We start from the raw sequence: 283,621 nt of genomic DNA on the forward strand, positions 1-283,621 counted from the left end.
TTGGGAGATGCAAGACGAGCCTGCATTCAAGTCACTGCAGGGATATCCGGCCTTATTTCGAGTCAGGGCATCGCGGTGTCCATTCCACTTGAGGCCGCGAACTCAGGGTCCCTCTCACATACCTAAAGCTGAGAGAAGCCTCCTCTTGAGGTGCTTGTGGTAAGGTGGTATTCCTCTGGAGTCGAAGCCGGGGACTACCCTCTCATCTCGAGTTGATTTTTGGTCCACGGAGCTCTTTTGTGTTGCTACAGTGACCTCAGGATCCCTCTAGCCTTGAAACACTGTTCTTGGGGTTTCTCTGGAGTGCCATCAAGGAAATCAAGGCTCCTTTCATGTGTGATGTGCAACACGGAATTGCTCTGCACGCAGTGCAGGGGAATCGGGCCTCATCTCGCGGTGAGGGGGAAGTCTCATGGTTTTTCTCGAGTTGCGGCGGGAACCTGGGGTATATTCTCGAGTTACGACCGGGATGGCCCTTCCACACACGTGTTTGTTCAGCGACGTCAGGACTCCTGCCTAGTTGCGAGGGACAACTCGGGATTCTCCTCGAGGCTTGGCAGGGCAATTGGGACGCCTCTCCAGCTGAGACGGGAGACCAAGGGTTCCTTTCCACGTGCCACAGGAATCCTGGGACTCCTATCAAGTTTCACGAGGAGTCAGGCATCGTCTCCTTTGGAGGCACTGATCTCCGCGTACCTCTGGAGTTTTCAAAGGATGTGAGGCCTCCGGTCGCGATGAGGTGGGGAACTAGGTCTTTCTCTGTGGTCTCCACAGGGGATTCAGACATCCTTTCGTCTTGGGAGATGCAAGACGAGCCTGCATTCAAGTCACTGCAGGGATATCCGGCCTTATTTCGAGTCAGGGCATCGCGGTGTCCATTCCACTTGAGGCCGCAAACTCAGGGTCCCTCTCACATACCTAGAGCTGAGAGAAGCCTCCTCTTGAGGTGCTTGTGGTAAGGTGGTATTCCTCTGGAGTCGAATCCAGGGACTAACCTCTCATCTCGAGTTGATTTTTGGTCCACGGAGCTCTTTTGTGTTGCTACAGTGACCTCAGGATCCCTCTAGCCTTGAAACAGTGTTCTTGGGGTTTCTCTGGAGTGCCATCAAGGAAATCAAGGCTCCTTTCATGTGTGATGTGCAACACGGAATTGCTCTGCACGCAGTGCAGGGGAATCGGGCCTCATCTCGCGGCGAGGGGGAAGTCTCATGGTTTTTCTCGAGTTTCGGCGGGAACCTGGGGTATATTCTCGAGTTACGATGGGAATGGCCCTTCCACACACGTGTTTGTTCAGCGACGTCAGGACTCCTGCCTAGTTGCGAGGGACAACTCGGGATTCTCCTCGTGGCTTGGCAGGGCAATTGGGACGCCTCTCCAGCTGAGGCGGTAGACCAAGGGTCCCTTTCCACGTGCCACAGGAATCCTGGGACTCCTATCAAGTTTCACGAGGAGTCAGGCATCGTCTCCTTTGGAGGCACTGATCTCCGCGTACCTCTGGAGTTTTCAAAGGATGTGAGGCCTCCGGTCGCGATGAGGTGGAGAACTAGGTCTTTCTCTGTGGTCTCCACAGGGGATTCAGACATCCTTTCATCTTGGGAGATGCAAGACGAGCCTGCATTCAAGTCACTGCAGGGATATCCGGCCTTATTTCGAGTCAGGGCATCGCGGTGTCCATTCCACTTGAGGCCGCAAACTCAGGGTCCCTCTCACATACCTAGAGATGAGAGAAGCCTCCTCTTGAGGTGCTTGTGGTAAGGTGGTATTCCTCTGGAGTCGAAGCCAGGGACTAACCTCTCATCTCGAGTTGATTTTTCGTCCATGGAGCTCTTTTGTGTGGCTACAGTGACCTCAGGATCCCTCTAGCCTTGAAACAGTGTTCTTGGGGTTTCTCTGGAGTGCCATCAAGGAAATCAAGGCTCCTTTCATGTGTGATGTGCAACACGGAATTGCTCTGCACGCAGTGCAGGGGAATCGGGCCTCATCTCGCGGTGAGGGGGAAGTCTCATGGTTTTTCTCGAGTAGCGGGGGGAACCTGGGGTATATTCTCGAGTCACGACGGGAATGACCCTTCCACACACGTGTTTGTTCAGCGACGTCAGGACTCCTCCCTAGTTGCGAGGGACAACTCGGGATTCTCCTCGAGGCTTGGCAGGGCAATTGGGATGCCTCTCCAGCTGAGGCGGGAGACCAAGGGTCCCTTTCCACGTGCCACAGGAATCCTGGGACTCCTATCAAGTTTCACGAGGAGTCAGGCATCGTCTCCTTTGGAGGCACTGATCTCTGCGTACATCTGGAGTTTTCAAAGGATGTGAGGCCTCTGGTCGCGATGAGGTGGGGAACTAGGTCTTTCTCTGTGGTCTCCACAGGGGATTCAGACATCCTTTCGTCTTGGGAGATGCAAGACGAGCCTGCATTCAAGTCACTGCAGGGATATCCAGCCTTATTTCGAGTCACGGCATCGCGGTGTCCATTCCACTTGATGCTGCAAACTCAGGGTCCCTCTCACATAGCTAGAGCTGAGAGAAGCCTCCTCTTGAGGTGCTTGTGGTAAGGTGGTATTCCTCTGGAGTCGAAGCCAGGGACTAACCTCTCATCTCGAGTTGATTTTTGGTCCACGGAGCTCTTTCGTGTTGCTACAGTGACCTCAGGATCCCTCTAGCCTTGAAACAGTGTTCTTGGGGTTTCGCTGGAGTACCATCAAGGTAATCAAGGCTCATTTCATGTGTGATGTGCAACACGGAATTGCTCTGCATGCAGTGCAGGGGAATCGGGCCTCATCTTGCGGCGAGAGGGAAGTCTCATGGTTTTTCTCAAGTTGCGGCGAGAACCTGGGGTATATTCTCGAGTTACGACGGGGATGGCCCTTCCAACCACGTGTTTATTCAGCGACGTCAGGACTCCTCCCTAGTTGCGACGGACAACTCCGGAATTTCCTCGAGGCTTGGCAGGGCAATTGGAACGCCTCTCCAGCTGAGGCAGGAGACCAAGGGTCCCTTTCCACGTGCCACAGGAATCCTGTGACTCCTATCAAGTTTCACGAGAAGTCAGGCATCGTCTCCTTTGGAGGCACTGATCTCCGCGTACCTATGGAGTTTTCAAAGGATGTGAGGCCTCCGGTCGCGATGAGGTGTGGAACTAGGTCTTTCTCTGTGGTCTCCACAGGGGATTCAGACGTCCTTTCATCTTGGGAGATGCAAGACGAGCCTGCATTCAAGTCACTGCAGGGATATCCGGCCTTATTTCGAGTCAGGGCATCGCGGTGTCCATTCCACTTGAGGCCGCAAACTCAGGGTCCCTGTCACATAGCTAGAGCTGAGAGAAGCCTCCTCTTGAGGTGCTTGTGGTAAGGTGGTATTCCTCTGCAGTCGAAGCCAGGGACTAACCTCTCATCTCGAGTTGATTTTTGGTCCACAGAGCTCTTTTGTGTTGCTACAGTGACCTCAGGATCCCTCTAGCCTTGAAACAGTGTTCTTGGGGTTTCTCTGGAGTGCCATCAAGGAAATCAAGGCTCCTTTCATGTGTGATGTGCAACACGGAATTGCTCTGCACGCAGTGCAGGGGAATCGGGCCTCATCTCGCGGTGAGGGGGAATTCTCATGGTTTTTCTCGAGTTGCGGCGGGAACCTGGGGTATATTCTCGAGTTACGACGGGGATGGCCCTTCCACACACGTGTTTGTTCAGCGACGTCAGGACTCCTGCCTAGTTGCGAGGGACAACTCGGGATTCTCCTCGAGGCTTGGCAGGGCAATTGGGACGCCTCTCCAGCTGAGGCGGGAGACCAAGGGTCCCTTTCCACGTGCCACAGGAATCCTGGGACTCCTATCAAGTTTCACGAGGAGTCAGGCATCGTCTCCTTTGCAGGCACTGATCTCCGCGTACCTCTGGAGTTTTCAAAGGATGTGAGGCCTCCGGTGGCGATGAGGTGGGGAACTAGGTCTTTCTCTGTGGTCTCCACAGGGGATTCAGACATCCTTTCGTCTTGGGAGATGCAAGATGAGCCTGCATTCAAGTCACTGCAGGGATATGCGGCCTTATTTCGAGTCAGGGCATCGCGGTGTCCATTCCACTTGAGGCCGCAAACTCAGGGTCGCTCTCACATACATAGAGCTGAGAGAAGCCTCCTCTTGAGGTGCTTGTGGTAAGGTGGTATTCCTCTGGAGTCGAAGCCAGGGACTACGCTCTCATCTCGAGTTGATTTTTGGTCCACGGAGCTCTTTTGTGTTGCTACAGTGACCTCAGGATCCCTCTAGCCTTGAAAGAGTGTTCTTGGGGTTTCTCTGGAGTGCCATCAAGGAAATCAAGGCTCCTTTCATGTGTGATGTGCAACACGGAATTGCTCTGCACGCAGTGCAGGGGAATCGGGCCTCATCTCGCGGCGAGGGGGAAGTCTCATGGTTTTTCTCGAGTTGCGGCGGGAACCTGGGGTATATTCTCGAGTTACGACGGGAATGGCCCTTCCACCCATGTGTTTGTTCAGCGACGTCAGGACTCCTGCCTAGTTGCGAGGGACAACTCGGGATTCTCCTCAAGGCTTGGCAGGGCAATTTGGACGCCTCTCCAGCTGAGGCGGGAGACCAAGGGTCCCTTTCCACGTGCCACAGGAATCCTGGGACTCCTATCAAGTTTCACGAGGAGTCAGGCATCGTCTCCTTTGGAGGCACTGATCTCCGCGTACCTCTGGAGTTTTCAAAGGATGTGAGGCCTCCGGTCGCGATGAGGTGGGGAACTAGGTCTTTCTCTGTGGTCTCCACAGGGGATTCAGACATCCTTTCATCTTGGGAGATGCAAGACGAGCCTGCATTCAAGTCACTGCAGGGATATCCGGCCTTATTTCGAGTCAGGGCATCGCGGTGTCCATTCCACTTGAGGCCGCAAACTCAGGGTCGCTCTCACATACATAGAGCTGAGAGAAGCCTCCTCTTGAGGTGCTTGTGGTAAGGTGGTATTCCTCTGGAGTCGAAGCCAGGGACTACGCTCTCATCTCGAGTTGATTTTTCGTCCACGGAGCTCTTTCGTGTTGCTACAGTGACCTCAGGATCCCTCTAGCCTTGAAACAGTGTTCTTGGGGTTTCTCTGGAGTGCCATCAAGGAAATCAAGGCTCCTTTCATGTGTGATGTGCAACACGGAATTGCTCTGCACGCAGTGCAGGGGAATCGGGCCTCATCTCGCGGCGAGGGGGAAGTCTCATGGTTTTTCTCGAGTTGCGGCGGGAACCTGGGGTATATTCTCGAGTTACGACGGGAATGGCCCTTCCACCCACGTGTTTGTTCAGCGACGTCAGAACTCCTGCCTAGTTGCGAGGGACAACTCGGGATTCTCCTCGAGGCTTGGCAGGGCAATTGGGACGCCTCTCCAGCTGAGGCGGGAGACCAAGGGTCCCTTTCCACGTTCCACAGGAATTCTGGGACTCCTATCAAGTTTCACGAGGAGTCAGGCATCGTCTCCTTTGGAGGCACTGATCTCCGCTTACCTCTGGAGTTTTCAAAGATGTGAGGCCTCCGGTCGCGATGAGGTGGGGAACTAGGTCTTTCTCTGTGGTCTCCACAGGGGATTCAGACATCCTTTCGTCTGGGGAGATGAAAGACGAGCCTGCATTCAAGTCACTGCAGGGATATCCGGCCTTATTTCGAGTCAGGGCATCGCGGTGTCCATTCCACTTGAGGCCGCAAACTCAGGGTCCCTCTCACATACCTAGAGCTGAGAGAAGCCTCCTCTTGAGGTGCTTGTGGTAAGGTGGTATTCCTCTGGAGTCGAAGCCGGGGACTACCCTCTCATCTCGAGTTGATTTTTGGTCCACGGAGCTCTTTTGTGTTGCTACAGTGACCTCAGGATCCCTCTAGCCTTGAAACAGTGTTCTTGGGGTTTCTCTGGAGTGCCATCAAGGAAATCAAGGCTCCTTTCATGTGTGATGTGCAACACGGAATTGCTCTGCACGCAGTGCAGGGGAATCGGGCCTCATCTCGCGGTGAGGGGGAAGTCTCATGGTTTTTCTCGAGTTGCGGCGGGAACCTGGGGTATATTCTCGAGTTACGACGGGGATGGCCCTTCCACACACGTGTTTGTTCAGCGACGTCAGGACTCCTGCCTAGTTGCGAGGGACAACTCGGGATTCTCCTCGAGGCTTGGCAGGGCAATTGGGACGCCTCTCCAGCTGAGGCGGGAGACCAAGGGTCCCTTTACACGTGCCACAGGAATCCTGGGACTCCTATCAAGTTTCACGAGAAGTCAGGCATCGTCTACTTTGGAGGCACTGATCTCCGCGTACCTCTGGAGTTTTCAAAGGATGTGAGGCCTCCGGTCGCGATGAGGTGGGGAACTAGGTCTTTCTCTGTGGTCTCCACAGGGGATTCAGACATCCTTTCATCTTGGGAGATGCAAGACGAGCCTGCATTCAAGTCACTGCAGGGATATCCGGCCTTATTTCGAGTCAGGGCATCGCGGTGTCCATTCCACTTGAGGCCGCAAACTCAGGGTCCCTGTCATATAGCTACAGCTGAGAGAAGCCTCCTCTTGAGTTGCTTGTGGTAAGGTGGTATTCCTCTGGAGTCGAAGCCAGGGACTAACCTCTCATCTCGAGTTGATTTTTGGTCCACGGAGCTCTTTTGTGTTGCTACAGTGACCTCAGGATCCCTCTAGCCTTGAAACAGTGTTCTTGGGGTTTCTCTGGAGTGCCATCAAGGAAATCAAGGCTCCTTTCATGTGTGACATGCAACACGGAATTGCTCTGCATGCAGTGCAGGGGAATCAGGCCTCATCTCGCGGCGAGGGGGAAGTCTCATGGTTTTTCTCGAGTTGCGGCGTGAACCTGGGGTATATTCTCGAGTTATGACGGGGATGGACCTTCCACCCACGTGTTTCTTCAGCGACATCAGGACTCCTGCCTAGTTGCGAGGGACAACTCGGGATTCTACTCGAGGCATGGCAGGGCAATTGGGACACCTCTCCAGCTGAGGCGGGAGACCAAGTGTCCCTTTCCACGTGCCACGGGAATCCTGGGACTCGTATCAAGTTTCACGAGGAGTCAGGCATCGTCTCCTTTGGAGGCACTGATCTCCGCGTACCTCTGGAGTTTTCAAAGGATGTGAGGCTTCCGGTCGCGATGAGGTGGGGAACTATGTCTTTCTCTGTGGTCTCCACAGGGGATTCAGACATCCTTTCGTCTTGGGAGATGCAAGACGAGCCTGCATTCAAGTCACTGCAGGGATATCCGGCCTTATTTCGAGTCAGGGCATCGCGGTGTCCATTCCACTTGAGGCTGCAAACTCAGGGTCCCTCTCACATAGCTAGAGCTGAGAGAAGCCTCCTCTTGAGGTGCATGTGGTAAGGTGGTATTCCTCTGGATTCGAAGCCAGGGACTAACCTCTCATCTCGAGTTGATTTTTGGTCCACGGAGCTCTTTTGTGTTGCTACAGTGACCTCAGGATCCCTCTAGCCTTGAAAGAGTGTTCTTTTGGTTTCTCTGGAGTGCCATCAAGGAAATCAAGGCTCCTTTCATGTGTGATGTGCAACACGGAATTGCTCTGCACGCAGTGCAGGGGAATCGGGCCTCATCTCGCGGTGAGGGGGAAGTCTCATGGTTTTTCTCGAGTTGCGGCGGGAACCAGGGGTATATTTTCGAGTTACGACGGGGATGGCCCTTCCACACAGGTGTTTGTTCAGCAACGTCAGGACTCCTGCCTAGTTACGAGGGACAACTCGGGATTCTCCTCGAGGCTTGGCAGGGCAATTGGGACGCCTCTCCAGCTGAGGCGGGAGACCAAGTGTCCCTTTCCACGTGCCACAGGAATCCTGGGACTCCTATCAAGTTTCACGGGAAGTCAGGCATCGTCTTCTTTGGAGGCACTGATCTCCGCGTACCTCTGGAGTTTTCAAAGGATGTGAGGCCTCCGATCACGATGAGGTGGGGAACTAGGTCTTTCTCTGTGGTCTCCACAGGGGATTCAGACATCCTTTCTTCTTGGGAGATGCAAGAGGAACCTGCATTCAAATCACTGCAGGGATATCCGACCTTATTTTTAGTCAGTGCATCACGGTGTCCATTGCACTTGAGGCCGAAAACTCAGGGTCCCTCTCACATACCTAGAGCTGAGAGAAGCCTCCTCTTGAGGTGCTTGTGCTAAGGTGGTATTCCTCTGGAGTCGAAGCCAGGGACTACCCTCTCATCTCGAGTTGATTTTTGGTCCACGGAGCTCTTTCTTGTGGCTACAGTGACCTCAGGATCCCTCTAGGCTTGAAACAGTGTTCTTGGGCTTTCTCTGGAGTGCCATCAAGGAAATCAAGGCTCCTTTCCTGTGTGATGTGCAACACGGCATTGCTCTGCACGCAGTGCAGGGGAATCGGGCCTCATCTCGCGGTGAGGGGGAAGTCTCATTGTTTTTCTCGAGTAGCGGCGGGAACCTGGGGTATATTCTCGAGTTACGACGGGAATGGCCCTTCCACACACGTGTTTGTTCAGCGACGTCAGGACTCCTGCCTAGTTGCGAGGGACAACTCGGAATTCTCCTCGAGGCTTGGCAGGGCAATTTGGACGCCTCTCCAGCTGAGGCGGGAGTCCAAGGGTCCCTTTCCACGTGCCACAGGAATCCTGGGACTCCTATCAAGTTTCACGAGGAGTCAGGCATCGTCTCCTTTGGAGGCACTGATCTCCGCGTACCTCTGGAGTTTTCAAAGGATGTGAGGCCTCCGGTCGCAATGAGGTGGGGAACTAGTTCTTTCTCTGTGGTCTCCACAGGGGATTCAGACATCCTTTCGTCTTGGGAGATGCAAGACGAGCCTGCATTCAAGTCACTGCAGGGATATCTGGCCTTACTTCGAGTCAGGGCATCGCGGTGTCCATTCCACTTGAGGCCGCAAACTCAGGGTCCCTCTCACATACCTAGAGCTGAGAGAAGCCTACTCTTGAAGTGCTTGTGGTAAGGTGGTATTTCTCTGGAGTGGAAGCCAGGGGCTAAACTCTCATCTCACGTTGATTCTTGGTCCACGGAGCTCTTTCGTGTGGCTACAGTGACCTCAGGATCCCTCTAGCCTTGAAAGAGTGTTCTTGGGGTTTCTCTGGAGTGCCATCAAGGAAATCAAGGATCCTTTCATGTGTGATATGCAACACGGAATTGCTCTGCACGCAGTACAGGGGAATCGGGCCTCACCTCACGGCAACGGGGAAGTCTCATGGTTTTTCTCGAGTTGCGGCGGGAACCTGGGGTATATTCTCGAGTCACGACGGGAATGGCCCTTCCACACACGTGTTTGTTCAGCGACGTCAGGACTCCTGCCTAGTTGCGAGGGACAACTCGGGATTCTCCTCGAGGCTTGGGAGGGCAATTGGGACGCCTCTCCAGCTGAGGCGGGAGACCAAGGGTCCCTTTCCACGTGCCACAGGAATCCTGGGACTCCTATCAAGTTTCACGAGGAGTCAGGCATCGTCTCCTTTGGAGGCACTGATCTCCGCGTACATCTGGAGTTTTCAAAGGATGTGAGGCCTCCGGTCGCGATGAGGTGGGGAACTAGGTCTTTCTCTGTGTTCTCCACAGGGGATTCAGACATCCTTTCGTCTTGGGAGATGCAAGACGAGCCTGCATTCAAGTCACTGCAGGGATATCCGGCCTTATTTCGAGTCAGGGCATTGCGGTGTCCATTCCACTTGAGGCCGTAAACTCAGGGTCCCTCTCACATACCTAGAGCTGAGAGAAGCCTCCTCTTGAGGTGCTTGTGGTAAGGTGGTATTCCTCTGGAGTCGAAGCCAGGGACTAACCTCTCATCTCGAGTTGATTTTTGGTCCACGGAGGTCTTTCGTGTTGCTACAGTGACCTCAGGATCCCTCTAGCCTTGAAACAGTGTTCTTGGGGTTTCTCTGGAGTGCCATCTAGGAAATCAAGGCTCATTTCATGTGTGATGTGCAACACGGAATTGCTCTGCATGCAGTGCAGGGGAATCGGGCCTCATCTTGCGGCGAGGGGGAAGTCTCATGGTTTTTCTCGAGTTGCGGCGAGAACCTGGGGTATATTCTCGAGTTACGACGGGGATGGCCCTTCCACACACGTGTTTGTTCAGCGACGTCAGGACTCCTGCCTAGTTGCGACGGACAATTCGGGATTCTCCTCGAGGCTTGGCAGGGCAATTGGAACGCCTCTCCAGCTGAGGCGGGAGACCAAGGGTCCCTTTCCACGTGCCACAGGAATCCTGGGACTCCTATCAAGTTTCACGAGAAGTCAGGCATCGTCTCCTTTGGAGGCACTGATCTCCGCATACCTCTGGAGTTTTCAAAGGATGTGAGGCCTTCGGTCGCGATGAGGTGGGGAACTAGGTCTTTCTCTGTGGTCTCCACAGGGGATTCAGACATCCTTTCATCTTGGGAAATGCAAGACGAGCCTGCATTCAAGTCACTGCAGGGATATCCGGCCTTATTTCGAGTCAGGGAATCGCGGTGTCCATTCCGCTTGAGGCCGCAAACTCAGGGTCCCTCTCACATACCTAGAGCTGAGAGAAGCCTCCTCTTGAGTTGCTTGTGGTAAGGTGGTGTTCCTCTGGAGTCGAAGCCAGGGACTAACCTCTCATCTCGAGTTGATTTTTGGTCCACGGAGCTCTTTCGTGTGGCTACAGTGACCTCAGGATCCCTCTAGCCTTGAAAGAGTGTTCTTGGGGTTTCTCTGGAGTGCCATCAAGGAAATCAAGGCTCCTTTCATGTGTGACATGCAACACGGAATTGCTCTGCATGCAGTGCAGGGGAATCAGGCCTCATCTCGCCGCGAGGGGAAAGTCTTATGGTTTTTCTCGAGTTGCGGCGGGAACCTGGGGTATATTCTCGAGTTACGACGGGGATGGCCCTTCCACCCACGTGTTTGTTCAGCGACGTCAGGACTCCTGCCTAGTTGCAAGGGACAACTCGGGATTCTCCTCGAGGCTTGGCAGGGCAATTGGGACGCCTCTCCACCTGAGGCGGGAGACCAAGGGTCCCTTTCCACGTGCCACAGGAATCCTGGGACTCCTATCAAGTTTCACGAGGAGTCAGGCATCGTCTCCTTTGGAGGCACTGATCTCCGCGTACCTCTGGAGTTTTCAAAGGATGTGAGGCCTCCGGTCACGATGAGGTGGGGAACTAGGTCTTTCTCTGTGGTCTCCACAGGGGATTCAGACATCCTTTCGTCTTGGGAGATGCAAGACGAGCCTGCATTCAAGTCACTGCAGGGATATCCGGCCTTATTTCGCGTCAGGGCATCGCGGTGTCCATTCCACTTGAGGCCGCGAACTCAGGGTTCCTCTCACATAGCTAGAGCTGAGAGAAGCCTCCTCTTGAGGTGCTTGTGGTAAGGTGGTATTCCTCTGGAGTCGAAGCCAGGGACTAACCTCTCATCTCGAGTTGATTTTTCGTCCACGGAGCTCTTTCGTGTGGCTACAGTGACCTCAGGATCCCTCTAGCCTTGAAAGAGTGTTCTTGGGGTTTCTCTGGAGTGCCATCAAGGAAATCAAGGATCCTTTCATGTGTGATATGCAACACGGAATTGCTCTGCACGCAGTACAGGGGAATCGGGCCTCACCTCGCGGCAACGGGGAAGTCTCATGGTTTTTCTCGAGTTGCGGCGGGAACCTGGGGTATATTCTCGAGTCACGACGGGAATGGCCCTTCCACACACGTGTTTGTTCAGCGACGTCAGGACTCCTGCCTAGTTGCGAGGGACAACTCGGGATTCTCCTCGAGGCTTGGCAGGGCAATTGGGACGCCTCTCCAGCTGAGGCGGGAGACCAAGGGTCCCTTTCCACGTGCCACAGGAATCCTGGGACTCCTATCAAGTTTCACGAGGAGTCAGGCATCGTCTCCTTTGGAGGCACTGATCTCCGCGTACATCTGGAGTTTTCAAAGGATGTGAGGCCTCCGGTCGCGATGATGTGGGGAACTAGGTCTTTCTCTGTGGTCTCCACAGGGGATTCAGACATCCTTTCGTCTTGGGAGATGCAAGACGAGCCTGCATTCAAGTCACTGCAGGGATATCCGGCCTTATTTCGCGTCAGGGCATCGCGGTATCCATTCCACTTGAGGCCGCAAACTCAGGGTTCCTCTCACATAGCTAGAGTTGAGAGAAGCCTCCTCTTGAGGTGCTTGTGGTAAGGTGGTATTCCTCTGGAGTCGAAGCCAGGGACTAACCTCTCATCTCGAGTTGATTTTTGGTCCACGGAGCTCTTTTGTGTTGCTACAGTGACCTCAGGATCCCTCTAGCCTTGAAACAGTGTTCTTGGGGTTTCTCTGGAGTGCCATCAAGGAAATCAAGGCTCATTTCATGTGTGATGTGCAACACGGAATTGCTCTGCATGCAGTGCAGGGGAATCGGGCCTCATCTTGCGGCGAGGGGGAAGTCTCATGGTTTTTCTCGAGTTGCGGCGAGAACCTGGGGTATATTCTCGAGTTACGACGGACATGGCCCTTCCAACCACGTGTTTATTCAGCGACGTCAGGACTCCTGCCTAGTTGCGACGGCAATTCGGGATTCTCCTCGAGGCTTGGCAGGGCAATTGGAACGCCTCTCCAGCTGAGGCGGGAGACCAAGGGTCCCTTTCCACGTGCCACAGTAATCCTGGGACTCCTATCAAGTTTTACGAGAAGTCAGGCATCGTCTCCTTTGGAGGCACTGATCTCCGCGTACCTCTGGAGTTTTCAAAGGATGTGAGGCCTCCGGTCGCGATGAGGTGGGGAACTAGGTCTTTCTCTGTGGTCTCCACAGGGGATTCAGACATCCTTTCATCTTGGGAGATGCAAGACGAGCCTGCATTCAAGTCACTGCAGGGATATCCGGCCTTATTTCGAGTCAGGGCATCGCGGTGTCCATTCCACTTGAGGCCGCAAACTCAAGGTCCCTCTCACATACCAAGAGCTGAGAGAAGCCTCCTCTTGAGTTGCTTGTGGTAAGGTGGTATTCCTCTGGAGTCGAAGCCAGGGACTAACCTCTCATCTCGAGTTGATTTTTGGTCCACGGAGCTCTTTTGTGTGGCTACAGTGACCTCAGGATCCCTCTAGCCTTGAAACAGTGTTCTTGGGGTTTCTCTGGAGTGCCATCAAGGAAATCAAGGCTCCTTTCATGTGTGACATGCAACACGGAATTGCTCTGCATGCAGTGCAGGGGAATCAGGCGTCATCTCGCCGCGAGGGGGAAGTCTCATGGTTTTTCTCGAGTTGCGGCGGGAACCTGGGGTATATTCTCGAGTTACGACGGGGATGGACCTTCCACCCACGTGTTTCTTCAGCGACATTAGGACTCCTGCCTAGTTGCGAGGGACAATTCGGGATTCTACTCGAGGCATGGCAGGGCAATTGGCACGCCTCTCCAGCTGAGGCGGGAGACCAAGGGTCCCTTTCCACGTGCCACAGGAATCCTGGGACTCGTATCAAGTTTCACGAGGAGTCAGGCATCGTCTCCTTTGGAGGCACTGATCTCCGCGTACCTCTGGAGTTTTCAAAGGATGTGAGGCCTCCGGTCGCGATGAGGTGGGGAACTATGTCTTTCTCTGTGGTCTCCACAGGGGATTCAGACATCCTTTCGTCTTGGGAGATGCAAGACGAGCCTGCATTCAAGTCACTGCAGGGATATCCGGCCTTATTTCGAGTCAGGGCATCGCGGTGTCCATTCCACTTGAGGCTGCAAACTCAGAGTCCCTCTCACATAGCTAGAGCTGAGAGAAGCCTCCTCTTGAGGTGCATGTGGTAAGGTGGTATTCCTCTGGAGTCGAAGCCAGGGACTAACCTCTCATCTCGAGTTGATTTTTGGTCCACGGAGCTCTTTTGTTTTGCTACAGTGACCTGAGGTTCCCTCTAGCCTTGAAAGAGTGTTCTTTTGGTTTCTCTGGAGTGCCATCAAAGAAATCAAGGCTCCTTTCATGTGTGATGTGCAACACCGAATTGCTCTGCACGCAGTGCAGGGGAATCGGGCCTCATCTTGCGGCGAGGGGGAAGTCTCATGGTTTTTCTCGAGTTGCGGCGGGAACCTGGGGTATATTTTCGAGTTACGACGGGGATGGCCCTTCCACACAGGTGTTTGTTCAGCAACGTCAGGACTCCTGCCTAGTTACGGGGGACAACTCGGGATTCTCCTCGAGGCTTGGCAGGGCAATTGGGACGCCTCTCCAGCTGAGGCGGGAGACCAAGGGTCCCTTTTCACATGCCACAGGAATCCTGGGACTCCTATCAAGTTTCACGAGGAGTCAGGCATCGTCTTCTTTGGAGGCACTGATCTCCGCGTACCTCTGGAGTTTTCAAAGGATGTGAGGCCTCCGGTCACGATGAGGTGGGGAACTAGGTCTTTCTCTGTGGTCTCCACAGGGGATTCAGACATCCTTTCTTCTTGGGAGATGCAAGAGGAACCTGCATTCAAGTCACTGCAGGGATATCCGGCCTTATTTTTAGTCAGTGCATCGCGGTGTCCATTGCACTTGAGGCCGCAAACTCAGGGTCCCTCTCACATACCTAGAGCTGAGAGAAGCCTCCTCTTGAGGTGCTTGTGGTAAGGTGGTATTCCTCTGGAGTCGAAGCCAGGGACTACCCTCTCATCTCGAGTTGATTTTTGGTCCACGGAGCTCTTTCGTGTGGCTACAGTGACCTCAGAATCCCTCTAGCCTTGAAACAGTGTTCTTGGGGTTTCTCTGGAGTGCCATCAAGGAAATCAAGGCTCCTTTCATGTGTGATGTGCAACACGGAATTGCTCTGCACGCAGTGCAGGGGAATCGGGCCTCATCTCGCGGTGAGGGGGAAGTCTCATGGTTTTTCTCGAGTAGCGGCGGGAACCTGGGGTATATTCTCGAGTTGCGACGGGAATGGCCCTTCCACACAAGTGTTTGTTCAGCGACGTCAGGACTCCTGCCTATTTGCGAGGGACAACTCGGGATTCTCCTCGAGGCTTGGCAGGGCAATTGGGACGCCTCTCCAGCTGAGGCGGGAGTCCAAGGGTCCCTTTCCACGTGCCACAGGAATCCTGGGACTCCTATCAAGTTTCACGAGGAGTCAGGCATCGTCTCCTTTGGAGCCACTGATCTCCGCGTACCTCTGGAGTTTTCAAAGGATGTGAGTCCTCCGGTCGCGATTAGGTGGGGAACTATGTCTTTCTCTGTGGTCTCCACAGGGGATTCAGACATCCTTTCGTCTTGGGAGATGCAAGACAAGCCTGCATTCATGTCACTGCAGGGATATCCGGCCTTATTTCAAGTCAGGGCATCGCGGTGTCCATTCCACTTGAGGCCGCAAACTCAGGGTCCCTCTCACATACATAGAGCTGAGAGAAGCCTCCTCTTGAGGTGCTTGTGGTAAGGTGGTATTTCTCTGGAGTGGAGGCCAGGGGCTAAACTCTCATCTCGAGTTGATTTTTGGTCCACGGAGCTCTTTCGTGTGGCTACAGTGACCTCAGTATCCCTCTAGCCTTGAAACCGTGTTCTTGGGTTTTCTCTGGAGTGCCATCAAGGAAATCAAGGCTCCTTTCATGTGTGATATGCAACACGGAATTGCTCTGCACGCAGTGCAGGGTAATCGGGCCTCATCTCGCAGTGAGGGGGAAGTTTCATGGTTTTTCTCGAGTTGCGGCGGGAACCTGGGGTATATTCTCGAGTCACAACGGGAATGGCCCTTCCACACACGTGTTTGTTCAGCGACGTCAGGACTCCTGCCTAGTTGCGAGGGACATCTCGGGATTCTCCTCGAGGCTTGGCAGGGCAATTGGGACGCCTCTCCAGCTGAGGCGGGAGACCAAGGGTCCCTTTCCACGTGCCACAGGAATCCTGGGACTCCTATCAAGTTTCACGAGGAGTCAGGCATCGTCTCCTTTGGAGGCACTGATCTCCGCGTACATCTGGAATTTTCAAAGGATGTGAGGCCTCCGGTCGCGATGAGGTGGGGAACTAGGTCTTTCTCTGTGGTCTCCACAGGGGATTCAGACATCCTTTCATCTTGGGAGATGCAAGACGAGCCTGCATTCAAGTCACTGCAGGGATATCCGGCCTTATTTCGAGTCAGGGCATCGCTGTGTCCATTCCACCTGAGGCCGCAAACTCAGGGTCCCTCTCACATAGCTAGAGCAGAGAGAAGCCTCCTCTTGAGGTGCTTGTGATAAGGTGGTATTCCTCTGGAGTCGAAGCCAGGGACTAACCTCTCATCTCGAGTTGATTTTTGGTCCACGGAGCTCTTTTGTGTTGCTACAGTGACCTCAGGACCCTCTAGCCTTGAAACAGTGTTCTTGGGGTTTCTCTGGAGTGCCATCAAGGAAATCAAGGCTCCTTTCATGTGTGATATGCAACACGGAATTGCTCTGCATGCAGTGCAGGGGAATCGGGCCTCATCTCGCCGCGAGGGGGAAGTCTCATGGTTTTTCTCGAGTTGCGGCGGGAACCTGGGGTATATTCTCGAGTTAAGACGGGGATGGACTTCGACCCACGTGTTTCTTCAGTGACATCAGGACTCCTGCCTAGTTGCGAGGGACAACTCGGGATTCTCCTCGAGGCTGGGCAGGGCAATTGGGACGCCTCTCCAGCTGAGGCGGGAGACCAAGGTTCCCTTTCCACGTGCCACAGGAATCCTGGGACTCCTATGAAGTTTCACGAGTAGTCAGGCATCGTCTCCTTTGGAGGCACTGATCTCCGCGTACCTCTGGAGTTTTCAAAGGATGTGAGGCCTCCTGTCGCGATGAGGTGGGGAACTAGGTCTTTCTCTGTGGTCTCCACAGGGGATTCAGACATCCTTACGTCTTGGGAGATGCAAGACGAGCCTGCGCTCAAGTCACTGTAGGGATATCCAGCCTTATTTCGAGTCAGGGCATCGCGGTGTCCATTCCACTTGAGGCTGCAAACTCAGGGTTCCTCTCACATAGCTAGAGCTGAGAGAAGCCTCCTCTTGAGGTGCTTGTGGTAAGATGGTATTCCTCTGGAGTCGAAGCCAGGGACTAACCTCTCATCTCGAGTTGATTTTTGGTCCACGGAGCTCTTTCGTGTTGCTACAGTGACCTCAGGATCCCTCTAGCCTTGAAACAGTTTTCTTGGGGTTTCTCTGGAGTGCCATCAAGGAAATCAAGGCTCCTTTCATGTGTGATGTGCAGCACGGAATTGCTCTGCACGCACTGCAGGGGAATCTGGCCTCATCTCGCGGCGAGGGGGACGTCTCATGGTTTTTCTCGAGTTGCGGCGGGAACCTGGGGTATATTCTCGAGTTACCACGGGGATGGCCCTTCCACACACATGTTTGTTCAGCGACGTCAGGACTCCTGCCTAGCTGCGAGGGACAACTCGGGATTCTCCTCGAGGCTTGGGAGGGCAATTGGGACGCCTCTCCAGCTGAGGCGGGAGACCATGGGTCCCTTTCCACGTGCCACAGGAATGCTGGGACTCCTATCAACTTTCATGAGGATTCAGGCATCGTCTCCTTTGGAGGCACTGATCTCCGCGTACCTCTGGAGATTTCAAAGGATGTGAGGCCTCCGGTCGCGATGAGGTGGGGAACTAGGTCTTTCTCTGTGGTCTCCACAGGGGATTCAGACATCCTTTCGTCTTGGGAGATGCAAGACGAGCCTGCATTCAAGGCACTGCAGGGATATCCGGCCTTATTTCGAGTCAGGGCATCGCATTGTCCATTCCACTTGAGGCCGCAAACTCAGGGTCCCTCTCACATACCTAGAGCTGAGAGAAGCCTCCTCTTGAGGTGCTTGTGGTAAGGTGCTATTCCTCTGGAGACGAAGCCAGGGACAACCTCTCATCTCGAGTTGATTTTTGGTCCACGGAGCTCTTTCTTGTGGCTACAGTGACCTCAGGATCCCTCTAGCCTTGAAACAGTGTTCTTGGGGTTTCTCTGGAGTACCATCAAGGAAATCAAGGCTCCTTTCATGTGTGATGTGCAACACGGAATTGCTCTGCACGCAGTGCAGGGGAATCGGGCCTCATCTCGCGGCGAGGGGGAAGTCTCATGGTTTTTCTCGAGTTGCGGCATGAACCTGGGGTATATTCTCGAGTTACGACGGGGATGGCCCTTCCACCCACATGTTTGTTCAGCGACGTCAGGACTCCTGCCTAGTTGCGAGGGACAACTCGGGATTCTCCTCGAGGCTTGGCAGGGCAATTGGGACGCCTCTCCAGCTGACGCGGGAGACCAAGGGTCCCTTTCCACGTGCACAGGAATCCTGGGACTCCTATCAAGTTTCACGAGGAGTCAGGCATCGTCTCCTTTGGAGGCACTGATCTCCGCGTACCTCTGGAGTTTTCAAAGGATGTGAGGCCTCCGGTCGCGATGAGGTGGGGAACTAGGTCTTTCTCTGTGGTCTCCACAGGGGATTCAGACATCCTTTCGTCTTGGGAGATGCAAGACGAGCCTGCATTCAAGTCACTGCAGGGATATCTGGCTTTTTGTCGCGTCAGGGCATCGCAGTGTCCATTCCACTTGAGGCCGCAAAGTCAGGGTCCCTCTCACATAGCTAGAGCTGAGAGAAGCCTCCTCTTGAGGTGCTTGTGGTAAGGTGGTATTCCTCTGGAGTCGAAGCCAGGGACTAACCTCTCATCTCGAGTTGATTTCTGGTCCACGGAGCTCTTTCGTGTTGCTACAGTGACCTCAGGATCCCTCTAGCCTTGAAACAGTGTTCTTGGGGTTTCTCTGGAGTGCCATCAAGGAAATCAAGGCTCCTTTCATGTGTGATGTGCAACACGGAATTGCTCTGCACGCAGTGCAGGGGAATCGGGCCTCATCTCGCGGCGAGGGGGAAGTCTCATGGTTTTTCGCGTGTTCCGGCAGGAACCTGGGGTATATTCTCGAGTTACGACGGGGATGGCCCTTCCACACACGTGTTTGTTCAGCGACGTCAGGACTCCTGCCTAGTTGCGAGGGACAACTCGGGATTCTCCTCGAGGCTTGGCAGGGCAATTGGGACGCCTCTCCAACTGAGGTGGGAGACCAAGTGTCCCTTTCCACGTGCCACAGGAATCCTGGGACTCCTATCAAGTTTCACGAGGAGTCAGGCATCGTCTCCTTTGGAGGCACTGATCTCCGCGTACCTCTGGAGTTTTCAAAGGATGTGAGGCCTCCGGTTGCGATGAGGTGGGGATCTAGGTCTTTCTCTGTGGTCTCCACAGGGGATTCAGACATCCTTTCCTCTTGGGAGATGCAAGACGAGCCTGCATTCAAGTCACTGCAGGGATAACCGGCCTTATTTCGAATTAGGGCATCGCGGTGTCGTTTCCACTTGAGGCCGCAAAATCAGGGTCCCTCTCACATACCTAGAGCTGAGAGAAGCCTCCTCTTGTGGTTCTTGTGGTAAGGTGGTATTCCTCTGGAGTTGAAGCCAGGGACTAACCTCTCATCTCGAGTTAATTTTTGGTCCACGGAGCTCTTTCGTGTTGCTACAGTGACCTCAGGATCCCTCTAGCCTTGAAACAGTGTTCTTGGGGTTTCTCTGGACTGCCATCAAGGAAATCAAGGCTCCTTTCATGTGTGATGTGCAACACGGAATTGCTCTGCATGCAGTGCCGGGGAATCGGGCCTCATCTCGCGGCGAGGGGGAAGTCTCATGGTTTTTCGCGAGTTGCGGCGGGAACCTGGGGTATATTCTCGAGTTACGACGGGGATGGCCCTTCCAACCACGTGTTTCTTCAGCGACGTCAGGACTCCTGCCTAGTTGAGAGGGACAACTCGGGATTCTCCTCGAGGCTTGGCAGGGCAATTGGGACGCCTCTCCAGCTGAAGCAGGAGACCAAGGGTCCCTTTACACGTGCCACAGGAATCCTGGGACTCCTATCAAGTTTCATGAGGAGTCAGGCATGGTCTCCTTTGGAGGCACTGATCTCCGTGTACCTCTGGAGTTTTGAAAGGATGTAAGGTCTCCGGTCGCGATGAGGTGGGGAACTAGGTCTTTCTCCGTGGTCTCCACAGGGAATTCAGACATCCTTTCATCTTGGGAGATGCAAGACGAGCCTGCATTCCAGTCACTGCAGGGATATCCGGCCTTATTTCGAGTCAGGTATTCGCGGTGTCCATTCCACTTGAGGCCGCAAACTCAGGGTCCCTCTCACATACCTAGAGCTGAGAGAAGCCTCCTCTTGAGGTGCTTGTGGTAAGGTGGTATTCCTCTGGAGTCGAATCCAGGGACTAACCTCTCATCTCGAGTTGATTTTTGGTCCATGGAGCTCTTTCGTGTTGCTACAGTGACCTCAGGATCCCTCTAGCCTTGAAACAGTGTTCTTGGGGTTTCTCTGGAGTGCCATCAAGGAAATCAAGGCTCCTTTCATGTGTGATGTGCAACACGGAATTGCTCTGCACGCAGTGCAGGGGAATCGGGCCTCATCTCGCGGTGAGGGGGAATTCTCATGGTTTTTCTCGAGTTGCGGCGGAACCTGGGGTATATTCTCGAGTTGCGACGGGAATGGCCCTTCCACACACGTGTTTGTTCAGCGACGTCAGGACTCCTGCCTAGTTGCGAGGGACAACTCGGGATTCTCCTCGAGGCTTGGGAGGGCAATTGGGACGCCTCTCCAGCTGAGGCGGGAGACCAAGGGTCCCTTTCCACGTGCCACAGGAATCCTGGGACTCCTATCAAGTTTCACGAGGAGTCAGGCATCGTCTCCTTTGGAGGCACTGATCTCCGCGTACCTCTGGAGTTTTCAAAGGATGTGAGGCCTCCGGTCGCGATGAGGTGGGGAACTAGGTCTTTCTCTGTGGTCTCCACAGGGGATTCAGACATCCTTTCGTCTTGGGACATGCAAGACGAGCCTGCATTCAAGTCACTACAGGGATATCTGGCTTTATTTCGCGTCAGGGCATCGCAGTGTCCATTCCACTTGAGGCCGAAAAATCAGGGTCCCTCTCACATAGCTAGAGCTGAGAGAAGCCTCCTCTTGAGGTGCTTGTGGTAAGGTGGTATTCCTCTGGAGTCGAAGCCAGGGACTAACCTCTCAACTCGAGTTGATTTCTGGTCCACGGAGTTCTTTCGTGTTGCTACAGTGACCTCAGTATCCCTCTAGCCTTGAAACAGTGTTCTTGGGGTTTCTCTGGAGTACCATCAAGGAAATCAAGGCTCCTTTCATGTGTGATGTGCAACACGGAATTGCTCTGCATGCAGTGCAGAGGAATCGGGCCTCATCTCGCGGCGAGGGGGAAGTCTCATGGTTTTTCGCGTGTTCCGGCGGGAACCTGGGGTATATTCTCGAGTTACGACGGGGATGGCCCTTCCACACACGTGTTTGTTCAGCGACGTCAGGACTCCTGCCTAGTTGTGAGGGGCAACTCGGGATTCTCCTCGAGGCTTGGCAGGGCAATTGGGACGCCTCTCCAGCTGAGGTGGGAGACCAAGGGTCCCTTTCCACGTGCCACAGGAATCCTGGGACTCCTATCAAGTTTCGCGAGGAGTCAGGCATCGTCTCCTTTGGAGGCACAGATCTCCGCATACCTCTAGAGTTTTCAAAGAATGTAAGGCCTCCGGTCGCGATGAGGTGGGGAACTTGGTCTTTTTCTGTGGTCTCCACTGGGGATTCAGACATCCTTTCGTCTTGGGAGATGCAAGACGAGCCGGCATTCAAGTCACTGCAGGGATATCCGGCCTTATTTCGAATCAGGGCATCGCGGTGTCCATTCCACTTGAGGCCGCAAACTCAGGGTCCCTCTCACATACATAGAGCTGAGAGAAGCCTCCTCTTGAGGTGCTTGTGGTAAGGTGGTATTCCTCTGGAGTCGAAGCCAGGGACAACCTCTCATCTCGAGTTGATTTTTGGTCCACGGAGCTCTTTCTTGTGGCTACAGTGACCTCAGGATCCCTCTAGCCTTGAAACAGTGTTCTTGGGGTTTCTCTGGAGTACCATCAAGGAAATCAAGGCTCCTTTCATGTGTGATGTGCAACACGGAATTGCTCTGCACGCAGTGCAGGGGAATCGGGCCTCATCTCGCGGCGAGGGGGAAGTCTCATGGTTTTTCTCGAGTTGCAGCATGAACCTGGGGTATATTCTCGAGTTACGACGGGGATGGCCCTTCCACCCACGTGTTTGTTCAGCGACGTCAGGACTCCTGCCTAGTTGCGAGGGACAACTCGGGATTCTCCTCGAGGCTTGGCAGGGCAATTGGGACGCCTCTCCAGCTGAGGCGGGAGACCAAGGGTCCCTTTCCACGTGCACAGGAATCCTGGGACTCCTATCAAGTTTCACGAGGAGTCAGGCATCGTCTCCTTTAGAGGCACTGATCTCCGCGTACCTCTGGAGTTTTCAAAGGATGTGAGGCCTCCGGTCGCGATGAGGTGGGGAACTAGGTCTTTGTCTGTGGTCTCCACAGGGGATTCAGACATCCTTTCGTCTTGGGAGATGCAAGACGAGCCTGCATTCAAGTCACTGCAGGGATATCTGGCTTTTTGTCGCGTCAGGGCATCGCAGTGTCCATTCCACTTGAGGCCGCAAAGTCAGGGTCCCTCTCACATAGCTAGAGCTGAGAGAAGCCTCCTCTTGAGGTGCTTGTGGTAAGGTGGTATTCCTCTGGAGTCGAAGCCAGGGACTAACCTCTCATCTCGAGTTGATTTCTGGTCCACGGAGCTCTTTCGTGTTGCTACAGTGACCTCAGGATCCCTCTAGCCTTGAAACAGTGTTCTTGGGGTTTCTCTGGAGTGCCATCAAGGAAATCAAGGCTCCTTTCATGTGTGATGTGCAACACGGAATTGCTCTGCACACAGTGCAGGGGAATCGGGCCTCATCTCGCGGCGAGGGGGAAGTCTCATGGTTTTTCGCGTGTTCCGGCAGGAACCTGGGGTATATTCTCGAGTTACGACGGGGATGGCCCTTCCACACACGTGTTTGTTCAGCGACGTCAGGACTCCTGCCTAGTTGCGAGGGACAACTCGGGATTATCCTCGAGGCTTGGGAGGGCAATTAGGACGCCTCTCCAGCTGAGGCGGGATACCAAGAGTCCCTTTCCACGTGCCACAGGAATCCTGGGACTCCTATCAAGTTTCACGAGGAGTCAGGCATCGTCTCCTTTGGAGGCACTGATCTCCGCGTACCTCTGGAGTTTTCAAAGGATGTGAGGCCTCCGTTCGCGATGAGGTGGGGAACTAGGTCTTTCTCTGTGGTCTCCACAGGGGATTCAGACATCCTTTCGTCTTGGGACATGCAAGACGAGCCTGCATTCAAGTCACTACAGGGATATCTGGCTTTATTTCGCGTCAGGGCATCGCAGTGTCCATTCCACTTGAGGCCGAAAAATCAGGGTCCCTCTCACATAGCTAGAGCTGAGAGAAGCCTCCTCTTGAGGTGCTTGTGGTAAGGTGGTATTCCTCTGGAGTCGAAGCCAGGGACTAACCTCTCAACTCGAGTTGATTTCTGGTCCACGGAGTTCTTTCGTGTTGCTACAGTGACCTCAGGATCCCTCTAGCCTTGAAACAGTGTTCTTGGGGTTTCTCTGGAGTGCCATCAAGGAAATCAAGGCTCCTTTCATGTGTGATGTGCAACACGGAATTGCTCTGCATGCAGTGCAGAGGAATCGGGCCTCATCTCGCGGCGAGGGGGAAGTCTCATGGTTTTTCGCGTGTTCCGGCGGGAACCTGGGGTATATTCTCGAGTTACGACGGGAATGGCCCTTCCACACACGTGTTTGTTCAGCGACGTCAGGACTCCTGCCTAGTTGCGAGGGACAACTCGGGATTCTCCTCGAGGCTTGGCAGGGCAATTGGGACGCCTCTCCAGCTGAGGCGGGAGACCAAGGGTCCCTTTCCACGTGCCACAGGAATCCTGGGACTCCTATCAAGTTTCGCGAGGAGTCAGGCATCGTCTCCTTTGGAGGCACAGATCTCCGCATACCTCTAGAGTTTTCAAAGAATGTAAGGCCTCCGGTCGCGATGAGGTGGGGAACTTGGTCTTTTTCTGTGGTCTCCACTGGGGATTCAGACATCCTTTCGTCTTGGGAGATGCAAGAGGAACCTGCATTCAAGTCACTGCAGGGATATCCGGCATTATTTCGAATCAGGGCATCGCGGTGTCCATTCCACTTGAGGCCGCAAACTCAGGGTCCCTCTCACATACATAGAGCTGAGAGAAGCCTCCTCTTGAGGTGCTTGTGGTAAGGTGGTATTCCTCTGGAGTCGAAGCCAGGAACTACCCTCTCATCTCGAGTTGATTTTTGGTCCACGGAGCTCTTTCTTGTGGCTACAGTGACCTCAGGATCCCTCTAGCCTTGAAACAGTGTTCTTGGGGTTTCTCTGGAGTACCATCAAGGAAATCAAGGCTCCTTTCATGTGTGATGTGCAACACGGAATTGCTCTGCACGCAGTGCAGGGGAATCGGGCCTCATCTCGCGGCGAGGGGGAAGTCTCATGGTTTTTCTCGTGTAGCGGCGGGAACCTGGGGTATATTCTCGAGTTACGACGGGAATGGCCCTTCCACCCACGTGTTTGTTCAGCGACGTCAGGACTCCTGCCTAGTTGCGAGGGACAACTCGGGATTCTCCTCGAGGCTTGGCAGGGCAATTGGGACGCCTCTCCAGCTGAGGCGGGAGACCAAGGGTCCCTTTCCACGTGCACAGGAATCCTGGGACTCCTATCAAGTTTCACGAGGAGTCAGGCATCGTCTCCTTTGGAGGCACTGATTTCCACGTACCTCTGGAGTTTTCAAAGGATGTGAGGCCTCCGGTCGCGATGAGGTGGGGAACTAGGTCTTTCTCTGTGGTCTCCAAAGGGGATTCAGACATCCTTTCGTCTTGGGAGATGCAAGACGAGCCTGCATTCAAGTCACTGCAGGGATATCTGGCTTTTTGTCGCGTCAGGGCATCGCAGTGTCCATTCCACTTGAGGCCGCAAAGTCAGGGTCCCTCTCACATAGCTAGAGCTGAGAGAAGCCTCCTCTTGAGGTGCTTGTGGTAAGGTGGTATTCCTCTGGAGTCGAAGCCAGGGACTAACCTCTCATCTCGAGTTGATTTCTGGTCCACGGAGCTCTTTCGTGTTGCTACAGTGACCTCAGGATCCCTCTAGCCTTGAAACAGTGTTCTTGGGGTTTCTCTGGAGTTCCATCAAGGAAATCAAGGCTCCTTTCATGTGTGATGTGCAACACGGAATTGCTCTGCACACAGTGCAGGGGAATCGGGCCTCATCTCGCGGCGAGGGGGAAGTCTCATGGTTTTTCGCGTGTTCCGGCAGGAACCTGGGGTATATTCTCGAGTTACGACAGGGATGGCCCTTCCACACACGTGTTTGTTCAGCGACGTCAGGACTCCTGCCTAGTTCCGAGGGACAACTCGGGATTCTCCTCGAGGCTTGGCAGGGCAATTGGGACGCCTCTCCAGCTGAGGTGGGAGACCAAGTGTCCCTTTCCACGTGCCACAGGAATCTTGGGACTCCTATCAAGTTTCACGAGGAGTCAGGCATCGTCTCCTTTGGAGGCACTGATCTCCGCGTACCTCTGGAGTTTTCAAAGGATGTGAGGCCTCCGGTTGCGATGAGGTGGGGATCTAGGTCTTTCTCTGTGGTCTCCACAGGGGATTCAGACATCCTTTCGTCTTGGGAGATGCAAGACGAGCCTGCATTCAAGTCACTGCAGGGATATCCGGCCTTATTTCGAGTTAGGGCATCGCGGTTTCGTTTCCACTTGAGGCCGCAAAATCAGGGTCCCTCTCACATACCTAGAGCTGAGAGAAGCCTCCTCTTGTGGTTCTTGTGGTAAGGTGGTATTCCTCTGGAGTCGAAGCCAGGGACTAACCTCTCATCTCGAGTTAATTTTTGGTCCACGGAGCTCTTTCGTGTTGCTACAATGACCTCAGGATCCCTCTAGCCTGGAAACAGTGTTCTTGGGGTTTCTCTGGACTGCCATCAAGGAAATCAAGGCTCCTTTCATGTGTGATGTGCAACACGGAATTGCTCTGCATGCAGTGCAGGGGAATCGGGCCTCATCTCGCGGCGAGGGGGAAGTCTCATGGTTTTTCGCGAGTTGCGGCGGGAACCTGGGGTATATTCTCGAGTTACGACGGGGATGGCCCTTCCACACACGTGTTTGTTCAGCGACGTCAGGACTCCTGCCTAGTTGCGAGGGACAACTCGGGATTCTCCTCGAGGCTTGGCAGGGCAATTTGGACGCCTCTCCAGCTGAGGCGGGAGACCAAGGGTCCCTTTCCACGTGCCACAGGAATCCTGGGACTCCTATCAAGTTTCACGAGGAGTCAGGCATCGTCTCCTTTGGAGGCACTGATCTCCGCGTACCTCTGGAGTTTTCAAAGATGTGAGGCCTCCGGTCGCGATGAGGTGGGGAACTAGGTCTTTCTTTGTGGTCTCCACAGGGGCTTCAGACATCCTTTCGTCTGGGGAGATGCAAGACGAGCCTGCATTCAAGTCACTGCAGGGATATCCGGCCTTATTTCGAGTCAGGGCATCGCGGTGTCCATTCCACTTGAGGCCGCAAACTCAGGGTCCCTCTCACATAGCTAGAGCTGAGAGAAGCCTCCTCTTGAGGTGCTTGTGGTAAGGTGGTATTCCTCTGGAGTCGAAGCCGGGGACTACCCTCTCATCTCGAGTTGATTTTTGGTCCACGGAGCTCTTTTGTGTTGCTACAGTGACCTCAGGATCCCTCTAGCCTTGAAACAGTGTTCTTGGGGTTTCTCTGGAGTGCCATCAAGGAAATCAAGGCTCCTTTCATGTGTGATGTGCAACACGGAATTGCTCTGCACGCAGTGCAGGGGAATCGGGCCTCACCTCGCGGCAACGGGGAAGTCTCATGGTTTTTCTCGAGTTGCGGCGGGAACCTGGGGTATATTCTCGAGTTACGACGGGAATGGCCCTTCCACACACGTGTTTGTTCAGCGACGTCAGGACTCCTGCCTAGTTGCGAGGGACAACTCGGGATTCTCCTCGAGGCTTGGCAGGGCAATTTGGACGCCTCTCCAGCTGAGGCGGGAGACCAAGGGTCCCTTTCCACGTTCCACAGGAATCCTGGGACTCCTATCAAGTTTCACGAGGAGTCAGGCATCGTCTCCTTTGGAGGCACTGATCTCCGCGTACCTCTGGAGTTTTCAAAGGATGTGAGGCCTCCGGTCGCGATGAGGTGGGGAACTAGGTCTTTCTCTGTGGTCTCCACAGGGGATTCAGACATCCTTTCGTCTTGGGAGATGCAAGACGAGCCTGCATTCCAGTCACTGCAGGGATATCCAGCCTTATTTCGAGTCAGGGCAATGCGGTGTCCATTCCACTTGAGGCCGCAAACTCAGGGTCCCTCTAACATACCTAGAGTTGAAAGAAGCCTCCTCTTGATGTGCTTGTGGTAAGGTGGTATTCCTCTGGAGTCGAAGCCAGGGACTAACCTCTCATCTCGAGTTGATTTTTCGTCCACGGAGCTCTTTCGTGTGGCTACAGTGACCTCAGGATCCCTCTAGCCTTGAAAGAGTGTTCTTGGGGTTTCTCTGGAGTGCCATCAAGGAAATCAAGGCTCATTTCATGTGTGATGTGCAACACGGAATTGCTCTGCATGCAGTGCAGGGGAATCGGGCCTCATCTTGCGGCGAGGGGGAAGTCTTATGGTTTTTCTCGAGTTGCGGCGAGAACCTGGGGTATATTCTCGAGTTACGACGGGGATGGCCCTTCCAACCACGTGTTTATTCAGCGACGTCAGGACTCCTGCCTAGTTGCGAGGGACAACTCGGGATTCTCCTCGAGGCTTGGCAGGGCAATTGGGACGCCTCTCCAGCTGAGGCGGGAGACCAAGGGTCCCTTTCCACGTGCCACAGGAATCCTGGGACTCCTATCAAGTTTCACGAGGAGTCAGGCATCGTCTCCTTTGGAGGCACTGATCTCCGCGTACCTCTGGAGTTTTCAAAGATGTGAGGCCTCCGGTCGCGATGAGGTGGGGAACTAGGTCTTTCTTTGTGGTCTCCACAGGGGCTTCAGACATCCTTTCGTCTGGGGAGATGCAAGACGAGCCTGCATTCAAGTCACTGCAGGGGTATCCGGCCTTATTTCGAGTCAGGGCATCGCGGTGTCCATTCCACTTGAGGCCGCAAACTCAGGGTCCCTCTCACATACCTAGAGCTGAGAGAAGCCTCCTCTTGAGGTGCTTGTGGTAAGGTGGTATTCCTCTGGAGTCGAAGCCGGGGACTACCCTCTCATCTCGAGTTGATTTTTGGTCCACGGAGCTCTTTTGTGTTGCTACAGTGACCTCAGGATCCCTCTAGCCTTGAAACCTTGTTCTTGGGGTTTCTCTGGAGTGCCATCAAGGAAATCAAGGCTCCTTTCATGTGTGATGTGCAACACGGAATTGCTCTGCACGCAGTGCAGGGGAATCGGGCCTCACCTCGCGGCAACGGGGAAGTCTCATGGTTTTTCTCGAGTTGCGGCGGGAACCTGGGGTATATTCTCGAGTTACGACGGGAATGGCCCTTCCACACACGTGTTTGTTCAGCGACGTCAGGACTCCTGCCTAGTTGCGAGGGACAACTCGGGATTCTCCTCGAGGCTTGGCAGGGCAATTTGGACGCCTCTCCAGCTGAGGCGGGAGACCAAGGGTCCCTTTCCACGTGCCACAGGAATCCTGGGACTCCTATCAAGTTTCACGAGGAGTCAGGCATCGTCTCCTTTGGAGGCACTGATCTCCGCGTACCTCTGGAGTTTTCAAAGGATGTGAGGCCTCCGGTCGCGATGAAGTGGGGAACTAGGTCTTTCTCTGTGGTCTCCACAGGGGATTCAGACATCCTTTCGTCTTGGGAGATGCAAGACGAGCCTGCATTCCAGTCACTGCAGGGATATCCAGCCTTATTTCGAGTCAGGGCAATGCGGTGTCCATTCCACTTGAGGCCGCAAACTCAGGGTCCCTCTAACATACCTAGAGTTGAAAGAAGCCTCCTCTTGAGGTGCTTGTGGTAAGGTGGTATTCCTCTGGAGTCGAAGCCAGGGACTAACCTCTCATCTCGAGTTGATTTTTCGTCCACGGAGCTCTTTCGTGTGGCTACAGTGACCTCAGGATCCCTCTAGCCTTGAAACAGTGTTCTTGGGGTTTCTCTGGAGTGCCATCAAGGAAATCAAGGCTCATTTCATGTGTGATGTGCAACACGGAATTGCTCTGCATGCAGTGCAGGGGAATCGGGCCTCATCTTGCGGCGAGGGTGAAGTCTTATGGTTTTTCTCGAGTTGCGGCGAGAACCTGGGGTATATTCTCGAGTTACGACGGGGATGGCCCTTCCAACCACGTGTTTATTCAGCGACGTCAGGACTCCTGCCTAGTTGCGAGGGACAACTCGGGATTCTCCTTGAGGCTTGGCAGGGCAATTGGGACGCCTCTCCAGCTGAGGCGGGAGACCAAGGGTCCCTTTCCACGTGCCACAGGAATCCTGGGACTCCTATCAAGTTTCACGAGAAGTCAGGCATCGTCTCCTTTGGAGGCACTGATCTCCGCGTACCTCTGGAGTTTTCAAAGGATGTGAGGCCTCCGGTCGCGATGAGGTGGGGAACTAGGTCTTTCTCTGTGGTCTCCACAGGGGATTCAGACATCCTTTCGTCTTGGGAGATGCAAGACGAGCCTGCATTCACGTCACTGCAGGGATATCCAGCCTTATTTTTAGTCAGTGCATCGCGGTGTCCATTGCACTTGAGGCCGCAAACTCAGGGTCCCTCTCACATACCTAGAGCTGAGAGAAGCCTCCTCTTGAGGTGCATGTGGTAAGGTGGTATTCCTCTGGAGTCGAAGCCAGGGACTAACCTCTCATCTCGAGTTGATTTTTGGTCCACGGAGCTCTTTTGTGTTGCTACAGTGACCTGAGGATCCCTCTAGCCTTGAAAGAGTGTTCTTGGGGTTTCTCTGGAGTGCCATCAAGGAAATCAAGGCTCCTTTCATGTGTGATGTTCAACACCGAATTGCTCTGCACGCAGTGCAGGGGAATCGGGCCTCATCTCGCGGCGAGGGGGAAGTCTCATGGGTTTTCTCGAGTTGCGGCGGGAACCTGGGGTATATTTTCGAGTTACGACGGGGATGGCCCTTCCACACAGGTGTTTGATCAGCAACGTCAGGACTCCTGACTAGTTGTGAGGAACAACTCGGGATTCTCCTCGAGGCTTGGCAGGGCAATTGGGACGCCTCTCCAGCTGAGGCGGGAGTCCAAGGGTCCCTTTCCACGTGCCACAGGAATCCTGGGACTCCTATCAAGTTTCACGAGGAGTCAGGCATCGTCTCCTTTGGAGGCACTGATCTCCGCGTACCTCTGGAGTTTTCAAAGGATGTGAGTCCTCCGGTCGCGTTTAGGTGGGGAACTAGGTCTTTCTCTGTGGTCTCCACAGGGGATTCAGACATCCTTTCGTCTTGGGAGATGCAAGACAAGCCTGCATTCATGTCACTGCAGGGATATCCGGCCTTATTTCGAGTCAGGGCATCGCGGTGTCCATTCCACTTGAGGCCGCAAACTCAGGGTCCCTCTCACATACCTAGAGCTGAGAGAAGCCTCCTCTTGAGGTGCTTGTGGTAAGGTGGTATTTCTCTGGAGTAGAGGCCAGGGGCTAAACTCTCATCTCACGTTGATTCTTGGTCCACGGAGCTCTTTCGTGTGGCTACAGTGACCTCAGGATCCCTCTAGCCTTGAAACCGTGTTCTTGGGTTTTCTCTGGAGTGCCATCAAGGAAATCAAGGCTCCTTTCATGTGTGATATGCAACACGGAATTGCTCTGCACGCAGTGCAGGGGAATCGGGCCTCATCTCGCGGTGAGGGGGAAGTCTCATGGTTTTTCTTGAGTTGCGGCGGGAACCTGGGGTATATTCTCGAGTTACGACGGGAATGGCCCTTCCACACACGTGTTTGTTCAGCGACGTCAGGACTCCTGCCTAGTTGCGAGGGACAACTCGGGATTCTCCTCGAGGCTTGGCAGGGCAATTGGGACGCCTCTCCAGCTGAGGCGGGAGACCAAGGGTCCCTTTCCACGTGCCACAGGAATCCTGGGACTCCTATAAAGTTTCACGAGGAGTCAGGCATCGTCTCCTTTGCAGGCACTGATCTCCGCGTACATCTGGAGTTTTCAAAGGATGTGAGGCCTCCGGTCGCGATGAGGTGGGGAACTAGGTCTTTCTCTGTGGTCTCCACAGGGGATTCAGACATCCTTTCGTCTTGGGAGATGCAAGACGAGCCTGCATTCAAGTCACTGCAGGGATATCCGGCCTTATTTCGAGTCAGGGCATCGCTGTGTCCATTCCACTTGAGGCCGCAAACTCAGGGTCCCTCTCACATAGCTAGAGCTGAGAGAAGCCTCCTCTTGAGGTGCTTTTGGTAAGGTGGTATTCCTCTGGAGTCGAAGCCAGGGACTAACCTCTCATCTCGAGTTGATTTTTGGTCCACGGAGCTCTTTCGTGTTGCTACAGTGACCTCAGGATCCCTCTAGCCTTGAAACAGTGTTCTTGGGGTTTCTCTGGAGTGCCATCTAGGAAATCAAGGCTCATTTCATGTGTGATGTGCAACACCGAATTGCTCTGCATGCAGTGCAGGGGAATCGGGCCTCATCTTGCGGTGAGGGGGAAGTCTCATGGTTTTTCTCGAGTTGCGGCGAGAAAATGGGGTATATTCTCGAGTTACGACGGGGATGGCCCTTCCAACCACGTGTTTATTCAGCGACGTCAGGACTCCTGCCTAGTTGCGACGGACAATTCGGGATTCTCCTCGAGGCTTGGCAGGGCAATTGGAACGCCTCTCCAGCTGAGGCGGGAGACCAAGGGTCCCTTTCCACGTGCCACAGGAATCCTGGGACTCCTATCAAGTTTCACGAGGAGTCAGGCATCGTCTCCTTTGGAGGCACTGATCTCCGCGTACCTCTGGAGTTTTCAAAGGATGTGAGGCCTCCGGTCGCGATGAGGTGGGGAACTAGGTCTTTCTCTGTGGTCTCCACAGGGGATTCAGACATCCTTTCATCTTGGGAGATGCAAGACGAGCCTGCATTCAAGTCACTGCAGGGATATCCGGCCTTATTTCGAGTCAGGGCATCGCAGTGTCCATTCCACTTGAGGCCGCAAACTCAGGGTCCCTGTCACATAGCTAGAGCAGAGAGAAGCCTCCTCTTGAGGTGCTTGTGATAAGGTGGTATTCCTCTGGAGTCGAAGCCAGGGACTAACCTCTCATCTCGAGTTGATTTTTGGTCCACAGAGCTCTTTTGTGTTGCTACAGTGACCTCAGGATCCCTCTAGCCTTGAAAGAGTGTTCTTGGGGTTTCTCTGGAGTGCCATCAAGGAAATCAAGGCTCCTTTCATGTGTGATATGCAACACGGAATTGCTCTGCATGCAGTGCAGGGGAATCGGGCCTCATCTCGCCGCGAGGGGGAAGTCTCATGGTTTTTCTCGAGTTGCGGCGTGAACCTGGGGTATATTCTCGAGTTACGACGGGGATGGCCCTTCCACCCACGTGTTTCTTCAGCGACGTCAGGAATCCTGCCTAGTTGCGAGGGACAACTCGGGATTCTCCTCGAGGCTTGGCAGGGCAATTGGGACGCCTCTCCAGCTGAGGCGGGAGACCAAGTGTCCATTTCCACGTGCCACAGGAATCCTGGGACTCCTATGAAGTTTCACGAGGAGTCAGGCTTCGTCTCCTTTGGAGGCACTGATCTCCGCGTACCTCTGGAGTTTTCAAAGGATGTGAGGCCTCTGGTCGCGATGAGGTGGGGAACTAGGTCTTTCTCTGTGGTCTCCACAGGGGATTCAGACATCCTTTCGTCTTGGGAGATGCAAGACGAGCCTGCATTCAAGTCACTGCAGGGATATCCGGCCTTATTTCGAGTCAGGGCATCGCGGTGTCCATTCCACTTGAGGCCACAAACTCAGGGTCCCTCTCACATACCTAGAGCTGAGAGAAGCCTCCTCTTGAGGTGCTTGTGGGAAGGTGGTATTCCTCTGGAGTCGAAGCCAGGGACTAACCTCTCATCTCGAGTTGATTTTGGTCCTCGGAGCTCTTTTGTGTTGCTACAGTGACCTCAGGATCCCTCTAGCCTTGAAACAGTGTTCTTGGGGTTTCTCTGGAGTGCCATCACGGAAATCAAGGCTCCTTTCATGTGTGATATTCAACACGGAATTGCTCTGCACGCAGTGCAGGGGAATCGGGCCTCATCTCGCCGCGAGGGGGAAGTCTCATGGTTTTTCTCGAGTTGCGGCGGGAACCTGGGGTATATTCTCGAGTTAAGACGGGAATGGACTTCGACCCACGTGTTTCTTCAGTGACATCAAGACTCCTGTCTAGTTGCGAGGGAAAACTCGGGATTCTCCTCGAGGCTGGGCAGGGCAATTGGGACGCCTCTCCAGGTGAGGCGGGAGACCAAGGGTCCCTTTCCACGTGCCACAGGAATCCTGGGACTCCTGTGAAGTTTCACGAGGAGTCAGGCATCGTCTCCTTTGGAGGCACTGATCTCCGCGTACCTCTGGAGTTTTCAAAGGATGTGAGGCCTCCGGTCGCGATGAGGTGGGGAACTAGGTCTTTCTCTGTGGTCTCCACAGGGGATTCAGACATCCTTTCGTCTTGGGAGATGCAAGACGAGCCTGCGCTCAAGTCACTGTAGGGATATCCAGCCTTATTTCGAGTCAGGGCATCGCGGTGTCCATTCCACTTGAGGCTGCAAACTCAGGGTTCCTCTCACATAGCTAGAGCTGAGAGAAGCCTCCTCTTGAGGTGCTTGTGGTAAGATGGTATTCCTCTGGAGTCGAAGCCAGGGACTAGCCTCTCATCTCGAGTTGATTTTTGGTCCATGGAGCTCTTTCGTGTTGCTACAGTGACCTCAGGATCCCTCTAGCCTTGAAACAGTGTTCTTGGGGTTTCTCTGGAGTGCCATCAAGGAAATCAAGGCTCCTTTCATGTGTGATGTGCAGCACGGAATTGCTCTGCACGCAGTGCAGGGGAATCTGGCCTCATCTCGCGGCGAGGGGGACGTCTCATGGTTTTTCTCGAGTTGCGGCGGGAACCTGGGGTATATTCTCGAGTTACCACGGGGATGGCCCTTCCACACACATGTTTGTTCAGCGACGTCAGGACTCCTGCCTAGTTGAGAGGGACAACTCGGGATTCTCCTCGAGGCTTGGGAGGGCAATTGGGACGCCTCTCCAGCTGAGGCGGGAGACCAAGGGTCCCTTTCCACGTGCCACAGGAATGCTGGGACTCCTATCAACTTTCACGAGGATTCAGGCATCGTCTCCTTTGGAGGCACTGATCTCCGCGTACCTCTGGAGATTTCAAAGGATGTGAGGCCTCCGGTCGCGATGAGGTGGGGAACTAGGTCTTTCTCTGTGGTCTCCACAGGGGATTCAGACATCCTTTCGTCTTGGGAGATGCAAGACGAGCCTGCATTCAAGGCACTGCAGGGATATCCGGCCTTATTTCGAGTCAGGGCATCGCAGTGTCCATTCCACTTGAGGCCGCAAACTCAGGGTCCCTCTCACATACCTAGAGCTGAGAGAAGCCTCCTCTTGAGGTGCTTGTGGTATGGTGGTATTCCTCTGGTGTCGAAGCCAGGGACTAACCTCTCATCTCGAGTTGATTTTTGGTCCACGGAGCTCTTTCGTGTTGCTACAGTGACCTCAGGATCCCTCTAGCCTTGAAACACTGTTCTTGGGCTTTCTCTGGAGTGCCATCAAGGAAATCAAGGCTCCTTTCATGTTTGATGTGCAATACGGAATTGCTTTGGATGCAGTGCAGGGGAATCGGGCCTCATCTTGGGGCGAGGGGGAAGTCTCATGGTTTTTCTCGAGTTGCGGATGGAACCTGGGGTATATTCTCGAGTTACGACGGGGATGGCCCTTCCACACACGTGTTTGTTCAGCGACGTCAGGACTCCTACCTAGTTGCGAGGGACAACTCGGGATTCTCCTCGAGGCTTAGCAGGGCAATTGGGACGCCTCTCCAGCTGAGGCGGGAGACCAAGGGTCCCTTTCCACGTGCCACAGGAATCCTGGGACTCCTATCAAGTTTCACGAGGAGTCAGGCATCGTCTCCTTTGGAGGCACTGATCTCCGCGTACCTCTGGAGTTTTCAAGGATGTGAGGCCTCCGGTCGCGATGAGGTGGGAACTAGGTCTTTCTCTGTGGTCTCCACAGGGGATTCAGACATCCTTTCATCTTGGGAGATGCAAAACGTGCCTGCATTCAAGTCACTGCAGGGATATCCGGCCTTATTTCGAGTCAGGGCATCGCGTTGTCCATTTCACTTGAGGCCGCAAACTCAGGGTCCCTCTCACATACCTAGAGCTGAGAGAAGCCTCCTCTTGAGGTGCTTGTGGTAAGGTGGTATTCCTCTGGAGTCGAAGCCAGGGACTAACCTCTCATCTCGAGTTGATTTTTGGTCCATGGAGCTCTTTCGTGTTGCTACAGTGACCTCAGGATCCCTCTAGCCTTGAAACAGTGTTCTTGGGGTTTCTCTGGAGTGCCATCAAGGAAATCAAGGCTCCTTTCATGTGTGATGTGCAACACGGAATTGCTCTGCACGCAGTGCAGGGGAATCGGGCCTCATCTCGCGGTGAGGGGGAATTCTCATGGTTTTTCTCGAGTTGCGGCGGAACCTGGGGTATATTCTCGAGTTGCGACGGGAATGGCCCTTCCACCCACGTGTTTGTTCAGCGACGTCAGGACTCCTGCCTAGTTGCGAGGGACAACTCGGGATTCTCCTCGAGGCTTGGCAGGGCAATTGGGACGCCTCTCCAGCTGAGGCGGGAGACCAAGGGTCCCTTTCCACGTGCCACAGGAATCCTGGGACTCCTATCAAGTTTCACGAGGAGTCAGGCATCGTCTCCTTTGGAGGCACTGATCTCCGCGTACCTCTGGAGTTTTCAAAGGATGTGAGGCCTCCGGTCGCGATGAGGTGGGGAACTAGGTCTTTCTCTGTGGTCTCCACAGGGGATTCAGACATCCTTTCGTCTTGGGACATGCAAGACGAGCCTGCATTCAAGTCCCTGCAGGGATATCTGGCTTTATTTCGCGTCAGGGCATCGCAGAGTCCATTCCACTTGAGGCCGAAAAATCAGGGTCCCTCTCACATAGCTAGAGCTGAGAGAAGCCTCCTCTTGAGGTGCTTGTGGTAAGGTGGTATTCCTCTGGAGTCGAAGCCAGGGACTAACCTCTCAACTCGAGTTGATTTCTGGTGCACGGAGTTCTTTCGTGTTGCTACAGTGACCTCAGGATCCCTCTAGCCTTGAAACAGTGTTCTTGGGGTTTCTCTGGAGTGCCATCAAGGAAATCAAGGCTCCTTTCATGTGTGATGTGCAACACGGAATTGCTCTGCATGCAGTGCAGAGGAATCGGGCCTCATCTCGCGGCGAGGGGGAAGTCTCATGGTTTTTCGCGTGTTTCGGCGGGAACCTGGGGTATATTCTCGAGTTACGACGGGGATGCCCCTTCCACCCACGTGTTTGTTCAGTGACGTCAGGACTCCTGCCTAGTTGCGAGGGACAACTCGGGATTCTCCTCGAGGCTTGGCAGGGCAATTGGGACGCCTCTCCAGCTGAGGCGGGAGACCAAGGGTCCCTTTCCACGTGCACAGGAATCCTGGGACTCCTATCAAGGTTCACGAGGAGTCAGGCATCGTCTCCTTTGGAGGCACTGATCTCCGCGTACCTCTGGAGTTTTCAAAGGATGTGAGGCCTCCGGTCGCGATGATGTGGGGAACGAGGTCTTTCTCTGTGGTCTCCACAGGGGATTCAAACATCCTTTCGTCTGGGGAGATGCAAGACGAGACTGCATTCAAGTCACTGCAGGGATATCTGGCTTTATGTCGCGTCAGGGCATCGCAGTGTCCATTCCACTTGAGGCCGCATAGTCAGGGTCCCTCTCACATAGCTAGAGCTGAGAGAAGCCTCCTCTTGAGGTGCTCGTGGTAAGGTGGTATTCCTCTGGAGTCGAAGCCAGGGACTAACCTCTCATCTCGAGTTGATTTCTGGTCCACGGAGCTCTTTCGTGTTGCTACAGTGACCTCAGGATCCCTCTAGCCTTGAAACAGTGTTCTTGGGGTTTCTCTGGAGTGCCATCAAGGAAATCAAGGCTCCTTTCATGTGTGATGTGCAACACGGAATTGCTCTGCACGCAGTGCAGGGGAATCGGGCCTCATCTCGCGGCGAGGGGGAAGTCTCATGGTTTTTCGCGTGTTCCGGCGGGAACCTGGGGTATATTCTCGAGTTACGACGGGGATGGCCCTTCCACACACGTGTTTGTTCAGCGACGTCAGGACTCCTGCCTAGTTGAGAGGGACAACTCGGGATTCTCCTCGAGGCTTGGCAGGGCAATTGGGACGCCTCTCCAGCTGAGGCGTGAGACCAAGGGTCCCTTTCCACGTGCCACAGGAATCCTGGGACTCGTATCAAGTTTCATGAGGAGTCAGGCATCGTCTCCTTTGGAGGCACTGATCTCCGCGTACCTCTGGAGTTTTCAAAGGATGTGAGGCCTCCGGTCGCGATGAGGTGGGGAACTAGGTCTTTCTCTGTGGTCTCCACAGGGGATTCAGACATCCTTTCATCTTGGGAGATGCAAGACGAGCCTGCACTCAAGTCACTGCAGGGATATCCGGCCTTATTTCGAGTCAGGGCATCGCGGTGTCCATTCAACTTGAGGCCGCAAACTCAGGGTCCCTCTCACATACCTAGAGCTGAGAGAAGCCTCCTCTTGAGGTGCTTGAGGTAAGGTGGTATTCCTCTGGAGTCGAAGCCAAGGACTAACCTCTCATCTGGAGTTGATTTTTGGTCCACGGAGCTCTTTCGTGTTGCTACAGTGACCTCAGGATCCCGCTAGCCTTAGAACAGTGTTCTTGGGGTTTCTCTGGAGTGCCATCAAGGAAATCAAGGCTCCTTTCATGTGTGATGTGCAACACGGAATTGCTCTGCACGCAGTGCAGGGGAATCAGGCCTCAACTAGTGGTGAGTGGAAAGTCTCATGGTTTTTCTCGAGTTGCGGCGGGAACCTGGGGAATATTCTCGAGTTACCACGGGGATGGCCCTTCCACTCACGTGTTTGTTCAGCGACGTCAGGACTCCTGCCTAGTTGCAAGGGACAACTCGGAATTCTCCTCGAGGCTTGGCAGGGCAATTGGGATGCCTCTCCAGCTGAGGCGGGAGACCAAGGGTCCCTTTTCACGTGCCACAGGAATCCTGGGACTCCTATCAAGTTTCATGAGGAGTCAGGCATCGTCTCCTTTGGAGGCACTGATCTCCGCGTACCTCTGGAGTTTTCAAAGGATGTGAGGCCTCCGGTCGCGATGAGGTGGGGAACTAGGTCTTTCTCTGTGGTTTCCACAGGGGATTCAGACATCCTTTCATCTTGGGAGATGCAAGACGAGCCTGCATTCAAGTCACTGCAGGGATATCCGGCCTTATTTCGAGTCAGGGCATCGCGGTGTCCATTCCACTTGAGGCCGCAAACTCAGGGTCCCTCTCACATACCTAGAGCTGAGAGAAGCCTCCTCTTGAGGTGCTTGTGGTAAGGTGGTATTCCTCTGGAGTCGAAGCCAGGGACTAACCTCTCATCTCGAGTTGATTTTTGGTCCACGGAGCTCTTTCCTGTTGCTACAGTGACCTCAGGATCCCTCTAGCCTTGAAACAGTGTTCTTTGGGTTTCTCTGGAGTGCCACCAAGGAAATCAAGGGTCCTTTCATGTGTGATGTGTAACACGGAATTGCTCTGCACGCAGTGCAGGGGAATCGGGCCTCATATCGCGGCGAGGGGGAAGTCTCATGGTTTTTCTCGAGTTGCGGCGGGAACCTGGGGTATATTCTCGAGTTATGACGGGGATGGCCCTTCCACCCACGTGTTTGTTCAGCGACGTCAGGACTCCTGCCTAGTTGCGAGGGACAACTCGGGATTCTCCTCGAGGCTTGGCAGGGCAATTGGGACGCCTCTCCAGCTGAGGCAGGAGACCACGGGTCCCTTTCCAAGTGCCGCAGGAATCCTGGGACTCCTATCAAGTTTCACGAGGAGTCAGGCATCGTCTCCTTTGGAGGCACTGATCTCCGCGTACCTCTGGAGTTTTCAAAGGATGTGAGGCCTCCGGTCGCCATGAGGTGGGGAACTAGTTCTTTCTCTGTGGTCGACACAGGGGATTCAGACATCCTTCCGTCTTGGGAGATGCAAGACGAGCCTGCATTCAAGTCACTGCAGGGATATCCGGCCTTGTTTAGAGTCAGGGCATCACGGTGTCCATTCCACTTGAGGCCACAAACTCAGGGTCCCTCTCACATACCTAGAGCTGAGAGAAGCCTCCTCTTGAGGTGCTTGTGGTAAGGTGGTATTCCTCTGGCGTCGAAGCCAGGGACTAACCTCTCATCTCGAGTTGATTTTTGGTCCACGGAGCTCTTTCGTGTTGCTACAGTGACCTCAGGATCCCTCTAGCCTTGAAACAGTGTTCTTGGGGTTTCTTTGGAGTGCCACCAAGGAAATCAAGGCTCCTTTCATGTGTGATGTGCAACACGGAATTTCTCTGCACGCAGTGCAGGGGAATCGGGCCTCATCACGCGGCGAGGGGGAAGTCTCATGGTTTTTCTCAAGTTGCGACGGGAACCTGGGGTATATTCTCGAGTTACGACGGGGATGGCCCTTCCAACCACGTGTTTCTTCAGCTACGTCAGGACTCCAGCCGAGTTGCGAGGGACAACTCGGGATTCTCCTCGAGCCTTGGCAGGGCAATTGGGACGCCTGTCCAGCTAAGGCGGAGACCAAGGTTCCCTTTCCACGTGCACAGGAATCCTGGGACTCCTATCAAGGTTCACGAGGAGTCAGGCATCGTCTCCTTTGGAGGCACTGATCTCCGCGTACCTCTGGAGTTTTCAAAGGATGTGAGGCCTCCGGTCGCGATGAGGTGGGGAACTGGGTCTTTCTCTGTGGTCTACACAGGGGATTCAGACATCCTTTCATCTTGGGAGATGCAAGACGAGCCTGCATTCAAGTCACTGCAGGCATATCCGGCCTTATTTCGAGTCAGGGCATCGCGGTGTCCATTCCACTTGGGGCCACACACTCAGGGTCCCTCTCACATACCTAGAGCTGAGAGAAGCCTCCTCTTGAGGTGCTTGTGGTACGGTGGTATTCCTCTGGAGTCGAAGCCAGGGACTAACCTCTCATCTCGAGGTGATTTTTGGTCCACGGAGCTCTTTCATGTTGCTACAGTGACCTCAGGATCCCTCTAGCCTTGAAACAGTGTTCTTGGGGTTTCTCTGGAGTGCCACCAAGGAAATCAAGGCTCCTTTCATGTGTGATGTGCAACACGGAATTGCTCTGCACGCAGTGCAGGGGAATCGGGCCTCATATCGCGGCGAGGGGGAAGTCTCATGGTTTTTCTCAAGTTGCGGCGGGAACCTGGGGTATATTCTCGAGTTACGACGGGGATGGCCCTTTCAACCACGTTTTTCTTCAGCGACGTCAGGACTCCTGCCTAGTTGCGAGGGACAACTCGGGATTCTCCTCGAGGCTTGGCAGGGCAATTGGGACGCCTCTCCATCTGAGGCGGAGACCAAGGGTCCCTTTCCACGTGCACAGGAATCCTGGGACTCCTATCAAGTTTCACGAGGAGTCAGGCATCGTCTCCTTTGGAGGCATTGATCTCCGCGTACCTCTGAAATTTTCAAAGGATGTGAGGCCTCCGGTCGCGATGAGGTGGGGAACTAGGTCTTTCTCTGTGGTCTCTACTGGGGATTCAGACATCCTTTCGTCTTGGGAGATGCAAGACGAGCCTACATTCAAGTCACTGCAGGGATATCCGGCCTTATTTCGAGTCAGGGCATCGCGGTGTCCATTCCACTTGAGGCCGCAAACTCAGGGTCCCTCTCACATACCTAGAGCTGAGAGAAGCCTCCTCTTGAGGTGCTTGTGGTAAGGTGGTATTCCTCTGGAGTCGAAGCCAGGGACTAACCTCTCATCTGGAGTTGATTTTTGGTCCACGGAGCTCTTTCGTGTTGCTACAGTGACCTCAGGATCCCTCTAGCCTTGAAACAGTGTTCTTGGGGTTTCTTTGGAGTGCCATCAAGGAAATCAAGGCTCCTTTCATGTGTGATGTGCAACACGGAATTGCTCTGCACGCAGTGCAGGGGAATCGGGCCTCATCACGCGGCAAGTGGGAAGTCTCATGGTTTTTCTCAAGTTGCGGCGGGAACCTGGGGTATATTCTCAAGTTACGACAGGGATGGCCCTTCCACCCACGTGTTTCTTCAGCGACGTCAGGACCCCTGCCTAGTTGCGAGGGACAACTCGGGATTCTCCTCGAGGCTTGGCAGGGCAATTGGGACGCCTGTCCAGCTAAGGCGGAGACCAAGGGTCCCTTTCCACGTGCACAGGAATCCTGGGACTCCTATCAAGGTTCACGAGGAGTCAGGCATCGTCTCCTTTGGAGGCACTGATCTCCGCGTACCTCTGGAGTTTTCAAAGGATGTGAGGCCTCTGGTCGCGATGAGGTGGGGAACTGGGTCTTTCTCTGTGGTCTCCACAGGGGATTCAGACATACTTTCATCTTGGGAGATGCAAGACGAGCCTGCATTCAAGTCACTGCAGGGATATCCGGCCTTATTTCGCGTCAGGGCATCGCAGGGTCCTTTCCACTTGAGGCCGCAAAATCAGGGTCCCTCTCACAGACGTAGAGCTGAGAGAAGCCTCCTGTTGAGGTGCTTGTGGTAAGGTGGTATTCCTCTGGAGTCGAAGCCAGGGACTAACCTGTCATCTCGAGTTGATTTTTGGTCCACGGAGCTCTTTCGTGTGGCTACAGTGACCTCAGGTTTCCTCTAGCCTTGAAACAGTGTTCTCGGGGTTTCTCTGGAGTGCCATCAAGGAAATCAAGGCTCCTTTCATGTGTGATGTGCAACACGAAATTGCTCTGCACGCAATGCAGGGGAATCCGGCCTCATATCGTGGCGAGGGGGAAGTCTCATGGTTTTTCTCGAGTTGCGGCGGGAACCTGGGTTATATTCTCGAGTTACGACGGGGATGGCCCTTCCACCCACGTGTTTGTTCAGCGACGTCAGGACTCCTGCCTATTTGCAAGGGACAACTCGGCATTCTCCTCGAGGCTTGGCAGGGCAATTGGGATGCCTCTCCCGCTGAGGTGGGAGACCAAGGGTCCCTTTTCACGTGCCACAGGAATCCTGGGACTCCTATCAAGTTTCACGAGGAGTCAGGCATCGTCTCCTTTGGAGGCACTGATCTCCGCGTACCTCTGGAGTTTTCAAAGGATGTGAGGCCTCCGGTCGCGATGAGGTGGGGAACTAGGTCTTTCTCTGTGGTCTCCACAACAGATTCAGACATCCTTTCGTCTTGGGAGATGAAAGACGAGCCTGCATTCAAGTCACTGCAGGGATATCCGGCCTTATTTCAAGTCAGGGCATCGCGGTGTCCATTCCACTTGAGGCTGCAAACTCAGGGTCCCTCTCACATACCTAGAGCTGAGGGAATCCTCCTCTTGAGGTGCTTGTGGTAAGGTGGTATTCCTCTGGAGTCGAAGCCAGGGACTAACCTCTCATCTGGAGTTGATTTTTGGTCCACGGAGCTCTTTTGTGTTGCTACAGTGACCTCAGGATCCCGCTAGCCTTGAAACAGGGTTCTTGGGGTTTCTCTGGAGTGCCATCAAGGAAATCAAGGCTCCTTTCATGTGTGATGTGCAACACGGAATTGCTCTGCACGCAGTGAAGGGGAATCAGGCCTCAACTCGCGGTGAGTGGAAAGTCTCATGGTTTTTCTCGAGTTGCGGCGGGAACCTGGGGAATATTCTCGAGTTACGACGGGGATGGCCCTTCTACACACGTGTTTGTTCAGCGACGGCAGGACTCCTGCCTAGTTGCGAGGGAAAACTCGGGATTCTCCTCGAGGCTTGGCAGGGCAATTGGGACGCCTCTCCAGCTGAGGCGTGAGACCAAGGGTCCCTTTCCACGTGCCATAGGAATCCTGGTACTCCTATCAAGTTTCATGAGGAGTCAGGCATCGTCTCCTTTGGAGGCACTGATCTCCGCGTACCTCTGGAGTTTTCAAAGGATGTGAGGCCTCCGGTCGCGATGAGGTGGGGAACTAGGTCTTTCTCTGTGGTCTACACAGGGGATTCAGACATCCTTTCGTCTTGGGAGATGCAAGACGAGCCTGCATTCAAGTCACTGCAGGGATATCCGGCCTTGTTTCGCGTCAGGGCATCACGGTGTCCATTCCACTTGAGGCCACAAACTCAGGGTCCCTCTCACATACCTAGAGCTGAGAGAAGCCTCCTCTTGAGGTGCTTGTGGTAAGGTGGTATTCCTCTGGCGTCGAAGCCAGGGACTAACCTGTCATCTCGAGTTGATTTTTGGTCCACGGAGCTCTTTCGTGTTGCTACAGTGACCTCAGGATCCCTCTAGCCTTGAAACAGTGTTCTTGGGGTTTCTCTGGAGTGCCACCAAGGAAATCAAGGCTCCTTTCATGTGTGATGTGCAACACGGAATTGCTCTGCACGCAGTGCAGGGGAATCGGGCCTCATCTCGCGGCGAGGGGGAAGTCTCATGGTTTTTCTCGAGTTGCTGCAGGAACCTGGGGTATATTCTCGAGTTACGACGGGGATAGCCCTTCCAACCACGTGTTTCTTCAGCGACGTCAGGACTCCTGCCTAGTTGCGAGGGACAACTCGGGATTCCCCTCGAGGCTTGGCAGGGCAATTGGGACGCCTCTCCATCTGAGGCGGAGACCAAGGGTCCCTTTCCACGTGCACAGGAATCCTGGGACTCCTATCAAGTTTCACGAGGAGTCAGGCATTGTCTCCTTTGGAGGCATTGATCTCCGCGTACCTCTGAAATTTTCAAAGGATGTGAGGCCTCCGGTCGCGATGAGGTGGGGAACTAGGTCTTTCTCTGTGGTCTCTACTGGGGATTCAGACATCCTTTCATCTTGGGAGATGCAAGACGAGCCTACATTCAAGTCACTGCAGGGATATCCGGCCTTATTTCGAGTCAGGGCATCGCGGTGTCCATTCCACTTGAGGCCGCAAACTCAGGGTCCCTCTCACATACATAGAGCTGAGAGAAGCCTCCTCTTGAGGTGCTTGTGGTAAGGTGGTATTCCTCTGGAGTCGAAGCCAGGGACTAACCTCTCATCTGGAGTTGATTTTTGGTCCACGGAGCTCTTTCGTGTTGCTAGAGTGACCTCAGGATCCCTCTAGCCTTGAAACAGTGTTCTTGGGGTTTCTCTGGAGTGCCACCAAGGAAATCAAGGCTCCTTTCATGTGTAATGTGCAACACGGAATTGCTCTGCACGCAGTGCAGGGGAATCGGGCCTCATATCGCGGCGAGGGTAAGTCTCATGGTTTTTCTCGAGTTGCGGCGGGAACCTGGGGTATATTCTCGAGTTACAACGGGGATGGCCCTTCCAACCACGTGTTTCTTCAGCTACGTCAGGACTCCAGCCGAGTTGCGAGGGACAACTCGGGATTCTCCTCGAGGCTTGGCAGGGCAATTGGGACGCCTGTCCAGCTAAGGCGGAGACCAAGGGTCCCTTTCCACGTGCACAGGAATCCTGGGACTCCTATCAAGGTTCACGAGGAGTCAGGCATCGTCTCCTTTGGAGGCACTGATCTCCGCGTACCTCTGGAGTTTTCAAAGGATGTGAGGCCTCTGGTCGCGATGAGGTGGGGAACTGGGTCTTTCTCTGTGGTCTCCACAGGGGATTCAGACATCCTTTCATCTTGGGAGATGCAAGACGAGCCTGCATTCAAGTCACTGCAGGGATATCCGGCCTTATTTCGCGTCAGGGCATCGCAGGGTCCATTCCACTTGAGGCCGCAAAATCAGGGTCCCTCTCACAGACGTAGAGCTGAGAGAAGCCTCCTCTTGAGGTGCTTGTGGTAAGGTGGTATTCCTCTGGAGTCGAAGCCAGGGACTAACCTGTCATCTCGAGTTGATTTTTGGTCCACGGAGCTCTTTCGTGTGGCTACAGTGACCTCAGGTTTCCTCTAGCCTTGAAACAGTGTTCTCGGGGTTTCTCTGGAGTGCCATCAAGGAAATCAAGGCTCCTTTCATGTGTGATGTGCAACACGAAATTGCTCTGCTCGCAATGCAGGGGAATCCGGCCTCATCTCGTGGCGAGGGGGAAGTCTCATGGTTTTTCTCGAGTTGCGGCGGGAACCTGGGTTATATTCTCGAGTTATGACGGGGATGGCCCTTCCACCCACGTGTTTGTTCAGCGACGTCAGGACTCCTGCCTATTTGCGAGGGACAACTCGGCATTCTCCTCGAGGCTTGGCAGGGCAATTGGGATGCCTCTCCAGCTGAGGTGGGAGACCAAGGGTCCCTTTCCACGTGCCACCGGAATCCTGGGACTCCTATCAAGTTTCACGAGGAGTCAGGCATCGTCTCCTTTGGAGGCACTGATCTCCGCGTACCTCTGGAGTTTTCAAAGGATGTGAGGCCTCCGGTCGCGATGAGGTGGGGAAGTAGGTCTTTTTCTGTGGTCTCCACAACAGATTCAGACATCCTTTCGTCTTGGGAGATGCAAGACGAGCCTGCATTCAAGTCACTGCAGGGATATCCGGCCTTATTTCAAGTCAGGGCATCGCGGTGTCCATTCCACTTGAGGCTGCAAACTCAGGGTCCCTCTCACATACATAGAGCTGAGAGAATCCTCCTCTTGAGGTGCTTGTGGTAAGGTGGTATTCCTCTGGAGTCGAAGCCAGGGACTAACCTCTCATCTGGAGTTGATTTTTGGTCCACGGAGCTCTTTCGTGTTGCTACAGTGACCTCAGGATCCCGCTAGCCTTGAAACAGGATTCTTGGGGTTTCTCGGGAGTGCCATCAAGGAAATCAAGGCTCCTTTCATGTGTGATGTGCAACACGGAATTGCTCTGCACGCAGTGAAGGGGAATCAGGCCTCAACTCGCGGTGAGTGGACAGTCTCATGGTTTTTCTCGAGTTGCTGCGGGAACCTGGGGTATATTCTCGAGTTACGACGGGGATGGCCCTTCCAACCACGTGTTTCTTCAGCGACGTCAGGACTCCTGCCTAGTTGCGAGGGACAACTCGCGATTCTCCTCGAGGCTTGGCAGGGCAATTGGGACGCCTCTCCATCTGAGGCGGAGACCAAGGGTCCCTTTCCACGTGTACAGGAATCCTGGGACTCCTATCAAGTTTCACGAGGAGTCAGGCATCGTCTCCTTTGGAGGCACTGATCTCCGCGTACCTCTGGAGTTTTCAAAGGATGTGAGGCCTCCGGTTGCCATGAGGTGGGGAACTAGGTCTTTCTCTGTGGTCTACACAGGGGATTCAGACATCCTTTCGTCTTGCGAGATGCAAGACGAGCCTGCATTCAAGTCACTGCAGGGATATCCGGCCTTGTTTCGCGTCAGGGCATCACGGTGTCCATTCCACTTGAGGCCACAAACTCAGGGTCCCTCTCACATACCTAGAGCTGAGAGAAGCCTCCTCTTGAGGTGCTTGTGGGAAGGTGGTATTCCTCTGGCGTCAAAGCCAGGGACTAACCTCTCATCTCGAGTTGATTTTTGGTCCACGAAGCTCTTTCGTGTTGCTACAGTGACCTCAGGATCCCTCTAGCCTTGAAACAGTGTTCTTGGGGTTTCTCTGGAGTGCCACCAAGGAAATCAAGGCTCCTTACATGTGTGATGTGCAACACGGAATTGCTCTGCACGCAGTGCAGGGGAATCGGGCCTCATCTCGCGGCGAGGGGGAAGTCTCTTGGTTTTTCTCGAGTTGCTGCAGGAACCTGGGGTATATTCTCGAGTTACGACGGGGATGGCCCTTCCAACCACGTGTTTCTTCAGCGACGTCAGGACTCCTGCCTAGTTGCGAGGGACAACTCGGGATTCTCCTCGAGGCTTGGGCAATTGGGACGCCTCTCCATCTGAGGCGGAGACCAAGGGTCCCTTTCCACGTGCACAGGAATCCTGGGACTCCTCTCAAGGTTCCCGAGGAGTCAGGCATCGTCTCCTTTGGAGGCACTGATCTCCGTGTACCTCTAAAGTTTTCAAAGGATGTGAGGCCTCTTGTCGCGATGAGGTGGGGAAATAGGTCTTTCTCTGTGGCCTCCACAGGGGATTCAGACATCCTTTCATCTTGGGAGATGCAAGACGAGCCTGCATTCAAGTCACTGCAGGGATATCCGGCCTTATTTCAAGTCAGGGCATCGCGGTGTCCATTCCACTTGAGGCTGCAAACTCAGGGTCCCTCTCACATACCTAGAGCTGAGAGAATCCTCCTCTTGAGGTGCTTGTGGTAAGGTGGTATTCCTCTGGAGTCGAAGCCAGGGACTAACCTCTCATCTGGAGTTGATTTTTGGTCCACGGAGCTCTTTCGTGTTGCTACAGTGACCTCAGGATCCCGCTAGCCTTGAAACAGGGTTCTTGGGGTTTCTCTGGAGTGCCATCAAGGAAATCAAGGCTCCTTTCATGTGTGATGTGCAACACGGAATTGCTCTGCACGCAGTGAAGGGGAATCAGGCCTCAACTCGCGGTGAGTGGACAGTCTCATGGTTTTTCTCGAGTTGCTGCGGGAACCTGGGGTATATTCTCGAGTTACGACGGGGATGGCCCTTCCAACCACGTGTATCTTCAGCGACGTCAGGACTCCTGCCTAGTTGCGAGGGACAACTCGCGATTCTCCTCGAGGCTTGGCAGGGCAATTGGGACGCCTCTCCATCTGAGGCGGAGACCAAGGGTCCCTTTCCACGTGTACAGGAATCCTGGGACTCCTATCAAGTTTCACGAGGAGTCAGGCATCGTCTCCTTTGGAGGCACTGATCTCCGCGTACCTCTGGAGTTTTCAAAGGATGTGAGGCCTCCGGTTGCCATGAGGTGGGGAACTAGGTCTTTCTCTGTGGTCTACACAGGGGATTCAGACATCCTTTCGTCTTGCGAGATGCAAGACGAGCCTGCATTCAAGTCACTGCAGGGATATCCGGCCTTGTTTCGCGTCAGGGCATCACGGTGTCCATTCCACTTGAGGCCACAAACTCAGGGTCCCTCTCACATACCTAGAGCTGAGAGAAGCCTCCTCTTGAGGTGCTTGTGGGAAGGTGGTATTCCTCTGGCGTCGAAGCCAGGGACTAACCTCTCATCTCGAGTTGATTTTTGGTCCACGAAGCTCTTTCGTGTTGCTACAGTGACCTCAGGATCCCTCTAGCCTTGAAACAGTGTTCTTGGGGTTTCTCTGGAGTGCCACCAAGGAAATCAAGGCTCCTTACATGTGTGATGTGCAACACGGAATTGCTCTGCACGCAGTGCAGGGGAATCGGGCCTCATCTCGCGGCGAGGGGGAAGTCTCTTGGTTTTTCTCGAGTTGCTGCAGGAACCTGGGGTATATTCTCGAGTTACGACGGGGATGGCCCTTCCAACCACGTGTTTCTTCAGCGACGTCAGGACTCCTGCCTAGTTGCGAGGGACAACTCGGGATTCTCCTCGAGGATTGGGCAATTGGGACGCCTCTCCATCTGAGGCGGAGACCAAGGGTCCCTTTCCACGTGCACAGGAATCCTGGGACTCCTCTCAAGGTTCCCGAGGAGTCAGGCATCGTCTCCTTTGGAGGCACTGATCTCCGTGTACCTCTAAAGTTTTCAAAGGATGTGAGGCCTCTTGTCGCGATGAGGTGGGGAAATAGGTCTTTCTCTGTGGTCTCCACAGGGGATTCAGACATCCTTTCATCTTGGGAGATGCAAGACGAGCCTGCATTGAAGTCACTGCAGTAATATCCGGCCTTATTTCGCGTCAGGGCATCGCAGTGTCCATTCCACTTGAGGCCGCAAAATCAGGGTCCCTCTCACAGACCTAGAGCTGAGTGAAGCCTCCTCATGAGGTACTTGTGGTAAGGTGGTATTTCTCTGGAGTCAAAGCCAAGGACTAACCTCTCATCTCGAGTTGATTTTTGGTCCACGGAGCTCTTTCGTGTTGTTACAGTGACCTCAGGATCCCTCTACCCTTGAAACAGTGTTCTTTGGGTTTCTCTGGAGTGCCATCAAGGAAATCAAGGCTCCGTTCATGTGTGATGTGCAACACGGAATTGCTCTGCACGCAGTGCAGGGGAATCGGGCCTCATCACGCGGCGAGGGGGAAGTCTCATGGTTTTTCTCAAGTTGCGGCGGGAACCTGGGGTATATTCTCAAGTTACGACGGGGATGGCCCTTCCACCCACGTGTTTTTCAGCGACGTCAGGACCCCTGCCTAGTTGCGAGGGACAACTCGGGATTCTCCTCGAGGCTTGGCAGGGCAATTGGGATGCCTCTCCAGCTGAGGCGGGAGACCAAGGGTCCCTTTCCACGTGCCACAGGAATCCTGGGACTCCTATCAATTTTCACGAGGAGTCAGGCATCGTCTCCTTTGGAGGCACTGATCTCCGCGTACCTCTGGAGTTTTCAAAGGATATGAGGCCTCCGGTCGCCATGAGGTGGGGAACTAGGTCTTTCTCTGTGGTCTACACAGGGGATTCAGACAACCTTTCGTCTTCGGAGATGCAAGACGAGCCTGCATTCAAGTCACTGCAGGGATATCCGTCCTTATTTCGAGTCAGGGCATCACGGTGTCCATTCCACTTGAGGCCACAAACTCAGGGTCCCTCTCACATAACTAGAGCTGAGAGAAGCCTCCTCTTGAGGTGCTTGTGGTTAGGTGGTATTCCTTTGGAGTCGAAGCCAGGGACTACCCTCTCATCTCGAGTTGATTTTTGGTCCACGGAGCTCTTTCGTGTTGCTAGAGTGACCTCAGGATCCCTCTAGCCTTGAAACAGTGTTCTTGGGGTTTCTCTGGAGTGCCACCAAGGAAATCAAGGCTCCTTTCATGTGTAATGTGCAACACGGAATTGCTCTGCACGCAGTGCAGGGGAATCGGGCCTCATATCGCGGCGAGGGTAAGTCTCATGGTTTTTCTCGAGTTGCGGCGGGAACCTGGGGTATATTCTCGAGTTACAACGGGGATGGCCCTTCCAACCACGTGTTTCTTCAGCTACGTCAGGACTCCAGCCGAGTTGCGAGGGACAACTCGGGATTCTCCTCGAGGCTTGGCAGGGCAATTGGGACGCCTGTCCAGCTAAGGCGGAGACCAAGGGTCCCTTTCCACGTGCACAGGAATCCTGGGACTCCTATCAAGGTTCACGAGGAGTCAGGCATCGTCTCCTTTGGAGGCACTGATCTCCGCGTACCTCTGGAGTTTTCAAAGGATGTGAGGCCTCTGGTCGCGATGAGGTGGGGAACTGGGTCTTTCTCTGTGGTCTCCACAGGGGATTCAGACATCCTTTCATCTTGGGAGATGCAAGACGAGCCTGCATTCAAGTCACTGCAGGGATATCCGGCCTTATTTCGCGTCAGGGCATCGCAGGGTCCATTCCACTTGAGGCCGCAAAATCAGGGTCCCTCTCACAGACGTAGAGCTGAGAGAAGCCTCCTCTTGAGGTGCTTGTGGTAAGGTGGTATTCCTCTGGAGTCGAAGCCAGGGACTAACCTGTCATCTCGAGTTGATTTTTGGTCCACGGAGCTCTTTCGTGTGGCTACAGTGACCTCAGGTTTCCTCTAGCCTTGAAACAGTGTTCTCGGGGTTTCTCTGGAGTGCCATCAAGGAAATCAAGGCTCCTTTCATGTGTGATGTGCAACACGAAATTGCTCTGTTCGCAATGCAGGGGAATCCGGCCTCATCTCGTGGCGAGGGGGAAGTCTCATGGTTTTTCTCGAGTTGCGGCGGGAACCTGGGTTATATTCTCGAGTTATGACGGGGATGGCCCTTCCACCCACGTGTTTGTTCAGCGACGTCAGGACTCCTGCCTATTTGCGAGGGACAACTCGGCATTCTCCTCGAGGCTTGGCAGGGCAATTGGGATGCCTCTCCAGCTGAGGTGGGAGACCAAGGGTCCCTTTCCACGTGCCACCGGAATCCTGGGACTCCTATCAAGTTTCACGAGGAGTCAGGCATCGTCTCCTTTGGAGGCACTGATCTCCGCGTACCTCTGGAGTTTTCAAAGGATGTGAGGCCTCCGGTCGCGATGAGGTGGGGAAGTAGGTCTTTTTCTGTGGTCTCCACAACAGATTCAGACATCCTTTCGTCTTGGGAGATGCAAGACGAGCCTGCATTCAAGTCACTGCAGGGATATCCGGCCTTATTTCAAGTCAGGGCATCGCGGTGTCCATTCCACTTGAGGCTGCAAACTCAGGGTCCCTCTCACATACCTAGAGCTGAGAGAATCCTCCTCTTGAGGTGCTTGTGGTAAGGTGGTATTCCTCTGGAGTCGAAGCCAGGGACTAACCTCTCATCTGGAGTTGATTTTTGGTCCACGGAGCTCTTTCGTGTTGCTACAGTGACCTCAGGATCCCGCTAGCCTTGAAACAGGGTTCTTGGGGTTTCTCTGGAGTGCCATCAAGGAAATCAAGGCTCCTTTCATGTGTGATGTGCAACACGGAATTGCTCTGCACGCAGTGAAGGGGAATCAGGCCTCAACTCGCGGTGAGTGGACAGTCTCATGGTTTTTCTCGAGTTGCTGCGGGAACCTGGGGTATATTCTCGAGTTACGACGGGGATGGCCCTTCCAACCACGTGTTTCTTCAGCGACGTCAGGACTCCTGCCTAGTTGCAAGGGACAACTCGCGATTCTCCTCGAGGCTTGGCAGGGCAATTGGGACGCCTCTCCATCTGAGGCGGAGACCAAGGGTCCCTTTCCACGTGTACAGGAATCCTGGGACTCCTATCAAGTTTCACGAGGAGTCAGGCATCGTCTCCTTTGGAGGCACTGATCTCCGCGTACCTCTGGAGTTTTCAAAGGATGTGAGGCCTCCGGTTGCCATGAGGTGGGGAACTAGGTCTTTCTCTGTGGTCTACACAGGGGATTCAGACATCCTTTCGTCTTGCGAGATGCAAGACGAGCCTGCATTCAAGTCACTGCAGGGATATCCGGCCTTGTTTCGCGTCAGGGCATCACGGTGTCCATTCCACTTGAGGCCACAAACTCAGGGTCCCTCTCACATACCTAGAGCTGAGAGAAGCCTCCTCTTGAGGTGCTTGTGGGAAGGTGGTATTCCTCTGGCGTCGAAGCCAGGGACTAACCTCTCATCTCGAGTTGATTTTTGGTCCACGAAGCTCTTTCGTGTTGCTACAGTGACCTCAGGATCCCTCTAGCCTTGAAACAGTGTTCTTGGGGTTTCTCTGGAGTGCCACCAAGGAAATCAAGGCTCCTTACATGTGTGATGTGCAACACGGAATTGCTCTGCACGCAGTGCAGGGGAATCGGGCCTCATCTCGCGGCGAGGGGGAAGTCTCTTGGTTTTTCTCGAGTTGCTGCAGGAACCTGGGGTATATTCTCGAGTTACGACGGGGATGGCCCTTCCAACCACGTGTTTCTTCAGCGACGTCAGGACTCCTGCCTAGTTGCGAGGGACAACTCGGGATTCTCCTCGAGGCTTGGGCAATTGGGACGCCTCTCCATCTGAGGCGGAGACCAAGGGTCCCTTTCCACGTGCACAGGAATCCTGGGACTCCTCTCAAGGTTCCCGAGGAGTCAGGCATCGTCTCCTTTGGAGGCACTGATCTCCGTGTACCTCTAAAGTTTTCAAAGGATGTGAGGCCTCTTGTCGCGATGAGGTGGGGAAATAGGTCTTTCTCTGTGGTCTCCACAGGGGATTCAGACATCCTTTCATCTTGGGAGATGCAAGACGAGCCTGCATTGAAGTCACTGCAGTAATATCCGGCCTTATTTCGCGTCAGGGCATCGCAGTGTCCATTCCACTTGAGGCCGCAAAATCAGGGTCCCTCTCACAGACCTAGAGCTGAGTGAAGCCTCCTCATGAGGTACTTGTGGTAAGGTGGTATTTCTCTGGAGTCAAAGCCAAGGACTAACCTCTCATCTCGAGTTGATTTTTGGTCCACGGAGCTCTTTCGTGTTGTTACAGTGACCTCAGGATCCCTCTACCCTTGAAACAGTGTTCTTTGGGTTTCTCTGGAGTGCCATCAAGGAAATCAAGGCTCCGTTCATGTGTGATGTGCAAAACGAAACTGCTCTGCACGCAGTGCAGGGGAATCGGGCCTCATCTCACGGCGAGGGGGAAGTCTCATGGTTTTTCTCGAATTGCGGCGGGAACCTGGGGAATATTCTCCAGTTACGACGGGGATGGCCCTTCACACACGTGTTTGTTCAGCGACGTCAGGACTCCTGCCTAGTTGCGAGGGACAACTCGGGATTCTCCTCGAGGCTTGGCAGGGCAATTGGGATGCCTTTCCAGCTGAGGTGGGAGACCAAGGGTCCCGTTCCACGTACTACAGCAATCCTGGGACTCCTATCAAGTTTCACGAGGAGTCAGGCATCGTCTCCTTTGGAGGCACTGATCTCCGCGTACCTCTGGAGTTTTCAAAGGATGTGAGGCCTCCGGTTGCCATGAGGTGGGGAACTAGGTCTTTCTCTGTGGTCTACACAGGGGATTCAGACATCCTTTCGTCTTGCGAGATGCAAGACGAGCCTGCATTCAAGTCACTGCAGGGATATCCGGCCTTGTTTCGCGTCAGGGCATCACGGTGTCCATTCCACTTGAGGCCACAAACTCAGGGTCCCTCTCACATACCTAGAGCTGAGAGAAGCCTCCTCTTGAGGTGCTTGTGGGAAGGTGGTATTCCTCTGGCGTCGAAGCCAGGGACTAACCTCTCATCTCGAGTTGATTTTTGGTCCACGAAGCTCTTTCGTGTTGCTACAGTGACCTCAGGATCCCTCTAGCCTTGAAACAGTGTTCTTGGGGTTTCTCTGGAGTGCCACCAAGGAAATCAAGGCTCCTTACATGTGTGATGTGCAACACGGAATTGCTCTGCACGCAGTGCAGGGGAATCGGGCCTCATCTCGCGGCGAGGGGGAAGTCTCTTGGTTTTTCTCGAGTTGCTGCAGGAACCTGGGGTATATTCTCGAGTTACGACGGGGATGGCCCTTCCAACCACGTGTTTCTTCAGCGACGTCAGGACTCCTGCCTAGTTGCGAGGGACAACTCGGGATTCTCCTCGAGGCTTGGGCAATTGGGACGCCTCTCCATCTGAGGCGGAGACCAAGGGTCCCTTTCCACGTGCACAGGAATCCTGGGACTCCTCTCAAGGTTCCCGAGGAGTCAGGCATCGTCTCCTTTGGAGGCACTGATCTCCGTGTACCTCTAAAGTTTTCAAAGGATGTGAGGCCTCTTGTCGCGATGAGGTGGGGAAATAGGTCTTTCTCTGTGGTCTCCACAGGGGATTCAGACATCCTTTCATCTTGGGAGATGCAAGACGAGCCTGCATTGAAGTCACTGCAGTAATATCCGGCCTTATTTCGCGTCAGGGCATCGCAGTGTCCATTCCACTTGAGGCCGCAAAATCAGGGTCCCTCTCACAGACCTAGAGCTGAGTGAAGCCTCCTCATGAGGTACTTGTGGTAAGGTGGTATTTCTCTGGAGTCAAAGCCAAGGACTAACCTCTCATCTCGGGTTGATTTTTGGTCCACGGAGCTCTTTCGTGTTGTTACAGTGACCTCAGGATCCCTCTACCCTTGAAACAGTGTTCTTTGGGTTTCTCTGGAGTGCCATCAAGGAAATCAAGGCTCCGTTCATGTGTGATGTGCAAAACGAAACTGCTCTGCACGCAGTGCAGGGGAATCGGGCCTCATCTCACGGCGAGGGGGAAGTCTCATGGTTTTTCTCGAATTGCGGCGGGAACCTGGGGAATATTCTCCAGTTACGACGGGGATGGCCCTTCACACACGTGTTTGTTCAGCGACGTCAGGACTCCTGCCTAGTTGCGAGGGACAACTCGGGATTCTCCTCGAGGCTTGGCAGGGCAATTGGGATGCCTTTCCAGCTGAGGTGGGAGACCAAGGGTCCCGTTCCACGTACTACAGCAATCCTGGGACTCCTATCAAGTTTCACGAGGAGTCAGGCATCGTCTCCTTTGGAGGCACTGATCTCCGCGTACCTCTGGAGTTTTCAAAGGATGTGAGGCCTCCGGTCGCGATGAGGTGGGGAAGTAGGTCTTTTTCTGTGGTCTCCACAACAGATTCAGACATCCTTTCGTCTTGGGAGATGCAAGACGAGCCTGCATTCAAGTCACTGCAGGGATATCCGGCCTTATTTCAAGTCAGGGCATCGCGGTGTCCATTCCACTTGAGTCTGCAAACTCAGGGTCCCTCTCACATACCTAGAGCTGAGAGAATCCTCCTCTTGACGTGCTTGTGGTAAGGTGGTATTCCTCTGGAGTCGAAGCCAGGGACTAACCTCTCATCTGGAGTTGATTTTTGGTCCACGGAGTTCTTTCGTGTTGCTACAGTGACCTCAGCATCCCTCTAGCCTTGAAACAGTGTTCTTGGGGTTTCTCTGGAGTGCCACCAAGGAAATCAAGGCTCCTTTCATGTGTGATGTGCAACACGGAATTGGACTGCACGCAGTGCAGGGGAATCGGGCCTCATCTCGCGGCGAGGGGGAAGTCTCATGGTTTTTCTCGAGTTGCGGCGGGAACCTGGGGTATATTCTCGAGTTACGACGGGGATGGCCCTTCCAACCACGTGTTTCTTCAGCGACGTCAGGACTCCTGCCTAGTTGCGAGGGACAACTCGGGATTCTCCTCGAGGCTTGGCAGGGCAATTGGGACGCCTCTCCATCTGAGGCGGAGACCAAGGGTCCCTTTCCACGTGCACAGGAATCCTGGGACTCCTATCAAGTTTCACGAGGAGTCAGGCATCGTCTCCTTTGGAGGCATTGATGTCCGCGTACCTCTGAAATTTTCAAAGGATGTGAGGCCTCCTGTTGCGATGTGGTGGGGAACTAGGTCTTTCTCTGTGGTCTCCACAGGGGATTCAGACATCCTTTCGGCTTGGGAGATGCAAGACGAGCCTGCATTCAAGTCACTGCAGGGATATCCGGCCTTATTTCGAGTCAGGGCATTGCGGTGTCCATTCCACTTGAGGCCGCAATATCAGGGTCCCTCTCACATACCTAGAGCTGAGAGAAGCCTCCTCTTGAGGTGCTTGTGGTAAGGTTGTATTCCTCTGGAGTCAAAGCCAGGGACTAACCTTTCATCTCAAGTTGATTTTTGGTCCACGGAGCTCTTTCGTGTTGCTACAGTGACCTCAGGATCCCTCTAGCCTTGAAACAGTGTTCTTGGGGTTTCTATGGAGTGCCACCAAGGAAATCAAGGCTCCTTTCATGTGTGATGTGCAACACAGAATTGCTCTGCACGCAGTGCAGGGGAATCGGGCCTCATCTCGCAGCGAGGGGGAAGTCTCATGGTTTTTCTCGAGTTGCGGCGGGTACCTGGTGTATATTCTCGAGTTACGACGGGGATGGCCCTTCCACACACGTGTTTGTTCAGCGACGGCAGGACTCCTACCTAGTTGCGAGGGACAACTCGGGATTCTCCTCGAGGCTTGGCAGGGCAATTGGGACGCCTCTCCAGCTGAGGCGGGAGACCAAGGGTCCCTTTTCATGTGCCACAGGAATCCTGGGACTCCTATCAAGTTTCACGAGGAGTCAGGCATCGTCTCCTTTGAAGGCACTGATCTCCACGTACCTCTGCAGTTTTCAAAGGATGTGAGGCCTCCGGTCGCGATGAGGTGGGGAACTAGGTCTATCTCTGTGGTCTCTACTGGGGATTCAGACATCCTTTCGTCTTGGGAGATGCAAGACGAGCCTACATTGAAGTCACTGCAGGGATATCGGGCCTTATTTCGAGTCAGGGCATCGCGGTGTCTATTCCACTTGAGGCCGCAAACTCAGGGTCCCTCTCACATACCAAGAGCTGAGAGAAGCCTCCTCTTGAGGTGCTTGTGGTAAGGTGGTATTCCTCTGGAGTCGAAGCCAGGGACTAACCTCTCATCTCGAGTTGATTTTTGGTCCACGGAGCTCTTTCTTGTTGCTACAGTGACCTCAGGATCCCTCTAGCCTTGAAACAGTGTTCTTGGGGTTTCTTTGGAGTGCCATCAAGGAAATCAAGGGTCCTTTCATGTGTGATGTGTAACACGAAATTTCTCTGCACGCAGTGCAGGGGAATCGGGCCTCATCTCGCGGCGAGGGGGAATTCTCATGGTTTTTCTCGAGTTGCGGCGGGAACCTGGGGAATATTCTCGAGTTACGACGGGGATGGCCCTTCCACACTCGTGTTTGTTCAGCGACGGCAGGACTCCTGCCTAGTTGCGAGGGAAAACTCGGGATTCTCCTCGAGGCTTGGCAGGGCAATTGGGACGCCTCTCCAGCTGAGGCGGGAGACCAAGGGTCCCTTTTCACGTGCCACAATAATCCTGGTACTCCTATCAAGTTTCATGAGGAGTCAGGCATCGTCTCTTTGGAGGCACTGATCTCTGCGTACCTCTGGAGTTTTCAAAGGATGTGAGGCCTCCGGTCGCGATGAGGTGGGGAACTAGGTCTTTCTCTGTGGTATTCACAGGGGATTCAGACATCCTTTCATCTTGGGAGATGCAAGACGAGCCTGCATTCAAGTCACTGCAGGGATATCCGGCCTTATTTCGAGTCAGGGCATCGCGGTGTCCATTCCACTTGAGGCCACAAAATCAGGGTCCCTCTCACATACCTAGAGCTGAGAGAAGCCTCCTCTTGAGGTGCTTTTGGTAAGGTTGTATTCCTCTGGAGTCGAAGCCAGGGACTAACCTCTCATCTCGAGTTGATTTTTGGTCCACGGAGCTCTTTCGTGTTGCTACAGTGACCTCAGGATCCCTCTAGCCTTGAAACAGTGTTTTTTGGGTTTCTCTGGAGTGCCATCAAGGAAATCAAGGCTCCTTTCATGTGTGATGTGCAACACGGAATTGCTCTGCACGCAGTGCAGGGGAATCAGGCCTCATCTCTTGGCGAGGGGAAAGTCTCATGGTTTTTCTCTCGTTGCGTCGGGAACCTGGGGTATATTCTCGAGTTACGACGGGGATGGCCCTTCCATACACGTGTTTGTTCAGCGACGGCAGGACTCCTGCCTAGTTGCGAGGGACAACTCGGGATTCTCCTCGAGGCTTGGCAGGGCAATTGGGACGCCTCTCCAGCTGAGACGGGAGACCACGGGTCCCTTTCCACGTGCCACAGGAATCCTGGGACTCCTATCAAGTTTCACGAGGAGTCAGGCATCGTCTCCTTTGGAGGCATTGATCTCCGCGTACCTCTGAAATTTTCAAAGGATGTGAGGCCTCCGGTTGCGTGTGGTGGGGAACTAGGTCTTTCTCTGTGGTCTCCACAGGGGATTCAGACATCCTTTCGTCTTGGGAGATGCAAGACGAGCCTGCATTCAAGTCACTACAGGGATATCCGGCCTTATTTCTAGTCAGGGCATCGTGGTGTCCATTCCACTTGAGGCCGCAAAATCAGGGTCCCTCTCACATACCTAGAGCTGAGAGAAGCCTCCTCTTGAGGTGCTTGTGGTAAGGTTGTATTCCTCTGGAGTCAAAGCCAGGGACTAACCTGTCATCTCAAGTTGATTTTTGGTCCACGGAGCTCTTTTGTGTTGCTACAGTGACCTCAGGATCCCTCTAGCCTTGAAACAGTGTTCTTGGGGTTTCTCTGGAGTGCCACCAAGGAAATCAAGGCTCCTTTCATGTGTGATGTGCAACACGGAATTGCTCTGCACGCAGTGCAGGGGAATCGGGCCTCATCTCGCAGCGAGGGGGAAGTCTCATGGTTTTTCTCGAGTTGCGGCGGGAACCTGGGGTATATTCTCGAGTTACGACGGGGATGGCCCTTCCACCCACGTGTTTGTTCAGCGACGTCAGGACTCCTGCCTAGTTGCGAGGGACAACTCGGCATTCTCCTCCAGGCTTGGCAGGGCAATTGGGACGCCTCTCCATCTGAGGCGGAGACCAAGGGTCCCTTTCCACGTGCACAGGAATCCTGGGACTCCTATCAAGTTTCACGAGGAGTCAGGCATCGTCTCCTTTGGAGGCATTGATCTCCGCGTACCTCTGAAATTTTCAAAGGATGTGAGGCCTCCGGTCGCGATGAGGTGGGGAACTAGGTCTTTCTCTGTGGTCTCTACTGGGGATTCAGACAACCTTTCGTCTTGGGAGATGCAAGACGAGCCTACATTCAAGTCACTGCAGGGATATCCGGCCTTATTTCGAGTCAGGGCATCGCGGTGTCCATTCCACTTGAGGCCGCAAATTCAGGGTCCCTCTCACATACCTAGAGCTGAGAGAAGCCTCCTCTTGAGGTGCTTGTGGTAAGGTGGTATTCCTCTGGAGTCGAAGCCAGGGACTAACCTCTCATCTGGAGTTGATTTTTGGTCCACGGAGCTCTTTCGTGTTGCTACAGTGACGTCAGGATCCCTCTAGCCTTGAAACAGTGTTCTTGGGGTTTCTTTGGAGTGCCATCAAGGAAATCAAGGCTCCTTTCATGTGTGATGTGCAACACGGAATTGCTCTGCACGCAGTGCAGGGGAATCGGGCCTCATCACGCGGCGAGTGGGAAGTCTCATGGTTTTTCTCGAGTTGCGGCGGGAACCTGGGGTATATTCTCAAGTTACGACGGGGATGACCCTTCCACCCACGTGTTTCTTCAGCGACGTCAGGACCCCTGCCTAGTTGCGAGGGACAACTCGGGATTCTCCTCGAGGCTTCGCAGGGCAATTGGGACGCCTGTCCAGCTAAGGCGGAGACCAAGGGTCCCTTTCCACGTGCACAGGAATCCTGGGACTCCTATCAAGGTTCACGAGGAGTCAGGCATCGTCTCCTTTGGAGGCACTGATCTCCGCGTACCTATGGAGTTTTCAAAGGATGTGAGGCCTCTGGTCGCGATGAGGTGGGGAACTGGTTCTTTCTCTGTGGTCTCCACAGGGGATTCAGACATACTTTCATCTTGGGAGATGCAAGACGAGCCTGCATTCAAGTCACTGCAGGGATATCCGGCCTTATTTCGCGTCAGGGCATCGCAGGGTCCATTCCACTTGAGGCCGCAAAATCAGGGTCCCTCTCCCAGACGTAGAGCTGAGAGAAGCCTCCTCTTGAGGTGCTTGTGGTAAGGTGGTATTTCTCTGGAGTCGAAGCCAGGGACTAACCTGTCATCTCGAGTTGATTTTTGGTCCACGGAGCTCTTTCGTGTGGCTACAGTGACCTCAGGTTTCCTCTAGCCTTGAAACAGTGTTCTCGGGGTTTCTCTGGAGTGCCATCAAGGAAATCAAGGCTCCTTTCATGTGTGATGTGCAACACGGAATTGCTCTGCACGCAGTGCATGGGAATCAGGCCTCATCTCTTGGCGAGGGGAAAGTCTCATGGTTTTTCTCGAGTTGCGGCGGGAACCTGGGGTATATTCTCGAGTTACGACGGTGATGGCCCTTCCACACACGTGTTTGTTCAGCGACTGCAGGACTCCTGGCTAGTTGCGAGGGACAACTCGGGATTCTCCTCGAAGCTTAGCAGGGCAATTGGGACGCCTCTCCAGCTGAGGCGGAGACCAAGGTTCCCTTTCCACGTGCACAGTAATCCTGGGACTCCTATCAAGTTTCACGAGGAGTCAGGCATCGTCTCCTTTGGAGGCACTGATCTCCGCGTACCTCTGAAGTTTTCAAAGGATGTGAGGCCTCCGGTTGCGATGAGGTGGGGAACGAGGTCTCTCTCTGTGGTCTCCACAGAGGATTCAGACATCCTTTCGGCTTGGGAGATGCAAGACGAGCCTGCATTCAAGTCACTGCAGGGATATCCGGCCTTATTTCGAGTCAGGGCATTGCGGTGTCCATTCCACTTGAGGCCGCAAAATCAGGGTCCCTCTCACATACCTAGAGCTGAGAGAAGCCTCCTCTTGAGGTGCTTGTGGTAAGGTTGTATTCCTCTGGAGTCAAAGCCAGGGACTAACCTTTCATCTCAAGTTGATTTTTGGTCCACGGAGCTCTTTCGTGTTGCTACAGTGACCTCAGGATCCCTCTAGCCTTGAAACAGTGTTCTTGGGGTTTCTATGGAGTGCCACCAAGGAAATCAAGGCTCCTTTCATGTGTGATGTGCAACACAGAATTGCTCTGCACACAGTGCAGGGGAATCGGGCCTCATCTCGCAGCGAGGGGGAAGTCTCATGGTTTTTCTCGAGTTGCGGCGGGTACCTGGTGTATATTCTCGAGTTACGACGGGGATGGCCCTTCCACACACGTGTTTGTTCAGCGACGGCAGGACTCCTGCCTAGTTGCGAGGGACAACTCGGGATTCTCCTCGAGGCTTGGCAGGGCAATTGGGACGCCTCTCCAGCTGAGGCGGGAGACCAAGGGTCCCTTTGCACGTGCCCCAGGAATCCTGGGACTCCTATCAAGTTTCACGAGGAGTCAGGCATCGTCTCCTTTGAAGGCACTGATCTCCACGTACCTCTGCAGTTTTCAAAGGATGTGAGGCCTCCGGTCGCGATGAAGTGGGGAACTAGGTCTTTCTCTGTGGTCTCTACTGGGGATTCAGACATCCTTTCGTCTTGGGAGATGCAAGACGAGCCTACATTCAAGTCACTGCAGGGATATCGGGCCTTATTTCGAGTCAGGGCATCGCGGTGTCTATTCCACTTGAGGCCGCAAACTCAGGGTCCCTCTCACATACCAAGAGCTGAGAGAAGCCTCCTCTTGAGGTGCTTGTGGTAAGGTGGTATTCCTCTGGAGTCGAAGCCAGGGACTAACCTCTCATCTCGAGTTGATTTTTGGTCCACGGAGCTCTTTCTTGTTGCTACAGTGACCTCAGGATCCCTCTAGCCTTGAAACAGTGTTCTTGGGGTTTCTTTGGAGTGCCATCAAGGAAATCAAGGGTCCTTTCATGTGTGATGTGTAACACGAAATTGCTCTGCACGCAGTGCAGGGGAATCGGGCCTCATCTCGCGGCGAGGGGGAAGTCTCATGGTTTTTCTCGAGTTGCGGCGGGAACCTGGGGAATATTCTCGAGTTACGACGGGGATGGCCCTTCCACACTCGTGTTTGTTCAGCGACGGCAGGACTCCTGCCTAGTTGCGAGGGAAAACTCGGGATCCTCCTCGAGGCTTGGCAGGGCAATTGGGACGCCTCTCCAGCTGAGGCGGGAGACCAAGGGTCCCTTTTCACGTGCCACAATAATCCTGGTACTCCTATCAAGTTTCATGAGGAGTCAGGCATCGTCTCCTTTGGAGGCACTGATCTCTGCGTACCTCTGGAGTTTTCAAAGGATGTGAGGCCTCCGGTCGCGATGAGGTGGGGAACTAGGTCTTTCTCTGTGGTATCCACAGGGGATTCAGACATCCTTTCATCTTGGGAGATGCAAGACGAGCCTGCATTCAAGTCACTGCAGGGATATCCGGCCTTATTTCGAGTCAGGGCATCGCGGTGTCCATTCCACTTGAGGCCACAAAATCAGGGTCCCTCTCACATACCTAGAGCTGAGAGAAGCCTCCTCTTGAGGTGCTTTTGGTAAGGTTGTATTCCTCTGGAGTCGAAGCCAGGGACTAACCTCTCATCTCGAGTTGATTTTTGGTCCACGGAGCTCTTTCGTGTTGCTACAGTGACCTCAGGATCCCTCTAGCCTTGAAACAGTGTTCTTTGGGTTTCTCTGGAGTGCCATCAAGGAAATCAAGGCTCCTTTCATGTGTGATGTGCAACACGGAATTGCTCTGCACGCAGTGCAGGGGAATCAGGCCTCATCTCTTGGCGAGGGGAAAGTCTCATTGTTTTTCTCTCGTTGCGTCGGGAACCTGGGGTATATTCTCGAGTTACGACGGGGATGGCCCTTCCATACACGTGTTTGTTCATCGACGGCAGGACTCCTGCTTAGTTGTGAGGGACAACTCGGGATTCTCCTCGAGGCTTGGCAGGGCAATTGGGACGCCTCTCCAGCTGAGACGGGAGACCACGGGTCCCTTTCCACGTGCCACAGGAATCCTGGGACTCCTATCAAGTTTCACGAGGAGTCAGGCATCGTCTCCTTTGGAGGCATTGATCTCCGCGTACCTCTGAAATTTTCAAAGGATGTGAGGCCTCCGGTTGCGTGTGGTGGGGAACTAGGTCTTTCTCTGTTGTCTCCACAGGGGATTCAGACATCCTTTCGTCTTGGGAGATGCAAGACGAGCCTGCATTCAAGTCACTACAGGGATATCCGGCCTTATTTCTAGTCAGGGCATTGTGGTGTCCATTCCACTTGAGGCCGCAAAATCAGGGTCCCTCTCACATACCTAGAGCTGAGAGAAGCCTCCTCTTGAGGTGCTTGGGTAAGGTTGTATTCCTCTGGAGTCAAAGCCAGGGACTAACCTGTCATCTCAAGTTGATTTTTGGTCCACGGAGCTCTTTTGTGTTGCTACAGTGACCTCAGGATCCCTCTAGCCTTGAAACAGTGTTCTTGGGGTTTCTCTGGAGTGCCACCAAGGAAATCAAGGGTCCTTTCATGTGTGATGTGTAACACGGAATTGCTCTGCACGCAGTGCAGGGGAATCGGGCCTCATATCGCGGCGAGGGGGTAGTCTCATGGTTTTTCTCGAGTTGCGGCGGGAACCTGGCGTATATTCTAGAGTTACGACGGGGATGGCCCTTCCACCCACGTGTTTGTTCAGCGACGTCAGGACTCCTGCCTAATTGCGAGGGATAACTCGGGATTCTCCTCGAGGCTTGGCAGGGCAATTGGGACGCCTCTCCAGCTGAGGCGGGAGACCACGGGTCCCTTTCCAAGTGCCACAGGAATCCTGGGACTCCTATCAAGTTTCACGAGGAGTCAGGCATCGTCTCCTTTGGAGGCATTGATCTCCGCGTACCTCTGAAATTTTCAAAGGATGTGAGGCCTCCGGTTGCGATGTGGTGGGGAACTAGGTATTTCTCTGTGGTCTCCACAGGGGATTCAGACATCCTTTCGTCTTGGGAGATGCAAGACGAGCCTGCATTCAAGTCACTGCAGGGATATCCGGCCTTATTTATAGTCAGGGCATCGTGGTGTCCATTCCACTTGAGGCCGCAAAATCAGGGTCCCTCTCACATACCTAGAGCTGAGAGAAGCCTCCTCTTGAGGTGCTTGTGGTAAGGTGGTATTCCTCTGGAGTCGAAGCCAGGGACTAACCTCTCATCTGGAGTTGATTTTTGGTCCACGGAGCTCTTTCGTGTTGCTACAGTGACGTCAGGATCCCTCTAGCCTTGAAACAGTGTTCTTGGGGTTTCTTTGGAGTGCCATCAAGGAAATCAAGGCTCCTTTCATGTGTGATGTGCAACACGGAATTGCTCTGCACGCAGTGCAGGGGAATCGGGCCTCATCACGCGGCGAGTGGGAAGTCTCATGCTTTTTCTCAAGTTGCGGCGGGAACCTGGGGTATATTCTCAAGTTACGACGGGGATGGCCCTTCCACCCACGTGTTTCTTCAGCGACGTCAGGACCCCTGCCTAGTTGCGAGGGACAACTCGGGATTCTCCTCGAGGCTTCGCAGGGCAATTGGGACGCCTGTCCAGCTAAGGCGGAGACCAAGGGTCCCTTTCCACGTGCACAGGAATCCTGGGACTCCTATCAATTTTCACGAGGAGTCAGGCATCGTCTCCTTTGGAGGCACTGATCTCCGCGTACCTATGGAGTTTTCAAAGGATGTGAGGCCTCTGGTCGCGATGAGGTGGGGAACTGGGTCTTACTCTGTGGTCTCCACAGGGGATTCAGACATACTTTCATCTTGGGAGATGCAAGACGAGCCTGCATTCAAGTCACTGCAGGGATATCCGGCCTTATTTCGCGTCAGGGCATCGCAGGGTCCATTCCACTTGAGGCCGCAAAATCAGGGTCCCTCTCACAGACGTAGAGCTGAGAGAAGCCTCCTCTTGAGGTGCTTGTGGTAAGGTGGTATTTCTCTGGAGTCGAAGCCAGGGACTAACCTGTCATCTCGAGTTGATTTTTGGTCCACGGAGCTCTTTCGTGTGGCTACAGTGACCTCAGGTTTCCTCTAGCCTTGAAACAGTGTTCTCGGGGTTTCTCTGGAGTGCCATCAAGGAAATCAAGGCTCCTTTCATGTGTGATGTGCAACACGGAATTGCTCTGCACGCAGTGCAGGGGAATCAGGCCTCATCTCTTGGCGAGGGGAAAGTGTCATGGTTTTTCTCGAGTTGCGGCGGGAACCTGGGGTATATTCTCGAGTTACGACGGTGATGGCCCTTCCACACACGTGTTTGTTCAGCGACTGCAGGACTCCTTGCTAGTTGCGAGGGACAACTCGGGATTCTCCTCGAAGCTTGGCAGGGCAATTGGGACGCCTGTCCAGCTGAGGCGGAGACCAAGGTTCCCTTTCCACGTGCACAGTAATCCTGGGACTCCTATCAAGTTTCACGAGGAGTCAGGCATCGTCTCCTTTGGAGGCACTGATCTCCGCGTACCTCTGAAGTTTTGAAAGGATGTGAGGCCTCCGGTTGCGATGAGGTGGGGAACGAGGTCTCTCTCTGTGGTCTCCACAGGGGATTCAGACATCCTTTCATCTTGGGAGATGCAAGACCAGCCTGCATTCAAGTCACTGCAGGGATATCCGGCCTTATTTCGAGTCAGGGCATTGCGGTGTCCATTCCACTTGAGGCCCCAAAATCAGGGTCCGTCTCACATACCTAGAGCTGAGAGAAGCCTCCTCTTGAGGTGCTTGTGGTAAGGTGGTATTCCTCTGGAGTCGAAGCCAGGGACTAACCTCTCATCCCGAGTTGATTTTTGGTCCACGGAGCTCTTTCGTGTTGTTACAGTGACCTCAGGATCCCTCTAGCCTTGAAACAGTGTTCTTGGGGTTTCTATGGAGTGCCACCACGGAAATCAAGGCTCCTTTCATGTGTGACGTGCAACACGCAATTGCTCTGCACGCAGTGCAGGGGAATCTGGCCTCATCTCTTGGCGAGGGGAAAGTCTCATGGTTTTTCTCGAGTTGCCGCGGGAACCTGGGGTATATTCTCGAGTTACGACGGGGATGGCCCTTCCATACACGTGTTTGTTCAGCGACGGCAGGACTCCTGCCTAGTTACGAGGACAACTCGGGATTCTCCTCGAGGCTTGGCAGGGCATTTGGGACGCCTCTCCAGCTGAGGCGGGCGACCACGGGTCCCTTTCAACGTGCCACAGGAATCCTGGGACTCCTATCAAGTTTCACGAGGAGTCAGGCATCGTCTCCTTTGGAGGCATTGATCTCCGCGTACCTCTGAAATTTTCAAAGGATGTGAGGCCTCCGGTTGCGATGTGGTGGGGAACTAGGTCTTTCTCTGTGGTCTCCACAGGGGATTCAGACATCCTTTCGTCTTGGGAGATGCAAGACGAGCCTGCATTCAAGTCACTGCAGGGATATCCGGCCTTATTTCTAGTCAGGGCATCGTGGTGTCCATTCCACTTGAGGCCGCAAAATCAGGGTCCCTCTCACATACCTAGAGCTGAGAGAAGCCTCCTCTTGAGGTGCTTGTGGTAAGGTTGTATTCCTCTGGAGTCAAAGCCAGGGACTAACCTCTCATCTCAAGTTGATTTTTGGTCCACGGAGCTCTTTCGTGTTGCTACAGTGACCTCAGGATCCCTCTAGCCTTGAAACAGTGTTCTTGGGATTTCTCTGGAGTGCCACCAAGGAAATCAAGGCTCCTTTCATGTGTGATGTGCAACACGGAATTGCTCTGCACGCAGTGCAGGGGAATCGGGCCTCATCTCGCAGCGAGGGGGAAGTCTCATGGTTTTTCTCGAGTTGCGGCGGGAACCTGGGGTATATTCTCGAGTTACAACGGGGATGGCCCTTCCACCCACGTGTTTGTTCAGCGACGTCAGGACTCCTGCCTAGTTGCGAGGGACAACTCGCGATTCTCCTCGTAGCTTGGCAGGGCAATTGGGACGCCTCTCCATCTGAGGCGGAGACCAAGGGTCCCTTTCCACGTGCACAGGAATCCTGGGACTCCTATCAAGTTTCACGAGGAGTCAGGCATCGTCTCCTTTGGAGGCACTGATCTCCGCGTACCTCTGGAGTTTTCAAAGGATGTGAGGCTTCCGGTCGCCATGAGGTGGGGAACTAGGTTTTTCTCTGTGGTCTCTACTGGGGATTCAGACATCCTTTCGTCTTGGGAGATGCAAGACGAGCCTGCATTCAAGTCACTGCAGGGATATCCGGCCTTGTTTCGAGTCAGGGCATCACGGTTTCCATTCCACTTGAGGCCACAACTCAGGGTCCCTCTCACATACCTAGAGCTGAGTGAAGCCTCCTCTTGAGGTGCTTGTGGTAAGGTGGTATTCCTCTGGAGTAAAAGCCAGGGACGAACCTCTCATCTCGAGTTGATTTTTGGTCCACGGAACTCTTTCGTGTTGCTACAGTAACCTCAGGATCCCTCTAGCCTTGAAACAGTGTTCTTGGGATTTCTCTGGAGTGCCATCAAGGAAATCAAGGCTCCTTTCATGTGTGACGTGCAACACGGAATTGCTCTGCACGCAGTGCAGGGGAATCAGGCCTCATCTCTTGGCGAGGGGAAAGTCTCATTGTTTTTCTCTCGTTGCGTCGGGAACCTGGGGTATATTCTCGAGTTACGACGGGGATGGCCCTTCCATACACGTGTTTGTTCAGCGACGGCAGGACTCCTGCTTAGTTGTGAGGGACAACTCGGGATTCTCCTCGAGGCTTGGCAGGGCAATTGTGACGCCTCTCCAGCTGAGACGGGAGACCACGGGTCCCTTTCCACGTGCCACAGGAATCCTGGGACTCCTATCAAGTTTCACGAGGAGTCAGGCATCGTCTCCTTTGGAGGCATTGATCTCCGCGTACCTCTGAAATTTTCAAAGGATGTGAGGCCTCCGGTTGCGTGTGGTGGGGAACTAGGTCTTTCTCTGTGGTCTCCACAGGGGATTCAGACATCCTTTCGTCTTGGGAGATGCAAGACGAGCCTGCATTCAAGTCACTACAGGGATATCCGGCCTTATTTCTAGTCAGGGCATTGTGGTGTCCATTCCACTTGAGGCCGCAAAATCAGGGTCCCTCTCACATACCTAGAGCTGAGAGAAGCCTCCTCTTGAGGTGCTTGGGTAAGGTTGTATTCCTCTGGAGTCAAAGCCAGGGACTAACCTGTCATCTCAAGTTGATTTTTGGTCCACGGAGCTCTTTTGTGTTGCTACAGTGACCTCAGGATCCCTCTAGCCTTGAAACAGTGTTCTTGGGGTTTCTCTGGAGTGCCACCAAGGAAATCAAGGGTCCTTTCATGTGTGATGTGTAACACGGAATTGCTCTGCACGCAGTGCAGGGGAATCGGGCCTCATATCGCGGCGAGGGGGTAGTCTCATGGTTTTTCTCGAGTTGCGGCGGGAACCTGGCGTATATTCTAGAGTTACGACGGGGATGGCCCTTCCACCCACGTGTTTGTTCAGCGACGTCAGGACTCCTGCCTAATTGCGAGGGATAACTCGGGATTCTCCTCGAGGCTTGGCAGGGCAATTGGGACGCCTCTCCAGCTGAGGCGGGAGACCACGGGTCCCTTTCCAAGTGCCACAGGAATCCTGGGACTCCTATCAAGTTTCACGAGGAGTCAGGCATCGTCTCCTTTGGAGGCATTGATCTCCGCGTACCTCTGAAATTTTCAAAGGATGTGAGGCCTCCGGTTGCGATGTGGTGGGGAACTAGGTATTTCTCTGTGGTCTCCACAGGGGATTCAGACATCCTTTCGTCTTGGGAGATGCAAGACGAGCCTTCATTCAAGTCACTGCAGGGATATCCGGCCTTATTTATAGTCAGGGCATCGTGGTGTCCATTCCACTTGAGGCCGCAAAATCAGGGTCCCTCTCACATACCTAGAGCTGAGAGAAGCCTCCTCTTGAGGTGCTTGTGGTAAGGTGGTATTCCTCTGGCGTCGAAGCCAGGGACTAACCTCTCATCTCGAGTTGATTTTTGGTCCACGGAGCTCTTTCGTGTTGCTACAGTGACCTCAGGATCCCTCTAGCCTTGAAACAGTGTTCTTGGGGTTTCTCTGGAGTGCCACCAAGGAAATCAAGGCTCCTTTCATGTGTGATGTGCAACACGGAATTGCTCTGCACGCAGTGCAGGGGAATCGGGCCTCATCTCGCGGCGAGGGGGACGTCTCATGGTTTTTCTCGAGTTGCTGCGGGAACCTGGGATATATTCTCGAGTTACGACGGGGATGGCCCTTCCACCCACGTGTTTGTTCAGCGACGTCAGGCCTCCTGCCTAGTTGCGAGGGACAACTCGGCATTCTCCTCCAGGCTTGGCAGGGCAATTGGGACTCCTCTCCATCTGAGGCGGAGACCAAGGGTCCCTTTCCACGTGCACAGGAATCCTGGGACTCCTATCAAGTTTCACGAGGAGTCAGGCATCGTCTCCTTTGGAGGCATTGATCTCCGCGTACCTCTGAAATTTTCAAAGGATGTGAGGCCTCCGGTCGCGATGAGGTGGGGAACTAGGTCTTTCTCTGTGGTCTCTACTGGGGATTCAGACATCCTTTCGTCTTGGGAGATGCAAGACGAGCATACATTCAAGTCACTGCAGGGATATCCGGCCTTATTTCGAGTCAGGGCATCGCGGTGTCCATTCCACTTGAGGCCGCAAACTCAGGGTCCCTCTCACATACCTAGAGCTGAGAGAAGCCTCCTCTTGAGGTGCTTGTGGTAAGGTGGTATTCCTCTGGAGTCGAAGCCAGGGACTAACCTCTCATCTGGAGTTGATTTTTGGTCCACGGAGCTCTTTCGTGTTGCTACAGTGACGTCAGGATCCCTCTAGCCTTGAAACAGTGTTCTTGGGGTTTCTTTGGAGTGCCATCAAGGAAATCAAGGCTCCTTTCATGTGTGATGTGCAACACGGAATTGCTCTGCACGCAGTGCAGGGGAATCGGGCCTCATCACGCGGCGAGTGGGAAGTCTCATGCTTTTTCTCAAGTTGCGGCGGGAACCTGGGGTATATTCTCAAGTTACGACGGGGATGGCCCTTCCACCCACGTGTTTCTTCAGCGACGTTAGGACCCCTGCCTAGTTGCGAGGGACAACTCGGGATTCTCCTCGAGGCTTCGCAGGGCAATTGGGACGCCTGTCCAGCTAAGGCGGAGACCAAGGGTCCCTTTCCACGTGCACAGGAATCCTGGGACTCCTATCAATTTTCACGAGGAGTCAGGCATCGTCTCCTTTGGAGGCACTGATCTCCGCGTACCTATGGAGTTTTCAAAGGATGTGAGGCCTCTGGTCGCGATGAGGTGGGGAACTGGGTCTTTCTCTGTGGTCTCCACAGGGGATTCAGACATACTTTCATCTTGGGAGATGCAAGACGAGCCTGCATTCAAGTCACTGCAGGGATATCCGGCCTTATTTCGCGTCAGGGCATCGCAGGGTCCATTCCACTTGAGGCCGCAAAATCAGGGTCCCTCTCACAGACGTAGAGCTGAGAGAAGCCTCCTCTTGAGGTGCTTGTGGTAAGGTGGTATTTCTCTGGAGTCGAAGCCAGGGACTAACCTGTCATCTCGAGTTGATTTTTGGTCCACGGAGCTCTTTCGTGTGGCTACAGTGACCTCAGGTTTCCTCTAGCCTTGAAACAGTGTTCTCGGGGTTTCTCTGGAGTGCCATCAAGGAAATCAAGGCTCCTTTCATGTGTGATGTGCAACACGGAATTGCTCTGCACGCAGTGCAGGGGAATCAGGCCTCATCTCTTGGCGAGGGGAAAGTCTCATGGTTTTTCTCGAGTTGCGGCGGGAACCTGGGGTATATTCTCGAGTTACGACGGTGATGGCCCTTCCACACACGTGTTTGTTCAGCGACTGCAGGACTCCTTGCTAGTTGCGAGGGACAACTCGGGATTCTCCTCGAAGCTTGGCAGGGCAATAGGGACGCCTGTACAGCTGAGGCGGAGACCAAGGTTCCCTTTCCACGTGCACAGTAATCCTGGGACTCCTATCAAGTTTCACGAGGAGTCAGGCATCGTCTCCTTTGGAGGCACTGATCTCCGCGTACCTCTGAAGTTTTGAAAGGATGTGAGGCCTCCGGTTGCGATGAGGTGGGGAACGAGGTCTCTCTCTGTGGTCTCCACAGGGGATTCAGACATCCTTTCATCTTGGGAGATGCAAGACCAGCCTGCATTCAAGTCACTGCAGGGATATCCGGCCTTATTTTGCGTCAGGACATCGCAGTGTCCATTCCACTTGAGGCCCCAAAATCAGGGTCCGTCTCACATACCTAGAGCTGAGAGAAGCCTCCTCTTGAGGTGCTTGTGGTAAGGTGGTATTCCTCTGGAGTCGAAGCCAGGGACTAACCTCTCATCCCGAGTTGATTTTTGGTCCACGGAGCTCTTTCGTGTTGTTACAGTGACCTCAGGATCCCTCTAGCCTTGAAACAGTGTTCTTGGGGTTTCTATGGAGTGCCACCACGGAAATCAAGGCTCCTTTCATGTGTGATGTGCAACACGGAATTGCTCTGCATGCAGTGCAGGGGAATCGGGCCTCATCTCGCGGCGAGGGGGAAGTCTCAGGGTTTTTCTCGAGTTGCGGCGGGAACCTGGGGAATATTCTCGAGTTACGACGGGGATGGCCCTTCCAACCACGTGTTTCTTCAGCGACGTCAGGACTCCTGCCTAGTTGCGAGGGACAACTCGCGATTCTCCTCGAGGCTTGGCAGGGCAATTGGGACGCCTCTCCATCTGAGGCGGAGACCAAGGGTCCCTTTCCACGTGCACAGGAATCCTGGGACTCCTATCAAGTTTCACGAGGAGTCAGGCATCGTCTCCTTTGCAGGCACTGATCTCCGCGTACCTCTGGAGTTTTCAAAGGATGTGAGGCCTCCGGTCGCCATGAGGTGGGGAACTAGGTTTTTCTCTGTGGTCTATACAGGGAATTCAGACATCCTTTCGTCTTGGGAGATGCAAGACGAGCCTGCTTTCAAGTCACTGCAGGGATATCCGGCCTTGTTTCGAGTCAGGGCATCATGGTTTCCATTCCACTTGAGGCCACAAACTCAGGGTCCCTCTCACATACCTAGAGCTGAGTGAAGCCTCCTCTTGAGGTGCTTGTGGTAAGGTGGTATTCCTCTGGAGTCAAAGCCAGGGACGAACCTCTCATCTCGAGTTGATTTTTGGTCCACGGAACTCTTTCGTGTTGCTACAGTAACCTCAGGATCCCTCTAGCCTTATAACAGTGTTCTTGGGATTTCACTGGAGTGCCATCAAGGAAATCAAGGCTCCTTTCATGTGTGACGTGCAACACGCAATTGCTCTGCACGCAGTGCAGGGGAATCTGGCCTCATCTCTTGGCGAGGGGAAAGTCTCATGGTTTTTCTCGAGTTGCCGCGGGAACCTGGGGTATATTCTCGAGTTACGACGGGGATGGCCCTTCCATACACGTGTTTGTTCAGCGACGGCAGGACTCCTGCCTAGTTACGAGGACAACTCGGGATTCTCCTCGAGGCTTGGCAGGGCATTTGGGACGCCTCTCCAGCTGAGGCGGGCGACCACGGGTCCCTTTCAACGTGCCACAGGAATCCTGGGACTCCTATCAAGTTTCACGAGGAGTCAGGCATCGTCTCCTTTGGAGGCATTGATCTCCGCGTACCTCTGAAATTTTCAAAGGATGTGAGGCCTCCGGTTGCGATGTGGTGGGGAACTAGGTCTTTCTCTGTGGTCTCCACAGGGGATTCAGACATCCTTTCGTCTTGGGAGATGCAAGACGAGCCTGCATTCAAGTCACTGCAGGGATATCCGGCCTTATTTCTAGTCAGGGCATCGTGGTGTCCATTCCACTTGAGGCCGCAAAATCAGGGTCCCTCTCACATACCTAGAGCTGAGAGAAGCCTCCTCTTGAGGTGCTTGTGGTAAGGTTGTATTCCTCTGGAGTCAAAGCCAGGGACTAACCTCTCATCTCAAGTTGATTTTTGGTCCACGGAGCTCTTTCGTGTTGCTACAGTGACCTCAGGATCCCTCTAGCCTTGAAACAGTGTTCTTGGGATTTCTCTGGAGTGCCACCAAGGAAATCAAGGCTCCTTTCATGTGTGATGTGCAACACGGAATTGCTCTGCACGCAGTGCAGGGGAATCGGGCCTCATCTCGCAGCGAGGGGGAAGTCTCATGGTTTTTCTCGAGTTGCGGCGGGAACCTGGGGTATATTCTCGAGTTACAACGGGGATGGCCCTTCCACCCACGTGTTTGTTCAGCGACGTCAGGACTCCTGCCTAGTTGCGAGGGACAACTCGCGATTCTCCTCGTAGCTTGGCAGGGCAATTGGGACGCCTCTCCATCTGAGGCGGAGACCAAGGGTCCCTTTCCACGTGCACAGGAATCCTGGGACTCCTATCAAGTTTCACGAGGAGTCAGGCATCGTCTCCTTTGGAGGCACTGATCTCCGCGTACCTCTGGAGTTTTCAAAGGATGTGAGGCTTCCGGTCGCCATGAGGTGGGGAACTAGGTTTTTCTCTGTGGTCTCTACTGGGGATTCAGACATCCTTTCGTCTTGGGAGATGCAAGACGAGCCTGCATTCAAGTCACTGCAGGGATATCCGGCCTTGTTTCGAGTCAGGGCATCACGGTTTCCATTCCACTTGAGGCCACAACTCAGGGTCCCTCTCACATACCTAGAGCTGAGTGAAGCCTCCTCTTGAGGTGCTTGTGGTAAGGTGGTATTCCTCTGGAGTCAAAGCCAGGGACGAACCTCTCATCTCGAGGTGATTTTTGGTCCACGGAACTCTTTCGTGTTGCTACAGTAACCTCAGGATCCCTCTAGCCTTGAAACAGTGTTCTTGGGATTTCTCTGGAGTGCCATCAAGGAAATCAAGGCTCCTTTCATGTGTGACGTGCAACACGGAATTGCTCTGCACGCAGTGCAGGGGAATCAGGCCTCATCTCTTGGCGAGGGGAAAGTCTCATGGTTTTTCTCGAGTTGCCGCGGGAACCTGGGGTATATTCTAGAGTTACGACGGGGATGGCCCTTCCATACACGTGTTTGTTCAGCGACGGCAGGACTCCTTCCTAGTTGCGAGGGACAACTCGGGATTCTCCTCGAGGCTTGGCAGGGCATTTGGGACGCCTCTCCATCTGAGGCGGGAGACCACGGGTCCCTTTCCACGTGCCACAGGAATCCTGGGACTCCTATCAAGTTTCACGAGGAGTCAGGCATCGTCTCCTTTGGAGGCATTGATCGCCGCGTACCTCTGAAATTTTCAAAGGATGTGAGGCTCCGGTTGCGATGTGGTGGGGAACTAGGTATTTCTCTGTGGTCTCCACAGGGGATTCAGACATCCTTTCGTCTTGGGAGATGCAAGACGAGCCTGCATTCAAGTCACTGCAGGGATATCCGGCCTTATTTCTAGTCAGGGCATCGTGGTGTTCATTCCACTTGAGGCCGCAAAATCAGGGTCCCTCTCACATACCTAGAGCTGAGAGAAGCCTCCTCTTGAGGTGCTTGTGGTAAGGTTGTATTCCTCTGGAGTCAAAGCCAGGGACTAACCTCTCATCTCAAGTTGATTTTTGGTCCACGGAGATCTTTCGTGTTGCTACAGTGACCTCAGGATCCCTCTAGCCTTGAAACAGTGTTCTTGGGGTTTCTCTGGAGTGCCACCAAGGAAATCAAGGCTCCTTTCATGTGTGATGTGCAACACGGAATTGCTCTGCACGCAGTGCAGGGGAATCGGGCCTCATCTCGCGGCGAGGGGGAAGTCTCATGGTTTTTCTCGAGTTGCGGCGGGAACCTGGGGTATATTCTCGAGTTACGACGGGGATGGCCCTTCCACCCACGTGTTTGGTCAGCGACGTCAGGACTCCTGCCTAGTTGCCAGGGACAACTCGGGATTCTCCTCGAGGCTTGGCAGGGCAATTGGGACGCCTCTCCAGCTGAGGCGGGAGACCAAGGGTCCCTTTTCATGTGCCACAGGAATCCTGGGACTCCTATCAAGTTTCACGAGGAGTCAGGCATCGTCTCCTTTGGAGGCACTGATCTCCGCGTACCTCTGGAGTTTTCAAAGGATGTGAGGCGTCCGGTCGCGATGAGGTGGGGAACTAGGTCTTTCTCTGTGGTTTACACAGGGGATTCAGACATCCTTTCATTTTGGGAGATGCAAGACGAGCCTGCATTCAAGTCACTGCAGGGATATCCGGCCTTACTTCACGTCAGGGCATCACGGTGTCCATTCCACTTGAGGCCGCAAAATCAGGGTCCCTCTCACATACCTAGAGCTGAGAGAAGCCTCCTCTTGAGGTGCTTGTGGTAAGGTGGTATTCCTCTGGAGTCGAAGCCAGGGACTAACCTCTCATCTCGAGTTGATTTGTGGTCCCCGGAGCTCTTTCGTGTTGCTACAGTGACCTCAGGATCCCTCTAGCCTTGAAACAGTGTTCTTGGGGATTCTCTGGAGTGCCACCAAGGAAATCAAGGCTCCTTTCATGTGTGATGTGCAACACGGAATTGCTCTGCAGGCAGTGCAGGGGAATCGGGCCTCATCTCGGGGCGAGGGGGAAGTCTCATGGTTTTTCTCGAGTTGCGGCAGGAACCTGGGGTATATTCTCGAGTTACAACGGGGATGGCCCTTCCACACACGTGTTTGTCCAGCGACGGCAATACTCCTGCCTAGTTGCGAGGGACAACTCGGGATTCTCCTCGAGGCTTGGCATGGCAATTGGGACACCTCTCCAGCTGAGGCGGGAGACCAAGTGCCCATTTCCACGTGCCACAGGAATTCTGGGACTCCTATCAAGTTTCACGAGGAGTCAGGCATCGTCTCCTTTTAGGCACTGATCTCTGGGTAACTCTGGAATTTTCAAAGGATGTGAGGCCTCCGGTCGCGATGAAGTGGGGAACTAGGTATTTCTCTGTGGTCTCAACAGGGGATTCAGACATCGTTTCGTCTTCGGAGATGCAAGACGAGACGGCATTCAAGTCACTGCAGGGATATCCGGCCATATTTCGAGTCAGGGAATCGCGGTGTCCATTCCACTTGAGGCCGCAAAATCAGGGTCCCTCTCACATACCTAGAGCTGAGAGAAGCCTCCTCTTGAGGTGCTTGTGGTAAGGTGGTATTCCTCTGGAGTCGAAGACAGGGACTAACCTCTCATCTCGAGTTGATTTTTGGTCCACGGAGCTCTTTCGTGTTGCTACAGTGACCTCAGGATCCCTCTAGCCTTGAAACAGTGTTCTTGGGGTTTCTCTGGAGTGCCATCAAGAAAATCAAGGCTCCTTTCATGTGTGATGTGTAACACGGAATTGCTCTGCACGCAGTGCAGGGGAATCAGGCCTCATCTCGCGGCGAGGGGGAAGTCTCATGGTTTTTCTCGAGTTACGGCGGGAACCTGGGGTATATTCTCAAGTTACGACGGGGATGGCCCTTCCACCCACGTGTTTGTTCAGCGTCGTCAGGACTCCTGCCTAGTTGCGAGGGACAACTCAGGATTCTCCTCGAGGCTTGGCAGGGCAATTGGGACGCCTCTCCAGCTGAGGCGGGAGACCAAGTGTCCCTTTCCACGTGCCACAGGAATCCTGGAACTCCTATCAAGTTTCACGAGGAGTCAGGCATCGTCTCCTTTGGAGGCACTGATCTCCGCGTACCTCTGGAGTTTTCAAAGGACGTGAGGCCTCCGGTCGCGATGAGGTGGGGAACTAGGTCTTTCTCTGTGGTCTCCACAGGGGATTCAGACATCCTTTCATCTTGGGAGATGCAAGACGAGCCTGCATTCAAGTCACTGCAGGGATATCCGGCCTTATTTCGAGTCAGGGCATCGAGGTGTCCATTCCACTTGAGGCCGCAAACTCAGGGTCCCTCTCACATACCTAGAGCTGAGAGAACCCTCCTCTTTAGGTGCTTGTGGTAAGGTGGTATTCCTCTGGAGTCGAAGCCAGGGACTAACCTCTCATCTCGAGTTGATTTTTGGTCCACGGAGCTCTTTCGTGTTGCTACAGTGACCTCAGGATCCCTCTAGCCTTGAAACAGTGTTCTTGGGGTTTCTCTGGAGTGCCATCAAGGAAATCAAGGCTCCTTTCATGTGTGATGTGCAACACGGAATTCCTCAACACGCAGTGCAGGGGAATCGGGCCTCATCTCGCGGCGAGGGGGAAGTCTCATGGTTTTTCTCGAGTTGCGGTGGGAACCTGGGATATATTCTCGACTTACGACGGGATTGGCCCTGCCACACACGTGTTTGTTCAGCGACGGCAATACTCCTGCCTTGTTGCGAGGGACAACTCGGGATTCTCCTCGAGGCTTGGCAGGGCAATTGGGACGCCTCTCCAGCTGAGGCGGGAGACCAAGTGTCCCTTTCCACGTGCCACAGAAATCCTGGGACTCCTATCAAGTTTCACGAGGAGTCAGGCATCGTCTCCTTTGGAGGCACTGATCTCTGCGTACCTCTGGAATTTTCAAAGGATGTGAGGCCTCCGGTCGCGATGAGGTGGGGAACTAGGTCTTTCTCTGTGGTCTCCACAGGGGATTCAGACATCCTTTCATCTTGGGAGATGCAAGACGAGCCTGCATTCAAGTCACTGCAGGGATATCCGGCCTTATTTCGAGTCAGGGCATCGCGGTGTCCATTCCACTTGAGGCCGCAAACTCAGGGTCCCTCTCACATACCTAGAGCTGAGAGAAGCCTCCTCTTGAGGTGCTTGTGGTAAGGTGGTATTCCTCTGGAGTCGAAGCCAGGGACTAACCTCTCATCTCGAGTTGATTTTTGGTCCACGGAACTCTTTCGTGTTGCTACAGTTACCTCAGGATCCCTCTAGCTTTGAAACAGTGTTCTTGGGGTTTCTCTGGAGTGCCATCAAGGAAATCAAGGCTCCTTTCATGTGTGATGTGCAACACGGAATTGCTCTGCACGCAGTGCAGGGGAATCGGGCCTCATCTCGCGGCGAGGGGGAAGTCTCATGGTTTTTCTCGACTTGCGGCGGGAACCTGGGGTATTTTCTCGAGTTACGACGGGGATGGCCCTTCCACACACGTGTTTGTTCAGCGACGTCAGGACTCCTGCCTAGTTGCGAGGGACAACTCGGGATTCTCCTCGAGGCTTGGCAGGGCAATTGGGACGCCTCTCCAGCTGAGGCGGGAGACCACGGGTCCCTTTCCAAGTGCCACAGGAATCCTGGGACTCCTATCAAGTTTCACGAGAAGTCAGGCATCGTCTCCTTTGGAGGCACTGATCTCCGCGTACCTCTGGAGTTTTCAAAGGATGTGAGGCCTCCGGTCGCCATGAGGTGGGGAACTAGGTCTTTCTCTGTGGTCTCCACAGGGGATTCAGACATTCTTTCATCTTGGGAGATGCAAGACGAGCCTGCATTCAAGTCACTGCAGGGATATCCGGCCTTATTTCGAGTCAGGGCATCGCGGTGTCCATTCCACTTGAGGCCGCAAACTCAGGGTCCCTCTCACATACCTAGAGCTGAGAGAAGCCTCCTCTTGAGGTGCTTGTGGTAAGGTGGTATTCCTCTGGAGTCAAAGCCAGGGACTAACCTCTCATCTCGAGTTGATTATTGGTCCACGGAGCTTTTTCGTGTTGCTACACTGACCTCAGGATCCCTCTTGCCTTGAAACAGTGTTCTTGGGGTTTCTCTGGAGAGCCACCAAGGAAATCAAGGCTCCTTTCATGTGTGATGTGCAACACGGAATTGCTCTGCACGCAGTGCAGGGGAATCGGGCCTCATCTCGCGGCGAGGGGGAAGTCCCATGGTTTTTCTTGAGTTGCGGCGGGAACCTGGGGTATATTCTCGAGTTACGACGGGGATGGCCCTTCCACCCACGTGTTTGTTCAGCGACGTCAGGACTCCTGCCTAGTTGCGAGGGACAACTCGGGATTCTCCTCGAGGCTTGGCAGGGCAATTGGGACGCCTCTCCAGCTGAGGCGGGAGACCAAGTGCCCCTTTCCACGTGCCACAGGAATCCTGGGACTCCTATCAAGTTTCACGAGGAGTCAGGCATCGTCTCCTTTGGAGGCACTGATCTCCGCATACCTCTGGAGTTTTCAAAGGATGTGAGGCCTCAGGTCGCCATGAGGTGGGGAACTAGGTCTTTCTCTGTGGTCTCCACAGGGGATTCAGACATCCTTTCGTCTTGGGAGATGCAAGACGAGCCAACATTCAAGTCACTGCAGGGATATCCGGCCTTATTTTGCGTCAGGGCATCGCGGTGTCCATTCCACTTGAGGCCGCAAACTCAGGGTCCCTCTCACATACCTAGAGCTGAGAGAAGCCTCCTCTTGAGGTGCTTGTGGTAAGGTGGTATTCCTCTGGAGTCGAAGCCAGGGACTAACCTCTCATCTCGAGTTGATTTTTGGTCCACGGAGCTCTTTCGTGTTGCTTCAGTGACCTCAGGATCCCTCTAGCCTTGAAACAGTGTTCTTGGGGTTTCTCTGGAGTGCCATCAAGGAAATCAAGGCTCCTTTCATGTGTGATGTGCAACACGGAATTGCTCTGCACGCAGTGCAGGGGAATCGGGCCTCATCTCGCGGCGAGGGGGAAATCTCATGGTTTTTCTCGAGTTGCGGCGGGAATCTGGGGTATTTTCTCGAGTTACGACCGGGATGGACCTTCCACAGAAGTGTTTGTTCAGCGACGTCAGGACTCCTGCCTAGTTGCGAGGGACAACTCGGGATTCTCCTCGAAGCTTGGCATTGCAATTGGGACGCCTCTCCAGCTGAGGCGGTAGACTAAGGGTCGCTTTCCACGTGCCACAGGAATCCTGGGACTCCTATCAAGTTTCACGAGGAGTCAGGCATCGTCTCCTTTGGAGGCACTGATCTCCGCGTACCTCTGGAGTTTTCAAAGGATGTGAGGCCTCCGGTCGCGATGAGGTGGGGAACTAGTTCTTTCTCTGTGGTCTCCACAGGGGATTCAGACATCCTTTCATCTTGGGAGATGCAAGACGAGCCTGCATTCAAGTCACTGCAGGGATATCCGGCCTTATTTTGAGTCAGGACATCGCAGTGTCCATTCCACTTGAGGCCGCAAAGTCAGGGTCCCTCTCACATATCTAGAGCTGAGAGAAGCCTCCTCTTGAGGTGTTGTGGTAAGGTGGTATTCCTCTGGAGTCGAAGCCAGGGACTAACCTCTCATCTCGAGTTGATTTTTGGTCCACGGAGCTCTTTCGTGTTGCTACAGTGACCTCAGGATCCGTCTAGCCTTGAAACAGTGTTCTTGGGGTTTCTCTGGAGTGCCATCAAGGAAATCAAGGCAACTTTCATGTGTGATGTGCAACACGGAATTGCTCTGCAGGCAGTGCAGGGGAATCGGGCGTATTCTTGCGGCGAGGGGGAAGTCTCATGGTTTTTCTCGAGTTGCGGCGGGAACCTGGGGTATATTCTCGAGTTACGACGGGGATGGCCCTTCCACACACGTGTTTGTTCAGCGACGTCAGGACTCCTGCCCAGTTGCGAGGGACAACTCGGGATTCTCCTCGAGGCTTGGCAGGGCAATTGGGACGCCTCTCCAGCTGAGGCGGTAGACCAAGTGTCCCTTTCCACGGGTCACAGGAATCCTGGGACTTCTATCAAGTTTCACGAGGAGTCAGGCATCGTCTCCTTTGGAGGCACTCATCTCCGCGTACCTCTGGAGTTTTCAAAGGATGTGAGGCCTCCGGTCGCGATGAGGTATGGAACTAGGTCTTTCTCTGTGGTCTCCACAGGGGATTCAGACATCCTTTCATCTTGGAAGATGCAAGACGAGCCTGCATTCAAGTCACTGCAGGGATATCCGGCCTTATTTCGAGTCAGGGCATCGCGGTGTCCATTCCACTTGAGGCCGCAAACTCAGGGTCCCTCTCACATACCTAGAGCTGAGAGAAGCCTCCTCTTGAGGTGCTTGTGGTAAGGTGGTATTCCTCTGGAGTCGAAGCCAGGGACTAACCTCTCATCTCGAGTTGATTTTTGGTCCACGGAGCTCTTTCGTGTTGCTACAGTGACCTCAGGATCCCTCTAGCCTTGAAACAGTGTTCTTGGGGTTTCTCTGGAGTGCCATCAAGGAAATCAAGGCTCCTTTCATGTGTGATGTGCAACACGAAATTGCTCTGCACGCAGTGCAGGGGAATCGGGCCTCATCTCGCGGCGAGGGGGAAGTCTCATGGTTTTTCTCGAGTTGCGGCGGGAACCTGGGGTATTTTCTCGAGTTACGACGGGGATGGCCCTTCCACACACGTGTTTGTTCAGCGACGTCAGGACTCCTGCCTAGTTGCGAGGGACAACTCGGGATTCCCCTCGAGGCTTGGCAGGGCAATTGGGACGCCTCTCCAGCTGAGGCGGGAGACCAAGTGTCCCTTTCCTTGTGCCACAGGAATCCTGGGACTCCTATCAAGTTTCACGAGGAGTCAGGCATCGTCTCCTTTGGAGGCACTGATCTCCGCGTACCTCTGGAGTTTTCAAAGGATGTGAGGCCTCCGGTCGCCATGAAGTGGGGAACTATGTCTTTCTCTGTGGTCTCCAAGGGGATTCAGATATCCTTTCATTTTGGGAGATGCAAGACGAGCTTGCATTCAAGTCACTGCATGGATATCCGGCCTTATTTCGCGTCAGGGCATCGCAGTGTCCATTCCACTTGAGGCCACAAAATCAGGGTCCCTCTCACATACCTAGAGCTGAGAGAAGCCTCCTCTTGAGGTGCTTGTGGTAAGGTGGTATTCCTCTGGAGTCGAAGCCAGGGACTAACCTCTCATCTCGAGTTGATTTTTGGTCCACGGAGCTCTTTCCTGTTGCTACAGTGACCTCAGGATCCCTCTAGCCTTGAAACAGTGTTCTTGGGGTTTCTCTGGAGTGCCATCAAGGAAATCAAGGCTCCTTTCATGTGTGATGTGCAACACGGAATTGCTCTGCACGCAGTGCAGGGGAATCGGGCCTTATCTCGTGGCGAGGGGGAAGTCTCATGGTTTTTCTTGAGTTGCGGCATGAACCTGGGGTATATTCTCGAGTTACGACGGGGATGGCCCTTCCACCCACGTGTTTGTTCAGCGACGTCAGGTCTCCTGCCTAGTTGCGAGGGAAAACTCGGGATTCTCCTCGAGGCTTGGCAGGGCAATTGGGACGCCTCTCCAGCTGAGGCGGGAGACCAAGTGTCCCTTTCCATGTGCCACAGGAATCCTGGGACTCCTATCAAGTTTCACGAGGAGTCAGGCATCGTCTCCTTTGGAGGCACTGATCTCTGCGTACCGCTGGAATTTTCAAAGGATGTGAGGCCTCCGGTCGCGATGAGGTGGGGAACTAGGTCTTTCTCTGTGGTCTACACAGGGGATTCAGACATCCTTTCGTCTTTGGAGATGCAAGACGAGCCTACATTCAAGTCACTGCAGGGATATCCGGCCTTATTTCGAGTCAGGGCATCGCGGTGTCCATTCCACTTGAGGCCGCAAATTCAGGGTCCCTCTCACATACCTAGAGCTGAGAGAAGCCTCCTCTTGAGGTGCTTGTGGTAAGGTGGTATTCCTCTGGAGTCGAAGCCAGGGACTAACCTCTCATCTGGAGTTGATTTTTGGTCCACGGAGCTCTTTCGTGTTGCTACAGTGACGTCAGGATCCCTCTAGCCTTGAAACAGTGTTCTTGGGGTTTCTTTGGAGTGCCATCAAGGAAATCAAGGCTCCTTTCATGTGTGATGTGCAACACGGAATTGCTCTGCACGCAGTGCAGGGGAATCGGGCCTCATCACGCGGCGAGTGGGAAGTCTCATGGTTTTTCTCGAGTTGCGGCGGGAACCTGGGGTATATTCTCAAGTTACGACGGGGATGACCCTTCCACCCACGTGTTTCTTCAGCGACGTCAGGACCCCTGCCTAGTTGCGAGGGACAACTCGGGATTCTCCTCGAGGCTTCGCAGGGCAATTGGGACGCCTGTCCAGCTAAGGCGGAGACCAAGGGTCCCTTTCCACGTGCACAGGAATCCTGGGACTCCTATCAAGGTTCACGAGGAGTCAGGCATCGTCTCCTTTGGAGGCACTGATCTCCGCGTACCTATGGAGTTTTCAAAGGATGTGAGGCCTCTGGTCGCGATGAGGTGGGGAACTGGTTCTTTCTCTGTGGTCTCCACAGGGGATTCAGACATACTTTCATCTTGGGAGATGCAAGACGAGCCTGCATTCAAGTCACTGCAGGGATATCCGGCCTTATTTCGCGTCAGGGCATCGCAGGGTCCATTCCACTTGAGGCCGCAAAATCAGGGTCCCTCTCCCAGACGTAGAGCTGAGAGAAGCCTCCTCTTGAGGTGCTTGTGGTAAGGTGGTATTTCTCTGGAGTCGAAGCCAGGGACTAACCTGTCATCTCGAGTTGATTTTTGGTCCACGGAGCTCTTTCGTGTGGCTACAGTGACCTCAGGTTTCCTCTAGCCTTGAAACAGTGTTCTCGGGGTTTCTCTGGAGTGCCATCAAGGAAATCAAGGCTCCTTTCATGTGTGATGTGCAACACGGAATTGCTCTGCACGCAGTGCATGGGAATCAGGCCTCATCTCTTGGCGAGGGGAAAGTCTCATGGTTTTTCTCGAGTTGCGGCGGGAACCTGGGGTATATTCTCGAGTTACGACGGTGATGGCCCTTCCACACACGTGTTTGTTCAGCGACTGCAGGACTCCTGGCTAGTTGCGAGGGACAACTCGGGATTCTCCTCGAAGCTTAGCAGGGCAATTGGGACGCCTCTCCAGCTGAGGCGGAGACCAAGGTTCCCTTTCCACGTGCACAGTAATCCTGGGACTCCTATCAAGTTTCACGAGGAGTCAGGCATCGTCTCCTTTGGAGGCACTGATCTCCGCGTACCTCTGAAGTTTTCAAAGGATGTGAGGCCTCCGGTTGCGATGAGGTGGGGAACGAGGTCTCTCTCTGTGGTCTCCACAGAGGATTCAGACATCCTTTCGGCTTGGGAGATGCAAGACGAGCCTGCATTCAAGTCACTGCAGGGATATCCGGCCTTATTTCGAGTCAGGGCATTGCGGTGTCCATTCCACTTGAGGCCGCAAAATCAGGGTCCCTCTCACATACCTAGAGCTGAGAGAAGCCTCCTCTTGAGGTGCTTGTGGTAAGGTTGTATTCCTCTGGAGTCAAAGCCAGGGACTAACCTTTCATCTCAAGTTGATTTTTGGTCCACGGAGCTCTTTCGTGTTGCTACAGTGACCTCAGGATCCCTCTAGCCTTGAAACAGTGTTCTTGGGGTTTCTATGGAGTGCCACCAAGGAAATCAAGGCTCCTTTCATGTGTGATGTGCAACACAGAATTGCTCTGCACACAGTGCAGGGGAATCGGGCCTCATCTCGCAGCGAGGGGGAAGTCTCATGGTTTTTCTCGAGTTGCGGCGGGTACCTGGTGTATATTCTCGAGTTACGACGGGGATGGCCCTTCCACACACGTGTTTGTTCAGCGACGGCAGGACTCCTGCCTAGTTGCGAGGGACAACTCGGGATTCTCCTCGAGGCTTGGCAGGGCAATTGGGACGCCTCTCCAGCTGAGGCGGGAGACCAAGGGTCCCTTTGCACGTGCCCCAGGAATCCTGGGACTCCTATCAAGTTTCACGAGGAGTCAGGCATCGTCTCCTTTGAAGGCACTGATCTCCACGTACCTCTGCAGTTTTCAAAGGATGTGAGGCCTCCGGTCGCGATGAAGTGGGGAACTAGGTCTTTCTCTGTGGTCTCTACTGGGGATTCAGACATCCTTTCGTCTTGGGAGATGCAAGACGAGCCTACATTCAAGTCACTGCAGGGATATCGGGCCTTATTTCGAGTCAGGGCATCGCGGTGTCTATTCCACTTGAGGCCGCAAACTCAGGGTCCCTCTCACATACCAAGAGCTGAGAGAAGCCTCCTCTTGAGGTGCTTGTGGTAAGGTGGTATTCCTCTGGAGTCGAAGCCAGGGACTAACCTCTCATCTCGAGTTGATTTTTGGTCCACGGAGCTCTTTCTTGTTGCTACAGTGACCTCAGGATCCCTCTAGCCTTGAAACAGTGTTCTTGGGGTTTCTTTGGAGTGCCATCAAGGAAATCAAGGGTCCTTTCATGTGTGATGTGTAACACGAAATTGCTCTGCACGCAGTGCAGGGGAATCGGGCCTCATCTCGCGGCGAGGGGGAAGTCTCATGGTTTTTCTCGAGTTGCGGCGGGAACCTGGGGAATATTCTCGAGTTACGACGGGGATGGCCCTTCCACACTCGTGTTTGTTCAGCGACGGCAGGACTCCTGCCTAGTTGCGAGGGAAAACTCGGGATCCTCCTCGAGGCTTGGCAGGGCAATTGGGACGCCTCTCCAGCTGAGGCGGGAGACCAAGGGTCCCTTTTCACGTGCCACAATAATCCTGGTACTCCTATCAAGTTTCATGAGGAGTCAGGCATCGTCTCCTTTGGAGGCACTGATCTCTGCGTACCTCTGGAGTTTTCAAAGGATGTGAGGCCTCCGGTCGCGATGAGGTGGGGAACTAGGTCTTTCTCTGTGGTATCCACAGGGGATTCAGACATCCTTTCATCTTGGGAGATGCAAGACGAGCCTGCATTCAAGTCACTGCAGGGATATCCGGCCTTATTTCGAGTCAGGGCATCGCGGTGTCCATTCCACTTGAGGCCACAAAATCAGGGTCCCTCTCACATACCTAGAGCTGAGAGAAGCCTCCTCTTGAGGTGCTTTTGGTAAGGTTGTATTCCTCTGGAGTCGAAGCCAGGGACTAACCTCTCATCTCGAGGTGATTTTTGGTCCACGGAGCTCTTTCGTGTTGCTACAGTGACCTCAGGATCCCTCTAGCCTTGAAACAGTGTTCTTTGGGTTTCTCTGGAGTGCCATCAAGGAAATCAAGGCTCCTTTCATGTGTGATGTGCAACACGGAATTGCTCTGCACGCAGTGCAGGGGAATCAGGCCTCATCTCTTGGCGAGGGGAAAGTCTCATTGTTTTTCTCTCGTTGCGTCGGGAACCTGGGGTATATTCTCGAGTTACGACGGGGATGGCCCTTCCATACACGTGTTTGTTCAGCGACGGCAGGACTCCTGCTTAGTTGTGAGGGACAACTCGGGATTCTCCTCGAGGCTTGGCAGGGCAATTGTGACGCCTCTCCAGCTGAGACGGGAGACCACGGGTCCCTTTCCACGTGCCACAGGAATCCTGGGACTCCTATCAAGTTTCACGAGGAGTCAGGCATCGTCTCCTTTGGAGGCATTGATCTCCGCGTACCTCTGAAATTTTCAAAGGATGTGAGGCCTCCGGTTGCGTGTGGTGGGGAACTAGGTCTTTCTCTGTTGTCTCCACAGGGGATTCAGACATCCTTTCGTCTTGGGAGATGCAAGACGAGCCTGCATTCAAGTCACTACAGGGATATCCGGCCTTATTTCTAGTCAGGGCATTGTGGTGTCCATTCCACTTGAGGCCGCAAAATCAGGGTCCCTCTCACATACCTAGAGCTGAGAGAAGCCTCCTCTTGAGGTGCTTGGGTAAGGTTGTATTCCTCTGGAGTCAAAGCCAGGGACTAACCTGTCATCTCAAGTTGATTTTTGGTCCACGGAGCTCTTTTGTGTTGCTACAGTGACCTCAGGATCCCTCTAGCCTTGAAACAGTGTTCTTGGGGTTTCTCTGGAGTGCCACCAAGGAAATCAAGGGTCCTTTCATGTGTGATGTGTAACACGGAATTGCTCTGCACGCAGTGCAGGGGAATCGGGCCTCATATCGCGGCGAGGGGGTAGTCTCATGGTTTTTCTCGAGTTGCGGCGGGAACCTGGCGTATATTCTAGAGTTACGACGGGGATGGCCCTTCCACCCACGTGTTTGTTCAGCGACGTCAGGACTCCTGCCTAATTGCGAGGGATAACTCGGGATTCTCCTCGAGGCTTGGCAGGGCAATTGGGACGCCTCTCCAGCTGAGGCGGGAGACCACGGGTCCCTTTCCAAGTGCCACAGGAATCCTGGGACTCCTATCAAGTTTCACGAGGAGTCAGGCATCGTCTCCTTTGGAGGCATTGATCTCCGCGTACCTCTGAAATTTTCAAAGGATGTGAGGCCTCCGGTTGCGATGTGGTGGGGAACTAGGTATTTCTCTGTGGTCTCCACAGGGGATTCAGACATCCTTTCGTCTTGGGAGATGCAAGACGAGCCTGCATTCAAGTCACTGCAGGGATATCCGGCCTTATTTATAGTCAGGGCATCGTGGTGTCCATTCCACTTGAGGCCGCAAAATCAGGGTCCCTCTCACATACCTAGAGCTGAGAGAAGCCTCCTCTTGAGGTGCTTGTGGTAAGGTGGTATTCCTCTGGAGTCGAAGCCAGGGACTAACCTCTCATCTGGAGTTGATTTTTGGTCCACGGAGCTCTTTCGTGTTGCTACAGTGACGTCAGGATCCCTCTAGCCTTGAAACAGTGTTCTTGGGGTTTCTTTGGAGTGCCATCAAGGAAATCAAGGCTCCTTTCATGTGTGATGTGCAACACGGAATTGCTCTGCACGCAGTGCAGGGGAATCGGGCCTCATCACGCGGCGAGTGGGAAGTCTCATGCTTTTTCTCAAGTTGCGGCGGGAACCTGGGGTATATTCTCAAGTTACGACGGGGATGGCCCTTCCACCCACGTGTTTCTTCAGCGACGTCAGGACCCCTGCCTAGTTGCGAGGGACAACTCGGGATTCTCCTCGAGGCTTCGCAGGGCAATTGGGACGCCTGTCCAGCTAAGGCGGAGACCAAGGGTCCCTTTCCACGTGCACAGGAATCCTGGGACTCCTATCAATTTTCACGAGGAGTCAGGCATCGTCTCCTTTGGAGGCACTGATCTCCGCGTACCTATGGAGTTTTCAAAGGATGTGAGGCCTCTGGTCGCGATGAGGTGGGGAACTGGGTCTTACTCTGTGGTCTCCACAGGGGATTCAGACATACTTTCATCTTGGGAGATGCAAGACGAGCCTGCATTCAAGTCACTGCAGGGATATCCGGCCTTATTTCGCGTCAGGGCATCGCAGGGTCCATTCCACTTGAGGCCGCAAAATCAGGGTCCCTCTCACAGACGTAGAGCTGAGAGAAGCCTCCTCTTGAGGTGCTTGTGGTAAGGTGGTATTTCTCTGGAGTCGAAGCCAGGGGCTAACCTGTCATCTCGAGTTGATTTTTGGTCCACGGAGCTCTTTCGTGTGGCTACAGTGACCTCAGGTTTCCTCTAGCCTTGAAACAGTGTTCTCGGGGTTTCTCTGGAGTGCCATCAAGGAAATCAAGGCTCCTTTCATGTGTGATGTGCAACACGGAATTGCTCTGCACGCAGTGCAGGGGAATCAGGCCTCATCTCTTGGCGAGGGGAAAGTGTCATGGTTTTTCTCGAGTTGCGGCGGGAACCTGGGGTATATTCTCGAGTTACGACGGTGATGGCCCTTCCACACACGTGTTTGTTCAGCGACTGCAGGACTCCTTGCTAGTTGCGAGGGACAACTCGGGATTCTCCTCGAAGCTTGGCAGGGCAATTGGGACGCCTGTCCAGCTGAGGCGGAGACCAAGGTTCCCTTTCCACGTGCACAGTAATCCTGGGACTCCTATCAAGTTTCACGAGGAGTCAGGCATCGTCTCCTTTGGAGGCACTGATCTCCGCGTACCTCTGAAGTTTTGAAAGGATGTGAGGCCTCCGGTTGCGATGAGGTGGGGAACGAGGTCTCTCTCTGTGGTCTCCACAGGGGATTCAGACATCCTTTCATCTTGGGAGATGCAAGACCAGCCTGCATTCAAGTCACTGCAGGGATATCCGGCCTTATTTTGCGTCAGGACATCGCAGTGTCCATTCCACTTGAGGCCCCAAAATCAGGGTCCGTCTCACATACCTAGAGCTGAGAGAAGCCTCCTCTTGAGGTGCTTGTGGTAAGGTGGTATTCCTCTGGAGTCGAAGCCAGGGACTAACCTCTCATCCCGAGTTGATTTTTGGTCCACGGAGCTCTTTCGTGTTGTTACAGTGACCTCAGGATCCCTCTAGCCTTGAAACAGTGTTCTTGGGGTTTCTATGGAGTGCCACCACGGAAATCAAGGCTCCTTTCATGTGTGACGTGCAACACGCAATTGCTCTGCACGCAGTGCAGGGGAATCTGGCCTCATCTCTTGGCGAGGGGAAAGTCTCATGGTTTTTCTCGAGTTGCCGCGGGAACCTGGGGTATATTCTCGAGTTACGACGGGGATGGCCCTTCCATACACGTGTTTGTTCAGCGACGGCAGGACTCCTGCCTAGTTACGAGGACAACTCGGGATTCTCCTCGAGGCTTGGCAGGGCATTTGGGACGCCTCTCCAGCTGAGGCGGGCGACCACGGGTCCCTTTCAACGTGCCACAGGAATCCTGGGACTCCTATCAAGTTTCACGAGGAGTCAGGCATCGTCTCCTTTGGAGGCATTGATCTCCGCGTACCTCTGAAATTTTCAAAGGATGTGAGGCCTCCGGTTGCGATGTGGTGGGGAACTAGGTCTTTCTCTGTGGTCTCCACAGGGGATTCAGACATCCTTTCGTCTTGGGAGATGCAAGACGAGCCTGCATTCAAGTCACTGCAGGGATATCCGGCCTTATTTCTAGTCAGGGCATCGTGGTGTCCATTCCACTTGAGGCCGCAAAATCAGGGTCCCTCTCACATACCTAGAGCTGAGAGAAGCCTCCTCTTGAGGTGCTTGTGGTAAGGTTGTATTCCTCTGGAGTCAAAGCCAGGGACTAACCTCTCATCTCAAGTTGATTTTTGGTCCACGGAGCTCTTTCGTGTTGCTACAGTGACCTCAGGATCCCTCTAGCCTTGAAACAGTGTTCTTGGGATTTCTCTGGAGTGCCACCAAGGAAATCAAGGCTCCTTTCATGTGTGATGTGCAACACGGAATTGCTCTGCACGCAGTGCAGGGGAATCGGGCCTCATCTCGCAGCGAGGGGGAAGTCTCATGGTTTTTCTCGAGTTGCGGCGGGAACCTGGGGTATATTCTCGAGTTACAACGGGGATGGCCCTTCCACCCACGTGTTTGTTCAGCGACGTCAGGACTCCTGCCTAGTTGCGAGGGACAACTCGCGATTCTCCTCGTAGCTTGGCAGGGCAATTGGGACGCCTCTCCATCTGAGGCGGAGACCAAGGGTCCCTTTCCACGTGCACAGGAATCCTGGGACTCCTATCAAGTTTCACGAGGAGTCAGGCATCGTCTCCTTTGGAGGCACTGATCTCCGCGTACCTCTGGAGTTTTCAAAGGATGTGAGGCTTCCGGTCGCCATGAGGTGGGGAACTAGGTTTTTCTCTGTGGTCTCTACTGGGGATTCAGACATCCTTTCGTCTTGGGAGATGCAAGACGAGCCTGCATTCAAGTCACTGCAGGGATATCCGGCCTTGTTTCGAGTCAGGGCATCACGGTTTCCATTCCACTTGAGGCCACAACTCAGGGTCCCTCTCACATACCTAGAGCTGAGTGAAGCCTCCTCTTGAGGTGCTTGTGGTAAGGTGGTATTCCTCTGGAGTAAAAGCCAGGGACGAACCTCTCATCTCGAGTTGATTTTTGGTCCACGGAACTCTTTCGTGTTGCTACAGTAACCTCAGGATCCCTCTAGCCTTGAAACAGTGTTCTTGGGATTTCTCTGGAGTGCCATCAAGGAAATCAAGGCTCCTTTCATGTGTGACGTGCAACACGGAATTGCTCTGCACGCAGTGCAGGGGAATCAGGCCTCATCTCTTGGCGAGGGGAAAGTCTCATTGTTTTTCTCTCGTTGCGTCGGGAACCTGGGGTATATTCTCGAGTTACGACGGGGATGGCCCTTCCATACACGTGTTTGTTCAGCGACGGCAGGACTCCTGCTTAGTTGTGAGGGACAACTCGGGATTCTCCTCGAGGCTTGGCAGGGCAATTGTGACGCCTCTCCAGCTGAGACGGGAGACCACGGGTCCCTTTCCACGTGCCACAGGAATCCTGGGACTCCTATCAAGTTTCACGAGGAGTCAGGCATCGTCTCCTTTGGAGGCATTGATCTCCGCGTACCTCTGAAATTTTCAAAGGATGTGAGGCCTCCGGTTGCGTGTGGTGGGGAACTAGGTCTTTCTCTGTGGTCTCCACAGGGGATTCAGACATCCTTTCGTCTTGGGAGATGCAAGACGAGCCTGCATTCAAGTCACTACAGGGATATCCGGCCTTATTTCTAGTCAGGGCATTGTGGTGTCCATTCCACTTGAGGCCGCAAAATCAGGGTCCCTCTCACATACCTAGAGCTGAGAGAAGCCTCCTCTTGAGGTGCTTGGGTAAGGTTGTATTCCTCTGGAGTCAAAGCCAGGGACTAACCTGTCATCTCAAGTTGATTTTTGGTCCACGGAGCTCTTTTGTGTTGCTACAGTGACCTCAGGATCCCTCTAGCCTTGAAACAGTGTTCTTGGGGTTTCTCTGGAGTGCCACCAAGGAAATCAAGGGTCCTTTCATGTGTGATGTGTAACACGGAATTGCTCTGCACGCAGTGCAGGGGAATCGGGCCTCATATCGCGGCGAGGGGGGAGTCTCATGGTTTTTCTCGAGTTGCGGCGGGAACCTGGCGTATATTCTAGAGTTACGACGGGGATGGCCCTTCCACCCACGTGTTTGTTCAGCGACGTCAGGACTCCTGCCTAATTGCGAGGGATAACTCGGGATTCTCCTCGAGGCTTGGCAGGGCAATTGGGACGCCTCTCCAGCTGAGGCGGGAGACCACGGGTCCCTTTCCAAGTGCCACAGGAATCCTGGGACTCCTATCAAGTTTCACGAGGAGTCAGGCATCGTCTCCTTTGGAGGCACTGATCTCCGCGTACCTCTGAAATTTTCAAAGGATGTGAGGCCTCCGGTTGCGATGTGGTGGGGAACTAGGTATTTCTCTGTGGTCTCCACAGGGGATTCAGACATCCTTTCGTCTTGGGAGATGCAAGACGAGCCTTCATTCAAGTCACTGCAGGGATATCCGGCCTTATTTATAGTCAGGGCATCGTGGTGTCCATTCCACTTGAGGCCGCAAAATCAGGGTCCCTCTCACATACCTAGAGCTGAGAGAAGCCTCCTCTTGAGGTGCTTGTGGTAAGGTGGTATTCCTCTGGCGTCGAAGCCAGGGACTAACCTCTCATCTCGAGTTGATTTTTGGTCCACGGAGCTCTTTCGTGTTGCTACAGTGACCTCAGGATCCCTCTAGCCTTGAAACAGTGTTCTTGGGGTTTCTCTGGAGTGCCACCAAGGAAATCAAGGCTCCTTTCATGTGTGATGTGCAACACGGAATTGCTCTGCACGCAGTGCAGGGGAATCGGGCCTCATCTCGCGGCGAGGGGGACGTCTCATGGTTTTTCTCGAGTTGCTGCGGGAACCTGGGATATATTCTCGAGTTACGACGGGGATGGCCCTTCCACCCACGTGTTTGTTCAGCGACGTCAGGCCTCCTGCCTAGTTGCGAGGGACAACTCGGCATTCTCCTCCAGGCTTGGCAGGGCAATTGGGACTCCTCTCCATCTGAGGCGGAGACCAAGGGTCCCTTTCCACGTGCACAGGAATCCTGGGACTCCTATCAAGTTTCACGAGGAGTCAGGCATCGTCTCCTTTGGAGGCATTGATCTCCGCGTACCTCTGAAATTTTCAAAGGATGTGAGGCCTCCGGTCGCGATGAGGTGGGGAACTAGGTCTTTCTCTGTGGTCTCTACTGGGGATTCAGACATCCTTTCGTCTTGGGAGATGCAAGACGAGCATACATTCAAGTCACTGCAGGGATATCCGGCCTTATTTCGAGTCAGGGCATCGCGGTGTCCATTCCACTTGAGGCCGCAAACTCAGGGTCCCTCTCACATACCTAGAGCTGAGAGAAGCCTCCTCTTGAGGTGCTTGTGGTAAGGTGGTATTCCTCTGGAGTCGAAGCCAGGGACTAACCTCTCATCTGGAGTTGATTTTTGGTCCACGGAGCTCTTTCGTGTTGCTACAGTGACGTCAGGATCCCTCTAGCCTTGAAACAGTGTTCTTGGGGTTTCTTTGGAGTGCCATCAAGGAAATCAAGGCTCCTTTCATGTGTGATGTGCAACACGGAATTGCTCTGCACGCAGTGCAGGGGAATCGGGCCTCATCACGCGGCGAGTGGGAAGTCTCATGCTTTTTCTCAAGTTGCGGCGGGAACCTGGGGTATATTCTCAAGTTACGACGGGGATGGCCCTTCCACCCACGTGTTTCTTCAGCGACGTTAGGACCCCTGCCTAGTTGCGAGGGACAACTCGGGATTCTCCTCGAGGCTTCGCAGGGCAATTGGGACGCCTGTCCAGCTAAGGCGGAGACCAAGGGTCCCTTTCCACGTGCACAGGAATCCTGGGACTCCTATCAATTTTCACGAGGAGTCAGGCATCGTCTCCTTTGGAGGCACTGATCTCCGCGTACCTATGGAGTTTTCAAAGGATGTGAGGCCTCTGGTCGCGATGAGGTGGGGAACTGGGTCTTTCTCTGTGGTCTCCACAGGGGATTCAGACATACTTTCATCTTGGGAGATGCAAGACGAGCCTGCATTCAAGTCACTGCAGGGATATCCGGCCTTATTTCGCGTCAGGGCATCGCAGGGTCCATTCCACTTGAGGCCGCAAAATCAGGGTCCCTCTCACAGACGTAGAGCTGAGAGAAGCCTCCTCTTGAGGTGCTTGTGGTAAGGTGGTATTTCTCTGGAGTCGAAGCCAGGGACTAACCTGTCATCTCGAGTTGATTTTTGGTCCACGGAGCTCTTTCGTGTGGCTACAGTGACCTCAGGTTTCCTCTAGCCTTGAAACAGTGTTCTCGGGGTTTCTCTGGAGTGCCATCAAGGAAATCAAGGCTCCTTTCATGTGTGATGTGCAACACGGAATTGCTCTGCACGCAGTGCAGGGGAATCAGGCCTCATCTCTTGGCGAGGGGAAAGTCTCATGGTTTTTCTCGAGTTGCGGCGGGAACCTGGGGTATATTCTCGAGTTACGACGGTGATGGCCCTTCCACACACGTGTTTGTTCAGCGACTGCAGGACTCCTTGCTAGTTGCGAGGGACAACTCGGGATTCTCCTCGAAGCTTGGCAGGGCAATAGGGACGCCTGTACAGCTGAGGCGGAGACCAAGGTTCCCTTTCCACGTGCACAGTAATCCTGGGACTCCTATCAAGTTTCACGAGGAGTCAGGCATCGTCTCCTTTGGAGGCACTGATCTCCGCGTACCTCTGAAGTTTTGAAAGGATGTGAGGCCTCCGGTTGCGATGAGGTGGGGAACGAGGTCTCTCTCTGTGGTCTCCACAGGGGATTCAGACATCCTTTCATCTTGGGAGATGCAAGACCAGCCTGCATTCAAGTCACTGCAGGGATATCCGGCCTTATTTTGCGTCAGGACATCGCAGTGTCCATTCCACTTGAGGCCCCAAAATCAGGGTCCGTCTCACATACCTAGAGCTGAGAGAAGCCTCCTCTTGAGGTGCTTGTGGTAAGGTGGTATTCCTCTGGAGTCGAAGCCAGGGACTAACCTCTCATCCCGAGTTGATTTTTGGTCCACGGAGCTCTTTCGTGTTGTTACAGTGACCTCAGGATCCCTCTAGCCTTGAAACAGTGTTCTTGGGGTTTCTATGGAGTGCCACCACGGAAATCAAGGCTCCTTTCATGTGTGATGTGCAACACGGAATTGCTCTGCATGCAGTGCAGGGGAATCGGGCCTCATCTCGCGGCGAGGGGGAAGTCTCAGGGTTTTTCTCGAGTTGCGGCGGGAACCTGGGGAATATTCTCGAGTTACGACGGGGATGGCCCTTCCAACCACGTGTTTCTTCAGCGACGTCAGGACTCCTGCCTAGTTGCGAGGGACAACTCGCGATTCTCCTCGAGGCTTGGCAGGGCAATTGGGACGCCTCTCCATCTGAGGCGGAGACCAAGGGTCCCTTTCCACGTGCACAGGAATCCTGGGACTCCTATCAAGTTTCACGAGGAGTCAGGCATCGTCTCCTTTGCAGGCACTGATCTCCGCGTACCTCTGGAGTTTTCAAAGGATGTGAGGCCTCCGGTCGCCATGAGGTGGGGAACTAGGTTTTTCTCTGTGGTCTATACAGGGAATTCAGACATCCTTTCGTCTTGGGAGATGCAAGACGAGCCTGCTTTCAAGTCACTGCAGGGATATCCGGCCTTGTTTCGAGTCAGGGCATCATGGTTTCCATTCCACTTGAGGCCACAAACTCAGGGTCCCTCTCACATACCTAGAGCTGAGTGAAGCCTCCTCTTGAGGTGCTTGTGGTAAGGTGGTATTCCTCTGGAGTCAAAGCCAGGGACGAACCTCTCATCTCGAGTTGATTTTTGGTCCACGGAACTCTTTCGTGTTGCTACAGTAACCTCAGGATCCCTCTAGCCTTATAACAGTGTTCTTGGGATTTCACTGGAGTGCCATCAAGGAAATCAAGGCTCCTTTCATGTGTGACGTGCAACACGCAATTGCTCTGCACGCAGTGCAGGGGAATCTGGCCTCATCTCTTGGCGAGGGGAAAGTCTCATGGTTTTTCTCGAGTTGCCGCGGGAACCTGGGGTATATTCTCGAGTTACGACGGGGATGGCCCTTCCATACACGTGTTTGTTCAGCGACGGCAGGACTCCTGCCTAGTTACGAGGACAACTCGGGATTCTCCTCGAGGCTTGGCAGGGCATTTGGGACGCCTCTCCAGCTGAGGCGGGCGACCACGGGTCCCTTTCAACGTGCCACAGGAATCCTGGGACTCCTATCAAGTTTCACGAGGAGTCAGGCATCGTCTCCTTTGGAGGCATTGATCTCCGCGTACCTCTGAAATTTTCAAAGGATGTGAGGCCTCCGGTTGCGATGTGGTGGGGAACTAGGTCTTTCTCTGTGGTCTCCACAGGGGATTCAGACATCCTTTCGTCTTGGGAGATGCAAGACGAGCCTGCATTCAAGTCACTGCAGGGATATCCGGCCTTATTTCTAGTCAGGGCATCGTGGTGTCCATTCCACTTGAGGCCGCAAAATCAGGGTCCCTCTCACATACCTAGAGCTGAGAGAAGCCTCCTCTTGAGGTGCTTGTGGTAAGGTTGTATTCCTCTGGAGTCAAAGCCAGGGACTAACCTCTCATCTCAAGTTGATTTTTGGTCCACGGAGCTCTTTCGTGTTGCTACAGTGACCTCAGGATCCCTCTAGCCTTGAAACAGTGTTCTTGGGATTTCTCTGGAGTGCCACCAAGGAAATCAAGGCTCCTTTCATGTGTGATGTGCAACACGGAATTGCTCTGCACGCAGTGCAGGGGAATCGGGCCTCATCTCGCAGCGAGGGGGAAGTCTCATGGTTTTTCTCGAGTTGCGGCGGGAACCTGGGGTATATTCTCGAGTTACAACGGGGATGGCCCTTCCACCCACGTGTTTGTTCAGCGACGTCAGGACTCCTGCCTAGTTGCGAGGGACAACTCGCGATTCTCCTCGTAGCTTGGCAGGGCAATTGGGACGCCTCTCCATCTGAGGCGGAGACCAAGGGTCCCTTTCCACGTGCACAGGAATCCTGGGACTCCTATCAAGTTTCACGAGGAGTCAGGCATCGTCTCCTTTGGAGGCACTGATCTCCGCGTACCTCTGGAGTTTTCAAAGGATGTGAGGCTTCCGGTCGCCATGAGGTGGGGAACTAGGTTTTTCTCTGTGGTCTCTACTGGGGATTCAGACATCCTTTCGTCTTGGGAGATGCAAGACGAGCCTGCATTCAAGTCACTGCAGGGATATCCGGCCTTGTTTCGAGTCAGGGCATCACGGTTTCCATTCCACTTGAGGCCACAACTCAGGGTCCCTCTCACATACCTAGAGCTGAGTGAAGCCTCCTCTTGAGGTGCTTGTGGTAAGGTGGTATTCCTCTGGAGTCAAAGCCAGGGACGAACCTCTCATCTCGAGGTGATTTTTGGTCCACGGAACTCTTTCGTGTTGCTACAGTAACCTCAGGATCCCTCTAGCCTTGAAACAGTGTTCTTGGGATTTCTCTGGAGTGCCATCAAGGAAATCAAGGCTCCTTTCATGTGTGACGTGCAACACGGAATTGCTCTGCACGCAGTGCAGGGGAATCAGGCCTCATCTCTTGGCGAGGGGAAAGTCTCATGGTTTTTCTCGAGTTGCCGCGGGAACCTGGGGTATATTCTAGAGTTACGACGGGGATGGCCCTTCCATACACGTGTTTGTTCAGCGACGGCAGGACTCCTTCCTAGTTGCGAGGGACAACTCGGGATTCTCCTCGAGGCTTGGCAGGGCATTTGGGACGCCTCTCCATCTGAGGCGGGAGACCACGGGTCCCTTTCCACGTGCCACAGGAATCCTGGGACTCCTATCAAGTTTCACGAGGAGTCAGGCATCGTCTCCTTTGGAGGCATTGATCTCCGCGTACCTCTGAAATTTTCAAAGGATGTGAGGCTCCGGTTGCGATGTGGTGGGGAACTAGGTATTTCTCTGTGGTCTCCACAGGGGATTCAGACATCCTTTCGTCTTGGGAGATGCAAGACGAGCCTGCATTCAAGTCACTGCAGGGATATCCGGCCTTATTTCTAGTCAGGGCATCGTGGTGTTCATTCCACTTGAGGCCGCAAAATCAGGGTCCCTCTCACATACCTAGAGCTGAGAGAAGCCTCCTCTTGAGGTGCTTGTGGTAAGGTTGTATTCCTCTGGAGTCAAAGCCAGGGACTAACCTCTCATCTCAAGTTGATTTTTGGTCCACGGAGATCTTTCGTGTTGCTACAGTGACCTCAGGATCCCTCTAGCCTTGAAACAGTGTTCTTGGGGTTTCTCTGGAGTGCCACCAAGGAAATCAAGGCTCCTTTCATGTGTGATGTGCAACACGGAATTGCTCTGCACGCAGTGCAGGGGAATCGGGCCTCATCTCGCGGCGAGGGGGAAGTCTCATGGTTTTTCTCGAGTTGCGGCGGGAACCTGGGGTATATTCTCGAGTTACGACGGGGATGGCCCTTCCACCCACGTGTTTGGTCAGCGACGTCAGGACTCCTGCCTAGTTGCCAGGGACAACTCGGGATTCTCCTCGAGGCTTGGCAGGGCAATTGGGACGCCTCTCCAGCTGAGGCGGGAGACCAAGGGTCCCTTTTCATGTGCCACAGGAATCCTGGGACTCCTATCAAGTTTCACGAGGAGTCAGGCATCGTCTCCTTTGGAGGCACTGATCTCCGCGTACCTCTGGAGTTTTCAAAGGATGTGAGGCGTCCGGTCGCGATGAGGTGGGGAACTAGGTCTTTCTCTGTGGTTTACACAGGGGATTCAGACATCCTTTCATTTTGGGAGATGCAAGACGAGCCTGCATTCAAGTCACTGCAGGGATATCCGGCCTTACTTCACGTCAGGGCATCACGGTGTCCATTCCACTTGAGGCCGCAAAATCAGGGTCCCTCTCACATACCTAGAGCTGAGAGAAGCCTCCTCTTGAGGTGCTTGTGGTAAGGTGGTATTCCTCTGGAGTCGAAGCCAGGGACTAACCTCTCATCTCGAGTTGATTTGTGGTCCCCGGAGCTCTTTCGTGTTGCTACAGTGACCTCAGGATCCCTCTAGCCTTGAAACAGTGTTCTTGGGGATTCTCTGGAGTGCCACCAAGGAAATCAAGGCTCCTTTCATGTGTGATGTGCAACACGGAATTGCTCTGCAGGCAGTGCAGGGGAATCGGGCCTCATCTCGGGGCGAGGGGGAAGTCTCATGGTTTTTCTCGAGTTGCGGCAGGAACCTGGGGTATATTCTCGAGTTACAACGGGGATGGCCCTTCCACACACGTGTTTGTCCAGCGACGGCAATACTCCTGCCTAGTTGCGAGGGACAACTCGAGGTTCTCCTCGAGGCTTGGCATGGCAATTGGGACACCTCTCCAGCTGAGGCGGGAGACCAAGTGCCCATTTCCACGTGCCACAGGAATTCTGGGACTCCTATCAAGTTTCACGAGGAGTCAGGCATCGTCTCCTTTTAGGCACTGATCTCTGGGTAACTCTGGAATTTTCAAAGGATGTGAGGCCTCCGGTCGCGATGAAGTGGGGAACTAGGTATTTCTCTGTGGTCTCAACAGGGGATTCAGACATCGTTTCGTCTTCGGAGATGCAAGACGAGACGGCATTCAAGTCACTGCAGGGATATCCGGCCATATTTCGAGTCAGGGAATCGCGGTGTCCATTCCACTTGAGGCCGCAAAATCAGGGTCCCTCTCACATACCTAGAGCTGAGAGAAGCCTCCTCTTGAGGTGCTTGTGGTAAGGTGGTATTCCTCTGGAGTCGAAGACAGGGACTAACCTCTCATCTCGAGTTGATTTTTGGTCCACGGAGCTCTTTCGTGTTGCTACAGTGACCTCAGGATCCCTCTAGCCTTGAAACAGTGTTCTTGGGGTTTCTCTGGAGTGCCATCAAGAAAATCAAGGCTCCTTTCATGTGTGATGTGTAACACGGAATTGCTCTGCACGCAGTGCAGGGGAATCAGGCCTCATCTCGCGGCGAGGGGGAAGTCTCATGGTTTTTCTCGAGTTACGGCGGGAACCTGGGGTATATTCTCAAGTTACGACGGGGATGGCCCTTCCACCCACGTGTTTGTTCAGCGTCGTCAGGACTCCTGCCTAGTTGCGAGGGACAACTCAGGATTCTCCTCGAGGCTTGGCAGGGCAATTGGGACGCCTCTCCAGCTGAGGCGGGAGACCAAGTGTCCCTTTCCACGTGCCACAGGAATCCTGGAACTCCTATCAAGTTTCACGAGGAGTCAGGCATCGTCTCCTTTGGAGGCACTGATCTCCGCGTACCTCTGGAGTTTTCAAAGGACGTGAGGCCTCCGGTCGCGATGAGGTGGGGAACTAGGTCTTTCTCTGTGGTCTCCACAGGGGATTCAGACATCCTTTCATCTTGGGAGATGCAAGACGAGCCTGCATTCAAGTCACTGCAGGGATATCCGGCCTTATTTCGAGTCAGGGCATCGAGGTGTCCATTCCACTTGAGGCCGCAAACTCAGGGTCCCTCTCACATACCTAGAGCTGAGAGAACCCTCCTCTTTAGGTGCTTGTGGTAAGGTGGTATTCCTCTGGAGTCGAAGCCAGGGACTAACCTCTCATCTCGAGTTGATTTTTGGTCCACGGAGCTCTTTCGTGTTGCTACAGTGACCTCAGGATCCCTCTAGCCTTGAAACAGTGTTCTTGGGGTTTCTCTGGAGTGCCATCAAGGAAATCAAGGCTCCTTTCATGTGTGATGTGCAACACGGAATTCCTCTGCACGCAGTGCAGGGGAATCGGGCCTCATCTCGCGGCGAGGGGGAAGTCTCATGGTTTTTCTCGAGTTGCGGTGGGAACCTGGGATATATTCTCGACTTACGACGGGATTGGCCCTGCCACACACGTGTTTGTTCAGCGACGGCAATACTCCTGCCTTGTTGCGAGGGACAACTCGGGATTCTCCTCGAGGCTTGGCAGGGCAATTGGGACGCCTCTCCAGCTGAGGCGGGAGACCAAGTGTCCCTTTCCACGTGCCACAGAAATCCTGGGACTCCTATCAAGTTTCACGAGGAGTCAGGCATCGTCTCCTTTGGAGGCACTGATCTCTGCGTACCTCTGGAATTTTCAAAGGATGTGAGGCCTCCGGTCGCGATGAGGTGGGGAACTAGGTCTTTCTCTGTGGTCTCCACAGGGGATTCAGACATCCTTTCATCTTGGGAGATGCAAGACGAGCCTGCATTCAAGTCACTGCAGGGATATCCGGCCTTATTTCGAGTCAGGGCATCGCGGTGTCCATTCCACTTGAGGCCGCAAACTCAGGGTCCCTCTCACATACCTAGAGCTGAGAGAAGCCTCCTCTTGAGGTGCTTGTGGTAAGGTGGTATTCCTCTGGAGTCGAAGCCAGGGACTAACCTCTCATCTCGAGTTGATTTTTGGTCCACGGAACTCTTTCGTGTTGCTACAGTGACCTCAGGATCCCTCTAGCTTTGAAACAGTGTTCTTGGGGTTTCTCTGGAGTGCCATCAAGGAAATCAAGGCTCCTTTCATGTGTGATGTGCAACACGGAATTGCTCTGCACGCAGTGCAGGGGAATCGGGCCTCATCTCGCGGCGAGGGGGAAGTCTCATGGTTTTTCTCGACTTGCGGCGGGAACCTGGGGTATTTTCTCGAGTTACGACGGGGATGGCCCTTCCACACACGTGTTTGTTCAGCGACGTCAGGACTCCTGCCTAGTTGCGAGGGACAACTCGGGATTCTCCTCGAGGCTTGGCAGGGCAATTGGGACGCCTCTCCAGCTGAGGCGGGAGACCACGGGTCCCTTTCCAAGTGCCACAGGAATCCTGGGACTCCTATCAAGTTTCACGAGAAGTCAGGCATCGTCTCCTTTGGAGGCACTGATCTCCGCGTACCTCTGGAGTTTTCAAAGGATGTGAGGCCTCCGGTCGCCATGAGGTGGGGAACTAGGTCTTTCTCTGTGGTCTCCACAGGGGATTCAGACATTCTTTCATCTTGGGAGATGCAAGACGAGCCTGCATTCAAGTCACTGCAGGGATATCCGGCCTTATTTCGAGTCAGGGCATCGCGGTGTCCATTCCACTTGAGGCCGCAAACTCAGGGTCCCTCTCACATACCTAGAGCTGAGAGAAGCCTCCTCTTGAGGTGCTTGTGGTAAGGTGGTATTCCTCTGGAGTCAAAGCCAGGGACTAACCTCTCATCTCGAGTTGATTATTGGTCCACGGAGCTTTTTCGTGTTGCTACACTGACCTCAGGATCCCTCTTGCCTTGAAACAGTGTTCTTGGGGTTTCTCTGGAGAGCCACCAAGGAAATCAAGGCTCCTTTCATGTGTGATGTGCAACACGGAATTGCTCTGCACGCAGTGCAGGGGAATCGGGCCTCATCTCGCGGCGAGGGGGAAGTCCCATGGTTTTTTTCGAGTAGCGGCGGGAACCTGGGGTATATTCTCGAGTTACGACGGGGATGGCCCTTCCACCCACGTGTTTGTTCAGCGACGTCAGGACTCCTGCCTAGTTGCGAGGGACAACTCGGGATTCTCCTCGAGGCTTGGCAGGGCAATTGGGACGCCTCTCCAGCTGAGGCGGGAGACCAAGTGCCCCTTTCCACGTGCCACAGGAATCCTGGGACTCCTATCAAGTTTCACGAGGAGTCAGGCATCGTCTCCTTTGGAGGCACTGATCTCCGCATACCTCTGGAGTTTTCAAAGGATGTGAGGCCTCAGGTCGCCATGAGGTGGGGAACTAGGTCTTTCTCTGTGGTCTCCACAGGGGATTCAGACATCCTTTCGTCTTGGGAGATGCAAGACGAGCCAACATTCAAGTCACTGCAGGGATATCCGGCCTTATTTTGCGTCAGGGCATCGCGGTGTCCATTCCACTTGAGGCCGCAAACTCAGGGTCCCTCTCACATACCTAGAGCTGAGAGAAGCCTCCTCTTGAGGTGCTTGTGGTAAGGTGGTATTCCTCTGGAGTCGAAGCCAGGGACTAACCTCTCATCTCGAGTTGATTTTTGGTCCACGGAGCTCTTTCGTGTTGCTTCAGTGACCTCAGGATCCCTCTAGCCTTGAAACAGTGTTCTTGGGGTTTCTCTGGAGTGCCATCAAGGAAATCAAGGCTCCTTTCATGTGTGATGTGCAACACGGAATTGCTCTGCACGCAGTGCAGGGGAATCGGGCCTCATCTCGCGGCGAGGGGGAAATCTCATGGTTTTTCTCGAGTTGCGGCGGGAATCTGGGGTATTTTCTCGAGTTACGACCGGGATGGACCTTCCACAGAAGTGTTTGTTCAGCGACGTCAGGACTCCTGCCTAGTTGCGAGGGACAACTCGGGATTCTCCTCGAAGCTTGGCATTGCAATTGGGACGCCTCTCCAGCTGAGGCGGTAGACTAAGGGTCGCTTTCCACGTGCCACAGGAATCCTGGGACTCCTATCAAGTTTCACGAGGAGTCAGGCATCGTCTCCTTTGGAGGCACTGATCTCCGCGTACCTCTGGAGTTTTCAAAGGATGTGAGGCCTCCGGTCGCGATGAGGTGGGGAACTAGTTCTTTCTCTGTGGTCTCCACAGGGGATTCAGACATCCTTTCATCTTGGGAGATGCAAGACGAGCCTGCATTCAAGTCACTGCAGGGATATCCGGCCTTATTTTGAGTCAGGACATCGCAGTGTCCATTCCACTTGAGGCCGCAAAGTCAGGGTCCCTCTCACATATCTAGAGCTGAGAGAAGCCTCCTCTTGAGGTGTTGTGGTAAGGTGGTATTCCTCTGGAGTCGAAGCCAGGGACTAACCTCTCATCTCGAGTTGATTTTTGGTCCACGGAGCTCTTTCGTGTTGCTACAGTGACCTCAGGATCCGTCTAGCCTTGAAACAGTGTTCTTGGGGTTTCTCTGGAGTGCCATCAAGGAAATCAAGGCAACTTTCATGTGTGATGTGCAACACGGAATTGCTCTGCAGGCAGTGCAGGGGAATCGGGCGTATTCTTGCGGCGAGGGGGAAGTCTCATGGTTTTTCTCGAGTTGCGGCGGGAACCTGGGGTATATTCTCGAGTTACGACGGGGATGGCCCTTCCACACACGTGTTTGTTCAGCGACGTCAGGACTCCTGCCCAGTTGCGAGGGACAACTCGGGATTCTCCTCGAGGCTTGGCAGGGCAATTGGGACGCCTCTCCAGCTGAGGCGGTAGACCAAGTGTCCCTTTCCACGGGTCACAGGAATCCTGGGACTTCTATCAAGTTTCACGAGGAGTCAGGCATCGTCTCCTTTGGAGGCACTCATCTCCGCGTACCTCTGGAGTTTTCAAAGGATGTGAGGCCTCCGGTCGCGATGAGGTATGGAACTAGGTCTTTCTCTGTGGTCTCCACAGGGGATTCAGACATCCTTTCATCTTGGAAGATGCAAGACGAGCCTGCATTCAAGTCACTGCAGGGATATCCGGCCTTATTTCGAGTCAGGGCATCGCGGTGTCCATTCCACTTGAGGCCGCAAACTCAGGGTCCCTCTCACATACCTAGAGCTGAGAGAAGCCTCCTCTTGAGGTGCTTGTGGTAAGGTGGTATTCCTCTGGAGTCGAAGCCAGGGACTAACCTCTCATCTCGAGTTGATTTTTGGTCCACGGAGCTCTTTCGTGTTGCTACAGTGACCTCAGGATCCCTCTAGCCTTGAAACAGTGTTCTTGGGGTTTCTCTGGAGTGCCATCAAGGAAATCAAGGCTCCTTTCATGTGTGATGTGCAACACGAAATTGCTCTGCACGCAGTGCAGGGGAATCGGGCCTCATCTCGCGGCGAGGGGGAAGTCTCATGGTTTTTCTCGAGTTGCGGCGGGAACCTGGGGTATTTTCTCGAGTTACGACGGGGATGGCCCTTCCACACACGTGTTTGTTCAGCGACGTCAGGACTCCTGCCTAGTTGCGAGGGACAACTCGGGATTCCCCTCGAGGCTTGGCAGGGCAATTGGGACGCCTCTCCAGCTGAGGCGGGAGACCAAGTGTCCCTTTCCTTGTGCCACAGGAATCCTGGGACTCCTATCAAGTTTCACGAGGAGTCAGGCATCGTCTCCTTTGGAGGCACTGATCTCCGCGTACCTCTGGAGTTTTCAAAGGATGTGAGGCCTCCGGTCGCCATGAAGTGGGGAACTATGTCTTTCTCTGTGGTCTCCAAGGGGATTCAGATATCCTTTCATTTTGGGAGATGCAAGACGAGCTTGCATTCAAGTCACTGCATGGATATCCGGCCTTATTTCGCGTCAGGGCATCGCAGTGTCCATTCCACTTGAGGCCACAAAATCAGGGTCCCTCTCACATACCTAGAGCTGAGAGAAGCCTCCTCTTGAGGTGCTTGTGGTAAGGTGGTATTCCTCTGGAGTCGAAGCCAGGGACTAACCTCTCATCTCGAGTTGATTTTTGGTCCACGGAGCTCTTTCCTGTTGCTACAGTGACCTCAGGATCCCTCTAGCCTTGAAACAGTGTTCTTGGGGTTTCTCTGGAGTGCCATCAAGGAAATCAAGGCTCCTTTCATGTGTGATGTGCAACACGGAATTGCTCTGCACGCAGTGCAGGGGAATCGGGCCTTATCTCGTGGCGAGGGGGAAGTCTCATGGTTTTTCTTGAGTTGCGGCATGAACCTGGGGTATATTCTCGAGTTACGACGGGGATGGCCCTTCCACCCACGTGTTTGTTCAGCGACGTCAGGTCTCCTGCCTAGTTGCGAGGGAAAACTCGGGATTCTCCTCGAGGCTTGGCAGGGCAATTGGGACGCCTCTCCAGCTGAGGCGGGAGACCAAGTGTCCCTTTCCATGTGCCACAGGAATCCTGGGACTCCTATCAAGTTTCACGAGGAGTCAGGCATCGTCTCCTTTGGAGGCACTGATCTCTGCGTACCGCTGGAATTTTCAAAGGATGTGAGGCCTCCGGTCGCGATGAGGTGGGGAACTAGGTCTTTCTCTGTGGTCTACACAGGGGATTCAGACATCCTTTCGTCTTTGGAGATGCAAGACGAGCCTGCATTCAAGTCACTGCAGGGATATCCGGCCTTATTTCGAGTCAGGGCATCGCGGTGTCCATTCCACTTGAGGCCGCAAAATCAGGGTCCCTCTCACATACCTAGAGCTGAGAGAAGCCTCCTCTTGAGGTGCTTGTGGTAAGGTGGTATTCCTCTGGAGTCGAAGCCAGGGACTAACCTCTCATCTCGAGTTGATTTTTGGTCCACGGAGCTCTTTCGTGTTGCTACAGTGACCTCAGGATCCCTCTAGCCTTGAAACAGTGTTCTTGGGGTTTCTCTGGAGTGCCATCAAGGAAATCAAGGCTCCTTTCATGTGTGATGTGCAACACGGAATTGCTCTGCACGCAGTGCAGGGGAATCAGGCCTCATCTCGCGGCGAGGGGGAAGTCTCATGGTTTTTCTCGAGTTGCGGCGGGAACCTGGGGTATATTCTCGAGTTACGACGGGGATGGCCCTTCCACACACGTGTTTGTTCAGCGACGTCAGGACTCCTGCCTAGTTGCGAGGGACAACTCGGGATTCTCCCCGAGGTTGGCATTGCAATTGGGACGCCTCTCCAGCTGAGGCGGGAGACCAAGGGTCCCTTTCCACGTGCCACAGGAATCCTGGGACTCCTATCAAGTTTCACGAGGAGTCAGGCATCGTCTCCTTTGGAGGCACTGATCTCCGCGTACCTCTGGAGTTTTCAAAGGATGTGAGGCCTCCGGTCGCGATGAGGTGGGGAACTAGGTCTTTCTCTGTGGTCTCCACAGGGGATTCAGACATCCTTTCATCTTGGGAGATGCAAGACGAGCCTGCATTCAAGTCACTGCCGGGATATCAGGCCTTATTTCGAGTCAGGGCATCGCGGTGTCCATTCCACTTGAGGCCGCAAACTCAGGGTCCCTCTCACATACCTAGAGCTGAGAGAAGCCTCCTCTTGAGGTGCTTGTGGTAAGGTGGTATTCCTCTGGAGTCGAAGCCAGGGACTAACCTCTCATCTCGAGTTGATTTTTGGTCCACGGAGCTATTTCGTGTTGCTACAGTGACCTCAGGATCCCTCTAGCCTTGAAACAGTGTTCTTGGGGTTTCTCTGGAGTGCCACCAAGGAAATCAAGGCTCCTTTCATGTGTGATGTGCAACATGGAATTGCTCTGCACGCAGTGCAGGGGAATCAGGCCTCATCTCGCGGCGAGGGGGAAGTCTCATGGTTTTTCTCGAGTTGCGGCGGGAACCTGGGGTATATTCTCGAGTTATGACGGGGATGGCCCTTCCACCCACGTGTTTGTTCAGCAACCTCAGGACTCCTGCCTAGTTGCGAGGGACAACTCGGGATTCTCCTCGAGGCTTGGCAGGGCAATTGGGACGCCTCTCCAGCTGAGGCGGGAGACCAAGGGTCCCTTTCCATGTGCCACAGGAATCCTGGGACTCCTATCAAGTTTCACGAGGAGTCAGGCATCGTCTCCTTTGGAGGCACTGATCTCCGCGTACCTCTGGAGTTTTCAAAGGATGTGAGGCCTCCGGTCGCGATGAGGTGGGGAACTAGGTCTTTCTCTGTGGTCTCCACAGGGGATTCAGACATCCTTTCGTCTTGGGAGATGCAAGACGAGCCTGCATTCAAGTCACTGCCGGGATATCCGGCCTTATTTCGAGTCAGGGCATCGCGGTGTCCATTCCACTTGAGGCCGCAAACTCAGGGTCCCTCTCACATACCTAGAGCTGAGAGAAGCCTCCTCTTGAGGTGCTTGTGGTAAGGTGGTATTCCTCTGGAGTCGAAGCCAGGGACTAACCTCTCATCTCGAGTTGATTTTTGGTCCACGGAGCTCTTTCGTGTTGCTACAGTGACCTCAGGATCCCTCTAGCCTTGAAACAGTGTTCTTGGGGTTTCTCTGGAGTGCCATCAAGGAAATCAAGGCTCCTTTCATGTGTGATGTGCAACACGGAATTGTTCTGCATGCAGTGCAGGGGAATCGAGCCTCATCTAGTGGCGAGGGGGAAGTCTCATGGTTTTTCTCGAGTTGCGGCGGGAACCTGGGGTATATACTCGAGTTACGACGGGGATGGCCCTTCCACCCACGTGTTTGTTCAGCGACGTCAGGACTCCTGCCTAGTTGCGAGGGACAACTCGGGATTCTCCTCGAGGCTTGGCAGGGCAATTGGGACGCCTCTCCAGCTGAGGCGAGAGACCAAGGGTCCCTTTCCATGTGCCACAGGAATCCTGGGACTCCTATCAAGTTTCACGAGGAGTCAGGCATCGTCTCCTTTGGAGGCACTGATCTCCGCGTACCTCTGGAATTTTCAAAGGATGTGAGGCCTCCGGTCGCGATGAGGTGGGGAACTAGGTCTTTCTCTGTGGTCTCCACAGGGGATTCAGACATCCTTTCATCTTGGGAGATGCAAGACGAGCATGTATTCAAGTCACTGCAGGGATATCCGGCCTTATTTCGAGTCAGGGCATCGCGGTGTCCATTCCACTTGAGGCCGCAAAATCAGGGTCCCTCTCACATACCTAGAGCTGAGAGAAGCCTCCTCTTGAGGTGCTTGTGGTAAGGTGGTATTCCTCTGGAGTAGAAGCCAGGGACTAACCTCTCATCTCGAGTTGATTTTTGGTCCACGGAGCTCTTTCGTGTTGCTACAGTGACCTCAGGATCCCTCTAGCCTTGAAACAGTGTTCTTGGGGTTTCTCTGGAGTGCCATCAAGGAAATCAAGGCTCCTTTCATGTGTGATGTGCAACACGGAATTGTTCTGCACGCAGTGCAGGGGAATCGGGCCTCATCTCGCGGTGAGGGGGAAGTCTCATGGTTTTTCGCGAGTTGCGGCGGGAACCTGGGGTATATTCTCGAGTACGATGGGGATGGGCCTTCCACACACGTGCTTGTTCAGCGAAGTCAGGACTCCTGCCTAGTTGCGAGGGACAACTCGGGATTCTCGTCGAGGCTTGGCAGGGCAATTGGGACGCCTCTCCAGCTGAGGCGGGAGACCAAGGGTCCCTTTCCCCGTGCCACAGGAATCCTGGGACTCCTATCAAGTTTCACGAGGAGTCAGGCATCGTCTCCTTTGGAGGCACTGATCTCCGCGTACCTCTGGAGTTTTCAAAGGATGTGAGGCCTCCGGTCGCGATGAGGTGGGGAACTAGTTCTTTTTCTGTGGTCTCCACAGGGGATTCAGACATCCTTTCGTCTTTGGAGATGCAAGACGAGCCTGCATTCAAGTCACTGCAGGGATATCCAGCCTTATTTCGAGTCAGGGCATCGCGGTGTCCATTCCACTTGAGGCCGCAAACTCAGGGTCCCTCTCACATACCTAGAGCTGAGAGAAGCCTCCTCTTGAGGTGCTTGTGGTAAGGTGGTATTCCTCTGGAGTCGAAGCCAGGGACTAACCTCTCATCTCGAGTTGATTTTTGGTCCACGGAGCTCTTTCGTGTTGCTACAGTGACCTCAGGATCCCTCTAGCCTTGAAACAGTGTTCTTGGGGTTTCTCTGGAGTGCCATCAAGGAAATCAAGGCTCCTTTCATGTGTGATGTGCAACACGGAATTGCTCTGCACGCAGTGCAGGGGAATCGGGCCTCATCTCGCGGCGAGGGGGAAGTCTCATGGTTTTTCTCGAGTTGCGGCGGGAACCTGGGGTATATTCTCGAGTTACGACAGGGATGGCCCTTCCACACACGTGTTTGTTCAGCGACGTCAGGACTCCTGCCTAGTTGCGAGGGACAACTCGGGATTCTCCTCGAAGCTTGGCATTGCAATTGGGACGCCTCTCCAGCTGAGGCGGGAGACTAAGGGTCGCTTTCCACGTGCCACAGGAATCCTGGGACTCCTATCAAGTTTCACGAGGAGTCAGGCATCGTCTCCTTTGGAGGCACTGATCTCCGGGTACCTCTGGAGTTTTCAAAGGATGTGAGGCCTCCGGTCGCGATGAGGTGGGGAACTAGTTCTTTCTCTGTGGTCTCCACAGGGGATTCAGACATCCTTTCATCTTGGGAGATGCAAGACGAGCCTGCATTCAAGTCACTGCAGGGATATCCGGCCTTATTTCGAGTCAGGACATCGCAGTGTCCATTCCACTTGAGGCCGCAAAGTCAGGGTCCCTCTCACATATCTAGAGCTGAGAGAAGCCTCCTCTTGAGGTGTTGTGGTAAGGTGGTATTCCTCTGGAGTCGAAGCCAGGGACTAACCTCTCATCTCGAGTTGATTTTTGGTCCACGGAGATCTTTCGTGTGGCTACAGTTACCTCAGGATACGTCTAGCCTTGAAACAGTGTTCTTGGGGTTTCTCTGGAGTGCCATCAAGGAAATCAAGGCAACTTTCATGTGTGATGTGCAACACGGAATTGCTCTGCAGGCAGTGCAGGGGAATCGGGCGTCATCTTGCGGCGAGGGGGAAGTCTCATGGTTTTTCTCGAGTTGTGGCGGGAACCTGGGGTATATTCTCGAGTTACGACGGGGATGGCCCTTCCACACACGTGTTTGTTCAGCGACGTCAGGACTCCTGCCCAGTTGCGAGGGACAACTCGGGATTCTCCTCGAGGCTTGGCAGGGCAATTGGGACGCCTCTCCAGCTGAGGCGGTAGACCAAGTGTCCCTTTCCACGTGTCACAGGAATCCTGGGACTCCTATCAAGTTTCACGAGGAGTCAGGCATCGTCTACTTTGGAGGCACTCATCTCCGCGTACCTCTGGAGTTTTCAAAGGATGTGAGGCCTCCGGTCGCGATGAGGTGGGGAACTAGGTCTTTCTCTGTGGTCTCCACAGGGGATTCAGACATCCTTTCATCTTGGAAGATGCAAGACGAGCCTGCATTCAAGTCACTGCAGGGATATCCGGCCTTATTTCGAGTCAGGGCATCGCGGTGTCCATTCCACTTGAGGCCGCAAACTCAGGGTCCCTCTCACATACCTAGAGCTGAGAGAAGCCTCCTCTTGAGGTGCTTGTGGTAAGGTGGTATTCCTCTGGAGTCGAAGCCAGGGACTAACCTCTCATCTCGAGTTGATTTTTGGTCCACGGAGCTCTTTCGTGTTGCTACAGTGACCTCAGGATCCCTCTAGCCTTGAAACAGTGTTCTTGGGGTTTCTCTGGAGTGCCATCAAGGAAATCAAGGCTCCTTTCATGTGTGATGTGCAACACGGAATTGCTCTGCACGCAGTGCAGGGGAATCGGGCCTCATCTCGCGGCGAGGGGGAAGTCTCATGGTTTTTCTCGAGTTGCGGCGGGAACCTGGGGTATTTTCTCGAGTTACGACGGGGATAGCCCTTCCAACCACGTGTTTGTTCAGCGACGTCAGGACTCCTGCCTAGTTGCGAGGGACAACTCGGCATTCTCCTCGAGGCTTGGCATTGCAATTGGGACGCCTCTCCAGCTGAGGCGGGAGACCAAGGGTCGCTTTCCACGTGCCACAGGAATCCTGGGACTCCTATCAAGTTTCACGAGGAGTCAGGCATCGTCTCCTTTGGAGGCACTGATCTCCGCGTACCTCTGGAGATTTCAAAGGATGTGAGGCCTCCGGTCGCCATGAGGTGGGGAACTAGGTCTTTCTCTGTGGTCTCCACAGGGGATTCAGACATCCTTTCATCTTGGGAGATGCAAGACGAGCCTGCATTCAAGTCACTGCAGGGATATCCGGCCTTATTTCGAGTCAGGGCATCGCAGTGTCCATTCCACTTGAGGCCGCAAAGTCAGGGTCCCTCTCACATACCTAGAGCTGAGAGAAGCCTCCTCTTGAGGTGTTGTGGTAAGGTGGTATTCCTCTGGAGTCGAAGCCAGGGACTAACCTCTCATCTCGAGTTGATTTTTGGTCCACGGAGCTCTTTCGTGTTGCTACAGTGACCTCAGGATCCGTCTAGCCTTGAAAGAGTGTTCTTGGGGTTTCTCTGGAGTGCCACCAAGGAAATCAAGGCTCCTTTCATGTGTGATGTGCAACACGGAATTGCTCTGCACGCAGTGCAGGGGAATCGGGCCTCATCTCGTGACGAGGGGGAAGTCTCATGGTTTTTCTCGAGTTGCGGCGGGAACCTGGGGTATTTTCTCGAGTTACGACGAGGATGGCCCTTCCACACACGTGTTTGTTCAGCGACGTCAGGACTCCTGCCTAGTTGCGAGGGACAACTCGGGATTCCCCTCGAGGCTTGGCAGGGCAATTGGGACGCCTCTCCAGCTGAGGCGGGAGACCAAGTGTCCCTTTCCTTGTGCCACAGGAATCCTGGGACTCCTATCAAGTTTCACGAGGAGTCAGGCATCGTCTCCTTTGGAGGCACTGATCTCCGCGTACCTCTGGAGTTTTCAAAGGATGTGAGGCCTCCGGTCGCCATGAAGTGGGGAAGTATGTCTTTCTCTGTGGTCTCCAAGGGGATTCAGATATCCTTTCATTTTGGGAGATGCAAGACGAGCTTGTATTCAAGTCACTGCAGAGATATCCGGCCTTATTTCGCGTCAGGGCATCGCAGTGTCCATTCCACTTGAGGCCGCAAACTCAGGGTCCCTCTCACATAGCTAGAGCTGAGAGAAGCCTCCTCTTGAGGTGCTTGTGGTAAGGTGGTATTCCTCTGGAGTCGAAGCCAGGGACTAACCTCTCATCTCGAGTTGATTTTTGGTCCACGGAGCTCTTTCGTGTTGCTACAGTGACCTCAGGATCCCTCTAGCCTTGAAACAGTGTTCTTGGGGTTTCTCTGGAGTGCCATCAAGGAAATCAAGGCTCCTTTCATGTGTGATGTGCAACACGGAATTGCTCTGCACGCAGTGCAGGGGAATCGGGCCTTATCTCGTGGCGAGGGGGAAGTCTCATGGTTTTTCTCGAGTTGCGGCATGAACCTGGGGTATATTCTCGAGTTACGACGGGGATGGCCCTTCCACCCACGTGTTTGTTCAGCGACGTCAGGTCTCCTGCCTAGTTGCGAGGGAAAACTCGGGATTCTCCTCGAGGCTTGGCAGGGCAATTGGGACGCCTCTCCAGCTGAGGCGGGAGACCAAGTGTCCCTTTCCATGTGCCACAGGAATCCTGGGACTCCTATCAAGTTTCACGAGGAGTCAGGCATCGTCTCCTTTGGAGGCACTGATCTCTGCGTACCGCTGGAATTTTCAATGGATGTGAGGCCTCCGGTCGCGATGAGGTGGGGAACTAGGTCTTTCTCTGTGGTCTACACAGGGGATTCAGACATCCTTTCGTCTTTGGAGATGCAAGACGAGCCTGCATTCAAGTCACTGCAGGGATATCCAGCCTTATTTCGAGTCAGGGCATCGCGGTGTCCATTCCACTTGAGGCCGCAAACTCAGGGTCCCTCTCACATACCTAGAGCTGAGAGAAGCCTCCTCTTGAGGTGCTTGTGGTAAGGTGGTATTCCTCTGGAGTCGAAGCCAGGGACTAACCTCTCATCTCGAGTTGATTTTTGGTCCACGGAGCTCTTTCGTGTTGCTACAGTGACCTCAGGATCCCTCTAGCCTTGAAACAGTGTTCTTGGGTTTTCTCTGGAGTGCCATCAAGGAAATCAAGGCTCCTTTCATGTGTGATGTGCAACACGGAATTGCTCTGCACGCAGTGCAGGGGAATCAGGCCTCATCTCGCGGCGAGGGGGAAGTCTCATGGTTTTTCTCGAGTTGCGGCGGGAACCTGGGGTATATTCTCGAGTTACGACGGGGATGGCCCTTCCACACACGTGTTTGTTCAGCGACGTCAGGACTCCTGCCTAGTTGCGAGGGACAACTCGGGATTCTCCCCGAGGTTGGCATTGCAATTGGGACGCCTCTCCAGCTGAGGCGGGAGACCAAGGGTCCCTTTCCACGTGCCACAGGAATCCTGGGACTCCTATCAAGTTTCACGAGGAGTCAGGCATCGTCTCCTTTGGAGGCACTGATCTCCGCGTACCTCTGGAGTTTTCAAAGGATGTGAGGCCTCCGGTCGCGATGAGGTGGGGAACTAGGTCTTTCTCTGTGGTCTCCACAGGGGATTCAGACATCCTTTCATCTTGGGAGATGCAAGACGAGCCTGCATTCAAGTCACTGCCGGGATATCCGGCCTTATTTCGAGTCAGGGCATCGCGGTGTCCATTCCACTTGAGGCCGCAAACTCAGGGTCCCTCTCACATACCTAGAGCTGAGAGAAGCCTCCTCTTGAGGTGCTTGTGGTAAGGTGGTATTCCTCTGGAGTCGAAGCCAGGGACTAACCTCTCATCTCGAGTTGATTTTTGGTCCACGGAGCTATTTCGTGTTGCTACAGTGACCTCAGGATCCCTCTAGCCTTGAAACAGTGTTCTTGGGGTTTCTCTGGAGTGCCACCAAGGAAATCAAGGCTCCTTTCATGTGTGATGTGCAACATGGAATTGCTCTGCACGCAGTGCAGGGGAATCAGGCCTCATCTCGTGGCGAGGGGGAAGTCTCATGGTTTTTCTCGAGTTGCGGCGGGAACCTGGGGTATATTCTCGAGTTATGACGGGGATGGCCCTTCCACCCACGTGTTTGTTCAGCAAACTCAGGACTCCTGCCTAGTTGCGAGGGACAACTCGGGATTCTCCTCGAGGCTTGGCAGGGCAATTGGGACGCCTCTCCAGCTGAGGCGGGAGACCAAGGGTCCCTTTCCATGTGCCACAGGAATACTGGGACTCCTATCAAGTTTCACGAGGAGTCAGGCATCGTCTCCTTTGGAGGCACTGATCTCCGCGTATCTCTGGAGTTTTCAAAGGATGTGAGGCCTCCGGTCGCCATGAGATGGGGAACTAGGTCTTTCTATGTGGACTCCACAGGGGATTCAGATATCCTTTCATTTTGGGAGATGCAAGACGAGCCTGCATTCAAGTCACTGCAGGGATATCCGGCCTTATTTCGAGTCTGGGCATCGCGGTGTCCATTCCACTTGAGGCTGCAATATCAGGGTCCCTCTCACATACCTAGAGCTGAGAGAAGCCTCCTCTTGAGGTGCTTGTGGTAAGGTGGTATTCCTCTGGAGTCGAAGCCAGGGACTAACCTCTCATCTCGAGTTGATTTTTGGTCCCCGGAGCTCTTTCGTGTTGCTACAGTGACCTCAGGATCCCTCTAGCCTTGAAACAGTGTTCTTGGGGTTTCTCTGGAGAGCCACCAAGGAAATCAAGGCTCCTTTCATGTGTGATGTGCAACACGGAATTGTTCTGCACGCAGTGCAGGGGAATCGGGCCTCATCTTGCGGCGAGGGGGAAGTCTCATGGTTTTTCTCGAGTTGCGGCGGGAACCTGGGGTATATTCTCGAGTTACGACGGGGATGGCCCTTCCACACACGTGTTTGTTCAGCGACGTCAGGACTCCTGCCTAGTTGCGAGGGACAACTCGGGATTCTCCTCGAGGCTTGGCATTGCAATTGGGACGCCTCTCCAGCTGAGGCGGGAGACCAAGTGTCCCTTTCCATGTGCCACAGGAATCCTGGGACTCCTATCAAGTTTCACGAGGAGTCAGGCATCGTCTCCTTTGGAGGCACTGATCTCCGCGTACCTCTGGAGTTTTCAAAGGATGTGAGGCCTCCGGTCGTGATGAGGTGGGGAACTAGGTCTTTCTCTGTGGTCTCCACAGGGGATTCAGACATCCTTTCATCTTGGGAGATGCAAGACGAGCCTGCATTCAAGTCACTGCAGGGATATCCGGCCTTATTTCGAGTCAGGGCATCGCGGTGTCCATTCCACTTGAGGCCGCAAACTCAGGGTCCCTCTCACATACCTAGAGCTGAGAGAAGCCTCCTCTTGAGGTGCTTGTGGTAAGGTGGTATTCCTCTGGAGTCGAAGCCAGGGACTAACCTCTCATCTCGAGTTGATTTTTGGTCCACGGAGCTCTTTCGTGTTGCTACAGTGACCTCAGGATCCCTCTAGCCTTGAAACAGTGTTCTTGGGGTTTCTCTGGAGTGCCACCAAGGAAATCAAGGCTCCTTTCATGTGTGATGTGCAACACGGAATTGTTCTGCATGCAGTGCAGGGGAATCGAGCCTCATCTAGTGGCGAGGGGGAAGTCTCATGGTTTTTCTCGAGTTGCGGCGGGAACCTGGGGTATATACTCGAGTTACGACGGGGATGGCCCTTCCACCCACGTGTTTGTTCAGCGACGTCAGGACTCCTGCCTAGTTGCGAGGGACAACTCGGGATTCTCCTCGAGGCTTGGCAGGGCAATTGGGACGCCTCTCCAGCTGAGGCGGGAGACCAAGGGTCCCTTTCCATGTGCCACAGGAATCCTGGGACTCCTATCAAGTTTCACGAGGAGTCAGGCATCGTCTCCTTTGGAGGCACTGATCTCCGCGTACCTCTGGAATTTTCAAAGGATGTGAGGCCTCCGGTCGCGATGAGGTGGGGAACTAGGTCTTTCTCTGTGGTCTCCACAGGGGATTCAGACATCCTTTCATCTTGGGAGATGCAAGACGAGCCTGTATTCAAGTCACTGCAGGGATATCCGGCCTTATTTCGAGTCAGGGCATCGCGGTGTCCATTCCACTTGAGGCCGCAAAATCAGGGTCCCTCTCACATACCTAGAGCTGAGAGAAGCCTCCTCTTGAGGTGCTTGTGGTAAGGTGGTATTCCTCTGGAGTAGAAGCCAGGGACTAACCTCTCATCTCGAGTTGATTTTTGGTCCACGGAGCTCTTTCGTGTTGCTACAGTGACCTCAGGATCCCTCTAGCCTTGAAACAGTGTTCTTGGGGTTTCTCTGGAGTGCCATCAAGGAAATCAAGGCTCCTTTCATGTGTGATGTGCAACACGGAATTGTTCTGCACGCAGTGCAGGGGAATCGGGCCTCATCTCGGGGCGAGGGGGAAGTCTCATGGTTTTTCGCGAGTTGCGGCGGGAACCTGGGGTATATTCTCGAGTACGATGGGGATGGGCCTTCCACACACGTGCTTGTTCAGCGAAGTCAGGACTCCTGCCTAGTTGCGAGGGACAACTCGGGATTCTCGTCGAGGCTTGGCAGGGCAATTGGGACGCCTCTCCAGCTGAGGCGGGAGACCAAGGGTCCCTTTCCCCGTGCCACAGGAATCCTGGGACTCCTATCAAGTTTCACGAGGAGTCAGGCATCGTCTCCTTTGGAGGCACTGATCTCCGCGTACCTCTGGAGTTTTCAAAGGATGTGAGGCCTCCGGTCGCGATGAGGTGGGGAACTAGGTCTTTCTCTGTGGTCTCCACAGGGGATTCAGACATCCTTTCATCTTGGGAGATGCAAGACGAGCCTGCATTCAAGTCACTGCAGGGATATCCGGCCTTATTTCGAGTCAGGGCATCGCGGTGTCCATTCCACTTGAGGCCGCAAACTCAGGGTCCCTCTCACATACCTAGAGCTGAGAGAAGCCTCCTCTTGAGGTGCTTGTGGTAAGGTGGTATTCCTCTGGAGTCGAAGCCAGGGACTAACCTCTCATCTCGAGTTGATTTTTGGTCCCCGGAGCTCTTTCGTGTTGCTACAGTGACCTCAGGATCCCTCTAGCCTTGAAACAGTGTTCTTGGGGTTTCTCTGGAGTGCCATCAAGGAAATCAAGGCTCCTTTCATGTGTGATGTGCAACACGGAATTGCTCTGCACGCAGTGCAGGGGAATCAGGCCTCATCTCGCGGCGAGGGGGAAGTATCATGGTTTTTCTCGAGTTGCGGCGGGAACCTGGGGTATATTCTCGAGTTACGTCGGGGATGGCCCTTCCAGACACGTGTTTGTTCAGCGACCTCAGGACTCCTGCCTAGTTGCGAGGGACAACTCGGGATTCTCCCCGAGGTTGGCATTGCAATTGGGACGCCTCTCCAGCTGAGGCGGGAGACCAAGGGTCCCTTTCCACGTGCCACAGGAATCGTGGGACTCCTATCAAGTTTCACGAGGAGTCAGGCATCGTCTCCTTTGGAGGCACTGATCTCCGCGTACCTCTGGAGTTTTCAAAGGATGTGAGGCCTCCGGTCGCGATGAGGTGGGGAACTAGGTCTTTCTCTGTGGTCTCCACAGGGGATTCAGACATCCTTTCATCTTGGGAGATGCAAGACGAGCCTGCATTCAAGTCACTGCCGGGATATCCGGCCTTATTTCGAGTCAGGGCATCGCGGTGTCCATTCCACTTGAGGCCGCAAACTCAGGGTCCCTCTCACATACCTAGAGCTGAGAGAAGCCTCCTCTTGAGGTGCTTGTGGTAAGGTGGTATTCCTCTGGAGTCGAAGCCAGGGACTAACCTCTCATCTCGAGTTGATTTTTGGTCCACGGAGCTATTTCGTGTTGCTACAGTGACCTCAGGATCCCTCTAGCCTTGAAACAGTGTTCTTGGGGTTTCTCTGGAGTGCCACCAAGGAAATCAAGGCTCCTTTCATGTGTGATGTGCAACATGGAATTGCTCTGCACGCAGTGCAGGGGAATCAGGCCTCATCTCGCGGCGAGGGGGAAGTCTCATGGTTTTTCTCGAGTTGCGGCGGGAACCTGGGGTATATTCTCGAGTTATGACGGGGATGGCCCTTCCACCCACGTGTTTGTTCAGCAACCTCAGGACTCCTGCCTAGTTGCGAGGGACAACTCGGGATTCTCCTCGAGGCTTGGCAGGGCAATTGGGACGCCTCTCCAGCTGAGGCGGGAGACCAAGGGTCCCTTTCCATGTGCCACAGGAATACTGGGACTCCTATCAAGTTTCACGAGGAGTCAGGCATCGTCTCCTTTGGAGGCACTGATCTCCGCGTATCTCTGGAGTTTTCAAAGGATGTGAGGCCTCCGGTCGCCATGAGATGGGGAACTAGGTCTTTCTATGTGGACTCCACAGGGGATTCAGATATCCTTTCATTTTGGGAGATGCAAGACGAGCCTGCATTCAAGTCACTGCAGGGATATCCGGCCTTATTTCGAGTCTGGGCATCGCGGTGTCCATTCCACTTGAGGCTGCAATATCAGGGTCCCTCTCACATACCTAGAGCTGAGAGAAGCCTCCTCTTGAGGTGCTTGTGGTAAGGTGGTATTCCTCTGGAGTCGAAGTCAGGGACTAACCTCTCATCTCGAGTTGATTTGTGGTCCCCGGAGCTCTTTCGTGTTGCTACAGTAACCTCAGGATCCCTCTAGCCTTGAAACAGTGTTCTTGGGGTTTCTCTAGAGAGCCACCAAGGAAATCAAGGCTCCTTTCATGTGTGATGTGCAACACGGAATTGTTCTGCACGCAGTGCAGGGGAATCGGGCCTCATCTCGCGGCGAGGGGGAACTCTCATGGTTTTTCTCGAGTTGCGGCGGGAACCTGGGGTATATTCTCGAGTTACGACGGGGATGGCCCTTCCACACACGTGTTTGTTCAGCGACGTCAGGACTCCTGCCTAGTTGCGAGGGACAACTCGGGATTCTCCTCGAGGCTTGGCAGGGCAATTGGGACGCCTCTCCAGCTGAGGCGGGAGACCAAGGGTCCCTTTCCATGTGCCACAGGAATCCTGGGACTCCTATCAAGTTTCACGAGGAGTCAGGCATCGTCTCCTTTGGAGGCACTGATCTCCGCGTACCTCTGGAGTTTTCAAAGGATGTGAGGCCTCCGGTCGCGATGAGGTGGGGAACTAGGTCTTTCTCTGTGGTCTCCACAGGGGATTCAGACATCCTTTCATCTTGGGAGATGCAAGACGAGCCTGCATTCAAGTCACTGCAGGGATATCCGGCCTTATTTCGAGTCAGGGCATCGCGGTGTCCATTCCACTTGAGGCCGCAAACTCAGGGTCCCTCTCACATACCTAGAGCTGAGAGAAGCCTCCTCTTGAGGTGCTTGTGGTAAGGTGGTATTCCTCTGGAGTCGAAGCCAGGGACTAACCTCTCATCTCGAGTTGATTTTTGGTCCCCGGAGCTCTTTCGTGTTGCTACAGTGACCTCAGGATCCCTCTAGCCTTGAAACAGTGTTCTTGGGGTTTCTCTGGAGTGCCATCAAGGAAATCAAGGCTCCTTTCATGTGTGATGTGCAACACGGAATTGCTCTGCACGCAGTGCAGGGGAATCAGGCCTCATCTCGCGGCGAGGGGGAAGTATCATGGTTTTTCTCGAGTTGCGGCGGGAACCTGGGGTATATTCTCGAGTTACGTCGGGGATGGCCCTTCCAGACACGTGTTTGTTCAGCGACCTCAGGACTCCTGCCTAGTTGCGAGGGACAACTCGGGATTCTCCCCGAGGTTGGCATTGCAATTGGGACGCCTCTCCAGCTGAGGCGGGAGACCAAGGGTCCCTTTCCACGTGCCACAGGAATCGTGGGACTCCTATCAAGTTTCACGAGGAGTCAGGCATCGTCTCCTTTGGAGGCACTGATCTCCGCGTACCTCTGGAGTTTTCAAAGGATGTGAGGCCTCCGGTCGCGATGAGGTGGGGAACTAGGTCTTTCTCTGTGGTCTCCACAGGGGATTCAGACATCCTTTCATCTTGGGAGATGCAAGACGAGCCTGCATTCAAGTCACTGCCGGGATATCCGGCCTTATTTCGAGTCAGGGCATCGCGGTGTCCATTCCACTTGAGGCCGCAAACTCAGGGTCCCTCTCACATACCTAGAGCTGAGAGAAGCCTCCTCTTGAGGTGCTTGTGGTAAGGTGGTATTCCTCTGGAGTCGAAGCCAGGGACTAACCTCTCATCTCGAGTTGATTTTTGGTCCACGGAGCTATTTCGTGTTGCTACAGTGACCTCAGGATCCCTCTAGCCTTGAAACAGTGTTCTTGGGGTTTCTCTGGAGTGCCACCAAGGAAATCAAGGCTCCTTTCATGTGTGATGTGCAACATGGAATTGCTCTGCACGCAGTGCAGGGGAATCAGGCCTCATCTCGCGGCGAGGGGGAAGTCTCATGGTTTTTCTCGAGTTGCGGCGGGAACCTGGGGTATATTCTCGAAGTATGACGGGGATGGCCCTTCCACCCACGTGTTTGTTCAGCAACCTCAGGACTCCTGCCTAGTTGCGAGGGACAACTCGGGATTCTCCTCGAGGCTTGGCAGGGCAATTGGGACGCCTCTCCAGCTGAGGCGGGAGACCAAGGGTCCCTTTCCATGTGCCACAGGAATACTGGGACTCCTATCAAGTTTCACGAGGAGTCAGGCATCGGCTCCTTTGGAGGCACTGATCTCCGCGTATCTCTGGAGTTTTCAAAGGATGTGAGGCCTCCGGTCGCCATGAGATGGGGAACTAGGTCTTTCTATGTGGACTCCACAGGGGATTCAGATATCCTTTCATTTTGGGAGATGCAAGACGAGCCTGCATTCAAGTCACTGCAGGGATATCCGGCCTTATTTCGAGTCTGGGCATCGCGGTGTCCATTCCACTTGAGGCTGCAATATCAGGGTCCCTCTCACATACCTAGAGCTGAGAGAAGCCTCCTCTTGAGGTGCTTGTGGTAAGGTGGTATTCCTCTGGAGTCGAAGTCAGGGACTAACCTCTCATCTCGAGTTGATTTGTGGTCCCCGGAGCTCTTTCGTGTTGCTACAGTAACCTCAGGATCCCTCTAGCCTTGAAACAGTGTTCTTGGGGTTTCTCTGGAGAGCCACCAAGGAAATCAAGGCTCCTTTCATGTGTGATGTGCAACACGGAATTGTTCTGCACGCAGTGCAGGGGAATCGGGCCTCATCTCGCGGCGAGGGGGAACTCTCATGGTTTTTCTCGAGTTGCGGCGGGAACCTGGGGTATATTTTCGAGTTACGACGGGGATGGCCCTTCCACACACGTGTTTGTTCAGCGACGTCAGGACTCCTGCCTAGTTGCGAGGGACAACTCGGGATTCTCCTCGAGGCTTGGCAGGGCAATTGGGACGCCTCTCCAGCTGAGGCGGGAGACCAAGGGTCCCTTTCCATGTGCCACAGGAATCCTGGGACTCCTATCAAGTTTCACGAGGAGTCAGGCATCGTCTCCTTTGGAGGCACTGATCTCCGCGTACCTCTGGAGTTTTCAAAGGATGTGAGGCCTCCGGTCGCGATGAGGTGGGGAACTAGGTCTTTCTCTGTGGTCTCCACAGGGGATTCAGACATCCTTTCATCTTGGGAGATGCAAGACGAGCCTGCATTCAAGTCACTGCAGGGATATCCGGCCTTATTTCGAGTCAGGGCATCGCGGTGTCCATTCCACTTGAGGCCGCAAACTCAGGGTCCCTCTCACATACCTAGAGCTGAGAGAAGCCTCCTCTTGAGGTGCTTGTGGTAAGGTGGTATTCCTCTGGAGTCGAAGCCAGGGACTAACCTCTCATCTCGAGTTGATTTTTGGTCCACGGAGCTCTTTCGTGTTGCTACAGTGACCTCAGGATCCCTCTAGCCTTGAAACAGTGTTCTTGGGGTTTCTCTGGAGTGCCACCAAGGAAATCAAGGCTCCTTTCATGTGTGATGTGCAACACGGAATTGTTCTGCATGCAGTGCAGGGGAATCGAGCCTCATCTAGTGGCGAGGGGGAAGTCTCATGGTTTTTCTCGAGTTGCGGCGGGAACCTGGGGTATATACTCGAGTTACGACGGGGATGGCCCTTCCACCCACGTGTTTGTTCAGCGACGTCAGGACTCCTGCCTAGTTGCGAGGGACAACTCGGGATTCTCCTCGAGGCTTGGCAGGGCAATTGGGACGCCTCTCCAGCTGAGGCGGGAGACCAAGGGTCCCTTTCCATGTGCCACAGGAATCCTGGGACTCCTATCAAGTTTCACGAGGAGTCAGGCATCGTCTCCTTTGGAGGCACTGATCTCCGCGTACCTCTGGAATTTTCAAAGGATGTGAGGCCTCCGGTCGCGATGAGGTGGGGAACTAGGTCTTTCTCTGTGGTCTCCACAGGGGATTCAGACATCCTTTCATCTTGGGAGATGCAAGACGAGCCTGTATTCAAGTCACTGTAGGGATATCCGGCCTTATTTCGAGTCAGGGCATCGCGGTGTCCATTCCACTTGAGGCCGCAAAATCAGGGTCCCTCTCACATACCTAGAGCTGAGAGAAGCCTCCTCTTGAGGTGCTTGTGGTAAGGTGGTATTCCTCTGGAGTAGAAGCCAGGGACTAACCTCTCATCTCGAGTTGATTTTTGGTCCACGGAGCTCTTTTGTGTTGCTACAGTGACCTCAGGATCCCTCTAGCCTTGAAACAGTGTTCTTGGGGTTTCTCTGGAGTGCCATCAAGGAAATCAAGGCTCCTTTCATGTGTGATGTGCAACACGGAATTGTTCTGCACGCAGTGCAGGGGAATCGGGCCTCATCTCGGGGCGAGGGGGAAGTCTCATGGTTTTTCGCGAGTTGCGGCGGGAACCTGGGGTATATTCTCGAGTACGATGGGGATGGGCCTTCCACACACGTGCTTGTTCAGCGAAGTCAGGACTCCTGCCTAGTTGCGAGGGACAACTCGGGATTCTCGTCGAGGCTTGGCAGGGCAATTGGGACGCCTCTCCAGCTGAGGCGGGAGACCAAGGGTCCCTTTCCATGTGCCACAGGAATTCTGGGACTCCTATCAAGTTTCACGAGGAGTCAGGCATCGTCTTCTTTGGAGGCACTGATCTCCGCGTACCTCTGGAGTTTTCAAAGGATGTGAGGCCTCCGGTCGCGATAAGGTGGGGAACTAGGTCTTTCTCTGTTTTCTCCACAGGGGATTCAGATATCCTTTCATCTTGGGAGATGCAAGACGAGCCTACATTCAAGTCACTGCAGGGATATCCCGCCTTATTTCGAGTCAGGGCATCGCGGTGTCCATTCCACTTGAGGCCGCAAACTCAGGGTCCCTCTCACATACCTAGAGCTGAGAGAAGCCTCCTCTTGAGATGCTTGTGGTAAGGTGGTATTCCTCTGGAGTCGAAGCCAGGGACTAACCTCTCATCTCGAGTTGATTTTTGGTCCACGGAGCTCTTTCGTGTTGCTACAGTGACCTCAGGATCCCTCTAGCCTTGAAACAGTGTTCTTTGGGTTTCTCTGGAGTGCCATCAAGGAAATCAAGGCTCCTTTCATGTGTGATGTGCAACACGGAATTGCTCTGCACGCAGTGCAGGGAAATCAGGCCTCATCTCGCGGCGAGGGGGAAGTCTCATGGTTTTTCTCGAATTGCGGCGGGAACCTGGGGTATATTCTCAAGTTACGTCGGGGATGGCCCTTCCACACACGTGTTTGTTCAGCGACGTCAGGACTCCTGCCTAGTTGTGAGGGACAACTCGGGATTCTCCTCGAGGCTTGGCAGGGCAATTGGGACGCCTCTCCAGCTGAGGCGGGAGACCAAGGGTCCCTTTCCACGTGCCACAGGAATCCTGGGACTCCTATCAAGTTTCACGAGGAGTCAGGCATCGTCTCCTTTGGAGGCACTGATCTCCGCGTACCTCTGGAGTTTTCAAAGGATGTGAGGCCTCCGGTCGCGATGAGGTGGGGAACTAGGTCGTTCTCTGTGGTCTCCACAGGGGATTCAGACATCCTTTCATCTTGGGAGATGCAAGACGAGCCTGCATTCAAGTCACTGCCGGGATATCCGGCCTTATTTCGAGTCAGGGCATCGCGGTGTCCATTCCACTTGAGGCCGCAAACTCAGGGTCCCTCTCACATACCTAGAGCTGAGAAAAGCCTCCTCTTGAGTTGCTTGTGGTAAGGTGGTATTCCTCTGGAGTCAAAGCCAGGGACTAACCTCTCATCTCGAGTTGATTTTTGGTCCACGGAGCTCTTTCGTGTTGCTACAGTGACCTCAGGATCCCTCTAGCCTTGAAACAGTGTTCTTGGGGTTTCTCTGGAGTGCCACCAAGGAAATCAAGGCTCCTTTCATGTGTGATGTGCAACACGGAATTTCTCTGCACGCAGTGCAGGGGAATCGGGCCTCATCTCGCGGCGAGGGGAAGTCTCATGGTTTTTCTCGAGTTGCGGCGGGAACCTGGGGTATATTCTCGAGTTACGACGGAGATGGCCCTTCCACACACTTGTTTGTTCAGCAACCTCAGGACTCCTGCCTAGTTGCGAGGGACAACTCGGGATTCTCCTCGAGGCTTGGCATTGCAATTGGGACGCCTCTCCAGCTGAGGCGGGAGACCAAGGGTCCCTTTCCATGTGCCACAGGAATCCTGGGACTCCTATCAAGTTTCACGAGGAGTCAGGCATCGTCTCCTTTGGAGGCACTGATCTCCGCGTACCTCTGGAGTTTTCAAAGGATGTGAGGCCTCCGGTCGCGATGAGGTGGGGAACTAGGTCTTTCTCTGTGGTCTCCACAGGGGATTCAGACATCCTTTCATCTTGGGAGATGCAAGACGAGCCTGCATTCAAGTCACTGCAGGGATATCCGGCCTTATTTCGAGTCAGGGCATCGCGGTGTCCATTCCACTTGAGGCCGCAAACTCAGGGTCCCTCTCACATACCTAGAGCTGAGAGAAGCCTCCTCTTGAGGTGCTTGTGGTAAGGTGGTATTCCTCTGGAGTCGAAGCCAGGGACTAACCTCTCATCTCGAGTTGATTTGTGGTCCCCGGAGCTCTTTCGTGTTGCTACAGTGACCTCAGGATCCCTCTAGCCTTGAAACAGTGTTCTTGGGGTTTCTCTGGAGAGCCACCAAGGAAATCAAGGCTCCTTTCATGTGTGATGTGCAACACGGAATTTCTCTGCACGCAGTGCAGGGGAATCGGGCCTCATCTCGCGGCGAGGGGAAGTCTCATGGTTTTTCTCGAGTTGCGGCGGGAACCTGGGGTATATTCTCGAGTTACGACGGAGATGGCCCTTCCACACACGTGTTTGTTCAGCGACGTCAGGACTCCTGCCTAGTTGCGAGGGACAACTCGGGATTCTCCTCGAGGCTTGGCATTGCAATTGGGACGCCTCTCCAGCTGAGGCGGGAGACCAAGGGTCCCTTTCCATGTGCCACAGGAATCCTGGGACTCCTATCAAGTTTCACGAGGAGTCAGGCATCGTCTCCTTTGGAGGCACTGATCTCCGCGTACCTCTGGAGTTTTCAAAGGATGTGAGGCCTCCGGTCGCGATGAGGTGGGGAACTAGGTCTTTCTCTGTGGTCTCCACAGGGGATTCAGACATCCTTTCATCTTGGGAGATGCAAGACGAGCCTGCATTCAAGTCACTGCAGGGATATCCGGCCTTATTTCGAGTCAGGGCATCGCGGTGTCCATTCCACTTGAGGCCGCAAACTCAGGGTCCCTCTCACATACCTAGAGCTGAGAGAAGCCTCCTCTTGAGGTGCATGTGGTAAGGTGGTATTCCTCTGGAGTCGAAGCCAGGGACTAACCTCTCATCTCGAGTTGATTTTTGGTCCACGGAGCTCTTTCGTGTTGCTACAGTGACCTCAGGATCCCTCTAGCCTTGAAACAGTGTTCTTGGGGTTTCTCTGGAGTGCCACCAAGGAAATCAAGGCTCCTTTCATGTGTGATGTGCAACACGGAATTGTTCTGCATGCAGTGCAGGGGAATCGAGCCTCATCTAGTGGCGAGGGGGAAGTCTCATGGTTTTTCTCGAGTTGCGGCGGGAACCTGGGGTATATACTCGAGTTACGACGGGGATGGCCCTTCCACCCACGTGTTTGTTCAGCGACGTCAGGACTCCTGCCTAGTTGCGAGGGAAAACTCGGGATTCTCCTCGAGGTTTGGCAGGGCAATTGGGACGCCTCTCCAGCTGAGGCGGGAGACCAAGGGTCCCTTTCCATGTGCCACAGGAATCCTGGGACTCCTATCAAGTTTCACGAGGAGTCAGGCATCGTCTCCTTTGGAGGCACTGATCTCCGCGTACCTCTGGAATTTTCAAAGGATGTGAGGCCTCCGGTCGCGATGAGGTGGGGAACTAGGTCTTTCTCTGTGGTCTCCACAGGGGATTCAGACATCCTTTCGTCTTTGGAGATGCAAGACGAGCCTGCATTCAAGTCACTGCAGGGATATCCAGCCTTATTTCGAGTCAGGGCATCGCGGTGTCCATTCCACTTGAGGCCGCAAACTCAGGGTCCCTCTCACATACCTAGAGCTGAGAGAAGCCTCCTCTTGAGGTGCTTGTGGTAAGGTGGTATTCCTCTGGAGTCGAAGCCAGGGACTAACCTCTCATCTCGAGTTGATTTTTGGTCCACGGAGCTCTTTCGTGTTACTACAGTGACCTCAGGATCCCTCTAGCCTTGAAACAGTGTTCTTGGGGTTTCTCTGGAGTGCCATCAAGGAAATCAACGCTCCTTTCATGTATGATGTGCAACACGGAATTGTTCTGCACGCAGTGCAGGGGAATCGGGCCTCATCTCGGGGCGAGGGGGAAGTCTCATGGTTTTTCGCAAGTTGCGGCGCGAACCTGGGGTATATTCTCGAGTACGATGGGGATGGCCCTTCCAGACACGTGCTTGTTCAGCGACGTCAGGACTCCTGCCTAGTTGCGAGGGACAACTCGGGATTCTCCCCGAGGTTGGCATTGCAATTGGGACGCCTCTCCAGCTGAGGCGGGAGACCAAGGGTCCCTTTCCACGTGCCACAGGAATCCTGGGACTCCTATCAAGTTTCACGAGGAGTCAGGCATCGTCTCCTTTGGAGGCACTGATCTCCGCGTACCTCTGGAGTTTTCAAAGGATGTGAGGCCCCCGGTCGCGATGAGCTGGGGAACTAGGTCTTTCTCTGTGGTCTCCACAGGGGATTCAGACATCCTTTCATCTTGGGAGATGCAAGACGAGCCTGCATTCAAGTCACTGCCGGGATATCCGGCCTTATTTCGAGTCAGGGCATCGCGGTGTCCATTCCACTTGAGGCCGCAAACTCAGGGTCCCTCTCACATACCTAGAGCTGAGAGAAGCCTCCTCTTGAGGTGCTTGTGGTAAGGTGGTATTCCTCTGGAGTCGAAGCCAGGGACTAACCTCTCATCTCGAGTTGATTTTTGGTCCCCGGAGCTCTTTCGTGTTGCTACAGTGACCTCAGGATCCCTCTAGCCTTGAAACAGTGTTCTTGGGGTTTCTCTGGAGTGCCATCAAGGAAATCAAGGCTCCTTTCATGTGTGATGTGCAACACGGAATTGCTCTGCACGCAGTGCAGGGGAATCAGGCCTCATCTCGCGGCGAGGGGGAAGTCTCATGGTTTTTCTCGAGTTGCGGCGGGAACCTGGGGTATATTCTCGAGTTACGTCGGGGATGGCCCTTCCAGACACGTGTTTGTTCAGCGACCTCAGGACTCCTGCCTAGTTGCGAGGGACAACTCGGGATTCTCCTCGAGGCTTGGCAGGGCAATTGGGACGCCTCTCCAGCTGAGGCGGGAGACCAAGGGTCCCTTTCCATGTGCCACAGGAATCCTGGGACTCCTATCAAGTTTCACGAGGAGTCAGGCATCGTCTTCTTTGGAGGCACTGATCTCCGCGTACCTCTGGAGTTTTCAAAGGATGTGAGGCCTCCGGTCGCGATGAGGTGGGGAACTAGGTCTTTCTCTGTGGTCTCCACAGGGGATTCAGACATCCTTTCATCTTGGGAGATGCAAGACGAGCCTGCATTCAAGTCACTGCAGAGATATCCGGCCTTATTTCGAGTCAGGGCATCGCAGTGTCCATTCCACTTGAGGCCGCAAAGTCAGCGTCCCTCTCACATACCTAGAGCTGAGAGAAGCCTCCTCTTGAGGTGCTTGTGGTAAGGTGGTATTCCTCTGGAGTCGAAGCCAGGGACTAACCTCTCATCTCGAGTTGATTTTTGGTCCACGGAGCTCTTTCGTGTTGCTACAGTGACCTCAGGATCCCTCTAGCCTTGAAACAGTGTTCTTGGGGTTTCTCTGGAGTGCCACCAAGGAAATCAAGGCTCCTTTCATGTGTGATGTGCAACATGGAATTGCTCTGCACGCAGTGCAGGGGAATCAGGCCTCATCTCGCGGCGAGGGGGAAGTCTCATGGTTTTTCTCAAGTTGCGGCGGGAACCTGGGGTATATTCTCGAGTTATGACGGGGATGGCCCTTCCACCCACGTGTTTGTTCAGCAACCTCAGGACTCCTGCCTAGTTGCGAGGGACAACTCGGGATTCTCCTCGAGGCTTGGCAGGGCAATTGGGACGCCTCTCCAGCTGAGGCGGGAGACCAAGGGTCCCTTTTCATGTGCCACAGGAATCCTGGGACTCCTATCAAGTTTCACGAGGAGTCAGGCATCGTCTCCTTTGGAGGCACTGATCTCCGCGTATCTCTGGAGTTTTCAAAGGATGTGAGGCCTCCGGTCGCCATGAGATGGGGAACTAGGTCTTTCTATGTGGACTCCACAGGGGATTCAGATATCCTTTCATTTTGGGAGATGCAAGACGAGCCTGCATTCAAGTCACTGCAGGGATATCCGGCCTTATTTCGAGTCTGGGCATCGCGGTGTCCATTCCACTTGAGGCTGCAATATCTGGGTCCCTCTCACATACCTAGAGCTGAGAGAAGCCTCCTCTTGAGGTGCTTCTGGTAAGGTGGTATTCCTCTGGAGTCGAAGCCAGGGACTAACCTCTCATCTCGAGTTGATTTGTGGTCCCCGGAGCTCTTTCGTGTTGCTACAGTGACCTCAGGATCCCTCTAGCCTTGAAACAGTGTTCTTGGGGTTTCTCTGGAGAGCCAGCAAGGAAATCAAGGCTCCTTTCATGTGTGATGTGCAACACGGAATTGTTCTGCACGCAGTGCAGGGGAATCGGGCCTCATCTCGCGGCGAGTGGGAAGTCTCATGGTTTTTCTCGAGTTGCGGCGGGAACCTGGGGTATATTCTCGAGTTACGACGGGGATGGCCCTTCCACACACGTGTTTGTTCAGCGACGTCAGGACTCCTGCCTAGTTGCGAGGGACAACTCGGGATTCTCCTCGAGGCTTGGCAGGGCAATTGGGACGCCTCTCCAGCTGAGGCGGGAGACCAAGGGTCCCTTTCCATGTGCCACAGGAATCCTGGGACTCCTATCAAGTTTCACGAGGAGTCAGGCATCGTCTCCTTTGGAGGCACTGATCTCCGCGTACCTCTGGAGTTTTCAAAGGATGTGAGGCCTCCGGTCGCGATGAGGTGGGGAAGTAGGTTTCCTTGTGGTCTCCACAGAGGATTCAGACATCCTTTCGTCTTGGGAGATGCAAGACGAACCTGCATTCAAGTCACTGCAGGGATATTCGGCCTTTTTTCGAGTCAGGGCATCACGGTGTCCATTCCACTTGAGGCCGCAAACTCAGGGTCCCTCTCACATATCTAGAGCTGAGAGAAGCCTCCTCTTGAGGTGCTTGTGGTAAGGTGGTATTCCTCTGGAGTCGAAGCCAGGGACTAACCTCTCAACTCGAGTTGATTTTTGGTCCACGGAGCTCTTTCGTGTGGCTACAGTGACCTCAGGATCCCTCTACCTTGAAACAGTGTTCTTGGGGTTTCTCTGGAGTGCCATCAAGGAAATCAAGGCTCTTTTGATGTGTGATGTGCAAGACGGAATTGCTCTGCACGCAGTGCAGTGGAATCGGGCCTCATCTCGCGGCGAGGGGGAAGTCTCATGGTTTTTCTCGAGTTGCGTCGGTAACCTGGGGTATATTCTCGAGTTACGACGGGGATGGCCCTTACACACACGTGTTTGTTCAGCCGCGTCAGGACTCCTGCCTAGTTGCGAGGGACAACTCGGGATTCTCCTCGAGGCTTGGCAGGGCAATTGGGACGCCTCTCCAGCTGAGGCGGGAGACCAAGGGTCCCTTTCCACGTGCCACAGGAATCCTGGGACTCCTATCAAGTTTCACGAGGAGTCAGGCATCGTCTCCTTTGGAGGCACTGATCTCCGCGTACCTCTGGAGTTTTCAAAGGATGTGAGGCCTCCGGTCGCGATGAGGTGGGGAACTACTTCTTTTTCTGTGGTCTCCACAGGGGATTCAGACATCCTTTCGTCTTGGGAGATGCAAGACGAGCCTGCATTCAAGTCACTGCAGGGATATCCAGCCTTATTGCGAGTCAGGGCATCGCGGTGTCCATTCCACTTGAGGCCGCAAATCAGGGTCCCTCTCACATACCTAGAGCTGAGAGAAGCCTCCTCTTGAGGTGCTTCTGGTAAGGTGATATCCTTCTGGAGTCGAAGCCAGGGACTAACCTCTCATCTCGAGTTGATTTTTGGTCCACGGAGCTCTTTCGTGTGGCTACAGTGACCTCAGGATCCCTCTAGCCTTGAAAGAGTGTTCTTGGGGTTTCTCTGGAGGGCCATCAAGGAAATCAAGGCTCCTTTCATGTGTGATGTGCAACACGGAATTGTTCTGCACGCAGTGCAGGGAAATCGGGCCTCATCTCGGGGCGAGGGGGAAGTCTCATGGTTTTTCTCGAGTTGCTGCGGGAACCTGGGGTATATTCTCGAGTACGATGGGGATGGGCCTTCCACACACGTGCTTGTTCAGCGAAGTCAGGACTCCTGCCTAGTTGCGAGGGACAACTCGGGATTCTCCTCGAGGCTTGGCAGGGCAATTGGGACGCCTCTCCAGCTGAGGCGGGAGACCAAGTGTCCCTTTCCACGTGGCACAGGAATCCTGGGACTCCTATCAAGTTTCAGGAGGAGTCAGGCATCGTCTCCTTTGGAGGCACTGATCTCCGCGTACCTCTGGAGTTTTCAAAGGATGTGAGGCCTCCGGTCGCGATGAGGTGGGGAAGTAGGTTTCCTTGTGGTCTCCACAGAGGATTCAGACATCCTTTCGTCTTGGGAGATGCAAGACGAACCTGCATTCAAGTCACTGCAGGGATATTCGGCCTTTTTTCAAGTCAGGGTATCACGGTGTCCATTCCACTTGAGGCCGCAAACTCAGGGTCCCTCTCACATATCTAGAGCTGAGAGAAGCCTCCTCTTGAGGTGCTTGTGGTAAGGTGGTATTCCTCTGGAGTCGAAGACAGGGACTAACCTCTCAACTCGAGTTGATTTTTGGTCCACGGAGCTCTTTTGTGTGGCTACAGTGACCTCAGGATCCCTCTACCTTGAAACAGTGTTCTTGGGGTTTCTCTGGAGTGCCATCAAGGAAATCAAGGCTCCTTTGATGTGTGATGTGCAAGACGGAATTGCTCTGCACGCAGTGCAGGGGAATCGGGCCTCATCTCGCGGCGAGGGGGAAGTCTCATGGTTTTTCTCGAGTTGCGTCGGGAACCTGGGGTATATTCTCGAGTTACGACGGGGATGGCCCTTACACACACGTGTTTGTTCAGCCGCGTCAGGACTCCTGCCTAGTTGCGAGGGACAACTCGGGATTCTCCTCGAGGCTTGGCAGGGAAATTGGGACGCCTCTCCAGCTGAGGCGGGAGACCAAGGGTCCCTTTCCCCGTGCCACAGGAATCCTGGGACTCCTATCAAGTTTCACGAGGAGTCAGGCATTGTCTCCTTTGGAGGCACTGATCTCCGCGTACCTCTGGAGTTTTCAAAGGATGTGAGGCCTCCGGTCGCGATGAGGTGGGGAACTAGTTCTTTTTCTGTGGCCTCCACAGGGGATTCAGACATCCTTTCGTCTTGGGAGATGCAAGACGAGCCTGCATTCAAGTCACTGCAGGGATATCTGGCCTTATTTCGAGTCAGGGCATCGCGGTGTCCATTCCACTTGAGGCCGCAAATCAGGGTCCCTCTCACATACCTAGAGCTGAGAGAAGCCTCCTCTTGAGGTGCTTCTGGTAAGGTGATATACTTCTGGAGTCGAAGCCAGGGACTAACCTCTCATCTCGAGTTGATTTTTGGTCCACGGAGCTCTTTCGTGTGGCTACAGTGACCTCAGGATCCCTCTAGCCTGGAAACAGTGTTCTTGGGGTTTCTCTGGAATGCCATCAAGGAAATCAAGGCTCCTTTCATGTGTGATGTGCAACACGGAATTGCTCTGCACGCAGTGCAGGGGAATCGGGCCTAATCTCGCGGCGAGGGGGAAGTTTCATGCTTTATCTCGGGTTGCGGCGGGAACCTGGGGTATATTCTCGAGTTATGACGGGGATGGCCCTTCCACCCACGTGTTTGTTCAGCAACCTCAGGACTCCTGCCTAGTTGCGAGGGACAACTCGGGATTCTCCTCGAGGCTTGGCAGGGCAATTGGGACGCCTCTCCAGCTGAGGCGGGAGACCAAGGGTCCCTTTCCATGTGCCACAGGAATACTGGGACTCCTATCAAGTTTCACGAGGAGTCAGGCATCGTCTCCTTTGGAGGCACTGATCTCCGCGTATCTCTGGAGTTTTCAAAGGATGTGAGGCCTCCGGTCGCCATGAGGTGGGGAACTAGGTCTTTCTATGTGGACTCCACAGGGGATTCAGATATCCTTTCATTTTGGGAGATGCAAGACGAGCCTGCATTCAAGTCACTGCAGGGATATCCGGCCTTATTTCGAGTCTGGGCATCGCGGTGTCCATTCCACTTGAGGCTGCAATATCAGGGTCCCTCTCACATACCTAGAGGTGAGAGAAGCCTCCTCTTGAGGTGCTTGTGGTAAGGTGGTATTCCTCTGGAGTCGAAGCCAGGGACTAACCTCTCATCTCGAGTTGATTTGTGGTCCCCGGAGCTCTTTCGTGTTGCTACAGTGACCTCAGGATCCCTCTAGCCTTGAAACAGTGTTCTTGGGGTTTCTCTGGAGAGCCACCAAGGAAATCAAGGCTCCTTTCCTGTGTGATGTGCAACACGGAATTGTTCTGCACGCAGTGCAGGGGAATCGGGCCTCATCTCGCGGCGAGGGGGAAGTCTCATGGTTTCTCTCGAGTTGCGGCGGGAATCTGGGGTATATTCTCGAGTTACGACGGGGATGGCCCTTCCACACACGTGTTTGTTCAGCGACGTCAGGACTCCTGCCTAGTTGCGAGGGAAAACTCGGGATTCTCCTCGAGGCTTGGCAGGGCAATTGGGACGCCTCTCCAGCTGAGGCGGGAGACCAAGGGTCCCTTTCCATGTGCCACAGGAATCCTGGGACTCCTATCAAGTTTCACGAGGAGTCAGGCATCGTCTCCTTTGGAGGCACTGATCTCCGCGTACCTCTGGAGTTTTCAAAGGATGTGAGGCCTCCGGTCGCGATGAGGTGGGGAAGTAGGTTTCCTTGTGGTCTCCACAGAGGATTCAGACATCCTTTCGTCTTGGGAGATGCAAGACGAACCTGCATTCAAGTCACTGCAGGGATATTCGGCCTTTTTTCGAGTCAGGGCATCACGGTGTCCATTCCACTTGAGGCCGCAAACTCAGGGTCCCTCTCACATATCTAGAGCTGAGAGAAGCCTCCTCTTGAGGTGCTTGTGGTAAGGTGGTATTCCTCTGGAGTCGAAGCCAGGGACTAACCTCTCAACTCGAGTTGATTTTTGGTCCACGGAGCTCTTTCGTGTGGCTACAGTGACCTCAGGATCCCTCTACCTTGAAACAGTGTTCTTGGGGTTTCTCTGGAGTGCCATCAAGGAAATCAAGGCTCTTTTGATGTGTGATGTGCAAGACGGAATTGCTCTGCACGCAGTGCAGGGGAATCGGGCCTCATCTCGCGGCGAGGGGGAAGTCTCATGGTTTTTCTCGAGTTGCGTCGGTAACCTGGGGTATATTCTCGAGTTACGACGGGGATGGCCCTTACACACACGTGTTTGTTCAGCCGCGTCAGGACTCCTGCCTAGTTGCGAGGGACAACTCGGGATTCTCCTCGAGGCTTGGCAGGGCAATTGGGACGCCTCTCCAGCTGAGGCGGGAGACCAAGGGTCCCTTTCCACGTGCCACAGGAATCCTGGGACTCCTATCAAGTTTCACGAGGAGTCAGGCATCGTCTCCTTTGGAGGCACTGATCTCCGCGTACCTCTGGAGTTTTCAAAGGATGTGAGGCCTCCGGTCGCGATGAGGTGGGGAACTACTTCTTTTTCTGTGGTCTCCACAGGGGATTCAGACATCCTTTCGTCTTGGGAGATGCAAGACGAGCCTGCATTCAAGTCACTGCAGGGATATCCAGCCTTATTGCGAGTCAGGGCATCGCGGTGTCCATTCCACTTGAGGCCGCAAATCAGGGTCCCTCTCACATACCTAGAGCTGAGAGAAGCCTCCTCTTGAGGTGCTTCTGGTAAGGTGATATCCTTCTGGAGTCGAAGCCAGGGACTAACCTCTCATCTCGAGTTGATTTTTGGTCCACGGAGCTCTTTCGTGTGGCTACAGTGACCTCAGGATCCCTCTAGCCTTGAAAGAGTGTTCTTGGGGTTTCTCTGGAGGGCCATCAAGGAAATCAAGGCTCCTTTCATGTGTGATGTGCAACACGGAATTGTTCTGCACGCAGTGCAGGGAAATCGGGCCTCATCTCGGGGCGAGGGGGAAGTCTCATGGTTTTTCTCGAGTTGCTGCGGGAACCTGGGGTATATTCTCGAGTACGATGGGGATGGGCCTTCCACACACGTGCTTGTTCAGCGAAGTCAGGACTCCTGCCTAGTTGCGAGGGACAACTCGGGATTCTCCTCGAGGCTTGGCAGGGCAATTGGGACGCCTCTCCAGCTGAGGCGGGAGACCAAGTGTCCCTTTCCACGTGGCACAGGAATCCTGGGACTCCTATCAAGTTTCAGGAGGAGTCAGGCATCGTCTCCTTTGGAGGCACTGATCTCCGCGTACCTCTGGAGTTTTCAAAGGATGTGAGGCCTCCGGTCGCGATGAGGTGGGGAAGTAGGTTTCCTTGTGGTCTCCACAGAGGATTCAGACATCCTTTCGTCTTGGGAGATGCAAGACGAACCTGCATTCAAGTCACTGCAGGGATATTCGGCCTTTTTTCAAGTCAGGGTATCACGGTGTCCATTCCACTTGAGGCCGCAAACTCAGGGTCCCTCTCACATATCTAGAGCTGAGAGAAGCCTCCTCTTGAGGTGCTTGTGGTAAGGTGGTATTCCTCTGGAGTCGAAGACAGGGACTAACCTCTCAACTCGAGTTGATTTTTGGTCCACGGAGCTCTTTTGTGTGGCTACAGTGACCTCAGGATCCCTCTACCTTGAAACAGTGTTCTTGGGGTTTCTCTGGAGTGCCATCAAGGAAATCAAGGCTCCTTTGATGTGTGATGTGCAAGACGGAATTGCTCTGCACGCAGTGCAGGGGAATCGGGCCTCATCTCGCGGCGAGGGGGAAGTCTCATGGTTTTTCTCGAGTTGCGTCGGGAACCTGGGGTATATTCTCGAGTTACGACGGGGATGGCCCTTACACACACGTGTTTGTTCAGCCGCGTCAGGACTCCTGCCTAGTTGCGAGGGACAACTCGGGATTCTCCTCGAGGCTTGGCAGGGAAATTGGGACGCCTCTCCAGCTGAGGCGGGAGACCAAGGGTCCCTTTCCCCGTGCCACAGGAATCCTGGGACTCCTATCAAGTTTCACGAGGAGTCAGGCATTGTCTCCTTTGGAGGCACTGATCTCCGCGTACCTCTGGAGTTTTCAAAGGATGTGAGGCCTCCGGTCGCGATGAGGTGGGGAACTAGTTCTTTTTCTGTGGCCTCCACAGGGGATTCAGACATCCTTTCGTCTTGGGAGATGCAAGACGAGCCTGCATTCAAGTCACTGCAGGGATATCTGGCCTTATTTCGAGTCAGGGCATCGCGGTGTCCATTCCACTTGAGGCCGCAAATCAGGGTCCCTCTCACATACCTAGAGCTGAGAGAAGCCTCCTCTTGAGGTGCTTCTGGTAAGGTGATATACTTCTGGAGTCGAAGCCAGGGACTAACCTCTCATCTCGAGTTGATTTTTGGTCCACGGAGCTCTTTCGTGTGGCTACAGTGACCTCAGGATCCCTCTAGCCTGGAAACAGTGTTCTTGGGGTTTCTCTGGAATGCCATCAAGGAAATCAAGGCTCCTTTCATGTGTGATGTGCAACACGGAATTGCTCTGCACGCAGTGCAGGGGAATCGGGCCTAATCTCGCGGCGAGGGGGAAGTTTCATGCTTTATCTCGGGTTGCGGCGGGAACCTGGGGTATATTCTCGAGTTATGACGGGGATGGCCCTTCCACCCACGTGTTTGTTCAGCAACCTCAGGACTCCTGCCTAGTTGCGAGGGACAACTCGGGATTCTCCTCGAGGCTTGGCAGGGCAATTGGGACGCCTCTCCAGCTGAGGCGGGAGACCAAGGGTCCCTTTCCATGTGCCACAGGAATACTGGGACTCCTATCAAGTTTCACGAGGAGTCAGGCATCGTCTCCTTTGGAGGCACTGATCTCCGCGTATCTCTGGAGTTTTCAAAGGATGTGAGGCCTCCGGTCGCCATGAGGTGGGGAACTAGGTCTTTCTATGTGGACTCCACAGGGGATTCAGATATCCTTTCATTTTGGGAGATGCAAGACGAGCCTGCATTCAAGTCACTGCAGGGATATCCGGCCTTATTTCGAGTCTGGGCATCGCGGTGTCCATTCCACTTGAGGCTGCAATATCAGGGTCCCTCTCACATACCTAGAGGTGAGAGAAGCCTCCTCTTGAGGTGCTTGTGGTAAGGTGGTATTCCTCTGGAGTCGAAGCCAGGGACTAACCTCTCATCTCGAGTTGATTTGTGGTCCCCGGAGCTCTTTCGTGTTGCTACAGTGACCTCAGGATCCCTCTAGCCTTGAAACAGTGTTCTTGGGGTTTCTCTGGAGAGCCACCAAGGAAATCAAGGCTCCTTTCCTGTGTGATGTGCAACACGGAATTGTTCTGCACGCAGTGCAGGGGAATCGGGCCTCATCTCGCGGCGAGGGGGAAGTCTCATGGTTTCTCTCGAGTTGCGGCGGGAATCTGGGGTATATTCTCGAGTTACGACGGGGATGGCCCTTCCACACACGTGTTTGTTCAGCGACGTCAGGACTCCTGCCTAGTTGCGAGGGAAAACTCGGGATTCTCCTCGAGGCTTGGCAGGGCAATTGGGACGCCTCTCCAGCTGAGGCGGGAGACCAAGGGTCCCTTTCCATGTGCCACAGGAATCCTGGGACTCCTATCAAGTTTCACGAGGAGTCAGGCATCGTCTCCTTTGGAGGCACTGATCTCCGCGTACCTCTGGAGTTTTCAAAGGATGTGAGGCCTCCGGTCGCGATGAGGTGGGGAACTAGGTCTTTCTCTGTGGTCTCCACAGGGGATTCAGACATCCTTTCATCTTGGGAGATGCAAGACGAGCCTGCATTCAAGTCACTGCAGGGATATCCGGCCTTATTTCGAGTCAGGGCATCGCGGTGTCCATTCCACTTGAGGCCGCAAACTCAGGGTCCCTCTCACATACCTAGAGCTGAGAGAAGCCTCCTCTTGAAGTGCTTGTGGTAAGGTGGTATTCCTCTGGAGTCGAAGCCAGGGACTAACCTCTCATCTCGAGTTGATTTTTGGTCCACGGAGCTCTTTCGTGTTGCTACAGTGACCTCAGGTTCCCTCTAGCCTTGAAACAGTGTTCTTGGGGTTTCTCTGGAGTGCCACCAAAGAAATCAAGGCTCCTTTCATGTGTGATGTGCAACACGGAATTGTTCTGCATGCAGTGCAGGGGAATCGAGCCTCATCTAGTGGCGAGGGGGAAGTCTCATGGTTTTTCTCGAGTTGCGGCGGGAACCTGGGGTATATACTTGAGTTACAACGGGGATGGCCCTTCCACCCACGTGTTTGTTCAGCGACGTCAGGACTCCTGCCTAGTTGCGAGAGACAACTCGGGATTCTCCTCGAGGCTTGGCAGGGCAATTGGGACGCCTCTCCAGCTGAGGCGGGAGACCAAGGGTCCCTTTCCTTGTGCCACAGGAATCCTGGGACTCCTATCAAGTTTCACGAGGAGTCAGGCATCGTCTCCTTTGGAGGCACTGATCTCCGCGTACCTCTGGAATTTTCAAAGGATGTGAGGCCTTCGGTCGCGATGAGGTGGGGAACTAGGTCTTTCTCTGTGGTCTCCACAGGGGATTCAGACATCCTTTCATCTTGGGAGATGCAAGACGAGCCTGTATTCAAGTCACTGCAGGGATATCCGGCCTTATTTCGAGTCAGGGCATCGCGGTGTCCATTCCACTTGAGGCCGCAAAATCAGGGTCCCTCTCACATACCTAGAGCTGAGAGAAGCCTCCTCTTGAGGTGCTTGTGGTAAGGTGGTATTCCTCTGGAGTAGAAGCCAGGGACTAACCTCTCATCTCGAGTTGATTTTTCGTCCACGGAGCTCTTTCGTGTTGCTACAGTGACCTCAGGATCCCTCTAGCCTTGAAACAGTGTTCTTGGGGTTTCTCTGGAGTGCCATCAAGGAAATCAAGGCTCCTTTCATGTGTGATGTGCAACACGGAATTGTTCTGCACGCAGTACAGGGGAATCGGGCCTCATCTCGGGGCGAGGGGGAAGTCTCATGGTTTTTCTCGAGTTGCGGCGGGAACCTGGGGTATATTCTCGAGTACGATGGGGATTGGCCTTCCACACACGTGCTTGTTCAGCGAAGTCAGGACTCCTGCCTAGTTGCGAGGGACAACTCGGGATTCTCCTCGAGGCTTGGCAGGGCAATTGGGACGCCTCTCCAGCTGAGGCGGGAGACCAAGGGTCCCTTTCCCCGTGCCACAGGAATCCTGGGACTCCTATCAAGTTTCACGTGGAGTCAGGCATCGTCTCTTTTGGAGGCACTGATCTCCGCGTACCACTGGAGGTTTCAAAGAATGTGAGGCCTCCGGTCGTGATGAGGTGGGGAACTAGGTCTTTCTCTGTGATCTCCACAGGGGATTCAGTCATCCTTTCATCTTGGGAGATGCAAGACGAGCCTGCATTCAAGTCACTGCAGGGATATCCGGCCTTATATCGAGTCAGGGCATCGTGGTGTCCATTCCACTTGGGGCCGCAAAATCAGGGTCCCTCTCACATACCTAGAGCTGAGAGAAGCCTCCTCTTGAGGTGCTTGTGGTAAGGTGGTATTCCTCTGCAGTCGAAGCCAGGGACTAACCTCTCATCTCCAGTTGATTCTTGGTCCACGGAGCTCTTTCGTGTTGCTACAGTGACCTCAGTTTCCCTCCAGCCTTGAAACAGTGTTCTTGGGGTTTCTCTGGAGTGCCATCAAGGAAATCAAGGCTCCTTTGATGTGTGATGTGCAACAGGGAATTGCTCTGCACGCAGTGCACGCTTTCGGGCCTCATTTTTCGGCGAGGGGGAAGTCTCATGGTTTTTCTCGAGTTGCTGTGTGAACCTGTGGTATATTCTCGAGTTACATTGGGGATGGCCCTTCCAACCACGTGTTTGTTCAGCGACGTCAGGACTCGTGCCTAGTTGCGAGGGACAACTCGGGATTCTCCTCGAGGCTTGGCAGGGCAATTGGGATGCCTCTCCAGCTGAGACGGGAGACCAAGGGTCTCTTTCCACGTGCCACAGGAATACTGGGACTCCTATCAAGTTTCACTAGGAGTCAGGCATCGTCTCCTTTCGAGGCACTGATCTCCGCGTACCTCTGGAGTTTTCAAAGGATGTGAGGGCTCCGGTCGCGATGAGGTGGGGAACTAGGTCTTTCTCTGTGGTCTCCACATGGGATTCAGACTGCCTTTCATTTGGGAGATGCAAGACGAGCCTGCATTCAAGTCACTGCAGGGATATCCGGCCTTATTTCGAGTCAGGGCATCGCGGTCTCCATTCCACTTGAGGCCGCAAACTCAGTGTCCCTCTCACATAGCCAGAGCTGAGAGAAGCCTCCTCTTAAGGTGCTTGTGGTAAGGTGGTATGCCTCTGGAATCGAAGCCAGGGACTAACCTCTCATCTCGAGTTGATTTTTGGTCCACGGAGCTCTTTCGTGTTGCTACAGTGACCTCAGGATCCCTCTAGCCTTGAAACAGTGTTCTTGGGGTTTCTCTGGAGTGCCATTAAGGAAATCAAGGCTCCTTTCATGTGTGATGTGCAACACGGAATTGCTCTGCCCGCAGTGCAGGGGAATCGGGCCTCATCTCACGGCGAGGGGGTAGTCTCATGGTTTTTCTCGAGTTGGGGCGGGAACCTGGGGTATATTCTCGAGTTACGACGGGGATGGCCCTTCCACCCACGTGTTTGTTCAGCGACGTCAGGACTCCTGCCTAGTTGCGAGGGACAACTCGGGATTCTCCTGGGGGCTTGGCAGGACAATTAGGACGCCTCTCCAGCTGAGGCGGTAGACCAAGTGTCCCTTTCCATGTGCCAAAGGAATCCTGGGACTCCTATCAAGTTTCACGAGGAGTCAGGCATCGTCTCCTTTGGAGGCACTGATCTCCGAGTACCTCTGGAGTTTTCAAAGGATGTGAGGCCTCCGGTCGCGATGAGGAGGGGAAGTAGGTTTCCTTGTGGTCTCCACAAAGGTTTCAGACATCGTTTCGTCTTGGGAGATGCAAGACGAGCCTGCATTCAAGTCACTGCAGGGATATTCGGCCTTATTTCGAGTCAGGGCATTGTGGTCTCCATTCCACTTGAGGCCGCAAACTCAGGGTCCCTCTCACATACCTAGAGCTGAGAGAATCCTCCTCTTGAGGTGCTTGTGGTAAGGTGGTATTCCTCTGGAGTCGAAGCCAGGGACTAACCTCTCATCTCGAGTTGATTTTTGGTCCACGGAGCTCTTTCGTGTTGCTACAGTAACCTCAGGATCCCTCTAGCCTTGAAACAGTGTTCTTGGGGTTTCTCTGGAGTGCCATCAAGGAAATCAAGGCTCCTTTCATGTGTGATGTGCAACAGGGAATTGCTCTGCACGCAGTGCACGCTTTCGGGCCTCATTTTTCGGCGAGGGGGAAGTCTCATGGTTTTTCTCGAGTTGCTGTGTGAACCTGGGGTATATTCTCGAGTTATATTGGGGATGGCCCTTCCAACCACGTGTTTGTTCAGCGACGTCAGGACTCGTGCCTAGTTGCGAGGGACAACTCGGGATTCTCCTCGAGGCTTGGCAGGGCAATTGGGATGCCTCTCCAGCTGAGACGGGAGACCAAGGATCTCTTTCCACGTGCCACAGGAATCCTGGGACTCCTATCAAGTTTCACGAGGAGTCAGGCATCGTCTCCTTTGGAGGCACTGATCTCCGCGTACCTCTGGAGTTTTCAAAGGATGTGAGGGCTCCGGTCGCGATGAGGTGGGGAACTAGGTCTTTCTCTGTGGTCTCCACAGGGGATTCAGACATCCTTTCGTCTTGGGAGATGCAAAACGAGCCTGCATTTAAGTCACTGCAGGGATATCCGGCCTTATTTCGAGTCAGGGCATCGCGGTGTCCATTCCACTTGAGGCCGCAAACTCAGGGTCCCTGTCACATAGCTAGAGCTGCGAGAAGCCTCCTCTTGAGGTGCTTGTGGTAAGGTGGTATTCCTCTGGAGTCGAAGCCAGGGACTAACCTTTCATCTCGAGTTGATTTTTGGTCCACGGAGCTCTTTTGTGTTGCTACAGTGACCTCAGGATCCCTCTAGCCTTGAAACAGTGTTCTTGGGGTTTCTCTGGAGTGCCATCAAGGAAATCAAGGCTGCTTTCATGTGTGATGTGCAACACGGAATTGCTCTGCACGCAGTGCAGGGGAATCGGGCCTCATCTCGCGGCGAGGGGGAAGTCTCATGGTTTTTCTCGAGTTGCGTCGGAAACCTGGGGTATATTCTCGAGTTACGACGGGGATGGCCCTTACACACACGTGTTTGTTCAGCGACGTCAGGACTCCTGCCTAGTTGCGAGGGACAACTCGGGATTCTCCTCGAGGCTTGGCAGGGAAATTGGGACGCCTCTCCAGCTGAGGCGGGAGACCAAGGGTCCCTTTCCCCGTGCCACAGGAATCCTGGGACTCCTATCAAGTTTCACGAGGAGTCAGGCATCGTTTCCTTTGGAGGCACTGATCTCCGCGTACCTCTGGAGTTTTCAAAGAATGTGAGGCCTCCGGTCGCGATGAGGTGGGGAACTAGGTCTTTCTCTGTGGTCTCCACAGGGGATTCAGACATCCTTTCGTCTTGGGAGATGCAAGATGAGCCTGCATTCAAGTCACTGCAGGGATATCCGGCCTTATTTCGAGTCAGGGTATCGCGGTCTCCATTCCACTTGAGGCCACAAACTCAGGGTCCCTCTCACATAGCTAGAGCTGAGAGAAGCCTCCTCTTGAGGTGCTTGTGGTAAGGTGGTATTCCTCTGGAGTCGAAGCCAGGGACTAAGCTCTCATCTCGAGTTGATTTTTGGTCCACGGAGCTCTTTCGTGTTGCTACAGTGACCTCAGGATCCCTCTAGCCTTGAAACAGTGTTCTTGGGGTTTCTCTTGAGTGCCATCAAGGAAATCAAGGCTCCTTTCATGTGTGATGTGCAACACGGAATTGCTCTGCACACAGTGTAGGGGAATCGGACCTCATCTCGCGGTATGGGGGAAGTCTCATGGTTTTTCTCGAGTTGCGGCGGGAACCTGGGGTATATTCTCGAGTTACGACAGGGATGGCCCTTCCACACACGTGTTTGTTCAGCGACGTCAGGACTCCTGCCTAGTTGCGAGGGACAACTCGGGATTCTCCTCGAGGCTTGGCAAGGCAATTGGGACGCCTCTCCAGCTGAGGCGGGAGACCAAGGGTCCCTTTCCACGTGCCACAGGAATCCTGGGACTCCTATCAAGTTTCAGGAGGAGTCAGGCATCGTCTCCTTTGGAGGCACTGACCTCCGCGTACCTCTGGAGTTTTCAAAAGATGTGAGGCCTCCGGTCGCGATGAGGTGGGGAGCTATGCCTTTCTCTGTGGTCTCCACAGGGGATTCAGACATCCTTTCGTCTTGGGAGATGCAAGACGAGCCTGCATTCAAGTCACTGCAGGGATATCCGGCCTTATTTCGAGTCAGGGCATCGCGGTGTCCATTCCACTTGAGGCCGTAAATCAGGGTCCCTCTCACATACCTAGAGCTGAGAGAAGCCTCCTCTTGAGGTGCTTCTGGTAAGGTGATATTCTTCTGGAGTCAAAGCCAGGGACTAACCTCTCATCTCGAGTTGATTTTTGGTCCACGGAGCTCTTTCGTGTTGCTACAGTGACCTCAGGATCCCTCTAGCCTTGAAACAGTGTTCTTGGGGTTTCTCTGGAGTGCCATCAAGGAAATCAAGGCTCCTTTCATGTGTGATGTGCAACACGGAATTGCTCTGCCCGCAGTGCAGGGGAATCGGGCCTCATCTCACGGCGAGGGGGTAGTCTCATGGTTTTTCTCGAGTTGGGGCGGGAACCTGGGGTATATTCTCGAGTTACGACGGGGATGGCCCTTCCACCCACGTGTTTGTTCAGCGACGTCAGGACTCCTGCCTAGTTGCGAGGGACAACTCGGGATTCTCCTGGGGGCTTGGCAGGACAATTGGGACGCCTGTCCAGCTGAGGCGGTAGACCAAGTGTCCCTTTCCATGTGCCAAAGGAATCCTGGGACTCCTATCAAGTTTCACGAGGAGTCAGGCATCGTCTCCTTTGGAGGCACTGATCTCCGAGTACCTCTGGAGTTTTCAAAGGATGTGAGGCCTCCGGTCGCGATGAGGAGGGGAAGTAGGTTTCCTTGTGGTCTCCACAAAGGATTCAGACATCCTTTCGTCTTGGGAGATGCAAGACGAGCCTGCATTCAAGTCACTGCAGGGATATTCGGCCTTATTTCGAGTCAGGGCATTGTGGTCTCCATTCCACTTGAGGCCGCAAACTCAGGGTCCCTCTCACATACCTAGAGCTGAGAGAATCCTCCTCTTGAGGTGCTTGTGGTAAGGTGGTATTCCTCTGGAGTCGAAGCCAGGGACTAACCTCTCATCTCGAGTTGATTTTTGGTCCACGGAGCTCTTTCGTGTTGCTACAGTAACCTCAGGATCCCTCTAGCCTTGAAACAGTGTTCTTGGGGTTTCTCTGGAGTGCCATCAAGGAAATCAAGGCTCCTTTCATGTGTGATGTGCAACAGGGAATTGCTCTGCACGCAGTGCACGCTTTCGGGCCTCATTTTTCGGCGAGGGGGAAGTCTCATGGTTTTTCTCGAGTTGCTGTGTGAACCTGGGGTATATTCTCGAGTTACATTGGGGATGGCCCTTCCAACCACGTGTTTGTTCAGCGACGTCAGGACTCCTGCCTAGTTGCGAGGGACAACTCGGGATTCTCCTCGAGGCTTGGCAGGGCAATTGGGACGCCTCTCCAGCTGAGGCGGGAGACCTAGGGTCCCTTTCCACGTGCCACAGGAATCCTGGGACTCCTATCAAGTTTCACGAGGAGTCAGGCATCGTCTCCTTTGGAGGCACTGATCTCCGCGTACCTCTGGAGTTTTCAAAGAATGTGAGGCCTCCGGTCGCGATGAGGTGGGGAACTAGTTCTTTTTCTGTGGTTTCCACAGGGGATTCAGACATCCTTTCGTCTTGGGAGATGCAAGACGAGCCTGCATTCAAGTCACTGCAGGGATATCCGGCCTTATTTCGAGTCAGGGCATCGCGGTCTCCATTCCACTTGAGGCCACAAACTCAGGGTCCCTCTCACATAGCTAGAGCTGAGAGAAGCCTCCTCTTGAGGTGCTTGTGGTAAGGTGGTATTCCTCTGGAGTCGAAGCCAGGGACTAACCTCTCATCTCGAGTTGATTTTTGGTCCACGGAGCTCTTTCTTGTTGCTACAGTGACCTCAGGATCCCTCTAGCCTTGAAACAGTGTTCTTGGGGTTTCTCTGGAGTGCCATCAAGGAAATCAAGGCTCCTTTCATGTGTGATGTGCAACACGGAATTGCTCTGCACACAGTGTAGGGGAATCGGACCTCATCTCGCGGTATGGGGGAAGTCTCATGGTTTTTCTCGAGTTGCGGCGGGAACCTGGGGTATATTCTCGAGTTACGACGGGGATGGCCCTTCCACACACGTGTTTGTTCAGCGACGTCAGGACTCCTGCCTAGTTGCGAGGGACAACTCGGGATTCTCCTCGAGGCTTGGCAGGGCAATTGGGACGCCTCTCCAGCTGAGGCGGGAGACCAAGGGTCCCTTTCCACGTGCCACAGGAATCCTGGGACTCCTATCAAGTTTCAGGAGGAGTCAGGCATCGTCTCCTTTGGAGGCACTGACCTCCGCGTACCTCTGGAGTTTTCAAAAGATGTGAGGCCTCCGGTTGCGATGAGGTGGGGAGCTATGCCTTTCTCTGTGGTCTCCACAGGGGATTCAGACATCCTTTCGTCTTGGGAGATGCAAGACGAGCCTGCATTCAAGTCACTGCAGGGATATCCGGCCTTATTTCGAGTCAGGGCATCGCGGTCTCCATTCCACTTGAGGCCGCAAACTCAGGGTCCCTCTCACATAGCTAGAGCTGAGAGAAGCCTTCTCTTGTGGTGCTTGTGGTAAGGTGGTATTCCTCTGGAGTCGAAGCCAGGGACTAACCTCTCATCTCGAGTTGATTTTTGGTCCACGGAGCTCTTTCTTGTTGCTACAGTGACCTCAGGATCCCTCTAGCCTTGAAACAGTGTTCTTGGGGTTTCTCTGGAGTGCCATCAAGGAAATCAAGGCTCCTTTCATGTGTGATGTGCAACACGGAATTGCTCTGCACAGTGTAGGGGAATCGGGCCTCACCTCGCGGTATGGGGGAAGTCTCATGGTTTTTCTCGAGTTGCGGCGGGAACCTGGGGTATATTCTCGAGTTACGACGGGGATGGCCCTTCCACACACGTGTTTGTTCAGCGACGGCAGGACTCCTGCCTATTTGCGAGGGACAACTCGGGATTCTCCTCGAGGCTTGGCAGGGCAATTGGGACGCCTCTCCAGCTGAGGCGGGAGACCAAGGGTCCCTTTCCACGTGCCACAGGAATCCTGGGACTCCTATCAAGTTTCACGTGGAGTCAGGCATCGTCTCTTTTGGAGGCACTGATCTCCGCGTACCTCTGGAGTTTTCAAAGAATGTGAGGCCTCCGGTCGCGATGAGGTGGGGAACTAGTTCTTTTCCTGTGGTCTCCACAGGGGATTCAGACATCCTTTCGTCTTGGGAGATGCAAGACGATCCTGCATTCAAGTCACTGCAGGGATATCCGGCCTTATTTCGAGTCAGGGCATCGCGGTGTCCATTCCACTTGAGGCCGTAAATCAGGGTCTCTCTCACATACCTAGAGCTGAGAGAAGCCTCCTCTTGAGGTGCTTGTGGTAAGGTGGTATTCCTCTGGAGTCAAAGCCAGGGACTAACCTCTCATCTCGAGTTGATTCTTGGTCCACGGAGCTCTTTCGTGTGGCTACAGTGACCTCAGTTTCCCTCTAGCCTTGAAACAGTGTTCTTGGGGTTTCTCCGGAGTGCCATCAAGGAAATCAATGCTCCTTTCATTTGTGATGTGCAACACGGAATTGCTCTGCACGCAGTGCAGGGGAATCGGGCCTAATCTTGCGGCGAGGGGGAAGTCTCATGGTTTTTCTCGAGTTGCGGCGGGAACCTGGGGAATATTCTCGAGTTACGACGGGGATGGCCCTTCCACACACGTGTTTGTTCAGCGACGTCAAAACTCCTGCCTAGTTGCGAGGGAAAATTCGGGATTCTCCTCGAGGCTTGGCAGGGCAATTGGGACTCCTCTCAATCTGAGACGGGAGACCAAGGGTCCCTTTCCACGTGCCACAGGAATCCTGGGACTCCTATCAAGTTTCACGAGGAGTCAGGCATCGTCTCCTTTGGAGGCACTGATCTCCGCGTACCTCTGGAGTTTTCAAAGGATGTGAGGGCTCCGGTCGCGATGAGGTGGGGAACTAGGTCTTTCTCTGTGGTCTCCACAGGGGTTTCAGACATCCTTTCATTTGGGAGATGCAAGACGAGCCTGCATTCAAGTCACTGCAGGGATATCCGGCCTTATTTCGAGTCAGGGCATCGCGGTCTCCATTCCACTTGAGGCCGCAAACTCAGTGTCCCTCTCACATAGCTAGAGCTGAGAGAAGCCTCCTCTTGAGGCGCTTGTGGTAAGGTGGTATGCCTCTGGAATCGAAGCCAGGGACTAACCTCTCATCTCGAGTTGATTTTTGGTCCACGGAGCTCTTTCGTGTTGCTACAGTGACCTCAGGATCCCTCTAGCCTTGAAACAGTGTTCTTGGGGTTTCTATGGAGTGCCACCAAGGAAATCAAGGCTCCTTTCATGTGTGATGTGCAACACGGAATTGCTCGGCCCGCAGTGCAGGGGAATCGGGCCTCATCTCACGGCGAGGGGGTAGTCTCATGGTTTTTCTCGAGTTGGGGCGGGAACCTGGGGTATATTCTCGAGTTACGACGGGGATGGCCCTTCCACCCACGTGTTTGTTCAGCGACGTCAGGACTCCTGCCTAGTTGCGAGGGACAACTCGGGATTCTCCTGGGGGCTTGGCAGGACAATTAGGACGCCTCTCCAGCTGAGGCGGTAGACCAAGTGTCCCTTTCCATGTGCCAAAGGAATCCTGGGACTCCTATCAAGTTTCACGAGGAGTCAGGCATCGTCTCCTTTCGAGGCACTGATCTCCGAGTACCTCTGGAGTTTTCAAAGGATGTGAGGCCTCCGGTCGCGATGAGGAGGGGAAGTAGGTTTCCTTGTGGTCTCCACAAAGGATTCAGACATCCTTTCGTCTTGGGAGATGCAAGAGGAGCCTGCATTCAAGTCACTGCAGGGATATTCGGCCTCATTTCGAGTCAGGGCATTGTGGTCTCCATTCCACTTGAGGCCGCAAACTCAGGGTCCCTCTCACATACCTAGAGCTGAGAGAATCCTCCTCTTGAGGTGCTTGTGGTAAGGTGGTATTCCTCTGGAGTCGAAGCCAGGGACTAACCTCTCATCTCGAGTTGATTTTTGGTCCACGGAGCTCTTTCGTGTTGCTACAGTGACCTCAGTTTCCCTCTAGCCTTGAAACAGTGTTCCTGGGGTTTCTCTGGAGTGCCATCAAGGAAATCAAGGCTCCTTTCATGTGTGATGTGCAACACGGAATTGCTCTGCATGCTGTGCAGGGGAATCGAGCCTCATCTCGCGGCAAGTGGGACTACTCATGGTTTTTCTCGAGTTGCGGCGGGAACCTGGGGTATATTCTCGAGTTATAACGGGGATGGCCCTTCCACCCACGTGTTTGTTCAGCGACGTCAGGACTCCTGCCTAGTTGCGAGGGACAACTCGGGATTCTCCTCGAGGCTTGGCAGGGCAATTGGGACGCCTCTCCAGCTGAGGCGGGAGACCAAGGGTCCCTTTCCACGTGCCACAGGAATCCTGGGACTCCTATCAAGTTTCAGGAGGAGTCAGGCATCGTCTCCTTTGGAGGCACTGACCTCCGCGTACCTCTGGAGTTTTCAAAAGATGTGAGGCCTCCGGTTGCGATGAGGTGGGGAGCTATGCCTTTCTCTGTGGTCTCCACAGGGGATTCAGACATCCTTTCGTCTTGGGAGATGCAAGACGAGCCTGCATTCAAGTCACTGCAGGGATATCCGGCCTTATTTCGAGTCAGGGCATCGCGGTCTCCATTCCACTTGAGGCCGCAAACTCAGGGTCCCTCTCACATAGCTAGAGCTGAGAGAAGCCTTCTCTTGTGGTGCTTGTGGTAAGGTGGTATTCCTCTGGAGTCGAAGCCAGGGACTAACCTCTCATCTCGAGTTGATTTTTGGTCCACGGAGCTCTTTCTTGTTGCTACAGTGACCTCAGGATCCCTCTAGCCTTGAAACAGTGTTCTTGGGGTTTCTCTGGAGTGCCATCAAGGAAATCAAGGCTCCTTTCATGTGTGATGTGCAACACGGAATTGCTCTGCACAGTGTAGGGGAATCGGGCCTCACCTCGCGGTATGGGGGAAGTCTCATGGTTTTTCTCGAGTTGCGGCGGGAACCTGGGGTATATTCTCGAGTTACGACGGGGATGGCCCTTCCACACACGTGTTTCTTCAGCGACGGCAGGACTCCTGCCTATTTGCGAGGGACAACTCGGGATTCTCCTCGAGGCTTGGCAGGGCAATTGGGACGCCTCTCCAGCTGAGGCGGGAGACCAAGGGTCCCTTTCCACGTGCCACAGGAATTCTGGGACTCCTATCAAGTTTCACGTGGAGTCAGGCATCGTCTCTTTTGGAGGCACTGATCTCCGCGTACCTCTGGAGTTTTCAAAGAATGTGAGGCCTCCGGTCGCGATGAGGTGGGGAACTAGTTCTTTTCCTGTGGTCTCCACAGGGGATTCAGACATCCTTTCGTCTTGGGAGATGCAAGACGATCCTGCATTCAAGTCACTGCAGGGATATCCGGCCTTATTTCGAGTCAGGGCATCGCGGTGTCCATTCCACTTGAGGCCGTAAATCAGGGTCTCTCTCACATACCTAGAGCTGAGAGAAGCCTCCTCTTGAGGTGCTTGTGGTAAGGTGGTATTCCTCTGGAGTCAAAGCCAGGGACTAACCTCTCATCTCGAGTTGATTCTTGGTCCACGGAGCTCTTTCGTGTGGCTACAGTGACCTCAGTTTCCCTCTAGCCTTGAAACAGTGTTCTTGGGGTTTCTCCGGAGTGCCATCAAGGAAATCAATGCTCCTTTCATTTGTGATGTGCAACACGGAATTGCTCTGCACGCAGTGCAGGGGAATCGGGCCTAATCTTGCGGCGAGGGGGAAGTCTCATGGTTTTTCTCGAGTTGCGGCGGGAACCTGGGGAATATTCTCGAGTTACGACGGGGATGGCCCTTCCACACACGTGTTTGTTCAGCGACGTCAAAACTCCTGCCTAGTTGCGAGGGAAAATTCGGGATTCTCCTCGAGGCTTGGCAGGGCAATTGGGACTCCTCTCAATCTGAGACGGGAGACCAAGGGTCCCTTTCCACGTGCCACAGGAATCCTGGGACTCCTATCAAGTTTCACGAGGAGTCAGGCATCGTCTCCTTTGGAGGCACTGATCTCCGCGTACCTCTGGAGTTTTCAAAGGATGTGAGGGCTCCGGTCGCGATGAGGTGGGGAACTAGGTCTTTCTCTGTGGTCTCCACAGGGGTTTCAGACATCCTTTCATTTGGGAGATGCAAGACGAGCCTGCATTCAAGTCACTGCAGGGATATCCGGCCTTATTTCGAGTCAGGGCATCGCGGTCTCCATTCCACTTGAGGCCGCAAACTCAGTGTCCCTCTCACATAGCTAGAGCTGAGAGAAGCCTCCTCTTGAGGCGCTTGTGGTAAGGTGGTATGCCTCTGGAATCGAAGCCAGGGACTAACCTCTCATCTCGAGTTGATTTTTGGTCCACGGAGCTCTTTCGTGTTGCTACAGTGACCTCAGGATCCCTCTAGCCTTGAAACAGTGTTCTTGGGGTTTCTATGGAGTGCCACCAAGGAAATCAAGGCTCCTTTCATGTGTGATGTGCAACACGGAATTGCTCGGCCCGCAGTGCAGGGGAATCGGGCCTCATCTCACGGCGAGGGGGTAGTCTCATGGTTTTTCTCGAGTTGGGGCGGGAACCTGGGGTATATTCTCGAGTTACGACGGGGATGGCCCTTCCACCCACGTGTTTGTTCAGCGACGTCAGGACTCCTGCCTAGTTGCGAGGGACAACTCGGGATTCTCCTGGGGGCTTGGCAGGACAATTAGGACGCCTCTCCAGCTGAGGCGGTAGACCAAGTGTCCCTTTCCATGTGCCAAAGGAATCCTGGGACTCCTATCAAGTTTCACGAGGAGTCAGGCATCGTCTCCTTTCGAGGCACTGATCTCCGAGTACCTCTGGAGTTTTCAAAGGATGTGAGGCCTCCGGTCGCGATGAGGAGGGGAAGTAGGTTTCCTTGTGGTCTCCACAAAGGATTCAGACATCCTTTCGTCTTGGGAGATGCAAGAGGAGCCTGCATTCAAGTCACTGCAGGGATATTCGGCCTCATTTCGAGTCAGGGCATTGTGGTCTCCATTCCACTTGAGGCCGCAAACTCAGGGTCCCTCTCACATACCTAGAGCTGAGAGAATCCTCCTCTTGAGGTGCTTGTGGTAAGGTGGTATTCCTCTGGAGTCGAAGCCAGGGACTAACCTCTCATCTCGAGTTGATTTTTGGTCCACGGAGCTCTTTCGTGTTGCTACAGTGACCTCAGTTTCCCTCTAGCCTTGAAACAGTGTTCCTGGGGTTTCTCTGGAGTGCCATCAAGGAAATCAAGGCTCCTTTCATGTGTGATGTGCAACACGGAATTGCTCTGCATGCTGTGCAGGGGAATCGAGCCTCATCTCGCGGCAAGTGGGACTACTCATGGTTTTTCTCGAGTTGCGGCGGGAACCTGGGGTATATTCTCGAGTTATAACGGGGATGGCCCTTCCACCCACGTGTTTGTTCAGCGACGTCAGGACTCCTGCCTAGTTGCGAGGGACAACTCGGGATTCTCCTCGAGGCTTGGCAGGGCAATTGGGACGCCTCTCCAGCTGAGGCGGGAGACCAAGGGTCCCTTTCCACGTGCCACAGGAATCCTGGGACTCCTATCAAGTTTCAGGAGGAGTCAGGCATCGTCTCCTTTGGAGGCACTGACCTCCGCGTACCTCTGGAGTTTTCAAAAGATGTGAGGCCTCCGGTTGCGATGAGGTGGGGAGCTATGCCTTTCTCTGTGGTCTCCACAGGGGATTCAGACATCCTTTCGTCTTGGGAGATGCAAGACGAGCCTGCATTCAAGTCACTGCAGGGATATCCGGCCTTATTTCGAGTCAGGGCATCGCGGTCTCCATTCCACTTGAGGCCGCAAACTCAGGGTCCCTCTCACATAGCTAGAGCTGAGAGAAGCCTTCTCTTGTGGTGCTTGTGGTAAGGTGGTATTCCTCTGGAGTCGAAGCCAGGGACTAACCTCTCATCTCGAGTTGATTTTTGGTCCACGGAGCTCTTTCTTGTTGCTACAGTGACCTCAGGATCCCTCTAGCCTTGAAACAGTGTTCTTGGGGTTTCTCTGGAGTGCCATCAAGGAAATCAAGGCTCCTTTCATGTGTGATGTGCAACACGGAATTGCTCTGCACAGTGTAGGGGAATCGGGCCTCACCTCGCGGTATGGGGGAAGTCTCATGGTTTTTCTCGAGTTGCGGCGGGAACCTGGGGTATATTCTCGAGTTACGACGGGGATGGCCCTTCCACACACGTGTTTGTTCAGCGACGGCAGGACTCCTGCCTATTTGCGAGGGACAACTCGGGATTCTCCTCGAGGCTTGGCAGGGCAATTGGGACGCCTCTCCAACTGAGGCGGGAGACCAAGGGTCCCTTTCCACGTGCCACAGGAATTCTGGGACTCCTATCAAGTTTCACGTGGAGTCAGGCATCGTCTCTTTTGGAGGCACTGATCTCCGCGTACCTCTGGAGTTTTCAAAGAATGTGAGGCCTCCGGTCGCGATGAGGTGGGGAACTAGTTCTTTTCCTGTGGTCTCCACAGGGGATTCAGACATCCTTTCGTCTTGGGAGATGCAAGACGATCCTGCATTCAAGTCACTGCAGGGATATCCGGCCTTATTTCGAGTCAGGGCATCGCGGTGTCCATTCCACTTGAGGCCGTAAATCAGGGTCTCTCTCACATACCTAGAGCTGAGAGAAGCCTCCTCTTGAGGTGCTTGTGGTAAGGTGGTATTCCTCTGGAGTCAAAGCCAGGGACTAACCTCTCATCTCGAGTTGATTCTTGGTCCACGGAGCTCTTTCGTGTGGCTACAGTGACCTCAGTTTCCCTCTAGCCTTGAAACAGTGTTCTTGGGGTTTCTCCGGAGTGCCATCAAGGAAATCAATGCTCCTTTCATTTGTGATGTGCAACACGGAATTGCTCTGCACGCAGTGCAGGGGAATCGGGCCTAATCTTGCGGCGAGGGGGAAGTCTCATGGTTTTTCTCGAGTTGCGGCGGGAACCTGGGGAATATTCTCGAGTTACGACGGGGATGGCCCTTCCACACACGTGTTTGTTCAGCGACGTCAAAACTCCTGCCTAGTTGCGAGGGAAAATTCGGGATTCTCCTCGAGGCTTGGCAGGGCAATTGGGACTCCTCTCAATCTGAGACGGGAGACCAAGGGTCCCTTTCCACGTGCCACAGGAATCCTGGGACTCCTATCAAGTTTCACGAGGAGTCAGGCATCGTCTCCTTTGGAGGCACTGATCTCCGCGTACCTCTGGAGTTTTCAAAGGATGTGAGGGCTCCGGTCGCGATGAGGTGGGGAACTAGGTCTTTCTCTGTGGTCTCCACAGGGGTTTCAGACATCCTTTCATTTGGGAGATGCAAGACGAGCCTGCATTCAAGTCACTGCAGGGATATCCGGCCTTATTTCGAGTCAGGGCATCGCGGTCTCCATTCCACTTGAGGCCGCAAACTCAGTGTCCCTCTCACATAGCTAGAGCTGAGAGAAGCCTCCTCTTGAGGCGCTTGTGGTAAGGTGGTATGCCTCTGGAATCGAAGCCAGGGACTAACCTCTCATCTCGAGTTGATTTTTGGTCCACGGAGCTCTTTCGTATTGCTACAGTGACCTCAGGATCCCTCTAGCCTTGAAACAGTGTTCTTGGGGTTTCTATGGAGTGCCACCAAGGAAATCAAGGCTCCTTTCATGTGTGATGTGCAACACGGAATTGCTCGGCCCGCAGTGCAGGGGAATCGGGCCTCATCTCACGGCGAGGGGGTAGACTCATGGTTTTTCTCGAGTTGGGGCGGGAACCTGGGGTATATTCTCGAGTTACGACGGGGATGGCCCTTCCACCCACGTGTTTGTTCAGCGACGTCAGGACTCCTGCCTAGTTGCGAGGGACAACTCGGGATTCTCCTGGGGGCTTGGCAGGACAATTAGGACGCCTCTCCAGCTGAGGCGGTAGACCAAGTGTCCCTTTCCATGTGCCAAAGGAATCCTGGGACTCCTATCAAGTTTCACGAGGAGTCAGGCATCGTCTCCTTTCGAGGCACTGATCTCCGAGTACCTCTGGAGTTTTCAAAGGATGTGAGGCCTCCGGTCGCGATGAGGAGGGGAAGTAGGTTTCCTTGTGGTCTCCACAAAGGATTCAGACATCCTTTCGTCTTGGGAGATGCAAGAGGAGCCTGCATTCAAGTCACTGCAGGGATATTCGGCCTCATTTCGAGTCAGGGCATTGTGGTCTCCATTCCACTTGAGGCCGCAAACTCAGGGTCCCTCTCACATACCTAGAGCTGAGAGAATCCTCCTCTTGAGGTGCTTGTGGTAAGGTGGTATTCCTCTGGAGTCGAAGCCAGGGACTAACCTCTCATCTCGAGTTGATTTTTGGTCCACGGAGCTCTTTCGTGTTGCTACAGTAACCTCAGGATCCCTCTAGCCTTGAAACAGTGTTCTTGGGGTTTCTCTGGAGTGCCATCAAGGAAATCAAGGCTCCTTTCATGTGTGATGTGCAACAGGGAATTGCTCTGCACGCAGTGCACGCTTTCGGGCCTCATTTTTCGGCGAGGGGGAAGTCTCATGGTTTTTCTCGAGTTGCTGTGTGAACCTGGTGTATATTCTCGAGTTATATTGGGGATGGCCCTTCCACCCACGTGTTTGTTCAGCGACGTCAGGACTCGTGCCTAGTTGCGAGGGACAACTCGGGATTCTCCTCGAGGCTTGGCAGGGCAATTGGGATGCCTCTCCAGCTGAGACGGGAGACCAAGGATCTCTTTCCACGTGCCACAGGAATCCTGGGACTCCTATCAAGTTTCACGAGGAGTCAGGCATCGTCTCCTTTGGAGGCACTGATCTCCGCGTACCTCTGGAGTTTTCAAAGGATGTGAGGGCTCCGGTCGCGATGAGGTGGGGAACTAGGTCTTTCTCTGTGGTCTCCACAGGGGATTCAGACATCCTTTCGTCTTGGGAGATGCAAAACGAGCCTGCATTTAAGTCACTGCAGGGATATCCGGCCTTATTTCGAGTCAGGGCATCGCGGTGTCCATTCCACTTGAGGCCGCAAACTCAGGGTCCCTGTCACATAGCTAGAGCTGCGAGAAGCCTCCTCTTGAGGTGCTTGTGGTAAGGTGGTATTCCTCTGGAGTCGAAGCCAGGGACTAACCTTTCATCTCGAGTTGATTTTTGGTCCACGGAGCTCTTTTGTGTTGCTACAGTGACCTCAGGATCCCTCTAGCCTTGAAACAGTGTTCTTGGGGTTTCTCTGGAGTGCCATCAAGGAAATCAAGGCTGCTTTCATGTGTGATGTGCAACACGGAATTGCTCTGCACGCAGTGCAGGGGAATCGGGCCTAATCTCGCGGCGAGTGGGAAGTCTCATGCTTTTTCTCGAGTTGCGGCGGGAACCTGGGGCATATTCTCGAGTTACGACGGGGATGGCCCTTCCACACACGTGTTTGTTCAGCGACGTCAAAACTCCTGCCTAGTTGCGAGGGACTACTCGGGATTCTGCTCGAGGCTTGGCAGGGCAATTGGGACGCCCCTCCAGCTGAGGGGGGAGACCAAGTGTCCCTTTCCACGTGCCACAGGAATCTTGGGACTCCTATCAAGTTTCACGAGGAGTCAGACATCGTCTCCTTTGGAGGCACTGAACTCCGCGTACCTCTGGAGTTTTCAAAGGTTGTGAGGCCTCCTGTCGCGATGAATTAGTGAACTATGTCTTTCTCTGTGGTCTCCACAGGGGATTCAGACATCCTTTCGTCTTGGGAGATGCAAAACGAGCCTGCATTTAAGTCACTGCAGGGATATCCGGCCTTATTTCGAGTCAGGGCATCGCGGTGTCCATTCCACTTGAGGCCGCAAACTCAGGGTCCCTGTCACATAGCTAGAGCTGCGAGAAGCTTCCTCTTGAGGTGCTTGTGGTAAGGTGGTATTCCTCTGGAGTCGAAGCCAGGGACTAACCTTTCATCTCGAGTTGATTTTTGGTCCACGGAGCTCTTTTGTGTTGCTACAGTGACCTCAGGATCCCTCTAGCCTTGAAACAGTGTTCTTGGGGTTTCTCTGGAGTGCCATCAAGGAAATCAAGGCTGCTTTCATGTGTGATGTGCAACACGGAATTGCTCTGCACGCAGTGCAGGGGAATCGGGCCTCATATCGCGGCGAGGGGGAAGTCTCATGGTTTTTCTCGAGTTGCGGCGGGAACCTGGGGTATATTCTCGAGTTACGACGGGGATGGCCCTTCCACACACGTGTTTGTTCAGCGACGGCAGGACTCCTGCCTAGTTGCGAGGGACAACTCGGGATTCTCCTCGAGGCTTGGCAGAACAATTGGGACGCCTCTCCAGCTGAGGCGGTAGACCAAGGGTCCCTTTCCACGTGCCACAGGAATCCTGGGACTCCTATCAAGTTTCACAAGGAGTCAGGCATCGTCTCCTTTGGAGGCACTGACCTCCGCGTACTTCTGGAGTTTTCAAAAGATGTGAGGCCTCCGGTCGCGATGAGGTGGGGAACTAGTTCTTTTTCTGTTGTCTCCACAGGGGAGTCAGACATCCTTTCGTCTTGGGAGATGCAAGACGAGCCTGCCTTCAAGTCACTGCAGGGATGTTCGGCCTTATTTCGAGTCAGGGAATCACGGTGTCCATTCCACATGAGGCCGCAAACTCAGGGTCCCTCTCACATATCTAGAGCTGAGAGAAGCCTCCTCTTGAGGTGCTTGTGGTAAGGTGGTATTCCTCTGGAGTCGATGCCAGGGACTAACCTCTCAAATCGAGTTGATTTTTGCTCCACGGAGCTCCTTTGTGTGGCTACAGTGACCTCAGGATCCCTCTACCTTAAAACAGTGTTCTTGGGGTTTCTCTGGAGTGCCATCAAGGAAATCAAGGCTCCTTTGATGTGTGATGTGCAAGACGGATTTGCTCTGCACGCAGTGCAGGGGAATCGGGCCTCATCTCGCGGCGAGGGGGAAGTCTCATGTTTTTTCTCGAGTTCCGGTGGGAACCTGGGGTATATTCTCGAGTTACGACGGGGATGGCCCTTACACACACGTGTTTGTACAGCGACGTCAGGACTCCTGCCTAGTTGCGAGGGACAACTCGGGATTCTCCTCGAGGCTTGGCAGGGCAATCGGGACGCCTCTCCAGCTGAGGCGGGAGACCAAGGGTCCCTTTCCCCGTGCGACAGGAATCCTGGGACTCCTATCAAGTTTCACGTGGAGTCAGGCATCGTCTCTTTTGGAGGCACTGATCTCCGCGTACCTCTGGAGTTTTCAAAGGATGTGAGGCCTCCTGTCGCGATGAGGTGGGGAACTAGGTCTTTCTCTGTGGTCTCCACAGGGGATTCAGACATCCTTTCGTCTTGGGAGATGCAAAACGAGCCTGCATTTAAGTCACTGCAGGGATATCCGGCCTTATTTCGAGTCAGGGAATCGCGGTGTCCATTCCACTTGAGGCCGCAAACTCAGGGTCCCTGTCACATAGCTAGAGCTGCGAGAAGCTTCCTCTTGAGGTGCTTGTGGTAAGGTGGTATTCCTCTGGAGTCGAAGCCAGGGACTAACCTTTCATCTCGAGTTGATTTTTGGTCCACGGAGCTCTTTTGTGTTGCTACAGTGACCTCAGGATCCCTCTAGCCTTGAAACAGTGTTCTTGGGGTTTCTCTGGAGTGCCATCAAGGAAATCAAGGCTGCTTTCATGTGTGATGTGCAAGACGGAATTGCTCTGCACGCAGTGCAGGGGAATCGGGCCTCATATCGCGGCGAGGGGGAAGTCTCATGGTTTTTCTCGAGTTGCGGCGGGAACCTGGGGTATATTCTCGAGTTACGACGGGGATGGCCCTTCCACACACGTGTTTGTTCAGCGACGGCAGGACTCCTGCCTAGTTGCGAGGGACAACTCGGGATTCTCCTCGAGGCTTGGCAGGACAATTGGGACGCCTCTCCAGCTGAGGCGGTAGACCAAGGGTCCCTTTCCACGTGCCACAGGAATCCTGGGACTCCTATCAAGTTTCACAAGGAGTCAGGCATCGTCTCCTTTGGAGGCAATGATCTCCGTGTACCTCTGGAGTTTTCAAAAGATGTGAGGCCTCCGGTCGCGATGAGGTGGGGAACTAGTTCTTTTTCTGTTGTTTCCACAGGGGAGTCAGACATCCTTTCGTCTTGGGAGATGCAAGAGGAGCCTGCATTCAAGTCACTGCAGGGATATTCGGCCTTATTTCGAGTCAGGGCATCACGGTGTCCATTCCACTTGAGGACGCAAACTCAGGGTCCCTCTCACATATCTAGAGCTGAGAGAAGCCTCCTCTTGAGGTGCTTGTGGTAAGGTGGTATTCCTCTGGAGTCGAAGCCAGGGACTAAACTCTCAACTCGAGTTGATTTTTGGTCCACAGAGCTCTTTTGTGTGGCTACAGTGACCTCAGGATCCCTCTACCTTGAAACAGTGTTCCTGGGGTTTCTCTGGAGTGCCATCAAGGAAATCAAGGCTCCTTTGATGTGTGATGTGCAAGACGGAATTGCTCTGCACACAGTGCAGGGGAATCGGGCCTCATCTCGCGGCGAGGGGGAAGTCTCATGGTTTTTCTTGAGTTGCGGCGGGAACCTGGGGTATATTCTCGAGTTACGACGGGGATGGCCCTTACACACACGTGTTTGTTCAGCGACGTCAGGACTCCTGCCTCGTTGCGAGGGACAACTCGGGGTTCTCCTCGAGGCTTGGCAGGGAAATTGGGAGGCCTCTCCAGCTGAGGCGGGAGACCAAGGGTCCCTTTCCCCGTGCGACAGGAATCCTGGGACTCCTATCAAGTTTCACGTGGAGTCAGGCATCGTCTCTTTTGGAGGCACTGATCTCCGCGTACCTCTGGAGTTTTCAAAGAATGTGAGGCCTCCGGTCGCGATGAGGTGGGGAACTAGTTCTTTTTTGTGGTCTCCACAGGGGATTCAGACATCCTTTCGTCTTTGGAGATGCAAGACGAGCCTGCATTCAAGTCACTGCAGGGATATCCGGCCTTATTTCGCGTCAGGGCATCGCGGTGTCCATTCCACTTGAGGCCACAAATCAGGGTCCCTCTCACATACCTAGAGCTGAGAGAAGCCTCCTCTTGAGGAGCTTCTGGTAATGTGATATTCTTCTGGAGTCAAAGCCAGGGACTAACCTCTCATCTCGAGTTGATTTTTGGTCCACGGAGCTCTTTCGTGTTGCTACAGTGACCTCAGGATCCCTCTAGCCTTGAAACAGTGTTCTTGGGGTTTTTCTGGAGTGCCATCAAGGAAATCAAGGCTCCTTTCATGTGTGATGTGCAACACGGAATTGCTCTGCACGCAGTGCGGGGGAATCGGGCCTAATCTCGCGGCGAGGGGGAAGTCTCATGCTTTTTCTCGAGTTGCGGCGGGAACCTGGGGCATATTCTCGAGTTACGACGGGTATGGCCCTTCCACACATGTGTTTGTTCAGCGACGTCAAGACTCCTCCCTAGTTGCGAGGGAAAACTCGGGATTCTCCTCGAGGCTTGGCAGGGCAATTGGGACTCCTCTCAATCTGAGGCGGGAGACCAAGGGTCCCTTTCCACGTGCCACAGGAATCCTGGGACTCCTATCAAGTTTCACGAGGAGTCAGGCATCGTCTCCTGTGGAGGCACTGATCTCCGTGTACCTCTGTAGTTTTCAAAGGATGTGAGGCCTCCGGTCGTGATGAGGTGGGGAACTAGGTCTTTCTCTGTGGTCTCCACAGGGGATTCAGTCATCCTTCCATCTTGGGAGATGCAAGGCGAGCCTGCATTCAAGTCACTGCAGGGATATCCGGCCTTATTTCGAGTCAGGGCATCGCGGTGTCCATTCCACTTGAGGCCGCAAAATCAGGGTCCCTCTCACATACCTAGAGCTGAGAGAAGCCTCCTCTTGAGGTGCTTGTGGTAAGGTGGTATTCCTCTGGAGTTGAAGCCAGGGACCAACCTCTCATCTCGAGTTGATTCTTGGTCCACGGAGCTCTTTCGTGTTGCTACAGTGACCTCAGTTTCCCTCTAGCCTTGAAACAGTGTTCTTGGGGTTTCTCTGGAGTGCCATCAAGGAAATCAAGGCTCCTTTGATGTGTGATGTGCAACAGGGAATTGCTCTGCACGCAGTGCACGCTTTCGGGCCTCATTTTTCGGCGAGGGGGAAGTCTCATGGTTTTTTTCGAGTTGCTGTGTGAACCTGGGGTATATTCTCGAGTTACATTGGGGATGGCCCTTCCAACCACGTATTTGTTCAGCGACGTCAGGACTCGTGCCTAGTTGCGAGGGACAACTCGGGATTCTCCTCGAGGCTTGGCAGGGCCATTGGGATGCCTCTCCAGCTGAGACGGGAGACCAAGGATCTCTTTCCACGTGCCGCAGGAATCCTGGGACTCCTATCAAGTTTCACGAGGAGTCAGGCATCGTCTCCTTTGGAGGCACTGATCTCCGCGTACCTCTGGAGTTTTCAAAGGATGTGAGGGCTCCGGTCGCGATGAGGTGGGGAACTAGGTCTTTCTCTGTGGTCTCCACAGGGGTTTCAGATATCCTTTCGTTTGGGAGATGCAAGACGAGCCTGCATTCAAGTCACTGCAGGGATATCCGGCCTTATTTCGAGTCTGGGCATCACGGTGTCCATTCCACTTGAGGCCGCAAACTCAGTGTCCCTCTCACATAGCTAGAGCTGAGAGAAGCCTCCTCTTGAGGCGCTTGTGGTAAGGTGGTATGCCTCTGGAATCGAAGCCAGGGACTAACCTCTCATCTCGAGTTGATTTTTGGTCCACGGAGCTCTTTCGTGTTGCTACAGTGACCTCAGGATCCCTCTAGCCTTGAAACAGTGTTCTTGGGGTTTCTCTGGAGTGCCATCAAGGAAATCAAGGCTCCTTTCATGTGTGATGTGCAACACGGAATTGCTCTGCCCGCAGTGCAGGGGAATCGGGCCTCATCTCGCGGCGAGGGGGAAGTCTCATGGTTTTTCTCGAGTTGCTGTGTGAACCTGGGGTATATCTCGAGTTACGACTGGGATGGCCCTTCCAGACACGTGTTTGTTCAGCGACCTCAGGACTCCTGCCTAGTTGCGAGGGACAACTCGGGATTCTCCTCGAGGCTTGGCAGGGCAATTGGGACGCCCCTCCAGCTGAGGGGGGAGACCAAGTGTCCCTTCCCACGTGCCACAGGAATCTTGGGACTCCTATCAAGTTTCACGAGGAGTCAGACATCGTCTCCTTTGGAGGCACTGATCTCCGCGTACCTCTGGAGTTTTCAAAGGATGTGAGGCCTCCGGTCGCGATGAATTAGGGAACTATGTCTTTCTCTGTGGTCTCCACAGGGGATTCAGACATCTTTTCGTCTTGGGAGATGCAAGACGAGCCTGCATTCAAGTCACTGCAGGGATATCCGTCCTTATTTCGCGTCAGGGCATCGCGGTGTCCATTCCACTTGAGGCCGCAGACTCAGGGTCCCTCTCACATATCTAGAGCTGAGAGAAGCCTCCTCTTGAGGTGCTTGTGGTAAGGTGGTATTCCTCTGGAGTCGAAGCCAGGGACTAACCTCTCAACTCGAGTTGATTTTTGGTCCACGGAGCTCTTTTGTGTGGCTACAGTGACCTCAGGATCCATCTAGCCTTGAAACAGTGTTCTTGGGGTTTCTCTGGAGTGCCATCAAGGAAATCAAGGCTCCTTTGATGTGTGATGTGCAAGACGGAATTGCTCTGCACGCAGTGCAGGGGAATCGGGTCTCATCTCGCGGCGAGGGGGAAGTCTCATGGTTTTTCTCGAGTTGCGTCGGGAACCTTGGGTATATTCTCGAGTTACGACGGGGATGGCCCTTCCACACACGTGTTTGTTCAGCGACGTCAGGACTCCTGCCTAGTTTCGAGGGACAACTCGGGATTCTCCTCGAGGCTTGGCAGGGCAATTGGGACGCCTCTCCAGCTGAGGCGGGAGACCAAGGGTCCCTTTCCCCGTGCGACAGGAATCCTGGGACTCCTATCAAGTTTCACGTGGAGTCAGGCATCGTCTCTTTTGGAGGCACTGATCTCCGCGTACCTCTGGAGTTTTCAAAGAATGTGAGGCCTCCGGTCGCGATGAGGTGGGGAACTAGTTCTTTTTTGTGGTCTCCACAGGGGATTCAGACATCCTTTCGTCTTGGGAGATGCAAGACGAGCCTGCATTCAAGTCACTGCAGGGATATCCGGCCTTATTTCGCGTCAGGGCATCGCGGTGTCCATTCCACTTGAGGCCACAAATCAGGGTCCCTCTCACATACCTAGAGCTGAGAGAAGCCTCCTCTTGAGGAGCTTCTGGTTAGGTGATATTCTTCTGGAGTCAGAGCCAGGGACTAACCTCTCATCTCGAGTTGATTTTTGGTCCACGGAGCTCTTTCGTGTTGCTACAGTGACCTCAGGATCCCTCTAGCCTTGAAACAGTGTTCTTGGGGTTTCTCTGGAGTGCCATCAAGGAAATCAAGGCTCCTTTCATGTGTGATGTGCAACACGGAATTGCTCTGCACGCAGTGCGGGGGAATCGGGCCTAATCTCGCGGCGAGGGGGAAGTCTCATGCTTTTTCTCGAGTTTTGGCGGGAACCTGGGGCATATTCTCGAGTTACGACGGGTATGGCCCTTCCACACACGTGTTTATTCAGCGACGTCAAGACTCCTCCCTAGTTGCGAGGGAAAACTCGGGATTCTCCTCGAGGCTTGGCAGGGCAATTGGGACTCCTCTCAATCTGAGGCGGGAGACCAAGGGTCCCTTTCCACGTGCCACAGGAATCCTGGGACTCCTATCAAGTTTCACGAGGAGTCAGGCATCGTCTCCTGTGGAGGCACTGATCTCCGTGTACCTCTGTAGTTTTCAAAGGATGTGAGGCCTCCGGTCGTGATGAGGTGGGGAACTAGGTCTTTCTCTGTGGTCTCCACAGGGGATTCAGTCATCCTTTCATCTTGGGAGATGCAAGACGAGCCTGCATTCAAGTCACTGCAGGGATATCCGGCCTTATTTCGAGTCAGGGCATCGCGGTGTCCATTCCACTTGAGGCCGCAAACTCAGGGTCCCTCTCACATACCTAGAGCTGAGAGAAGCCTCCTCTTGAGGTGCTTGTGGTAAGGTGGTATTCCTCTGGAGTTGAAGCCAGGGACCAACCTCTCATCTCGAGTTGATTCTTGGTCCACGGAGCTCTTTCGTGTTGCTACAGTGACCTCAGTTTCCCTCTAGCCTTGAAACAGTGTTCTTGGGGTTTCTCTGGAGTGCCATCAAGGAAATCAAGGCTCCTTTGATGTGTGATGTGCAACAGGGAATTGCTCTGCACGCAGTGCACGCTTTCGGGCCTCATTTTTCGGCGAGGGGGAAGTCTCATGGTTTTTTTCGAGTTGCTGTGTGAACCTGGGGTATATTCTCGAGTTACATTGGGGATGGCCCTTCCAACCACGTATTTGTTCAGCGACGTCAGGACTCGTGCCTAGTTGCGAGGGTCAACTCGGGATTCTCCTCGAGGCTTGGCAGGGCAATTGGGATGCCTCTCCAGCTGAGACGGGAGACCAAGGATCTCTTTCCACGTGCCGCAGGAATCCTGGGACTCCTATCAAGTTTCACGAGGAGTCAGGCATCGTCTCCTTTGGAGGCACTGATCTCCGCGTACCTCTGGAGTTTTCAAAGGATGTGAGGGCTCCGGTCGCGATGAGGTGGGGAACTAGGTCTTTCTCTGTGGTCTCCACAGGGGTTTCAGACATCCTTTCGTCTTGGGAGATGCAAGACGAGCCTGCATTCAAGTCACTGCAGGGATATTCGGCCTTATTTCGAGTCAGGGCATCACGGTGTCCATTCCACTTGAGACCTCAAACTCAGGGTCCCTCTCACATATCTAGAGCTGAGAGAAGCCTCCTCTTGAGGTGCTTGTGGTAAGGAGGTATTCCTCTGGAGTCGAAGCCAGGGACTAACCTCTCAACTCGAGTTGATTTTTGGTCCACAGAGCTCTTTTGTGTGGCTACAGTGACCTCAGGATCCCTCTACCTTGAAACAGTGTTCCTGGGGTTTCTCTGGAGTGCCATCAAGGAAATCAAGGCTCCTTTGATGTGTGATGTGCAAGACGGAATTGCTCTGCACGCAGTGCAGGGGAATCGGGCCTCATCTCGCGGCGAGGGGGAAGTCTCATGGTTTTTCTCGAGTTGCGTCGGGAACCTGGGGTATATTCTCGAGTTACGACGGGGATGGCCCTTACACACACGTGTTTGTTCAGCGACGTCAGGACTCCTGCCTAGTTGCGAGGGACAACTCGGGATTCTCCTCGAGGCTTGGCAGGGAAATTGGGACGCCTCTCCAGCTGAGGCGGGAGACCAAGGGTCCCTTTCCCCGTGCCACAGGAATCCTGGGACTCCTATCAAGTTTCACGAGGAGTCAGGCATCGTCTCCTTTGGAGGCACTGATCTCCGCGTACCTCTGGAGTTTTCAAAGAATGTGAGGCCTCCGGTCGCGATGAGGTGGGGAACTAGTTCTTTTTCTGTGGTCTCCACAGGGGATTCAGACATCCTTTCGTCTTGGGAGATGCAAGACGAGCCTGCATTCAAGTCACTGCAGGGATATCCTGCCTTATTTCGAGTCAGGGCATCGCGGTGTCCATTCCACTTGAGGCCGCAAATCAGGGTCCCTCTCACATACCTAGAGCTGAGAGAAGCCTCCTCTTGAGGTGCTTCTGGTAAGGTGATATTTTTCTGGAGTCGAAGCCAGGGACTAACCTCTCATCTCGAGTTGATTTTTGGTCCACGGAGCTCTTTCATGTGGCTACAGTGACCTCAGGATCCCTCTAGCCTTGAAACAGTGTTCTTGGGGTTTTTCTGGAGTGCCATCAAGGAAATCAAGGCTCCTTTCATGTGTGATGTGCAACACGGAATTGCTCTGCATGCAGTGCAGGGGAATCGGGCCTCATCTCGCGGCGAGGGGGCAGTCTCATGGTTTTTCTCGAGTTGCGGCGGGAACCTGAGGTATATTCTCGAGTTAGGACGGGGATGGCTCTTCCACACACGTGTTTGTTCAGCAAAGTCAGGACTCCTGCCTAGTTGCGAGGGACAACTCGGGATTCTCCTCGAGGCTTGGCAGGGCAATTGGGACTCCTCTCAATCTGAGGCGGGAGACCAAGTGTCCCTTTCCACGTGCCACAGGAATCCTGGGACTCCTATCAAGTTTCAAGAGGAGTCAGGCATCGTCTCCTTTGGAGGCACTGATCTCCGTGTACCTCTGTAGTTTTCAAAGGATGTGAGGCTTCCGGTCGCCATGAGGTGGGGAAATAGGTCTTTCTCTGTGGTCTCCACAGGGGATTCAGTCATCCTTTCATCTTGAGAGATGCAAGACGAGCCTGCATTCAAGTCACTGCAGGGATATCCGGCCTTATATCGAGTCAGGGCATCGCGGTGTCCATTCCACTTGAGGCCGCAAACTCAGGGTCCCTCTCACATACCTAGAGCTGAGAGAAGCCTCCTCTTGAGGTGCTTGTGGTAAGGTGGTATTCCTCTGGAGTCGAAGCCAGGGACTAAGCTCTCATCTCGAGTTGATTTTTGTTCCACGGAGCTCTTTCGTGTTGCTACAGTGACCTCAGGATCCCTCTAGCCTTGAAACAGTGTTCTTGGGGTTTCTCTGGAGTGCCATCAAGGAAATCAAGGCTCCTTTGATGTGTGATATGCAAGACGCAATTGCTCTGCACGCAGTGCAGGGGAATCGGGCCTCATTTTTCGGCGAGGGGGAAGTCTCATGGTTTTTCTCGAGTTGTGTCGGGAACCTGGGGTATATTCTCGATTTACGACGGGGATGGCCCTTACACACACGTGTTTGTTCAGCGACGTCAGGACTCCTGCCTAGCTGCGAGGAACAACTCGGGATTCTCCTCGAGGCTTGGCAGGGCAATTGGGACGCCTCTCCAGCTGAGGTGGGAGACCAAGGGTCCCTTTCCCGGTGCGACAGGAATCCTGGGACTCCTATCAAGTTTCACGAGGAGTCAGGCATCGTCTCTTTTGGAGGCAATGATCTCCGCGTACCACTGGAGTTTTCAAAGAATGTGAGGCCTCCGGTCGCGATGAGGTGGGGAACTAGTTCTTTTTCTGTGGCCTCCACAGGGGATTCAGACATCCTTTCGTCTTGGGAGATGCAAGACGAGCCTGCATTTAAGTCACTGCAGGGATATCCTGCCTTATTTCGAGTCAGGGCATCGCGGTGTCCATTCCACTTGAGGCCGCAAATCAGGGTCCCTCTCACATACCTAGAGCTGAGAGAAGCCTCCTCTTGAGGTGCTTCTGGTAAGGTGATATTCTTCTGGAGTCAAAGCCAGGGACTAACCTCTCATCTCGAGTTGATTTTTGGTCCAAGGAGCTCTTTTGTGTGGCTACAGTGACCTCAGGATCCCTCTAGCCTTGAAACAGTGTTCTTGGGGTTTTTCTGGAGTGCCATCAAGGAAATCAAGGCTCCTTTCATGTGTGATGTGCAACACGGAATTGCTCTGCATGCAGTGCAGGGGAATCTGGCCTCATCTCGCGGCGAGGGGGAAGTCTCATGGTTTTTCTCGAGTTGCGGCGGGAACCTGGGGCATATTTTCAAGTTACGACGGGGATAGCCCTTCCACACACGTGTTTGTTCAGCGACGTCAAGACTCCTGCCTAGTTGCGAGGGAAAACTCGGGATTCTCCTCGAGGCTTGGCAGGGCAATTGGGACACCTATCAATCTGAGGCGGGAGACTAAGGGTCCCTTTCCACGTGCAACAGGAATCCTGGGACTCCTATCAAGTTTCACGAGGAGTCAGGCATCGTCTCCTTTGGAGGCACTGATCTCCGTGTACCTCTGTAGTTTTCAAAGGATGTGAGGCCTCCGGTCGCGATGAGGTGGGGAACTAGGTCTTTCTCTGTGGTCTCCACAGGGGATTCAGACATCCTTTCGTCTTGGGAGATGCAAGACGAGCCTGCATTCAAGTCACTGCAGCGATATCCTGCCTTATATCGAGTCAGGGCATCGCGGTGTCCATTCCACTTGAGGCCGCAAAATCAGGGTCCCTCTCACATACCTAGAGCTGAGAGAAGCCTCCTCTTGAGGTGCTTGTGGTAAGGTGGTATTCCTCTGGAGTCGAAGCCAGGGACTAACCTCTCATCTCGAGTTGATTCTTGGTCCACGGAGCTCTTTCGTGTTGCTACAGTGACCTCAGTTTCCCTCTAGCCTTGAAACAGTGTTCTTGGGGTTTCTCTGGAGTGCCATCAAGGAAATCAAGGCTCCTTTGATGTGTGATGTGCAACAGGGAATTGCTCTGCACGCAGTGCACGCATTCGGGCCTCATTTTTCAGCGAGGGGGAAGTCTCATGGTTTTTCTCGAGTTGCTGTGTGAACCTGGGGTATATTCTCGAGTTACATTGGGGATGGCCCTTCCAACCAGGTGTTTGTTCAGCGACGTCAGGACTCGTGCCTAGTTGCGAGGGACAACTCGGGATTCTCCTCGAGGCTTGGCAGGGGAATTGGGATGCCTCTCCAGCTGAGACGGGAGACCAAGGGTCTCTTTCCACGTGCCACAGGAATCCTGGGACTACTATCAAGTTTCACGAGGAGTCAGGCATCGTCTCCTTTGGAGGCACTGATCTCCGCATACCTCTGGAGTTTTCAAAGGATGTGAGGCCTCCGGTCGCGATGAGGTGGGGAACTAGGTCTTTCTCTGTGGTCTCCACAGGGGTTTCAGATATCCTTTCGTTTGGGAGATGCAAGACGAGCCTGCATTCAAGTCACTGCAGGGATATCCGGCCTTATTTCGAGTCAGGGCATCACGGTGTCCATTCCACTTGAGGCCGCAAAATCAGTGTCCCTCTCACATAGCTAGAGCTGAGAGAAGCCTCCTCTTGAGGCACTTGTGGTAAGGTGGTATGCCTCTGGAATCGAAGCCAGGGATTAACCTCTCATCTCGAGTTGATTTTTGGTCCACGGAGCTCTTTCGTGTTGCTACAGTAACCTCAGGATCCCTCTAGCCTTGAAACAGTGTTCTTGGGGTTTCTTTGGAGTGCCATCAAGGAAATCAAGGCTCCTTTCATGTGTGATGTGCAACACGGAATTGCTCTGCACGCAGTGCAGGGGAATCGGGCCTCATCTCGCGGCGAGGGGGTAGTCTCATGGTTTTTCTCGAGTTGGGGCGGGAACCTGGGGTATATTCTCGAGTTACGACAGGGATGGCCCTTCCACCCACGTGTTTGTTCAGTGACGTCAGGACTCCTGCCTAGTTGCGAGGGACAACTCGGGATTCTCCTGGGGGCTTTGCAGGACAATTGGGACTCCTCTCCAGCTGAGGCGGTAGACCAAGTGTCCCTTTCCATGTGCCAAAGGAATCCTGGGACTCCTATCAAGTTTCACGAGGAGTCAGGCATCGTCTCCTTTGGAGGCACTGATCTCCAAGTACCTCTGGAGTTTTCAAAGGATGTGAGGCCTCCGGTCGCGATGAGGAGGGGAAGTAGGTTTCCTTGTGGTCTCCACAAAGGATTCAGACATCCTTTCGTCTTGGGAGATGCAAGACGAGCCTGCATTCAAGTCACTGCAGGGATATTCGGCCTTATTTCGAGTCAGGGCATTGTGGTCTCCATTCCATTTGAGGCCGCAAACTCAGGGTCCCTCTCACATACCTAGAGCTGAGAGAATCCTCCTCTTGAGGTGCTTGTGGTAAGGTGGAATTCCTCTGGAGTCGAAGCCAGGGACTAACCTCTCATCTCGAGTTGATTTTTGGTCCACGGAGCTCTTTCGTGTTGCTACAGTGACCTCAGGATCCCTCTAGCCTTGAAACAGTGTTCTTGGGGTTTCTCTGGAGTGCCATCAATGAAATCAAGGCTCCTTTCATGTGTGATGTGCAACAGGGAATTGCTCTGCACGCAGTGCAGGGGAATCGGGCCTCATCTCGCGGCGAGGGGGAAGTCTCATGGTTTTTCTCGAGTTGCGGCGGGAACCTGGGGTATATTCTCGAGTTACGACGGGGATGGCCCTTCCACCCACGTATTTGTTCAGCGACGTCAGGACTCCTGCCTAGTTGCGAGGGACAACTCGGGATTCTCCTCGAGGCTTGGCAGGGCAATTGGGACGCCTCTCCAGCCGAGGCGGGAGACCAAGGGTCCCGTTCCACGTGCCACAGGAATCCTGGGACTCCTATCAAGTTTCACGAGGAGTCAGGCATCGTCTCCTTTGGAGGCACTGATCTCCGCGTACCTCTGGAGTTTTCAAAGGATGTGAGGCCTTCGGTCGCGATGAGGTGGGGAACTAGTTCTTTTTTGTGGTCTCCACAGGGGATTCAGACATCCTTTCGTCTTGGGAGATGCAAGACGAGCCTGCATTCAAGTCACTGCAGGGATATCCGGCCTTATTTCGAGTCAGGGCATCGCGGTGTCCATTCCACTTGAGGCCGCAAACTCAGGGTCCCTCTCACATACCTAGAGCTGAGAGAAGCCTCCTCTTGAGGTGCTTGTGGTAAGGTGGTATTCCTCTGGAGTCGAAGCCAGGGACTAACCTCTCATCTTGAGTTGATTTTTGGTCCACAGAGCTCTTTCGTGTTGCGACAGTGACCTCAGGATCCCTCTAGCCTTGAAACAGTGTTCTTGTGGTTTCTATGGAGTGCCATCAAGGAAATCAAGGCTCCTTTCATGTGTGATGTGCAACACGGGATTGCTCTGCATGCAGTGCAGGGAAATCGGGCCTCATCTCGCGGCGAGGGGGAAGTCTCATGGTTTTTCTCGAGTTGCACGGGAACCTGGGGTATATTCTCGAGTTACGACGGGGATGGCCCTTCTACCCACGTGTTTCTTCAGCGACGTCAGGACTCCTGCCTAGTTGCGAGGGACAACTCGGGGTTCTCCTGGAGGCTTGGCAGGGCAATTGGGATGCGTCTCCAGCTGAGGCGAGAGACCAAGGGTCCCTTTCCACGTGCCACAGGAATCCTGGGACTCCTATCAAGTTTCACGAGGAGTCAGGCATCGTCTCCTTTGGAGGCACTGATCTCCGCGTACCTCTGGAGTTTTCAAATTATGTGAGGCCTCCGGTCGCGATGAGGTGGGGAACTAGGTCTTTCTCTGTGGTCTCCACAGGGGATTCAAACATCCTTTCATCTTGGGAGATGCAAGACGAGCCTGCATTCAAGTCACTGCAGGAATATCCGGCCTTATATCGAGTCAGGGCATCGCGGTGTCCATTCCACTTGAGGCCGCAAAATCAGGGTCCCTCTCACATACCTAGAGCTGAGAGAAGCCTCCTCTTGAGGTGCTTGTGGTAAGGTGGTATTCCTCTGGAGTCGAAGCCAGGGACTAACCTCTCATCTCGAGTTGATTCTTGGTCCACGGAGCTCTTTCGTGTTGCTACAGTGACCTCAGTTTCCCTCTAGCCTTGAAACAGTGTTCTTGGGGTTTCTCTGGAGTGCCATCAAGGAAATCAAGGCTCCTTTGATGTGTGATGTGCAACAGGGAATTGCTCTGCACGCAGTGCACGCATTCGGGCCTCATTTTTCAGCGAGGGGGAAGTCTCATGGTTTTTCTCGAGTTGCTGTGTGAACCTGGGGTATATTCTCGAGTTACATTGGGGATGGCCCTTCCAACCAGGTGTTTGTTCAGCGACGTCAGGACTCGTGCCTAGTTGCGAGGGACAACTCGGGATTCTCCTCGAGGCTTGGCAGGGGAATTGGGATGCCTCTCCAGCTGAGACGGGAGACCAAGGGTCTCTTTCCACGTGCCACAGGAATCCTGGGACTCCTATCAAGTTTCACGAGGAGTCAGGCATCGTCTCCTTTGGAGGCACTGATCTCCGCATACCTCTGGAGTTTTCAAAGGATGTGAGGCCTCCGGTCGCGATGAGGTGGGGAACTAAGTCTTTCTCTGTGGTCTCCAAAGGGGTTTCAGATATCCTTTCGTTTGGGAGATGCAAGACGAGCCTGCATTCAAGTCACTGCAGGGATATCCGGCCTTACTTCGAGTAAGGGCATCGCGGTGTTCATTCCACTTGAGGCCGCAAACTCAGTGTCCCTCTCACATAGCTAGAGCTGAGAGAAGCCTCCTCTTGAGGCACTTGTGGTAAGGTGGTATGCCTCTGGAATCGAAGCCAGGGACTAACCTCTCATCTCGAGTTGATTTTTGGTCCACGGAGCTCTTTCGTGTTGCTACAGTGACCTCAGGATCCCTCTAGCCTTGAAACAGTGTTCTTGGGGTTTCTCTGGAGTGCCATCAAGGAAATCAAGGCTCCTTTCATGTGTGATGTGCAACACGGAATTGCTCTGCCCGCAGTGCAGGGGAATCGGGCCTCATCTCGCGGCGAGGGGGTAGTCTCATGGTTTTTCTCGAGTTGGGGCGGGAACCTGGGGTATATTCTCGAGTTACGACGGGGATGGCCCTTCCACCCACGTGTTTGTTCAGTGACGTCAGGTCTCCTGCCTAGTTGCGAGGGACAACTCGGGATTCTCCTGGGGGCTTTGCAGGACAATTGGGACTCCTCTCCAGCTGAGGCGGTAGACCAAGTGTCCCTTTCCATGTGCCAAAGGAATCCTGGGACTCCTATCAAGTTTCACGAGGAGTCAGGCATCGTCTCCTTTGGAGGCACTGATCTCCAAGTACCTCTGGAGTTTTCAAAGGATGTGAGGCCCCCGGTCGCGATGAGGAGGGGAAGTAGGTTTCCTTGTGGTCTCCATAAAGGATTCAGAAATCCTTTCGTCTTGTTAGATGCAAGACGAGCCTGCATTCAAGTCACTGCAGGGATATTCGGCCTTATTTCGAGTCAGGGCATTGTGGTCTCCATTCCATTTGAGGCCGCAAACTCAGGGTCCCTCTCACATACCTAGAGCTGAGAGAAGCCTCCTCTTGAGGTGCTTGTGGTAAGGTGGTATTCCTCTGGAGTCGAAGCCAGGGACTAACCTCTCATCTCGAGTTGATTTTTGGTCCACGGAGCTCTTTCGTGTTGCTACAGTGACCTCAGTTTCCCTCTAGCCTTGAAACAGTGTTCTTGGGGTTTCTCTGGAGTGCCATCAAGGAAATCAAGGCTCCTTTCATGTGTAATGTGCAACACGGAATTGCCCTGCACACAGTGCACGGTATCGGGCCTCATCTCACGGCGAGGGGGAAGTCTCATGGTTTTTCTCGAGTTGCGGCGGGAACCTGGGGTATATTCTCGAGTTACGACGGGGATGGCCCTTCCAGCCACGTGTTTGTTCAGCGACGTCAGGACTCCAGCCTAGTTGCGAGGGACAACTCGGGATTCTCCTCGAGGCTTGGCAGGGCAATTGGGACGCCTCTCCAGCTGAGGCGGGAGCCCAAGGGTCCCTTTCCACGTGCCACAGGAATCCTGGGACTCCTATCAAGTTTCACGAGGAGTCAGGCATCGTCTCCTTTGGAGGCAATGATCTCCGTGTACCTCTGGAGTTTTCAAAAGATGTGAGGCCTCCGGTCGCGCTGAGGTGGGGAACTAGTTCTTTTTCTGTTGTCTCCACAGGGGAGTCAGACATCCTTTCGCCTTGGGAGATGCAAGACGAGCCTGCATTCAAGTCACTGCAGGGATATTCGGCCTTATTTCGAGTCAGGGCATCACGGTGTCCATTCCACTTGAGGCCGCAAACTTAGGGTCCCTCTCACATATCTAGAGCTGAGAGAAGCCTCCTCTTGAGGTGCTTGTGGTAAGGTGGTATTCCTCTGGCGTCGAAGCCAGGGATTAACCTCTCAACTCGAGTTGATTTTTGTTCCACGGAGCTCTTTTGTGTGGCCACAGTGACCTCAGGATCCCTCTACCTTGAAACAGTGTTCCTGGGGTTTCTCTGGAGTGCCATCAAGGAAATCAAGGCTCCTTTGATGTGTGATGTGCAAGACGGAATTGCTCTGCACACAGTGCAGGGGAATCGGGCCTCATCTCGCGGCGAGGGGGAAGTCTCATGGTTTTTCTCGAGTTGCGTCGGGAACCTGGGGTATATTCTCGAGTTACGACGGGGATGGCCCTTACACACACGTGTTTGTTCAGCCGCGTCAGGACTCCTGCCTAGTTGCGAGGGACAACTCGGGATTCTCCTCGAGGCTTGGCAGGGAAATTGGGACGCCTCTCCAGCTGAGGCGGGAGACCAAGATTTCCTTTCCCCGTGCCACAGGAATCCTGGGACTCCTATCAAGTTTCACGAGGAGTCAGACATCGTCTCCTTTGGAGGCACTGATCTCCGCGTACCTCTGGAGTTTTCAAAGGATGTGAGGCCTCCGGTCGCGATGAGGTGGGGAACTAGGTCTTTCTCTGTGGTCTCCACAGGGGATTCAGACATCCTTTCGTCTTGGGAGATGCAAGACGAGCCTTCATTCAAGTCACTGCAGGGATATCCGGCCTTATTTCGAGTCAGGGCATCGCGGTGTCCATTCCACTTGAAGCCGCAAATCAGGGTCCCTCTCACATACCTAGAGCTGAGAGAAGCCTCCTCTTGAGGTGCTTCTGGAAAGGTGATATTCTTCTGGAGTCGAAGCCAGGGACTAACCTCTCATCTCGAGTTGATTTTTGGTCCACGGAGCTCTTTCGTGTGGCTACAGTGACCTCAGTTTCCCTCTAGCCTTGAAACAGTGTTCTTGGGGTTTCTCTGGAGTGCCATCAAGGAAATCAAGGCTCCTTTCATGTGTGATGTGCAACACGGAATTGCTCTGCACGCAGTGCAGGGGAATCGGGCCTCATCTCGCGGCGAGGGGGAAGTCTCATGGTTTTTCTCGAGTTGCGGCGGGAACCTGGGGTATATTCTCGAGTTACGACGGGGATGGCTCTTCCACACACGTGTTTCTTCAGCGACGTCAATACTCCTGCCTAGTTGCGAGGGACAACTCGGGATTCTCCTCGAGGCTTGGCAGGGCAATTGGGACTCCTCTCAATCTGAGGCGGGAGACCAAGTGTCCCTTTCCACGTGCCACAGGAATCCTGGGACTCCTATCAAGTTTCACGAGGAGTCAGGCATCGTCTCCTTTGGAGGCACTGATCTCCGTTTACCTCTGTAGTTTTCAAAGGATGTGAGGCTTCCGGTCGCCATGAGGTGGGGAACTAGGTCTTTCTCTGTGGTCTCCACAGGGGATTCAGTCATCCTTTCATCTTGGGAGATGCAAGACGAGCCTGCATTCAAGTCACTGCAGGGATATCCGGCCTTATATCGAGTCAGGGCATCACGGTGTCCATTCCACTTGAGGACGCAAACTCAGGGTCCCTCTCACATACCTAGAGCTGAGAGAAGCCTCCTCTTGAGGTGCTTGTGGTAAGGTGGTATTCCTCTGGAGTCGAAGCCAGGGACTAACCTCTCATCTCGAGTTGATTCTTGGTCCACGGAGCTCTTTCGTGTTGCTACAGTGACCTCAGTTTCCCTCTAGCCTTGAAACAGTGTTCTTGGGGTTTCTCTGGAGTGCCATCAAGGAAATCAAGGCTCCTTTCATGTGTAATGTGCAACAGGGAATTGCCCTGAACGCAGTGCTCGGTATCGGGCCTGATTTTGCGGCGAGGGGGAAGTCTCATGGTTTTTCTCGAGTTGCGGCGGGAACCTGGGGTATATTCTTGAAGTATGACGGGGATGGCCCTTCCACCCACGTGTTTGTTCAGCGAAGTCAGGACTCCTGCCTAATTGCGAGGGACAACTCGGGATTCTCCCCGAGGCTTGGCAGGGCAATTGGCACGCCTCTCCAGCTGAGGCGGGAGACCAAGGGTCCCTTTCCACGTGCCACAGGAATCCTGGGAATCCTATCAAGTTTCACGAGGAGTCAGGTATCGTCTCCTTTGGAGGCACTGATCTCCGCGTACCTCTGGAGTTTTCAAAGGATGTGAGCCCTCCGGTCGCGATGAGGTGGGGAACTAGGTCTTTCTCTGTGGTCTCCACAGGGGATTCAGACATCCTTTCGTCTTGGGAGATGCAAGACGAGCCTGCATTCAAGTCACTGCAGGGATATCCGGCCTTATTTCGAGTCAGGGCATCGCGGTCTCCATTCCACTTGAGGCCGCAAACTCAGGGTCCCTCTCACATACCTAGAGCTGAGAGAAGCCTCCTCTTGAGGTGCTTGTGGTAAGGTGGTATTCCTCTGGAGTCGAAGCCAGGGACTAAGCTCTCATCTCGAGTTGATTTTTGGTCCACGGAGCTCTTTTGTGTTGCTACAGTGACCTCAGGATCCCTCTAGCCTTGAAACAGTGTTCTTGGGGTTTCTCTGGAGTGCCATCAAGGAAATCAAGGCTCCTTTCATGTGTGATGTGCAACACGGAATTGCTCTGCACGCAGTGCAGGGGAATCGGGCCTCATCTCGCGGCGAGGGGGAAGTCTCATGGTTTTTCTCGAGTTGCGGCGGGAACCTGGGGAATATTCTCGAGTTACGACGGGGATGGCCCTTCCACCCACGTGTTTCTTCAGCGACGTCAGGACTTCTGCCTAGTTGCGAGGGACAACTCGGGATTCTCCTCGAGGCTTGGCAGGGCAATGGGGACGCCTCTCCAGCTGAGGCGGGAGACCAAGGGTCCCTTTCCACGTGCCACAGGAATCCTGGGACTCCTATCAAGTTTCACGAGGAGTCAGGCATCGTCTCCTTTGGAGGCACTGATCTCCGCGTACCTCTGGAGTTTTCAAAGGATGTGAGGCCTCCGGTCGCGATGAGGTGGGGAACTAGGTCTTTCTCTGTGGTCTCCACAGGGGATTCAGACATCCTTTCGTCATGGGAGATGCAAGAGGAGCCTGCATTCAAGTCACTGCAGGGATATCCGGCCTTATTTCGAGTCAGGGCATCGCGGTGTCCATTCCACTTGAGGCCGCAAACTCAGGGTACCTCTCACATACCTAGAACTGAGAGAAGCCTCCTCTTGAGGTGCTTGTGGTAAGGTGGTATTCCTCTGGAGTCGAAGCCAGGGACTAACCTTTCATCTCGAGTTGATTTTTGGTCCACGGAGCTCTTTTGTGTTGCTACAGTGACCTCAGGATCCCTCTAGCCTTGAAATAGTGTTCTTGGGGCTTCTCTGGAGTGCCATCAAGGAAATCAAGGCTCCTTTCATGTGTGATGTGCAACACGGAATTGCTCTGCCCGCAGTGCAGGGGAATCGGGCCTCATCTCGCGGCGAGGGGGTAGTCTCATGGTTTTTCTCGAGTTGGGGCGGGAACCTGGGGTATATTCTCGAGTTACGACGGGGATGGCCCTTCCACCCACGTGTTTGTTCAGTGACGTCAGGTCTCCTGCCTAGTTGCGAGGGACAACTCGGGATTCTCCTGGGGGCTTTGCAGGACAATTGGGACTCCTCTCCAGCTGAGGCGGTAGACCAAGTGTCCCTTTCCATGTGCCAAAGGAATCCTGGGACTCCTATCAAGTTTCACGAGGAGTCAGGCATCGTCTCCTTTGGAGGCACTGATCTCCAAGTACCTCTGGAGTTTTCAAAGGATGTGAGGCCCCCGGTCGCGATGAGGAGGGGAAGTAGGTTTCCTTGTGGTCTCCATAAAGGATTCAGAAATCCTTTCGTCTTGTTAGATGCAAGACGAGCCTGCATTCAAGTCACTGCAGGGATATTCGGCCTTATTTCGAGTCAGGGCATTGTGGTCTCCATTCCATTTGAGGCCGCAAACTCAGGGTCCCTCTCACATACCTAGAGCTGAGAGAAGCCTCCTCTTGAGGTGCTTGTGGTAAGGTGGTATTCCTCTGGAGTCGAAGCCAGGGACTAACCTCTCATCTCGAGTTGATTTTTGGTCCACGGAGCTCTTTCGTGTTGCTACAGTGACCTCAGTTTCCCTCTAGCCTTGAAACAGTGTTCTTGGGGTTTCTCTGGAGTGCCATCAAGGAAATCAAGGCTCCTTTCATGTGTAATGTGCAACACGGAATTGCCCTGCACACAGTGCACGGTATCGGGCCTCATCTCACGGCGAGGGGGAAGTCTCATGGTTTTTCTCGAGTTGCGGCGGGAACCTGGGGTATATTCTCGAGTTACGACGGGGATGGCCCTTCCAGCCACGTGTTTGTTCAGCGACGTCAGGACTCCAGCCTAGTTGCGAGGGACAACTCGGGATTCTCCTCGAGGCTTGGCAGGGCAATTGGGACGCCTCTCCAGCTGAGGCGGGAGCCCAAGGGTCCCTTTCCACGTGCCACAGGAATCCTGGGACTCCTATCAAGTTTCACGAGGAGTCAGGCATCGTCTCCTTTGGAGGCAATGATCTCCGTGTACCTCTGGAGTTTTCAAAAGATGTGAGGCCTCCGGTCGCGCTGAGGTGGGGAACTAGTTCTTTTTCTGTTGTCTCCACAGGGGAGTCAGACATCCTTTCGCCTTGGGAGATGCAAGACGAGCCTGCATTCAAGTCACTGCAGGGATATTCGGCCTTATTTCGAGTCAGGGCATCACGGTGTCCATTCCACTTGAGGCCGCAAACTTAGGGTCCCTCTCACATATCTAGAGCTGAGAGAAGCCTCCTCTTGAGGTGCTTGTGGTAAGGTGGTATTCCTCTGGCGTCGAAGCCAGGGATTAACCTCTCAACTCGAGTTGATTTTTGTTCCACGGAGCTCTTTTGTGTGGCCACAGTGACCTCAGGATCCCTCTACCTTGAAACAGTGTTCCTGGGGTTTCTCTGGAGTGCCATCAAGGAAATCAAGGCTCCTTTGATGTGTGATGTGCAAGACGGAATTGCTCTGCACACAGTGCAGGGGAATCGGGCCTCATCTCGCGGCGAGGGGGAAGTCTCATGGTTTTTCTCGAGTTGCGTCGGGAACCTGGGGTATATTCTCGAGTTACGACGGGGATGGCCCTTACACACACGTGTTTGTTCAGCCGCGTCAGGACTCCTGCCTAGTTGCGAGGGACAACTCGGGATTCTCCTCGAGGCTTGGCAGGGAAATTGGGACGCCTCTCCAGCTGAGGCGGGAGACCAAGATTTCCTTTCCCCGTGCCACAGGAATCCTGGGACTCCTATCAAGTTTCACGAGGAGTCAGACATCGTCTCCTTTGGAGGCACTGATCTCCGCGTACCTCTGGAGTTTTCAAAGGATGTGAGGCCTCCGGTCGCGATGAGGTGGGGAACTAGGTCTTTCTCTGTGGTCTCCACAGGGGATTCAGACATCCTTTCGTCTTGGGAGATGCAAGACGAGCCTTCATTCAAGTCACTGCAGGGATATCCGGCCTTATTTCGAGTCAGGGCATCGCGGTGTCCATTCCACTTGAAGCCGCAAATCAGGGTCCCTCTCACATACCTAGAGCTGAGAGAAGCCTCCTCTTGAGGTGCTTCTGGAAAGGTGATATTCTTCTGGAGTCGAAGCCAGGGACTAACCTCTCATCTCGAGTTGATTTTTGGTCCACGGAGCTCTTTCGTGTGGCTACAGTGACCTCAGTTTCCCTCTAGCCTTGAAACAGTGTTCTTGGGGTTTCTCTGGAGTGCCATCAAGGAAATCAAGGCTCCTTTCATGTGTGATGTGCAACACGGAATTGCTCTGCACGCAGTGCAGGGGAATCGGGCCTCATCTCGCGGCGAGGGGGAAGTCTCATGGTTTTTCTCGAGTTGCGGCGGGAACCTGGGGTATATTCTCGAGTTACGACGGGGATGGCTCTTCCACACACGTGTTTCTTCAGCGACGTCAATACTCCTGCCTAGTTGCGAGGGACAACTCGGGATTCTCCTCGAGGCTTGGCAGGGCAATTGGGACTCCTCTCAATCTGAGGCGGGAGACCAAGTGTCCCTTTCCACGTGCCACAGGAATCCTGGGACTCCTATCAAGTTTCACGAGGAGTCAGGCATCGTCTCCTTTGGAGGCACTGATCTCCGTTTACCTCTGTAGTTTTCAAAGGATGTGAGGCTTCCGGTCGCCATGAGGTGGGGAACTAGGTCTTTCTCTGTGGTCTCCACAGGGGATTCAGTCATCCTTTCATCTTGGGAGATGCAAGACGAGCCTGCATTCAAGTCACTGCAGGGATATCCGGCCTTATATCGAGTCAGGGCATCACGGTGTCCATTCCACTTGAGGACGCAAACTCAGGGTCCCTCTCACATACCTAGAGCTGAGAGAAGCCTCCTCTTGAGGTGCTTGTGGTAAGGTGGTATTCCTCTGGAGTCGAAGCCAGGGACTAACCTCTCATCTCGAGTTGATTCTTGGTCCACGGAGCTCTTTCGTGTTGCTACAGTGACCTCAGTTTCCCTCTAGCCTTGAAACAGTGTTCTTGGGGTTTCTCTGGAGTGCCATCAAGGAAATCAAGGCTCCTTTCATGTGTAATGTGCAACAGGGAATTGCCCTGAACGCAGTGCTCGGTATCGGGCCTGATTTTGCGGCGAGGGGGAAGTCTCATGGTTTTTCTCGAGTTGCGGCGGGAACCTGGGGTATATTCTTGAAGTATGACGGGGATGGCCCTTCCAACTACGTGTTTGTTCAGCGAAGTCAGGACTCCTGCCTAATTGCGAGGGACAACTCGGGATTCTCCCCGAGGCTTGGCAGGGCAATTGGCACGCCTCTCCAGCTGAGGCGGGAGACCAAGGGTCCCTTTCCACGTGCCACAGGAATCCTGGGAATCCTATCAAGTTTCACGAGGAGTCAGGTATCGTCTCCTTTGGAGGCACTGATCTCCGCGTACCTCTGGAGTTTTCAAAGGATGTGAGCCCTCCGGTCGCGATGAGGTGGGGAACTAGGTCTTTCTCTGTGGTCTCCACAGGGGATTCAGACATCCTTTCGTCTTGGGAGATGCAAGACGAGCCTGCATTCAAGTCACTGCAGGGATATCCGGCCTTATTTCGAGTCAGGGCATCGCGGTCTCCATTCCACTTGAGGCCGCAAACTCAGGGTCCCTCTCACATACCTAGAGCTGAGAGAAGCCTCCTCTTGAGGTGCTTGTGGTAAGGTGGTATTCCTCTGGAGTCGAAGCCAGGGACTAAGCTCTCATCTCGAGTTGATTTTTGGTCCACGGAGCTCTTTTGTGTTGCTACAGTGACCTCAGGATCCCTCTAGCCTTGAAACAGTGTTCTTGGGGTTTCTCTGGAGTGCCATCAAGGAAATCAAGGCTCCTTTCATGTGTGATGTGCAACACGGAATTGCTCTGCACGCAGTGCAGGGGAATCGGGCCTCATCTCGCGGCGAGGGGGAAGTCTCATGGTTTTTCTCGAGTTGCGGCGGGAACCTGGGGAATATTCTCGAGTTACGACGGGGATGGCCCTTCCACCCACGTGTTTCTTCAGCGACGTCAGGACTTCTGCCTAGTTGCGAGGGACAACTCGGGATTCTCCTCGAGGCTTGGCAGGGCAATGGGGACGCCTCTCCAGCTGAGGCGGGAGACCAAGGGTCCCTTTCCACGTGCCACAGGAATCCTGGGACTCCTATCAAGTTTCACGAGGAGTCAGGCATCGTCTCCTTTGGAGGCACTGATCTCCGCGTACCTCTGGAGTTTTCAAAGGATGTGAGGCCTCCGGTCGCGATGAGGTGGGGAACTAGGTCTTTCTCTGTGGTCTCCACAGGGGATTCAGACATCCTTTCGTCATGGGAGATGCAAGAGGAGCCTGCATTCAAGTCACTGCAGGGATATCCGGCCTTATTTCGAGTCAGGGCATCGCGGTGTCCATTCCACTTGAGGCCGCAAACTCAGGGTACCTCTCACATACCTAGAACTGAGAGAAGCCTCCTCTTGAGGTGCTTGTGGTAAGGTGGTATTCCTCTGGAGTCGAAGCCAGGGACTAACCTTTCATCTCGAGTTGATTTTTGGTCCACGGAGCTCTTTTGTGTTGCTACAGTGACCTCAGGATCCCTCTAGCCTTGAAATAGTGTTCTTGGGGCTTCTCTGGAGTGCCATCAAGGAAATCAAGGCTCCTTTCATGTGTGATGTGCAACACGGAATTGCTCTGCACGCAGTGCAGGGGAATCGAGTCTCATCTCACGACGAGGGGGAAGTCTCATGGTTTTTCTCGAGTTGCGGCGGGAACCTGGGGTATATTCTCGTGTTACGACGGGGATGGCCCTTCCACACACGTGTTAGTTCAGCGACGACAGGACTCCTGCATAGTTTCAAAGGACAACTCGGGATTCTCCTCGAGGCTTGGCAGGGCAATTGAGACGCCTCTCCAGCTGAGGCGGGAGACCAAGAGTCCCTTTCCACGTGCCACAGGAATCCTGGGACTCCTATCAAGTTTCACGAGGAGTCAGGCATCGTCTCCTTTGGAGGCACTGATCTTCGCGTACCTCTGGAGTTTTCAAGGGATGTGAGGCCTCCGGTCGCGATGAGGTGGGGAACTAGGTCTTTCTCTGTGGTCTCCACAGGGGATTCAGACATCCTTTCGTCTTGGGAGATGCAAGACGAGCCTGCATTCAAGTCACTGCAGGGATATCCGGCCTTATTTCGCGTCAGGGCATCGCGGTGTCCATTCCACTTGAGGCCGCAAACTCAGGGTGCCTCTCACATACCTAGAGCTGAGAGAAGCCTCCTCTTGAGGTGCTTGTGGTGAGGTGGTATTCCTCTGGAGTCGAAGACAGGGACTAACCTCTCATCTCGAGTTGAATTTTGGTCCACAGAGCTCTTTCGTGTTGCTACAGTGACCTCAGGATCCCTCTAGCCTTGAAACAGTGTTCTTGGGGTTTCGCTGGAGTGCCATCAAGGAAATCAAGGCTCCTTTCAGGTGTGATGTGCAACACGGAATTGCTCTGCACGCAGTGCAGGGGAATCGGGCCTCATCTCGAGGCGAGGGGGAAGTCTCATGGTTTTTCTCGAGTTGTGGCGGGAACCTGGGGTATATTCTCGAAGTACGACGGGGAAGGCCCTTCCAACCACGTGTTTGTTCAGTGACGTCAGGTCTCCTGCCTAGTTGTGAGGGACAACTCGGGGTTCTCCTCGAGGCTTGGCAGGGCAATTGGGACGCCTCTCCAGCTGAGGCGGGAGACCAAGGGTCCCATTCCACGTGCCACAGGAATCCTGGGACTCCTATCAAGTTTCACGAGGAGTCAGGCATCGTCTCCTTTGGAGGCACTGATCTCCGCGTATCTCTGGAGTTTTCAAAGGATGTGAGGCCTCCGGTCGTGACGAGGTGGGGAACTAGGTCTTTCTCTGTGGTCTCCACAGGGGATTCAGACATCTTTTCGTCTTGGGAGATGCAAGACGAGCCTGCATTCAAGTCACTGCAGGCATATCCGGTCTTATTTCCAGTCAGGGCATCGCGGTTTCCATTCGACTTGAGGCCGCAAACTCAGGGTCCCTCTCACATAGCTAGAGCTGAGAGAAGCCTCCTCTTGAGGTGCTTGTGGTAAGGTGGTATTCCTCTGGAGTCGAAGCCAGGGACTAACCTCTCATCTCGAGTTGATTTTTGGTCCACGGAGCTCTTTCGTGTTGCTACAGTGACCTCAGGATCCCTCTAGCCTTGAAACAGTGTTCTTGGGGTTTCTCTGGAGTGCCATCAAGGAAATCAAGGCTTCTTTCATGTGTGATGTGCAACACGGAATTGCTCTGCACGCAGTGCAGGGGAATCGGGCCTCATCTCGCGGCGAGGGGGAAGTCTCATGGTTTTTCTCGAGTTGCGGCGGGAAGCTGGGGTATATTTTCGAGTTACGACGGGGATGGCCCTTCCACACACGTGTTAGTTCAGCGACGTCAGGACTCCTGCCTAGTTGCGAGGGACAACTCGGGATTCTCCTCGAGGCTTGGCAGGGCAAATGGGACGCCTCTCCAGCTGAGGAGGGAGACCAAGGGTCCCTTTCCACGTGCCACAGGAATCCTGGGACTCCTATCAAGTTTCACGAGGAGTCAGGCATCGTCTCCTTTGGAGGCACTGATCTCCACGTACCTCTGGAGTTTTCAAAGGATGTGAGGCCTCGGTCGCGATGAGGTGGGGAACTAGGTCTTTCTCTGTGGTCTCCACAGGAGATTCAGACATCCTTTCGTCTTGGGAGATGCAAGACGAGCCTGCATTCAAGTCACTGCAGGGATATCCGGCCTTATTTCGCGTCAGGGCATCGCGGTGTCCATTCCACTTGAGGCCGCAAACTCAGGGTCCCTCTCACATACCTAGAGCTGAGAGAAGCCTCCTCTTGAGGTGCTTGTGGTAAGGTGGTATTCCTCTGGAGTCGAAGCCAGGGACTAAGCTCTCATCTCGAGTTGATTTTTGGTCCACGGAGTTCTTTCGTGTTGCTACAGTGACCTCAGGATCCCTCTAGCCTTAAAACAGTGTTCTTCGGGTTTCTCTGGAGTGCCATCAAGGAAATCAAGGCTTCTTTCATGTGTGATGTGCAACACGGAATTGCTCTGCATGCAGTGCACGGGAATCGGGCCTCATCTCGCGGCGAGGGGGAAGTCTCATGGTTTTTCTCGAGTTGCGGCGGGAACCTGGGGTATATTCTCTAGTTACGACGGGGATGGCCCTTCCACACACGTGTTTCTTCAGCGTCGTCAGGACTCCTGCCTAGTTGCGAGGGACAACTCGGGAATCTCCTCGAGGCTTGGCAGGGCAAATGGGACGCCTCTCCAGCTGAGGCGGGAGACCAAGGGTCCCTTTCCACGTGCCACAGGAATCCTGGGACTCCTATCAAGTTTCACGAGGAGTCAGGCATCGTCTCCTTTGGAGGCACTGATCTCCGCGTCCCTCTGGAGTTTTCAAAGGATGTGAGGCCTCCGGTCGCGATGAGGTGGGGATCTAGGTCTTTCTCTGTGGTCTCCACAGGGGATTCAGACATCCTTTCGTCTTGGGAGATGCAAGACGAGCCTGCATTCAAGTCACTGCAGGGATATCCGGCCTTATTTCGAGTAAGGGCATCTTGGTCTCCATTCCACTTGAGGCCGCAAACTCAGGGTCCCTCTCACATAGCTAGAGCTGAGAGAAGCCTCCTCTTGAGGTGCTTGTGGTAAGGTGGTATTCCTCTGGAGTCGAAGCCAGGGACTAACCTCTCATCTCGAGTTGATTTTTGGTCCACGGAGCTCTTTCGTGTTGCTACAGTGACCTCAGGATCCCTCTAGCCTTGAAACAGTGTTCTTGGGTTTTCTCTGGAGTGCCATCAAGGAAATCAAGGCTCCTTTCATGTGTGATGTGCAACACGGAATTGCTCTGCACGCAGTGCAGGGGAATCGGGCCTCATCTCGCGGCGAGGTGGAAGTCTCATGGTTTTTCTCGAGTTGCGGCGGGAACCTGGGGAATATTCTCGAGTTACGACGGGGATGGCCCTTCCACACACGTGTTTGTTCAGCGACGTCAGGACTCCTGCCTAGTTGCGAGGGACAACTCGGGATTCTCCCCGAGGCTTGACAGGGCAATTGGGACGCCTCTCCAGCTGAGGCGGGAGACCAAGGGTCCCTTTCCACGTGCCACAGGAATCCTGGGAATCCTATCAAGTTTCACGAGGAGTCAGGTATCGTCTCCTTTGGAGGCACTGATCTCCGCGTACCTCTGGAGTTTTCAAAGGATGTGAGGCCTCCGGTCGCGATGAGGTGGGGAACTAGGTCTTTCTCTGTGGTCTCCACAGGGGATTCAGACATCCTTTCGTCTTGGGAGATGCAAGACGAGCCTGCATTCAAGTCACTGCAGGGATATCCGGCCTTATTTCGAGTCAGGGCATCGCGGTCTCCATTCCACTTGAGGCCGCAAACTCAGGGTCCCTCTCACATAGCTAGAGCTGAGAGAAGCCTCCTCTTGAGGTGCTTGTGGTAAGGTGGTATTCCTCTGGAGTCGAAGCCAGGGACTACCCTCTCATCTCGAGTTGATTTTGGGTCCACGAAGCTCTTTCGTGTTGCTACAGTGACCTCAGGATCCCTCTAGCCTTGAAACAGTGTTCTTGGGGTTTCTCTGGAGTGCCGTCAAGGAAATCAAGGCTCCTTTCATGTGTGATGTGCAACACGGAATTTCTCTGCACGCAGTGCAGGGGTATCGGGCCTCATCTCGCGGCGAGGGGGAAGTCTCATGGTTTTTCTCGAGTTGTGGCGGGAACCTGGGGAATATTCTCGAGTTACGACGGGGATGGCCCTTCCACCCACGTGTTTCTTCAGCGAAGTCAGGACTCCTGCCTAGTTGCGAGGGACAACTCGGGATTCTCCTCGAGGCTTGGCAGGGCAATTGGGACGCCTCTCCAGCTGAGGCGGAAGACGAAAGGTCCTTTTCCACGTGCCACAGGAATCCTGGGAATCCTATCAAGTTTAACGAGGAGTCAGGCATCGTCTCCTTTGGAGGCACTGATCTCCGCGTACCTCTGGAGTTTTCAAAGGATGTGAGGCCTCCGGTCGCGATGAGGTGGGGAACTAGGTCTTTCTCTGTGGTCTCCACAGGGGATTCAGACATCCTTTCGTCTTGGGAGATGCAAGACGAGCCTGCATTCAAGTCACTGCAGGGATATCCGGCCTTATTTCGAGTCAGGGCATCGCGGTGTCCATTCCACTTGAGGCCGCAAACTCAGGGTCCCTCTCACATACCTAGAGCTGAGAGAAGCCTCCTCTTGAGGTGCTTGTGGTAAGGTGGTATTCCTCTGGAGTCGAAGCCAGGGACTAAGCTCTCATCTCGAGTTGATTTTTGGTCCACGGAGCTCTTTCGTGTTGCTACAGTGACCTCAGGATCCCTCTAGCCTTGAAACAGTGTTCTTGGGGTTTCGCTGGAGTGCCGTCAAGGAAATCAATGCTCCTTTCATGTGTGATGTGCAACACGGAATTGCTCAGCACGCAGTGCAGGGGAATCGGGCCTCATCTCGCGGCGAGGTGGAAGTCTCATGGTTTTTCTCGAGTTGCGGCGGGAACCTGGGGTATATTCTCGAGTTACGACGGGGATGGCCCTTCCACACACGTGTTTGTTCAGCGACGTCAGGACTCCTGCCTAGTTGCGAGGGACAACTCGGGATTCTCCCCGAGGCTTGGCAGGGCAATTGGGACGCCTCTCCAACTGAGGCGGGAGACCAAGGGTCCCTTTCCACGTGCCACAGGAATCCTGGGAATCCTATCAAGTTTCACGAGGAGTCAGGTATCGTCTCCTTTGGAGGCACTGATCTCCGCGTACCTCTGGAGTTTTCAAAGGATGTGAGGCCTCCGGTCGCGATGAGGTGGGGAACTAGGTCTTTCTCTGTGGTCTCCACAGGGGATTCAGACATCCTTTCGTCTTGGGAGATGCAAGAAGAGCCTGCATTCAAGTCACTGCAGGGATATCCGGCCTTATTTCGAGTCAGGGAATCGCGGTGTCCATTCCACTTGAGGCCGCAAACTCAGGGTCCCTCTCACATAGCTAGAGCTGTGAGAAGCCTCCTCTTGAGGTGCTTGTGGTAAGGTGGTATTCCTCTGGAGTCGAAGCCAGGGACTAAGCTCTCATCTCCAGTTGATTTTTGGTCCACGGAGCTCTTTCGTGTTGCTACAGTGACCTCAGGATCCCTCTAGCCTTGAAACAGTGTTCTTGGGGTTTCTCTGGAGTGCCATCAAGGAAATCAAGGCTCCTTTCATGTGTGATGTGCAACACGGAATTGCGCTGCACGCAGTGCAGGGGAATCGGGCCTCATCTCGCGGCGAGGGGGAAGTCTCATGGTTTTTCTCGAGTTGCGGCGGGAATCTGGGGTATATTCTTGAGTTACGACGGGGATGGCCCTTCCACACACGTGTTTCTTCAGCGACGTCAGGACTCCTGCCTAGTTGCGAGGGACAACTCGGGGTTCTCCTCGAGGCTTGGCAGGGCTATTGGGACGCCTCTCCAGCTGAGGCGGGAGACCAAGGGTCCCTTTCCACGTGCCACAGGAATCCTGGGACTCCTATCAAGTTTCACGAGGAGTCAGGCATCGTCTCCTTTGGAGGCACTGATCTCCGCGTACCTCTGGAGTTTTCAAAGGATGTGAGGCCTCCGGTCGCGATGAGGTGGGGAACTAGGTCTTTCTCTGTGGTCTGCACAGGGGATTCAGACATCCTTTCGTCTTGGGAGATGCAAGACGAGCCTGCATTCAAGTCACTGCAGGGATATCCGGCCTTATTTCGAGTCAGGGCATCACGGTCTCCATTCCACTTGAGGCCGCAAATTCAGGGTCCCTCTCACATAGCTAGAGCTGAGAGAAGCCTCCTCTTGAGGTGCTTGTGGTAAGGTGGTATTCCTCTGGAGTCGAAGCCAGGGACTAACCTCTCATCTCGAGTTGATTTTTGGTCCACGAAGCTCTTTCGTGTTGCTACAGTGACCTCAGGATCCATCTAGCCTTGAAACAGTGTTCTTGGGGTTTCTCTGGAGTGCCATCAAGGAAATCAAGGCTCCTTTCATGTGTGATGTGCAACACGGAATTGCGCTGCACGCAGTGCAGGGGAATCGGGCCTCATCTCGCGGCGAGGGGGAAGTCTCATGGTTTTTCTCGAGTTGCGGCGGGAACCTGGGGAATATTCTCGAGTTACGACGGGGATGGCCCTTCCACACACGTGTTTGTTCAGCGACGTCAGGACTCCTGCCTAGTTGCGAGGGACAACTCGGGATTCTCCTCGAGGCTTGGCAGGGCAATTGGGACGCCTCTCCAGCTGAGGCGGGAGACCAAAGGTCCTTTTCCACGTGCCACAGGAATCCTGGGAATCCTATCAAGTTTCACGAGGAGTCAGGCATCGTCTCCTTTGGAGGCACTGATCTCCGCGTACCTCTGGAGTTTTCAAAGGATGTGAGGCCTCCGGTCGCGATGAGGTGGGGAACTAGGTCTTTCTCTGTGGTCTCCACAGGGGATTCAGGCATCCTTTCGTCTTGGGAGATGCAAGACGAGCCTGCATTCAAGTCACTGCAGGGATATCGGGCCTTTTTTCGAGTCAGGGAATCGCGGTGTCCATTCCACTTGAGGCCGCAAACTCAGGGTCCCTCTCACATAGCTAGAGCTGAGAGAAGCCTCCTCTTGAATTGCTTGTGGTAAGGTGGTATTCCTCTGGAGTCGAAGCCAGGGACTAAGCTCTCATCTCGAGTTGATTTTTGGTCCACGGAGCTCTTTCTTGTTGCTACAGTGACCTCAGGATCCCTCTAGCCTTGAAACAGTGTTCTTGGGGTTTCTCTGGAGTGCCATCAAGGAAATCAAGGCTCCTTTCATGTGTGATGTGCAACACGGAATTGCTCTGCACGCAGTGCAGCAGAATCGGGCCTCATCTCGCGGCGAAGGGGAAGTCTCATGATTTTTCTCGAGTTGCGGCGGGAACCTGGGGTATATTCTCGAGTTACGACGGGGATGGCCCTTCCACCCACGTGTTTCTTCAGCGACGTCAGAACTCCTGCCTAGTTGCGAGGGACAACTCGGGATTCTCCTCGAGGCTTGGCCGGGCAATTGGGAAGCTTCTCCAGCTGAGGCGGGAGACCAAGGGTCCCTTTCCACGTGCCACAGGAATCCTGGGACTCCTATCAAGTTTCACGAGGAGTCAGGCATCGTCTCCTTTGGAGGCACTGATCTCCGCGTACCTCTGGAGTTTTCAATGGATATGAGGCCTCCGGTCGCGATGAGGTGGGGAACTAGGTCTTTCTCTGTGGTCTCCACAGGGGATTCAGACATCCTTTCGTCTTGGGAGATGCAAGACGAGCCTGCATTCAAGTCACTGCAGGGATATCCGGCCTTATTTCGAGTCAGGGCATCGCGGTGTCCATTCCACTTGAGGCCGCAAACTCAGGGTCCCTCTCACATAGCTAGAGCTGTGAGAAGCCTCCTCTTGAGGTGCTTGTGGTAAGGTGGTATTCCTCTGGAGTCGAAGCCAGGGGCTAACCTCTCATCTCGAGTTGATTTTTGGTCCACGAAGCTCTTTCGTTTTGCTACAGTGACCTCAGGATCCCTCTAGCCTTGAAACAGTGTTCTTGGGGATTCTCTGGAGTGCCATCAAGGAAATCAAGGCTCCTTTCATGTGTGATGTGCAAAACGGAATTGCTCTGCACGCAGTGCAGGGGAATCGGGCAGCATCTCGCCCCGAGGGGGAAGTCTCATGGTTTTTCTCGAGTTGCGGCGGGAACCTGGGGTATATTCTCGAAGTATGACGGGGATGGCCCTTCCACCCACGTGTTTGTTCAGCGACGTCAGGACTCCTGCCTAGTTGCGAGGGACAACTCGGGTTTCTCCTGGAGGCTTGGCAGGGCAATTGGGACGCCTCTCCAGCTGAGGCGGGAGACCAAGGGTCCCTTTCCACGTGCCACAGGAATCCTGGGACTCCTATCAAGTTTCACGAGGAGTCAGGCATCGTCTCCTTTGGAGGCACTGATCTCCGCGTACCTCTGGAGTTTTCAAAGGATGTGAGGCCTCCGGTCGCGATGAGGTGGGGAACTAGGTCTTTCTCTGGGGTCTCCACAGGGGATTCAGACATCCTTTCGTCTTGGGAGATGCAAGACGAGCCTGCATTCAAGTCACTGCAGGGATATCCGGCCTTATTTCGCGTCAGGGCATCGCGGTGTCCATTCCACTTGAGGCCGCAAACTCAGGGTCCCTCTCACATACCTAGAGCTGAGAGAAGCCTCCTCTTGAGGTGCTTGTGGTAAGGTGGTATTCCTCTGGAGTCGAAGCCAGGGACTAACCTCTCATCTCGAGTTGATTTTTGGTCCATGGAGCTCTTTCGTGTTGCTACAGTGACGTCAGGATCCCTCTAGCCTTAAAACAGTGTTCTTGGGGTTTCGCTGGAGTGCTGTCAAGGAAATCAATGCTCCTTTCATGTGTGATGTGCAACACGGTATTGCTCAGCACGCAGTGCCGGGGTTTCGGGCCTCATCTCGCGGCGAGGTGGAAGTCTCATGGTTTTTCTCGAGTTGCGGTGGGAACCTGGGGTATATTCTCGAGTTACGACGGGGATGGCCCTTCCACACACGTGTTTGTTCAGCGACGTCAGGACTCCTGCCTAGGTGCGAGGGACAACTCGGGATTCTCCCCGAGGCTTGGCAGGGCAATTGGGACGCCTCTCCAGCTGAGGCGGGAGACCAAGGGTCCCTTTCCACGTGCCACAGGAATCCTGGGAATCCTATCAAGTTTCACGAGGAGTCAGGCATCGTCTCCTTTGGAGGCACTGATCTCCGCGTACCTCTGGAGTTTTCAAAGGATGTGAGGCCTCCGGTCGCGATGAGGTGGGGAACTAGGTCTTTCTCTGTGGTCTCCACAGGGGATTCAGACATCCTTTCGTCTTGGGAGATGCAAGACGAGCCTGCATTCAAGTCACTGCAGGGATATCCGGCCTTATTTCGAGTCAGGGCATCGCGGTCTCCATTACACTTGAGGCCGCAAACTCAGGGTCCCTCTCACATACCTATAGCTGAGAGAAGCCTCCTCTTGAGGTGCTTGTGGTAAGGTGGTATTCCTCTGGAGTCGAAGCCAGGAACTAAGCTCTCATCTCGAGTTGATTTTTGGTCCACGGAGTTCTTTCGTGTTGCTACAGTGACCTCAGGATCCCTCTAGCCTTGAAACAGTGTTCTTGGGGTTTCTCTGGAGTGCCATCAAGGAAATCAAGGCTCTTTTCATGTGTGATGTGCAACACGGAATTGCTCTGCACGCAGTGCAGGGGAATCGGGCCTCATCTCGCGGCGAGGGGGAAGTCTCATGGTTTTTCTCGAGTTGCGGCGGGAACCTGGGGTATATTCACGAGTTACGACGGGGATGGCCCTTCCACTCACGTGTTTCTTCAGCGACGTCAGGACTCCTGCCTAGTTGCGAGGGACAACTCGGGATTCTCCTCGAGGCTTGGCAGGGCAATTGGGACGCCTCTCCAGCTGAGGCGGGAGACCAAAGGTCCTTTTCCCCGTGCCAGAGGAATCTTGGGAATCCTATCAAGTTTCACGAGGAGTCAGGCATCGTCTCCTTTGGAGGCACTGATCTCCGCGTACCTCTGGAGTTTTCAAAGGATGTGAGGCCTCCGGTCGCGATGAGGTGGGGAACTAGGTCTTTCTCTGTGGTCTCCACAGGGGATTCAGACATCCTTTCGTCTTGGGAGATGCAAGACGAGCCTGCATTCAAGTCACTGCAGGGATATCCGGCCTTATTTCAAGTCAGGGCATCGCGGTGTTCATTCCACTTGAGGCCGCAAACTCAGGGTCCCTCTCACATACCTAGAGCTGAGAGAAGCCTCCTCTTGAATTGCTTGTGGTAAGGTGATATTCCTCTGGAGTCGAAGCCAGGGACTAAGCTCTCATCTCGAGTTGATTTTTGTTCCACGGAGCTCCTTCGTGTTGCTACAGTGACCTCAGGATCCCTCTAGCCTTGAAACAGTGTTCTTGGGGTTTCTCTGGAGTGCCATCAAGGAAATCAAGGCTCCTTTCATGTGTGAAGTGCAACACGGAATTGCTCTGCAGGCAGTGCAGCGGAATCGGGCCTCATCTCGCGGCGAGGGGGATGTCTCATGGTTTTTCTCGAGTTGCGGCGGGAACCTGGGGTATATTCTCGAGTTACGACGGGGATGGCCCTTCCACACACGTGTTTGTTCAGCGACGTCAGGACTCCTGCCTAGTTGCGAGGGACAACTCGGGATTCTCCTCGTGGCTTGGCAGGGCAATTGGGACGCCTCTCCAGCTGAGGCGGGAGACCAAGGGTCCCTTTCCACGTGCCACAGGAATCCTGGGACTCCTATCAAGTTTCACGAGGAGTCAGGCATCGTCTCCTTTGGAGGCACTGATCTCCGCGTACCTCTGGAGTTTTCAAAAGATGTGAGGCCTCCGGTCGCCATGAGGTGGGGAACTAGGTCATTCTCTGTGGTTTCCACAGGGGATTCAGACATCCTTTCATCTTGGGAGATGCAAGACGAGCCTGCATTCAAGTCACTGCAGGGATATTCGGCCTTATTTCGAGTCAGGGCATCGCGGTGTCCATTCCACTTGAGGCCGCAAAATCAGGGTCCCTCTCACATACCTAGAGCTGAGAGAAGCCTCCTCTTGAGGTGCTTGTGGTAAGGTGGTATTCCTCTGGAGTCGAAGCCAGGGACTCACCTCTCATCTCGAGTTGATTTTTGGTCCAAGGAGCTCTTTCGTGTTGCTACAGTGACTTCAGATCCTTCTAGCCTTGAAACAGTGTTCTTGGGGTTTCTCTGGAGTGCCATCAAGGAAATCAAGGCTCCTTTTTTGATTGATGTGCAACACGGAATTGCTCTGCATGCAGTGCAGGGGAATCAGGCCTCATCTCGCGGCGAGGGGGAAGTCTCATGGTTTTTCTCGAGTTGCGGCGGGAACCTGGGGAATATTCTCGAGTTACGACGGGGATGGTCCTTCCACCCACGTGTTTGTTGAGCGACGTCAGGACTCCTGCCTTGTTGCGAGGGACAGCTCGGGATTCTCCTCGACGGTTGGCAGGGCAATTGGGACGCCTCTCCAGCTGAGGCGGGAGACCAAGTGTCCCTTTCCACGTGCCACAGGAATCCTGGGAATCCTATCAAGTTTCACGAGGAGTCAGGCATCGTCTCATTTGGAGGCACTGATCTCCGCGTACCTCTGGAGTTTTCAAAGGATGTGAGGCCTCCGGTCGCGATGAGGTGGGGAACTAGGTCTTTCTCTATGGTCTCCACCGGGGATTCAGACATCCTTTCGTCTTGGGAGATGCAAGACGAGCCTGCATTCAAGTCACTGCAGGGATATCCGGCCTTATTTCGAGTCAGGGCATTGCAGTGTCCATTCCACTTGAGGCCCAAAACTCAGGGTCCCTCACACATACCTAGAGCTGAGAGAAGCCTCCTCATGAGGTGCTTGTGGTAAGGTGGTATTCCTCTGGAGTCGAAGCCAGGGACTAAGCTCTCATCTCCAGTTGATTTTTGGTCCACGGAGCTCTTTCGTGTTGCTACAGTGACCTCAGGATCCCTCTAGCCTTGAAACAGTGTTCTTGGGGTTTCTCTGGAGTGCCATCAAGGAAATCAAGGCTCCTTTCATGTGTGATGTGCAACAGGGAATTGCTTTGCACGCAGTGCAGGGGAATCGGGCCTCATCTCGCGGCGAGGGGGAAGTCTCATGGTTTTTCTCGAGTTGCGGCGGGAACCTGGGGAATATTCTCGAGTTACGACGGGAATGGCCCTTCCACCCACGTGTTTGTTCAGCGACGTCAGGACTCCTGCCTAGTTGCGAGGGACAACTCGGGATTCTCCTCGAGGCTTGCCAGGGCAATTGGGACGCCTCTCCAGCTGAGGCGGGAGACCAAGGGTCCCTTTCCACGTGCCACAGGAATCCTGGGAATCCTATCAAGTTTCACGAGGAGTCAGGCATCGTCTCCTTTGGAGGCACTGATCTCCGCGTACCTCTGGAGTTTTCAAAGGATGTGAGGCCTCCGGTCGCGATGAGGTGGGGAACTAGGTCTTTCTCTGTGGTCTCCACAGGGGATTCAGACATCCTTTCGTCTTGGGAGATGCAAGACGAGCCTGCATTCAAGTCACTGCAGGGATATCCGGCCTTATATCGAGTCAGGGCATCGCGGTGTCCATTCCACTTGAGGCCGCAAACTCAGGGTCCCTCTCACATACCTAGAGCTGAAAGAAGCCTCCTCTTGAGGTGCTTGTGGTAAGGTTGTATTCCTCTGGAGTCGAAGCCAGGGACTAACCTCTCATTTTGAGTTGATTTTTGGTCCACAGAGCTCTTTCGTGTTGCGACAGTGACCTCAGGATTCCTCTAGCCTTGAAACAGTGTTCTTGGGGTTTCTATGGAGTGCCATCAAGGAAATCAAGGCTCCTTTCATGTGTGATGTGCAACACGGGATTGCTCTGCATGCAGTGCAGGGAAATCGGGCCTCATCTCGCGGCGAGGGGGAAGTCTCATGGTTTTTCTCGAGTTGCGGCGGGAACCTGGGGTATATTCTCGAGTTACGACGGGGATGGCCCTTCCAACCACGTGTTTCTTCAGCGACGTCAGGACTCCTGCCTAGTTGCGAGGGACAACTCGGGGTTCTCCTGGAGGCTTGCCAGGGCAATTGGGACGCCTCTCCAGCTGAGGCGGGAGACCAAGGGTCCCTTTCCACGTGCCACAGGAATCCTGGGACTCCTATCAAGTGTCACGAGGAGTCAGGCATCGTCTCCTTTGGAGGCACTGATCTCCACGTACCTCTGGAGTTTTCAAAGGATGTGAGGCCTCCGGTCGCGATGAGGTGGGGAACTAGGTCTTTCTCTGTGGTCTCCACAGGGGATTCAGACATCCTTTCGTCTTGGGAGATGCAAGACGAGCCTGCATTCAAGTCACTGCAGGGATATCCGGCCTTATTTCGCGTCAGGGCTTCGCGGTGTCCATTCCACTTGAGGCCGCAAACTCAGGGTCCCTCTCACATACCTATAGCTGAGAGAAGCCTCCTCTTGAGGTGCTTGTGGTAAGGTGGTATTCCTCTGGAGTCGAAGCCAGGGACTTAAGCTCTCATCTCGAGTTGATTTTTGGTCCTCGGAGCTCTTTCGTGTTGCTACAGTGACCTCAGGATCCCTCTAGCCTTGAAACAGTGTTCTTGGGGTTTCTCTGGAGTGCCATCAAGGAAATCAAGGCTCCTTTCATGTGTGATGTGCAACACGGGATTGCTCTGCAGGCAGTGCAGGGGAATCGGGCCTCATTTTGCGGCGAGGGGGAAGTCTCATGGTTTTTCTCGAGTTGCGGCGGGAACCTGGGGAATATTGTCGAGTTACGACCGGGATGGCCCTTCCACACACGTGTTTGTTAAGCGACGTCAGGACTCCTGCCTAGTTGCGAGGGACAACTCGGGATTCTCCTCGAGGCTTGGCAGGGCAATTGGGACGCCTCTCCAGCTGAGGCGGGAGACCAAGGGTCCCTTTCCACGTTCCGCAGGAATCCTGGGAATCCTATCAAGTTTCACGAGGAGTCAGGCATCGTGTCCTTTGGAGGCACTGATCTCCGCTTACCTCTGGAGTTTTCAAAGGATGTGAGGCCTCCGGTCGCGATGAGGTGGGGAACTAGGTCTTTCTCTGTGGTCTCCACAGGGGATTCAGACATCCTTTCGTCTTGGGAGATGCAAGACGAGCCTGCATTCAAGTCACTGCAGGGATATCCGGCCTTATTTCGCGTCAGGGCATCACGGTGTCCATTCCACTTGAGGCCGCAAACTCAGGGTCCCTCTAACATACCTAGAGCTGAGAGAAGCCTCCTCTTGAGGTGCTTGTGGTGAGGTGGTATTCCTCTGGAGTCGAAGCCAGGGACTAACCTCTCATCTCGAGTTGATTTTTGGTCCACGGAGCTCTTTCGTGTTGCTACAGTGACCTCAGGATCCCTCTAACCTTGAAACAGTGTTCTTGGGGTTTCCCTGGAGTGCCGTCAAGGAAATCAAGGCTCCTTTCATGTGTGATGTGCAACACGGAATTGCTCTGCACGCAGTGCAGGGGAATCGGGACTCATCTTGCCGCGAGGGGGAAGTCTCATGGTTTTTCTCGAGTTGCGGTGGGAACCTGGGGTATATTCTCAAGTTACGACGGGGATGGCCCTTCCACACACGTGATTCTTCAGCGACGTCAGGACTCCTGCCTAGTTGCGAGGGACAACTCGGGATTCTCCTCGAGGCTTGGCAGGGCAATTGGGACGCCTCTCCAGCTGAGGCGGGAGACCAAGTGTCCCTTTCCACGTGCCACAGGAATCCTGGCACTCCTATCAAGTTTCACGAGGAGTCAGGCATCGTCTCCTTTGGAGGCACTGATCTCCGCGTACCTCTGGAGTTTTCAAGGGATGTGAGGCCTCCGTGCGCGATGAGCTGGGGAACTAGGTCTTTCTCTGTGGTCTCCACAGGGGATTCAGACATCATTTCGTCTTGGGAGATGCAAGACGAGCCTGCATTCAAGTCACTGCAGGGATATCCGGCCTTATTTCGCGTCAGGGCTTCGCGGTGTTCATTCCACTTGAGGCCGCAAACTCAGGGTCCCTCTCACATACCTAGAGCTGAGAGAAGCCTCCTCTTGAGGTGCTTGTGGTAAGGTGGTATTCCTCTGGTGTCGAAGCCAGGGACTAAGCTCTCATCTCGAGTTGATTTTTGGTCCACGGAGCTCTTTCGTGTTGCTACAGTGACCTCAGGATCCCTCTAGCCTTGAAACAGTGTTCTTGGGGTTTCTCTGGAGTGCCATCAAGGAAATCAAGGCTCCTTTGATGTGTGATGTGCAACACGGAATTTCTCTGCACGCAGTACAGGGGAATCGGGTCTCATCTCGCGGCGAGGGGGAAGTCTCATGGTTTTTCTCGAGTTGCGGCGGGAACCTGGGGTATATTCTCGAGTTACGACGGGGATGGCCCTTCCACACACGTGTTAGTTCAGCGACGGCAGGACTCCTGCCTAGTTGCGAGGGACAACTCGGGATTCTCCTCGAGGCTTTGCAGGCAATTGGGACGCCTCTCCAGCTGAGGCGGGAGACCAAGGGTCCCTTTCCACGTGCCGCAGGAATCCTGGGAATCCTATCAAGTTTCACGAGGAGTCAGGCATCGTGTCCTTTGGAGGCACTGATCTCCGCTTACCTCTGGAGTTTTCAAAGGATGTGAGGCCTCCGGTCGCGATGAAGTGGGGAACTAGGTCTTTCTCTGTGGTATCCACAGGGGATTCAGACATCCTTTCGTCTTGGGAGATGCAAGACGAGCCTGCATTCAAGTCACTGCAGGGATATCCGGCCTTATTTCGAGTCAGGGCATCGCGGTTTCCATTCGACTTGAGGCCGCAAACTCAGGGTCCCTCTCACATAGCTAGAGCTGAGAGAAGCCTCCTCTTGAGGTGCTTGTGGTAAGGTGGTATTCCTCTGGAGTCGAAGCCAGGGACTAACCTCTCATCTCGAGTTGATTTTTGGTCCACGGAGCTCTTTCGTGTTGCTACAGTGACCTCAGGATCCCTCTAGCCTTGACACAGTGTTCTTGGGGTTTCTCTGGAGTGCCATCAAGGAAATCAAGGCTCCTTTCATGTGTGATGTGCAACACGGAATTGCTCTGCACGCAGTGCAGGGGAATCGGGCCTCATCTCGCGGCGAGGGGGAAGTCTCATGGTTTTTCTCGAGTTGCGGCGGGAAGCTGGGGTATATTCTCGAGTTACGACGGGGATGGCCCTTCCACACCCGTGTTTCTTCAGCGACGTCAGGACTCCTGCCTATTTGCGAGGGACAACTCGGGATTCTCCTCGAGGCTTGGCAGGGCAATGGGGACGCCTCTCCAGCTGAGGCGGGAGACCAAGGGTCCCTTTCCACGTGCCACAGGAATCCTGGGACTCCTATCAAGTTTCACGAGGAGTCAGGCATCGTCTCCTTTGGAGGCACTGATCTCCGCGTACCTCTGGAGTTTTCAAAGAATGTGAGGCCTCCGGTCGCGATGAGGTGGGGAACTAGGTCTTTCTCTGTGGTCTCCACAGGGGATTCAGACATCCTTTCGTCATGGGAGATGCAAGAGGAGCCTGTGCAACACGGAATTGCTCTGCACGCAGTGCAGGGGAATCGGGTCTAATCTCGCGACGAGGGGGAAGTCTCATGGTTTTTCTCGAGTTGCGGCGGGAACCTGGGGTATATTCTCGAGTTACGACGGGGATGGCCCTTCCACACACGTGTTTCTTCAGCGACGGCAGGACTCCTGCATAGTTTCAAATGACAACTCGGGATTCTCCTCGAGGGTTGGCGGGGCAATTGGGACGCCTCTCCAGCTGAGGCGGGAGACCAAGAGTCCCTTTCCACGTGCCACAGGAATCCTGGGACTCCTATCAAGTTTCACGAGGAGTCAGGCATCGTCTTCTTTGGAGGCACTGATCTTCGCGTACCTCTGGAGTTTTCAAGGGATGTGAGGCCTCCGGTCGCGATGAGGTGGGAAACTAGGTCTTTCTTTGTGGTCTCCACAGGGGATTCAGACATCCTTTCGTCTTGGGAGATGTAAGACGGGCCTGCATTCAAGTCACTGCAGGGATATCCGGCCTTATTTCGAGTCAGGGCATCGCGGTGTCCATTCCACTTGAGGCCGCAAACTGAGGGTGCCTCTCACATACCTAGAGCTGAGAGAAGCCACCTCTTGAGGTGCTTGTGGTGAGGTGGTCTTCCTCTGGAGTCGAAGACAGGGACTAACCTCTCATCTCGAGTTGAATTTTGGTCCACAGAGCTCTTTCGTGTTGCTACAGTGACCTCAGGTTCCCTCTAGCCTTGAAACAGTGTTCTTGGGGTTTCGCTGGAGTGCCATCAAGGAAATCAAGGCTCCTTTCATGTGTGATGTGCAACACGGAATTGCTCTGCACGCAGTGCAGGGGAATCGGGCCTCATCTCGAGGCGAGGGGGAAGTCTCATGGTTTTTCTCGAGTTGCGGCGGGAACCTGGGGTATATTCTCGAAGTACGACAGGGATGGCCCTTCCAACCACGTGTTTGTTCAGTGACGTCAGGTCTCCTGCCTAGTTGTGAGGGACAACTCGGGGTTCTCCTCGAGGCATGGCAGGGCAATTGGGACTCCTCTCCAGCTGAGGCGGGAGACCAAGGGTCCCATTCCACGTGCCACAGGAATCCTGGGACTCCTATCAAGTTTCACGAGGAGTCAGGCATCGTCTCCTTTGGAGGCACTGATCTCCGCGTACCTCTGGAGTTTTCAAAGGATGTGAGGCCTCAGGTCGTGACGAGGTGGGGAACTAGGTCTTTCTCTGTGGTATCCACAGGGGATTCAGACATCCTTTCGTCTTGGGAGATGCAAGACGAGCCTGCATTCAAGTCACTGCAGGCATACCCGGCCTTATTTCGAGTCAGGGCATCGCGGTTTCCATTCGACTTGAGGCTGCAAACTCAGGGTCCCTCTCACATAGCTAGAGCTGAGAGAAGCCTCCTCTTGAGGTGCTTGTGGTAAGGTGGTATTCCTCTGGAGTCGAAGCCAGGGACTAACCTCTCTTCGCGAGTTGATTTTTGGTCCACAGAGCTCTTTCGTGTTGCTACAGTGACCTCAGGATCCCTCTAGCCTTGAAACAGTGTTCTTGGGGTTTCTCTGGAGTGCCATCAAGGAAATCAAGGCTCCTTTCATGTGTGATGTGCAACAAGGAATTGCTCTGCACGCAGTGCAGGGGAATCGGGCCTCATCTCGCGGCGAGCGGGAAGTCTCATGGTTTTTCTCGAGTTGCGGCGGGAAGCTGGGGTATATTCTCGAGTTACGACGGGGATGGCCCTTCCACACACGTGTTAGTTCAGCGACGTCAGGACTCCTGCCTAGTTGCGAGGGACAACTCGGGATTCTCCTCGAGGCTTGGCAGGGCAAATGGGACGCCTCTCCAGCTGAGGAGGGAGACCAAGGGTCCCTTTCCACGTGCCACAGGAATCCTGGGACTCCTATCAAGTTTCACGAGGAGTCAGGCATCGTCTCCTTTGGAGGCACTGATCTCCACGTGCCTCTGGAGTTTTCAAAGGATGTGAGGACTCGGTCGCGATGAGGTGGGGATCTAGGTCTTTCTCTGTGGTCTCCACAGGAGATTCAGACATCCTTTCGTCTTGGGAGATGCAAGACGAGCCTGCATTCAAGTCACTGCAGGGATATCCGGCCTTATTTCGCGTCAGGGCATCGCGGTGTCCATTCCACTTGAGGCCGCAAACTCAGGGTCCCTCTCACATACCTAGAGCTGAAAGAAGCCTCCTCTTGAGGTGCTTGTGGTAAGGTGGTATTCCTCTGGAGTCGAAGCCAGGGACTAAGCTCTCATCTCGAGTTGATTTTTGGTCCACGGAGCTCTTTCGTGTTGCTACAGTGACCTCAGGATCCCTCTAGCCTTGAAACAGTGTTCTTCGGGTTTCTCTGGAGTGCCATCAAGGAAATCAAGGCTGCTTTCATGTGTGATGTGCAACACGGAATTGCTCTGCATGAAGTGCAGGGGAATCGGGCCTCATCTCGCGACGAGGGGGAAGTCTCATGGTTTTTCTCGAATTGCGGCGGGAACCTGGGGTATATTCTCTAGTTTCGACGGGGATGGCCCTTCCACACACGTGTTTCTTCAGCGTCGTCAGGACTCCTGCCTAGTTGCGAGGGACAACTCGGGAATCTCCTCGAGGCTTGGCAGGGCAAATGGGACGCCTCTCCAGCTGAGGCGGGAGACCAAGGGTCCCTTTCCACGTGCCACAGGAATCCTGGGACTCCTATCAAGTTTCACGAGGAGTCAGGCATCGTCTCCTTTGGAGGCACTGATCTCCGCGTACCTCTGGAGTTTTCAAAGGATGTGAGGCCTCCGGTCGCGATGAGGTGGGGATCTAGGTCTTTCTCTGTGGTCTCCACAGGGGATTCAGACATCCTTTCGTCTTGGGAGATGCAAGACGAGCCTGCATTCAAGTCACTGCAGGGATATACGGCCTTATTTCGCGTCAGGGCATCTTGGTCTCCATTCCACTTGAGGCCGCAAACTCAGGGTCCCTCTCACATAGCTAGAGCTGAGAGAAGCCTCCTCTTGAGGTGCTTGTGGTAAGGTGGTATTCCTCTGGAGTCGAAGCCAGGGACTAACCTCTCATCTCGAGTTGATTTTTGGTCCACGGAGCTCTTTTGTGTTGCTACAGTGACCTCAGGATCCCTCTAGCCTTGAAACAGTGTTCTTGGGTTTTCTCTGGAGTGCCATCAAGGAAATCAAGGCTCCTTTCATGTGTGATGTGCAACACGGAATTGCTCTGCACGCAGTGCAGGGGAATCGGGCCTCATCTCGCGGCGAGGTGGAAGTCTCATGGTTTTTCTCGAGTTGCGGCGGGAACCTGGGGAATATTCTCGAGTTACGACGGGGATGGCCCTTCCACACACGTGTTTCTTCAGCGACGTCAGGACTCCTGCCTATTTGCGAGGGACAACTCGGGATTCTCCTCGAGGCTTGGCAGGGCAATGGGGACGCCTCTCCAGCTGAGGCGGAAGACCAAGGGTCCCTTTCCACGTGCCACAGGAATCCTGGGACTCCTATCAAGTTTCACGAGGAGTCAGGCATCGTCTCCTTTGGAGGCACTGATCTCCGCGTACCTCTGGAGTTTTCAAAGGATGTGAGGCCTCCGGTCGCGATGAGGTGGGGAACTAGGTCTTTCTCTGTGGTCTCCACAGGGGATTCAGACATCCTTTCGTCATGGGAGATGCAAGAGGAGCCTGTGCAACACGGAATTGCTCTGCACGCAGTGCAGGGGAATCGGGTCTAATCTCGCGACGAGGGGGAAGTCTCATGGTTTTTCTCGAGTTGCGGCGGGAACCTGGGGTATATTCTCGAGTTACGACGGGGATGGCCCTTCCACACACGTGTTAGTTCAGCGACGGCAGGACTCCTGCATAGTTTCAAAGGACAACTCGGGATTCTCCTCGAGGGTTGGCGGGGCAATTGGGACGCCTCTCCAGCTGAGGCGGGAGACCAAGTGTCCCTTTCCACGTGCCACAGGAATCCTGGGACTCCTATCAAGTTTCACGAGGAGTCAGGTATCGTCTTCTTTGGAGGCACTGATCTTCGCGTACCTCTGGAGTTTTCAAGGGATGTGAGGCCTCCGGTCGCGATGAGGTGGGAAACTAGGTCTTTCTTTGTGGTCTCCACAGGGGATTCAGACATCCTTTCGTCTTGGGAGATGTAAGACGAGCCTGCATTCAAGTCACTGCAGGGATATCCGGCCTTATTTCGAGTCAGGGCATCGCGGTGTCCATTCCACTTGAGGCCGCAAACTCAGGGTGCCTCTCACATACCTAGAGCTGAGAGAAGCCACCTCTTGAGGTGCTTGTGGTGAGGTGGTATTCCTCTGGAGTCGAAGACAGGGACTAACCTCTCATCTCGAGTTGAATTTTGGTCCACAGAGCTCTTTCGTGTTGCTACAGTGACCTCAGGTTCCCTCTAGCCTTGAAACAGTGTTCTTGGGGTTTCGCTGGAGTGCCATCAAGGAAATCAAGGCTCCTTTCATGTGTGATGTGCAACACGGAATTGCTCTGCACGCAGTGCAGGGGAATCGGGCCTCATCTCGAGGCGAGGGGGAAGTCTCATGGTTTTTCTCGAGTTGCGGCGGGAACCTGGGGTATATTCTCGAAGTACGACAGGGATGGCCCTTCCAACCACGTGTTTGTTCAGTGACGTCAGGTCTCCTGCCTAGTTGTGAGGGACAACTCGGGGTTCTCCTCGAGGCATGGCAGGGCAATTGGAACTCCTCTCCAGCTGAGGCGGGAGACCAAGGGTCCCATTCCACGTGCCACAGGAATCCTGGGAATCCTATCAAGTTTCACGAGGAGTCAGGCATCGTCTCCTTTGGAGGCACTGATCTCCGCGTACCTCTGGAGTTTTCAAAGGATGTGAGGCCTCAGGTCGTGACGAGGTGGGGAACTAGGTCTTTCTCTGTGGTATCCACAGGGGATTCAGACATCCTTTCGTCTTGGGAGATGCAAGACGAGCCTGCATTCAAGTCACTGCAGGCATACCCGGCCTTATTTCGAGTCAGGGCATCGCGGTTTCCATTCGACTTGAGGCCGCAAACTCAGGGTCCCTCTCACATAGCTAGAGCTGAGAGAAGCCTCCTCTTGAGGTGCTTGTGGTAAGGTGGTATTCCTCTGGAGTCGAAGCCAGGGACTAACCTTTCATCGCGAGTTGATTTTTGGTCCACAGAGCTCTTTCGTGTTGCTACAGTGACCTCAGGATCCCTCTAGCCTTGAAACAGTGTTCTTGGGGTTTCTCTGGAGTGCCATCAAGGAAATCAAGGCTCCTTTCATGTGTGATGTGCAACACGGAATTGCTCTGCACGCAGTGCAGGGGAATCGGGCCTCATCTCGCGGCGAGCGGGAAGTCTCATGGTTTTTCTCGAGTTGCGGCGGGAAGCTGGGGTATATTCTCGAGTTACGACGGGGATGGCCCTTCCACACACGTGTTAGTTCAGCGACGTCAGGACTCCTGCCTAGTTGCGAGGGACAACTCGGGATTCTCCTCGAGGCTTGGCAGGGCAAATGGGACGCCTCTCCAGCTGAGGAGGGAGACCAAGGGTCCCTTTCCACGTGCCACAGGAATCCTGGGACTCCTATCAAGTTTCACGAGGAGTCAGGCATCGTCTCCTTTGGAGGCACTGATCTCCACGTGCCTCTGGAGTTTTCAAAGGATGTGAGGACTCGGTCGCGATGAGGTGGGGATCTAGGTCTTTCTCTGTGGTCTCCACAGGAGATTCAGACATCCTTTCGTCTTGGCAGATGCAAGACGAGCCTGCATTCAAGTCACTGCAGGGATATCCGGCCTTATTTCGCGTCAGGGCATCGCGGTGTCCATTCCACTTGAGGCCGCAAACTCAGGGTCCCTCTCACATACCTAGAGCTGAAAGAAGCCTCCTCTTGAGGTGCTTGTGGTAAGGTGGTATTCCTCTGGAGTCGAAGCCAGGGACTAAGCTCTCATCTCGAGTTGATTTTTGGTCCACGGAGCTCTTTCGTGTTGCTACAGTGACCTCAGGATCCCTCTAGCCTTGAAACAGTGTTCTTCGGGTTTCTCTGGAGTGCCATCAAGGAAATCAAGGCTGCTTTCATGTGTGATGTGCAACACGGAATTGCTCTGCATGAAGTGCAGGGGAATCGGGCCTCATCTCGCGACGAGGGGGAAGTCTCATGGTTTTTCTCGAATTGCGGCGGGAACCTGGGGTATATTCTCTAGTTTCGACGGGGATGGCCCTTCCACACACGTGTTTCTTCAGCGTCGTCAGGACTCCTGCCTAGTTGCGAGGGACAACTCGGGAATCTCCTCGAGGCTTGGCAGGGCAAATGGGACGCCTCTCCAGCTGAGGCGGGAGACCAAGGGTCCCTTTCCACGTGCCACAGGAATCCTGGGACTCCTATCAAGTTTCACGAGGAGTCAGGCATCGTCTCCTTTGGAGGCACTGATCTCCGCGTACCTCTGGAGTTTTCAAAGGATGTGAGGCCTCCGGTCGCGATGAGGTGGGGATCTAGGTCTTTCTCTGTGGTCTCCACAGGGTATTCAGACATCCTTTCGTCTTGGGAGATGCAAGACGAGCCTGCATTCAAGTCACTGCAGGGATATCCGTCCTTATTTCGCGTCAGGGCATCTTGGTCTCCATTCCACTTGAGGCCGCAAACTCAGGGTCCCTCTCACATAGCTAGAGCTGAGAGAAGCCTCCTCTTGAGGTGCTTGTGGTAAGGTGGTATTCCTCTGGAGTCGAAGCCAGGGACTAACCTCTCATCTCGAGTTGATTTTTGGTCCACGGAGCTCTTTTGTGTTGCTACAGTGACCTCAGGATCCCTCTAGCCTTGAAACAGTGTTCTTGGGTTTTCTCTGGAGTGCCATCAAGGAAATCAAGGCTCCTTTCATGTGTGATGTGCAACACGGAATTGCTCTGCACGCAGTGCAGGGGAATCGGGCCTCATCTCGCGGCGAGGTGGAAGTCTCATGGTTTTTCTCGAGTTGCGGCGGGAACCTGGGGAATATTCTCGAGTTACGACGGGGATGGCCCTTCCACACACGTGTTTCTTCAGCGACGTCAGGACTCCTGCCTATTTGCGAGGGACAACTCGGGATTCTCCTCGAGGCTTGGCAGGGCAATGGGGACGCCTCTCCAGCTGAGGCGGGAGACCAAGGGTCCCTTTCCACGTGCCACAGGAATCCTGGGACTCCTATCAAGTTTCACGAGGAGTCAGGCATCGTCTCCTTTGGAGGCACTGATCTCCGCGTACCTCTGGAGTTTTCAAAGGATGTGAGGCCTCCGGTCGCGATGAGGTGGGGAACTAGGTCTTTCTCTGTGGTCTCCACAGGGGATTCAGACATCCTTTCGTCATGGGAGATGCAAGAGGAGCCTGTGCAACACGGAATTGCTCTGCACGCAGTGCAGGGGAATCGGGTCTAATCTCGCGACGAGGGGGAAGTCTCATGGTTTTTCTCGAGTTGCGGCGGGAACCTGGGGTATATTCTCGAGTTACGACGGGGATGGCCCTTCCACACACGTGTTAGTTCAGCGACGGCAGGACTCCTGCATAGTTTCAAAGGACAACTCGGGATTCTCCTCGAGGGTTGGCGGGGCAATTGGGACGCCTCTCCAGCTGAGGCGGGAGACCAAGAGTCCCTTTCCACGTGCCACAGGAATCCTGGGACTCCTATCAAGTTTCACGAGGAGTCAGGCATCGTCTTCTTTGGAGGCACTGATCTTCGCGTACCTCTGGAGTTTTCAAGGGATGTGAGGCCTCCGGTCGCGATGAGGTGGGAAACTAGGTCTTTCTTTGTGGTCTCCACAGGGGATTCAGACATCCTTTCGTCTTGGGAGATGTAAGACGAGCCTGCATTCAAGTCACTGGAGGGATATCCGGCCTTATTTCGAGTCAGGGCATCGCGGTGTCCATTCCACTTGAGGCCGCAAACTCAGGGTGCCTCTCACATACCTAGAGCTGAGAGAAGCCACCTCTTGAGGTGCTTGTGGTGAGGTGGTATTCCTCTGGAGTCGAAGACAGGGACTAACCTCTCATCTCGAGTTGAATTTTGGTCCACAGAGCTCTTTCGTGTTGCTACAGTGACCTCAGGTTCCCTCTAGCCTTGAAACAGTGTTCTTGGGGTTTCGCTGGAGTGCCATCAAGGAAATCAAGGCTCCTTTCATGTGTGATGTGCAACACGGAATTGCTCTGCACGCAGTGCAGGGGAATCGGGCCTCATCTCGAGGCGAGGGGGAAGTCTCATGGTTTTTCTCGAGTTGCGGCGGGAACCTGGGGTATATTCTCGAAGTACGACAGGGATGGCCCTTCCAACCACGTGTTTGTTCAGTGACGTCAGGTCTCCTGCCTAGTTGTGAGGGACAACTCGGGGTTCTCCTCGAGGCTTGGCAGGGCAATTGGGACTCCTCTCCAGCTGAGGCGGGAGACCAAGGGTCCCATTCCACGTGCCATAGGAATCTTGGGACTCCTATCAAGTTTCACGAGGAGTCAGGCATCGTCTCCTTTGGAGGCACTGATCTCCGCGTACCTCTGGAGTTTTCAAAGGATGTGAGGCCTCAGGTCGTGACGAGGTGGGGAACTAGGTCTTTCTCTGTGGTATCCACAGGGGATTCAGACATCCTTTCGTCTTGGGAGATGCAAGACGAGCCTGCATTCAAGTCACTGCAGGCATACCCGGCCTTATTTCGAGTCAGGGCATCGCGGTTTCCATTCGACTTGAGGCCGCAAACTCAGGGTCCCTCTCACATAGCTAGAGCTGAGAGAAGCCTCCTCTTGAGGTGCTTGTGGTAAGGTGGTATTCCTCTGGAGTCGAAGCCAGGGACTAACCTTTCATCGCGAGTTGATTTTTGGTCCACAGAGCTCTTTCGTGTTGCTACAGTGACCTCAGGATCCCTCTAGCCTTGAAACAGTGTTCTTGGGGTTTCTCTGGAGTGCCATCAAGGAAATCAAGGCTCCTTTCATGTGTGATGTGCAACACGGAATTGCTCTGCACGCAGTGCAGGGGAATCGGGCCTCATCTCGCGGCGAGCGGGAAGTCTCATGGTTTTTCTCGAGTTGCGGTGGGAAGCTGGGGTATATTCTCGAGTTACGACGGGGATGGCCCTTCCACACACGTGTTAGTTCAGCGACGTCAGGACTCCTGCCTAGTTGCGAGGGACAACTCGGGATTCTCCTCGAGGCTTGGCAGGGCAAATGGGACGCCTCTCCAGCTGAGGCGGGAGACCAGGGGTCCCTTTCCACGTGCCACAGGAATCCTGGGACTCCTATCAAGTTTCACGAGGAGTCAGGCATCGTCTCCTTTGGAGGCACTGATCTCCACGTGCCTCTGGAGTTTTCAAAGGATGTGAGGACTCGGTCGCGATGAGGTGGGGAACTAGGTCTTTCTCTGTGGTCTCCACAGGAGATTCAGACATCCTTTCGTCTTGGGAGATGCAAGACGAGCCTGCATTCAAGTCACTGCAGGGATATCCGGCCTTATTTCGCGTCAGGGCATCGCGGTGTCCATTCCACTTGAGGCCGCAAACTCAGGGTCCCTCTCACATACCTAGAGCTGAGAGAAGCCTCCTCTTGAGGTGCTTGTGGTAAGGTGGTATTCCTCTGGAGTCGAAGCCAGGGACTAAGCTCTCATCTCGAGTTGATTTTTGGTCCACGGAGCTCTTTCGTGTTGCTACAGTGACCTCAGGATCCCTCTAGCCTTGAAACAGTGTTCTTCGGGTTTCTCTGGAGTGCCATCAAGGAAATCAAGGCTGCTTTCATGTGTGATGTGCAACACGGAATTGCTCTGCATGCAGTGCAGGGGAATCGGGCCTCATCTCGCGACGAGGGGGAAGTCTCATGGTTTTTCTCGAATTGCGGCGGGAACCTGGGGTATATTCTCTAGTTACGACGGGGATGGCCCTTCCACACACGTGTTTCTTCAGCGTCGTCAGGACTCCTGCCTAGTTGCGAGGGACAACTGGGGAATCTCCTCGAGGCTTGGCAGGGCAAATGGGACGCCTCTCCAGCTGAGGCGGGAGACCAAGGGTCCCTTTCCACGTGCCACAGGAATCCTGGGACTCCTATCAAGTTTCACGAGGAGTCAGGCATCGTCTCCTTTGGAGGCACTGATCTCCGCGTACCTCTGGAGTTTTCAAAGGATGTGAGGCCTCCGGTCGCGATGAGGTGGGGATCTAGGTCTTTCTCTGTGGTCTCCACAGGGGATTCAGACATTCTTTCGTCTTGGGAGATGCAAGACGAGCCTGCATTCAAGTCACTGCAGGGATATACGGCCTTATTTCGCGTGAGGGCATCTTGGTCTCCATTCCACTTGAGGCCGCAAACTCAGGGTCCCTCTCACATAGCTAGAGCTGAGAGAAGCCTCGTCTTGAGGTGCTTGTGGTAAGGTGGTATTCCTCTGGAGTCGAAGCCAGGGACTAACCTCTCATCTCGAGTTGATTTTTGGTCCACGGAGCTCTTTTGTGTTGCTACAGTGACCTCAGGATCCCTCTAGCCTTGAAACAGTGTTCTTGGGTTTTCTCTGGAGTGCCATCAAGGAAATCAAGGCTCCTTTCATGTGTGATGTGCAACACGGAATTGCTCTGCACGCAGTGCAGGGGAATCGGGCCTCATCTCGCGGCGAGGGGGAAGTCTCATGGTTTTTCTCGAGTTGCGGCGGGAACCTGGGGAATATTCTCGAGTTAAGACGGGGATGGCCCTTCCACACAGGTGTTTCTTCAGCGACGTCAGGACTCCTGCCTAGTTGCGAGGGACAACTCGGGATTCTCCTCGAGGCTTGGCAGGGAAATTGGGACGCCTCTCCAGCTGAGGCGGGAGACCAAGGGTCCCTTTCCACGTGCCACAGGAATCCTGGGACTCCTATCAAGTTTCACGAGGAGTCAGGCATCGTCTCCTTTGGAGGCACTGATCTCCGCGTACCTCTGGAGTTTTCAAAGGATGTGAGGCCTCCGGTCGCGATGAGGTGGGGAACTAGGTCTTTCTCTGTGGTCTGCACAGGGGATTCAGACATCCTTTCGTCTTGGGAGATGCAAGACGAGCCTGCATTCAAGTCACTGCAGGGATATCCGGCCTTATTTCGAGTCAGGGCATCACGGTCTCCATTCCACTTGAGGCCGCAAACTCAGGGTCCCTCTCACATAGCTAGAGCTGAGAGAAGCCTCCTCTTGAGGTGCTTGTGGTAAGGTGGTATTCCTCTGGAGTCGAAGCCAGGGACTAAGCTCTCATCTCGAGTTGATTTTTGGTCCACGAAGCTCTTTCGTGTTGCTACAGTGACCTCAGGTTCCCTCTAGCCTTGAAACAGTGTTCTTGGGGTTTCTCTGGAGTGCCATCAAGGAAATCAAGGCTCCTTTCATGTGTGATGTGCAACACGGAATTTCTCTGCACGCAGTGCAGGGGAATCGGGCCTCATCTCGCGGCGAGGGGGAAGTCTCATGGTTTTTCTCGAGTTGCGGCGGGAACCTGGGGAATATTCTCGAGTTACGACGGGGATGGCCCTTCCACACACGTGTTAGTTCAGCGACGTCAGGACTCCTGCCTAGTTGCGAGGGACAACTCGGGATTCTCCTCGAGGCTTGGCAGGGCAATTGGGACGCCTCTCCAGCTGAGGCGGGAGACCAAAGGTCCTTTTCCACGTGCCACAGGAATCCTGGGAATCCTATCAAGTTTCACGAGGAGTCAGGCATCGTCTCCTTTGGAGGCACTGATCTCCGCGTACCTCTGGAGTTTTCAAAGGATGTGAGGCCTCCGGTCGCGATGAGGTGGGGAACTAGGTCTTTCTCTGTGGTCTCCACAGGGGATTCAGACATCCTTTCGTCTTGGGAGATGCAAGACGAGCCTGCATTCAAGTCACTGCAGGGATATCCGGCCTTATTTCGAGTCAGGGCATCGCGGTGTCCATTCCACTTGAGGCCGCAAACTCAGGGTCCCTCTCACATACCTAGAGCTGAGAGAAGCCTCCTCTTGAATTGCTTGTGGTAAGGTGGTATTCCTCTGGAGTCGAAGCCAGGGACTAAGCTCTCACCTCGAGTTGATTTTTGTTCCACGGAGCTCTTTCGTGTTGCTACAGTGACCTCAGGATCCCTCTAGCCTTGAAACAGTGTTCTTGGGGTTTCTCTGGAGTGCCATCAAGGAAATCAAGGCTCCTTTCATGTGTGATGTGCAACACGGAATTGCTCTGCACGCAGTGCAGCGGAATCGGGCCTCATCTCGCGGCGAGGGGGAAGTCTCATGGTTTTTCTCGAGTTGCGGCGGGAACCTGGGGTATATTCTCGAGTTACGACGGGGATGGCCCTTCCAAGCACGTGTTTCTTCAGCGACGTCAGGACTCCTGCCTAGTTGCGAGGGACAACTCGGGATTCTCCTCGAGGCTTGGCAGGGCAATTGGGACGCCTCTCCAGCTGAGGCGGGAGACCAAGGGTCCCTTTCCACGTGCCACAGGAATCCTGGGGCTCCTATCAAGTTTCACGAGGAGTCAGGCATCGTCTCCTTTGGAGGCACTGATCTCCACGTGCCTCTGGAGTTTTCAAAGGATGTGAGGACTCGGTCGCGATGAGGTGGGGAACTAGGTCTTTCTCTGTGGTCTCCACAGGAGATTCAGACATCCTTTCGTCTTGGGAGATGCAAGACGAGCCTGCATTCAAGTCACTGCAGGGATATCCGGCCTTATTTCGCGTCAGGGCATCGCGGTGTCCATTCCACTTGAGGCCGCAAACTCAGGGTCCCTCTCACATACCTAGAGCTGAAAGAAGCCTCCTCTTGAGGTGCTTGTGGTAAGGTGGTATTCCTCTGGAGTCGAAGCCAGGGACTAAGCTCTCATCTCGAGTTGATTTTTGGTCCACGGAGCTCTTTCGTGTTGCTACAGTGACCTCAGGATCCCTCTAGCCTTGAAACAGTGTTCTTCGGGTTTCTCTGGAGTGCCATCAAGGAAATCAAGGCTGCTTTCATGTGTGATGTGCAACACGGAATTGCTCTGCATGAAGTGCAGGGGAATCGGGCCTCATCTCGCGACGAGGGGGAAGTCTCATGGTTTTTCTCGAATTGCGGCGGGAACCTGGGGTATATTCTCTAGTTACGACGGGGATGGCCCTTCCACACACGTGTTTCTTCAGCGTCGTCAGGACTCCTGCCTAGTTGCGAGGGACAACCGGGAATCTCCTCGAGGCTTGGCAGGGCAAATGGGACCCCTCTCCAGCTGAGGCGGGAGACCAAGGGTCCCTTTCCACGTGCCACAGGAATCCTGGGACTCCTATCAAGTTTCACGAGGAGTCAGGCATCGTCTCCTTTGGAGGCACTGATCTCCGCGTACCTCTGGAGTTTTCAAAGGATGTGAGGCCTCCGGTCGCGATGAGGTGGGGATCTAGGTCTTTCTCTGTGGTCTCCACAGGGGATTCAGACATTCTTTCGTCTTGGGAGATGCAAGACGAGCCTGCATTCAAGTCACTGCAGGGATATACGGCCTTATTTCGAGTAAGGGCATCTTGGTCTCCATTCCACTTGAGGGCGCAAACTCAGGGTCCCTCTCACATAGCTAGAGCTGAGAGAAGCCTCCTCTTGAGGTGCTTGTGGTAAGGTGGTATTCCTCTGGAGTCGAAGCCAGGGACTAACCTCTCATCTCGAGTTGATTTTTGGTCCACGGAGCTCTTTTGTGTTGCTACAGTGACCTCAGGATCCCTCTAGCCTTGAAACAGTGTTCTTGGGTTTTCTCTGGAGTGCCATCAAGGAAATCAAGGCTCCTTTCATGTGTGATGTGCAACACGGAATTGCTCTGCACGCAGTGCAGGGGAATCGGGCCTCATCTCGCGGCGAGGTGGAAGTCTCATGGTTTTTCTCGAGTTGCGGCGGGAACCTGGGGAATATTCTCGAGTTACGACGGGGATGGCCCTTCCACACACGTGTTTCTTCAGCGACGTCAGGACTCCTGCCTATTTGCGAGGGACAACTCGGGATTCTCCTCGAGGCTTGGCAGGGCAATGGGGACGCCTCTCCAGCTGAGGCGGGAGACCAAGGGTCCCTTTCCACGTGACACAGGAATCCTGGGACTCCTATCAAGTTTCACGAGGAGTCAGGCATCGTCTCCTTTGGAGGCACTGATCTCCGCGTACCTCTGGAGTTTTCAAAGGATGTGAGGCCTCCGGTCGCGATGAGGTGGGGAACTAGGTCTTTCTCTGTGGTCTCCACAGGGGATTCAGACATCCTTTCGTCATGGGAGATGCAAGAGGAGCCTGTGCAACACGGAATTGCTCTGCACGCAGTGCAGGGGAATCGGGTCTAATCTCGCGACGAGGGGGAAGTCTCATGGTTTTTCTCGAGTTGCGGCGGGAACCTGGGGTATATTCTCGAGTTACGACGGGGATGGCCCTTCCACACACGTGTTAGTTCAGCGACGGCAGGACTCCTGCATAGTTTCAAAGGACAACTCGGGATTCTCCTCGAGGGTTGGCGGGGCAATTGGGACGCCTCTCCAGCTGAGGCGGGAGACCAAGAGTCCCTTTCCACGTGCCACAGGAATCCTGGGACTCCTATCAAGTTTCACGAGGAGTCAGGCATCGTCTTCTTTGGAGGCACTGATCTTCGCGTACCTCTGGAGTTTTCAAGGGATGTGAGGCCTCCGGTCGCGATGAGGTGGGAAACTAGGTCTTTCTTTGTGGTCTCCACAGGGGATTCAGACATCCTTTCGTCTTGGGAGATGTAAGACGAGCCTGCATTCAAGTCACTGCAGGGATATCCGGCCTTATTTCGAGTCAGGGCATCGCGGTGTCCATTCCACTTGAGGCCGCAAACTCAGGGTGCCTCTCACATACCTAGAGCTGAGAGAAGCCACCTCTTGAGGTGCTTGTGGTGAGGTGGTATTCCTCTGGAGTCGAAGACAGGGACTAACCTCTCATCTCGAGTTGAATTTTGGTCCACAGAGCTCTTTCGTGTTGCTACAGTGACCTCAGGTTCCCTCTAGCCTTGAAACAGTGTTCTTGGGGTTTCGCTGGAGTGCCATCAAGGAAATCAAGGCTCCTTTCATGTGTGATGTGCAACACGGAATTGTTCTGCACGCAGTGCAGGGGAATCGGGCCTCATCTCGAGGCGAGGGGGAAGTCTCATGGTTTTTCTCGAGTTGCGGCGGGAACCTGGGGTATATTCTCGAAGTACGACAGGGATGGCCCTTCCAACCACGTGTTTGTTCAGTGACGTCAGGTCTCCTGCCTAGTTGTGAGGGACAACTCGGGGTTCTCCTCGAGGCTTGGCAGGGCAATTGGGACTCCTCTCCAGCTGAGGCGGGAGACCAAGGGTCCCATTCCACGTGCCATAGGAATCTTGGGACTCCTATCAAGGTTCACGAGGAGTCAGGCATCGTCTCCTTTGGAGGCACTGATCTCCGCGTACCTCTGGAGTTTTCAAAGGATGTGAGGCCTCAGGTCGTGACGAGGTGGGGAACTAGGTCTTTCTCTGTGGTATCCACAGGGGATTCAGACATCCTTTCGTCTTGGGAGATGCAAGACGAGCCTGCATTCAAGTCACTGCAGGCATACCCGGCCTTATTTCGAGTCAGGGCATCGCGGTTTCCATTCGACTTGAGGCCGCAAACTCAGGGTCCCTCTCACATAGCTAGAGCTGAGAGAAGCCTCCTCTTGAGGTGCTTGTGGTAAGGTGGTATTCCTCTGGAGTCGAAGCCAGGGACTAACCTTTCATCGCGAGTTGATTTTTGGTCCACAGAGCTCTTTCGTGTTGCTACAGTGACCTCAGGATCCCTCTAGCCTTGAAACAGTGTTCTTGGGGTTTCTCTGGAGTGCCATCAAGGAAATCAAGGCTCCTTTCATGTGTGATGTGCAACACGGAATTGCTCTGCACGCAGTGCAGGGGAATCGGGCCTCATCTCGCGGCGAGCGGGAAGTCTCATGGTTTTTCTCGAGTTGCGGTGGGAAGCTGGGGTATATTCTCGAGTTACGACGGGGATGGCCCTTCCACACACGTGTTAGTTCAGCGACGTCAGGACTCCTGCCTAGTTGCGAGGGACAACTCGGGATTCTCCTCGAGGCTTGGCAGGGCAAATGGGACGCCTCTCCAGCTGAGGCGGGAGACCAAGGGTCCCTTTCCACGTGCCACAGGAATCCTGGGACTCCTATCAAGTTTCACGAGGAGTCAGGCATCGTCTCCTTTGGAGGCACTGATCTCCACGTGCCTCTGGAGTTTTCAAAGGATGTGATGACTCGGTCGCGATGAGGTGGGGAACTAGGTCTTTCTCTGTGGTCTCCACAGGAGATTCAGACATCCTTTCGTCTTGGGAGATGCAAGACGAGCCTGCATTCAAGTCACTGCAGGGATATCCGGCCTTATTTCGCGTCAGGGCATCGCGGTGTCCATTCCACTTGAGGCCGCAAACTCAGGGTCCCTCTCACATACCTAGAGCTGAGAGAAGCCTCCTCTTGAGGTGCTTGTGGTAAGGTGGTATTCCTCTGGAGTCGAAGCCAGGGACTAAGCTCTCATCTCGAGTTGATTTTTGGTCCACGGAGCTCTTTCGTGTTGCTACAGTGACCTCAGGATCCCTCTAGCCTTGAAACAGTGTTCCTCGGGTTTCTCTGGAGTGCCATCAAGGAAATCAAGGCTGCTTTCATGTGTGATGTGCAACACGGAATTGCTCTGCATGCAGTGCAGGGGAATCGGGCCTCATCTCGCGACGAGGGGGAAGTCTCATGGTTTTTCTCGAGTTGCGGCGGGAACCTGGGGAATATTCTCGAGTTAAGACGGGGATGGCCCTTCCACACAGGTGTTTCTTCAGTGACGTCAGGACTCCTGCCTAGTTGCGAGGGACAACTCGGGATTCTCCCCGAGGCTTGGCAGGGAAATTGGGACGCCTCTCCAGCTGAGGCGGGAGACCAAGGGTCCCTTTCCACGTGCCACAGGAATCCTGGGACTCCTATCAAGTTTCACGAGGAGTCAGGCATCGTCTCCTTTGGAGGCACTGATCTCCGCGTACCTCTGGAGTTTTCAAAGGATGTGAGGCCTCCGGTCGCGATGAGGTGGGGAACTAGGTCTTTCTCTGTGGTCTGCAGAGGGGATTCAGACATCCTTTCGTCTTGGGAGATGCAAGACGAGCCTGCATTCAAGTCACTGCAGGGATATCCGGCCTTATTTCGAGTCAGGGCATCACGGTCTCCATTCCACTTGAGGCCGCAAACTCAGGGTCCCTCTCACATAGCTAGAGCTGAGAGAAGCCTCCTCTTGAGGTGCTTGTGGTAAGGTGGTATTCCTCTGGAGTCGAAGCCAGGGACTAAGCTCTCATCTCGAGTTGATTTTTGGTCCACGAAGCTCTTTCGTGTTGCTACAGTGACCTCAGGATCCCTCTAGCCTTGAAACAGTGTTCTTGGGGTTTCTCTGGAGTGCCATCAAGGAAATCAAGGCTCCTTTCATGTGTGATGTGCAACACGGAATTTCTCTGCACGCAGTGCAGGGGAATCGGGCCTCATCTCGCGGCGAGGGGGAAGTCTCATGGTTTTTCTCGAGTTGCGGCGGGAACCTGGGGAATATTCTCGAGTTACGACGGGGATGGCCCTTCCACACACGTGTTTGTTCAGCGACGTCAGGACTCCTGCCTAGTTGCGAGGGACAACTCGGGATTCTCCTCGAGGCTTGGCAGGGCAATTGGGACGCCTCTCCAGCTGAGGCGGGAGACCAAAGGTCCTTTTCCACGTGCCACAGGAATCCTGGGAATCCTATCAAGTTTCACGAGGAGTCAGGCATCGTCTCCTTTGGAGGCACTGATCTCCGCGTACCTCTGGAGTTTTCAAAGGATGTGAGGCCTCCGGTCGCGATGAGGTGGGGAACTAGGTCTTTCTCTGTGGTCTCCACAGGGGATTCAGACATCCTTTCGTCTTGGGAGATGCAAGACGAGCCTGCATTCAAGTCACTGCAGGGATATCCGGCCTTATTTCGAGTCAGGGCATCGCGGTGTCCATTCCACTTGAGGCCGCAAACTCAGGGTCCCTCTCACATACCTAGAGCTGAGAGAAGCCTCCTCTTGAATTGCTTGTGGTAAGGTGGTATTCCTCTGGAGTCGAAGCCAGGGACTAAGCTCTCACCTCGAGTTGATTTTTGTTCCACGGAGCTCTTTCGTGTTGCTACAGTGACCTCAGGATCCCTCTAGCCTTGAAACAGTGTTCTTGGGGTTTCTCTGGAGTGCCATCAAGGAAATCAAGGCTCCTTTCATGTGTGATGTGCAACACGGAATTGCTCTGCACGCAGTGCAGCGGAATCGGGCCTCATCTCGCGGCGAGGGGGAAGTCTCATGGTTTTTCTCGAGTTGCGGCGGGAACCTGGGGTATATTCTCGAGTTACGACGGGGATGGCCCTTCCAACCACGTGTTTCTTCAGCGACGTCAGGACTCCTGCCTAGTTGCGAGGGACAACTCGGGATTCTCCTCGAGGCTTGGCAGGGCAATTGGGACGCCTCTCCAGCTGAGGCGGGAGACCAAGGGTCCCTTTCCACGTGCCACAGGAATCCTGGGGCTCCTATCAAGTTTCACGAGGAGTCAGGCATCGTCTCCTTTGGAGGCACTGATCTCCGCGTACCTCTAGAGTTTTCAAAGGATGTGAGGCCTCCGGTCGCGATGAGGTGGGGAACTAGGTCTTTCTCTGTGGTCTGCACAGGGGATTCAGACATCCTTTCGTCTTGGGAGATGCAAGACGAGCCTGCATTCAAGTCACTGCAGGGATATCCGGCCTTATTTCGAGTCAGGGCATCGCGGTGTCCATTCCACTTGAGGAGGCAAACTCAGGGTCCCTCTCACATAGCTAGAGCTGTGAGAAGCCTCCTCTTGAGGTGCTTGTGGTAAGGTGGTATTCCTCTGGAGTCGAAGCCAGGGGCTAACCTCTCATCTCGAGTTGATTTTTGGTCCACGGAGCTCTTTCGTTTTGCTACAGTGACCTCAGGATCCCTCTAGCCTTGAAACAGTGTTCTTGGGGATTCTCTGGAGTGCCATCAAGGAAATCAAGGCTCCTTTCATGTGTGATGTGCAAAACGGAATTGCTCTGCACGCAGTGCAGGGGAATCGGGGAGCATTTCACCCCGAGGGGAAAGTCTCATGGTTTTTCTCGAGTTGCGGCGGGAACCTGGGGTATATTCTCGAAGTATGACGGGGATGTCCCTTCAAACCACGTGTTTGTTCAGCGACGTCAGGACTCCTGCCTAGTTGCGAGGGACAACTCGGGGTTCTCCTCGAGGCTTGGCAGGGCAATTGGGATGCCTCTCCAGCTGAGGCGGGAGACCCAGGATCCCTTTCCACGTGCCACAGGAATCCTGGGACTCCTATCAAGTTTCACGAGGAGTCAGGCATCGTCTCCTTTGGAGGCACTGATCTCCGCGTACCTCTGGAGTTTTCAAAGGATGTGAGGCCTCCGGTCGCGATGAGGTGGGGAACTAGGTCTTTCTCTGGGGTCTCCAAAGGGGATTCAGACATCCTTTCGTCTTGGGAGATGCAAGACGAGCCTGCATTCAAGTCACTGCATGGATATCCGGCCTTATTTCGAGTCAGGGCATCGCGGGTTCCATTCCACTTGAGGCCGCAAATTCAGGGTCCCTCTCACATAGCTAGAGCTGAGAGAAGCCTCCTCTTGAGGTGCTTGTGGTAAGGTGGTATTCCTCTGGAGTCGAAGCCAGGGACTAACCTCTCATCTCGAGTTGATTTTTGGTCCACGGAGCTCTTTCGTGTTGCTACAGTGACCTCAGGATCCCTCTAGCCTTGAAACAGTGTTCTTGGGGTTTCTCTGGAGTGCCATCAAGGAAATCAAGGCTCCTTTCATGTGTGATGTGCAACACGGAATTGCTCTGCACGCAGTGCAGGGGAATCAGGCCTCATCTCGCGGCGAGGGGGAAGTCTCATGGTTTTTCTCCAGTTGCGGCGGGAACCTGGGGTATATTCTCGAGTTAAGACGGGGATGGCCCTTCCACACACGTGTTAGTTCAGCGACGGCAGGACTCCTGCCTAGTTGCGAGGGACAACTCGGGATTCTCCTCGAGGCTTGGCAGGGCAATTGGGACGCCTCTCCAGCTGAGGCGGGAGACCAAGGGTCCCTTTCCACGTGCCACAGGAATCCTGGGACTCCTATCAAGTTTCACGAGGAGTCAGGCATCGTCTCCTTTGGAGGCACTGATCTCCGCGTACCTCTGGAGTTTTCAAGGGATGTGAGGCCACCGGTCGCGATGAGCTGGGGAAGTAGGTCTTTCTCTGTGGTCTCCACAGGGGATTCAGACATCCTTTCGTCTTGGGAGATGCAAGACGAGCCTGCATTCAAGTCACTGCAGGGATATCCCGCCTTATTTCGCGTCAGGGCATCGCGGTGTCCATTCCACTTGAGGCCGCAAACTCAGGGTCCCTCTCACATACCTAGAGCTGAGAGAAGCCTCCTCTTGAGGTGCTTGTGGTAAGGTGGTATTCCTCTGGAGTCGAAGCCAGGGACTAAGCTCTCATCTCGAGTTGATTTTTGGTCCACGGAGCTCTTTTGTGTTGCTACAGTGACCTCAGGATCCCTCTAGCCTTGAAACAGTGTTCTTGGGGTTTCGCTGGAGTGCCACCAAGGAAATCAAGGCTCCTTTCATGTGTGATGTGCAACACGGAATTACTCAGCACGCAGTGCAGGGGAATCGGGCCTCATCTCGCGGCGAGGTGGAAGTCTCATGGTTTTTCTCGAGTTGCGGCGGGAACCTGGGGTATATTCTCGAGTTACGACGGGGATGGCCCTTCCACACACGTGTTTGTTCAGCGACGTCAGGACTCCTGCCTAGTTGCGAGGGACAACTCGGGATTCTCCCCGAGGCTTGGCAGGGCAATTGGGACGCCTCTCCAACTGAGGCGGGAGACCAAGAGTCCCTTTCCACGTGCCACAGGAATCCTGGGAATCCTATCAAGTTTCACGAGGAGTCAGGTATCGTCTCCTTTGGAGGCACTGATCTCCGCGTACCTCTGGAGTTTTCAAAGGATGTGAGGCCTCCGGTCGCGATGAGGTGGGGAACTAGGTCTTTCTCTGTGGTCTCCACAGGGGATTCAGACATCCTTTCGTCTTGGGAGATGCAAGACGAGCCTGCATTCAAGTCACTGCAGGGATATCCGGCCTATTTTCGAGTCAGGACATCGCGGTGTCCTTTCCACTTGAGGCCGCAAAATCAGGGTCCCTCTCACATAGCTAGAGCTGTGAGAAGCCTCCTCTTGAGGTGCTTGTGGTAAGGTGGTATTCCTCTGGAGTCGAAGCCAGGCACTAACCTCTCATCTCGAGTTGATTTTTGGTCCACGGAGCTCTTTCGTGTTGCTACAGTGACCTCAGGATCCCTCTAGCCTTGAAACAGTGTTCTTGGGGTTTCTCTGGAGTGCCATCAAGGAAATCAAGGCTCCTTTCATGTGTGATGTGCAACACGGAATTGCTCTGCACGCAGTGCAGGGGAATCGGGCCTCATCTCGCGGCGAGGGGGAAGTCTCATGGTTTTTCTCGAGTTGCGGCGGGAACCTGGGGTATATTCTCGAGTTACGACGGGGATGGCCCTTCCACACACGTGTTTCTTCAGCGACGTCAGGACTCCTGCCTAGTTGCGAGGGACAACTCGAGGTTCTCCTCGAGGCGTGGCAGGGCTATTGGGACGCCTCTCCAGCTGAGGCGGGAGACCAAGGGTCCCTTTCCACGTGCCACAGGAATCCTGGGACTCCTATCAAGTTTCACGAGGAGTCAGGCATCGTCTCCTTTGGAGGCACTGATCTCCGCGTACCTCTGGAGTTTTCAAAGGATGTGAGGCCTCCGGTCGCGATGAGGTGGGGAACTAGGTCTTTCTCTGTGGTCTGCACAGGGGATTCAGACATCCTTTCGTCTTGGGAGATGCAAGACGAGCCTGCATTCAAGTCACTGCAGGGATATCCGGCCTTATTTCGAGTCACGGCATCACGGTCTCCATTCAGGGTCCCTCTCACATAGCTAGAGCTGAGAGAAGCCTCCTCTTGAGGTGCTTGTGGTAAGGTGGTATTCCTCTGGAGTCGAAGCCAGGGACTAACCTCTCATCTCGAGTTGATTTTTGGTCCACGAAGCTCTTTCGTGTTGCTACAGTGACCTCAGGATCCATCTCGCCTTGAAACAGTGTTCTTGGGGTTTCTCTGGAGTGCCATCAAGGAAATCAAGACTCCTTTCATATGTGATGTGCAACACGGAATTTCTCTGCACGCAGTGCAGGGGAATCGGGCCTCATCTCGCGGCGAGGGGGAAGTCTCATGGTTTTTCTCGAGTTGCGGCGGGAACCTGGGGAATATTCTCGAGTTACGACGGGGATGGCCCTTCCACACACGTGTTTGTTCAGCGACGTCAGGACTCCTGCCTAGTTGCGAGGGACAACTCGGGATTCTCCTCGAGGCTTGGCAGGGCAATTGGAACGCCTCTCCAGCTGAGGCGGGAGACCAAGGGTCCCTTTCCACGTGCCACAGGAATCCTGGGACTCCTATCAAGTTTCACGAGGAGTCAGGCATCGTCTCCTTTGGAGGCACTGATCTCCGCGTACCTCTGGAGTTTTCAAAGGATGTGAGGCCTCCGGTCGCGATGAGGTGGGGAACTAGGTCTTTCTCTGGGGTCTCCACAGGGGATTCAGACATCCTTTCGTCTTGGGAGATGCAAGACGAGCCTGCATTCAAGTCACTGCATGGATATCCGGCCTTATTTCGAGTCAGGGCATCGCGCGTTCCATTTCACTTGAGGCCGCAAATTCAGGGTCCCTCTCACATAGCTAGAGCTGAGAGAAGCCTCCTCTTGAGGTGCTTGTGGTAAGGTGGTATTCCTCTGGAGTCGAAGCCAGGGACTAACCTCTCATCTCGAGTTGATTTTTGGTCCACGGAGCTCTTTCGTGTTGCTACAGTGACCTCAGGATCCCTCTAGCCTTGAAACAGTGTTCTTGGGGTTTCTCTGGAGTGCCATCAAGGAAATCAAGGCTCCTTTCATGTGTGATGTGCAACACGGAATTGCTCTGCACGCAGTGCAGGGGAATCAGGCCTCATCTCGCGGCGAGGGGGAAGTCTCATGGTTTTTCTCGAGTTGCGGCGGGAACCTGGGGTATATTCTCGAGTTAAGACGGGGATGGCCCTTCCACACACGTGTTTGTTCAGCGACGGCAGGACTCCTGCCTAGTTGCGAGGGACAACTCGGGATTCTCCTCGAGGCTTGGCAGGGCAATTGGGACGCCTCTCCAGCTGAGGCGGGAGACCAAGGGTCCCTTTCCACGTGCCACAGGAATCCTGGGACTCCTATCAAGTTTCACGAGGAGTCAGGCATCGTCTCCTTTGGAGGCACTGATCTCCGCGTACCTCTGGAGTTTTCAAGGGATGTGAGGCCACCGGTCGCGATGAGCTGGGGAAGTAGGTCTTTCTCTGTGGTCTCCACAGGGGATTCAGACATCCTTTCGTCTTGGGAGATGCAAGACGAGCCTGCATTCAAGTCACTGCAGGGATATCAGGCCTTATTTCGAGTCAGGGCATCGCGGTGTCCATTCCACTTGAGGCCGCAAAATCAGGGTGCCTCTCACATAGCTAGAGCTGTGAGAAGCCTCCTCTTGAGGTGCTTGTGGTAAGGTGGTATTCCTCTGGAGTCGAAGCCAGGGACTAACCTCTCATCTCGAGTTGATTTTTGGTCCACGGAGCTCTTTCGTGTTGCTACAGTGACCTCAGGATCCCTCTAGCCTTGAAACAGTGTTCTTGGGGTTTCTCTGGAGTGCCATCAAGGAAATCAAGGCTCCTTTCATGTGTGATGTGCAACACGGAATTGCTCTGCACGCAGTGCAGGGGAATCGGGCCTCATCTCGCGGCGAGGGGGAAGTCTCATGGTTTTTCTCGAGTTGCGGCGGGAACCTGGGGTATATTCTCGAGTTACGACGGGGATGGCCCTTCCACTCACGTGTTTCTTCAGTGACGTCAGGACTCCTGCCTAGTTGCGAGGGACAACTCGAGGTTCTCCTCGAGGCTTGGCAGGGCTATTGGGACGCCTCTCCAGCTGAGGCGGGAGACCAAGGGTCCCTTTCCACGTGCCACAGGAATCCTGGGACTCCTATCAAGTTTCACGAGGAGTCAGGCATCGTCTCCTTTGGAGGCACTGATCTCCGCGTACCTCTGGAGTTTTCAAAGGATGTGCGGCCTCCGGTCGCGATGAGGTGGGGAACTAGGTCTTTCTCTGTGGTCTGCACAGGGGATTCAGACATCCTTTCATCTTGGGAGATGCAAGACGATCCTGCATTCAAGTCACTGCAGGGATATCCGGCCTTATTTCGAGTCAGGGCATCACGGTCTTCATTCCACTTGAGGCCGCAAATTCAGGGTCCCTCTCACATAGCTAGAGCTGAGAGAAGCCTCCTCTTGAGGTGCTTGTGGTAAGGTGGTATTCCTCTGGAGTCGAAGCCAGGGACTAACCTCTCATCTCGAGTTGATTTTTGGTCCACGAAGCTCTTTCGTGTTGCTACAGTGACCTCAGGATCCATCTAGCCTTGAAACAGTGTTCTTGGGGTTTCTCTGGAGTGCCATCAAGGAAATCAAGGCTCCTTTCATGTGTGATGTGCAACACGGAATTTCTCTGCACGCAGTGCAGGGGAATCGGGCCTCATCTCGCGGCGAGGGGGAAGTCTCATGGTTTTTCTCGAGTTGCGGCGGGAACCTGGGGAATATTCTCGAGTTACGACGGGGATGGCCCTTCCACACACGTGTTTGTTCAGCGACGTCAGGACTCCTGCCTAGTTGCGATGGACAACTCGGGATTCTCCTCGAGGCTTGGCAGGGCAATTGGGACGCCTCTCCAGCTGAGGCGGGAGACCAAAGGTCCTTTTCCACGTGCCACAGGAATCCTGGGAATCCTATGAAGTTTCACGAGGAGTCAGGCATCGTCTCCTTTGGAGGCACTGATCTCCGCATACCTCTGGAGTTTTCAAAGGATGTGAGGCCTCCGGTCGCGATGAGGTGGGGAACTAGGTCTTTCTCTGTGGTCTTCACAGGGGATTCAGACATCCTTTCGTCTTGGGAGATGCAAGACGAGCCTGCATTCAAGTCACTGCAGGGATATCCGGCCTTATTTCGAGTCAGGGCATCGCGGTGTCCATTCCACTTGAGGCCGCAAACTCAGGGTCCCTCTCACATACGTAGAGCTGAGAGAAGCCTCCTCTTGAATTGCTTGTGGTAAGGTGGTATTCCTCTGGAGTCGAAGCCAGGGACTAAGCTCTCATTTCGAGTTGATTTTTGTTCCACGGAGCTCTTTCGTATTGCTACAGTGACCTCAGGATCCCTCTAGCCTTGAAACAGTGTTCTTGGGGTTTCTCTGGAGTGCCATCAAGGAAATCAAGGCTCCTTTCATGTGTGATGTGCCACACGGAATTGCTCTGCAGGCAGTGCAGCGGAATCGGGCCTCATCTCGCGGCGAGGGGGAAGTCTCATGGTTTTTCTCGAGTTGCGGCGGGAAACTGGGGTATATTCTCGAGTTACGACGGGGATGGCCCTTCCACCCACGTGTTTCTTCAGCGACGTCAGGACTCCTGCCTAGTTGCGAGGGACAACTCGGGATTCTCCTCGAGGCTTGGCAGGGCAATTGGGACGCCTCTCCAGCTGAGGCGGGAGACCAAGGGTCCCTTTCCACGTGCCACAGGAATCCTGGGACTCCTATCAAGTTTCACGAGGAGTCAGGCATCGTCTCCTTTGGAGACACTGATCTCCGCGTACCTCTGGAGTTTTCAAAGGATATGAGGCCTCCGGTCGCGATGAGGTGGGGAACTAGGTCTTTCTCTTGGTCTCCACAGGGGATTCAGACATCCTTTCGTCTTGGGAGATGCAAGACGAGCCTGCATTCAAGTCACTGCAGGGATATCTGGCCTTATTTCGCATCAGGGCATCTCGGTGTCCATTCCACTTGAGGCCGCAAACTCAGGGTCCCTCTCACATAGCTAGAGCTGTGAGAAGCCTCCTCTTGAGGTGCTTGTGGTAAGGTGGTATTCCTCTGGAGTCGAAGCCAGGGGCTAACCTCTCATCTCGAGTTGATTTTTGGTCCACGGAGCTCTTTCGTTTTGCTACAGTGACCTCAGGATCCCTCTAGCCTTGAAACAGTGTTCTTGGGGATTCTCTGGAGTGCCATCAAGGAAATCAAGGCTCCTTTCATGTGTGATGTGCCACACGGAATTGCTCTGCACGCAGTGCAGGGGAATCGGGCAGCATCTCGCCCCGAGGGGGATGTCTCATGGTTTTTCTCGAGTTACGGCGGGAACCTGGGGTATATTCTCGAAGTATGACGGGGATGGCCCTTCCAACCACGTGTTTGTTCAGCGACGTCAGGACTCCTGCCTAGTTGCGAGGGACAACTCGGGGTTCTCCTCGAGGCTTGGCAGGGCTATTGGGACGCCTCTCCAGCTGAGGCGGGAGACCAAGGGTCCCTTTCCACGTGCCACAGGAATCCTGGGACTCCTATCAAGTTTCACGAGGAGTCAGGCATCGTCTCCTTTGGAGGCACTGATCTCCGCGTACCTCTGGAGTTTTCAAAGGATGTGAGGCCTCCGGTCGCGATGAGGTGGGGAACTAGGTCTTTCTCTGTGGTCTGCACAGGGGATTCAGACATCCTTTCGTCTTGGGAGATGCAAGACGAGCCTGCATTCAAGTCACTGCAGGGATATCCGGCCTTATTTCGAGTCAGGGCATCACGGTCTCCATTCCACTTGAGGCCGCAAATTCAGGGTCCCTCTCACATAGCTAGAGCTGAGAGAAACCTCCTCTTGAGGTGCTTGTGGTAAGGTGGTATTCCTCTGGAGTCGAAGCCAGGGACTAACCTCTCATCTCGAGTTGATTTTTGGTCCACGGAGCTCTTTCGTGTTGCTACAGTGACCTCAGGATCCCTCTAGCCTTGAAACAGTGTTCTTGGGGTTTCTCTGGAGTGCCATCAAGGAAATCAAGGCTCCTTTCATGTGTGATGTGCCACACGGAATTGCTCTGCAGGCAGTGCAGCGGAATCGGGCCTCATCTCGCGGCGAGGGGGAAGTCTCATGGTTTTTCTCGAGTTGCGGCGGGAACCTGGGGTATATTCTCGAGTTACGACGGGGATGGCCCTTCCACCCACGTGTTTCTTCAGCGACGTCAGGACTCCTGCCTAGTTGCGAGGGACAACTCGGGATTCTCCTCGAGGCTTGGCAGGGCAATTGGGACGCCTCTCCAGCTGAGGCGGGAGACCAAGGGTCCCTTTCCACGTGCCACAGGAATCCTGGGACTCCTATCAAGTTTCACGAGGAGTCAGGCATCGTCTCCTTTGGAGGCACTGATCTCCGCGTACCTCTGGAGTTTTCAAAGGATATGAGGCCTCCGGTCGCGATGAGGTGGGGAACTAGGTCTTTCTCTGTGGTCTCCACAGGGGATTCAGACATCCTTTCTTCTTGGGAGATGCAAGACGAGCCTGCATTCAAGTCACTGCAGGGATATCCGGCCTTATTGCGAGTCAGGGCATCGCGGTGTCCATTCCACTTGAGGCCGCAAACTCAGGGTCCCTCTCACATAGCTAGAGCTGTGAGAAGCCTCCTCTTGAGGTGCTTGTGGTAAGGTGGTATTCCTCTGGAGTCGAAGCCAGGGGCTAACCTCTCATCTCGAGTTGATTTTTGGTCCACGGAGCTCTTTCGTTTTGCTACAGTGACCTCAGGATCCCTCTAGCCTTGAAACAGTGTTCTTGGGGATTCTCTGGAGTGCCATCAAGGAAATCAAGGCTCCTTTCATGTGTGATGTGCAAAACGGAATTGCTCTGCACGCAGTGCAGGGGAATCGGGCAGCATCTCGCCCCGAGGGGGAAGTCTCATGGTTTTTCTCGAGTTGCGGCGGGAACCTGGGGTATATTCTCGAAGTATGACGGGGATGGCCCTTCCAACCACGTGTTTGTTCAGCGACGTCAGGACTCCTGCCTAGTTGCGAGGGACAACTCGGGGTTCTCCTCGAGGCTTGGCAGGGCTATTGGGACGCCTCTCCAGCTGAGGCGGGAGACCAAGGGTCCCTTTCCACGTGCCACAGGAATCCTGGGACTCCTATCAAGTTTCACGAGGAGTCAGGCATCGTCTCCTTTGGAGGCACTGATCTCCGCGTACCTCTGGAGTTTTCAAAGGATGTGAGGCCTCCGGTCGCGATGAGGTGGGGAACTAGGTCTTTCTCTGTGGTCTCCACAGGGGATTCAGACATCCTTTCGTCTTGGGAGATGCAAGACGAGCCTGCATTCAAGTCACTGCAGGGATATCCGGCCTTATTTCGAGTCAGGGCATCACGGTCTCCATTCCACTTGAGGCCGCAAATTCAGGGTCCCTCTCACATAGCTAGAGCTGAGAGAAACCTCCTCTTGAGGTGCTTGTGGTAAGGTGGTATTCCTCTGGAGTCGAAGCCAGGGACTAACCTCTCATCTCGAGTTGATTTTTGGTCCACGAAGCTCTTTCGTGTTGCTACAGTGACCTCAGGATCCCTCTAGCCTTGAAACAGTGTTCTTGGGGTTTCTCTGGAGTGCCATCAAGGAAATCAAGGCTCCTTTCATGTGTGATGTGCCACACGGAATTGCTCTGCAGGCAGTGCAGCGGAATCGGGCCTCATCTCGCGGCGAGGGGGAAGTCTCATGGTTTTTCTCGAGTTGCGGCGGGAACCTGGGGTATATTCTCGAGTTACGACGGGGATGGCCCTTCCACCCACGTGTTTCTTCAGCGACGTCAGGACTCCTGCCTAGTTGCGAGGGACAACTCGGGATTCTCCTCGAGGCTTGGCAGGGCAATTGGGACGCCTCTCCAGCTGAGGCGGGAGACCAAGGGTCCCTTTCCACGTGCCACAGGAATCCTGGGACTCCTATCAAGTTTCACGAGGAGTCAGGCATCGTCTCCTTTGGAGGCACTGATCTCCGCGTACCTCTGGAGTTTTCAAAGGATATGAGGCCTCCGGTCGCGATGAGGTGGGGAACTAGGTCTTTCTCTGTGGTCTCCACAGGGGATTCAGACATCCTTTCTTCTTGGGAGATGCAAGACGAGCCTGCATTCAAGTCACTGCAGGGATATCCGGCCTTATTTCGAGTCAGGGCATCGCGGTGTCCATTCCACTTGAGGCCGCAAACTCAGGGTCCCTCTCACATAGCTAGAGCTGTGAGAAGCCTCCTCTTGAGGTGCTTGTGGTAAGGTGGTATTCCTCTGGAGTCGAAGCCAGGGGCTAACCTCTCATCTTGAGTTGATTTTTGGTCCACGGAGCTCTTTCGTTTTGCTACAGTGACCTCAGGATCCCTCTAGCCTTGAAACAGTGTTCTTGGGGATTCTCTGGAGTGCCATCAAGGAAATCAAGGCTCCTTTCATGTGTGATGTGCAAAACGGAATTGCTCTGCACGCAGTGCAGGGGAATCGGGCATCATCTCGCCCCGAGGGGGAAGTCTCATGGTTTTTCTCGAGTTGCGGCGGGAACCTGGGGTATATTCTCGAAGTATGACGGGGATGGCCCTTCCAACCACGTGTTTGTTCAGCGACGTCAGGACTCCTGCCTAGTTGCGAGGGACAACTCGGGGTTCTCCTCGAGGCTTGGCAGGGCTATTGGGACGCCTCTCCAGCTGAGGCGGGAGACCAAGGGTCCCTTTCCACGTGCCACAGGAATCCTGGGACTCCTATCAAGTTTCACGAGGAGTCAGGCATCGTCTCCTTTGGAGGCACTGATCTCCGCTTACCTCTGGAGTTTTCAAAGGATGTGAGGCCTCCGGTCGCGATGAGGTGGGGAACTAGGTCTTTCTCTGTGGTCTGCACAGGGGATTCAGACATCCTTTCGTCTTGGGAGATGCAAGACGAGCCTGCATTCAAGTCACTGCAGGGATATCCGGCCTTATTTCGAGTCAGGGATCACGGTCTCCATTCCACTTGAGGCCGCAAATTCAGGGTCCCTCTCACATAGCTAGAGCTGAGAGAAGCATCCTCTTGAGGTGCTTGTGGTAAGGTGGTATTCCTCTGGAGTCGAAGCCAGGGACTAACCTCTCATCTCGAGTTGATTTTTGGTCCACGAAGCTCTTTCGTGTTGCTACAGTGACCTCAGGATCCCTCTAGCCTTGAAACAGTGTTCTTGGGGTTTCTCTGGAGTGCCATCAAGGAAATCAAGGCTCCTTTCATGTGTGATGTGCCACACGGAATTGCTCTGCAGGCAGTGCAGCGGAATCGGGCCTCATCTCGCGGCGAGGGGGAAGTCTCATGGTTTTTCTCGAGTTGCGGCGGGAACCTGGGGTATATTCTCGAGTTACGACGGGGATGGCCCTTCCACCCACGTGTTTCTTCAGCGACGTCAGGACTCCTGCCTAGTTGCGAGGGACAACTCGGGATTCTCCTCGAGGCTTGGCAGGGCAATTGGGACGCCTCTCCAGCTGAGGCGGGAGACCAAGGGTCCCTTTCCACGTGCCACAGGAATCCTGGGACTCCTATCAAGTTTCACGAGGAGTCAGGCATCGTCTCCTTTGGAGGCACTGATCTCCGCGTACCTCTGGAGTTTTCAAAGGATATGAGGCCTCCGGTCGCGATGAGGTGGGGAACTAGGTCTTTCTCTGTGGTCTCCACAGGGGATTCAGACATCCTTTCTTCTTGGGAGATGCAAGACGAGCCTGCATTCAAGTCACTGCAGGGATATCCGGCCTTATTTCGAGTCAGGGCATCGCGGTGTCCATTCCACTTGAGGCCGCAAACTCAGGGTCCCTCTCACATAGCTAGAGCTGTGAGAAGCCTCCTCTTGAGGTGCTTGTGGTAAGGTGGTATTCCTCTGGAGTCGAAGCCAGGGGCTAACCTCTCATCTTGAGTTGATTTTTGGTCCACGGAGCTCTTTCGTTTTGCTACAGTGACCTCAGGATCCCTCTAGCCTTGAAACAGTGTTCTTGGGGATTCTCTGGAGTGCCATCAAGGAAATCAAGGCTCCTTTCATGTGTGATGTGCAAAACGGAATTGCTCTGCACGCAGTGCAGGGGAATCGGGCATCATCTCGCCCCGAGGGGGAAGTCTCATGGTTTTTCTCGAGTTGCGGCGGGAACCTGGGGTATATTCTCGAAGTATGACGGGGATGGCCCTTCCAACCACGTGTTTGTTCAGCGACGTCAGGACTCCTGCCTAGTTGCGAGGGACAACTCGGGGTTCTCCTCGAGGCTTGGCAGGGCTATTGGGACGCCTCTCCAGCTGAGGCGGGAGACCAAGGGTCCCTTTCCACGTGCCACAGGAATCCTGGGACTCCTATCAAGTTTCACGAGGAGTCAGGCATCGTCTCCTTTGGAGGCACTGATCTCCGCTTACCTCTGGAGTTTTCAAAGGATGTGAGGCCTCCGGTCGCGATGAGGTGGGGAACTAGGTCTTTCTCTGTGGTCTGCACAGGGGATTCAGACATCCTTTCGTCTTGGGAGATGCAAGACGAGCCTGCATTCAAGTCACTGCAGGGATATCCGGCCTTATTTCGAGTCAGGGATCACGGTCTCCATTCCACTTGAGGCCGCAAATTCAGGGTCCCTCTCACATAGCTAGAGCTGAGAGAAGCATCCTCTTGAGGTGCTTGTGGTAAGGTGGTATTCCTCTGGAGTCGAAGCCAGGGACTAACCTCTCATCTCGAGTTGATTTTTGGTCCACGAAGCTCTTTCGTGTTGCTACAGTGACCTCAGGATCCCTCTAGCCTTGAAACAGTGTTCTTGGGGTTTCTCTGGAGTGCCATCAAGGAAATCAAGGCTCCTTTCATGTGTGATGTGCCACACGGAATTGCTCTGCAGGCAGTGCAGCGGAATCGGGCCTCATCTCGCGGCGAGGGGGAAGTCTCATGGTTTTTCTCGAGTTGCGGCGGGAACCTGGGGTATATTCTCGAGTTACGACGGGGATGGCCCTTCCACCCACGTGTTTCTTCAGCGACGTCAGGACTCCTGCCTAGTTGCGAGGGACAACTCGGGATTCTCCTCGAGGCTTGGCAGGGCAATTGGGACGCCTCTCCAGCTGAGGCGGGAGACCAAGAGTCCCTTTCCACGTGCCACAGGAATCCTGGGACTCCTATCAAGTTTCACGAGGAGTCAGGCATCGTCTCCTTTGGAGGCACTGATCTCCGCGTACCTCTGGAGTTTTCAAAGGATATGAGGCCTCCGGTCGCGATGAGGTGGGGAACTAGGTCTTTCTCTGTGGTCTGCACAGGGGATTCAGACATCCTTTCGTCTTGGGAGATGCAAGACGAGCCTGCATTCAAGTCACTGCAGGGATATCCGGCCTTATTTCGAGTCAGGGCATCACGGTCTCCATTCCACTTGAGGCCGCAAATTCAGGGTCCCTCTCACATAGCTAGAGCTGAGAGAAGCCTCCTCTTGAGGTGCTTGTGGTAAGGTGGTATTCCTCTGGAGTCGAAGCCAGGGACTAACCTCTCATCTCGAGTTGATTTTTGGTCCACGAAGCTCTTTCGTGTTGCTACAGTGACCTCAGGATCCCTCTAGCCTTGAAACAGTGTTCTTGGGGTTTCTCTGGAGTGCCATCAAGGAAATCAAGGCTCCTTTCATGTGTGATGTGCAACACGGAATTTCTCTGCACGCAGTGCAGGGGAATCGGGCCTCATCTCGCGGCGAGGGGGAAGTCTCATGGTTTTTCTCGAGTTGCGGCGGGAACCTGGGGAATATTCTCGAGTTACGACGGGGATGGCCCTTCCACACACGTGTTTGTTCAGCGACGTCAGGACTCTTGCCTAGTTGCGAGGGACAACTCGGGATTCTCCTCGAGGCTTGGCAGGGCAATTGGGACGCCTCTCCAGCTGAGGCGGGAGACCAAAGGTCCTTTTCCACGTGCCACAGGAATCCTGGGAATCCTATCAAGTTTCACGAGGAGTCAGGCATCGTCTCCTTTGGAGGCACTGATCTCCGCGTACCTCTGGAGTTTTCAAAGGATGTGAGGCCTCCGGTCGCGATGAGGTGGGGAACTAGGTCTTTCTCTGTGGTCTCCACAGGGGATTCAGACATCCTTTCTTCTTGGGAGATGCAAGACGAGCCTGCATTCAAGTCACTGCAGGGATATCCGGCCTTATTTCGAGTCAGGGCATCGCGGTGTCCATTCCACTTGAGGCCGCAAACTCAGGGTCCCTCTCACATACCTAGAGCTGTGAGAAGCCTCCTCTTGAGGTGCTTGTGGTAAGGTGGTATTCCTCTGGAGTCGAAGCCAGGGGCTAACCTCTCATCTCGAGTTGATTTTTGGTCCACGGAGCTCTTTCGTTTTGCTACAGTGACCTCAGGATCCCTCTAGCCTTGAAACAGTGTTCTTGGGGATTCTCTGGAGTGCCATCAAGGAAATTAAGGCTCCTTTCATGTGTGATGTGCAAAACGGAATTGCTCTGCACGCAGTGCAGGGGAATCGGGCAGCATTTCACCCCGAGGGGGAAGTCTCATGGTTTTTCTCGAGTGGCGGCGGGAACCTGGGGTATATTCTCGAAGTATGACGGGGATGGCCCTTCCAACCACGTGTTTGTTCAGCGACGTCAGGACTACTGCCTAGTTGCGAGGGACAACTCGAGGTTCTCCTCGAGGCTTGGCAGGGCAATTGGGATTCCTCTCCAGCTGAGGCGGGAGACCAAGGGTCCCTTTCCACGTGCCACAGGAATCCTGGGACTCCTATCAAGTTTCACGAGGAGTCAGGCATCGTCTCCTTTGGAGGCACTGATCTCCGCGTACCTCTGGAGTTTTCAAAGGATGTGAGGCCTCCGGTCGTGATGAGGTGGGGAACTAGGTCTTTCTCTGGGGTCTCCACAGGGGATTCAGACATCCTTTCGTCTTGGGAGATGCAAGACGAGCCTGCATTCAAGTCACTGCATGGATATCCGGCCTTATTTCGAGTCAGGGCATCGCGGGTTCCATTCCACTTGAGGCCGCAAATTCAGGGTCCCTCTCACATAGCTAGAGCTGAGAGAAGCCTCCTCTTGAGGTGCTTGTGGTAAGGTGGTATTCCTCTGGAGTCGAAGCCAGGGACTAACCTCTCATCTCGAGTTGATTTTTGGTCCACGGAGCTCTTTCGTATTGCTACAGTGACCTCAGGATCCCTCTAGCCTTGAAACAGTGTTCTTGGGGTTTCTCTGGAGTGCCATCAAGGAAATCAAGGCTCCTTTCATGTGTGATGTGCAACACGGAATTGCTCTGCACGCAGTGCAGGGGAATCAGGCCTCATCTCGCGGCGAGGGGGAAGTCTCATGGTTTTTCTCCAGTTGCGGCGGGAACCTGGGGTATATTCTCGAGTTAAGACGGGGATGGCCCTTCCACACACGTGTTAGTTCAGCGACGGCAGGACTCCTGCCTAGTTGCGAGGGACAACTCGGGATTCTCCTCGAGGCTTGGCAGGGCAATTGGGACGCCTCTCCAGCTGAGGCGGGAGACCAAGGGTCCCTTTCCACGTGCCACAGGAATCCTGGGACTCCTATCAAGTTTCACGAGGAGTCAGGCATCGTCTCCTTTGGAGGCACTGATCTCCGCGTCCCTCTGGAGTTTTCAAGGGATGTGAGGCCACCGGTCGCGATGAGCTGGGGAAGTAGGTCTTTCTCTGTGGTCTCCACAGGGGATTCAGACATCCTTTCGTCTTGGGAGATGCAAGACGAGCCTGCATTCAAGTCACTGCAGGGATATCCGGCCTTATTTCGAGTCAGGGCATCGCGGTGTCCATTCCACTTGAGGCCGCAAAATCAGGGTCACTCTCACATAGCTAGAGCTGTGAGAAGCCTCCTCTTGAGGTGCTTGTGGTAAGGTGGTATTCCTCTGGAGTCGAAGCCAGGGACTAACCTCTCATCTCGAGTTGATTTTTGGTCCACGGAGCTCTTTCGTGTTGCTACAGTGACCTCAGGATCCCTCTAGCCTTGAAACAGTGTTCTTGGGGTTTCTCTGGAGTGCCATCAAGGAAATCAAGGCTCCTTTCATGTGTGATGTGCAACACGGAATTGCTCTGCACGCAGTGCAGGGGAATCGGGCCTCATCTCGCGGCGAGGGGGAAGTCTCATGGTTTTTCTCGAGTTGCGGCGGGAACCTGGGGAATATTCTCGAGTTACGACGGGGATGGCCCTTCCACACACGTGTTTCTTCAGCGACGTCAGGACTCCTGCCTAGTTGCGAGGGACAACTCGAGGTTCTCCTCGAGGCTTGGCAGGGCTATTGGGACGCCTCTCCAGCTGAGGCGGGAGACCAAGGGTCCCTTTCCTCGTGCCACAGGAATCCTGGGACTCCTATCAATTTTCACGAGGAGTCAGGCATCGTCTCCTTTGGAGGCACTGATCTCCGCGTACCTCTGGAGTTTTCAAAGGATGTGAGGCCTCCGGTCGCGATGAGGTGGGGAACTAGGTCTTTCTCTGTGGTCTGCACAGGGGATTCAGACATCCTTTCGTCTTGGGAGATGCAAGACGAGCCTGCATTCAAGTCACTGCAGGGATATCCGGCCTTATTTCGAGTCAGGGCATCACGGTCTCCATTCCACTTGAGGCCGCAAATTCAGGGTCCCTCTCACATAGTTAGAGCTGAGAGAAGCCTCCTCTTGAGGTGCTTGTGGTAAGGTGGTATTCCTCTGGAGTCGAAGCCAGGGGCTAACCTCTCATCTCGAGTTGATTTTTGGTCCACGGAGCTCTTTCGTTTTGCTACAGTGACCTCAGGATCCCTCTAGCCTTGAAACAGTGTTCTTGGGGATTCTCTGGAGTGCCATCAAGGAAATCAAGGCTCCTTTCATGTGTGATGTGCAAAACGGAATTGCTCTGCACGCAGTGCAGGGGAATCGGGCAGCATCTCGCCCAAAGGGGGAAGTATCATGGTTTTTCTCGAGTTGCGGCGGGAACCTGGGGTATATTCTCGAAGTATGACGGGGATGGCCCTTCCAACCACGTGTTTGTTCAGCGACGTCAGGACTCCTGCCTAGTTGCGAGGGACAACTCGGGGTTCTCCTCGAGGCTTGGCAGGGCTATTGGGACGCCTCTCCAGCTGAGGCGGGAGACCAAGGGTCCCTTTCCACGTGCCACAGGAATCCTGGGACTCCTATCAAGTTTCACGAGGAGTCAGGCATCGTCTCCTTTGGAGGCACTGATCTCCGCGTCCCTCTGGAGTTTTCAAGGGATGTGAGGCCACCGGTCGCGATGAGCTGGGGAAGTAGGTCTTTCTCTGTGGTCTCCACAGGGGATTCAGACATCCTTTCGTCTTGGGAGATGCAAGACGAGCCTGCATTCAAGTCACTGCAGGGATATCCGGCCTTATTTCGAGTCAGGGCATCGCGGTGTCCATTCCACTTGAGGCCGCAAAATCAGGGTCCCTCTCACATAGCTAGAGCTGTGAGAAGCCTCCTCTTGAGGTGCTTGTGGTAAGGTGGTATTCCTCTGGAGTCGAAGCCAGGGACTAACCTCTCATCTCGAGTTGATTTTTGGTCCACGGAGCTCTTTCGTGTTGCTACAGTGACCTCAGGATCCCTCTAGCCTTGAAACAGTGTTCTTGGGGTTTCTCTGGAGTGCCATCAAGGAAATCAAGGCTCCTTTCATGTGTGATGTGCAACACGGAATTGCTCTGCACGCAGTGCAGGGGAATCGGGCCTCATCTCGCGGCGAGGGGGAAGTCTCATGGTTTTTCTCGAGTTGCGGCGGGAACCTGGGGAATATTCTCGAGTTACGACGGGGATGGCCCTTCCACACACGTGTTTCTTCAGCGACGTCAGGACTCCTGCCTAGTTGCGAGGGACAACTCGAGGTTCTCCTCGAGGCTTGGCAGGGCTATTGGGACGCCTCTCCAGCTGAGGCGGGAGACCAAGGGTCCCTTTCCACGTGCCACAGGAATCCTGGGACTCCTATCAATTTTCACGAGGAGTCAGGCATCGTCTCCTTTGGAGGCACTGATCTCCGCGTACCTCTGGAGTTTTCAAAGGATGTGAGGCCTCCGGTCGCGATGAGGTGGGGAACTAGGTCTTTCTCTGTGGTCTGCACAGGGGATTCAGACATCCTTTCGTCTTGGGAGATGCAAGACGAGCCTGCATTCAAGTCACTGCAGGGATATCCGGCCTTATTTCGAGTCAGGGCATCACGGTCTCCATTCCACTTGAGGCCGCAAATTCAGGGTCCCTCTCACATAGTTAGAGCTGAGAGAAGCCTCCTCTTGAGGTGCTTGTGGTAAGGTGGTATTCCTCTGGAGTCGAAGCCAGGGGCTAACCTCTCATCTCGAGTTGATTTTTGGTCCACGGAGCTCTTTCGTTTTGCTACAGTGACCTCAGGATCCCTCTAGCCTTGAAACAGTGTTCTTGGGGATTCTCTGGAGTGCCATCAAGGAAATCAAGGCTCCTTTCATGTGTGATGTGCAAAACGGAATTGCTCTGCACGCAGTGCAGGGGAATCGGGCAGCATCTCGCCCAAAGGGGGAAGTATCATGGTTTTTCTCGAGTTGCGGCGGGAACCTGGGGTATATTCTCGAAGTATGACGGGGATGGCCCTTCCAACCACGTGTTTGTTCAGCGACGTCAGGACTCCTGCCTAGTTGCGAGGGACAACTCGGGGTTCTCCTCGAGGCTTGGCAGGGCTATTGGGACGCCTCTCCAGCTGAGGCGGGAGACCAAGGGTCCCTTTCCACGTGCCACAGGAATCCTGGGACTCCTATCAAGTTTCACGAGGAGTCAGGCATCGTCTCCTTTGGAGGCACTGATCTCCGCGTACCTCTGGAGTTTTCAAAGGATGTGAGGCCTCCGGTCGCGATGAGGTGGGGAACTAGGTCTTTCTCTGTGGTCTGCACAGGGGATTCAGACATCCTTTCGTCTTGGGAGATGCAAGACGAGCCTGCATTCAAGTCACTGCAGGGATATCCGGCCTTATTTCGAGTCAGTGCATCACGGTCTCCATTCCACTTGAGGCCGCAAATTCAGGGTCCCTCTCACATAGCTAGAGCTGAGAGAAGCCTCCTTTTGAGGTGCTTGTGGTAAGGTGGTATTCCTCTGGAGTCGAAGCCAGGGACTAACCTCTCATCTCGAGTTGATTTTTGGTCCACGAAGCTCTTTCGTGTTGCTACAGTGACCTCAGGATCCCTCTAGCCTTGAAACAGTGTTCTTGGGGTTTCTCTGGAGTGCCATCAAGGAAATCAAGGCTCCTTTCATGTGTGATGTGCCACACAGAATTGCTCTGCAGGCAGTGCAGCGGAATCGGGCCTCATCTCGCGGCGAGGGGGAAGTCTCATGGTTTTTCTCGAGTTGCGGCGGGAACCTGGGGTATATTCTCGAGTTACGACGGGGATGGCCCTTCCACCCACGTGTTTCTTCAGCGACGTCAGGACTCCTGCCTAGTTGCGAGGGACAACTCGGGATTCTCCTCGAGGCTTGGCAGGGCAATTGGGACGCCTCTCCAGCTGAGGCGGGAGACCAAGGGTCCCTTTCCACGTGCCACAGGAATCCTGGGACTCCTATCAAGTTTCACGAGGAGTCAGGCATCGTCTCCTTTGGAGGCACTGATCTCCGCGTACCTCTGGAGTTTTCAAAGGATATGAGGCCTCCGGTCGCGATGAGGTGGGGAACTAGGTCTTTCTCTGTGGTCTCCACAGGGGATTCAGACATCCTTTCTTCTTGGGAGATGAAAGACGAGCCTGCATTCAAGTCACTGCAGGGATATCCGGCCTTATTTCGAGTCAGGGCATCGCGGTGTCCATTCCACTTGAGGCCGCAAACTCAGGGTCCCTCTCACATAGCTAGAGCTGTGAGAAGCCTCCTCTTGAGGTGCTTGTGGTAAGGTGGTATTCCTCTGGAGTCGAAGCCAGGGGCTAACCTCTCATCTCGAGTTGATTTTTGGTCCACGGAGCTCTTTCGTTTTGCTACAGTGACCTCAGGATCCCTCTAGCCTTGAAACAGTGTTCTTGGGGATTCTCTGGAGTACCATCAAGGAAATCAAGGCTCCTTTCATGTGTGATGTGCAAAACGGAATTGCTCTGCACGCAGTGCAGGGGAATCGGGCAGCATCTCGCCCCGAGGGGGAAGTCTCATGGTTTTTCTCGAGTTGCGGCGGGAACCTGGGGTATATTCTTGAAGTATGACGGGGATGGCCCTTCCAACCACGTGTTTGTTCAGCGACGTCAGGACTCCTGCCTAGTTGCGAGGGACAACTCGGGGTTCTCCTCGAGGCTTGGCAGGGCTATTGGGACGCCTCTCCAGCTGAGGCGGGAGACCAAGGGTCCCTTTCCACGTGCCACAGGAATCCTGGGACTCCTATCAAGTTTCACGAGGAGTCAGGCATCGTCTCCTTTGGAGGCACTGATCTCCGCGTACCTCTGGAGTTTTCAAAGGATGTGAGGCCTCCGGTCGCGATGAGGTGGGGAACTAGGTCTTTCTCTGTGGTCTGCACAGGGGATTCAGACATCCTTTCGTCTTGGGAGATGCAAGACGAGCCTGCATTCAAGTCACTGCAGGGATATCCGGCCTTATTTCGAGTCAGGGCATCACGGTCTCCATTCCACTTGAGGCCGCAAATTCAGGGTCCCTCTCACATAGCTAGAGCTGAGAGAAGCCTCCTCTTGAGGTGCTTGTGGTAAGGTGGTATTCCTCAGGAGTCGAAGCCAGGGACTAACCTCTCATCTCGAGTTGATTTTTGGTCCACGAAGCTCTTTCGTGTTGCTACAGTGACCTCAGGATCCCTCTAGCCTTGAAACAGTGTTCTTGGGGTTTCTCTGGAGTGCCATCAAGGAAATCAAGGCTCCTTTCATGTGTGATGTGCAACACGGAATTTCTCTGCACGCAGTGCAGGGGAATCGGGCCTCATCTCGCGGCGAGGGGGAAGTCTCATGGTTTTTCTCGAGTTGCGGCGGGAACCTGGGGAATATTCTCGAGTTACGACGGGGATGGCCCTTCCACACACGTGTTTGTTCAGCGACGTCAGGACTCCTGCCTAGTTGCGAGGGACAACTCGGGATTCTCCTCGAGGCTTGGCAGGGCAATTGGGACGCCTCTCCAGCTGAGGCGGGAGACCAAAGGTCCTTTTCCACGTGCCACAGGAATCCTGGGAATCCTATCAAGTTTCACGAGGAGTCAGGCATCGTCTCCTTTGGAGGCACTGATCTCCGCGTACCTCTGGAGTTTTCAAAGGATGTGAGGCCTCCGGTCGCGATGAGGTGGGGAACTAGGTCTTTCTCTGTGGTCTCCACAGGGGATTCAGACATCCTTTCGTCTTGGGAGATGCAAGACGAGCCTGCATTCAAGTCACTGCAGGGATATCCGGCCTTATTTCGAGTCAGGGCATCGCGGTGTCCATTCCACTTGAGGCCGCAAACTCAGGGTCCCTCTCACATACCTAGAGCTGTGAGAAGCCTCCTCTTGAGGTGCTTGTGGTAAGGTGGTATTCCTCTGGAGTCGAAGCCAGGGGCTAACCTCTCATCTCGAGTTGATTTTTGGTCCACGGAGCTCTTTCGTTTTGCTACAGTGACCTCAGGATCCCTCTAGCCTTGAAACAGTGTTCTTGGGGATTCTCTGGAGTGCCATCAAGGAAATCAAGGCTCCTTTCATGTGTGATGTGCAAAACGGAATTGCTCTGCACGCAGTGCAGGGGAATCGGGCAGCATTTCACCCCGAGGGGGAAGTCTCATGGTTTTTCTCGAGTGGCGGCGGGAACCTGGGGTATATTCTCGAAGTATGACGGGGATGGCCCTTCCAACCACGTGTTTGTTCAGCGACGTCAGGACTACTGCCTAGTTGAGAGGGACAACTCGGGATTCTCCTCGAGGCTTGGCAGGGCAATTGGGACGCCTCTCCAGCTGAGGCGGGAGACCAAGGGTCCCTTTCCACGTGCCACAGGAATCCTGGGACTCCTATCAAGTTTCACGAGGAGTCAGGCATCGTCTCCTTTGGAGGCACTGATCTCCGCGTCCCTCTGGAGTTTTCAAGGGATGTGAGGCCACCGGTCGCGATGAGCTGGGGAAGTAGGTCTTTCTCTGTGGTCTCCACAGGGGATTCAGACATCCTTTCGTCTTGGGAGATGCAAGACGAGCCTGCATTCAAGTCACTGCAGGGATATCCGGCCTTATTTCGAGTCAGGGCATCGCGGTGTCCATTCCACTTGAGGCCGCAAAATCAGGGTCCCTCTCACATAGCTAGAGCTGTGAGAAGCCTCCTCTTGAGGTGCTTGTGGTAAGGTGGTATTCCTCTGGAGTCGAAGCCAGGGACTAACCTCTCATCTCGAGTTGATTTTTGGTCCACGGAGCTCTTTCGTGTTGCTACAGTGACCTCAGGATCCCTCTAGCCTTGAAACAGTGTTCTTGGGGTTTCTCTGGAGTGCCATCAAGGAAATCAAGGCTCCTTTCATGTGTGATGTGCAACACGGAATTGCTCTGCACGCAGTGCAGGGGAATCGGGCCTCATCTCGCGGCGAGGGGGAAGTCTCATGGTTTTTCTCGAGTTGCGGCGGGAACCTGGGGAATATTCTCGAGTTACGACGGGGATGGCCCTTCCACACACGTGTTTCTTCAGCGACGTCAGGACTCCTGCCTAGTTGCGAGGGACAACTCGAGGTTCTCCTCGAGGCTTGGCAGGGCTATTGGGACGCCTCTCCAGCTGAGGCGGGAGACCAAGGGTCCCTTTCCACGTGCCACAGGAATCCTGGGACTCCTATCAATTTTCACGAGGAGTCAGGCATCGTCTCCTTTGGAGGCACTGATCTCCGCGTACCTCTGGAGTTTTCAAAGGATGTGAGGCCTCCGGTCGCGATGAGGTGGGGAACTAGGTCTTTCTCTGTGGTCTGCACAGGGGATTCAGACATCCTTTCGTCTTGGGAGATGCAAGACGAGCCTGCATTCAAGTCACTGCAGGGATATCCGGCCTTATTTCGAGTCAGGGCATCACGGTCTCCATTCCACTTGAGGCCGCAAATTCAGGGTCCCTCTCACATAGTTAGAGCTGAGAGAAGCCTCCTCTTGAGGTGCTTGTGGTAAGGTGGTATTCCTCTGGAGTCGAAGCCAGGGACTCACCTCTCATCTCGAGTTGATTTTTGGTCCACGAAGCTCTTTCGTGTTGCTACAGTGACCTCAGGATCCATCTAGCCTTGAAACAGTGTTCTTGGGGTTTCTCTGGAGTGCCATCAAGGAAATCAAGGCTCCTTTCATGTGTGATGTGCAACACGGAATTTCTCTGCACGCAGTGCAGGGGAATCGGGCCTCATCTCGCGGCGAGGGGGAAGTCTCATGGTTTTTCTCGAGTTGCGGCGGGAACCTGGGGAATATTCTCGAGTTACGACGGGGATGGCCCTTCCACACACGTGTTTGTTCAGCGACGTCAGGACTCCTGCCTAGTTGCGAGGGACAACTCGGGATTCTTCTCGAGGCTTGGCAGGACAATTGGGACGCCTCTCCAGCTGAGGCGGGAGACCAAAGGTCCTTTTCCACGTGCCACAGGAATCCTGGGAATCCTATCAAGTTTCACGAGGAGTCAGGCATCGTCTCCTTTGGAGGCACTGATCTCCGCGTACCTCTGGAGTTTTCAAAGGATGTGAGGCGTCCGGTCGCGATGAGGTGGGGAACTAGGTCTTTCTCTGTGGTCTCCACAGGGGATTCAGACATCCTTTCGTCTTGGGAGATGCAAGACGAGCCTGCATTCAAGTCACTGCAGGGATATCCGGCCTTATTTCGAGTCAGGGCATCGCGGTGTCCATTCCACTTGAGGCCGCAAACTCAGGGTCCCTCTCACATACCTAGAGCTGAGAGAAGCCTCCTCTTGAATTGCTTGTGGTAAGGTGGTATTCCTCTGGATTCGAAGCCAGGGACTAAGCTCTCATCTCGAGTTGATTTTTGTTCCACGGAGCTCTTTCGTGTTGCTACAGTGACCTCAGGATCCCTCTAGCCTTGAAACAGTGTTCTTGGGGTTTCTCTGGAGTGCCATCAAGGAAATCAAGGCTCCTTTCATGTGTGATGTGCCACACGGAATTGCTCTGCAGGCAGTGCAGTGGAATCGGGCCTCATCTCGCGGCGAGGGGGAAGTCTCATGGTTTTTCTCGAATTGCGGCGGGAACCTGGGGTATATTCTCGAGTTACGACGGGGATGGCCCTTCCACCCACGTGTTTCTTCAGCGACGTCAGGACTCCTGCCTAGTTGCGAGGGACAACTCGGGATTCTCCTCGAGGCTTGGCAGGGCAATTGGGACGCCTCTCCAGCTGAGGCGGGAGACCAAGGGTCCCTTTCCACGTGCCACAGGAATCCTGGGACTCCTATCAAGTTTCACGAGGAGTCAGGCATCGTCTCCTTTGGAGGCACTGATCTCCGCGTACCTCTGGAGTTTTCAAAGGATATGAGGCCTCCGGTCGCGATGAGGTGGGGAACTAGGTCTTTCTCTGTGGTCTCCACAGGGGATTCAGACATCCTTTCTTCTTGGGAGATGAAAGACGAGCCTGCATTCAAGTCACTGCAGGGATATCCGGCCTTATTTCGAGTCAGGGCATCGCGGTGTCCATTCCACTTGAGGCCGCAAACTCAGGGTCCCTCTCACATAGCTAGAGCTGTGAGAAGCCTCCTCTTGAGGTGCTTGTGGTAAGGTGGTATTCCTCTGGAGTCGAAGCCAGGGGCTAACCTCTCATCTCGAGTTGATTTTTGGTCCACGGAGCTCTTTCGTTTTGCTACAGTGACCTCAGGATCCCTCTAGCCTTGAAACAGTGTTCTTGGGGATTCTCTGGAGTGCCATCAAGGAAATCAAGGCTCCTTTCATGTGTGATGTGCAAAACGGAATTGCTCTGCACGCAGTGCAGGGGAATCGGGCAGCATCTCGCCCAAAGGGGGAAGTATCATGGTTTTTCTCGAGTTGCGGCGGGAACCTGGGGTATATTCTCGAAGTATGACGGGGATGGCCCTTCCAACCACGTGTTTGTTCAGCGACGTCAGGACTCCTGCCTAGTTGCGAGGGACAACTCGGGGTTCTCCTCGAGGCTTGGCAGGGCTATTGGGACGCCTCTCCAGCTGAGGCGGGAGACCAAGGGTCCCTTTCCACGTGCCACAGGAATCCTGGCACTCCTATCAAGTTTCACGAGGAGTCAGGCATCGTCTCCTTTGGAGGCACTGATCTCCGCGTACCTCTGGAGTTTTCAAAGGATGTGAGGCCTCCGGTCGCGATGAGGTGGGGAACTAGGTCTTTCTCTGTGGTCTGCACAGGGGATTCAGACATCCTTTCGTCTTGGGAGATGCAAGACGAGCCTGCATTCAAGTCACTGCAGGGATATCCGGCCTTATTTCGAGTCAGGGCATCACGGTCTCCATTCCACTTGAGGCCGCAAATTCAGGGTCCCTCTCACATAGCTAGAGCTGAGAGAAGCCTCCTCTTGAGGTGCTTGTGGTAAGGTGGTATTCCTCTGGAGTCGAAGCCAGGGACTAACCTCTCATCTCGAGTTGATTTTTGGTCCACGTAGCTCTTTCGTGTTGCTACAGTGACCTCAGGATCCCTCTAGCCTTGAAACAGTGTTCTTGGGGTTTCTCTGGAGTGCCATCAAGGAAATCAAGGCTCCTTTCATGTGTGATGTGCCACACGGAATTGCTCTGCAGGCAGTGCAGCGGAATCGGGCCTCATCTCGCGGCGAGGGGGAAGTCTCATGGTTTTTCTCGAGTTGCGGCGGGAACCTGGGGTATATTCTCGAGTTACGACGGGGATGGCCCTTCCACCCACGTGTTTCTTCAGCGACATCAGGACTCCTGCCTAGTTGCGAGGGACAACTCGGGATTCTCCTCGAGGCTTGGCAGGGCAATTGGGACGCCTCTCCAGCTGAGGCGGGAGACCAAGGGTCCCTTTCCACGTGCCACAGGAATCCTGGGACTCCTATCAATTTTCACGAGGAGTCAGGCATCGTCTCCTTTGGAGGCACTGATCTCCGCGTACCTCTGGAGTTTTCAAAGGATATGAGGCCTCCGGTCGCGATGAGGTGGGGAACTAGGTCTTTTTCTGTGGTCTCCACAGGGGATTCAGACATCCTTTCTTCTTGGGAGATGCAAGACGAGCCTGCATTCAAGTCACTGCAGGGATATCCGGCCTTATTTCGAGTCAGGGCATCGCGGTGTCTATTCCACTTGAGGCCGCAAACTCAGGGTCCCTCTCACATAGCTAGAGCTGTGAGAAGCCTCCTCTTGAGGTGCTTGTGGTAAGGTGGTATTCCTCTGGAGTCGAAGCCAGGGGCTAACCTCTCATCTCGAGTTGATTTTTGGTCCTCGGAGCTCTTTCGTTTTGCTACAGTGACCTCAGGATCCCTCTAGCCTTGAAACAGTGTTCTTGGGGATTCTCTGGAGTGCCATCAAGGAAATCAAGGCTCCTTTCATGTGTGATGTGCAAAACGGAATTGCTCTGCACGCAGTGCAGGGGAATCGGGCAGCATCTCGCCCCGAGGGGGATGTCTCATGGTTTTTCTCGAGTTGCGGCGGGAACCTGGGGTATATTCTCGATGTATGACGGAGATGGCCCTTCCAACCACGTGTTTGTTCAGCGACGTCAGGACTCCTGCCTAGTTGCGAGGGACAACTCGGGGTTCTCCTCGAGGCTTGGCAGGGCTATTGGGACGCCTCTCCAGCTGAGGCGGGAGACCAAGGGTCCCTTTCCACGTGCCACAGGAATCCTGGGACTCCTATCAAGTTTCACGAGGAGTCAGGCATCGTCTCCTTTGGAGGCACTGATCTCCGCGTACCTCTGGAGTTTTCAAAGGATGTGAGGCCTCCGGTCGCGATGAGGTGGGGAACTAGGTCTTTCTCTGTGGTCTCCACAGGGGATTCAGACATCCTTTCGTCTTGGGAGATGCAAGACGAGCCTGCATTCAAGTCACTGCAGGGATATCCGGCCTTATTTCGAGTCAGGGCATCACGGTCTCCATTCCACTTGAGGCCGCAAATTCAGGGTCCCTCTCACATAGCTAGAGCTGAGAGAAACCTCCTCTTGAGGTGCTTGTGTTAAGGTGGTATTCCTCTGGAGTCGAAGCCAGGGACTAACCTCTCATCTCGAGTTGATTTTTGGTCCACGAAGCTCTTTCGTGTTGCTACAGTGACCTCAGGATCCCTCTAGCCTTGAAACAGTGTTCTTGGGGTTTCTCTGGAGTGCCATCAAGGAAATCAAGGCTCCTTTCATGTGTGATGTGCCACACGGAATTGCTCTGCAGGCAGTGCAGCGGAATCGGGCCTCATCTCGCGGCGAGGGGGAAGTCTCATGGTTTTTCTCGAGTTGCGGCGGGAACCTGGGGTATATTCTTGAGTTACGACGGGGATGGCCCTTCCACCCACGTGTTTCTTCAGCGACGTCAGGACTCCTGCCTAGTTGCGAGGGACAACTCGGGATTCTCCTCGAGGCTTGGCAGGGCAATTGGGACGCCTCTCCAGCTGAGGCGGGAGACCAAGGGTCCCTTTCCACGTGCCACAGGAATCCTGGGACTCCTATCAAGTTTCACGAGGAGTCAGGCATCGTCTCCTTTGGAGGCACTGATCTCCGCGTACCTCTGGAGTTTTCAAAGGATATGAGGCCTCCGGTCGCGATGAGGTGGGGAACTAGGTCTTTCTCTGTGGTCTCCACAGGGGATTCAGACATCCTTTCTTCTTGGGAGATGCAAGACGAGCCTGCATTCAAGTCACTGCAGGGATATCCGGCCTTATTTCGAGTCAGGGCATCGCGGTGTCCATTCCACTTGAGGCCGCAAACTCAGGGTCCCTCTCACATAGCTAGAGCTGTGAGAAGCCTCCTCTTGAGGTGCTTGTGGTAAGGTGGTATTCCTCTGGAGTCGAAGCCAGGGGCTAACCTCTCATCTCGAGTTGATTTTTGGTCCACGGAGCTCTTTCGTTTTGCTACAGTGACCTCAGGATCCCTCTAGCCTTGAAACAGTGTTCTTGGGGATTCTCTGGAGTGCCATCAAGGAAATCAAGGCTCCTTTCATGTGTGATGTGCAAAACGGAATTGCTCTGCACGCAGTGCAGGGGAATCGGGCAGCATCTCGCCCCGAGGGGGAAGTCTCATGGTTTTTCTCGAGTTGCGGCGGGAACCTGGGGTATATTCTCGAAGTATGACGGGGATGGCCCTTCCAACCACGTGTTTGTTCAGCGACGTCAGGACTCCTGCCTAGTTGCGAGGGACAACTCGGGGTTCTCCTCGAGGCTTGGCAGGGCAATTGGGACGCCTCTCCCGCTGAGGCGGGAGACCAAGGGTCCCTTTCCACGTGCCACAGGAATCCTGGGACTCCTATTAAGTTTCACGAGGAGTCAGGCATCGTCTCCTTTGGAGGCACTGATCTCCGCTTACCTCTGGAGTTTTCAAAGGATGTGAGGCCTCCGGTCGCGATGAGGTGGGGAACTAGGTCTTTCTCTGTGGTCTGCACAGGGGATTCAGACATCCTTTCGTCTTGGGAGATGCAAGACGAGCCTGCATTCAAGTCACTGCAGGGATATCCGGCCTTATTTCGAGTCAGGGCATCACGGTCTCCATTCCACTTGAGGCCGCAAATTCAGGGTCCCTCTCACATAGCTAGAGCTGAGAGAAGCCTCCTCTTGAGGTGCTTGTGGTAAGGTGGTGTTCCTCTGGAGTCGAAGCCAGGGACTAACCTCTCATCTCGAGTTGATTTTTGGTCCACGAAGCTCTTTCGTGTTGCTACAGTGACCTCAGGATCCCTCTAGCCTTGAAACAGTGTTCTTGGGGTTTCTCTGGAGTGCCATCAAGGAAATCAAGGCTCCTTTCATGTGTGATGTGCCACACGGAATTGCTCTGCAGGCAGTGCAGCGGAATCGGGCCTCATCTCGCGGCGAGGGGGAAGTCTCATGGTTTTTCTCGAGTTGCGGCGGGAACCTGGGGTATATTCTCGAGTTACGACGGGGATGGCCCTTCCACCCACGTGTTTCTTCAGCGACGTCAGGACTCCTGCCTAGTTGCGAGGGACAACTCGGGATTCTCCTCGAGGCTTGGCAGGGCAATTGGGACGCCTCTCCAGCTGAGGCGGGAGACCAAGGGTCCCTTTCCACGTGCCACAGGAATCCTGGGACTCCTATCAAGTTTCACGAGGAGTCAGGCATCGTCTCCTTTGGAGGCACTGATCTCCGCGTACCTCTGGAGTTTTCAAAGGATATGAGGCGTCCGGTCGCGATGAGGTGGGGAACTAGGTCTTTCTCTGTGGTCTCCACAGGGGATTCAGACATCCTTTCGTCTTGGGAGATGCAAGACGAGCCTGCATTCAAGTCACTGCAGGGATATCCGGCCTTATTTCGAGTCAGGGCATCGCGGTGTCCATTCCACTTGAGGCCGCAAACTCAGGGTCCCTCTCACATACCTAGAGCTGAGAGAAGCCTCCTCTTGAATTGCTTGTGGTAAGGTGGTATTCCTCTGGATTCGAAGCCAGGGACTAAGCTCTCATCTCGAGTTGATTTTTGTTCCACGGAGCTCTTTCGTGTTGCTACAGTGACCTCAGGATCCCTCTAGCCTTGAAACAGTGTTCTTGGGGTTTCTCTGGAGTGCCATCAAGGAAATCAAGGCTCCTTTCATGTGTGATGTGCAACACGGAATTGCTCTGCACGCAGTGCAGCGGAATCGGGCCTCATCTCGCGGCGAGGGGGAAGTCTCATGGTTTTTCTCGAGTTGCGGCGGGAACCTGGGGTATATTCTCGAAGTATGACGGGGATGGCCCTTCCAACCACGTGTTTGTTCAGCGACGTCAGGACTCCTGCCTAGTTGCGAGGGACAACTCGGGGTTCTCCTCGAGGCTTGGCAGGGCTATTGGGACGCCTCTCCAGCTGAGGCGGGAGACCAAGGGTCCCTTTCCACGTGCCACAGGAATCCTGGGACTCCTATCAAGTTTCACGAGGAGTCAGGCATCGTCTCCTTTGGAGGCACTGATCTCCGCGTACCTCTGGAGTTTTCAAAGGATGTGAGGCCTCCGGTCGCGATGAGGTGGGGAAGTAGGTCTTTCTCTGTGGTCTGCACAGGGGATTCAGACATCCTTTCGTCTTGAGAGATGCAAGACGAGCCTGCATTCAAGTCACTGCAGGGATATCCGGCCTTATTTCGAGTCAGGGCATCGCGGTGTCCATTCCACTTGAGGCCGCAAACTCAGGGTCCCTCTCACATACCTAGAGCTGAGAGAATCCTCCTCTTGAATTGCTTGTGGTAAGGTGGTATTCCTCTGGAGTCGAAGCCAGGGACTAAGCTCTCATCTCGAGTTGATTTTTGTTCCACCGAGCTCTTTCGTGTTGCTACAGTGACCTCAGGATCCCTCTAGCCTTGAAACAGTGTTCTTGGGGTTTCTCTGGAGTGCCATCAAGGAAATCAAGGCTCCTTTCATGTGTGATGTGCAACACGGAATTGCTCTGCACGCAGTGCAGCGGAATCGGGCCTCATCTCGCGGCGAGGGGGAAGTCTCATGGTTTTTCTCGAGTTGCGGCGGGAACCTGGGGTATATTCTCGAGTTACGACGGGGATGGCCCTTCCACACACGTGTTAGTTCAGCGACGGCAGGACTCCTGCCTAGTTGCGAGGGACAACTCGGGATTCTCCTCGAGGCTTGGCAGGGCAATTGGGACGCCTCTCCAGCTGAGGCGGGAGACCAAGGGTCCCTTTCCACGTGCCACAGGAATCCTGGGACTCCTATCAAGTTTCACGAGGAGTCAGGCATCGTCTCCTTTGGAGGCACTGATCTCCGCGTCCCTCTGGAGTTTTCAAGGGATGTGAGGCCACCGGTCGCGATGAGCTGGGGAAGTAGGTCTTTCTCTGTGGTCTCCACAGGGGATTCAGACATCCTTTCGTCTTGGGAGATGCAAGACGAGCCTGCATTCAAGTCACTGCAGGGATATCCGGCCTTATTTCGCGTCAGGGCATCGCGGTGTCCATTCCACTTGAGGCCGCAAAATCAGGGTCCCTCTCACATAGCTAGAGCTGTGAGAAGCCTCCTCTTGAGGTGCTTGTGGTAAGGTGGTATTCCTCTGGAGTCGAAGCCAGGGACTAACCTCTCATCTCGAGTTGATTTTTGGTCCACGGAGCTCTTTCGTGTTGCTACAGTGACCTCAGGATCCCTCTAGCCTTGAAACAGTGTTCTTGGGGTTTCTCTGGAGTGCCATCAAGGAAATCAAGGCTCCTTTCATGTGTGATGTGCAACACGGAATTGCTCTGCACGCAGTGCAGGGGAATCGGGCCTCATCTCGCGGCGAGGGGGAAGTCTCATGGTTTTTCTCGAGTTGCGGCGGGAACCTGGGGTATATTCTCGTGTTACGACGGGGATGGCCCTTCCACACACGTGTTTCTTCAGCGACGTCAGGACTCCTGCCTAGTTGCGAGGGACAACTCGAGGTTCTCCTCGAGGCTTGGCAGGGCTATTGGGACGCCTCTCCAGCTGAGGCGGGAGACCAAGGGTCCCTTTCCACGTGCCACAGGAATCCTGGGACTCCTATCAAGTTTCACGAGGAGTCAGGCATCGTCTCCTTTGGAGGCACTGATCTCCGCGTACCTCTGGAGTTTTCAAAGGATGTGAGGCCTCCGGTCGCGATGAGGTGGGGAACTAGGTCTTTCTCTGTGGTCTGCACAGGGGATTCAGACATCCTTTCGTCTTGGGAGATGCAAGACGAGCCTGCATTCAAGTCACTGCAGGGATATCCGGCCTTATTTCGAGTCAGGGCATCACGGTCTCCATTCCACTTGAGGCCGCAAATTCAGGGTCCCTCTCACATAGTTAGAGCTGAGAGAAGCCTCCTCTTGAGGTGCTTGTGGTAAGGTGGTATTCCTCTGGAGTCGAAGCCAGGGACTAACCTCTCATCTCGAGTTGATTTTTGGTCCACGAAGCTCTTTCGTGTTGCTACAGTGACCTCAGGATCCATCTAGCCTTGAAACAGTGTTCTTGGGGTTTCTCTGGAGTGCCATCAAGGAAATCAAGGCTCCTTTCATGTGTGATGTGCAACACGGAATTGCTCTGCACGCAGTGCAGGGGAATCGGGCCTCATCTCGCTGCGAGGGGGAAGTCTCATGGTTTTTCTCGAGTTGCGGCGGGAACCTGGGGAATATTCTCGAGTTACGACGGGGATGGCCCTTCCACACACGTGTTTGTTCAGCGACGTCAGGACTCCTGCCTAGTTGCGAGGGACAACTCGGGATTCTTCTCGAAGCTTGGCAGGGCAATTGGGACGCCTCTCCAGCTGAGGCGGGAGACCAAAGGTCCTTTTCCACGTGCCACAGGAATCCTGGGAATCCTATCAAGTTTCACGAGGAGTCAGGCATCGTCTCCTTTGGAGGCACTGATCTCCGCGTACCTCTGGAGTTTTCAAAGGATGTGAGGCGTCCGGTCGCGATGAGGTGGGGAACTAGGTCTTTCTCTGTGGTCTCCACAGGGGATTCAGACATCCTTTCGTCTTGGGAGATGCAAGACGAGCCTGCATTCAAGTCACTGCAGGGATATCCGGCCTTATTTCGAGTCAGGGCATCGCGGTGTCCATTCCACTTGAGGCCGCAAACTCAGGGTCCCTCTCACATACCTAGAGCTGAGAGAAGCCTCCTCTTGAATTGCTTGTGGTAAGGTGGTATTCCTCTGGAGTCGAAGCCAGGGACTAAGCTCTCATCTCGAGTTGATTTTTGTTCCACGGAGCTCTTTCGTGTTGCTACAGTGACCTCAGGATCCCTCTAGCCTTGAAACAGTGTTCTTGGGGTTTCTCTGGAGTGCCATCAAGGAAATCAAGGCTCCTTTCATGTGTGATGTGCAACACGGAATTGCTCTGCACGCAGTGCAGCGGAATCGGGCCTCATCTCGCGGCGAGGGGGAAGTCTCATGGTTTTTCTCGAGTTGCGGCGGGAACCTGGGGTATATTCTCGAGTTACGACGGGGATGGCCCTTCCACCCACGTGTTTCTTCAGCGACGTCAGGACTCCTGCCTAGTTGCGAGGGACAACTCGGGATTCTCCTCGAGGCTTGGCAGGGCAATTGGGACGCCTCTCCAGCTGAGGCGGGAGACCAAGGGTCCCTTTCCACGTGCCACAGGAATCCTGGGACTCCTATCAAGTTTCACGAGGAGTCAGGCATCGTCTCCTTTGGAGGCACTGATCTCCGCGTACCTCTGGAGTTTTCAAAGGATATGAGGCCTCCGGTCGCGATGAGGTGGGGAACTAGGTCTTTCTCTGTGGTCTCCACAGGGGATTCAGACATCCTTTCGTCTTGGGAGATGCAAGACGAGCCTGCATTCAAGTCACTGCAGGGATATCCGGCCTTATTTCGAGTCAGGGCATCGCGGTGTCCATTTCACTTGAGCCCGCAAACTCAGGGTCCCTCTCACATACCTATAGCTGTGAGAAGCCTCCTCTTGAGGTGCTTGTGGTAAGGTGGTATTCCTCTGGAGTCGAAGCCAGGGGATAACCTCTCATCTCGAGTTGATTTTTGGTCCACGGAGCTCTTTCGTTTTGCTACAGTGACCTCAGGATCCCTCTAGCCTTGAAACAGTGTTCTTGGGGATTCTCTGGAGTGCCATCAAGGAAATCAAGGCTCCTTTCATGTGTGATGTGCAAAACGGAATTGCTCTGCACGCAGTGCAGGGGAATCGGGCAGCATCTCGCCCCGAGGGGGAAGTCTCATGGTTTTTCTCGAGTTGCGGCGGGGAACCTGGGTTATATTCTCGAAGTATGACGGGGATGGCCCTTCCAACCACGTGTTTGTTCAGCGACGTCAGGACTCCTGCCTAGTTGCGAGGGACAACTCGGGGTTCTCCTCGAGGCTTGGCAGGGCTATTGGGACGCCTCTCCAGCTGAGGCGGGAGACCAAGGGTCCCTTTCCACGTGCCACAGGAATCCTGGGACTCCTATCAAGTTTCACGAGGAGTCAGGCATCGTCTCCTTTGGAGGCACTGATCTCCGCGTACCTCTGGAGTTTTCAAAGGATGTGAGGCCTCCGGTCGCGATGAGGTGGGGAACTAGGTCTTTCTCTGTGGTCTGCACAGGGGATTCAGACATCCTTTCGTCTTGAGAGATGCAAGACGAGCCTGCATTCAAGTCACTGCAGGGATATCCGGCCTTATTTCGAGTCAGGGCATCGCGGTGTCCATTCCACTTGAGGCCGCAAACTCAGGGTCCCTCTCACATACCTAGAGCTGAGAGAATCCTCCTCTTGAATTGCTTGTGGTAAGGTGGTATTCCTCTGGAGTCGAAGCCAGGGACTAAGCTCTCATCTCGAGTTGATTTTTGTTCCACGGAACTCTTTCGTGTTGCTACAGTGACCTCAGGATCCCTCTAGCCTTGAAACAGTGTTCTTGGGGTTTCTCTGGAGTGCCATCAAGGAAATCAAGGCTCCTTTCATGTGTGATGTGCAAAACGGAATTGCTCTGCACGCAGTGCAGGGGAATCGGGCAGCATCTCGCCCCGAGGGGGAAGTCTCATGGTTTTTCTCGAGTTGCGGCGGGAACCTGGGGTATATTCTCGAAGTATGACGGGGATGGCCCTTCCAACCACGTGTTTGTTCAGCGACGTCAGGACTCCTGCCTAGTTGCGAGGGACAACTCGGGGTTCTCCTCGAGGCTTGGCAGGGCAATTGGGACGCCTCTCCAGCTGAGGCGGGAGACCAAGGGTCCCTTTCCACGTGCCACAGGAATCCTGGGACTCCTATCAAGTTTCACGAGGAGTCAGGCATCGTCTCCTTTGGAGACACTGATCTCCGCGTACATCTGGAGTTTTCAAAGGATGTGAGGCCTCCGGTCGCGATGAGGTGGGGAAGTAGGTCTTTCTCTGTGGTCTCCACAGGGGATTCAGACATCCTTTCGTCTTGGGAGATGCAAGACGAGCCTGCATTCAAGTCACTGCATGGATATCCGGCCTTATTTCGAGTCAGGGCATTGCGGGTTCCATTCCACTTGAGGCCGCAAATTCAGGGTCCCTCTCACATAGCTAGAGCTGAGAGAAGCCTCCTCTTGAGGTGCTTGTGGTAAGGTGGTATTCCTCTGGAGTGGAAGCCAGGGACTAACCTCTCATCTCGAGTTGATTTTTGGTCCACGGAGCTCTTTCGTGTTGCTACAGTGACCTCAGGATCCCTCTAGCCTTGAAACAGTGTTCTTGGGGTTTCTCTGGAGTGCCATCAAGGAAATCAAGGCTCCTTTCATGTGTGATGTGCAACACGGAATTGCTCTGCACGCAGTGCAGGGGAATCAGGCCTCATCTCGCTGCGAGGGGGAAGTCTCATGGTTTTTCTCCAGTTGCGGCGGGAACCTGGGGTATATTCTCGAGTTAAGACGGGGATGGCCCTTCCACACACGTGTTAGTTCAGCGACGGCAGGACTCCTGCCTAGTTGCGAGGGACAACTCGGGATTCTCCTCGAGGCTTGGCAGGGCAATTGGGACGCCTCTCCAGCTGAGGCGGGAGACCAAGGGTCCCTTTCCACGTGCCACAGGAATCCTGGGACTCCTATCAAGTTTCACGAGGAGTCAGGCATCGTCTCCTTTGGAGGCACTGATCTCCGCGTACCTCTGGAGTTTTCAAGGGATGTGAGGCCTCCGGTCGCGATGAGGTGGGGAACTAGGTCTTTCTCTGTGGTCTCCACAGGGGATTCAGACATCCTTTCGTCTTGGGAGATGCAAGACGAGCCTGCATTCAAGTCACTGCAGGGATATCCGGCCTTATTTCGCGTCAGGGCATCGCGGTGTCGATTCCACTTGAGGCCGCAAACTCAGGGTCCCTCTCACATACCTAGAGCTGAGAGAAGCCTCCTCTTGAGGTGCTTGTGGTAAGGTGGTATTCCTCTGGAGTCGAAGCCAGGGACTAAGCTCTCATCTCGAGTTGATTTTTGGTCCACGGAGCTCTTTCGTGTTGCTACAGTGACCTCAGGATCCCTCTAGCCTTGAAACTGTGTTCTTGGGGTTTCGCTGGAGTGCCGTTAAGGAAATCAATGCTCCTTTCATGTGTGATGTGCAACACGGAATTGCTCAGCACGCAGTGCAGGGGAATCGGGCCTCATCTCGCGGCGAGGTGGAAGTCTCATGGTTTTTCTCGAGTTGCGGCGGGAACCTGGGGAATATTCTCGAGTTACGACGGGGATGGCCCTTCCACACACGTGTTTGTTCAGCGACGTCAGGACTCCTGCCTAGTTGCGAGGGACAACACGGGATTCTCCCCGAGGCTTGGCAGGGCAATTGGGACGCCTCTCCAACTGAGGCGGGAGACCAAGGGTCCCTTTCCACGTGCCACAGGAATCCTGGGAATCCTATCAAGTTTCAAGAGGAGTCAGGTATCGTCTCCTTTGGAGGCACTGATCTCCGCGTAGCTCTGGAGTTTTCAAAGGATGTGAGGCCTCCGGTCGCGATGAGGTGGGGAACTAGGTCTTTCTCTGTGGTCTCCACAGGGGATTCAGACATCCTTTCGTCTTGGGAGATGCAAGACGAGCCTGCATTCAAGTCACTGCAGGGATATCCGGCCTTATTTCGAGTCAGGGCATCGCGGTCTCCATTCCACTTGAGGCCGCAAACTCAGGGTCCCTCTCACATACCTAGAGCTGAGAGAAGCCTCCTCTTGAGGTGCTTGTGGTAAGGTGGTATTCCTCTGGAGACGAAGCCAGGGACTAAGCTCTCATCTCGAGTTGATTTTTGGTCCACGGAGCTCTTTCGTGTTGCTACAGTGACCTCAGGATCCCTCTAGCCTTGAAACAGTGTTCTTGGGGTTTCTCTGGAGTGCCATCAAGGAAATCAAGGCTCCTTTCATGTGTGATGTGCAAAACGGAATTGCTCTGCACGCAGTGCAGGGGAATCGGGCCTCATCTCGCGGCGAGGGGGAAGTCTCATGGTTTTTCTCGAGTTGCGGCGGGAACCTGGGGTATATTCTCGAAGTATGACGGGGATGGCCCTTCCAACCACGTGTTTGTTCAGCGACGTCAGGACTCCTGCCTAGTTGCGAGGGACAACTCGGGGTTCTCCTCGAGGCTTGGCAGGGCTATTGGGACGCCTCTCCAGCTGAGGCGGGAGACCAAGGGTCCCTTTCCACGTGCCACAGGAATCCTGGTACTCCTATCAAGTTTCATGAGGAGTCAGGCATCGTCTCCTTTGGAGGCACTGATCTCCGCGTACCTCTGGAGTTTTCAAAGGATGTGAGGCCTCCGGTCGCGATGAGGTGGGAACTAGGTCTTTCTCTGGGGTCTCCACAGGGGATTCAGACATCCTTTCGTCTTGGGAGATGCAAGACGAGCCTGCATTCAAGTCACTGCATGGATATCCCGCCTTATTTCGAGTCAGGGCATCGCGGGTTCCATTCCACTTGAGGCCGCAAATTCAGGGTCCCTCTCACATAGCTAGAGCTGAGAGAAGCCTCCTCTTGAGGTGCTTGTGGTAAGGTGGTATTCCTCTGGAGTCGAAGCCAGGGACTAACCTCTCATCTCGAGTTGATTTTTGGTCCACGGAGCTCTTTCGTGTTGCTACAGTGACCTCAGGATCCCTCTAGCCTTGAAACAGTGTTCTTGGGGTTTCGCTGGAGTGCCATCAAGGAAATCAAGGCTCCTTTCATGTGTGATGTGCAACACGGAATTTCTCTGCACGCAGTGCAGGGGAATCGGGCCTCATCTCGCGGCGAGGGGGAAGTCTCATGGTTTTTCTCGAGTTGCGGCGGGAACCTGGGGAATATTCTCGAGTTACGACGGGGATGGCCCTTCCACACACGTGTTTCTTCAGCGACGTCAGGACTCCTGCCTAGTTGCGAGGGACAACTCGGGATTCTCCTCGAGGCTTGGCAGGGCAATTGGGACGCCTCTCCAGCTGAGGCGGGAGACCAAGGGTCCCTTTCCACGTGCCACAGGAATCCTGGGACTCCTATCAAGTTTCACGAGGAGTCAGGCATCGTCTCCTTTGGAGGCACTGATCTCCGCGTACCTCTGGCGTTTTCAAAGGATATGAGGCCTCCGGTCGCGATGAGGTGGGGAACTAGGTCTTTCTCTGTGGTCTCCACAGGGGATTCAGACATCCTTTCGTCTTGGGAGATGCAAGACGACCCTGCATTCAAGTCACTGCAGGGATATCCGGCCTTATTTCGAGTCAGGGCATCGCGGTGTCCATTCCACTTGAGGCCGCAAACTCAGGGTCCCTCTCACATAGCTAGAGCTGGGAGAAGCCTCCTCTTGAGGTGCTTGTGGTAAGGTGGTATTCCTCTGGAGTCGAAGCCAGGGGCTAACCTCTCATCTCGAGTTGATTTTTGGTCCACGGAGCTCTTTCGTGTTGCTACAGTGACCTCAGGATCCCTCTAGCCTTGAAACAGTGTTCTTGGGGATTCTCTGGAGTGCCATCAAGGAAATCAAGGCTCCTTTCATGTGTGATGTGCAAAACGGAATTGCTCTGCACGCAGTGCAGGGGAATCGGGCAGCATCTCGCCCCGAGGGGGAAGTCTCATGGTTTTTCTCGAGTTGCGGCGGGAACCTGGGGTATATTCTCGAAGTATGACGGGGATGGCCCTTCCAACCACGTGTTTGTTCAGCGACGTCAGGACTCCTGCCTAGTTGCGAGGGACAACTCGCGATTCTCCTCGAGGCTTGGCAGGGCAATTGGGACGCCTCTCCAGCTGAGGCGGGAGACCAAGGGTCCCTTTCCACGTGCCACAGGAATCCTGGGACTCCTATCAAGTTTCACGAGGAGTCAGGCATCGTCTCCTTTGGAGGCACTGATCTCCGCGTACCTCTGGAGTTTTCAAAGGATGTGAGGCCTCCGGTCGCGATGAGGTGGGGAACTAGGTCTTTCTCTGGGGTCTCCACAGGGGATTCAGACATCCTTTCGTCTTGGGAGATGCAAGACGAGCCTGCATTCAAGTCACTGCATGGATATCCGGCCTTATTTCGAGTCAGGGCATCGCGGGTTCCATTCCACTTGAGGCCGCAAATTCAGGGTCCCTCTCACATAGCTAGAGCTGAGAGAAGCCTCCTCTTGAGGTGCTTGTGGTAAGGTGGTATTCCTCTGGAGTCGAAGCCAGGGACTAACCTCTCATCTCGAGTTGATTTTTGGTCCACGGAGCTCTTTCGTGTTGCTACAGTGACCTCAGGATCCCTCTAGCCTTGAAACAGTGTTCTTGGGGTTTCTCTGGAGTGCCATCAAGGAAATCAAGGCTCCTTTCATGTGTGATGTGCAACACGGAATTGCTCTGCACGCAGTGCAGGGGAATCAGGCCTCATCTCGCTGCGAGGGGGAAGTCTCATGATTTTTCTCCAGTTGCGGCGGGAACCTGGGGTATATTCTCGAGTTAAGACGGGGATGGCCCTTCCACACACGTGTTAGTTCAGCGACGGCAGGACTCCTGCCTAGTTGCGAGGGACAACTCGGGATTCTCCTCGAGGCTTGGCAGGGCAATTGGGACGCCTCTCCAGCTGAGGCGGGAGACCAAGGGTCCCTTTCCACGTGCCACAGGAATCCTGGGACTCCTATCAAGTTTCACGAGGAGTCAGGCATCGTCTCCTTTGGAGGCACTGATCTCCGCGTACCTCTGGAGTTTTCAAGGGATGTGAGGCCACCGGTCGCGATGAGCTGGGGAAGTAGGTCTTTCTCTGTGGTCTCCACAGGGGATTCAGACATCCTTTCATCTTGGGAGATGCAAGACGAGCCTGCATTCAAGTCACTGCAGGGATATTCGGCCTTATTTCGCGTCAGGGCATCGCGGTGTCCATTCCACTTGAGGCCGCAAATTCAGGGTCCCTCTCACATACCTAGAGCTGAGAGAAGCCTCCTCTTGAGGTGCTTGTGGTAAGGTGGTATTCCTCTGGAGTCGAAGCCAGGGACTAAGCTCTCATCTCGAGTTGATTTTTGGTCCACGGAGCTCTTTCGTGTTGCTACAGTGACCTCAGGATCCCTCTAGCCTTGAAACAGTGTTCTTGGGGTTTCGCTGGAGTGCCGTCAAGGAAATCAATGCTCCTTTCAAGTGTGATGTGCAACACGGAATTGCTCAGCACGCAGTGCAGGGGAATCGGGCCTCATCTCGCGGCGAGGTGGAAGTCTCATGGTTTTCCTCGAGTTGCGGCGGGAACCTGGGGAATATTCTCGAGTTACGACGGGGATGGCCCTTCCACACACGTGTTTGTTCAGCGACGTCAGGACTCCTGCCTAGTTGCGAGGGACAACTCGGGATTTTCCCCGAGGCTTGGCAGGGCAATTGGGACGCCTCTCCAACTGAGGCGGGAGACCAAGGGTCCCTTTCCACGTGCCACAGGAATCCTGGGAATCCTATCAAGTTTCACTAGGAGTCAGGTATCGTCTCCTTTGGAGGCACTGATCTCCGCGTACCTCTGGAGTTTTCAAAGGATGTGAGGCCTCCGGTCGCGATGAGGTGGGGAACTAGGTCTTTCTCTGTGGTCTCCACAGGGGATTCAGACATCCTTTCGTCTTGGGAGATGCAAGACGAGCCTGCATTCAAGTCACTGCAGGGATATCCGGCCTTATTTCGAGTCAGGGCATCGCGGTGTCCATTCCACTTGAGGCCGCAAACTCAGGGTCCCTCTCACATACCTAGAGCTGAGAGAAGCCTCCTCTTGAGGTGCTTGTGGTAAGGTGGTATTCCTCTGGAGTCGAAGCCAGGGACTAACCTCTCATCTCGAGTTGATTTTTGGTCCACGGAGCTCTTTCGTGTTGCTACAGTGACCTCAGGATCCCTCTAGCCTTGAAACAGTGTTCTTGGGGTTTCTCTGGAGTGCCATCAAGGAAATCAAGGCTCCTTTCATGTGTGATGTGCAAAACGGAATTGCTCTGCACGCAGTGCAGGGGAATCGGGCAGCATCTCGCGGCGAGGGGGAAGTCTCATGGTTTTTCTCGAGTTGCGGCGGGAACCTGGGGTATATTCTCGAAGTATGACGGGGATGGCCCTTCCACACACGTGTTTCTTCAGCGACGGCAGGACTCCTGCCTAGTTGCGAGGGACAACTCGGGGTTCTCCTCGAGGCTTGGCAGGGCTATTGGGACGCCTGTCCAGCTGAGGCGGGAGACCAAGGGTCCCTTTCCACGTGCCACAGGAATCCTGGGACTCCTATCAAGTTTCACGAGGAGTCAGGCATCGTCTCCTTTGGAGGCACTGATCTCCGAGTACCTCTGGAGTTTTCAAAGGATGTGAGGCCTCCGGTCGCGATGAGGTGGGGAACTAGGTCTTTCTCTGTGGTCTCCACAGGGGATTCAGACATCCTTTCGTCTTGGGAGATGCAAGACGAGCCTGCATTCAAGTCACTGCAGGGATATCCGGCCTTATTTCGAGTCAGGGCATCACGGTCTCCATTCCACTTGAGGCCGCAAACTCAGGGTCCCTCTCACATACCTAGAGCTGAGAGAAGCCTCCTCTTGAATTGCTTGTGGTAAGGTGGTATTCCTCTGGAGTCGAAGCCAGGGACTAAGCTCTCATCTCGAGTTGATTTTTGTTCCACGGAGCTCTTTCGTGTTGCTACAGTGACCTCAGGATCCCTCTAGCCTTGAAACAGTGTTCTTGGGGTTTCTCTGGAGTGCCATCAAGGAAATCAAGGCTCCTTTCATGTGTGATGTGCAACACGGAATTGCTCTGCACGCAGTGCAGCGGAATCGGGCCTCATCTCGCGGCGAGGGGGAAGTCTCATGGTTTTTCTCGAGTTGCGGCGGGAACCTGGGGTATATTCTCGAGTTACGACGGGGATGGCCCTTCCACACACGTGTTTCTTCAGCGACGTCAGGACTCCTGCCTAGTTGCGAGGGACAACTCGGGATTCTCCTCGAGGCTTGGCAGGGCAATTGGGACGCCTCTCCAGCTGAGGCGGGAGACCAAGGGTCCCTTTCCACGTGCCACAGGAATCCTGGGACTCCTATCAAGTTTCACGAGGAGTCAGGCATCGTCTCCTTTGGAGGCACTGATCTCCGCGTACCTCTGGAGTTTTCAAAGGATGTGAGGCCTCCGGTCGCGATGAGGTGGGGAACTAGGTCTTTCTCTGTGGTCTCCACAGGGGATTCAGACATCCTTTCGTCTTGGGAGATGCAAGACGAGCCTGCATTCAAGTCACTGCAGGGATATCCGGCCTTATTTCGAGTCAGGGCATCGCGGGTTTCATTCCACTTGAGGCCGCAAGTTCAGGGTCCCTCTCACATAGCTAGAGCTGAGAGAAGCCTCCTCTTGAGGTGCTTGTGGTAAGGTGGTATTCCTCTGGAGTCGAAGCCAGGGACTAACCTCTCATCTCGAGTTGATTTTTGGTCCACGGAGCTCTTTCGTGTTGCTACAGTGACCTCAGGATCCCTCTAGCCTTGAAACAGTGTTCTTGGGGTTTCTCTGGAGTGCCATCAAGGAAATCAAGGCTCCTTTCATGTGTGATGTGCAACACGGAATTGCTCTGCACGCATTGCAGGGGAATCAGGCCTCATCTCGCGGCGAGGGGGAAGTCTCATGGTTTTTCTCGAGTTGCGGCGGGAACCTGGGGCATATTCTCGAGTTAAGACGGGGATGGCCCTTCCACACACGTGTTAGTTCAGCGACGGCAGGACTCCTGCCTAGTTGCGAGGGACAACTCGGGATTCTCCTCGAGGCTTGGCAGGGCAATTGGGACGCCTCTCCAGCTGAGGCGGGAGACCAAGGGTCCCTTTCCACGTGCCACAGGAATCCTGGGACTCCTATCAAGTTTCACGAGGAGTCAGGCATCGTCTCCTTTGGAGGCACTGATCTCCGCGTACCTTTGAAGTTTTCAAGGGATGTGAGGCCACCGGTCGCGATGAGCTGGGGAAGTAGGTCTTTCTCTGTGGTCTCCACAGGGGATTCAGACATCCTTTCATCTTGGGAGATGCAAGACGAGCCTGCATTCAAGTCACTGCAGGGATATCCGGCCTTATTTCGCGTCAGGGCATCGCGGTGTCCATTCCACTTGAGGCCGCAAACTCAGGGTCCCTCTCACATACCTAGAGCTGAGAGAAGCCTCCTCTTGAGGTGCTTGTGGTAAGGTGGTATTCCTCTGGAGTCGAAGCCAGGGACTAAGCTCTCATCTCGAGTTGATTTTTGGTCCACGGAGCTCTTTCGTGTTGCTACAGTGACCTCAGGATCCCTCTAGCCTTGAAACAGTGTTCTTGGGGTTTCGCTGGAGTGCCGATAAGGAAATCAATGCTCCTTTCATGTGTGATGTGCAACACGGAATTGCTCAGCACGCAGTGCAGGGGAATCGGGCCTCATCTCGCGGCGAGGTGGAAGTCTCATGGTTTTTCTAGAGTTGCGGCGGGAACCTGGGGAATATTCTCGAGTTACGACGGGGATGGCCCTTCCACACACGTGTTTGTTCAGCGACGTCAGGACTCCTGCCTAGTTGCGAGGGACAACTCGGGATTCTCCCCGAGGCTTGGCAGGGCAATTGGGACGCCTCTCCAACTGAGGCGGGAGACCAAGGGTCCCTTTCCACGTGCCACAGGAATCCTGGGAATCCTATCAAGTTTCACTAGGAGTCAGGTATCGTCTCCTTTGGAGGCACTGATCTCCGCGTACCTCTGGAGTTTTCAAAGGATGTGAGGCCTCCGGTCGCGATGAGGTGGGGAACTAGGTCTTTCTCTGTGGTCTCCACAGGGGATTCAGACATCCTTTCGTCTTGGGAGATGCAAGACGAGCCTGCATTCAAGTCACTGCAGGGATATCCGGCCTTATTTCGAGTCAGGGCATCGCGGTCTCCATTCCACTTGAGGCCGTAAACTCAGGGTCCCTCTCACATAGGTAGAGCTGAGAGAAGCCTCCTCTTGAGGTGCTTGTGGTAAGCTGGTATTCCTCTGGAGTCGAAGCCAGGGACTAAGCTCTCATCTCGAGTTGATTTTTTGTCCACGGAGCTCTTTCGTGTTGCTACAGTGTCCTCAGGATCCCTCTAGCCTTGAAACAGTGTTCTTGGGGTTTCTCTGGAGTGCCATCAAGGAAATCAAGGCTCCTTTCATGTGTGATGTGCAACACGGAATTGCTCTGCACGTAGTGCAGCGGAATCGGGCCTCATCTCGCAGCGAGGGGGAAGTCTCATGGTTTTTCTCGAGTTGCGGCGGGAACCTGGGGTATATTCTCGAGTTACGACGGGGATGGCCCTTCCACCCACGTGTTTCTTCAGCGACGTAAGGACTCCTGCCTAGTTGCGAGGGACAACTCGGGATTCTCCTCGAGGCTTGGCAGGGCAATTGGGACGCCTCTCCAGCTGAGGCGGGAGACCAAGGGTCCCTTTCCACGTGCCACAGAAATCCTGGGACTCCTATCAAGTTTCACGAGGAGTCAGGCATCGTCTCCTTTGGAGGCACTGATCTCCACGTACCTCTGGCGTTTTCAAAGGATGTGAGGCCTCCGGTCGCGATGAGGTGGGGAACTAGGTCTTTCTCTGTGGTCTCCACAGGGGATTCAGACATCCTTTCGTCTTGGGAGATGCAAGACGAGCCTGCATTCAAGTCACTGCAGGGATATCCGGCCTTATTTCGAGTCAGGGCATCGCGGTGTCCATTCCACTTGAGGCCGCAAACTCAGGGTCCCTCTCACATACCTAGAGCTGTGAGAAGCCTCCTCTTGAGGTGCTTGTGGTAAGGTGGTATTCCTCTGGAGTCGAAGCCAGGGGCTAACCTCTCATCTCGAGTTGATTTTTGGTCCACGGAGCTCTTTCGTGTTGCTACAGTGACCTCAGGATCCCTCTAGCCTTGAAACAGTGTTCTTGGGGATTCTCTGGAGTGCCATCAAGGAAATCAAGGCTCCTTTCATGTGTGATGTGCAAAACGGAATTGCTCTGCACGCAGTGCAGGGGAATCGGGCAGCATCTCGCCCCGAGGGGGAAGTCTCATGGTTGTTCTCGAGTTGCGGCGGGAACCTGGGGTATATTCTTGAAGTATGACGGGGATGGCCCTTCCAACCACGTGTTTGTTCAGCGACGTCAGGACTCTTGCCTAGTTTCGAGGGACAACTCGGGATTCTCCTCGAGGCTTGGCAGGGCAATTGGGACGCCTCTCCAGCTGAGGCGGGAGACCAAGTGTCCCTTTCCACGTGCCACAGGAATCCTGGGACTCCTATCAAGTTTCACGAGGAGTCAGGCATCGTCTCCTTTGGAGGCACTGATCTCCGCGTACCTCTGGAGTTTTCAAGGGATGTGAGGCCACCGGTCGCGATGAGCTGGGGAAGTAGGTCTTTCTCTGTGGACTCCACAGGGGATTCAGACATCCTTTCATATTGGGAGATGCAAGACGAGCCTGCATTCAAGTCACTGCAGGGATATCCGGCCTTATTTCGTGTCAGGGCATCGCGGTGTCCATTCCACTTGAGGCCGCAAACTCAGGGTCCCTCTCACATACCTAGAGCTGAGAGAAGCCTCCTCTTGAGGTGCTTGTGGTAAGGTGGTATTCCTCTGGAGTCGAAGCCAGGGTCTAAGCTCTCATCTCGAGTTGATTTTTGGTCCACGGAGCTCTTTCGTGTTGCTACAGTGACCTCAGGATCCCTCTAGCCTTGAAACAGTGTTCTTGGGGTTTCGCTGGAGTGCCGTGAAGGAAATCAAGGCTCCTTTCATGTGTGATGTGCAACACGGAATTGCTCAGCACGCAGTGCAGGGGAATCGGGCCTCATCTCGCGGCGAGGTGGAAGTCTCATGGTTTTTCTCGAGTTGCGGCGGGAACCTGGGGAATATTCTCGAGTTACGACGGGGATGGGCCTTCCACACACGTGTTTGTTCAGCGACGTCAGGACTCCTGCCTAGTTGGGAGGGACAACTCGGGATTCTCCCCGAGGCTTGGCAGGGCAATTGGGACGCCTCTCCAGCTGAGGCGGGAGTCCAAGGGTCCCTTTCCACGTGCCACAGGAATCCTGGGACTCCTATCAAGTTTCACGAGGAGTCAGGTATCGTCTCCTTTGGAGGCACTGATCTCCGCGTACCTCTGGAGTTTTCAAAGGATGTGAGGCCTCCGGTCGCGATGAGGTGGGGAACTAGGTCTTTCTCTGTGGTCTCCACAGGGGATTCAGACATCCTTTCGTCTTGGGAGATGCAAGACGAGCCTGCATTCAAGTCACTGCAGGGATATCCGGCCTTATTTCGAGTCAGGGCATCGCGGTCTCCATTCCACTTGAGGCCGCAAACTCAGGGTCCCTCTCACATACCTAGAGCTGAGAGAAGCCTCCTCTTGAGGTGCTTGTGGTAAGGTGGTATTCCTCTGGAGTCGAAGCCAGGGACTAAGCTCTCATCTCGAGTTGATTTTTGGTCCACGGAGCTCTTTCGTGTTGCTACAGTGACCTCAGGATCCCTCTAGCCTTGAAACAGTGTTCTTGGGGTTTCTCTGGAGTGCCATCAAGGAAATCAAGGCTCCTTTCATGTGTGATGTGCAACACGGAATTGCTCTGCACGCAGTGCAGGGGAATCGGGCCTCATCTCGCGGCGAGGGGGAAGTCTCATGGTTTTTCTCGAGTTGCGGCGGGAACCTGGGGAATATTCTCGAGTTACGACGGGGATGGCCCTTCCACACACGTGTTTGTTCAGCGACGTCAGGACTCCTGCCTAGTTGCGAGGGACAACTCGGGATTCTCCTCGAGGCTTGGCAGGGCAATTGGGACGCCTCTCCAGCTGAGGCGGGAGACCAAAGGTCCCTTTCCACGTGCCACAGGAATCCTGGGAATCCTATCAAGTTTCACGAGGAGTCAGCCATCGTCTCCTTTGGAGGCACTGATCTCCGCGTACCTCTGGAGTTTTCAAAGGATGTGAGGCCTCCGGTCGCGATGAGGTGGGGAACTAGGTCTTTCTCTGTGGTCTCCACAGGGGATTCAGACATCCTTTCGTCTTGGGAGATGCAAGACGAGCCTGCATTCAAGTCACTGCAGGGATATCCGGCCTTATTTCGAGTCAGGGCATCGCGGTCTCCATTCCACTTGAGGCCGCAAACTCAGGGTCCCTCTCACATACCTAGAGCTGAGAGAAGCCTCCTCTTGAATTGCTTGTGGTAAGGTGGTATTCCTCTGGAGTCGAAGCCAGGGACTAAGCTCTCATCTCGAGTTGATTTTTGTTCCACGGAGCTCTTTCGTGTTGCTACAGTGACCTCAGGATCCCTCTCGCCTTGAAACAGTGTTCTTGGGGTTTCTCTGGAGTGCCATCAAGGAAATCAAGGCTCCTTTCATGTGTGATGTGCAACACGGAATTGCTCTGCACGCAGTGCAGCGGAATCGGGCCTCATCTCGCGGCGAGGGGGAAGTCTCATGGTTTTTCTCGAGTTGCGGCGGGAACCTGGGGTATATTCTCGAGTTAAGAAGGGGATGGCCCTTCCACCCACGTGTTTGTTCAGCGACGTCAGGACTCCTGCCTAGTTGCGAGGGACAACTCGGGATTCTCCTCGAGGCTTGGCAGGGCAATTGGGACGCCTCTCCAGCTGAGGCGGGAGACCAAGGGTCCCTTTCCACGTGCCACAGGAATCCTGGGACTCCTATCAAGTTTCACGAGGAGTCAGGCATCGTCTCCTTTGGAGGCACTGATCTCCGCGTACCTCTGGAGTTTTCAAAGGATGTGAGGCCTCCGGTCGCGATGAGGTGGGGAACTAGGTCTTTCTCTGGGGTCTCCACAGGGGATTCAGACATCCTTTCGTCTTGGGAGATGCAAGACGAGCCTGCATTCAAGTCACTGCAGGGATATCCGGCCTTATTTCGAGTCAGGGCATCGCGGGTTCCATTCCACTTGAGGCCGCAAGTTCAGGGTCCCTCTCACATAGCTAGAGCTGAGAGAAGCCTCCTCTTGAGGTGCTTGTGGTAAGGTGGTATTCCTCTGGAGTCGAAGCCAGGGACTAAGCTCTCATCTCGAGGTGATTTTTGGTCCACGGAGCTCTTTCGTGTTGCTACAGTGACCTCAGGATCTCTCTAGCCTTGAAACAGTGTTCTTGGGGTTTCGCTGGAGTGCCGTCAAGGAAATCAATGCTCCTTTCATGTGTGATGTGCAACACGGAATTGCTCTGCACGCAGTGCAGGGGAATCGGGCCTCATCTCGCGGCGAGGGGGAAGTCTCATGGTTTTTCTCGAGTTGCGGCGGGAACCTGGGGTATATTCTCGAGTTACGACGGGGATGGCTCTTCCACACACGTGTTTCTTCAGCGACGTCAGGACTCCTGCCTAGTTGCGAGGGATAACTCGGGGTTCTCCTCGAGGCTTGGCAGGGCTATTGGGACGCCTCTCCAGCTGAGGCGGGAGACCAAGGGTCCCTTTCCACGTGCCACAGGAATCCTGGGACTCCTATCAAGTTTCACGAGGAGTCAGGCATCGTCTCCTTTGGAGGCACTGATCTCCGCGTACCTCTGGAGTTTTCAAAGGATGTGAGGCCTCCGGTCGCGATGAGGTGGGGAACTAGGTCTTTCTCTGTGGTCTGCACAGGGGATTCAGACATCCTTTCGTCTTGGGAGATGCAAGACGAGCCTGCATTCAAGTCACTGCAGGGATATCCGGCCTTATTTCGAGTCAGGGCATCACGGTCTCCATTCCACTTGAGGCCGCAAACTCAGGGTCCCTCTCACATAGCTAGAGCTGAGAGAAGCCTCCTCTTGAGGTGCTTGTGGTAAGGTGGTATTCCTCTGGAGTCGAAGCCAGGGACTAACCTCTCATCTCGAGTTGATTTTTGGTCCACGAAGCTCTTTCGTGTTGCTACAGTGACCTCAGGATCCATCTAGCCTTGAAACAGTGTTCTTGGGGTTTCTCTGGAGTGCCATCAAGGAAATCAAGGCTCCTTTCATGTGTGATGTGCAACACGGAATTTCTCTGCACGCAGTGCAGGGGAATCGGGCCTCATCTCGCTGCGAGGGGGAAGTCTCATGGTTTTTCTCGAGTTGCGGCGGGAACCTGGGGAATATTCTCGAGTTACGACGGGGATGGCCCTTCCACACACGTGTTTGTTCAGCGACGTCAGGACTCCTGCCTAGTTGCGAGGGACAACTCGGGATTCTCCTCGAGGCTTGGCAGGGCAATTGGGACGCCTCTCCAGCTGAGGCGGGAGACCAAAGGTCCCTTTCCACGTGCCACAGGAATCCTGGGAATCCTATCAAGTTTCACGAGGAGTCAGGCATCGTCTCCTTTGGAGGCACTGATCTCCGCGTACCTCTGGAGTTTTCAAAGGATGTGAGGCCTCCGGTCGCGATGAGGTGGGGAACTAGGTCTTTCTCTGTGGTCTCCACAGGGGATTCAGACATCCTTTCATCTTGGGAGATGCAAGACGAGCCTGCATTCAAGTCACTGCAGGGATATCCGGCCTTATTTCGAGTCAGGGCATCGCGGTGTCCATTCCACTTGAGGCCGCAAACTCAGGGTCCCTCTCACATACCTAGAGCTGAGAGAAGCCTCCTCTTGAATTGCTTGTGGTAAGGTGGTATTCCTCTGGAGTCGAAGCCAGGGACTAAGCTCTCATCTCGAGTTGATTTTTGGTCCACGGAGCTCTTTCGTGTTGCTACAGTGACCTCAGGATCCCTCTCGCCTTGAAACAGTGTTCTTGGGGTTTCTCTGGAGTGCCATCAAGGAAATCAAGGCTCCTTTCATGTGTGATGTGCAACACGGAATTGCTCTGCACGCAGTGCAGCGGAATCGGGCCTCATCTCGCGGCGAGGGGGAAGTCTCATGGTTTTTCTCGAGTTGCGGCGGGAACCTGGGGTATATTCTCGAGTTAAGACGGGGATGGCCCTTCCACCCACGTGTTTCTTCAGCGACGACAGGACTCCTGCCTAGTTGCGAGGGACAACTCGGGATTCTCCTCGAAGCTTGGCAGGGCAATTGGGACGCCTCTCCAGCTGAGGCGGGAGACCAAGGGTCCCATTCCACGTGCCACAGGAATCCTGGGACTCCTATCAAGTTTCACGAGGAGTCAGGCATCGTCTCCTTTGGAGGCACTGATCTCCGCGTACCTCTGGAGTTTTCAAAGGATGTGAGGCCTCCGGTCGCGATGAGGTGGGGAACTAGGTCTTTCTCTGGGGTCTCCACAGGGGATTCAGACATCCTTTCGTCTTGGGAGATGCAAGACGAGCCTGCATTCAAGTCACTGCAGGGATATCCGGCCTTATTTCGAGTCAGGGCATCGCGGGTTCCATTCCACTTGAGGCCGCAAGTTCAGGGTCCCTCTCACATAGCTAGAGCTGAGAGAAGCCTCCTCTTGAGGTGCTTGTGGTAAGGTGGTATTCCTCTGGAGTCGAAGCCAGGGACTAAGCTCTCATCTCGAGTTGATTTTTGGTCCACGGAGCTCTTTCGTGTTGCTACAGTGACCTCAGGATCCCTCTAGCCTTGAAACAGTGTTCTTGGGGTTTCGCTGGAGTGCCGTCAAGGAAATCAATGCTCCTTTCATGTGTGATGTGCAACACGGAATTGCTCTGCACGCAGTGCAGGGGAATCGGGCCTCATCTCGCGGCGAGGGGGAAGTCTCATGGTTTTTCTCGAGTTGCGGCGGGAACCTGGGGTATATTCTCGAGTTACGACGGGGATGGCTCTTCCACACACGTGTTTCTTCAGCGACGTCAGGACTCCTGCCTAGTTGCGAGGGATAACTCGGGGTTCTCCTCGAGGCTTGGCAGGGCTATTGGGACGCCTCTCCAGCTGAGGCGGGAGACCAAGGGTCCCTTTCCACGTGCCACAGGAATCCTGAGACTCCTATCAAGTTTCACGAGGAGTCAGGCATCGTCTCCTTTGGAGGCACTGATCTCCGCGTACCTCTGGAGTTTTCAAAGGATGTGAGGCCTCCGGTCGCGATGAGGTGGGGAACTAGGTCTTTCTCTGTGGTCTCCACAGGGGATTCAGACATCCTTTCGTCTTGGGAGATGCAAGACGAGCCTGCATTCAAGTCACTGTAGGGATATCCGGCCTTATTTCGAGTCAGGGCATCGCGGTGTCCATTCCACTTGAGGCCGCAAACTCAGGGTCCCTCTCACATACCTAGAGCTGAGAGAAGCCTCCTCTTGAGGTGCTTGTGGTAAGGTGGTATTCCTCTGGAGTCGAAGCCAGGGACTAACCTCTCATCTCGAGTTGATTTTTGGTCCACGGAGCTCTTTCGTGTTGCTACAGTGACCTCAGGATCCCTCTAGCCTTGAAACAGTGTTCTTGGGGTTTCGATGGAGTGCCATCAAGGAAATCAACGCTCCTTTCATGTGTGATGTGCAACACGGAATTGCTCTGCACGCAATGCAGGGGAATCAGGCCTCATCTCGCGGCGAGGGGGAAGTCTCATGGTTTTTCTCGAGTTGCGGCGGGAACCTGGGGTATATTCTCGAGTTAAGACGGGGATGGCCCTTCCACACACGTGTTAGTTCAGAGACGGCAGGACTCCTGCCTAGTTGCGAGGGACAACTCGGGATTCTCCTCGAGGCTTGGCAGGGCAATTGGGACGCCTGTCCAGCTGAGGCGGGAGACCAAGGGTCCCTTTCCACGTGCCACAGGAATCCTGGGACTCCTATCAAGTTTCACGAGGAGTCAGGCATCGTCTCCTTTGGAGGCACTGATCTCCGCGTACCTCTGGAGTTTTCAAGGGATGTGAGGCCACCGGTCGCAATGAGCTGGGGAAGTAGGTCTTTCTCTGTGGTCTCCACAGGGGATTCAGACATCCTTTCATCTTGGGAGATGCAAGACGAGCCTGCATTCAAGTCACTGCAGGGATATCCGGCCTTATTTCGCGTCAGGGCATCGCGGTGTCCATTCCACTTGAGGCCGCAAACTCAGGGTCCCTCTCACATAGCTAGAGCTGAGAGAAGCCTCCTCTTGAGGTGCTTGTGGTAAGGTGGTATTCCTCTGGAGTCGAAGCCAGGGACTAAGCTCTCATCTCGAGTTGATTTTTGGTCCACGGAGCTCTTTCGTGTTGCTACAGTGACCTCAGGATCCCTCTAGCCTTGAAACAGTGTTCTTGGGGTTTCGCTGGAGTGCCGTCAAGGAAATCAATGCTCCTTTCATGTGTGATGTGCAACACGGAATTGCTCTGCACGCAGTGCAGGGGAATCGGGCCTCATCTCGCGGCGAGGGGGAAGTCTCATGGTTTTTCTCGAGTTGCGGCGGGAACCTGGGGTATATTCTCGAGTTACGACGGGGATGGCCCTACCACACACGTGTTTCTTCAGCGACGTCAGGACTCCTGCCTAGTTGCGAGGGATAACTCGGGGTTCTCCTCGAGGCTTGGCAGGGCTATTGGGACGCCTCTCCAGCTGAGGCGGGAGACCAAGGGTCCCTTTCCACGTGCCACAGGAATCCTGAGACTCCTATCAAGTTTCATGAGGAGTCAGGCATCGTCTCCTTTGGAGGCACTGATCTCCGCGTACCTCTGGAGTTTTCAAAGGATGTGAGGCCTCCGGTCGCGATGAGGTGGGGAACTAGGTCTTTCTCTGTGGTCTCCACAGGGGATTCAGACATCCTTTCGTCTTGGGAGATGCAAGACGAGCCTGCATTCAAGTCACTGCAGGGATATCCGGCCTTATTTCGAGTCAGGGCATCGTGGTGTCCATTCCACTTGAGGCCGCAAACTCAGGGTCCCTCTCACATACCTAGAGCTGAGAGAAGCCTCCTCTTGAGGTGCTTGTGGTAAGGTGGTATTCCTCTGGAGTCGAAGCCAGGGACTAACCTCTCATCTCGAGTTGATTTTTGGTCCACGGAGCTCTTTCGTGTTGCTACAGTGACCTCAGGATCCCTCTAGCCTTGAAACAGTGTTCTTGGGGTTTCTCTGGAGTGCCATCAAGGAAATCAAGGCTCCTTTCATGTGTGACGTGCAACACGGAATTGCTCTGCACGCAGTGCAGGGGAATCAGGCCTCATCTCGCGGCGAGGGGGAAGTCTCATGGTTTTTCTCCAGTTGCGGCGGGAACCTGGGGTATATTCTCGAGTTACGACGGGGATGGCCCTTCCACACACGTATTAGTTCAGCGACGTCAGGACTCCTGCCTAGTTGCGAGGGACAACTCGGGATTCTCCTCGAGGCTTGGCAGGGCAATTGGGACGCCTGTCCAGCTGAGGCGGGAGACCAAGGGTCCCTTTCCACGTGCCACAGGAATCCTGGGACTCCTATCAAGTTTCACGAGGAGTCAGGCATCGTCTCCTTTGGAGGCACTGATCTCCGCGTACCTCTGGAGTTTTCAAGGGATGTGAGGCCACCGGTCGCAATGAGCTGGGGAAGTAGGTCTTTCTCTGTGGTCTCCACAGGGGATTCAGACATCCTTTCATCTTGGGAGATGCAAGACGAGCCTGCATTCAAGTCACTGCAGGGATATCCGGCCTTATTTCGCGTCAGGGCATCGCGGTGTCCATTCCACTTGAGGCCGCAAACTCAGCACATAGCTAGAGCTGAGAGAAGCCTCCTCTTGAGGTGCTTGTGGTAAGGTGGTATTCCTCTGGAGTCGAAGCCAGGGACTAACCTCTCATCTCGAGTTGATTTTTGGTCCACGGAGCTCTTTCATGTTGCTACAGTGACCTCAGGATCCCTCTAGCCTTGAAACAGTGTTCTTGGGGTTTCTCTGGAGTGCCATCAAGGAAATCAAGGCTCCTTTCATGTGTGATGTGCAACACGGAATTGCTCTGCACGAAGTGCAGGGGAATCGGGCCTCATCTCGCGGCGAGGGGGAAGTCTCATGGTTTTTCTCGAGTTGCGGCGGGAACCTGGGGTATATTCTCGAGTTACGACGGGTATGGCCCTTCCACCCACGTGTTAGTTCAGCGACGGCAGGACTCCTGCCTAGTTGCGAGGGACAACTCGGGATTCTCCTCGAGGCTTGGCAGGGCAATTGGGACGCCTCTCCAGCTGAGGCGGGAGACCAAGGGTCCCTTTCCAAGTGCCACAGGAATCCTGGGACTCCTATCAAGTTTCACGAGGAGTCAGGCACCGTCTCCTTTGGAGGCACTGATCTCCGCGTACCTCTGGAGTTTTCAAGGGATGTGAGGCCACCGGTCGCGATGAGCTGGGGAACTAGGTCTTTCTCTGTGGTCTCCACAGGGGATTCAGACATCCTTTCGTCTTGGGAGATGCAAGACGAGCCTGCATTCAAGTCACTGCAGGGATATCCGGCCTTATTTCGCGTCAGGGCATCTAGGTGTCCATTCCACTTGAGGCCGCAAACTCAGGGTCCCTCTCACATACCTAGAGCTGAGAGAAGCCTCCTCTTGAGGTGCTTGTGGTAAGGTGGTATTCCTCTGGAGTCGAAGCCAGGGACTAAGCTCTCATCTCGAGTTGATTTTTGGTCCACGGAGCTCTTTCGTGTTGCTACAGTGAACTCAGGATCCCTCTAGCCTTGAAACAGAGTTCTTGGGGTTTCGCTGGAGTGCCGTCAAGGAAATCAAGGCTCCTTTCATGTGTGATGTGCAACACGGAATTTCTCTGCACGCAGTGCAGGGGAATCGGGCCTCATCTCGCGGCGAGGGGGAAGTCTCATGGTTTTTCTCGAGTTGCGGCGGGAACCTGGGGTATATTCTCGAGTTACTACGGGGATGGCCCTTCCACACACGTGTTTCTTCAGCAACGTCAGGACTCCTGCCTAGTTGCGAGGGACAACTCGGGGTTCTCCTCGAGGCTTGGCAGGGCTATTGGGACGCCTCTCCAGCTGAGGCGGAAGACCAAGGGTCCCTTTCCACGTGCCACAGAAATCCTGAGACTCCTATCAAGTTTCATGAGGAGTCAGGCATCGTCTCCTTTGGAGGCACTGATCTACGCGTACCTCTGGAGTTTTCAAAGGATGTGAGGCCTCCGGTCGCGATGAGGTGGGGAACTAGGTCTTTCTCTGTGGTCTCCACAGGGGATTCAGACATCCTTTCGTCTTGGGAGATGCAAGACGAGCCTGCATTCAAGTCACTGCAGGGATATCCGGCCTTATTTCGAGTCAGGGCATCGCGGTGTCCATTCCACTTGAGGCCGCAAACTCAGGGTCCCTCTCACATACCTAGAGCTGAGAGAAGCCTCCTCTTGAGGTGCTTGTGGTAAGGTGGTATTCCTCTGGAGTCGAAGCCAGGGACTAACCTCTCATCTCGAGTTGATTTTTGTTCCACGGAGCTCTTTCGTGTTGCTACAGTGACCTCAGGATCCCTCTAGCCTTGAAACAGTGTTCTTGGGGTTTCTCTGGAGTGCCATCAAGGAAATCAAGGCTCCTTTCATGTGTGACGTGCAACACGGAATTGCTCTGCACGCAGTGCAGGGGAATCAGGCCTCATCTCGCGGCGAGGGGGAAGTCTCATGGTTTTTCTCCAGTTGCGGCGGGAACCTGGGGTATATTCTCGAGTTACGACGGGGATGGCCCTTCCACACACGTATTAGTTCAGCGACGGCAGGACTCCTGCCTAGTTGCGAGGGACAACTCGGGATTCTCCTCGAGGCTTGGCAGGGCAATTGGGACGCCTGTCCAGCTGAGGCGGGAGACCAAGGGTCCCTTTCCACGTGCCACAGGAATCCTGGGACTCCTATCAAGTTTCACGAGGAGTCAGGCATCGTCTCCTTTGGAGGCACTGATCTCCGCATACCTCTGGAGTTTTCAAGGGATGTGAGGCCACCGGTCGCAATGAGCTGGGGAAGTAGGTCTTTCTCTGTGGTCTCCACAGGGGATTCAGACATCCTTTCATCTTGGGAGATGCAAGACGAGCCTGCATTCAAGTCACTGCAGGGATATCCGGCCTTATTTCGCGTCAGGGCATCGCGGTGTCCATTCCACTTGAGGCCGCAAACTCAGGGTCCCTCTCACATACCTAGAGCTGAGAGAAGCCTCCTCTTGAGGTGCTTGTGGTAAGGTGGTATTCCTCTGGAGTCGAAGCCAGGGACTAAGCTCTCATCTCGAGTTGATTTTTGGTCCACGGAGCTCTTTCGTGTTGCTACAGTGACCTCAGGATCCCTCTAGCCTTGAAACAGTGTTCTTGGGGTTTCGCTGGAGTGCAGTCAAGGAAATCAAGGCTCCTTTCATGTGTGATGTGCAACACGGAATTGCTCTGCACGCAATGCAGGGGAATCAGGCCTCATCTCGCGGCGAGGGGGAAGTCTCATGGTTTTTCTCGAGTTGCAGCGGGAACCTGGGGTATATTCTCAAGTTACGACGGGGATGGCCCTTCCACACACGTGTTTCTTCAGCGACGTCAGGACTCCGGCCTAGTTGCGAGGGACAACTCGGGATTCTCCTCGAGGCTTGGCAGGGCAATTGGGACGCCTCTCCAGCTGAGGCGGGAGACCAAGGGTCCCTTTCCACGTGCCACAGGAATCCTGGGACTCCTATCAAGTTTCACGAGGAGTCAGGCACCGTCTCCTTTGGAGGCACTGATCTCCGCGTACCTCTGGAATTTTCAAGGGATGTGAGGCCACCGGTCGCGATGAGCTGGGGAACTAGGTCTTTCTCTGTGGTCTCCACAGGGGATTCAGACATCCTTTCGTCTTGGGAGATGCAAGACGAGCCTGCATTCAAGTCACTGCAGGGATATCCGGCCTTATTTCGCGTCAGGGCATCTAGGTGTCCATTCCACTTGAGGCCGCAAACTCAGGGTCCCTCTCACATACCTAGAGCTGAGAGAAGCCTCCTCTTGAGGTGCTTGTGGTAAGGTGGTATTCCTCTGGAGTCGAAGCCAGGGACTAACCTCTCATCTCGAGTTGATTTTTGTTCCACGGAGCTCTTTCATGTTGCTACAGTGACCTCAGGATCCATCTAGCCTTGAAACAGTGTTCTTGGGGTTTCTCTGGAGTGCCATCAAGGAAATCAAGGCTCCTTTCATGTGTGATGTGCAACACGGAATTGCTCTGCACGAAGTGCAGGGGAATCGGGCCTCATCTCGCGGCGAGGGGGAAGTCTCATGGTTTTTCTCGAGTTGCGGCGGGAACCTGGGGTATATTCTCGAGTTACGACGGGTATGGCCCTTCCACCCACGTGTTAGTTCAGCGACGGCAGGACTCCTGCCTAGTTGCGAGGGACAACTCGGGATTCTCCTCGAGGCTTGGCAGGGCAATTGGGACGCCTCTCCAGCTGAGGCGGGAGACCAAGGGTCCCTTTCCAAGTGCCACAGGAATCCTGGGACTCCTATCAAGTTTCACGAGGAGTCAGGCACCGTCTCCTTTGGAGGCACTGATCTCCGCGTACCTCTGGAGTTTTCAAGGGATGTGAGGCCACCGGTCGCGATGAGCTGGGGAACTAGGTCTTTCTCTGTGGTCTCCACAGGGGATTCAGACATCCTTTCGTCTTGGGAGATGCAAGACGAGCCTGCATTCAAGTCACTGCAGGGATATCCGGCCTTATTTCGCGTCAGGGCATCTAGGTGTCCATTCCACTTGAGGCCGCAAACTCAGGGTCCCTCTCACATACCTAGAGCTGAGAGAAGCCTCCTCTTGAGGTGCTTGTGGTAAGGTGGTATTCCTCTGGAGTCGAAGCCAGGGACTAAGCTCTCATCTCGAGTTGATTTTTGGTCCACGGAGCTCTTTCGTGTTGCTACAGTGAACTCAGGATCCCTCTAGCCTTGAAACAGAGTTCTTGGGGTTTCGCTGGAGTGCCGTCAAGGAAATCAAGGCTCCTTTCATGTGTGATGTGCAACACGGAATTTCTCTGCACGCAGTGCAGGGGAATCGGGCCTCATCTCGCGGCGAGGGGGAAGTCTCATGGTTTTTCTCGAGTTGCGGCGGGAACCTGGGGTATATTCTCGAGTTACTACGGGGATGGCCCTTCCACACACGTGTTTCTTCAGCAACGTCAGGACTCCTGCCTAGTTGCGAGGGACAACTCGGGGTTCTCCTCGAGGCTTGGCAGGGCTATTGGGACGCCTCTCCAGCTGAGGCGGAAGACCAAGGGTCCCTTTCCACGTGCCACAGAAATCCTGAGACTCCTATCAAGTTTCATGAGGAGTCAGGCATCGTCTCCTTTGGAGGCACTGATCTACGCGTACCTCTGGAGTTTTCAAAGGATGTGAGGCCTCCGGTCGCGATGAGGTGGGGAACTAGGTCTTTCTCTGTGGTCTCCACAGGGGATTCAGACATCCTTTCGTCTTGGGAGATGCAAGACGAGCCTGCATTCAAGTCACTGCAGGGATATCCGGCCTTATTTCGAGTCAGGGCATCGCGGTGTCCATTCCACTTGAGGCCGCAAACTCAGGGTCCCTCTCACATACCTAGAGCTGAGAGAAGCCTCCTCTTGAGGTGCTTGTGGTAAGGTGGTATTCCTCTGGAGTCGAAGCCAGGGACTAACCTCTCATCTCGAGTTGATTTTTGGTCCACGGAGCTCTTTCGTGTTGCTACAGTGACCTCAGGATCCCTCTAGCCTTGAAACAGTGTTCTTGGGGTTTCTCTGGAGTGCCATCAAGGAAATCAAGGCTCCTTTCATGTGTGACGTGCAACACGGAATTGCTCTGCACGCAGTGCAGGGGAATCAGGCCTCATCTCGCGGCGAGGGGGAAGTCTCATGGTTTTTCTCCAGTTGCGGCGGGAACCTGGGGTATATTCTCGAGTTACGACGGGGATGGCCCTTCCACACACGTATTAGTTCAGCGACGGCAGGACTCCTGCCTAGTTGCGAGGGACAACTCGGGATTCTCCTCGAGGCTTGGCAGGGCAATTGGGACGCCTGTCCAGCTGAGGCGGGAGACCAAGGGTCCCTTTCCACGTGCCACAGGAATCCTGGGACTCCTATCAAGTTTCACGAGGAGTCAGGCATCGTCTCCTTTGGAGGCACTGATCTCCGCATACCTCTGGAGTTTTCAAGGGATGTGAGGCCACCGGTCGCAATGAGCTGGGGAAGTAGGTCTTTCTCTGTGGTCTCCACAGGGGATTCAGACATCCTTTCATCTTGGGAGATGCAAGACGAGCCTGCATTCAAGTCACTGCAGGGATATCCGGCCTTATTTCGCGTCAGGGCATCGCGGTGTCCATTCCACTTGAGGCCGCAAACTCAGGGTCCCTCTCACATACCTAGAGCTGAGAGAAGCCTCCTCTTGAGGTGCTTGTGGTAAGGTGGTATTCCTCTGGAGTCGAAGCCAGGGACTAAGCTCTCATCTCGAGTTGATTTTTGGTCCACGGAGCTCTTTCGTGTTGCTACAGTGACCTCAGGATCCCTCTAGCCTTGAAACAGTGTTCTTGGGGTTTCGCTGGAGTGCAGTCAAGGAAATCAAGGCTCCTTTCATGTGTGATGTGCAACACGGAATTGCTCTGCACGCAATGCAGGGGAATCAGGCCTCATCTCGCGGCGAGGGGGAAGTCTCATGGTTTTTCTCGAGTTGCAGCGGGAACCTGGGGTATATTCTCAAGTTACGACGGGGATGGCCCTTCCACACACGTGTTTCTTCAGCGACGTCAGGACTCCGGCCTAGTTGCGAGGGACAACTCGGGATTCTCCTCGAGGCTTGGCAGGGCAATTGGGACGCCTCTCCAGCTGAGGCGGGAGACCAAGGGTCCCTTTCCACGTGCCACAGGAATCCTGGGACTCCTATCAAGTTTCACGAGGAGTCAGGCACCGTCTCCTTTGGAGGCACTGATCTCCGCGTACCTCTGGAATTTTCAAGGGATGTGAGGCCACCGGTCGCGATGAGCTGGGGAACTAGGTCTTTCTCTGTGGTCTCCACAGGGGATTCAGACATCCTTTCGTCTTGGGAGATGCAAGACGAGCCTGCATTCAAGTCACTGCAGGGATATCCGGCCTTATTTCGCGTCAGGGCATCTAGGTGTCCATTCCACTTGAGGCCGCAAACTCAGGGTCCCTCTCACATACCTAGAGCTGAGAGAAGCCTCCTCTTGAGGTGCTTGTGGTAAGGTGGTATTCCTCTGGAGTCGAAGCCAGGGACTAACCTCTCATCTCGAGTTGATTTTTGGTCCACGGAGCTCTTTCATGTTGCTACAGTGACCTCAGGATCCCTCTAGCCTTGAAACAGTGTTCTTGGGGTTTCTCTGGAGTGCCATCAAGGAAATCAAGGCTCCTTTCATGTGTGATGTGCAACACGGAATTGCTCTGCACGCAGTGCAGGAGAATCGGGCCTCATCTCGCGGCGAGGGGGAAGTCTCATGGTTTTTCTCGAGTTGCGGCGGGAACCTGGGGAATATTCTCGAGTTACGACGGGGATGGCCCTTCCACACACGTGTTTGTTCAGCAACGTCAGGACTCCTGCCTAGTTGCGAGGGACAACTCGGGATTCTCCTCGAGGCTTGGCAGGGCAATTGGGACGCCTCTCCAGCTGAGGCGGGAGACCAAGGGTCCCTTTCCACGTGCCACAGGAATCCTGGGAATCCTATCAAGTTTCACGAGGAGTCAGGCATCGTCTCCTTTGGAGGCACTGATCTCCGCGTACCTCTGGAGTTTTCAAAGGACGTGAGGCCTCCGGTCGCGATGAGGTGGGGAACTATGTCTTTCTCTGTGGTCTCCACAGGGGATTCAGACATCCTTTCGTCTTGGGAGATGCAAGACGAGCCTGCATTCAAGTCACTGCAGGGATATCAGGCCTTATTTCGAGTCAGGGCATCGTGGTGTCCATTCCACTTGAGGCCGCAAACTCAGGGTCCCTCTCACATACCTAGAGCTGGGAGAAGCCTCCTCTTGAGGTGCTTGTGGTAAGGTGGTATTCCTCTGGAGTCGAAGCCAGGGACTAAGCTCTCATCTCGAGTTGATTGTTGGTCCACGGAGCTCTTTCCTGTTGCTACAGTGACCTCAGGATCCCGCAAGCCTTGAAGCAGTGTTCTTGGGGTTTCTCTGGAGTGCCATCAAGGAAATCAAGGCTCCTTTCATGTGTGATGTGCAACACGGAATTGCTCTGACGCAGTGCAGGGGAATCGGGCCTCATCTCGCTGCGAGGGGGAAGTCTCATGGTTTTTCTCGAGTTGCGGCGGGAACCTGGGGTATATTCTCGAGTTACGAAGGCATGGCCCTTCCAACTACGTGTTTGTTCAGCGACGGCAGGAATCCTGCCTAGTTGCTAGGGACAACTCGGGATTCTCCTCGAGGCTTGGCAGGGCAATTGGGACGCCTCTCCAGCTGAGGCGGGAGACCAAGGGTCCCTTTCCACGTGCCACAGGAATCCTGGGACTCCTATCAAGTTTCACGAGGAGTCAGGCATCGTCTCCTTTGGAGGCACTGATCTCCGCGTACCTCTGGAGTTTTCAAAGGATGTGAGGCCTCCGGTCGCGATGAGATGGGGAACTAGATTTTTCTCTCTGGTCTCCACAGGGGATTCAGACATCCTTTCGTCTTGGGAGATGCAAGACGAGCCTGCATTCCAGTCACTGCAGGGATATCCGGCCTTATTTCGGGTCAGGGCATCGCGGTGTCCATTCCACTTGAGGCCGCAAACTCAGGCTCCCTCTCACATACCTAGAGCTGAGAGAAGCCTCCTCTTGAGGTGCTTGTGGTAAGGTGGTATTCCTCTGGAGTCGAAGCCAGGGACTAACCTCTCATCTCGAGTTGATTGTTGGTCCACGGAGCTCTTTCCTGTTGCTACAGTGACCTCAGGATCCCTCTAGCCTTGAAACAGTGTTCTTCGGGTTTCTCTGGAGTGCCATCAAGGAAATCAAGGCTCCTTTCATCTGTGATGTGCAACACGGAATTGCTCTGCACGCAGTGCAGGGGAATCGGGCATCATCTCGCGGCGAGGGGGAAGTCTCATGGTTTTTCTCGAGTTGCGGCGGGAACCTGGGGTATATTCTCAAGTTACGACGGGGATGGCCCTTCCACACACGTGTTTCTTCAGCGACGTCAGGACTCCTGCCTAGTTGCGAGGGACAACTCGGGATTCTCCTCGAGGCTTGGCAGGGCAATTGGGACGCCTCTCCAGCTGAGGCGGGAGACCAAGGGTCCCTTTCCACGTGCCACAGGAATCCTGGGAATCCTATCAAGTTTCACGAGGAGTCAGGCATCGTCTCCTTTGGAGGCACTGATCTCCGCGTACCTCTGGAGTTTTCAAAGGATGTGAGGCCTCCGGTGGCGATGAGGTGGGGAACTAGGTCTTTCTCTGTGGTCTGCACAGGGGATTCAGACATCCTTTCGTCTTGGGAGATGCAAGACGAGCCTGCATTCAAGTCACTGCAGGGATATCCGGCCTTATTTCGCGTCAGGGCATCGCGGTGTCCATTCCACTTGAGGCCGCAAACTCAGGGTCCCTCTCACATACCTAGAGCTGAGAGAAGCCTCCTCTTGAGGTGCTTGTGGTAAGGTGGTATTCCTCTGGAGTCGAAGCCAGGGACTAAGCTCTCATCTCGAGTTGATTTTTGGTCCACGGAGCTCTTTCGTGTTGCTACAGTGACCTCAGGATCCCTCTAGCCTTGAAACAGTGTTCTTGGGGTTTCTCTGGAGTGCCATCAAGGAAATCAAGGCTCCTTTCATGTGTGATGTGCAACACGGAATTTCTCTGCACGCAGTGCAGGGGAATCGGGCCTCATCTCGCGGTGAGGGGGAAGTCTCATGGTTTTTCTCGAGTTGCGGCGGGAACCTGGGGTATATTCTCAAGTTACGACGGGGATGGCCCTTACACACACGTGTTTCTTCAGCGACGTCAGGACTCCTGCCTAGTTGCGAGGGACAACTCGGGATTCTCCTCGAGGCTTGGCAGGGCAATTGGGACGCCTCTCCAGCTGAGGCGGGAGACCAAGGTTCCCTTTCCACGTGCCACAGGAATCCTGGGACTCCTATCAAGTTTCACGAGGAGTCAGGCATCGTCTCCTTTGGAGGCACTGATCTCCGCGTACCTCTGGAGTTTTCAAAGGATGTGAGGCCTCCGGTCGCAATGAGGTGGGGAACTAGGTCTTTCTCTGTGGTCTGCAGAGGGGATTCAGACATCCTTTCGTCTTGGGAGATGCAAGACGTGCCTGCATTCAAGTCACTGCAGGGATATCCGGCCTTATTTCGAGTCAGGGCATCACGGTCTCCATTCCACTTGAGGCCGCAAACTCAGGGTCCCTCTCACATACCTAGAGCTGAGAGAAGCCTCCTCTTGAGGTGCTTGTGGTAAGGTGGTATTCCTCTGGAGTCGAAGCCAGGGACTAACCTCTCATCTCGAGTTGATTTTTGGTCCACGGAGCTCTTTCATGTTGCTACAGTGACCTCAGGATCCCTCTAGCCTTGAAACAGTGTTCTTGGGGTTTCTCTGGAGTGCCATCAAGGAAATCAAGGCTCCTTTCATGTGTGATGTGCAACACGGAATTGCTCTGCACGCAGTGCAGGAGAATCGGGCCTCATCTCGCGGCGAGGGGGAAGTCTCATGGTTTTTCTCGAGTTGCGGCGGGAACCTGGGGAATATTCTCGAGTTACGACGGGGATGGCCCTTCCACACACGTGTTTGTTCAGCAACGTCAGGACTCCTGCCTAGTTGCGAGGGACAACTCGGGATTCTCCTCGAGGCTTGGCAGGGCAATTGGGACGCCTCTCCAGCTGAGGCGGGAGACCAAGGGTCCCTTTCCACGTGCCACAGGAATCCTGGGAATCCTATCAAGTTTCACGAGGAGTCAGGCATCGTCTCCTTTGGAGGCACTGATCTCCGCGTACCTCTGGAGTTTTCAAAGGACGTGAGGCCTCCGGTCGCGATGAGGTGGGGAACTATGTCTTTCTCTGTGGTCTCCACAGGGGATTCAGACATCCTTTCGTCTTGGGAGATGCAAGACGAGCCTGCATTCAAGTCACTGCAGGGATATCAGGCCTTATTTCGAGTCAGGGCATCGTGGTGTCCATTCCACTTGAGGCCGCAAACTCAGGGTCCCTCTCACATACCTAGAGCTGGGAGAAGCCTCCTCTTGAGGTGCTTGTGGTAAGGTGGTATTCCTCTGGAGTCGAAGCCAGGGACTAACCTCTCATCTCGAGTTGATTGTTGGTCCACGGAGCTCTTTCCTGTTGCTACAGTGACCTCAGGATCCCGCAAGCCTTGAAGCAGTGTTCTTGGGGTTTCTCTGGAGTGCCATCAAGGAAATCAAGGCTCCTTTCATGTGTGATGTGCAACACGGAATTGCTCTGACGCAGTGCAGGGGAATCGGGCCTCATCTCGCTGCGAGGGGGAAGTCTCATGGTTTTTCTCGAGTTGCGGCGGGAACCTGGGGTATATTCTCGAGTTACGAAGGCATGGCCCTTCCAACTACGTGTTTGTTCAGCGACGGCAGGAATCCTGCCTAGTTGCTAGGGACAACTCGGGATTCTCCTCGAGGCTTGGCAGGGCAATTGGGACGCCTCTCCAGCTGAGGCGGGAGACCAAGGGTCCCTTTCCACGTGCCACAGGAATCCTGGGACTCCTATCAAGTTTCACGAGGAGTCAGGCATCGTCTCCTTTGGAGGCACTGATCTCCGCGTACCTCTGGAGTTTTCAAAGGATGTGAGGCCTCCGGTCGCGATGAGATGGGGAACTAGATTTTTCTCTCTGGTCTCCACAGGGGATTCAGACATCCTTTCGTCTTGGGAGATGCAAGACGAGCCTGCATTCCAGTCACTGCAGGGATATCCGGCCTTATTTCGGGTCAGGGCATCGCGGTGTCCATTCCACTTGAGGCCGCAAACTCAGGGTCCCTCTCACATACCTAGAGCTGAGAGAAGCCTCCTCTTGAGGTGCTTGTGGTAAGGTGGTATTCCTCTGGAGTCGAAGCCAGGGACTAACCTCTCATCTCGAGTTGATTGTTGGTCCACGGAGCTCTTTCCTGTTGCTACAGTGACCTCAGGATCCCGCAAGCCTTGAAGCAGTGTTCTTGGGGTTTCTCTGGAGTGCCATCAAGGAAATCAAGGCTCCTTTCATGTGTGATGTGCAACACGGAATTGCTCTGACGCAGTGCAGCGGAATCGGGCCTCATCTCGCGGCGAGGGGGAAGTCTCATGGTTTTTCTCGAGTTGCGGCGGGAACCTGGGGTATATTCTCGAGTTACGAAGGGATGGCCCTTCCAACTACGTGTTTGTTCAGCGACGGCAGGAATCCTGCCTAGTTGCGAGGGACAACTCGGGATTCTCCTCGAGGCTTGGCAGGGCAATTGGGACGCCTCTCCAGCTGAGGCGGGAGACCAAGGTTCCCTTTCCACGTGCCACAGGAATCCTGGGACTCCTATCAAGTTTCACGAGGAGTCAGGCATCGTCTCCTTTGGAGGCACTGATCTCCGCGTATCTCTGGAGTTTTCAAAGGATGTGAGGCCTCCGGTCGCGATGAGGTGGGGAACTAGGTTTTTCTCTCTGGTCTCCACAGGGGATTCAGACATCCCTTCGTCTTGGGAGATGCAAGACGAGCCTGCATTCCAGTCACTGCAGGGGTATCCGGCCTTATTTCGCGTCAGGGCATCGCGGTGTCCATTCCACTTGAGGCCGCAAAATCAGGGTCCCTCTCACATACCTAGAGCTGAGAGAAGCCTCCTCTTGAGGTGCTTGTGGAAAGGTGGTATTCCTCTGGAGTCGAAGCCAGGGACTAACCTCTCATCTCGAGTTGATTCTTGGTCCACGGAGATCTTTCGTGCTGCTACAGGGACCTCAGAATCCCTCTAGCCTTGAAACAGTGTTCTTGGGGTTTCTCTGGAGTGCCATCAAGGAAATCAAGGCTCCTTTCATGTGTGATGTGCAATACGGAATTGCTCTGCACGCAGTGCAGGGGAATCGGGCCTCATCTCGCGGCGAGGGGGAAGTCTCATGGTTTTTCTCCAGTTGCGGCGGGAACCTGGGGTATATTCTCGAGTTACGACGGGGATGGCCCTTCCACCCACGTGTTTGTTCAGCGACGTAAGGACTTCTGCCTAGTTGCGAGGGACAACTCGGGATTCTCCTCGAGGCTTGGCAGGGCAATTGGGACGCCTCTCCAGCTGAGGCGGGAGACCAAGGGTCCCTTTCCACGTGCCACAGGAATCCTGGAACTCCTATCAAGTTTCACGAGGAGTCGGGCATCGTCTCCTTTGGAGGCACTGATCTCCGCGTACCTCTGGAGTTTTCAAGGGATGTGAGGCCACCGGTCGCGATGAGCTGGGGAACTAGGTCTTTCTCTGTGGTCTCCACAGGGGATTCAGACATCCTTTCGTCTTGGGAGATGCAAGACGAGCCTGCATTCAAGTCACTGCAGGGATATCCGGCCTTATTTCGAGTCAGGGCATCGCGGTGTCCATTCCACTTGAGGCCGCAAACTCAGGGTCCCTCTCACATACCTAGAGCTGAGAGAAGCCTCCTCTTGAGGTGCTTGTGGTAAGGTGGTATTCCTCTGGAGTCGAAGCCAGGGACTAAGCTCTCATCTCGAGTTGATTTTTGGTCCACGGAGCTCTTTCGTGTTGCTACAGTGACCTCAGGATCCCTCTAGCCTTGAAACAGTGTTCTTGGGGTTTCTCTGGAGTGCCATCAAGGAAATCAAGGCTCCTTTCATGTGTGATGTGCAACACGGAATTGCTCTGCACGCAATGCAGGGGAATCAGGCCTCATCTCGCGGCGAGGGGGAAGGCTCATGGTTTTTCTCGAGTTGCAGCGGGAACCTGGGGTATATTCTCAAGTTACGACGGGGATGGCCCTTCCACACACGTGTTTCTTCAGCGACGTCAGGACTCCTGCCTAGCTGCGAGGGACAACTCGGGATTCTCCTCGAGGCTTGGCAGGGCAATTGGGACGCCTCTCCAGCTGAGGCGGGAGACCAAGGGTCCCTTTCCACGTGCCACAGGAATCCTGGGACTCCTATCAAGTTTCACGAGGAGTCAGGCATCGTCTCCTTTGGAGGCACTGATCTCCGCGTACCTCTGGAGTTTTCAAAGGATGTGAGGCCTCCGGTCGCAATGAGGTGGGGAACTAGGTCTTTCTCTGTGGTCTGCACAGGGGATTCAGACATCCTTTCGTCTTGGGAGATGCAAGACGAGCCTGCATTCAAGTCACTGCAGGGATATCCGGCCTTATTTCGAGTCAGGGCATCACGGTGTCCATTCCACTTGAGGCCGCAAACTCAGGGTTCCTCTCACATACCTAGAGCTGAGAGAAGCCTCCTCTTGAGGTGCTTGTGGTAAGGTGGTATTCCTCTGGCGTCGAAGCCAGGGACTAACCTCTCATCTCGAGTTGATTTTTGGTCCACGGAGCTCTTTCATGTTGCTACAGTGACCTCAGGATCCCTCTAGCCTTGAAACAGTGTTCTTGGGGTTTCTCTGGAGTGCCATCAAGGAAATCAAGGCTCCTTTCATGTGTGATGTGCAACACGGAATTGCTCTGCACGAAGTGCAGGGGAATCGGGCCTCATCTCGCGGCGAGGGGGAAGTCTCATGGTTTTTCTCGAGTTGCGGCAGGAACCTGGGGTATATTCTTGAGTTACGACGGGTATGGCCCTTCCACCCACGTGTTAGTTCAGCGACGGCAGGACTCCTGCCTAGTTGCGAGGGACAACTCGGGATTCTCCTCGAGGCTTGGCAGGGCAATTGGGACGCCTCTCCAGCTGAGGCGGGAGACCAAGGGTCCCTTTCCACGTGCCACAGGAATCCTGGGACTCCTATCAAGTTTCACGAGGAGTCAGGCATCGTCTCCTTTGGAGGCACTGATCTCCGCGTACCTCTGGAGTTTTCAAGGGATGTGAGGCCACCGGTCGCGATGAGCTGGGAAACTAGGTCTTTCTCTGTGGTCTCCACAGGGGATTCAGACATCCTTTTGTCTTGGGAGATGCAAGACGAGCCTGCATTCAAGTCACTGCAGGGATATCCTGCCTTATTTCGCGTCAGGGCATCTAGGTGTCCATTCCACTTGAGGCCGCAAACTCAGGGTCCCTCTCACATACCTAGAGCTGAGAGAAGCCTTCTCTTGAGGTGCTTGTGGTAAGGTGGTATTCCTCTGGAGTCGAAGCCAGGGACTAAAATCTCATCTCGAGTTGATTTTTGGTCCACGGAGCTCTTTCGTGTTGCTACAGTGACCTCAGGATCCCTCTAGCCTTGAAACAGTGTTCTTGGGGTTTCGCTGGAGTGCCGTCAAGGAAATCAAGGCTCCTTTCATGTGTGATGTGCAACACGGAATTGCTCTGCACGCAGTGCAGCGGAATCGGGCCTCATCTCGCGGCGAGGGGGAAGTCTCATGGTTTTTCTCGAGTTGCGGCGGGAACCTGGGGTATATTCTCGAGTTACGACGGGGATGGCCCTTCCACACACGTGTTTCTTCAGCAACGTCAGGACTCCTGCCTAGTTGCGAGGGACAACTCGCGGTTCTCCTCGAGGCTTGGCAAGGCTATTGGGACGCCTCTCCAGCTGAGGCGGGAGACCAAGGGTCCGTTTCCACGTGCCACAGAAATCCTGAGACTCCTATCAAGTTTCATGAGGAGTCAGGCATCGTCTCCTTTGGAGGCACTGATCTCCGCGTACCTCTGGAGTTTTCAAAGGATGTGAGGCCTCCGGTCGCGATGAGGTGGGGAACTAGGTCTTTCTCTGTGGTCTCCACAGGGGATTCAGACATCCTTTCGTCTTGGGAGATGCAAGACGAGCCTGCATTCAAGTCACTGCAGGGATATCCGGCCTTATTTCGAGTCAGGGCATCACGGTCTCCATTCCACTTGAGGCCGCAAACTCAGGGTCCCTCTCACATACCTAGAGCTGAGAGAAGCCTCCTCTTGAGGTGCTTGTGGTAAGGTGGTATTCCTCTGGAGTCGAAGCCAGGGACTAACCTCT

The sequence above is a fragment of the Cervus elaphus genome, chromosome 20 (genome assembly GCF_910594005.1).
Source record: "Cervus elaphus chromosome 20, mCerEla1.1, whole genome shotgun sequence".
In the NCBI taxonomy this organism is placed as follows: Eukaryota; Metazoa; Chordata; class Mammalia; order Artiodactyla; family Cervidae; genus Cervus; species Cervus elaphus.